At 41.6% G+C, this 265,070-nt stretch overlaps 5 protein-coding genes across 6 annotated transcripts; 3 read left to right on the forward strand and 2 right to left on the reverse strand.

The window, feature by feature from the left end:
- The first annotated feature begins 45,395 nt into the window (after positions 1-45,395).
- EPS8L1 (EPS8 signaling adaptor L1) lies at positions 45,396-130,170 on the forward strand. 2 transcript variants are annotated; one of them, XM_075280105.1, is made up of 22 exons: positions 45,396-45,513; positions 78,183-78,228; positions 84,392-84,432; positions 106,638-106,696; positions 110,108-110,269; positions 110,810-110,959; positions 111,054-111,136; positions 111,784-112,003; positions 113,026-113,134; positions 113,242-113,291; positions 114,668-114,794; positions 115,733-115,821; positions 115,912-115,986; positions 117,902-118,050; positions 118,618-118,750; positions 119,851-119,900; positions 121,241-121,337; positions 121,848-121,994; positions 124,241-124,352; positions 124,835-125,015; positions 129,064-129,196; positions 129,496-130,170. In XM_075280105.1, exons 2-22 carry the CDS (start codon positions 78,212-78,214, stop codon positions 129,580-129,582), a joined length of 2,271 nt encoding a protein of 756 aa, XP_075136206.1. In that variant the 5' UTR covers positions 45,396-45,513; positions 78,183-78,211; the 3' UTR covers positions 129,583-130,170. The 2 variants fall into 2 exon arrangements, with proteins under 2 accessions (XP_075136206.1, XP_075136207.1); XM_075280106.1 differs by lacking the exons at positions 45,396-45,513; positions 78,183-78,228; positions 84,392-84,432 and adding an exon at positions 96,363-96,428.
- A 5,861-nt stretch (positions 130,171-136,031) lies between these two features.
- Positions 136,032-205,319, reverse strand: LOC142210761 (leukocyte antigen CD37-like). Its single transcript, XM_075280161.1, has 9 exons — positions 205,175-205,319; positions 161,497-161,570; positions 157,930-158,002; positions 155,943-156,067; positions 148,445-148,519; positions 147,836-147,940; positions 147,187-147,417; positions 146,528-146,611; positions 136,032-137,251 (listed from the first exon to the last, which is right to left on the reverse strand). Exons 2-9 carry the CDS (start codon positions 161,560-161,562, stop codon positions 137,174-137,176), a joined length of 837 nt encoding a protein of 278 aa, XP_075136262.1. The 5' UTR covers positions 161,563-161,570; positions 205,175-205,319; the 3' UTR covers positions 136,032-137,173.
- A 15,258-nt stretch (positions 205,320-220,577) lies between these two features.
- On the forward strand, positions 220,578-225,967 carry NDUFA3 (NADH:ubiquinone oxidoreductase subunit A3). Its single transcript, XM_075278568.1, has 4 exons — positions 220,578-220,638; positions 223,675-223,749; positions 224,457-224,534; positions 225,750-225,967. The coding sequence occupies exons 1-4, from the start codon at positions 220,623-220,625 to the stop codon at positions 225,839-225,841; spliced, it is 261 nt and encodes an 86-aa protein (XP_075134669.1). The 5' UTR covers positions 220,578-220,622; the 3' UTR covers positions 225,842-225,967.
- A 1,440-nt stretch (positions 225,968-227,407) lies between these two features.
- Positions 227,408-235,728, reverse strand: TFPT (TCF3 fusion partner). The gene is made up of 6 exons (XM_075278569.1): positions 235,616-235,728; positions 233,036-233,285; positions 231,697-231,767; positions 230,932-231,001; positions 230,244-230,480; positions 227,408-227,933 (listed from the first exon to the last, which is right to left on the reverse strand). The coding sequence occupies exons 2-6, from the start codon at positions 233,273-233,275 to the stop codon at positions 227,799-227,801; spliced, it is 753 nt and encodes a 250-aa protein (XP_075134670.1). The 5' UTR covers positions 233,276-233,285; positions 235,616-235,728; the 3' UTR covers positions 227,408-227,798.
- A 95-nt stretch (positions 235,729-235,823) lies between these two features.
- On the forward strand, positions 235,824-245,044 carry PRPF31 (pre-mRNA processing factor 31). The gene is made up of 14 exons (XM_075280198.1): positions 235,824-235,896; positions 236,195-236,377; positions 238,305-238,365; positions 238,538-238,621; positions 240,399-240,496; positions 241,854-241,960; positions 242,081-242,250; positions 242,401-242,558; positions 242,638-242,727; positions 242,872-242,999; positions 243,090-243,162; positions 243,684-243,812; positions 244,171-244,269; positions 244,610-245,044. The coding sequence occupies exons 2-14, from the start codon at positions 236,204-236,206 to the stop codon at positions 244,733-244,735; spliced, it is 1,497 nt and encodes a 498-aa protein (XP_075136299.1). The 5' UTR covers positions 235,824-235,896; positions 236,195-236,203; the 3' UTR covers positions 244,736-245,044.
- Positions 245,045-265,070: the final 20,026 nt, after the last annotated feature.

Raw genomic sequence — 265,070 nt, forward strand, 5'->3', positions numbered from 1 at the left:
CTGGGAATCAACACTGACATAGGAAACACCAGTCTTGAAAATTTCCCCAAATGTTTTTAACAGATTTAAACAACTTCAAACTGAATTTACTGTACACCATAGATTTTTCACCAATGCCTAAAGTATAGATAAGACTGACAAACGTTTCCATCAAAACCACTTTATGAGCTAGTTCACACAGAGTTTTTTGCAGGCAGATTTTGACGTGGAATCCGCCTCAAAATCCACCTGCAAAATTGGCTCCCATTGACTTCAATGGGAGCCGCTCGCTTTTTTTTTTTTCTGGCTAGCTAGTAGCAGAAAAAAGAAGCGAGATGCCCTATCCTGACGAGAATTCCGCAGCTGATTCAGCCGCAGCATCCGCCGCTCGAGACACGCTCCTCTTTTGGCCTAATCAGGATCAGGATGCCGCAACGGAATGCCGAAGCTGCATGCAATGTTCACAAGGCGGAAAAGGTTTCTGTGACCTTTTCCTCCATGTGAACATACCCTATTACTGATTTAGCTTTGTCTGCAGGGGTCTGCAAGGACTTCAATTCAACCATCTACAAGAAGTTACTATTTTAGTAAATACTCTTTCTAGGATAAATCCAAATGGCATTTTGGGCCTATTAATGAAGAACAGTGTGCTGGAGCAGACTCAGGCCCAGAGACTTCCATACCTGTTTCTATCTCACAGTGTACAAGACTGCCAGTCTCCTTCACAAAACTGTCTACGTGCAGCTATGGGAATATCTCTTACACATGGTATAGCAATGCTCTGTCATAGGTGACTTCTGGAGAGGAATCCTGGTCCTTATAGTACAAGTATATAACTTACAATTATGAGCTGGCCACAAGCTATGCCTTCTGGGAAGTCTGCATTGCAGAAAGATTACCAAATATTGTAAGTGACCATTGGAGTGGCTGAGGATTTATGAGGCAAGTAATGATATTTTTTTTATTTTATTCTGTCTTTAGCAGAATGAACAATATTTGGATCACAAGTTTTTTCATCTTCTTTTTTAGGCACCCTAAAATGAGCTTTTGAAGCTACTGCATGGAATTGAGTGCCACTACTTGTTTTACAGGTATCCTGTTTTTCCAGTTCTTCTCTGGTTCTGTTAACATATACACAGCTATACTATCACTATAGTTGCATTAGTTTCTATATTTATCAACATTTATCAATACAGACTAATATAGAAGATAAAATAAGTTTGGATGAAGACACAAGTCAATCAAATCCAAAGTTGATCCAGAAGAAGGGAAAAAAAGCATGAGACTGATGCCCCAATGTGATGAAAAAAATATTTTCTAACTCGAAAAATGGCAATTGGATGAAGTCTCTGGATCAACAGCCTATCCCAAAAATCTCTAGCTCTCATAACGTATGATATTCATACCTTCTACAAAGGCATCTAGGCCCCTGTTGTATCAGTCATCACCACATCTCACCACTCTTACTGTAAAGAAGCCCAAGCCAAACCTTTATTCCTCTAGATGTCACAGTTACAGGCCTTGGTATGAAGAGATCATGGGCAGTGGCGTAACTACCATGGAGGCAGCAGAGGCAGCTGCCACAGGGCCCGGGACATTAGGGGCCCGGTGACAGCTGCTACCGCTGCTATCATTATACTCGGAGGTCTTTTCGGACCCCCGAGTATAATGATCGGGGCCCCCTGTTGGTGGAATACTTTTCACCAACAGGGGGCCCCGAAGCTGCAGCAACGGCTGAGACACAGGAGCTGCAGGTCTGGCTTCTCTCAGCACTTCAGGACGCTCCCCCTCTCTCCCTCTCTCCCCCTCCCTTTCTCTGCCTGTCCTCTGCCCACCAATGAGAGGGCTGAGGAGAGCCCAGGAGGCGGGGCTTATCCCTGCCGAGCTCCTGCCGTCCTGCACACCAGAAGAGAGGAAGAAGAAGAAGCTGTTCCAGGAAACTGAAACCAAGGCTACACAGGTACATACTGGGGTTACTTATTAATATCAGGCATGTGGGGTGATTACTTTTGTTTTAGTAACTCCATGTGCCTCATATTAATAGCAGTTAACCCCATCATGTCCCTCACATTAACCCCTGTGTGCCTCACCATAAGAGTTACTGATATGTGAGACATATGGGGGTAATAATAATGAAGATACTTTATTATTACCTCCATGTCTCTCACATATCAGTAACTCTTATGTGAGGCACACAGGGGTTAATGTGAGGGACATGATGGGGTTAACTGCTATTAATATGAGGCACATGGAGTTACTAAATTGTAATGCACATGACTAGATTTTTTTATCCACAATTGTCCTGGTATAGCGGTCAGCAGGTGACGTGACAGTATTTAGTCCTGTAGGGGCCACTATGGGACATAATACTGTGTGTAGGGGCCACTATGGGACATAATACTGTGTGCAGTGGCCACTATGGGCATAATACTGTGTGCAGGGGCCACTATGGGACATAATACTGTGTGCAGGGGCCACTATGGGACATAATACTGTGTGCAGGGGCCACTATGGGACATAATACTGTATGTAGGGGCCACTATGGGACAAGATACTGTGTGCAGGGGCCTCTAAGGGACATAATACTGTGTGCAGGGTCCACTATGGGGCATAATACTGTGTGCAGGGGCCACTAATGGACATAATACTGTGTGCAGGGGCCACTATGGGACATAATACTGTGTGCAGGGGCCTCTAAGGGACATAATACTGTGTGCAAGGTCCACTATTGGTCATAATAGAGCGCGCAGGAATGCGTAGGAGGGACTCAGTCCAGATCTTCGGTGTCGGGGGGGGGGGCATGTCAAAAGTTCGCCACGGGGCCCCGCCATTCCTAGTTACGCCACTGATCATGGGAAAGATCTCTGTACTGTCAATCCGTATATTTGTACGTCATAATTAGATCCCCCCCTAAGTTGTCTTTTTTTCCATACTGAACAACCACAAGTTTCATATTCTGTCTGTAAACAACCCACCCCCTTAAAGAGGGCCTTTCATTTCCTCAGAGATGTGCAGTATTGCATACCGCTATAAAGCGAACAATGTGCTGAATTCGCTGGGCTGTAAGGCCCACCCTTCTGACAGTGGAGAGATAGTAACAGCATCGATATCTCCAGCATCGGGGCGCATACTGGGAAAGCTGACAGTGCAAAGAAATCAGCATACTGTCAGCTTTCTAGTGGTATATAAAGGTCCTCTTTAATTACCTTGGTCCGCTCATCTGCACCAGCTCCAGTTCAGCTATATACTTCCTATATATAGGTGCCCACAGTCAGGCACAATATTCTATATTGCCTTACCAGTGATTAATATAGAGACAAAGCGATATCCTTGTCGTGAACACTTACTCCTCTTTTAACACAGGGTCAGGGGATAATAACACTCCTTAGGGAGTGAGCACCTTGGTAGGCGTATGGAGACTTACAAGCCATTTTTGCTCCACTGGGGGATTATGGGGAATATGCAAATCTGATTTCCAGGATTTAATTAGGAAAACAGTGCCTCTGTTTGCTGACTCTCAGGACAGCCCTCTTAACATCATGCTTGACTTTTTCAATAAACCTAATAACATGATGCGGGATTATTGCCAAACTAGTATTTCTATTCCAAAAGGAACAGATTCCCAGCTGTGGAAAGCGCTGTTTTTGAACTAGGGAACTAGTTTCCCTACGCTGTGCTGATGAGATCCAACAGATCAAAACAGTGCTGTCCACATCTGGAAATCTGTTCCTTTTGGAATAAGGAAAGAATATGTTTTTGTACGTGTTAGCCAGTGGGTATGAAATATAAACAACAAAAAACTTGAGAGTCTTCAGTAGTTGATACCTTTTTTTTAATGGCAAAGCTTGTAATTTGTCATCATTATTAGTTAGCCATTAAAAAATGGTATCAACTACTGAAGACTCTCAAGTTTTTATTTTTTATATTCCTTTTGGAATAGAAATACTAGTTTGGCAATAATCTCACATCATGTTATTAGGTTTATTTGAAAAAGGTCATGTATGATGTTAAGGGGACTGTCCTAGAGGCAGTGAGCAGAGCCACTGTTCTCCTAATTACATCCTGGAAAACAGATTTGCATATTTTCTTAACACAGTCCATGATGTTATCTGCGTTGGCACCAGCTATCTGCCACAAAGCCACTGGTGGCTTAAATTTAGTTTACTGTCCACCAATATCCCAAGTCTTTTTTAGGAGTTTCTTACCCAGTGTTTTATTACTTAATACATAATGCTAACACTTATTTTCACAGCCCTATTCATATCTTTACATTTTTCCAAATTAAAACTCATCTCCCATTTCTCTGCCTAAGCTTCTAGCATTGCCTAAATTGTACATTGTCCTCCTCCACCTGATTATTTTACATCCCATTTACTAAACATCTTATTAAATTGCACACAAAAACATGTTATGTTGTGGTCACTATTACCTAGTGACCCCCAACCTCCACTTTTGACAATGTGTCAGCTCCGTTGATGAGTATATAACCCCTGAGCGCCCAAACATAGGACCTATAAAATTCTATAATACATCCACAGCCCTAGTCATGGAAAACTTACAGCAGTAAAGGAGAACTAGAGATGAAACGGTTTATGGCTCAGTCAAGTGTCGCCTGGTATCTGGTTAAATAGAACAATACTGAGATAATTTGCTACAATTATACATGTTATAAAACAATAGTTGAATTGCTATAAGCACATTGCAATATTAACCCCTTCCCGCCGATGGCATTTTTTGATTTTCGTTTTTCGTTTTTGACTCCCCTCCTTCTAAACCCCATAACTTTTTTATTTCTCCGCTCCCAGAGCCATATGAGGTCTTAATTTTTGCGGGACAAATTTTTCTTCATGATGCTACCATTAATTATTCTATATAATGTACTGGGAAGCAGGAAAAAAATTCAGAATGGGGTGGATTTGAAGAAAAAATGCATTTCTGCGACTTTCTTACGGGCTTTGGTTTTACGGCGTTCACTGTGCAGCCAAAATGACATGTCCCCTATATTCTGTGTTTCGGTACGGTTCCAGGGATACCAAATTTATATGGTTTTATTTACATTTTGACCCCTAAAAAAAATTCCAAAACTGTGTTAAAAATTTTTTTTTCTAAAAGTCGCCATATTCCGACGGCCGTAACTTTTTTATACGTAAGTGTACGGGGATGAATAGGGCGTCTTTTTTTGCGGGGCCGGGTGTACTTTTTAGTTCTACCATTTTCGGGAAATGTTATTGCTTTGATCACTTTTTATTCAAATTTTTATCAGAATCAAAACAGTGAAAAAACGGCGGTTTGGCACTTTCGACTATTTTTCCCGCTACGGCATTTACTGAACAGGAATTTTTTTTTTATAGATTTGTAGAGCGGGCGATTTCGGACGCGGGGATACCTAACATGTATATGTTTCACAGTTTTTAACTACTTTTATATGTGTTCTAGGGAAAGGGGGGTGATTTGAATTTTTAATTCTTTTTATATTTTTTTATATTTTTTTAACTTTTTTTTTTATTTTTTGCATTTATTAGACCCCCTAGGGGTGTTGAACCCCAGGGGGTCTGATCACTAATGCAATGCATTACAATGCTAATGCATTGCAATGCATTGCAAAAAAGCATCCTTTCTTTTGCAGGCTGCATAGACCAGCCTGCAAAAGAGAGGATTTGCAGACAAGCCTGGGAGCCTGTACAAGGCTCCCGGCTGTCATGGCAATGGGACGTCAGCCCTGGAGCATGCTCCAGGAGCCGGCGATCCCGGCCAAAATGGCGGCGCCGGAGGGGTTAATGCCTCTGATCAGTCCGGGGACCGATCGGAGGCATTAGAGCCGGTTGTCTACTGCTTAAAGCAGTAGACACCCGGCGGCTATGGCGGCCGCCCGGCTCCCAGGTGGTCGCCATAGTTACAGATCCGACATGCGCCATACTATTACGGCGCATGTCGGGAAGGGGTTAAAGGGAAATATGACACGTTCATACTTCCAAATTCCCCTTTATAGGGTGTAATAAAAGTATTACTATACCATTACTTGGCAGCACTTTTTATTTCCAAGCAGGAACTACTGCCAGGTCAGTTATCAGGCTCCATCTATCCTGGTTTCTAAGAATGTCTGGGGTAGTAAAATACTATAAATTCACATCTGGGATTATCCTACATGATTTCATTGTTGAATCAATGAATGATTTTTTTTTTATACTATGAATCTTTACCCTCCTGTACAGTGCAGGGGCTGCCCTCTACAATATGGCCTACAATGTGCATCCTCGCTTACCCAGCGGCATATTCTAATTGACTCGCCTGCCGTTCCATATGGGCAACAGCTGATGAATGGACCATTCCTCATATGCTCTCCTCTACTGCTGACCTAGCGACTACAACTGTATCATATGTGCCTTATGTGCTTGATGAAGGGTTTCACCCGAAACGTTGTGCTATACTAATAAAGAAATTATTGAATCATAACCATGGTCTGGAGTGTCGTTCTATACTGTATACATTGGAGTTGTTTCATAGACTTCCTATAAAATTTACCCAAGCGTATATGTATCTAAATCGGCATCCACAACTGTTGGCATCAAAGTGAGCAGTATTATGATAAAGAACTTGTCAGTACAACAAAAATAATCATTAGTAATAATTTTAAGAAATATAGTAATACAGACTGGAATGTGTTAATGACCTGCTACCTGTGTTACATCATGGAGGATGAAGGATGAATTCTGATAGACATACACCATCACTAAGCACCATGCACGGAACATGTGATTCACTTCCTGGCTTGCCAAATCTGTTGTGATACTTGAAGGAAGATATATCCTGAAAGATAACAAATATTATGTGCCACCATTAATTTAATTCCAAATCAAGGGGCTACGGGATTATCCCAATGGAAGTATTAAAAACAACCTTTATTTAATATAAATTAAAAAATGATCATCGCGATCGTCATAGCTCTGTACCAACGGAACCAGATGCAGGTAAGTATGTGGCCATTGCTCCTCACTTGCAATTCAGCACGGACCATTGGCATTATTAATTTGCATCTGATACTAAGGGCGTGAATATACACACTGATTATTCCGGTGTTGATCCCTGTTTTTGATGTTTTATTATCTACTAGTAGGGTTTTTTTTAATTTAAAAGAGAGTCCAAAGAAAAAACGCTAACCTTGAAAAATCAGCTAGGAATGGTATATTGTGATGGTAAGGGCTGCACGGAGACCTTTGACTGAAAAGTGGATTGCAATGAAAAAGAACCAATACAAAATCCAGCACGCCCAAAACCAATTAAATAAATAAAATGTAACTTTTACTTCATATAGGTTAAAAAAGACAAATAATTTTCATCTTACATCTTTTAAAAATTAATTTAATAACATTGAAAGGTTGAAATGCATATGCAGGATTTTTGTTGTATACGCTATAGCCTGATACTAAACAGTTTGTGGTCACATCTCTTTTAGTGACAGATAATCCAGTAAAGATCAATATGAGAATATCTTTACTTCCTTCAAGTATCCTAAATCAAGAGACTATGGGATTAAGCCAATGGACGTATTAAAAACAATCTTAATTTCATATAAATTAAAAAAAAAGGACCAATACAAAATCCAGCACGCCCAAAACCAATTAAATAAATAAAATGTAACTTTTACTTCATATAGGTTAAAAAAGACAAAAAATTTTCATCTTACAACATGGATCCAGAGAAGACAAAAACAGATGGCCTACGCGTTTCGAGACCTAGATTGCGGTCTCTTAGTCATGGCATATGGAATACAAACTTGGGAACACATTTAAACTCCCACAGACCACACCTCTCTCAATAATTATCTCATTAGAAACAAGTGTGTAAGCAATCTGAATAAAAACCACCCTTAGAGATGCAAAGGACGTATGTATATGAACAAGCTCTTAAGAAAAAAGTGTCATAGTGATCAATATCATGGATAATCACATTTAAATCACATAAAATTCTTAGAATAGATGGTACAATAATATCATATCAATACGGAAGCATATCCTTTATCCATCTGTAATAACAAATACCATCTTTGCAACGCAAAAAATTATATATATACCTGTAAATTATCCACAATCAACAGGAAATATATAATAAACATTGATGTTAAACAAAAATATTGAATCTAAGGAATAAACAGAGCCTACCTCAGTCATTCCGCATTTTTTTTTTGGATTTATGTTTAATTGGCAGCGCCACCACAGCATCAATACAAACTTCTTTATACCGCAAACCCACTGCGGGTAACACAATTTTATTAGCTTCTAGTTGCCACCCTAGGCACGTTATAAAATCAGTACCGGTGGGGGAACTCCACCGTACCAAGCGTGCCTGTTCAGTGAAAGCAGATTATGACATACAGGCAAGACAAACCCTAAATAGGTTGAGGGATCGTAAATATCCCGAATGGGCTTTAAATCAAGTGGAAAACATCATTTCCAAAAGAAACAGGACTGATTTATTGTCAAATAAAAGCCCAACATCATCAAAAAATCCAACAATTTATTTTTCAACAAAATACAGTGTTCAATACAATCAAATAATTCGGGTTATAAAAAACAACTTACCGTATTTTTCGGACTATAAGACGCACTTTTTTTCCCCCAAATTTGGGGGGAAAAGAAGGGTGCGGCTTATAGTCTGAATGTGGCGCCTGGCATCCGCTGTAATAGAGAGGCGGAAGCCGGCAAGTGATAGACGCCATTACAGGTGCCGGGGCCTGCGACATCGCTGTGCTCCTCTGCCCTGCATGAAGCCAGCAGCGGGAGGAGTGATGCTGCTATTCCGCTCCTCCGTCCCCCCGCCGCTGGCTTCATGCAGGGCAGGGCAGCGATGTCTCAGGCCCCAGCGTCTATCCCTCCCCGGCATCCGCCTCTCTAGTACAGCGGATGCCGGGTCAGTATCGGTGGCCTTCTCCCCCGGGGCCGGTCCCCACCGGCCCCGTACCTGTAAAGTTGCAGGCCGGCTCCTGCGCGGCGATATCGCAGGAGCCGACCTGTTCGGGTGACAGCCGGGAGCCTAATGAGGCTCCCAGGCCTGTCACGGCTATATATTAGTATTGCGGCTGGGTCTATGACCAGCCGTAATACTAATAGACAGAATGTCCCATAGACGGCAATACAGTTGTATTGCCGTCTATGGGACTTGCAATCAAGTGACCGCAGGCTCAAGCCCCGGGGGGGGGGGGGGGGGGGGGGGGGGGGGGGGGGGGGGGGGGGGAATAAAATAGTAAAAAAAAAAAAAAAAAAAAAGCTTTAAAAATATATAATAAAAATATGAAATAAATAAAAGTTCTAAATCACCTCCTGTCCCTAGAATATATATATAAAAGTAGAAAATCATATATCATAAACCACCGGGTTTTTTTTCAATAAAAGGTGATCTAAGAAATAGATATTCCCCAAAATGGTATAACTAAAAAGTACTTCTGGCCCCGCAAAAAAAAAACACTCTATGCATCCCCGTACAGCTGCAGGGTCACCTGTCAATGTGGCCTTGCAGCTGTTGCAAAACTACAACTCCCATATATTAAATATTTTACCAGTTTTTGCTTCAAAAAATTTTTTCCCTATTTTCCTCCTCTAAAACCTAGGTGCGTCTTATAGTCCGAAAAATACGGTACCCATCTTGGAATCAGACCCAGAAACTAAACGGATTTTGAGTAATGGAGATAGGTTTGTCCCTAGTAAAGGAAGGTCTCTAGCGGATATTCTTTCCCCAAGTCTGTTCAATTCAAAGGAAAATACTGCAGCCACATGGTTAAAAAGCGTGGGCTTTTTCAAATGTGGCTGCAGTAGATATGCGGTTTGCAGATTTGTTAAAAAAACTGCCAATTTTTGTGATGCAGGAAATACAAATTCTTTTAGAATTTCAGAACATTTAAACTGTAACAGTAATTTTGTGATCTATGTTATAGAGTGCAAATCATGCAATCTCCTATATGTAGGGTGCACTATCTGACAAATTAAAATTAGAATATCCGAACATTTGGCAGATTGTTCAAAAGCTGCTACTGATCAAATGTCGAATGTTTCCAGACACTTCTCCACATATCATAGTGGTGACATTTCATCTTTCACTTTTTATGCCATAGAGCATGTACCTGGACCGATACGGGGAGGAGATCACAGAAAGCTTCTCCTGAAGCGCGAAGCTTTCTGGATTTGGAAGCTGAATACTAGAGTACCTAGCGGTTTAAATATAAGGCAGGACCTGTCATTAATCTATTGACAATACTATGTTCAATCAAATAATAGGAATTTATACATATTCAATGGAACACTATGTAGGATGTTAACCATCTGCATGGATGTTTCTAATACATCTTTTTCTTAGTTTACACTAGGGTTTCTCTTATAGGAGTCACTTCATTCATAGATTTTGGATATATCATGTTAGCCAATGATAATACTTATTCCTCCGGTCATGTGTTTGTTGGATCAAGGTCATGTGGTTGCATCACGTGACCGCAATTCCTATGGATACATGAGACGGAAGAAGATAGGGCGGAATGACTGAGGTAGGCTCTGTTTATTCCTTATATTCAATATTTTTGTTTAACATCAATGTTTATTATATATTTCCTGTTGATTGTGGATAATTTACAGGTATATATATAATTTTTTGCGTTGCAAAGATGGTATTTGTTATTACAGATGGATAAAGGATATGCTTCCGTATTGATATGATATTATTGTACCATCTATTCTAAGAATTTTACGTGATTTAAATGTGATTATCCATGATATTGATCACTATGACACTTTTTTCTTAAGAGCTTGTTCATATACATACGTCCTTTGCATCTCTAAGGGTGGTTTTTATTCAGATTGCTTACACACTTGTTTCTAATGAGATAATTATTGAGAGAGGTGTGGTCTGTGGGAGTTTAAATGTGTTCCCAAGTTTGTATTCCATATGCCATGACTAAGAGACCGCAATCTAGGTCTCGAAACGCGTAGGCCATCTGTTTTTGTCTTCTCTGGATCCATGTTGTAAGATGAAAATTTTTTGTCTTTTTTAACCTATATGAAGTAAAAGTTACATTTTATTTATTTAATTGGTTTTGGACGTGCTGGATTTTGTATTGGTTCTTTTTTTTAATTTATATGAAATTAAGATTGTTTTTAATACGTCTATTGGCTTAATCCCATAGTCTCTTGATTTAGGATACTTGAAGGAAGCAAAGATATTCTCATATTGATCTTTACTCGATTATCTGTCACTAAAAGAGATGTGACCGCAAACTGTTCAGTATCAGGCTATAGCGTATACAACAAAAATCCTGCATATGCATTTGAACCTTTCAATGTTATTAAATTAATTTAAAAAAATTACAAAAATCATTTTATGGTTCTGTAAATGAGGTAACACTAAAACATTTTTAATGTTTTTATTGTACAAACATAGTAAAGTGCTATTAAAGTGCTAAAAAATGGATGGTATTGAAGAAAGCTATAGTTCATCCCACAAAAAATGCCCTCATAAATAAATAAAAAATGTGACTCTAAGAATATGGCGGCACAAAATCTGTTTTTTGGCGTATTTATTGTCATTTGTACTACAAAGTGAACAACACTAAAGATGAAAGAGTATGGAATTACTCCTGTCTTTTCATCAGCCCATTACAACTTTATTTTCAGTACATTATAGTGGCATTAAAAATGCAGCTCATCATATAAAAAACAAGCCCTCTTACTGCTGCATCAATTGAATATACAAATTAAATGTAATATCGCCATAGTTGTATCAACCCACAAAATAAAGGTCAGTTATTCCTCAAGGTGAAAGTCTGAAAAAATAAATTGATATACTATATATTAATTTAGAATGAATATTTAATCTACTATAACTCATACTACCACTCCTCATACTGCAATGTCTGGGTAAGCCTTGTGGTCTCCTAAGTCACAGAGGTGGATCTGTTTACTTTGAATCAGTAAGTTGTGATTGTGAAGAAAAGGCTCGCTGCTGCCTCCTGACACCCGAGCTGACGCTGATATCCTCTCCTACATGACTTTGTATTGTGTAAGAATGAGCAACACACCTGTATGGTGCGAATAGTTCAACGCGTGTGACCTAACACATTCTCTAAGTGTAGACGTTGCCTATTGAGTGCAGATTAAGAAACATGTGAACGCCTTAAAGAGTTATAAATAGCTGAAGGTGGTGGCTGCTCTTGAACAAAAAAAAACATTTCTTATTGATTTCTGAGGTTTGCTAAGAACCTTGAGTAGATTTGGGAATTTTTTTTTTATAAATCTAAAGTATAGCAAAGTGTTACATTTATATATATATATAGTCAGACTGCTGCTACGTTAAGTAAATGACAGTCTCCCTTAAATATGTCCTGCACACACAAATTGTGGTTGTGACGCAACTGCTATGTGCGAGCCTGGCCCAATGGTGAACATAGCAACCACTCCACATCATCACAATATGAAGTTACATAAACACCTGTACAGGACACATCCTTGGGAGATGACGAACACAGACAAACTTCCTTATGAGATCATAACTGTAACTAGTGAGCCTCCATTCACAAAACCCCAGGCTCCACATGTATACAATGCACCGAATCACGTCACTAAAATGACGTCTAGTGATCTAGCTAAGTGACTGTGCAGACCCGTAATTCTGTTGTCATGGCAGCAGCTCAAAAACACCACAGGGCAAATTTATTTACCTAAGTGTCTTTTTGTAAATCGCAACATGTCAATTATACTTACGGAAACGCTGGTGTTTTCTGTATAGGGCAGTAAGTCTGCAGAGGAAAACTTTGCTGATTTTCTGTGAAAAAACACAGCAGTTTTTGGGTGTGGTTCGCTGCCTGGGGCCTTAACCTTACTGTTTACTACAGATGTCAGATTTCAGCACCAAAAGTTACTATATCTACAGTATACATGCAATTGCTCCGCAGTCACAGTACCTGCCGTGGGCTAGGCTATAGTCATATATACTGTGCTGCAGCACGCCCCAAAGACATGATATGCATACCTCCCAACTTTTGAAGAACTGAAAGAGGGACAAAGTTTGTGGCGCACATAGGCAAATTTAGCTCCACCCACTTTTATGTTGACTCCACCCATTCTCATTCATTTTTCCCACACACAGTATAATCCTCCTACAGTCACCCGTAAATTATATGTCCCCCTTCATCTCTCCCCCAGTTTCATGTCCCCCATCTCTGTCCCCAGTTTCATGTCCCCCCTCCATCTCTGCCCCCAGTTTGTTGTCCCCCATCTCTGCCTCCAGTTTCATGTCCCCCATCTCTGCCCACAGTTTCATGTCGCCCCATCTCTGCCCCAAGATTCATGTCCCCCCATCTCTGCCCCCAGAGACATGTCCTCCCATCTCTGCCCCAGAATCATGTCCCCCATCTCTGCTCCCCAGATTCATGTCCCCCCATGTCTGCCCCCAGATTCATGTCGCCCCATCTCTGCACAGTTTCATGCCGTTCTCCCTGCCTTCATCAGTTTCATGGGCCCCCTTCATTATGTTCCACCTCAATGTTTAACACAAAAAAACACTTATACTCGCCTTCCAACGCTCCCCCGCCGCTCTCTCCGCAGTCTCACTAACAGAGTTGTAGGCGCGATGTGATGTCATTACATCGTGCTTACACATCCACTAGTCAGAGCGCTGCGGTAAAGCAAGGAGCTGAGCTGTGACAGCTCCTTGCTTTAGTTGTATATGTATTCAACTCAGATCTGCGTCCGGAGGACACAGATCTGAGTTGAAATCGGGACATACCTCCCGCCGACCGGGACCGCGGGACAGGACACTGAAATCGTGAGTGTCCTGCGGAAATCAGGACGGTTGGGAGGTATGGACATGTGCTGGAGTACATTTACTGCATGCTAAGAACCTAGGCTACCATCACCCTTTGTACAGTACCGGTACAATTGACTAGCTGATCACCACTACACTTCTAAACTTTTCTGCTGGTTGTTGTTATGTAGGGATTGCTGTGACTGGCAGATTTTAATCTTTGTCTTAACGTGGCACTGCGTGTTCCCTTTACTATTTACATTGCATGCCACTTGTTTTATATTGGCCATGCAATGTGATTAAACTTTGTTTACATCATACGGTTACTATATTACAGACAATATGTAATGTAAATAGTGAAGTGGTCTTGTCACTTACACAGCTACCACAGTCCCTTCAAATGGCTGATCAGCAGGGGTCCTCGGTGTTGGATTTTCACTCATCTCTTAATGATGCTCTGTGTTGCAAATAGGTTATTAATAACAAAGAATTGGAATACTCTATTCAATGGCTTATCCACCTTTTTAAAAAAAATTAATGGCCTCTCGCTAACACAGACCATCGATTTTTAGATTGATGGGGGTCTAACTGTTAGGACCCCTGCAGATCAGCTGTTTCACAGAGCATGCAGTTCCCAAAATTTATATGTCAAGTTCTGCTTATTCATTTTATCCAACCTTGATAATGGAAGTTGTGGACACTGCTATGGGACACTGCTACAGCACCCATACCCACTGTTATCAAAAATACATGAATATGGGCCCACAAGACTTTAGCTATGCCACTGCTTATTCCACTTATGTTAGCAACTTGCAATTAGATAAGTGAGATTGTGAAATGGTTTACAATTTCATTACAACTTGTATACACATAGACAATTACCTAAAGTACATCATGTTCTCCCACTAACGCTGCACAAAGGTTCCACTTAAGGTTAAGGGCCCACGTTGCAGAAAAGCTGCTTTTTTGTAGATTTTACTGTGTTGTTTTGAGCCAAAGTCAGGAGTGGCTTGAAAAGGAATGGGTAATATAAAAAAAACATTTGTAGTTTTTGCTTCTGTTAAATCCAATCCTCACTTTGGCTCAAAAAATTACAAGCAAAATCTGCAAGAAGTAAAGGAGCTTTTGTGCAACATGGGGCCTTAGCCTTACTATGGCTGTCATTCTGGCTTAATGTAGATTTTTATAAAAGCTTGTGCTAAGGAAAAGGATGGTGTTATCAGCTGATTTATTCAGATTTATTTTTGGATTTTATTATTATTATTATTATTTTTTTTTTTTTAAATATAGGGAAAAATAAATCTATCACACTAGAAAAACCTCAGTAATAGCACCATACATTAACTGAATATCACTCTATATAATGGCTGAAGACTGATGGCATGTAGTGACAGAATATGCAATGAGTATACTATACTGCCATACAGAGAATAAATAATACCACCATGCAGTGACTGAATAAAACCTGCATACAGTGGCTGAGCAATACTACTGGGTAACTGTTGGAACAATAGCGCCATACAATGATTCAATAATATTGCTATGCAATGACTGAAAAATAATGACATACAGTGAATGAATAGAATTATCTGACAATAACTGTAATCTACTGCCATACAGTGACTAAACAATTCCTCTAAACAGTGACCAGATAATAATAACTTGCTCATTACATACCTGCATGCACACATACCTACAGTAACTACTTACAGGGCCTTACAAATTGGGACACTATCTACAAACACTATCTACACTTATCTGCCGTAACTACATATATGCACCAATGGCGCTCACGTGCATGGAGATATACAGTGCTTGTTACACATGTCAAGAGATGTAATGTTATGTCCAGAAAATACATGACAATGGATTCGGCCCCACATACTTTGTTATTCTTTTTTGATATAGAAGAACACATTAGAGATTCAGCAGACAACCCTCTCTGACCATCAAGAAATTAATTTTTGTAAGTCTTTTGAAAGCAGTATTATACTGATACGTGAAAGAACTAGTGACACTCAGCTGTTCAGGTTTAAACGTTTACAGGTATGGGTCAGTAAGAAAATGGCAAGGATGGTATATGGATGATACCTGTACGTCGCTCGTGCCCTTTATGGATCCATGCATTTCATTAATGAGCTCAGAAATGACAGAAATAGGAAGTGTGTCGCCACTGAGGCCCAATTACAGGGCCTAGTGGTTGCCCTTGGAGCGTGCAACGTCAATCGCTGGCAGGAGAGACCAGAAGAAGATACTGGATAGATCAGGATAGAATGAAGATGCTTAGGAGAGATAAGGCAATGTGAGTATAAGTGTTTATATTTTTATTAACCTCTCCATGGCCTCTACTTTTTGTACTCTGGGGTCCAAGGAGACCCCATTGCATAATAACAGCACTGAAATGAACTAGAAGGCCAAACCTCACGAATATTCCTTGAAACAAATGAAGCAGCTCAAGCTACTATTCTATTAGGGGGAGGTGGCCCTAAGGAGCATATTATACTGTGTGGGGCCACTCTGAGGAACATATTATACTGTGTGGGGCCATAAAGTATGATCAAGGGTCGCATACACAACTGACCATCTTACACATTGTTTGCATTTACACTACCACCCGTTTGAATCTACAGAGACTAGATTCAGCAGGTCACAGGTTTATTGCATATCTGATGGAACACATAATGAAAGGTTAGGTCACATTCTAATATTTTTATGTCCAGCATAAGCGTTTTTGTTTTGCAGAGGAGCTTGAGAAGGTGAAAAAAATAACCCAAAACCCACCTGTTCCTGGTGCTCTGGTGTTCCCCACTGAGGTCCGGCCTGGCCGCTCCCTGGGTCTTCTTCTAGTGGAAGTCTCTGGCACATGTGGCTTAAGAAAAAGACAGAGGATGTCACAGGTAGTGCCTCAGCAGTCACGTGTGGCAGGGACTTCCGCCAAAACAAGACGACCACGGTGGATCCTCTTCATTTTCCGCCTCTGTATTTGCCTAATGGGCCTAATCAGCAAGGAGTCTCAAAATGTGGAATCCACGGCAAAATGGAGCATGTACCCTTAGCCTGGAGTCCAGGACAGTGGAGATATAATGTGTTTTGAAAATACAGCTTTTCTGCAGTCATCTTTGCTGCAGTGTGTAGATGAGATCTAATTCACTTTGCTGGTAGTTTATTTTTGTTCTTTGTTGACATCAATGATAAAGGATTACCATCGTCACGTCCATAATATTTTCTACATCTGATGTAGGTAGCCCAGGTTACGGTACCGTAAGTGTAGAAATACCATCACACGCCGAGTTGTGTTACAGTGACGTAATATATTCTATTTTGTTTTCTGTCTCCAGTACACTCAGCTTCTCTTGCCTGCAGCCAAACATGTAGTTCTGGTCACAGTCACAGTAGTCTAGTCAATAAATACAGGTATTGGGAAGCTGAAGAAGTACGTGTAAAGGTTACTGCATGCACACTTTTTACTGGGTTTCTAAACACCTAATATTTAAGACATAGCATTTTTAATACATTTTTACAACAGTTTTCCTCTGCTATTTATGACGCATTTTTAATATGCATTTTGTCTTAGGTTCACATTAGCATTCAGGTTTCCATTCTTCAGATCCCAAAAAATGGAAACGCTATCCACTTAAAGGGATTCTATCATTAAAATCACATTTTTTCTCAATCACACGTAGGAATAGCCTTAAGAAAGATTACTCTTCTCCTATCTTTAGATGTCTTCTCCGCGCCACCGTTCGGTAGAAATCCCGGTTTTTGTCTGTATGCAAATGATTCTCTTGCAGCACTAGGTGCGCTCCCCAGCACTCAAACAGCACTAGGGGCATCCCTAATGCTGCCAGAGAAATCTCCAGCGCCTCCTCCATCTTCTTCAGGAACAGCCTCTCTGCGCGTCTTCTTCCAGAGCTGGGTTGAAACTTCTAGGGCAGAGCCGACTGCGCATGCTCACAGGCCACAAGAAAAATGGCCACTTAAACAGCTGTGGTTATCTTTTATCCAGTGGCGAAACTAAAGTCTTGTGGGCCCCAGTGCAAAGAGTGGTTACAGGTGCTAAGGAGTTTAATCCACCTTAGTGTGGTTAGGGTAATCTGTGGGTCTCAATGGCTTATAGGCCAGATGGAAGTTGCAATATCAATAATGATGCCAGTGCTTATAGGTCCCCTAAGGCTCCTGGGCCCTGGTGCGACTGCACCCCCTCAAGTTATGCCCCTGCTTTTATCCCGTGTCAGCCTTTATATGCTGGAGCATCTAAATGGTTAAATATAGGGAAAGGGATCTCTTTGACTTCAGTGAGTGCAACATTATCATGGAAAACTAATGGGATGTTAGACATAATACATTGTGATAAAAAAAAAAAATCTTGTGCATTAAACAGGACATGCTCTTTCCTTCCCCCCTACCCACCCTTCACCCTCCATCTCTTATTCTGTGTTTTTCGTTCTGTTTTATAATTTGTTATCAAAAATCTTTTCAATAAAAACTACAGTTGAAAAAAAAAAAAAAAAAAAACAGGACATGCCACCAGATCAGAAACTCCAATGATATATATGATCAAACATTTAGGTGTTTTTTTTTTTTTTACCCAAATAACATCACCTGCTCCAAAGATAGTTAATGTGAACGCAAATTAAGGTTTACTGGCCAAGAGGCACTGGGATGTTAAAAAAAAGTTTTTATAAAGCGGAAAAGAGATGTTTATTAACATATTTTTAAAAAGTTTTTTAAAAATGGCTTATGTCCATAAAAAGTCCTGTTTTTACAGTAATTTTTTTAAAAATTTAATTGGTATTGATGAATTTGTACAAAAAATTGATCACATTCATCTTACATGGAGGGGATCTTAACGTCCGGGCCTCACATGGTGTAAACACTGTGGTCACTGTGTTGTGGATGGGACTCTAGCAAATCCCATCCCCACACTACAGTAAAATATGCGAAGCTTGGCAATTATACCTAGGGAAATGTTGGCAGTTTCCTTATAGGTAAAATTGAAGCAGAAAGTCTGCAGAAGAAACCTCTGTGAACTTTCTGTGAAAAGAGATGCAGGAAAAATCACGATGCATTGCCGCTACAGTTTTTCCTGCAGTGCTTTTTTGCTGCGGGACACTAAGTGGGGCATTAGCCTAAAAATCATTTAAACACTTCACCTTTCCTCACCTCTCCAAGGCATCCTTGCAACGTCCAGTGGTCCCTGGCTTCCTCTTCTGGTCTCCGTCTGATGTCACACACACCAAGGTCACGGCTGAGACCTGTGTTTGGGTCTCAGCAGTCACAATGGCCGTGCTGCACGACATGATGCCAGATGCCCAGGAAAGGTGAGGCAAGATGAGTATAAGTATTTGTTATTTTCCTTCACTTCCCCTAGGTCTCCACTTATTATAGTCTGGGGTCTAAGGAAGGCACCAGAGTATAATAATGTTTCCTTGGTGATGAACCTTAAAAATTTTTTGTACGGGTGAAGTCCAAAAGATTTGTGTGGAGTCTGGTTCTAAATGAATCGAATCGCCAATCCCTAGTACAGAATAGGACAACCCATGGGGTTTTGAAAAAACATAGTATATTCATAAACATTATTGCCATCAGACAACCCCTTTAAAATCCTATAGTGTTAAAGCACTTAAATGTAGAAAAACAGTCATATATGTACCAGCAGATAACCCAAACCTTCCAGCTGGAAGTGTCTGTCCTAGGAAGTTCCATGGATTTGTCATAATGCTGTGACAATATCTCATGAGTTCAGACGCGTCCAGCGCCAGAATTGGGGTTTGGCTTACATAGCTATTCCGCCTTTCAGCTAAGAAGTGGCGACAATTGTGCTCTGTGTAGACAATTCTTTGTGAAGAGTTATGGCCAAATGTTTTGAAACTGATCCAAATTTAGGTTTTCACAAAGTTTGCTCCTTCGTTATTTTTAGATCTTTTAGTCAGATGTTTCTATGGTTACTGACATACAATTATAAGCATTGCATACATTTTTAAACTTTTTTTGACAAATACTTCAAGCTTATCCAAAGTCTTCATATTTACAATTAGAGATGAGCGAACAGTGTTCTATCGAACTCATGTTCGATCGGATATTAGGCTGTTCGGCATGTTCGAATCGAATCGAACACCGCGTGGTAAAGTGCGCCATTACTCGATTCCCCTCCCACCTTCCCTGGCGCCTTTTTTGCTCCAATAACAGCGCAGGGTAGGTGGGACAGGAACTACGACACCGGTGACGTTGAAAAAAGTAGGCAAAACCCATTGGCTGCCGAAAACATGTGACCTCTAATTTAAAAGAACAGCGACGCCCAGCTTCGCGTCATTCTGAGCTTGCAATTCACCGGGGACGGAGGTTTCCGTCTAGTTAGCTAGGGCTTAGATTCTGGGTAGGCAGGGACAGGCTAGGATAGGAAGGAGAAGACAACCAACAGCTCTTATAAGAGCTAAATTCCAGGGAGAAGCTTGTCAGTGTAACGTGGCACTGACGGGCTCAATCGCCGCAACCCAGCTTTCCGCGGATCCTGAATGGAATACACTGTCAGTGTATTCCCGTATACCCGATATATACCCCCGATACCCGTTCCAATGGTGTGCCCCCCCACCTTCACCCCAGAAATACCCTGTAAGTCCCCTAGCAATAGAATTGGGGCTATATACACCCACTATTTTTGCTACTGCCATATAGTGCCATTGTCTGACTGGGAATTCAAAGAATACAGTCCTATGAAAAAGTTTGGGCACCCCTATTAATCTTAATCATTTTTAGTTCTAAATATTTTGGTGTTTGCAGCAGCCATTTCAGTTTGATATATCTAATAACTGATGGACACAGTAATATTTCAGGATTGAAATGAGGTTTATTGTACTAACAGAAAATGTGCAATATGCATTAAACCAAAATTTGACCGGTGCAAAAGTATGGGCACCTCAACAGAAAAGTGACATTAATATTTAGTAGATCCTCCTTTTGCAAAGATAACAGCCTCTAGTCGCTTCCTGTAGCGTTTAATCAGTTCCTGGATCCTGGATAAAGGTATTTTGGACAAACAATTCAAGTTCAGTTAAGTTAGATGGTCGCCGAGCATGGACAGCCCGCTTCAAATCATCCCACAGATGTTCAATGATATTCAGGTCTGGGGACTGGGATGGCCATTCCAGAACATTGTAATTGTTCCTCTGCATGAATGCCTGAGTTGATTTGGAGCGGTGTTTTGGATCATTGTCTTGCTGAAATATCCATCCCCGGCGTAACTTCAACTTCGTCACTGATTCTTGAACATTATTCTCAAGAATCTGCTGATACTGAGTGGAATCCATGCGACCCTCAACTTTAACAAGATTCCCGATGCCGGCATTGGCCACACAGCCCCAAAGCATGATGGAACCTCCACCAAATTTTACAGTGGGTAGCAAGTGTTTTTCTTGGAATGCTGTTTCTTTTTGGACGCCATGCATAACGCCTTTTTTTTATAACCAAACAACTCAATCTTTGTTTCCAAAATGAAGTTGGCCTCTCCAAATGTGCTTTTGCATACCTCAGGCAACTCTATTTGTGGCGTACGTGCAGAAACGGCTTCTTTCTCATCACTCTCCCATACAGCTTCTCCTTGTGCAAAGTGCGCTGTATTGCTGACTGATGCACAGTGACACCATCTGCAGCAAGATGATGCTGCAGCTCTTTGGAGGTGGTCTGTGGATTGTCCTTGACTGTTCTCACCATTCTTCTTCTCTGCCTTTCTGATATTTTTCTTGGCCTGCCACTTCTGGGCTTAACAAGAACTGTCCCTGTGGTCTTCCATTTCCTTACTATGTTCCTCACAGTGGAAACTGACAGGTTAAATCTCTGAGACAACGTTTTGTATCCTTCCCCTGAACAACTATGTTGAACAATCTTTGTTTTCAGATCATTTGAGAGCGGGCTGTCCATGTTCGGCAACCATCTAACTTAACTGAACTTGAATTGTTTTGTAGAAAGAAATGGTCCAAAATACCTTCATCCAGGATCCAGGAACTGATTAAAAGCTACAGGAAGCGACTAGAGGCTGTTATCTTTGCAAAAGGAGGATCTACTAAATATTAATGTCACTTTTCTGTTGAGGTGCCCATACTTTTGCACCGGTCAAATTTTGGTTTAATGCATATTGCGCATTTTCTGTTAGTACAATAAACCTCATTTCAATCCTGAAATATTACTGTGTCCATCAGTTATTAGATATATCAAACTGAAATGGCTGTTGCAAACACCAAAATATTTAGAACTAAAAATGATTAAGATTAATAGGGGTGCCCAAACTTTTTCATAGGACTGTATATTGGGCTTACATATAACTTCAATTCCAGGGAGAAGCTTGTCAGTGTAACGTGGCACTGACGGGCTCAATCGCCGCAACCCAGCTTTCCCAGGATCCTGAATGGAACACACTGACAGTGTATTCCCGTATACCCCATATATACACCCCAAATCCCCGTTCCAACGGTGTGCCCCCCCACCTTCACCTCAGAAATACCCTGCAAGTCCCCTAGCAATAGAATTGGGGCTATATACACCCACAATTTTTGCTACTGGTATATAGTGCCAGTTTCTGACTGGGAATTCAAAGACTATATTGGGGTTACGTGCACCCACAATTTTTGCTACTGGTATATAGTGCCATTGTTTCACTGGGAATTCAAAGAATATATTGGGGTTATGTGCACCCACAATTTTTGCTACTGGTATATAGTGCCATTGTCTGACTGGGAATTCAAAGAATATATTGGGGTTATGTGCACCCACAATTTTTGCTACTGGTATATAGTGCCATTGTCTGACTGGGAATTCAAAGAATATATTGGGGTTATGTGCACCCACAATTTTTGCTACTGGTATATAGTGCCATTGTCTCACTGGGAATTCAAAGAATATATGGGGGTTACGTGCACCCACAATTTTTGCTACTGGTATATAGTGCCATTGTCTGACTGGGAATTCAAAGAATATATGGGGGTTACGTGCACCCACAATTTTTGCTACTGGTATATAGTGCCATTGTCTCACTGGGAATTCAAAGAATATATGGGGGTTATGTGCACCCACAATTTTTGCTACTGCTATATAGTGCCAGTTTCTGACTGGTAATTCAAAGAATATATTGGGGTTACGTGCACCCACAATTTTTGCTACTGGTATATAGTGCCATTGTCTCACTGGGAATTCAAAGAATATATGGGGGTTACGTGCACCCACAATTTTTGCTACTGGTATATAGTGCCATTGTCTGACTGGGAATTCAAAGAATATATTGGGGTTATGTGCACCCACAATTTTTGCTACTGGTATATAGTGCCAGTTTCTGACTGGTAATTCAAAGAATATATTGGGGTTATGTGCACCCACAATTTTTGCTACTGCTATATAGTGCCAGTTTCTGACTGGTAATTCAAAGAATATATTGGGGTTATGTGCACCCACAATTTTTGCTACTGGTATATAGTGCCATTGTCTGACTGGGAATTCAAAGAATATATGGGGGTTACGTGCACCCACAATTTTTGCTACTGGTATATAGTGCCATTGTCTGACTGGGAATTCAAAGAATATATTGGGGTTATGTGCAGCCACAATTTTTGCTACTGCTATATAGTGCCAGTTTCTGACTGGTAATTCAAAGAATATATTGGGGTTACGTGAACCCACAATTTTTGCTACTGGTATATAGTGCCAGTTTCTGACTGGTAATTCAAAGAATATATTGGGGTTATGTGCACCCACAATTTTTGCTACTGCTATATAGTTCCAGTTTCTGACTGGTAATTCAAAGAATATATTGGGGTTACGTGCACCCACAATTTTTGCTACTGGTATATAGTTGCCATTGTCTGACTGGGAATTCAAAGAATATATGGGGGTTACGTGCACCCACAATTTTTGCTACTGGTATATAGTGCCATTGTCTGACTGGGAATTCAAAGAATATATTGGGGTTATGTGCACCCACAATTTTTGCTACTGCTATATAGTGCCAGTTTCTGACTGGTAATTCAAAGAATATATTGGGGTTACGTGCACCCACAATTTTTGCTACTGGTATATAGTGCCATTGTCTCACTGGGAATTCAAAGAATATATGGGGGTTACGTGCACCCACAATTTTTGCTACTGGTATATAGTGCCATTGTCTGACTGGGAATTCAAAGAATATATTGGGGTTACAAATACCCTCATTTCTTGCTACTGCCATATAGTTCCAGTTTCTGACTGGTAATTCAAAGAATATATTGGGGTTACGTGCACCCACAATTTTTGCTACTAGTATATAGTGCCATTCTCTGACTGGGAATTCAAAGAATATATGGGGGTTACGTGCACCCACAATTTTTGCTACTGGTATATAGTGCCATTGTCTGACTGGGAATTCAAAGAATATATTGGGGTTATGTGCACCCACAATTTTTGCTACTGGTATATAGTGCCATTGTCTCACTGGGAATTCAAAGAATATATGGGGGTTACGTGCACCCACAATTTTTGCTACTGGTATATAGTGCCATTGTCTGACTGGGAATTCAAAGAATATATGGGGGTTACGTGCACCCACAATTTTTGCTACTGGTATATAGTGCCATTGTCTGACTGGGAATTCAAAGAATATATTGGGGTTACGTGCACCCACAATTTTTGCTACTGGTATATAGTGCCATTGTCTCACTGGGAATTCAAAGAATATATTGGGGTTACGTGCACCCACAATTTTTGCTACTGGTATATAGTTGCCATTGTCTGACTGGGAATTCAAAGAATATATGGGGGTTACGTGCACCCACAATTTTTGCTACTGGTATATAGTGCCATTGTCTGACTGGGAATTCAAAGAATATATGGGGGTTACGTGCACCCACAATTTTTGCTACTGGTATATCGTGCCAGTTTCTGACTGGTAATTCAAAGAATATATTGGGGTTACGTGCACCCACAATTTTTGCTACTGGTATATAGTGCCATTGTCTCACTGGGAATTCAAAGAATACATTGGGGTTACGTGCACCCACAATTTTTGCTACTGGTATATAGTTGCCATTGTCTGACTGGGAATTCAAAGAATATATGGGGGTTACGTGCACCCACAATTTTTGCTACTGGTATATAGTGCCATTGTCTGACTGGGAATTCAAAGAATATATTGGGGTTATGTGCACCCACAATTTTTGCTACTGCTATATAGTGCCAGTTTCTGACTGGTAATTCAAAGAATATATTGGGGTTACGTGCACCCACAATTTTTGCTACTGGTATATAGTGCCATTGTCTCACTGGGAATTCAAAGAATATATGGGGGTTACGTGCACCCACAATTTTTGCTACTGGTATATAGTGCCATTGTCTCACTGGGAATTCAAAGAATATATTGGGGTTACGTGCACCCACAATTTTTGCTACTGGTATATAGTTGCCATTGTCTGACTGGGAATTCAAAGAATATATGGGGGTTACGTGCACCCACAATTTTTGCTACTGGTATATAGTGCCATTGTCTGACTGGGAATTCAAAGAATATATGGGGGTTACGTGCACCCACAATTTTTGCTACTGGTATATCGTGCCAGTTTCTGACTGGTAATTCAAAGAATATATTGGGGTTACGTGCACCCACAATTTTTGCTACTGGTATATAGTGCCATTGTCTCACTGGGAATTCAAAGAATACATTGGGGTTACGTGCACCCACAATTTTTGCTACTGGTATATAGTTGCCATTGTCTGACTGGGAATTCAAAGAATATATGGGGGTTACGTGCACCCACAATTTTTGCTACTGGTATATAGTGCCATTGTCTGACTGGGAATTCAAAGAATATATTGGGGTTATGTGCACCCACAATTTTTGCTACTGCTATATAGTGCCAGTTTCTGACTGGTAATTCAAAGAATATATTGGGGTTACGTGCACCCACAATTTTTGCTACTGGTATATAGTGCCATTGTCTCACTGGGAATTCAAAGAATATATGGGGGTTACGTGCACCCACAATTTTTGCTACTGGTATATAGTGCCATTGTCTGACTGGGAATTCAAAGAATATATTGGGGTTATGTGCACCCACAATTTTTGCTACTGCTATATAGTTCCAGTTTCTGACTGGTAATTCAAAGAATATATTGGGGTTACGTGCACCCACAATTTTTGCTACTGGTATATAGTGCCATTGTCTGACTGGGAATTCAAAGAATATATGGGGGTTACGTGCACCCACAATTTTTGCTACTGGTATATAGTGCCATTGTCTGACTGGGAATTCAAAGAATATATTGGGGTTATGTGCACCCACAATTTTTGCTACTGCTATATAGTGCCAGTTTCTGACTGGTAATTCAAAGAATATATTGGGGTTACGTGCACCCACAATTTTTGCTACTGGTATATAGTGCCATTGTCTCACTGGGAATTCAAAGAATATATGGGGGTTACGTGCACCCACAATTTTTGCTACTGCTATATAGTGCCATTGTCTGACTGGGAATTCAAAGAATATATTGGGGTTATGTGCACCCACAATTTTTGCTACTGCTATATAGTGCCAGTTTCTGACTGGTAATTCAAAGAATATATTGGGGTTATGTGCACCCACAATTTTTGCTACTGCTATATAGTGCCAGTTTCTGACTGGTAATTCAAAGAATATATTGGGGTTACGTGCACCCACAATTTTTGCTACTGGTATATAGTGCCATTGTCTCACTGGGAATTCAAAGAATATATGGGGGTTATGTGCACCCACAATTTTTGCTACTGCTATATAGTGCCAGTTTCTGACTGGTAATTCAAAGAATATATTGGGGTTACGTGCACCCACAATTTTTGCTACTGGTATATAGTGCCATTGTCTCACTGGGAATTCAAAGAATATATGGGGGTTATGTGCACCCACAATTTTTGCTACTGCTATATAGTGCCAGTTTCTGACTGGTAATTCAAAGAATATATTGGGTTTACGTGCACCCACAATTTTTGCTACTGGTATATAGTGCCATTGTCTCACTGGGAATTCAAAGAATATATGGGGGTTACGTGCACCCACAATTTTTGCTACTGGTATATAGTGCCATTGTCTGACTGGGAATTCAAAGAATATATTGGGGTTACAAATACCCTCATTTCTTGCTACTGCCATATAGTTCCAGTTTCTGACTGGTAATTCAAAGAATATATTGGGGTTACGTGCACCCACAATTTTTGCTACTGGTATATAGTGCCAGTTTCTGAGTGGAAATTCCCCAAATAATTTGTGGATTCATTCACCCTACATCTCAGGCTCTTGCCATATTCACCCAGGTTGTCAGTGCTGCACCAGCTCGTTCCCAGACAGCTCGGCCCAAAAAACACGTTACCTATATAGAGGATTTGGACAATGAAGACAACATGTTCTAAATCCAATATCTGCACCTTCTCCAGAATTAAAATAAAGGCAGCGTTTAACTTTAAATATAATATATATATCAAATAGCACTGCACAAAGGAAGATCTTATCAGCTTGTCTCATGACATGCTACTAAAAAGTGTCATTTGTGTATCTTAATGTAAATATAGTTGTATAAGCTTTTTGGGTTTTAGGCACTGCCAAGTTATTTATTACCACCCGCTCCCTTATAATGATGATGACGCCAAAGTCACTGTGGGTGTTCAGAGCTCACAGCTTTGGTTGACATTTGTCTTGCTCTCTGTCGGTACCAGCTGTCTTTTTGGATACCGTAAAGTTATGTTGACTTTATTAACAGCTATAGAAGCTTTAGCCAGGTTGTGACGGTGTGTAACCCTAACAACACTAAGTGGGATACACATTAATAGTCAGTCTATGTACGCTAAACGTATCACTTAAGTAATTTTTTTTCCCTCTCCCCTAATATAAGAAAGGAACAGACATTAGACCTAGACCGGGGTTCGAGGCTTGTAAAAATCCAGTATTATTTGTTCTTCATGATGTGAAATATGTGTTGAAAAGCAACCCAAGATGAAGTCAGCCATGTGTGCCAGTGTGTTACTTGGCATGCCTTTGCTGGCCCCAACTGTAAGGGTCACTCTCCATTTCCTCCATTTTCCACTCCCCTTCACACCATTTGTGGTGAAGCAATGGGATGCACTGAAGTGCACCCTCTAGCCTCGTGTGGGACAGGGACATCAGATGCCACTCCAACCCCCTCGTCTTCCTCCGCCAGCCAACGGTGCGAAGATGAGAGGAGTGTGCTCTGAATGTTTTCTGCCTAGCAGAGGCTAGTTCTCACTTACGAAAATGGCCCCACTTTGACCTGTATATCAGGCACCATGGTGTAGGTTTCAAAGAAACATGGCACCAACAAGTTGAAAACGTGGGCCATGCGTGGACCGTGTTTGAGTCTGGCAAGCTCCAGATCTGCTACCAGGTTCCAGCCATTATCACAGGCGCAAAAATGCCAGGCCCCAGGTGTAGCAGGGAAAAAAAAATGCCATCTCAGCCAGGATGGCATCCCTGACCTCAGAGGCACTGTGCTGTCTGTCCCCCAAGCTGATGAGCTTCAGCACCGCCTGCTGACGTCTCCCCACACCAGTGTTTTAGCGTTTGCCGCTAGTAGCTGGGGTGGAGGTTGCAGCGTCGTAGGGTTTCAGTCTACTCCTGCCATGAATTTTGGCCTGGGAGAGGAGATAGGCCACCCCAGTTTGCACCCGGGGACCAGACTCCACCACATTCACCCTGCCTGTCATTAAAGATAAGCACTGCAGCATCCCTGACCACAGGCGCTTGTCCATGTGTCGGTGGTCAAGTGGACCTTGCAGCAAAGCGCAGAGCTCTGGGCCCGACTGATGTTATGGGACACATGCAGGTGCAAGGCAGGGACAGCACACCAAGAGAAGTAGTAACGGCTAGGCCCAGCATAGGGAGGTGCCCCAGCTGCCATCTGCTGACGGAAGGCTTGGGTCTCCAGAAGCATAAACAAACACCAACATCTCCAGGGCCAGCAGTTTATCGATGAGGCTGTTAAAGGCTTGGGCATGGGGGTGGGTTGTGTTGTACTTCTGCCTGCAATGAAAAGCTTGGGAAATGTGGAGTGGCTGGGAAGAGGCGCATGATGGTGCAGGCCAAAAGGGCGCATGAGGGTGAACTCCCCAATGTGTCAGAGATAGGTGTGTAGGTGTCCTTGCATCATATACTTGCACCATATTTGGCTTTGGAAGTTAATTTTGTGCCAAAAAGTGGTTAAGACAGCGATCCCTCAGCTACTCCCGTTACACTGTCTAGTGAAATTACCATCTTTGGAAGTGGACCACCACTTGTAAGATCCCAAAGGAAGCAGGCAAGAGATGTGCAGTGCAGAAAAAAAGATGAGAAAATAAGTGTAGGCTGTAGAGCACAGAGGGATCGGAGAGGACAGAGCTGGTGTCGGCCAGGTATTCCCACAACATGCGCCTATACTTGTCCCTCCTGGTGACACTAGGCCCCTGAGTGGCAGTAATTTGTCCAGGGGGGCCATTAACGTGTTCCAGACCTAGGAATAAGTCTTCCAACAGGGTAGAGTTTTGCATGCCTTTGCTTCTACCCACTGTTTTTGCTGCTTAGCTTCCCTCCACATCTACACTGCTTTAGCCCCTAAACATCACCCCAGTTTATGCCTTTGCTTCTACCCAGGTTTTTTGTTGATTTAGCTTCCCTCTACATCTACACTGCTTTAGCCCCTAGACATCACCCCTGTCCATGTGGGGTCGGTTGCCTCGTCATCCACCAACTCCTCTTCCAATTGCGCACTGGCCCCTTACTGCAAACCGCACATGACCACAGCTTGCCCTGATGGCAACTGTGTCCCATGATCCCCACTTAGGTCCAGACAAGTCGGTGGCGGGTCCAAAACCCCAAAATTGGAAGGAAATGGCGGATACTGCAGTATTTCTAACACCTGTTCCTGGTGCTCGGGCCTGGTCTGTGTTGTACCCTGCACCCTGCTTAACGCAGCTGCCATATCCGACGTTGTGCTGAGCGCATGCTAATGTTTCGTGTCCAGTGCAATGGATGGGATTTCACATAAGTCTGCCACCCATGGCCACTCATGGTTGAGCAACTGAGGGAGTTGACTTTGACGAACCCGAGGGTTTTGGAGTTGGAACTACATCAAAGGTCTGTGCTGCTCACACACTCTGCTCAACACATGATATGTTTAGTGCCAGCAGTGTGGAGACGTCGCACAACAGCCGTTGTTCCAGCAGGTACAGGCGTTGTAGGAGTGCATAGAGGCTAGCAGCGGCAACTATAGACTTTAAAAACTATCCGCACAAGCGCCACACTTTCACCAGTAGCTCAGGAACATTGGGGTACCTTTTTCAAAAGATTAGCAGCAATGAGTTAAAAACGTGGCCCAGGCATGGAATATGTTGCAGGCTGCCAAGCTACAGAGCCGATCCCAGGTTACGGCCATTATCACACATGACAACATGCCTGGGCCCAGGTGCAGTGGCAAAAACCACATTGCCGTCTCATCGAGGATGGCATGACTCACTTTGTAGGCAGTGTGCTGTCTGGCCCCCAAGCTGATGAGCTTCAGCACGGCCCGCTGACGTCTCCCCACACCAGTGTTGCAGCGTTTCCAGCTCGTAGCTGGGGTCAATTTAACAGCGGAGGAGGGTGGTGTTTCAGCCCTCCTCCTAGGAATGTTGTGTGGGGAGACAAGTCAGGCCACCACATTTTGCGACCCGGTCCACGCCTCAACTACATTCAACCACTGTGCCAAAATTGAAAGGTAGCGTCCCTGTCCGCATGCACTTGTCCATTCGTAACTGGTCACGTGGAACTTTAGGGCTAAGCGCTGAATTTAGGGACCGCCTCATGTTTGGGGGAAAGTGCTGGTGTGGACGGCACAGTGCGGTGGCGCAGTAGACACTCTGCCCAAAAAGGGCAGAGTGTCCCCCAGCCGGGATTCCAACATCTCCTGGGCCAGATTTCTTGAGATGAGGCCGTTGAAGCCTTGGGCATGTGGGTGGGTTGCGCTGTACTTTAGCATGAAATGAAAGGCTTGGGAGATGGGGAGTTGCTGGGAAGAGGCGCATGATGGCGCGGGCAAAAGGAGAAATGGCAGGAAAAGGTGAGGATGAGGGTGAACTCCCCAAAGTGTCAGAGGCAGATGTGGAGGTGTCCTGGCTGCTGGTCTGGACTGCAGCGCCAGCCCTGTCAACAGTGGGAGAGGCAGTGGCCGCCAGGCCAAACGACGATTATCCTGCACTTGCTCTCACCCACTGAGCTCAGGGCTTGCCTTCCAAATGATGGCACCCGCAAGAGGTGGTGAGATTCCTCTCTGCAGATCTCCAACCCATCTTGGACTTGTAAATTGCACTAAATTTGTCATGTAACTGACATGTATATGATGAGTCTATCCATTGTCTGTTCATTTTGGTGAAAGTCAGCCTGTCAGCTGACAGACAGCTGTGCTTGTCAGTGATGATGCCACCGGTTGCTTGTACCCCCAGTTTTTGCTGCTTAGCTTGCCTCCACATCCACACTGCTTTTGCCCCTACACATCACCCCTATCCATGCCTGTGCCTCTAGCCATAAGTCTGCCACCCATGGAAACTCATGGTGCAGAAAGTGAGGGAGCTGACTCTGAGGAACCCTTGGGTTTTGTAGCTGGTACTCCATCAAAGGTCTCTGCTGCTCACACACCCTGCTGAACATACAGTATCTAGGGTTAGAGCGTGTGGTGACCTCGCACAACAGTAGGTGCTTCAGGCAGATGTAGGCCTTGCTGGAGTGTATTGCGGCTAGCTCCAGGTACTGTAGACTTGGGAAAGTGGGTGTCCAAGTGCCGCACTTTCACCCTTAGCTCAGCTAATTTGGGGTATGTTTTTAAAAATCATTGCACCACTACATTGAACACGTGGGCCAGGCATGGAACGTGTTGGAGGCTGGCAAGCTCCAGAGCCCTCCAACAAGACAAAAAAGCCTGGCCCCAGGGGCAGCGGGGATAAACAAATTGCCATCTCATCCAGGATGGCATCCCTGACCTCAGAGGCAGTGTGCTGTCCGTCTCCCAAGCTGATGAGCTTCAGCCCAGCCTGCTGACGTCTCCCCACACCAGTGTTGCAGCGTTTTCAGCTCGTAGCTGGGGTCAATCTAACAGCGGAGGAGGAGGGTGGTGTTACAGCCCTCCTCCCAGGAATGTTGTGTGGGGAGACAAGTCAGTCCACCACATTTTGCGACCCGGTCCATGCCTCAAGTACATTCAACCACTGTGCCAAGATTGAAAGGTAGCGTCCCTGTCCGCATGCACTTGTCCATTCGTAGCTGGTCACGTGGATCTTTTGGGCAAAGCGCTGAACTTAGGGACCGCCTCATGTTTGGGGAAAAGTGCTGGTGTGGACGGCACAGTGAGGTGGCGCAGTAGCCAGCAGGCTCAAAAAGGGCAGAGTGTCCACAAGCTGGGACCCCAACATCTCCTGGGCCAGAATTTTTGAGATGAGGCCGTTGAAGCCTTGGGCATGTGGGTGGGTTGTGCTGTACTTTAGCCTGGAATGAAAGGCCTGGGAGATGGGGAGTCGCATTGCAAAGTGTGTAAACCACACTCAGTTTGTCCTCGACCTATACATTTAGAAATTATCTCCCCCAGCGAGGAACGTGGCCTCGATGGGGGAATTTTTCTAAGGAAGCTAGAAAAGAGGGCATCTTGGGCCTTGCTGGCTCAGGTCTAGCTTCTGTCATGCAGCTGTCTTCTGCCTCTGGACATCCCTTTGCCTCTAGCCACCTTTTTCCCTGCTTAGCTTGCCTCCACATCCACACTGCTTTTGCCCCTAGACATCACCCCAGTCCATGCCTTAGCTTGTACCCCCAGTTTTTGCTGCTTAGCTTGCCTCCACATCCACACTGCTTTTGCCCCTAGACATCACCCCAGTCCATGCCTTAGCTTGTACCCCCAGTTTTTCCTGCTTAGCTTGCCTCCACATCCACACTGCTTTTGCCCCTAGACATCATCCCTATCCATGCCTCTGCCCCTAGCCATAACTCTGCCACCCCTGGAAACTCATGGTGCAGAAACTTTGGGAGCTGACTTTGAGGAAACCTTGGGTTTTGTAGATGGAACTCCATCAAAGGTCTGTGCAGCTCACACACCCTGCTCAAGATATGGTATTGTAGGGTTTCAGCGTGTGTGGATGACGGACAACAGCCTGTGTTTGGACAGATGTAGGCCTTGCTAGAGTGTTTTTAGGCTAGCAGCGACTCCTGTGCACTTGCAAAAGTGGGCGCACAAGCGCCGCATTTTCAACAGTAGCTTCGGTACATTTGGGTATGTTTTCAAAAAACTTTGCACCACTAGGTTAGACGTGGGCCAAACATGGAACGTGTTGGAGGCTGGCAAGCTCCAGAGCCGCTACCAGGTTCCAGCCATTATCACAGGCGTAAAAATGCCAGGCCCCAGGTGTAGCAGGGAAAAAAGAATGCCATCTCAGCCAGGATGGCATCCCTGACCTCGGAGGCACTGTGCTGTCTGTCCCCCAAGCTGATGAGCTTCAGCACCGCCTGCTGACGTCTCCCCACACCAGTGTTTTAGCGTTTGCCACTAGTAGCTGGGGTGGAGGTTGCAGCGTCGTAGGGTTTCAGTCTACTCCTGCCATGAATTTTGGCCTGGGAGAGGAGATAGGGTACCTCAATTTGCACCCCGGGACCAGACTCCACCACATTCACCCTGCCTGTCCTTAAAGATAAGCAGCATCCCTGACCACAGGCGCTTGTCCAAGTGTCGGTGGTCAAGTGGACCTTGCAGCAAAGCGCGGAACTAAGGGCCCACCTGATGTTGAGTGACACGTGCTGGTGCAAGGCGGGGACGCCACACCGGGAGAAGTTGTGACAGCTAGGGACGGCATAGTGAGGTGCCACAGTTGCCATCAGGTCCGGGAAGGCGGGGGTTTCAACAAGCCGGAACGCCAACCTCTCCTGGGCCAGCAGTTTAGCGATGTTGGCGTTCTAGGCTTGCGTGGGTGGGTGGTTAGCGGTGTATTTCTGCCGGCGCTCCAATGTCAGAGATGGTGGGTTGTTGTAAAGAAGCGCCTGATGGTGCCTTTGATGGTGCAGGAGAAGGAGATAAGACAGAAACAGGGGAGGATGAGGGAGAAGTCAACAAAGTGGCGGAGGCAGATGAAGTGATGTCCTGGCTCGTCCTCTGGAGTGCATCGCCAGCACTGTGAGCAGAGGCAGTGGCATGAACGGCGGGCGACGTTTGTCCTGCTGTTGCTGCCTGCCACTGATTCCATTGCTTGGATTCCAAATGACGGTGCATTGAAGTGGTGGACAGGTTGCTCTTCTCAGGGCCCCTACTTGATTTCGAGAGGCAAATTGTGTAGACGACACTATATCTGTCCTCGGCGCATTCCTTGAAAAAACTCTACACCTTCAAGAAATGTGCCCTCGATGGGGGAGTTTTTCTTGGCTGGGTACAAAAGGGAACATCTTCGGACATTCCGGGTCTGGCCTGGCTTCGGCAAAGCAGCTGACCTCTGCCTCTGGACATGTCTCTGCCTCTAGCTACCCTTTTTGGTGCTGCACCTGCCTCAACATCCACACTACTTTCCCAGCTTGACATCCGCCTTGTCCAGGTGGGGTCGGTGTCCTCGTCGTCCACCACCTCCTCTTCCAACTCCTGTCTCGCCTCCTCCTCCTGCACAATGCGCATGTCAACTGGCTGCCCTGACAGTAACTGCGTCTCATCGTCGTCGATGAGGGTGGGTTGCTGGTCATCCGCCACCAAATCGACCGGAGATGGAGTGGAGGAGACTCTAGTGTTTGAGCATCTGGACACAGATACTCGTCTGTTAGGTCCGTGGAATCGCGAAATGGAGGGGCAGGTTGCGGTACAGTCAAAGGAAGGGAGAACAGCTCTGGGGAGCAGGGACAGTTGGGGTTATTGTTCTGGGAAGATTGGGAATTTTGGGTGGAAGGAGGACAAGACTGTTGGGTAAGAGGAGGTAGAGGCTGACTGGCTGGTGGACAATGTGCTTTAAGCGTTATCCGACAGCCATTGCAAGACCTGTTCCTGGTTCTCGGGCCTACTAATCTTTGTACCATTCAGCCTAGTTAATGTGGAACTTTTGTGCAAAGCGCAGAACTTAGGGCCCGCCTGATGTTAAGGGACACACGCTGGTACAAGGCTCAACTCACCCTAAGTGCCAAAAACACTGCTGGTGCAAGGCTCTACTCATGCCAAGGGCCTCAATCTCTGCTGGTAGCTCAGCTTAAGGTCCTGTAACTTTGTTTGGAAGGGCTCATGTTAAGTGCTAGAAAAGTGAATTTTGGAAGGTCTTACCACATCACACACACACACACACACACACACACACTCAAAATGACAGTTAAGGGTGAGGGCTTTTGGAATTCCCATTGCCTATTCCATTTGTGGTTGTCATGGGGAACGTGATTTAAAGGGGTGGTTGTTACTGTTTGTTGAGCTTAAATTGGGGTTTGTGTCCATCCATTTTGGGAGTAAAGAAGGTTTCCAGGTATTTTCCCACTTTGATAGAGGTTTTTTTGAGTGTGTAAAGTGTGTAGTTGTTAGGCTGTGATGTTGGGGTAATAGAGGGTCTTTGGTGTGTTAGATGCCCCCAGACATGCTTCCCCTGCTGTCCCAGTGTCATTCCAGAGGTGTTGGCATCATTTCCTGGGGTGTCATAGTGGACTTGGTGACCCTCCAGACACGGATTTGGGTTTCCCCCTTAACGAGTATCTGTTCCCCATAGACTATAATGGGGTTCGAAACCCGTTCGAACACACGAACATTGAGCGGCTGTTCGAATTGAATTTCGAACCTCGAACATTTTAGTGTTCGCTCATCTCTATTTACAATGTTGACCCTTATTATTCAAGATTTCTGCAGTTTTCTCTAGCATAATGGTTATCAACTTCTGCACCAAATGACTCTCCAATGATGACCCATTTTCCTAGAAGACACTTCTCTTCAAGAAAGGCATAGACTCAAAAGAAGGACAGATTGACATTCTGTAGGACAGGGATCGGACGGCAGAGGACTGAAGCCTCCTTCAGACTGTTTGGGGCATCTGGATGAATGATTGGAAAAGAAAAGGTGAAAGGTTACCATAACTCCTGTTTCATGCCAACAGTAAAGCATCCTGAGACCATTAATGTGTGGGATTTATCCAAGGGAGTGGGCTCACTTACAATTTTTCCTAAGAACACTGCTATGAATAAAGAATGGTATCTAAGCATCCCCCTTAGAGCCATGGTGGCGAACCTATGGCACATGGGCCAGTGTGGGCACTCAGAGCCCTCTCTGTGGGCACGCACACCGTCGCCCCAGCCACGGTTCTGGATTGCTGTTCCCAATCCCCTGGTGAGCGACCCAGCCCTTTTTTCAGTTGTTTGTACAAATGCACACACATTTCAAAACTGTCAGTGTAGGACCCATAGCCTTGTTAAATAGCCATGTTGGCACTTTGCGATAAATTAGTGGGTTTTGGGTTGTAGTTTGGACACTAGGTCTCTAAAAGGTTCACTGTCATTGCCCCAGAGCAGGGGTGCCCAATACGTCGATCGTGATCTACCGGTCGATCGCAATGGACGTATGGGTCGATCGCGGGATGCAGCCAGGGATCCCCGGTGTCTGCTTGTTCACAGTGCAGGCTGAGAGTCATCTACGGACACTGGTAGGTGGGGCTGCCGCAGCCCCAGCCTGCCAGTGTCCAGAGATAACTGTCAGCCTGCGCTGTGAGCAAGCAGACAGCGGGGATCCCTGGGCAGCCACAGAACTCCGCTGTCTCCTGCTCTCACGCTCCGCAAGGCCCCGCCCACATACCCGGCCCTGCCCACAGACACGCCCCGTCCCGACAACAGGTCCAAACAGCCCCGCCCACAGGCCCACCCCCGCCCGCAAGAAGTGGGTAGTAGATCTTCCAACTTGGTCATGTAATACAGTAGTTCACATGCTGACAAAGTGTGAGCACCCCTGCCCTAGAGCAACTCTTCCAGCGATCCAGGAGTGATTTAATGAGGAACAATTCTTTTTTTTTCTCAGCACCACATCACAAGGCAAAAGTGATAACTAAGTGGCTTGGTGAGCAAAGCATTGAAATTTTGAGTCCGTGGCCAAGAAATCCCAGATCTCAATCCCATTCAGAACCTGTTGTCAATCCACAAAAACCATGTGGACAAAAGAAAAAAAACACAGTAATTATTTGTGAAAAAAAAAATTAGCTAGAGGGAAGAACCTGCTACTGACTCCCATGGAAATGTATGGGAGGTGGATTTTTATTTTTTTTAAAACTGTAGATTGTGAGCCCCATATAGGGTTCACAATGTACATTTTTTTTTTTCTTCCCTTTCAGTATGTCTTTGTAGAATGGGAGGAATTCCACACAAACACGGGGCGAACAGACAAAATCCTTGCAGATGTTGCTTCTGGCGGGATTCGAATCTAGGATTCCAGCGCTGCAAGGCTGCAGTGCTAACCACTGAGCCACCACGTTGCCCCTGGGAGGTGGATTTATGCAGGCACCAGAGTGGATCAGGAGGATGCCATGGACTGGCTCAGAATGGTCACCTATAGTTACAAAGTTTGAAGTTAACACCTCTTCCCTGTTTTTCCCTTCTCTTCCATGGTCCTGTCTCCCCCTCCACTTACCTCCACTGTAGTCCCCATGACTTTATACTTAGGCCTGGACGAGGGTAGCAGTGTCCTTTTGAACTTAATAAAGTTATTTTGAGCGGGGTGGATTGCTCCGTCTTGCGTCATGGGCTCCCCCTCTGTACGGAGGGGCGGGCGTATAGTTGGTACAGCCTGCAACTTTATAATCCAGAGCGCGGTGGCCATCTTACCTCTTTGGCTGCTATCATACAGGACGTTTGTTTGTATTATGCAAATTTGGTATGCAAATTTAGTTCTGGTTAAGTGACGTAAGAATTAATAAAGTTGTGGCCGAACTACCGCCTATTAAAAGGTGAACTGTTGTGTGTCATTATTTTAGCATAGGAAAAGGGGTGTGATTCAGGAATATTGGGCTGTTATATCTCAGGCCAGTCTGAGGAGGATTCTGCCTCAAAATCAGATTGCAAAAAAAACATACCTAACACCATAAATATAGAGTTTTGCATTAACTTAACCTATTCCCACTCACTGCAAGTCTATGCTCCAATATATAGTACGTATATGGACATATTCTTCATAGGTACGTGTTTCCTTTATATTCCCCATTCCTAGTCACGCCACTCTTTACTTTCACTTTACATTCACGATAACTTCCTTTCTAATTCAATCTACTGCTAATATTACAATACAATTCCCTCACTGTAAAGAAGTTAGGCATGGTTATCTACTTGCAATACCTTGCCTCGATTAGATATCTGTGCTCAAGACTGAAGAACTGGACTGGTTGGTTTGTGAAGAGAAAACCTTCAGTATGGAATAGAACACAGTATCAGGCTCCATTCACACGGAGTAACGCCAGGTGTTTTTTGTGCTTATTTTGTGCTTATTTTTACGGCCATAAAAAGACGTTTCCATTGAGTTCTATAGAAAAATACGTCCGTTTTTTTACGTCCGTTTTTTTGCGTCCGTTTTTTTACAGACGTATTTTACTATAGAACTCAATGGAAACGTCTTTTTACGGCTGTAAAAATAAGCACAAAAAAAGCACAAAAAACGCCTGGCGTTACTCCGTGTGAATGAAGCCTTAGAAGGTAGATTAAGGGTATTTATGGACCACTATGGTTGTGTGCAGGAGGCCCAATAAAGTAGGGCAGTATTCGCTATTTGTGGTAGATAAACAATTTCTACTGGAGGTCCCATGAAGGAAACACCAAAAGTCTAATTGTTGAAATGCATCTTTGGATTCATGTTATTATTTATGTATGTACTTAAGTGCACCATGTTATTGGACATTAAGGCTAGGCCTACACGGTTTTCACTGCAGCTCCAATTACACAACCAAAGATAACCAAGGTTCATTTCCCATTGACATTAATGTAAATCCATCCGACCAGTCAGGTTTCTGAGAATACAACACAGATGTGAATCTAGACTTTGTTCTATGAAAAACAACAGCTGCTGCATGCTTCTGAAGGTTTGCTTCTGTGTATGAGCACTTGGTTTATTTACATGTCGTAGCTTAATTCTAGTGGTTGACAATTATCACTACGGACAGAGATGGACAGTGACTCAAAGAACCATAGCTAATAGTAAAAAATAAAATCTAAATGTTATATTTAAATTCATGACACCTGATTGAATTACCCCTCACTCTAAAGCAGGGGCTTATTACAAATGTATGAACATATTGTATGCATACTGTTCATTATGGAATTGTACATACAAAGATGGCAGCAGAATATGAGAGCAGTCTGTGTAAACCACAAGCACCCTATATACTGCCTAGGGAGCAGCAAAAGCAGACTTAGTGTTTTTTGACAGAACGTGGGACACTGGCCTAAAGACAAACTATCCAGCAAGTCCACCTTTGTGCATAGGTTCCACTCCACTGGGACAGTTGGAATTTTTTGGTCTAGCCCCTACTGTGACTGAGCAATCATTTCTAGTCCTCCTTAGACAAAAGCCCCATGTAGCGGGACAAAGCGACAAAAGCGCTGTGGGAAATCCGCACCGAAAATGCATCACGGTTTTTCCCACAACACTTTTCACAAGTCTACAGAGTTCTCCTCCATGGATTTTTTTGCTTCAATTATCCCTATAGGGAAACTTCTGTAGGTATAATCGACATGCTGTGATTTCCAAAAACACATTTGTGCATTTACACTATGTGGAACCCCCGGGCTCAAGTTCAAAGGGAAGTCTACACTTCAATCTGATCAATCTTTAGATCATCCCTTAGGGCTTCGGTACATACATGCTTTACATTGAGAAGCTGATAATGGAGAACTGAATCACTGCTTAAGGCTTTACTGAAAACTGAAATACCTCCAAAGCGTCTTACAAAAGTGCCATATAAAGGACCTATTATTGGGAGCAAGCGTTCATAGCAATCTGTGGGGTGCATTCTATTAGGGCAATTCTACCCACAAAACATAATTTTGTCTTCTCCAGTTGTTGGGAGAGCTTGTCAGACAGATATTGTGTCCATGATACATACTGAATTGAATTCAACACTAAAGTTCAGACATTGCCACAGAGTAGACCTAAGGGGTCTCTGAGCCAAAAAGGGAAGAAAACCCCTGTGTCAATTGTATTTAGTTACAATATAATCAGCATTAGCAGTATCTTAATAGTTAAACTGCCAGGATCAGAGATATCTCCTACCATAATGTGCAATTCCAGCTGTCAATCACAGCCACCTTCCCTGGCTCATAGTGTTGGCACAGCTACCGAGCCTACCTGAGTGCCGGGATGTACATGATAAGTAGCAGTGCAATGTTATAGAAACCACAGCAGATCCTACATCAGTTTTTTTTTTTCATATTGCCCCAATGCATCTAAAAATAAAGCAAATAAGTTGCAAATCCCCCACCATACCTTTCTGTGTATACATCTATTGTGCAGACATATTGGTTGGAGTGCATTAATCTCTGAACACCAATGTTCTAGCGTAGAGAGAAGATATTGTGGCAAACATTTGGCATGAGGCCCTTTCTTGCACCAGGCATGCACCACAACCCCCATTCTGCACCTGTACCTGTTGGATCCTTTATTAACGGGCAAATAATAATTTTACAAAAAAGGTCGGTTAGTGCTATTAATAGGTTAATAAGTGCATCAAATATCTTTAGCAGTGTTTGGTGTGATTTCTGGGTTTCTCTGGGAGCTCCTGGCATCTTCTGCATTTGTTTACATGGATAACTTCCTGTTCTGCTTTCCTGCAACTACTATGATGCATTGCGCTTTACTCACAGCTGACTCCCACTCCCTCACCCTCTTACTCCCACTCCCTCCCCCTCTTACTCCCACCCCTTCCCTCTCTCAATTCATCAAAGCTGTCTCTGTAGTTATCCCACCCACTACTAACCCTTCCCAACTAACTCAGAGTTACCTCCTTTCCTGCTGGGAACTTTATCAGCAGCTAACTGACCTTAGAAGACCTACCAATCTCCAATTTCACACTGGCCCAACTGAGGATACTCCAACCCAAGGACCTCTCATCTGTGGTATAATCCTGCCCAGGAATTTCCTAATTCGCCCCACCTGGTAAACTATCCTGGAATATTGGACATGGCTCACCCGGCCAGAGAGTTAACCAGATCTCACTGCCCTTGCTACAAGAGGTTTCATGGGACATTAGTCAGTAGAATCCAGAAGATTGCAAAAAAATTAGGTGATGGAGCACTGGTCCAACTTGAATGAATCTTTATTCAAAATAGGTGTAACGCACAACGCGTTTCGGGTAAAACCCTTTCTCAAGTGTCCATCATTAGTCAGTAGTAGTTACCCAAGTTTCCATTAGTAGCTTACATCTGGATCAAGTGTCCCACACTATTCCATAATGCTCCCCGCAGCACAGATCCGACACAAGGTGTACTTCATGCACAAGGACCCTTCTTGCTCTTCTACTAGATGTACAGTAGAGGCATTTAATAGAGATGCACTGAAACAATACAACGCTTGGCTGTACAAGTGCAGATATCCGAAAAATACAGGTGTTTAGGGTCACAGTGCTTGATATAATGAGCTTATGCACTTTACATATCTCAAGCTTCATTGTTTCGAGCATGAGTACATGTGATGAATCATGGACAGTACATCAGTGAGGGCAGCATTTATGAGGAGCAATGTGGTACTAAGTTGAGAGATGAGAAATACTTACTGTGTCATGGGATATTTCTTTACAGACACCTCAGGTTGTTTCACAATAACAGAAGAATTCCACTTATATTACGCTATATGGATGTACGTTGTGTCCAGGAGTAAGTATAGGATTTTGAGGAGTTGTTCCGATATCCTAATTTGTACATGTAGGTATTTCTGTACAAACCCCATCCCCCGAGCTTTGAACCTTTGTATTAAGGCGATTAGCTGTCAGTAAATTTGTTTGCAGTCTGTGAATGGAAATGTTTGTGTTCCTACATTCAGACACTAAACCTAATATCATGTACAAATGACACTGCTACATTGTGCTTTGATACACTTAAGGTCTCATTTACACATTGCAGATTAGATCAATACTTGTCATCAGAATTTCCATATAAAAAGTGAAACTGGATCCTAAACAGAATCTATAATAGAAAGAATCATATTTCTTCACTTGTGTGTGTGTGCAAACGTGATTTTGGTAGCAAAATTCTGCAATGTGTGAGTGAGGTCTCACCAAGCCGTTTTAAAATGTAACTGTATGATGTCCATAGTACCAATTTCAGAAAGCTCTACTATAGGGGAAATGTAGTATACCATGCTGTCTAATACATGGAAGGGCTGGGTTCTCCAGATCGAAAGCCATTCTATATGAGCTTCTCTCCTCTTTGCTTTACAGTGGAGGCTCTTAAAGGGGTTGTCCACATTTAAATCTGCTGGGGGCAGTGAAATTTTTTTTTTTTAAAAAAAAAAGCATACTCACCTGTCCTATATGCTCCGGTGTTCTCCCGCGCATCCCCGTTCTTCTGCTCTGTCGGTGTCTAATGGGTCTCTTTCAGAGTTCCACTGAAACCACTGATTGGCCTCAGGAAGAGGACCCGTGATTTCACAGGTAGTGACATTGCAGGTCCTTCGCTGAATGGCCTCAGTGGTCACATGAAGAGACCCGGGAAAAGCGGAAGAATCGGGATGCACAGGAGGACACTGGAGCAACGAGGACAGGTGAGTATGCATTTTTTTCACTGCTCCCAGCTGATTTAAACATTAAAAAGGGTTTCCCAATTTTGCCTAGACAACCCCTTTAATGGTGGATGCCCACTCCATCGCAGACCCCGCGTCAGCTAAATTTAAGTGCTTTAACCTGAGTCGCAGTGAGTCATCATATGGCGATGACAGAATATAGTCCTCTGTAAACAGTGAAGATTCCTTTGGGTTCACGGGTGGCTCAGACCATGAGGAACTGATACTAGTAGTATATTGGACATTGTATAAATTTTTATTACACAAAGAGCAGCATTAACATGTAGAAATCAGCAGATCCCTTTATCAAAAGTTAGTACCACGACAACAATAAATATTAACCTTTTAATGACTAGCCTCTTCTAAGCCTTGAGGACCAAACCTTTTTTTTTTTTTTTTTTTTTTTTTTTACGTTTTTTAGTTGTCACAAATTCCTATAGCTTTTTTATTTTTTCGCCGATGTAATTGTATAAGGACATGTTTTTTTGGGGGGGTCAAGTGGTAGCGTGTTATTGTGCTATTTTGGGATACATTCATTAACTCTTACTTAGGCTAAGCTATTAGAGTATAAATTATGCACCATTTACTGTATGGCTTAAAAAAAAACCTTATAAATTTATTTACTGGGTCAATTAAACTGGCACCAAATTTGTATAGTTTTGTTATGTTTTACAACAGTAAAAACCCTTTTTATAATAGCTATTTTCTTCCATCGCTACTTTCCAATACCAATAACTTCTTTATTTTTTTGTTAGTGGAATTGTGCGATGGGTTATTTTTTTGGCAAGACCTGACATTTTTGTTGATGTTATTTTGGGAATATAATACTTTTTAGAACACTTTTTCAAAGACTGAGAGACAAAAAACTGCAGTTTTTGTATCTTTTTTAAAATAATTTTTAAGCTGTTTGGCATGTGGGTAAAATAACATTACAGTTGTATTGGTCCTTACAGACATGGCAATACCCAATCTGTGTGTTATGTTTTGATTTTTTATGCTTTAATATTTATTCACTGTGTTTGGTTTGTTTTTTTAAACCTTTATTTAATTTTTTTAAAACCAGTTTTTTGCCCCCCTGGGGGACTTTAACTTGCAATCTCCTGATTGAATTTTATAATGCAGCATCGGATACGTGCAATCTTTTTTAGGCCGGGTCCCCAAGTGGTGTAAACGCCTGGTAATTGTAGCATGTCAATTTTACCTATGGAAACACTGGCAGTTTCCCCATAGTGGTGATGGCGAACATATGACACGCGTGTCAAAGAAGACATGCCAAGACATTTTGGGTGACATGCATCGGCAGTTACTTATTGTGTCATTGCAATAAGCAGCTGCTGATACTTTTACTCTCCTGTCCACACTCCTAACCTGGCCACACAATGCTGCCTCCTCTAGGCGGCGCTACACTGACATCACGACGTTGAAGAATGCAGGGATGCTACGTACAGCGTCCCAGCCTTCCTCAGCATCGTCAACAGCGCACCCTGGAGCAGCAGCAGAGGGCATCCAGGTCTGGAGTGTGGACTAGTGAGTAAAAAGTATCCGCTACTACTCTTTGTGGGGGTGGGGAGATAACAGGGTGTCATACACTGTGGGTGGGCTTTAAAAAAGAGGTCCTATACTGTGTGGGGTGTATAAAAGGGGTCAAACTGTGAGAGGACCATAAATAGGGGATCATATGCTACTTGGGGGGTTGATATACTGCAGGGGCAGAAAATGGGGTCAACAATGGGGTCACCATGTGAGGGCTAAAAAAGGGGGTTATATACCTTGTAATAGTCCAGAAAAAGGGGGTCCTATACTGTGTGATGGTCCAGAATAAGGGGGTCCTATACCATGTGATGGTCCAGAAAAAGGGAGTCCTATACTGTGTGATGGTCCAGAAAAAGGGGGTCCTATACCGTGTGATGGGCCAGGAATAGGGGGTCCTATACTGTGTGATGGTCCAGAAAAAGGGGGTCCTATACCGTGTGATGGGCCAGGAAAAGGGGGTCCTCTACTGTGTGATGGGCCAGGAAAAGGGGATCCTATACCGTGTGGTAGGCCAGGAAAAGGGGGTCATATACTGTGTGATGGGCCAGGAAAAGGGGATCCTATACCGTGTGATAGGCCAGGAAAAGGGGGTCATATACTGTGTGATGGGCCAGGAAAAGGGGGTCCTCTACTGTGTGATGGGCCAGGAAAAGGGGATCCTATACCGTGTGGTAGGCCAGGAAAAGGGGGTCATATACTGTGTGATGGGCCAGGAAAAGGGGATCCTATACCGTGTGATAGGCCAGGAAAAGGGGGTCATATACTGTGTGATGGGCCAGGAAAAGGGGGTCCTATACCTTGTGATGGGCCAGAAATACATATAATATAAATAAATATATCAAAAATATAACTTTTTTGACTAGTGCTACAAAATATCTCAAAATTATGGATATTTCTAGATGTGACACCCGAGTTAATCTAGTTTTTTTTTAACGAATTTTGACACACCGAGCTTAAAACATTAGCCATAATTGCTCTATAGGTGTAATGGAAGCAGAAATTTCTGTGAAAAATGCTGTGGGAAAAAATGCGATGAGTTGTATTAATATCAGTAAACACAGCTGTGCATGAAACCACCCTGGAAGTAAAATGAACATACACGTGCAGTGCAGAGTATCCAGATGCTGGAAAGCAGTAACTAATTCTAGTCAGTATTTTTTATAACATAAAGTGACTCCAATATACCGCCCTCCCTCGGCTTCTTAAAGGGCCACCTTGGACGCCTTCTATAAGGTATATATGTGTGCTGTGTTTGAGTAGGTTGCCAAACTACACCTAGTTTCCAAGTGTTCTGGAATGTGGGTGTGCCCATGCGAGAGGGAGACCTGGAGAGGGACCAGCACCTGTCACAGTAGTAGCTGGGGACCTGGAGAAGGCGCACACCTCAGGAGCTGTCCTTGGGCCGTTTATAGAAGGAATGTGTATTTACTGCTCTGGGATTGTGGATTAACCTGCCTGGATTTGCCTGACTGCTCCTGTTCTAAGGTGAGCAGCCACCTGCACTTCTATCTGTAGTGTTCACATTACCTTCTGCAAGGTTAGACTTCTATCATGTCATAAATAAGCACTCGGCAGACTTGTAATCTTTATGGAAGTTTGTTGTTTTACTTATGTCACTCACATCTCATTGATAATATTTGAAGCTATAGAACAAATGAAGAGCTTTTCAATGTGTTTAATTTATTACAATATTCATATTTTCTTATGTGTTTTCTGTTATAGTTTTATTTTATCTGGGTTTACACAGCCTTATACATCCATATTATATAGACTGTACTTCTATATGTACAATGAGAGCCACAGTTGTAATGTGTGCTATATAATGCATATAATACCTTATCTAATAATAATAATAATAATAATAATAATAATAATAATAAACAACAACACAGTCATCTATCTATCATCTATCTATCTATCTATCTATCTATCTATCTATTTCTATATACCGTACTTCATATTTATGTATAATTCAAAAGTATATTGGGACTATTGCCTTTTCCCTGGCACTGGCACCTGTGTGTTTAGCTAGTGCTATCCTATTTTACCTGTCTATCTATCTCCTATCTATCTATCTATCTATCTATCTATCTATCTATCTATCTACCTCATATTTATGTATAATTCAAAAGTTAGATGGCACTCCAAAAAGTATAGTGGGACTATTGCCTTTTCCCTGGCACTGGCACCCGTGTGTTTAGCTGGTGCTATCCTATTTTACCTATCTATCTATCTATCTATCTATCTATCTATCTATCTATCTATCTATCTATCTATCTATCTATCTATCTATCTATCTACAGTATCTATCTATCTATCTATCTATCTATCTATCTATCTATCTATGGATATTCTAACATTCTAATCTTCTAATCTTCTGTAGATTTCAAACTGGCATGTCTGTGAAGTATTTCTATAATCATGTTGCTTGAGGGTAACACATTGACGTTGGTTTGCGCGACCAAAGATCACCGTGTCACCCTGTGGTTCCTCCACTAATGTAAGTGAATAGAGTTGTCATGTAAATCCGAGGGTCCTACAACTAGTTGCAAAAGGATTGAGCACTGCTGAATTTTGTTGTTAATACATTTGCAGTTTCAGTACCCTCGCAAACCAACTTCATTTACTTACATCAGTGAAGAAGTAGCCGGGCGAGGTGGCGATCTTGGGAGTTGTGGCCAGTGTCGCCTAATAGCCCTAGCGTAAATCAATGTTTGTTTTTGAATATATAGTGAATGCCTGTTGCCCCCTGTTATAGGGGTTTTCCATGCTAAAAATATTGATGACCTGCCCTAAGGAAAGATCATCAATATGAAATTAGTAGGGGTACACTTAATACCCTCAATATCAGCTATTCTTATCTGTAGATTGTGAGCCCTATATGGGACAGTGACTGTCAATATCTGTAAAGCGCTGCGGAATATGATGGCGCTATACAAGTAAGCATAATAAATAAATACATAATTCTTAGCAGCTTATATACAAAGAATGGAGCAGGAAGCAGATAGCTCTGTTCTCTGTAGACTGACCAGACATTGTTCCTGCGGATTAGCTCAGCTCCTATTCACATGAATGGGAGCTAAAGGTTTCATGTAGTCATCCATATTGTTCACACATGTAAATAAACAATTCGTTCCATCATCCACCACAGCTGTGTCTCGAGAAATGTCTCGCAAACTTATTTATGACATAAAATGTATTATTTCTGCCATTTTTAATGAAAATCTATAGATCTGTTATCCTAATGTGCATTGAAGACTCTTCATTGCATCCTACAGACAGTCACCCATGGATGACAGCAAATAGCACTAAAATAACCAATGTCATGGTTTGTGAAACGCTGAGATTTCTGCTGCTGATAAAGGTCCTGAATTGTATTTACACAAGTATTTTCAGCTTCTTACATAGTCATATTCATTATTACACCTTTTATCGACCATAGCTGATTATAAATGAAAGATCAGTCCTGACTCACTCATGTACTATGGTCTTGACGTGTACACCGAGATCTATGTCATCTTTGTGTCATCACATGGGAGTAGATTTATGCTCCGTGAAATAGATTTCAGCTGAATCACATTGGTTCTATATATAGAAACTTGGAGAGAATGAGCTAATAGTAATATTGGTAGCATTGCGTCATAAAGTGACTTCCAAGTTTCTTGACGCTTATCAAGGTTCTGTATACTATAGGTGTTATAACATCTTGTGATATTTATGTGTATAAAACACATGAAAACCGTAGATCTCCTGTTGTGGTTGGACTACAACAATAATATAACATATAGATACCACACAGGGCTGGACTACTTTTAAAACAATTTTCTAATGATGCCAATAAAAATGTTCATTCATGGCCAGTGGCTAATGAAAAATCCAAGATGGCTCTTAGAGTAGCCTAGATGGTGGTATTATTTTGTCCACCTTTGACATAGACTACAAACATACATTTGAAAAGCTGTGTATCATGGATTGAACAGTGACTGTGGTGCTATGTGCTGTTAGGGAACTGAGATAAGTTGGAAGCTAATAGTCGCATCATTATGAAAGTAATTGTGTAGCCACTGACCCCTATGGGTGAGCCACAATGTTTGTCCATACCCTTATGGTACATCGAGCTGAGGATGAGAACATCCTCCTAAACCAATGATAGTTGTGACATCTCCAGTGGACCAAGCCTGAAACCCTCTTTAATTTCTGATGATATAGGGTAGGTCCACATGGGATGAATACATTGTGCATTTTGAGGCATGGAATTAAGGGCAACAAATCTGCAGCCTTTACCGTAGTGGCAAATTTTATTAATCTCATCCACACACGGCAGAAAAATCCTAACAGCAATTTTGCTGCTTTCGGTGACAACAAAGGGCCACTTATTGTCTAGACTAATTTATATGGACATACAACATTAATAAAAACTAAAAACATTTCCAGTTCCAGATTACTTTGATCTTGTTTGGTGATACAACGAGGATTGTTATATAAATGGACAGTCCCAGTTACTGATCTCTAGTCAACCTCTCCTTGGACTGACATGGTTGTTTGCAGACAGCAGTAGATTGCCTTCAACTCCCCAGGAAATTTACATAAGTAGACTTAAGGTTAAGTGTTCCTTAAACATTTTCCATGGGAGTCATCTGACTGCTTTCCTGCCCACAGTTATGTAACAGAAGTGGCCAAACTGCCTATCCAGTTGGACATTTACGGCAAGCTTTAGTATTTGCTGCTTTTAGACTTTGGTCAGCCAGCAAGCTCATAATCCCTTCCCTGCCCTGAAGGGCTCAACTATTTTGGCAGTTGTTGAATACAACACATAGCAATGGCTGTATTCAGACCTATTTCACACAATGTACTTTACCTTCTAGTGACACACCAATCATTCCGGGACTACCCTATTAAAGTCACAGAGCTACTGTATTTATATCTGTTGGAGTCCATCTGTGGTCGGCTTTCATGAAATATCTTTTACATTAAGGTTTGAATTATATTTGTTGATGGGTATTTATTGGGTAAATGTGACAAGTATTGCCAATGAATATCAGAGTGGCAGCCATGTTCTTATGTGTTTATTGGACTCATCCACCAGAGCATCAGAGGATCTAACCCAAGCTTTAGGTCTCCAAGGTCCATAGAAGGCAAGTCCATCTAAGGCTGGGGCCCATGTGGGGGAAACGCCAAGTAAAAAACGGTGGCGTTTTACAGTCTTAGGGCCCCTTCACACGGTGTAAGCGCACCTCTCATTTAAACACTTATACACGTGTCCAAGCACGGCGCTTCAAAACAGAGCCAATTGATTTCAATGGGAAGTGCCGATATGCCGATATGCGCGTGCTTCCCATTGAAATCAATGGGCTCTGTTTTGAAGCGCTGCACTCGGACACGTGTATACGTGTCTAAATGAATGGCATGCTTACGCCGTGTGAAGCGGCCCATAGACTTTGTTGGAAAATACGCAGTGCGGACATGCAGCGATTTCCAAAACTGTCGCAGTGGATCTACTGTCACTGTCAATTAGATCTATAGAAACGCCCCCGACCAAACTGATACACTGTGTTACACCTCGTGCAGTATATAAGATAGTGACGTATATCCTTCATCTGAAGAACAGAAATCAATACATTCTTTAATTTTTTTTTAATTTGTACAACCCTAGGAGGGGCTGAGGTGTCACATAACTATGTGCTCATACCAATTAATAATTGTGTTGCAATATGTAGATGACATTCAGAGGCTGAATATGGCACATATGTGACAACATCTGACAATATGGGCAATGGAATAAAGAACCTCTATTAAAGAGGACCTTTCACCACTTTTGGGCACATGCAGTGTTATATACTGCTGGAAAGCTGACAGTGCGCTGAATTCAGCGCACTGTCGGCTTTCCCGATCTGTGCCCGCTGTAAAGAGCTTACGGTGCCGGTACCGTAGTGCTCTATGGTCAGAAGGGCGTTTCTGACCATTAGCCAGAGACGTCCTTCTGCCTCGCGGCGCCTATCGCGCTGTGCTGTGGAGCGAGGAGGAACGCCCCCTCCCTCTCCTGATAATACTCGTCTATGGACGAGCTGTGTGAGCAGAGGGAGGGGGCGTTCCTCCCGGCTCCACAGCACAGCGCGATAGGGCCGCGAGGCAGAAGGACGTCTCTGGCTAATGGTCAGAAACGCCCTTCTGACCATAGAGCACTGCGGTACCGGCACCGTAAGCTCTTTACAGCGGGCACAGATCGGGAAAGCCGACAGTGCGCTGAATTCAGCGCACTGTCAGCTTTCCAGCAGTATATAACACTGCATGTGCCCAAAAGTGGTGAAAGGTCCTCTTTAACTACCATGTGGAGACTATACTGTAAGGCTGGGTTTATGTTAGTTGGAGACTCCATTGTAGAAACCACTGACAACCGAGGGAGAAAAAAGTCCTGCACAGAGGACTTTATTCTACACCGATTTCAGTTTTGAAATGGCAAACACCCCATTATACTCTATTTTAGTGGTCCGGCTCCCTGTCGATTGGGTTCCTCTGCAGACCCAAATGATGGAGACCACATCGCTAGTGTAAATGTAGCGTAACTGTGAATACTGGGAGTATATAACATTTACAGTGGGTCAGTAAGGAGCACATACAAGCACAATGTGACAACTATTTTTTTTAATTTTTACTTGTGATATGACCTTTGCCAACAGTGCTTTGCCATGCAGACTAGCCATTATCTACAGCAGGTACAGGAGAGTTACACCATAATTTCCTGTAACTGTATGATTTGGCTCCCGTTACCTGATATATGTCTAAGCTTTATTATTATTTATGTTGTGTGTACTGGGAAGACAAAGTACAGCAATGGATGCACAACTTCACATTTTACAACTTTATTACTGTTTATATTTGGCAATGGCACATTTTGTAGATAGACAATTGATGAAAACTGCTGGAACTACAATTATCGTAATGCGTGTAAAGAGGTGTCTATGTATGAAAGGAGCAGATGAATAGTACGGATTGACTCTATACTCTTGTGTATAGTATTGATTTCATGTAGGTCTTTGTTAGATGTGAATAAAAAAAACTTAAGGTTTAGTATAAATCAATCAAATAAAAGAACAAATAAATTGTATAAACAAGAAAATCAACCTGTGCGGACATATAATTATCTACTATATAATTATGTCTCTCAACGGGTGTCTTAAAATAGTCTCTAGATGACCAAAATATTGTCTTCTATAACAGTCTATCTCTCTGAATGAGGGTGCATTGATATAAGCACCTTGTGCATTTATCTCATAATGTCAATCAGGCCTCCTCTACTTATTAAAGGATAAATGTACCAAGCCACATCAGTATTATCTCAAGGATGCTACTCTCTAATAATAAGATTAAAAAGATGGATAGAGAGTGAGTGGTATTCTCAAGAATGCCTAATAAGAAATGTCTCAGGCGGCATTAGTTATCCACTAAATGGTCATTAGAGAACGCTTCTGTTAGTAGGAAAACTCCCCCTCTGTTAGAGTTTTAACTACATCAATATAATAGGTGCTAAAAAGCGCAAAACTCCCAGAGAAAATCAAGGGGTATTCCTTAAAATGCGGCAACTTAGCCCAGCTGGAGCTAAGTTGCAGTAGAGAGATGTGGAAAGCACAATAAGACAGCAAGACTAGAGGAAACCCAGAGGTATAAATGTCTGACAAGGCATCCATGATCCATCTATCAAATTAATTCAATGCATTTCCCCCTGTTAATGGTTCATCACGGGATAGTACACTGATGCGTTCTACTAGAGGTTCAGAACAGCACTTTATTTGGCAGTGTAAATGGAGTTGACTATTATTATAGCTGGCAGTTGGTTAAGGTGATTTGTTACAGGATATGCCCACAAGTGGGGCAACATGGTGGCTCAGTGGTTAGCAATGCAGCGCTGAAGTCCTGGGTTCAAATCCCACCAGGAACAACATCTTAAAGGAGTTTGTATGTTCTCCCCTTGTTTGCGTGGGTTTCCTCCCATTCTACAAAGACATACTGATAGGGGAAAAAAATGTACATTGTGATCCGCCTCAGCCTCAAGGAGACTTTTTCTGGTCTTATAGGATTTCTTTAGCCATTGAGTTTAATGTGAAAGAAGCATAAAATAAGCAATGGCCTGTAGTTTTACATTCTGTAGTACACTGTAATCCAGCCTTCATTTCTTTGCAATTACAATACATGTCTCATCACACTGTCGCCCTTGTGACAACCTAGCATAGAGTATTATGCTTGTGATAGAGGCCAAATATTAGGAAAGAAACAAAACTAATATAACTAACCAGTAAGATGTAGGGCCTTGTAAACTGATGCCAAGATAACTATGTCAGATTCCTGTGGTTAATACCATAGCTCATACTTGTTGAAATTAATAGGTAACCACTACTGACTCTGCTATATGCTTAAAGCTGTTTGTGAAATCTATGAGGCACTTACTGACAGCTTATATATATATATTTGCAATGCTCTTTACACAGATTGTAAGTAGGTAACAGCTCTATTTCATGCTATGTCTGTGGCTTGTGATCTCCTTGTATGAGAGAAGGATTGGATCTAAGAGCACTGGAGAAATGGAGAAAGCAAACCTTCTTAACACCCTGTGATAGCTTTCTTTCTTTCTTCGTAGAACAAATCAAGTGGGCTATTCTCCATTAGACAGATGTGAGTTACACATTGTTCTCCCCTCTGAAGGAACGCTGGAATCCACAATAATTGAGCAATGCCCAATTGGCACTATGTAATGTCTTGGCTTCCTCAGTAGTAAGATGAGAGGAAAATGGAGTAGACACTCACTTAGGGCACATTCTGTACTCGTGATCTCAGACACCAAGAAAGATTGTTCTTTCCTTGGGTTTCTTCTTTACTTGCTTCAAGGGCCCCTAGAAAGATCAGCCAAAATCCAAAGCAGTAGAACTCTCATGGCTTAGAGATATGCTTAAAAGGGCAATAAACAATATAAAAACGGGCATTAAAAAATATTGATCCAAAGGGTCAGCTGTATCCCTTGAGAATTACAAATTGCTTAATATATAATATTAATTAAATCTGTATAAGGGAAATAAAATCAGCTAAAATAAATAATGAAAAGCAGGGGGTGAAGAAAAGCAAAACTAACCCCAAAAATTCTTGAAATATGTTAATGCCAAAAAACCCAAGGTCAGAACGGGTAGGTTCCCGAAATAATGGTAATGGAGAGTTGCAATGGGGATCTAAGATGCCAGGCTCAAATCTCCTTGTGAGATAGGTGAAAAATTTAAAATAAAGCATAAAAAATAAATAAATAATAAAAAGGTTTAAAAACAAAACAAAACACCTTTACATTTAAAAAACAAATAATGTGAACAAAAAATAAACAAAAAATGTTAGATATCAGTCTGCACTATCCAAAAATAGCATTATTTATCTTGTATATTGAAAGCCATTAAAATAAATATATACTGCAATGTGCAAATTAACGTATTTGGTTTTCCTCACTTACCCAAAAAATTGCAGTGAAAGGTTATCAAAAAGTCATACATACCAAAAATTGGTACAAAAAAAAACTACAACTCGCCCTGCAAATAAAGAGCCCTTACATATCTGTGTCAACAAAACAGTCCATTGCCATGACAGCCGGGAGGCTATTGAAGGCGCCCCGTCTTGTTTGGCATTACCTTCTACTGCAGGCTGCTCTAGACTCTATGCCGATATTTTGCAATGCATTGCAATGAATTAGCTCTGTAATACATTTCATTAGTGTTCCAGTCCACTAGGGGGTCTAATAAATGGAGTATTTACAAAAAAAAAAAAAAAAATGTAAAAAATGTAAAGGAATTAAAAATTGAAATCACCCCATTTCCCTACAATACATATAAAACTAGAAAATTACTGTGAAACACGTACACATTAGGTATCCCTATGTCCGAAAATGCCCGGAAAATGTCCTGTTTTTCCTGTACGATGAATGGGCGTAGTGGGGAAAAAAAAAACAAAAGTGCAAAACCACTGTTTGTTTCGCCTTTGATAAAAATTTGAATAAAGTGTGATCAAAGTAATAGACATTCCCCAAAATAGTATAACTAGCCTACAAAAAAATACCCTATGTACCTCTGTACACAGAAATATAAATAAAGTTCCAGTTTTGGATTTTTGTGAAGAGATTAAAATGTAAATAAAACTATATAAATTTGCTATCCCTTCAACCGTACCGAAATATAGAATACAGGTGACATGTCATTTTAGCTGCACTGTGAACGCCACAAAAATGACGCCTGCATGATTGCACTTTTTCTCCAATTTCACCCCGTTCTGTCACAGGTGACAGCTTCAGAAAAGGATGGTTATGGAAAGGCATAGAACATCATGCCCTTTCCCATCTCCTTTTTCAACTTGATGGACATGTCTTTTTTTAAACCATACTAGCTATGAAACTCCATACACAGAGCATCATCATCTGCAATCTCAGCAGGTGTCTAATTTATCTGTGTAGTTTATCTATAATCTGTATTCCTTATGACACATTAAGATGTCTTAATATACTAAATAAATTCTTTCACATATGCATTCCTGTTCTTTCGGCATTTGAAAGGCCGCCAGGTTTTGTCTATAAATGCACAAGGTGTGTCTGTTTGCACAAATCTTACCTGCCCCTCCTGGGCCATTTAAAAGTACAGAATGATATATGTAAGGGTAATGAGTGTCAGCACTGCAGTCATACTAATATATGCATGTCATCATCAGTATATATATATATATATATATATATATATAACTATGAAAGGGGGCTGAGGAAAGACTGTCCTAATTGAGGATAGTCGCAAGTGGTTTAGAAAAAATGCATTTCTTCTGCATTTTTTTGAGCCAAAGCCAAAAGTGGAATGAGCAGAAGAGAAAGTGTAAGTACGTCCTATAGTGTTGGGCAAAAGTATTGGCACCCCTGCAATTCTGTCAGATAATACTCATTTTCTTCCAGAAAATGATTGCAAGCACAAATTCTTTGGTATAATTATCTTCATTTAATTTGTCTTCAATGGAAAACCACAAAAAGAATTGTCAAAAAGCCAAATTGCCAAACATAAAAAAGGGGGCGGACAAAAGTATTGGCACTGTTTGAAAAATCATGTGATGCTTCTCTAATTTGTGTAATTAACAGCACCTGTTACTTACCTGAGGCACCTAACAGGTGGTGGCAATAACTAAATCACACTTGCAGCCAGTTGAAATGGATTAAAGTTGACTCAACCACTGTCCTGTGTCCTTGTATGTACCACATTGAGCATGGAGAAAAGAAAGAAGACCAAAGAACTGTCTGAGGACTTGAGAAGCAAAATTGTGAGGAAGCATGAGCAATCTCAAGGCTACAAGTACATCTCCAAAGACCTGAATGTTCCTGTGTCTACCGTGCGCAGTGTCATCAAGAAGTTTAAAGCCCATGGCACTGTGGCTAACCTCACTAGATGTGGACGAAAAGAAAAATTGATGAGAGATTTCAATGCAAGATTGTGCAGATGGTGGATAAAGAACCTCGATTAACATCCAAACAGGTTCAATCTGCCCTGCAGTCCGAGGGTAAACAGTGTCAACCCGTACTATCCGTCGGCGTCTGAATGAAAAGGAACTGTATGGTAGGATACCCAGGAAGACCCCACTTCTTACCCAGAGACATAAAAAAGGCAGGCTGGAGTTTGCCAAAAACGTTTTGGAAGAATGTTCTCTGGTCAGATGAGACAAAAGTAGAGCTTTTTGAGAAAAGGCATCAACATAGAGTTTACAGGAAAAAAAAGAGACCTTCAAAGAAAAGAACACGGTCCCTACAGTCAGACATGGCGGAGGTTCCCTGATGTTTTGGGGTTGCTTTGCTGCCTCTGGCACTGGACTGCTTGACCGTGTGCATGGCATTATGAAGTCTGAAGACTACCAACAAATTTTGCAGAATAATGTAGGGCCCAGTGTGAGAAAGCTGGGTCTCCCTCAGAGGTCATGGGTCTTCCAGCAGGACAATGACCCAAAACACACTTCAAAAAGCACTAGAACATGGTTTGAGAGAAAGCACTGGAGACTTCTAAAGTAGCCAGCAATGAGTCCAGACCTGGATCCCATAGAACACCTGTGGAGAGATCTCAAAATGGCAGTTTGGAGAAGGCCCCCTTCACATCTCAGGGACCTGGAGCAGTTTGCCAAAGAAGAATGGTCTAAAATTCCAGCAGAGCATTGTAAGAAACTCATTGATGGTTACCGGAAGCGGTTGTTCGCAGTTATTTTGTCTAAAGGTTGTGCTACCAAGTATTAGGGTGCATTCACACTGAGTAAACGCTAGCTTATTCTGAACGTAAAACACGTTCAGAATAAGCGGCGTCTAAAGCAGCTCCATTCATTTCTATGGGAGCGGGGATACGAGCGCTCCCCATAGAAATGAATGGGCTGCTTCTTTCACTCCGTGCAGTCCCATTGAAGTGAATGGGGAGTGCCGGCGTGTACGCTCCGGCATGAGCAGAGCTTGCCGTATACGCCGGCACTCCCCATTCACTTCAATGGGACTGCACGGAGTGAAAGAAGCAGCCCATTCATTTCTATGGGGAGCGCTCGTATCCCCGCTCCCATAGAAATGAATGGAGCTGCTTTAGACGCCGCTTATTCTGAACGTGTTTTACGTTCAGAATAAGCTAGCGTTTACTCAGTGTGAATTCACCCTTAGGCTGAGGGTGCCAATACTTTTGTCCGGCCCATTTTTGAAGTTTTGTGTAAAATGATCAATGATTTGACTTTTTTTTCATTCTCTTTTGTGTTTTTTCATTGCAAGCAAAATAAATGAAGATATTAATACCAAAGAGTTTGTGATTGCAATTATTTTCTGGAAGAAGACGAGTATTATCTGACAGAATTGCAGGGGTGCCAATACTTTTGGCCAACACTGTATGTGATCACTGGGAAGAAGGTAATAAATCACTGCCAGAAACCTCAGCCTGCATTCTACCTCCCTTGAGAACAAAAGATTGAACATGTTGAAATTCAACACACCCTATCCTTTCACCCTGAGTTCTAGTACACCCTAAATGTTAAGCCATTGTTAGTCTAATGTGTGTGCCCAGTTTATAAATAACACATCAACTGGTATGTCGCCCTATAACCAGAGGCATCTCGAACAGTTTGGCTTGTTTTGAAGTGAAAAGATTATCATTATGGAGTCAATCACAACTTTTACCATCAATAAAATATATCTTTATGATGTCAGTGGTATTTATGTAGAGGAACGTGTCAGAAATCTGGTCTGCAAATTCCATTGTAGAATTATGGTTATCTATATTTACTCTATGTTACCTTCTCACTTGGCCTGTAAAAGACAATGGATCAGCAGCCTCAGTGGCCTAGGGAAAGGAAACAGGACATCACAAATGACATGCGAGTGACATCCCGATTCCTTTACTTAGGCTGCAGAGGCTGCTGAATGGCATCAGCGGTCACATGCAGTGGGGACTTCCACCAAAAGACCAGTGAGGAGCAGCAAGACTGAACCGCGGTGGGAGACACTGCAGACCCAGGAGCAGGATAGTTGCAAAAAAATTATTATCCTGGACAACCCCTTTAAGATTCTTTAACAGATTCTTTATAGTGACCCAAAAGATCCCTATTGAAATGCTTTTGATCACATCCCTTATGTGCGCGTAAAAATTATAAGATATCATCAGCACATCCCCATTTCTAAACAGTTGTGTTGCTGGCAAGTAATAGAAACTGTATAGTAAGTGTGTGGGGGGGATTTACAAGTGTATACATTAATGAAAAACGTTCCAACTATCACAAATAAGTGCATTTGGTGTACCGTACCATTAACCGACACTCATTACGAGCAGTTATTCTGAACATGTTAAAGGACTCTTACAGCTAATTGAACCTTCCGATATTTCTAGGATTGGTCAGTTATCCATGTGTCTGGGTAGAACTTTTCATCAGTATTTAAGGAAAGATTCTTGAATGTGTATGATGTGGGGAAGTTAGCAGTGGTGCGGACCCAAACAGTCAAGACAGGGACACAAAATATGCAGCAAACTGGTTTATTTAGAATAAACAGGAAAATAAATAAACCTTCACTTCAGGCACAAAATGAGCAAAACAAAATACAGCCTTAAAACAAAATAAAAAAACCTGCTCGTCTGAGCCACTAGCTAAACAGAACAGATTACTTAACTATACGTGTGGCTTACTTCCATCCATACGAACAAAACAGGCACAATATAGTCTCACTGGACTCAGGGTTACAGGATAGAACCATACACCTCCTTCCACCTCATGGAACTGCCCTGCAATGCACGAGCATCCTTTTCTGGCCCAGTAACGAGTCAAGGATCTACAACTGGGCTGAGGCCTACTCCAGATCCGCCCTGGACCATACATCTGTCAGAAACCTGGGGCTGATATATCTGGACTCCAGTGCTCTGCCTGTCACCTTCTCACAATGGGTACAGAGTTTAACCAACATTCAAGGATCAATTCTTTACTGACAGCAGTACATAGACACCGTGTATCTCCCCAAACAGGGATAACAATACTTGATGAAGACCTCAGAAAACCCTTTAGTGATATCTATGTACTTTGACTTTGAATGGTGAAAATAGTGTGTAGCTCAATATTAATTTTCTATTTCCATCCTATAAAGAATGTTTAATTGACAATCCCCTCACATATGGTATTGTAAGAGTGTAATGGTGAAAGTGAAAGAGGGCGTATTCACTTAGGTCATGTAATGTTTACTTTTCACTAGATGAGTAAGACTTTTACTTTATAAGATGCTCATCGAAACTGTACATACGTAAAAGGTCATAAAATAAACACAATTTCATTATAATATGAAATTATATTTTAACCCCTTCCCGACGCAAGAATTTTTTTAATTTTAATTTTTGACTTCCTGCCTTCCAAATACTATAACTTTTTCATTTTTCCATTCACAGAGCTTAATGTTTGCAGGACAAATTGTACTTTATAATGTTACCATGTAATATTCTGTACACTGTTCTGGGAAGCTGGAAAAAATTCTAAATGTGAAATTGGAGAAAAAGTGAATTTGTGCAACTTTCCTATCAGCGTTGTTTTTACAGTATTCACTGAACAGCCAAAATGATGTTATCTGTATTTCATGGGTTAGTATGATTCCAAGGATACCAAATTTATATAGTTTTTGGTACATTTTAACTCCTTAAAAAAATTCTGAATTCGGCTTTTTTACTGCAACTTTTACACCCCCTAGGGGATCTTGAACTCAGGGGGAATGATTACTAATGCAATGCATTAAAATGCTAATGCATTGCAAACTACCAGTACTTCTATTACAGACTGCATAGAGCAGCCTGCAGGAGGAGTAATGCAGAGACAAGCTTGGGAGCTTTTTAATAAGCTCCCAACTGTCACGTGAATGGATTGCTGCCCAAGGATCTCATTTCAGGGACCAGTAATCCTTCCCAAAATGGCAGCACCTATGTGTCACTGAGAAAATGGCAGACACTAATTGTGGGCATATTTGCCAGGTTTTTGCTGTGTAAGACCTGGTAGTTACAGTGGCCCCTCAGCTCCTGAGCAGCTGCCATATTTGACCCCTTCCTGCTGGTGGCATTTTTCAATTTAAATGTTTGACTTCCTTCCTTCCAAACCCCATAACTTTTTTATTTTGCAGTTTTTTTTTAAATTCAATATTTGCAGTTCAAATTGTACTTCATATTGGTCCATTTATTAGCTGGGAGTTGGGGAAAAAACAGAATGGGGTGGAATTGGAGAAAAAGTGCATTTTCCTACAGGTTTCGTTTTTATGGTATTATGGTGCAGCCAAAATGACATGTCACCTGAATTCCATGTTTCAGTATGATTCCGGGGATACTAAATGTAAAATATAGTTTTTTATTATAGTTTATTATCATATATTTATTATAGTTTTACTGTGTAAAAAAGTTATTTTCTTAAAGTTGCCATATTCCGACACCTGTAACTTTTTATATATCAGTGAATAGGGATGCATAGGGTGTCTTTTTTGCGAGACCAGGTGTACTTTTTTGTTATGCCATTTTGGAGAATGTCTTTTGCTTTGTGTACTTTTTATTCAAAGTTTTATCAGAGTTGAAACAGTGAAAAAATTATACCCTTATGAAATTACTGATATGTCAGTGGGACATCTGTCCAAACCCCATCTTGATCATTCAACCCCACGTTGATCAGAAGCACTTACCATAGTATCATAAAGCAAGATTATCTAATGTGTTGAAAATGCTGTTGGGTTTCTTATGGATTTTAGGTCCTCTAGAGTCACATTGCTTTCTTTGCCTTGCTGACTACACTTTTTAGGGTATTTTTTTGTTTTGGAAACATCTACTGAATTATGAATCAGACTTAGATGAGCATGGGAATCCTTGAATTGACTGACGGAAATGTCAAGGAGTCACCTTTTGCAAAAAGTTTATATCACTGGTGTAAGCAATGGGTAAATTTAATATCAGTAAAAGCAGTACTGCTGTTAATGTTCAGTCCCCAGTCAGTTACTATGATAGATGTGACTATCTCTCACTGCTTTTGTTGTGAAGTTCCAAGTACGAATCTTGTAAGATAAAGACATAAGATTTCTCGTGGCTGACTGAAATAAAAACATGGCATCCAGTGTTGGACTATACCAGGCATGTCAGCACTGACAATAACCACTGGTAAGACCATTGTAGACATAGGACATGTTCGGTAAGGCTTAATCCTCTTCCTGTATTATTCCATAAGAGATAAACCCTAATGACGATGGATTGACTTCAAATTCATCTCAAAATTAAATTGTCTTCTGCAGGACTTAAGATGCTCTATTGTGTCTGAGCCTGCGCCCACTTCAGACCTATCAACTGGGCAAGTCCAACAATGACTGTATCAAAAATCATATCTCTGACAGATGTGTGTCCTCTTAGGAGCTTAGAATAGTTGTATCTCTTTCTCAAGAAATACCAGCAAACAGGTATTAGTCAAGTGGGACGTAACTGAGTTAAAGGGGTTGTCTCATAAGAGAAAATGGATTAACAAATTGGCAGAATGGGTTAAAAAAAATAAGCCTTATTCACATCATGGCCACCCTTCTGGTCTCTACTTCCTCAACATACGGGAAATAGTTGGAAGTGTTAATAAAGGCTAAGATGGCTCAGATCTGTGATCAATGATTTGCTGAGTGGGGTTTTCTAAGCAGTTTCTGTGAACTTTGAAACAGGACCATAGAGTAGAGGAAAGACTTGGAAAGTGTCAAAATGGAAGCAACAGGGGATTGGTGTAATTAGTAATACATATTTCAGTTTTTAATATGTTCGTTTTTATTCCCCTGGGCAACTCTTTAATGGATCTGGAGATTTCACGCAATAGATTTTATAATTATATTCTAACATTGCTTATGGGACACATTTAGGAGGATAATGTCCCATATAAAGTCAGATTAATAGTGCTAATCCATGTATTCTAGGTTATTGTGCGAGTGCAATGTCAGTCATGTAGTTACTAGTCATGGTTTGGGCAGATTGTTGCTGCGTTCAGATTATGTCTTCAGGTTTATGTCAGGTGGTTTAGTTCCCAAGTAACTTATCTCACTTACATGGCCGAAGGGGAAGATATTAAGTCACTCATGAACTAAAACAAGTAACCCAATCTAAGTGCTTAAATGGAATATTACCGCATAGTAGTGACAGACGATGAGATTATGCCAGCTACACCAAGTTGTTTGGGAGATTCCCATATAATGTTGATAGGTTATGAGACTCAATACCTTTTACACTTTTTTTCTTACTTTACTTTGATGTGGTATATTGTAACACACGTTGGGTCAAACTCAGATGAGATGGGTCTGTAAAGCAGGAATAATTGTATACCATGTTCTGTATGGGCACACTATGTGGTATTGCCTTGTGGTTATGAACTACTTTTTAATCTGTATCTGGCACATTGATTCCATTGGTATAATTACACTAAATTACACATAATTAAGCGGACAGAATAGTGTCACCTTCTGAGTTATCTAATTATATTGTGTAGGCGACTACTAGTTATTTTCATTCCATAGCTTTACTGTTATAAAGTGCTGAAGCTGACACTTGCGGACATGATACATACCACCACCACCAAGTCATGTCATAAGGTGCTCAGGATGACACTTGAGGACGTAATACCACCACCACCAAGTCATGTCATAAGGTGCTCAGGATGACACTTGAGGACGTAATACCACCACCACCAAGTCATGTCATAAGGTGCTCAGCATGACACTTGTGGACATGATACATACCACCACCACCAAGTCATGTCATAAGGTGCTCAGAATGATACTTGAGGACGTAATACCACCACCACCACCAAGTCATGTCATAAGGTGCTCAGGATGACACTTGCGGACATGATACATACCACCACCACCAAGTCGTCATAAGGTGCTCAGGATGACACTTGAGGACGTAATACCACCACCACCAAGTCATGTCATAAGGTGCTCAGGATGACACTTGTGGACTTGATACATACCACCACCACCAAGTCATGTCATAAGGTGCTCAGGATGATACTTGAGGATGTAATACCACCACCACCAAGTCATGTCATAAGGTGCTCAGAATGACACTTGTGGACTTGATACATACCACCACCACCAAGTCATGTCATAAGGTGCTCAGGATGATACTTGAGGATGTAATACCACCAGCACCAAGTAATGTCATAAGGTGCTCAGGATGACACTTGTGGACATGATACATACTACCACCACCAAGTTATGTCATAAGGTGCTCAGGATGACACTTGTGAACATGATACATACCACCAGCACCAAGTCATGTCATAAGGTGCTCAGGATGATACTTGAGGACGTAATACCACCACCACCAAGGCATGTCATAAAGTGCTCAGGATGACGCTTGTGGACATGATACATACCACCACCACCAAGTCATGTCATAAGATCCCAGTATTCTACCTCCCCAGTGTGCCGAGGCTGTATGTCATGTACCCTTATAATACAGACCAGTTTCAGCAAACTAATGGTTATGTGCCCTAACAATCTTTTAGGAATATCTAATGTGCTAACTTTTATTGACTGTTGTAAGGTATTCTGCCTCCATAGATATTAAGATGTCATCAATTAAATGGCGGGACCTCATAGGGTTATTATGATGACACCTTTGTCAAAGTTGCTAAGAGTGGGTAAACAAGTCCCATGTATTAACATTGAAGGATTCAGCAACATGAGGCAGACATTTTTTTCTGTCTAGGATCTTGTATAGACTCAAACATGAAGGGTTATTATTGGCATACGTTGTGGCATGTCATTGTAATGTACATCACCAACTTACCCCATGCTGTGTGTCTATCATGACAATCCCTTTCTCTAGTTTGCCATGATCTTATCTAAGCATTCACTGTCACTCTGTTAGAAATGTATCTATGTTGAGGAATGTTACCTATGAAAAGATCTGTGTGTATCTGTCATTTCCTCCTAGCTTGCGTCAGAGCTCAGCTCAAATTATTTGCTATCTCTGGATGCCAAAACAGCTCAGCATTGGGCTGGAATTTAAAGTGCGGCATTCATGAGGCATAAATCTCCAAAGAGCATCATGGACCTACCTCTAACCAAAGTCTTTATGTATGTGATCATCATTGTTGTGGTATGTGCTGTTATTGCTATTACTTATTGTTCTAAGTATTGGTCTGTGCAGTGCGATTTTAACCCATTGGTGGATCCATTTCTTATGAGTGGGTTCCTTTGACTAGAGGCAAATTAATGCAAAACTAATAGCCTATGATGCAACACAAGGTGAACATTTTTCTCAAAGTATTTTTTCTCTTTACTTATACAATCCTTTAACAATGTAGTAGTGTAGTAGGGGGTGAATAGTTGCCAGTTGCACCAGGCTCTGAAGGGGCACCAGAAGCCAGTTTAGTGCATCTTATATCAGTAAGCCCAGTTGTATTTCAGACCCCTGCCTCCATTTACCTCCTGTGCTTGTCTGGGCTTCTTTACAAAGTCTCAGTTCATCATGTGATAAGATGGCGAGGGTCTTGGTGCAGCCGCACTGTTTGTCTTTGATAACAACAGACCTGGCACTGTATTGTATTATTATCAATGTAGCTAAAATGTGTAGTTACTGTTTAAGCCATTTTATAATAAAAGGAATGACAGCTATGCACTTTAGTGATTACTGTATATAAATAAGATATAGCCTGAATACTTTACATACTTTCACAGCTCTGTAGCCTACACAGAATAGTGGTATTGTTACATTAAATGTTTTTGCCATGTTTTTGCTTGTCACCTATCAACAAGGTGCGGTAGTGGAAACGTTTCTGAATGGTCCAACCACTGGGATCCCAGCAAATCATGGGAATGGCAGGGCCGTGTCCCTACATATGACTATAGCGCATGCTGCTGCTTCTTTTAACTCTTTATGACCCATAGAAATGACTTAGCGGTGTACTATGCTTCTCTTCATCCATGCATCATTAAATTGAGAGATGCAAGATGGCCATTTTGACAAATTGTTCACCAATTGTCTGGGCCTAGCTGGCTTTGGGTGTCAGAAACAGTGGCTAAATGAAGGTATGAAAACACACATACACACACTCACTCACACACTCACACTCAGTATAGAAGGTGGATCATCACTAGCTAAAATGCCAGCATCATGTATCTAGGCTAGAGTTGGCCCAAATTCATCATGTATCCAGGCTAGAGTTGGCCCAATCTCATCATGTACCCAGACTAGAGTTGGCCCAATCTCATCATGCACACAGGCTAGAGGTGGCCCAACAGAGTATCAGAGCCTCCTTTCAATTGTACAGTTTTACCCAATAAACATATCCTTTTACTCTAATATTGTAATCGTTTAATATTCATGACATTCTCATATACAAAGTTTCATTTGATTTCACCAACTCCTTCTTGGTATGTTTTTTTTTTTTTTTTTATCAATGAGTATAACCACAGCTGCAGGGTAGTCTCTGCTACTACAATCCTTCTCATGTTGCCTCCATAGTGATTACATAGTGGGCATGCTTTATAGCAACAGGTACATAAAAATGTAAAAAGTGTAAAACCTAAATAAGATCTAGCATGGGAAACAGTAGCATAATGGCATTAAAGGGGCTCTATCAGCAAAATCATGCTGATAGAGCCCCACATATGCATGAATAGCCTTTAAAAAGGCTATTCAGGCACCGTAAAAGTTATATTAAACTACCCCCCCCCCCCCCCCGTATTAAAATAAAACCCTAAAAAAGAATGTGCTCTACTTACCGAACATGCACGCTGGGTGGGCATTCAGGGTGTGTCTTCTTCTTCATCCCCGCCTCTTCTTCCTCCGATGTCCTCCGGTCCCGTCCTCCCCCGGCGCTCGCGAGCGGACACTGATATAAAAAAATGGCCTGGGCGCATGCGCAGTAGCATGCGGCTTCTACTACGGCTACTGCACAGGTGCCCAGGCCATTTTTTTTATATCAGTGTCCGCTCGCGAGCGCCGGGGGAGGACGGGACAGGAGGACATCGGAGGAAGAAGAGGCGGGGAAGAAGAAGACGGCGCACCCTGAATGCCCGCCCACAGTGCACGATGCGTAAGTAGATAACATTATTTTTTAGGGTTTTATTTTAAAACGGGGAGGGGGGGGTAGTTTAATATAACATTTACGGTGCCTGAATAGCCTTTTTAAAGGCTATTCACGCATATGTGGGGCTCTATCAGCATGATTTTGCTGATAGAGCCCCTTTAAGAATATAATAGTAGTTTATAGCATGCACCCCATATATACTAAATAAAAATTCATATATATATATATATATATATATATATATTTGTATATTGAGCTGAAATGACTTGATCTTGTTTTCCAAATTGCCTTGCACACAAACAGTTAATATGCTGGCACAGTTCACCGCGACTGGAGTCTTAACTGACAGATCATTCAGTGCTACACCCTGGCACCACCTTCTGCTAATTTTACAGTCATCACAAAATCATCTATTAATTATATCAATTCAAAGGTGTGAATGAGCCAAAACAAGCAGTGCCAAATACAATATAGAGAAGCAGGAGTTAGAAAAGGTTAATAAAATGTTAAATATAGCAAATCAACCCATTTTCCCTAGGTATCTAGAATGTAGGATTTATCTATTTAACCAGTTCGGTGTCACCATTACACAAGTTACATGGGTGCAATATGTAACTGTGATCTACCAGGCCTGTCTGGATCCCGTTTTCAGGATGGTTGCTCACAAACTTAAAAATATACCTTGTCTATGAATTACATCCAATGCTATAAACAACGGGTATGGTGACCAAAGCAATGAATCAGAAGCTAGAATGTATCTCACTCAAAGCATTGTTGGGCCCTGTAAAAGAGTTTACTGATGTTTGCGTTGACAGTAAACATAGCGCTGAGCTATTTCCAATGCTGTATAAGAGTGTTTAACCCTATAAAACAAATTATGTACTGTGAATCTGTGACTAAGGCCAAGGCAATGCCATGTACAGAGACTGCATGGATGAACACGTAGTCCCTGCGAAATCTGACAGATACACCGTATATACTTGAGTATAAGCCAACCTGAATATAAGCCGACCCCCCTAATTTTACCACAAAAAACTGGGAAAACTTATTGACTCAAGTATAAGCCTATGGAGGAAATGCAGCAGCTACTGGTAATTTTTCAAAAATTAAAATGGTTGGAGTTTTTGGGTGCAGTAGTTGCTAGGTGATGGGGAAGGGGAGGAGGTGTTTTGGTGTCTGTCTGCCCCTTCCCTGAGCTTGAGGACTGTTCTCTCCCCCCCCCCACACACTTGGAATTCAGCCTGGCTGAATATAGGGGATCTGCAGTGCTCCTATTAACCCCTTTCCGACAGAACAGGAGCACTGCAGATCCCCTATATTCAGTAGAGCGGGCACTTTCAGACACAGAGATACCTAATGTGTATGTGTTTCACAGTAATTTTCTACTTTTATATGTATTCTAGGGAAAGGAGGGATTTAGAACTTTATTTTATTTTTTTATTATATTTTTTTAAAGCTTCTTTTTTTTCACTATATTATGGGAGATTCTATACATTACTATTGCGGCTGGTCATAGACCACCCCCCAAAAAAAAATAATTTTTTTTTTTTTTTTGCTTGACTCGAGTATAAGCTGAGGGGGGCTTTTTGGTACTATTCCGTTATCGGGCCAGCAGCAGCGCATTTCAGCACCAGCTTTCGGGACAGCAGTTCAGTTCAGCAGCGGGAATTACAATGACATCCGAGGACTGCTGGCCCGATGCTTGTGCCCAGTAGCCAGTACATCAATGACCCCCCCTCCATCTCCTCCTCCTTCCAGTGCTGCCCCCCAGCTCTCCTTACATCTACCCCGTACCCTCTCCCCGCCACATGACTAAGCCGATGCTGGCCCGATGATAGAGGCCGTGCTTGTGTGTAGTAGGCAGTACATCGATCGATGCCCTCATCCTCCTCTTCCTTCCAGTGCTGCCCCCCAGCTCTTCTTACATCTGCCCCGTACCCTCTCCCTGTAATAGGCCTCACCGTAAATCTTGAGCAATGAATGCTACTAGATAGCCGCCGGACGCTGCAGAAAGTTTGTCCCTCCGGCTCGCTGTAGCTCACCGTTCCTATAGTCGGCGTGTTTCTTGTCAGGGCCTGGATTGAGCCCCGGTGTCTTTCCTTTCGGTCTCGGTACTAGCGCTGAGGTGAGGCCTAGTCGTGTGGCGGGGAGAGGGTACGGGGAAGATGTAAGGAGAGCTGGGGGGCAGCACTGGCAGGAGGAGAAGGATGGGGGAGGGGGGTCATCGATGTACTGGTTACTGGGCACAAGCATCGGGCCAGCAGTCCTCGGATGTCATTGTAATTCCCGCTGCTGAACTGCTGTCCCGAAAGCTGCTGCTGAACTGCGCTGCTGCTGGCCCGATAACGGAATAGTACCGGCTTTTTCAGCACAAAAACTGTGCTTAAAAATTCGGCTTATGCTCGAGTATATACGGTAGCTTTCATATTACACAAGAGACATTTATAGTTACAGTATTTGGAAAACAGTGGTTGCCATATTATGGGTCATTACAACCAGCAGTCTAAATGACAATTTATACGCTCAGGAGAGCAGAAGTAAGAGCCATAGGCTGACCTGTCAGATGAGCTCTGATAGTGATGAAAGCTCTGTTACACTGAAATCATACAGACTAGATCAAGTTAAAAGATAAAATACAGTGATACCTCGGTTCTCGAACGCCTTGACTTTCGACCAAATCGGTATTCGAACAGGAAATTCGAGAAAATTTTGTCTTGGAATCCGAACAAATATTTGGAACTCGAACAGCCGAACGTCCGAGATTAGCCGAGTTGAGCCGAATGGCGTTCATTCGGCCCAGCGCCTTGCCTGCGTCATCATTGTGAGTCAGTGAGAGAGAGAGAGTACTGCACTGTACTGCAAATTACTGTACTGTACACTGAATTTAACCCTTAGACATGGGTCCAAAGAAAGCCAGAAGTGGTAATGCAGACAAAGGTAAGCGGAAAGCTGTGAGAACAACGATTGAACTCAAGAAAGAAATCATTGGCAAATATGAACAGGGCACACGTGTGTCGGATCTGTCTGCAGAGTATGGCATGCCAAAATCAACCATCTCTACCTTCCTTAAGAATAAAGCTGTTATAAAGGCTGCCAGTGTTGCCAAAGGTGTTACACTGTTAACTAAGCAAAGGCCTCAGATAATGGAGGAAATGGAGAAGCTGCTCCTTATTTTCATTAAAGAAAAAGAGTTAGCAGGTGACAGCATCAATGAAGTCGTTATTTGTGAGAAAGCACTCCAAATATTTAGTGACCTGAACACAGAAACACCTGGTACAAGTGGTGAAGGTGCTTTCACGTTTAAAGCCAGCAGAGGTTGGTTTGAGAATTTCAGACATAGAAGTGGCATACATCGCGTCACTAGGCATGGGGAGGCAGCTAGTGCAAACCAGGAGGCTGCTAATAGCTTCATAAAAGAATTTAGTGACTATGTCAAGGCAGAAGGGTTTGTTCCTGAGCAGGTCTTCAACTGCGATGAGACCGGATTATTCTGGAAAAAAATGCCAGCCAACACCTACATAACCAAAGAGGAAAAAGCACTACCAGGGCACAAGCCTATGAAAGATAGGCTTACTCTTTTGTTTTGTGCAAATGCAAGTGGTGATTGCAAGGTAAAACCCTTGCTTGTCTATCATTCTGACAATCCCCGGCCATTCAAAAGACACAATGTCATGAAGAGTAAATTGGCTGTGATGTGGCGGTCTAACACCAAAGCTTGGGTTACCCGACAATTCTTTACAGAGTGGGTGCGTGAAGTTTTTGCACCTCGAGTGAAGGAATACCTGACAGGAAAAAATTTGCCATTAAAATGTCTATTAGTGATGGACAATGCTCCTGCTCACCCCCCAGCTTTAGAAGAAGATCTAGTTGATGACTATAGCTTCATAAAAGTAAAATTCTTACCCCCCAATACAACCCCTATTCTGCAACCCATGGACCAACAGGTCATATCCAATTTTAAGAAATTGTACACAAAGGCCCTCTTCCAGAAGTGCTTTGAAGTGACAAATGACACACAGTTAACTCTGAGGGAATTTTGGAAAGAACACTTCAACATCCTGAATTGTGTAAACTTGATTGACACTGCTTGGAGTAATGTCACTCATCGCACATTGTATGCTGCATGGCGAAAACTTTGGCCCGAAAGGGACAGTGAGGCTTTAGAACCTGAGTCAGCTCCTGTCGTTGATGAAGATGTTGCTGTGGTTGATGATGTTGTGGCCATAGGAAAGACCATGGGCCTTGACATTCAACAAGATGACATCAACGAACTAGTGGAAGGTCACGCTGCTGAGTTAACCACCGAGGATCTGATGCACCTACAACAACAGCAGCAGAAGGATATGGTTGAAGAAATTTCTTCTGAAGAAGAGGAGAGAGTGGAGGATATTTCTAGTGGCCTTATTCATGAAATGTGTGCTAAATGGGCAGAAATCGCCAATTTTGTTGAACAACATCACCCTGATAAAGTGGTAGCAAATAGAGCAGTTAACATTTTTAATGACAATGTTATGTCCACTTTCCGCAAAATTTTGCAAAGGAGAAAAAAACAGCAAACCATTGACAAATTCTTCCGTAAAGAAATCAGACAAGCAACTGCAGAGCAAGATTCTGATTCTCCTCAGCAAAAGAGACAGAGAACAGAAACACCCAAAGAGCAGTTACCCTCTGTTTTTATTGAAGAGGACTTCCCATCAGAACAATAACCATCCCCCTTCCCGCCTCCCTCCACTTTCATTCCCTCCTGCCATAAAGGTTGGTACAGGTACAGTAAATGAAACACAATTTACTGTACTGTACAGTACATTTTATTTTTTTTGTTTTAATAAATACTAGAGATGAGCGAACACTAAAATGTTCGAGGTTCGAAATTCGATTCGAACAGCCGCTCACTGTTCGAGTGTTCGAATGGGTTTCGAACCCCATTATAGTCTATGGGGAACATAAACTCGTTAAGGGGGAAACCCAAATTCGTGTCTGGAGGGTCACCAAGTCCACTATGACACCCCAGGAAATGATACCAACACCCTGGAATGACACTGGGACAGCAGGGGAAGCATGTCTGGGGGCATAAAAGTCACTTTATTTCATGGAAATCCCTGTCAGTTTGCGATTTTCGCAAGCTAACTTTTCCCCATAGAAATGCATTGGCCAGTGCTGATTGGCCAGAGTACGGAACTCGACCAATCAGCGCTGGCTCTGCTGGAGGAGGCGGAGTCTAAGATAGCTCCACACCAGTCTCCATTCAGGTCCGACCTTAGACTCCGCCTCCTCCGGCAGAGCCAGCGCTGATTGGCCGAAGGCTGGCCAATGCATTCCTATGCGAATGCAGACTTAGCAGTGCTGAGTCAGTTTTGCTCAACTACACATCTGATGCACACTCGGCACTGCTACATCAGATGTAGCAATCTGATGTAGCAGAGCCGAGGGTGCACTAGAACCCCTGTGCAAACTCAGTTCACGCTAATAGAATGCATTGGCCAGCGCTGATTGGCCAATGCATTCTATTAGCCCGATGAAGTAGAGCTGAATGTGTGTGCTAAGCACACACATTCAGCACTGCTTCATCAAGCCAATACAATGCATTAGCCAGTGCTGATTGGCCAGAGTACGGAATTCGGCCAATCAGCGCTGGCCAATGCATTCTATTAGCCCGATGAAGTAGAGCTGAATGTGTGTGCTAAGCACACACATTCAGCACTGCTTCATCAAGCCAATACAATGCATTAGCCAGTGCTGATTGGCCAGAGTACGGAATTCGGCCAATCAGCGCTGGCTCTGCTGGAGGAGGCGGAGTCTAAGATCGCTCCACACCAGTCTCCATTCAGGTCCGACCTTAGACTCCGCCTCCTCCGGCAGAGCCAGCGCTGATTGGCCGAAGGCTGGCCAATGCATTCCTATGCGAATGCAGACTTAGCAGTGCTGAGTCAGTTTTGCTCAACTACACATCTGATGCACACTCGGCACTGCTACATCAGATGTAGCAATCTGATGTAGCAGAGCCGAGGGTGCACTAGAACCCCTGTGCAAACTCAGTTCACGCTAATAGAATGCATTGGCCAGCGCTGATTGGCCAATGCATTCTATTAGCCCGATGAAGTAGAGCTGAATGTGTGTGCTAAGCACACACATTCAGCACTGCTTCATCAAGCCAATACAATGCATTAGCCAGTGCTGATTGGCCAGAGTACGGAATTCGGCCAATCAGCGCTGGCCAATGCATTCTATTAGCCCGATGAAGTAGAGCTGAATGTGTGTGCTAAGCACACACATTCAGCACTGCTTCATCAAGCCAATACAATGCATTAGCCAGTGCTGATTGGCCAGAGTACGGAATTCGGCCAATCAGCGCTGGCTCTGCTGGAGGAGGCGGAGTCTAAGGTCGGACCTGAATGGAGACTGGTGTGGAGCGATCTTAGACTCCGCCTCCTCCAGCAGAGCCAGCGCTGATTGGCCGAATTCCGTACTCTGGCCAATCAGCACTGGCTAATGCATTGTATTGGCGTGATGAAGCAGTGCTGAATGTGTGTGCTTAGCACACACATTCAGCTCTACTTCATCGGGCTAATAGAATGCATTGGCCAGCGCTGATTGGCCGAATTCCGTACTCTGGCCAATCAGTGCTGGCCAATGCATTCTATTAGCTTGATGAAGCAGAGTGTGCACAAGGGTTCAAGCGCACCCTCGGCTCTGATGTAGCAGAGCCGAGGCTGCACAAGGGTTCAAGCGCACCCTCGGCTCTGATGTAGGAGAGCCGAGGGTGCACTTGAACCCTTGTGCAGCCTCGGCTCTGCTACATCAGAGCCGAGGGTGCGCTTGAACCCTTGTGCACACTCTGCTTCATCAAGCTAATAGAATGCATTGGCCAGCGCTGATTGGCCAATGTATTCTATTAGCCTGATGAAGTAGAGCTGAATGTGTGTGCTAAGCACACACATTCAGCTCTACTTCATCGGGCTAATAGAATGCATTGGCCAGCGCTGATTGGCCAGAGTACGGAACTCGACCAATCAGCGCTGGCTCTGCTGGAGGAGGCGGAGTCTAAGATCGCTCCACACCAGTCTCCATTCAGGTCCGACCTTAGACTCCGCCTCCTCCAGCAGAGCCAGCGCTGATTGGCCGAATTCCGTACTCTGGCCAATCAGCACTGGCTAATGCATTGTATTGGCGTGATGAAGCAGTGCTGAATGTGTGTGCTTAGCACACACATTCAGCTCTACTTCATCGGGCTAATAGAATGCATTGGCCAATCAGCGCTGGCCAATGCATTCTATTAGCGTGAACTGAGTTTGCACAGGGGTTCTAGTGCACCCTCGGCTCTGCTACATCAGATTGCTACATCTGATGTAGCAGTGCCGAGTGTGCATCAGATGTGTAGTTGAGCAAAACTGACTCAGCACTGCTAAGTCTCTGCATTCGCATAGGAATGCATTGGCCAGCCTTCGGCCAATCAGCGCTGGCTCTGCCGGAGGAGGCGGAGTCTAAGGTCGGACCTGAATGGAGACTGGTGTGGAGCGATCTTAGACTCCGCCTCCTCCAGCAGAGCCAGCGCTGATTGGTCGAGTTCCGTACTCTGGCCAATCAGCGCTGGCCAATGCATTCTATTAGCCCGATGAAGTAGAGCTGAATGTGTGTGCTTAGCACACACATTCAGCTCTACTTCATCAGGCTAATAGAATACATTGGCCAATCAGCGCTGGCCAATGCATTCTATTAGCTTGATGAAGCAGAGTGTGCACAAGGGTTCAAGCGCACCCTCGGCTCTGATGTAGCAGAGCTGAGGGTGCACAAGGGTTCAAGTGCACCCTCGGCTCTCCTACATCAGAGCCGAGGGTGCGCTTGAACCCTTGTGCAGCCTCGGCTCTGCTACATCAGAGCCGAGGGTGCGCTTGAACCCTTGTGCACACTCTGCTTCATCAAGCTAATAGAATGCATTGGCCAGCACTGATTGGCCAGAGTACGGAATTCGGCCAATCAGCGCTGGCCAATGCATCCCTATGGGAAAAAGTTTATCTCACAAAAATCACAATTACACACCCGATAGAGCCCCAAAAAGTTATTTTTAATAACATTCCCCCCTAAATAAAGGTTATCCCTAGCTATCCCTGCCTGTACAGCTATCCCTGTCTCATAGTCACAAAGTTCACATTCTCATATGACCCGGATTTGAAATCCACTATTCGTCTAAAATGGAGGTCACCTGATTTCGGCAGCCAATGACTTTTTCCAATTTTTTTCAATGCCCCCAGTGTCGTAGTTCCTGTCCCACCTCCCCTGCGCTGTTATTGGTGCAAAAAAGGCGCCAGGGAAGGTGGGAGGGGAATCGAATTTTGGCGCACTTTACCACGTGGTGTTCGATTCGATTCGAACATGGCGAACACCCTGATATCCGATCGAACATGTGTTCGATAGAACACTGTTCGCTCATCTCTAATAAATACACTTTTATTTCTTATTTCTTGTTGAGACTCATGTTTTTCTACATATTATATACAAATTAGGCCAGTAAATAGGCATTTTCTGGGGCTTGGAACGAATTAATCCAGTTTCCATTATTTCCTATGGGTTTTTTTGTTTCGGTTCTCGAACAATTTGGTTCTCGACCGACCTCCCGGAACGAATTATGTTCGAGAACCGAGGTATCACTGTACTTGCTGTATCTCCCTTCCACTAGGGGGTAGTATAATAAGCTATAACTTTCTAAACTCCACCTAGTGAAAGCCAAAAACAAAATCATGTAAATGAATTTTCTTATCACTTCAAAACACGGCATTTTTCGATTTTCATTTTTAACTCACTGCCTTCCAAAAGCCAGAACTTGGGGTGCCGTTGGAATAAAATTGTGTTTGCGCATCCTTCTTATAGGCTTTATTTTTACGATGTTCACCATGCAACCAAAATGACAGGTCACCAGTACTCTATGGGCCGGTCTAAATTTATATTGTTTTTTATATTTTAGCCCCTTAAAAAAAATCCAAAATGTTGGAAAAATAAATTCTTGGGGTCGCTATATTCTGACACCCATAATTCTTTTATATTTCCATATATATATATATATATATATATATATATATATATATATATATACATGGAGTTTATTCAAATTTTTATGAGAGGTAAAAGACTAAGGTGTTTACCGTATGGGAAAAAAAATTATTATAATTTTGTAGACCGGGTACAGGGATATTCAGTGTGTAGGGTATCTTATTTTGCAGGGGCAAGATGTACTTTTTATTTATACCAATTTGGGGAATGTCTATTGCTTTGATGGCTTTTTATCCAAATATTTATGGGAGGCAAAACAGCATTTCGTCTCTTTTTTTCCACCGTGGCGTTCACTGTAATGGTAAAATATTTAAGTTTGTAGACCAGAGGCTTTTGGGCGTGTTCTAGGAAAAGGGGGGTGATTTGAATTTTTGTAATTGTAGATTTACACTCCACTAGGGGGTCTTATAAAATAGTGCATGTAATACAGATGTATGCCAGATCAGCCTGGGAGCCATCAATAGGCTCCCAGCTGTCGTGGCAATGGATCGCCTGCCCCAGATCTCATTTTAGGGACTGGTGATCCACCTCAAAATGGTAGCACTCATGTGCTGCCATGAAAATAGTGCCTCGGTCTCTATGTATGTTGTGCATAGTACTGGGACTGTTTCCCCCAGTGAAAGAGATAGTTATAGAGCAGATTCTCTTTCACACTTTCTGTGAAATATAAAAAAATTTAATTTTTTTTTGAGGAGTCTTCAGTAGTTGATACCTTTATTAATGGCTAACTAAAAATGATGACATATTGCGAGCTTTCGGGATAACTAAAATGTTCCCTTCATCAGACTTCTGTGAGCAGTGTGTGCCTGCACCCAACAGCTCAGAGGGAACTGCAAGCTACACATAGAGCCTACAGAGGGGAAAACTAAGATATACGTAATCTAATGACCAGAAACAGGAGGTCTCCTCATATATGAACATTATACCAAGGATTCATGCAAAGTTTGTTAAAAAGTTAAGCATGCTTTCAGTTAATGTCAGTGGGTATCACTGAAAGAGAATAAACATTTCATTATTACATTATATATGGACCCTATTATACAATCCAGAACTAGTATTTCTTATGCAGTGATGATATTGGCATTAAACTAGTATACCTTTAGCAGTAAGATCCAAGGAATTTCCAATGACTTCTGTATATTCACAAATAGAGGCATAATTGAAGCTCCTGGACCCCAATTATAGATCTGTAATGTGGCCCCACCTTCCTTGTGCCATTTAGAATAGTGTTGTATTTTATGTGGAAGAAAGAAATTTGGGTCCCCTCTTAGTCCAGGACCCAATAGCGACTGCTACCTGTGCCTACTCCCTATAGCTACTGCCTTGTGCACAGAAGCAATTGGTTCTGAGATGGACTTGGCACTTACCAATTTTTACAATTTTTTTATTAAATAAAGACTAAAAGCAAATATATGGTGATTTAACAATTAGCTAATAATAACAGCCAAAATGCTTGAACTGTGTACAGTACAACATAGCTAAATCTATTGTAAGACCTTTTCCACAGATACAGTAGAATTATTAAGATTCACAAATATTCCAAGTTAACATATGTAAGGTCTGTCAAATCTACAGTAGATAGAACCCGGTGCTAGATCCGGTCGCTTCACCTGCAATGCTTCATACAGGCTGTATCTGAGGGAATTGCTCTATTTAGTTTGTATTTATTTTGGCGCTCAGATGTTCCTGTCTGGCTCCACATAATTTGAAACCATTTTTTTTTAATTATTATTTTTGTTTGCCTGTCTTTATCGCTGAACACCACAGGATTTGCGCGCTAGTATAAACCACCTATTAAAATGCATAATATACAAACATTGTGCCTATATAGGTCACAATGCCACAGAATTTGCACCAGATGATAAATGACAGCGATGAAGAATCTGAGGCATGCACACAGCAACTGACTTGATAAATTACATCAGCTTACAAAATACTGCTCTCTTTTTAAATTGCACCAAATTCATCAAAGATTTGCAACTATCCAATGAATTTGTTGCAGTTTGGGCCACCTAATTGATATTTGATAAAATTGTAGGTTAAGTGAATTTTTAGACACACATGATGAATTCCTCACAATGTGTTTATGTCTCTCTAGTGTGTAATGGAGCAGATGTATCAGTTCAAGTTAGTTTTGCTGGAGTTTGCATTTCTGTGACAACCATTGAAACCATTGTGATTTAAGATTATCTATGGAAACTAATAAATGGTTCCAAAGACCCCAAAATGTCAGTAAAATCAAGATTAAAGAAAGATAACTAACATAGAAATAGTGATAGACAGATAGAGATATAGCAGGTAGAGTACTGGAATCACGGTATATTTCCCCCAGATTCCTGACATACGTGTGGTCCAGTGCGGGTCTGGAGTAGGCCTCAGCCCAGTGTGGGTCCTAGGCTTGTTACTGGGCCATAAAAGGCTGCAGAGCCTGCACTTCAGGGCAGATCCTGGTAGTGGGAAGAGGTGCCTGGGTCTGTCCTGGAGAGATGAGTTTTGGTGAGACCAAACTAGGACTTATGCTTTGTTTGATCGTGTAACCGGAAGTAAGCTACATGTATAGTTAGCCTTATTCTGTATTAGTTAGAGCTCAGACGAGCAGGAGTTTTGTTTTGCCTTTTGCTTGAAGTTGTATTTTTATTTTACTTATTTTTGTACCTGACGTGAAGGTTTATTTATTCTGCCATTTTTTTTTTTTCTAAATAAGCCTGTTTGCATGTTTGTGTCCCTGTCTCTGACTGGTTGGGTCCACACAATTGTTGCCACCGAGCTACCTTCCACACATTATATATATATATATATATATATATATATATATATATATATATATCTCAAATCCTCATACATAAAAGTCAGAAAAATCACCTGAAGCTGTAAATCATGTTCTTTGGTATCAGGAGCTACTTTGAGGTTTTGAAAATTATATACAGTGTACCCAAAAAAACAACATGGAGCCGCTCTTACATGGTGTTCATAGGAGCAGCCCATCCTGGCAGCAGTAAAGAGAAGTACATAAGATGGAGTACTGCACTATGTTGTAGAGAGGCGCTACTAGTCAGTCAGTGTCTATACTTCACTAATACAGGGGTTTTACCTGTGAAATGGCCATGCTGATTTGTTGGGTCCTCCAGTCAAGAATTTTACGTAGATTCCGGTTCAAGTTACAGTGGTCTAGAAAAGATGATTGTATGTTGAAAATATTATATCCTGAAGCCATTGTAACTTGAGGGACCGCTGTTATAATGTGCACATTGCATAATTTGTATATTTGTGCTCTTTTGTATATGCATGTAACGTGCTTATGTGTAATATGAATATACATGTATAGTGCATATGTGTACATTATATAGATGCTTGTGTATGTGTAAATGTTTACTGTATACATGTGCTTAAAGAAGACCTGGCACCTGGTGTGAAAAGCCTGTTTTATGTTTTCACTGTAGTTTTGTTTTTTTGTTTTTTTGATCTTGTATAGATATGGTGAAAGATACAGTATGCTATAAATGAATATACTGACAATCTATTTTCTCCACAATTAGGAAGAAGATCACTTAAGCAGAAAGTCAAAATGAGCGCCTCACCTCGGTATGTAGGATGCCAGCATCTATTCATGAATAACATTAGAAATACAACTAGTTGCAAAATCAACTATTGAAAAAGCAGTAGAGATGAGCGAACACTAAAATGTTCGAGGTTCGAAATTCGATTCGAACAGCCGCTCACTGTTCGAGTGTTCGAATGGGTTTCGAACCCCATTATAGTCTATGGGGAACATAAACTCGTTAAGGGGGAAACCCAAATTCGTGTCTGGAGGGTCACCAAGTCCACTATGACACCCCAGGAAATGATACCAACACCCTGGAATGACACTGGGACAGCAGGGGAAGCATGTCTGGGGGCATAAAAGTCACTTTATTTCATGGAAATCCCTGTCAGTTTGCGATTTTCGCAAGCTAACTTTTCCCCATAGAAATGCATTGGCCAGTGCTGATTGGCCAGAGTACGGAACTCGACCAATCAGCGCTGGCTCTGCTGGAGGAGGCGGAGTCTAAGATCGCTCCACACCAGTCTCCATTCAGGTCCGACCTTAGACTCCGCCTCCTCCGGCAGAGCCAGCGCTGATTGGCCGAAGGCTGGCCAATGCATTCCTATGCGAATGCAGAGACTTAGCAGTGCTGAGTCAGTTTTGCTCAACTACACATCTGATGCACACTCGGCACTGCTACATCAGATGTAGCAATCTGATGTAGCAGAGCCGAGGGTGCACTAGAACCCCTGTGCAAACTCAGTTCACGCTAATAGAATGCATTGGCCAGCGCTGATTGGCCAATGCATTCTATTAGCCCGATGAAGTAGAGCTGAATGTGTGTGTTAAGCACACACATTCAGCACTGCTTCATCACGCCAATACAATGCATTAGCCAGTGCTGATTGGCCAGAGTACGGAATTCGGCCAATCAGCGCTGGCTCTGCTGGAGGAGGCGGAGTCTAAGGTCGGACCTGAATGGAGACTGGTGTGGAGCGATCTTAGACTCCGCCTCCTCCAGCAGAGCCAGCGCTGATTGGCCGAATTCCGTACTCTGGCCAATCAGCGCTGGCCAATGCATTCTATTAACCCGATGAAGTAGAGCTGAATGTGTGTGCTAAGCACACACATTCAGCACTGCTTCATCACGCCAATACAATGCATTAGCCAGTGCTGATTGGCCAGAGTACGGAATTCGGCCAATCAGCGCTGGCTCTGCTGGAGGAGGCGGAGTCTAAGGTCGGACCTGAATGGAGACTGGTGTGGAGCGATCTTAGACTCCGCCTCCTCCAGCAGAGCCAGCGCTGATTGGCCGAATTCCGTACTCTGGCCAATCAGCGCTGGCCAATGCATTCTATTAGCCCGATGAAGTAGAGCTGAATGTGTGTGCTAAGCACACACATTCAGCACTGCTTCATCACGCCAATACAATGCATTAGCCAGTGCTGATTGGCCAGAGTACGGAATTCGGCCAATCAGCGCTGGCTCTGCTGGAGGAGGCGGAGTCTAAGGTCGGACCTGAATGGAGACTGGTGTGGAGCGATCTTAGACTCCGCCTCCTCCAGCAGAGCCAGCGCTGATTGGCCGAATTCCGTACTCTGGCCAATCAGCACTGGCTAATGCATTGTATTGGCGTGATGAAGCAGTGCTGAATGTGTGTGCTTAGCACACACATTCAGCTCTACTTCATCGGGCTAATAGAATGCATTGGCCAATCAGCGCTGGCCAATGCATTCTATTAGCTTGATGAAGCAGAGTGTGCACAAGGGTTCAAGCGCACCCTCGGCTCTGATGTAGCAGAGCCGAGGGTGCACAAGGGTTCAAGTGCACCCTCGGCTCTCCTACATCAGAGCCGAGGGTGCGCTTGAACCCTTGTGCAGCCTCAGCTCTGCTACATCAGAGCCGAGGGTGCGCTTGAACCCTTGTGCACACTCTGCTTCATCAAGCTAATAGAATGCATTGGCCAGCACTGATTGGCCAGAGTACGGAATTCGGCCAATCAGCGCTGGCCAATGCATTCTATTAACCCGATGAAGTAGAGCTGAATGTGTGTGCTAAGCACACACATTCAGCACTGCTTCATCACGCCAATACAATGCATTAGCCAGTGCTGATTGGCCAGAGTACGGAATTCGGCCAATCAGCGCTGGCTCTGCTGGAGGAGGCGGAGTCTAAGGTCGGACCTGAATGGAGACTGGTGTGGAGCGATCTTAGACTCCGCCTCCTCCAGCAGAGCCAGCGCTGATTGGCCGAATTCCGTACTCTGGCCAATCAGCGCTGGCCAATGCATTCTATTAGCCCGATGAAGTAGAGCTGAATGTGTGTGCTAAGCACACACATTCAGCACTGCTTCATCACGCCAATACAATGCATTAGCCAGTGCTGATTGGCCAGAGTACGGAATTCGGCCAATCAGCGCTGGCTCTGCTGGAGGAGGCGGAGTCTAAGGTCGGACCTGAATGGAGACTGGTGTGGAGCGATCTTAGACTCCGCCTCCTCCAGCAGAGCCAGCGCTGATTGGCCGAATTCCGTACTCTGGCCAATCAGCACTGGCTAATGCATTGTATTGGCGTGATGAAGCAGTGCTGAATGTGTGTGCTTAGCACACACATTCAGCTCTACTTCATCGGGCTAATAGAATGCATTGGCCAATCAGCGCTGGCCAATGCATTCTATTAGCTTGATGAAGCAGAGTGTGCACAAGGGTTCAAGCGCACCCTCGGCTCTGATGTAGCAGAGCCGAGGGTGCACAAGGGTTCAAGTGCACCCTCGGCTCTCCTACATCAGAGCCGAGGGTGCGCTTGAACCCTTGTGCAGCCTCAGCTCTGCTACATCAGAGCCGAGGGTGCGCTTGAACCCTTGTGCACACTCTGCTTCATCAAGCTAATAGAATGCATTGGCCAGCACTGATTGGCCAGAGTACGGAATTCGGCCAATCAGCGCTGGCCAATGCATCCCTATGGGAAAAAGTTTATCTCACAAAAATCACAATTACACACCCGATAGAGCCCCAAAAAGTTATTTTTAATAACATTCCCCCCTAAATAAAGGTTATCCCTAGCTATCCCTGCCTGTACAGCTATCCCTGTCTCATAGTCACAAAGTTCACATTCTCATATGACCCGGATTTGAAATCCACTATTCGTCTAAAATGGAGGTCACCTGATTTCGGCAGCCAATGACTTTTTCCAATTTTTTTCAATGCCCCCAGTGTCGTAGTTCCTGTCCCACCTCCCCTGCGCTGTTATTGGTGCAAAAAAGGCGCCAGGGAAGGTGGGAGGGGAATCGAATTTTGGCGCACTTTACCACGTGGTGTTCGATTCGATTCGAACATGGCGAACACCCTGATATCCGATCGAACATGTGTTCGATAGAACACTGTTCGCTCATCTCTAAAAAGCAGTACTGAATACAGTACTCCAGCTTTCTGGCACCTGGACATTGGCAACTGAACTATGCTGGCTGAAGTTCTCACAAGGGAATACAAGCCATCCAATATTCCTACAACTCAGCTCAACACCTGTGATGCAACATGCTCAAGACTGTACGGACTTGGTATATAATAGTGTAGTGTAGTCTACAATCCCTTTATTGGTCCTCACACAGTATGAAACCCCCTTAACTGGTGCCCACACAGTATCAAACCCCCTTAACTGGTGCCCACAAAGTATATTATCCAATATATAGGTTCCAACAAAGCATATTGCTCCCCATACAGTATTTGACCCCTTTAATGACCCCACAATATACACTGCTCCCTTTATTAGTCTCACATAGTATATTGTTCACTTCATTGTCCACCAGATAACATCTTGCCCTTTTTATTGCCAGACACACACACACACTCTGTATACTATTCCCTATTTTGGCCACACGGTTTATACTGTCACCTTTACAGGCCCCCACCCAGTATATTGCTCCTTTTATTGGCTCCCACACAGTATATTGTCCCCTTTACAGGGCACCACGCAGTATATTGTCCCCTTTACAGGGCACCACACAGTATATTGTCCCCTTTACAGGGCACCGCACAGTATATTGCTCTCTTAATTGGCCCCTACACTGTTTACTTTTCCATATTTTGCCCCCCACTTGTATATTGTCACTTTTTACTTGCCCCCAGACAGTATATTGCCCCTTTTTTTCACCCCACACTGTGGGGCCTACACAATTGCATGGGTCGTGTAGATATATAATCTAGTTGATTATGAATGGACTTTCCCAGCAACAATACTAATTTCATATACAAAGGTGATAGAAAAAGTGTCTGATCACTCAGTCTGACTGCTGAGATTCTGGCCAGAAGAACTCCTTGAGTCCCCTGTGTGAATAGAGAGGTAGTGCACATATGTGACCAATAGTCTATTCACTTCTAGAAAACTGCCGACATTTACCCGGTTCAGCATACCAGCGGTACTAGTCACTGTCCTCTCCTCAGTCCACACAACAGCCACATACATAGGCTCGGTCTTCCTCAGTGTTCTTGTTCAGCTGTATCTGCTTATGTAAAAGAAGTAAAGAATTCTGCAGTGAAGGTTCCAGTGTATGTGTTTCCATTCCTCCACCCGTGAGGAGCCCCAGTAGACATCCTGTGAGGGTGGGGGCGGTGTAGCTGGGCTGCTGCTCTCTTAAGATGGACTAGGCGAGTGTTATGTTAGCTCTGGGTGCAGCCCAGTGGATTCCATTTTACGCATCATCCCTACTGGTGCATGTGGACAGATTGCGCTATACACCAGTGACAGTGTCAGATCCCTGGAGATCAGAGTCTTAACACCTTTAAAGTACTATATCATAATCTGGCACAATGAGAAACCTCATAGACTTCAGTAATACAGATAATATCAATATCTCTGATGATACAAGCCAGGTGTATGTACATGAACCCGTTAATGTATTTGAGCTTAGCAACCTCTGACGACTTACCAGTTTGACCCTGTCATTTCCTTTTCCTTATCGTACCTTACTATAAACACCCACATATGGCATAGTCTCTAACCACGTATGAGATTGATATATTGCTGCCGCCAACATTAGTTTGTTTTGACTACCAGCTTTTAGTCTTTATTGTACTTCTTCATTGTTGCATTATGTTAATATGATACAGTTATACACTATTTGACAGCTGTGTTCACAATCTACCTGTCTCTTATCTTCATGACAATCTGGTCTAGAGCTGCATGGCAGGTGGAATGAGAATGTGAATAGAGGGTGGGGAGTGGGACCTGCACTCAGGTCAAACCACTCCAGCTGGATTCTTTTGGGTTCACTTAAAACAACCCTTCCGGTATTTTCTCTAAACTAGTATTTTCTCTTTCACATTCACAGAGGATGAAATGAGACACTTATAGAAAAAAAGTGAATACTCCAGTCATTTGGCTGGCACAGATCCTGAACATCAAAATTTATAATGATTGGAGTTGCAGAATCCTAGTAGAGTACGAAATAGTACAAATAGTTATGCGCACCTTAGATTGCTGGTGGCGCAAATTGCTTAAAGAGGACCTTAAACCACCTCTATCAACTTTGCCTCTTTCTATAGGTGCTGCTTCACTGATTCTGGTGCAAATTTTTTCTGTTGGTCTCAGCACCCAATATATTGATTAGGTTCTTAGGTGTGTGGCCTCCCCCTGGCTATCAGCTCCATCCCAGCATCTTACACTTGATAGAGAGCAAACTGGGTGCTGATACTAGTAACACCGATTGCTCAGGAATGGCGGAGACTAAAGAAAAAATTCCAGCTGTGCTAGAATCAGTGCAGGGCGGCTGTTATAGAATGCGAATAGTTGGAGTTGGTGGAAGTAGTGAATGGTCCTCTTTACAAATATTTCCCCAGATTAATGAAAAAAATCCTCCCCCTCCCCCCCGAAAGATAACCAAAAAAGTCAAGCTTGTCTAATTGTTACAATTCTGTTCAGCCATTTTTCAGTTAAATCCATAAAACATTTGTGACAATATGTGACAGATTGCCCTTCTTAAACCATAATCTGCTTAGTAAGGCCTCATTGTGAATCTATGATATGTACCATTGTCTGCCTTAGATTATGTATGCAAGTACATGGAAGTTTTTTATGGATTCTTTATGAATTCTGTATGAATGTGAATGTGATATTTTTACTGTTATCTATTATAGATATACTGGTACTGCTGTAGAAGATTAATGTGTCATTATTGTGTATATTATTAGTTTATTTCATTCTAATGTCTTTTTCTATTCTGTTTTAGACTAAACGGGGTGTCAAAACCCAACGCCAAATCTATATATGGTGAGTCCAATATTTCCACAGAGACCTAATTAAATGTTGATTTGCCTTGTAAAATGCTTTTCATTAATTCACATATAATAATTCACAATCATGAACAAATCAAAGATCTCCCTTATTTAATTCTATGGTCTTAGGTATCAGGACATAACAAACATTGGTTCCTTAGAAGGTCTAAAATTTAGGTACAACATCAGATGAACAGCATACAACATTTCATTTTTTTAACACAAATACAGCCAAATTGGAAAAGCCATATAAAAAGTGAATACAATCAATGTATCAATAGCTTGTAGGATCATATTACTTGAAGTAATGGTTTCCAGTATGACTTCATCAGTCTCTCTCTTTGATCTGGAGTAATTTTTGCCCACTCTTCCTTGTAATGTAGGTTTAGATCATTAAGGTTTGTGAGTAATTGATTATATACAGTTCTCTTAGGCTGCAGTCCCACGAGCCAGAAACGCCGCGATTTGCCTGCGGCAGAAACTCTGTACTTGCAGAAACAGTCCTTCAAAGTGGATGGGATTCATGTGAATCCCATGCCCACTTTTCGGTAAAAATCGCAGCATGTCCAAAATCGGCACGGTTTTGGGAATCGCAGCATGTGAATTATATCTATGGAAATGCCAGAGGCTTTCCCATAGATATAATTGTAACAGAAAGTCAACGGAGGAAAACTCAGTGAACTTTCTGTTCAAAGCACTGCGGGAAGATACGCGATGCGTTCCCGCTGTGGTTGTTTAGCACGGCGTTTCCAGCCCGTGGGGTCTTAGCCTTAAAGGGATTGAGCCTCATTTTTGTACTTCTAAAAAAATACTTTTTCAAGGAAATTATGCATCTAAATGTATGATAGTGCACAGTATGATGTCAACTGTACATCATACACTGTGCACTGTTGCTGGTATGATATTGAGTTTTCTGACTACAGATTCCCTTTAAAGAGGACCTTTCATGTCCTTGGGTACATGCAGTTTTACATACTGCTAGAAAGCCGACAGTGTGCTTTCCCGTTATGTGCCCCAGGGGAAGCGCTATCAGTGCCGTTACCGATAGTTTTTCACTATCAGAAAGGCGTTCCTGACAGTCTAACTGGGAACACTCCTCCTAACAGTCTGTCCGTAGCTTTGTACTGTCAGAGGGGGCGTTCCTTACTGCCCAGCCATGATGCTAAGTGGAGGGGAATGCCCCCTCCCCCCCATTGCTAGTCTATGGCAATACTGGGGGGCGTTCCTCACCACTTAGCATCATCACTGGGCAGTAAGGAATGCCCCCTCTGACAGTACAGAGCTACGGACATACTGTCAGGAGGGGTGTTCCCAGTTAGACTGCCAGGAATGCCCTTCTGGCAGTGCAAAGCTATTGGTAATGGCATCGATATCTCTTCCCCCGGCACATAACAGGAAAGCCGATAGTATGCTGAATTCAGCGCACTGTCAGCTTTCTAACAGTATATAAAACCGCATATGCCCGAGGACATGAAAGGTCCTCTTTAAGACAACTCCTGTTCTTATACCCTGTTAGGGCATATGGATATCATACTGGGGGTCCCCCATTTAGAGTTCTGGTAGACGTGAGACATGCTTGTATGACAAGAGTGGCCATTTATTAGAGTGAGTACCATGAAATACTACATTGTCCATGCACTTGCATAACTAGGAATGTCTGACTGGTCACAGTTGGTTTCTATGGATCCTGGGAGAACAATCCAGGGCAATCTGCTGCATTGTGAAAGGAGTTGTCACTTGTTAGAGGGTGGGCCTAATAGGTAATAGATAGCCATCATTAGAAGGACCCTTTAAAGTTGTCACTGACAAAAGGCATAAATAAGATTTACTGATGATAGGGCATTGAGAAACCTCATAAATAAAGGGTCAGTTACTAGAAAATCTAGAATATCTTGTCTTTTTGTATGTAATTATGGACACAAAGTTCATCATGACTCTGGGAATCCATTAGAACTGGAAGAACAGGCTAGTCACCCCTGTCTTGGCTATGGTCCTAATGTCTATAATTACTAATACAACAGGTGGTATAATGCATGTATACAACCCTTCTGTGCACATGACAGCAATAGGATTCAGCATCTTCCCCTCTGCTTGTACTAAATATACACATGGGTACAATGATTATAGACACACATATACAATACAAATACAATATGTGATACCTGGGAGCCTATTGGTATTCCCACTGACATATAGAAGAGAGAAGGACCGCTTCTGGAGCATGCTTGGACCTGTGATGCTCTAAGATAACGGATTACTTTGCCCTTTCCTAAAATTTAAGAATCACCTCCATATTTTTCTGCTCCAGTTTCATAGATAAGGGACAAAGGCTTCCAGCCTTTTGTTTGCATGCACAAGATTCACATGATATGTCCGAATGAGAGCAGGAACAGGCAGGTATACCGATGCTCCAATCTTGTAATAACCAGACAGGGCAGCTCTCCTTACAATATGAACATTCATTGCACTTGTTGTGTTCATAAACAGATATGACATTTAGACTGTTTAATGGCAGTCACTAGTGCTGGTCAACTCAGCAGCTCAGACAACAGGCCAAAGTTGGTCATGCATGATGTGAATCTATAGGGGGACATCAGACACTATATAGATCATGAAAAGAGATCTTTCATCATGTTGGTGAATCTCATTACAGCAACCCAATTTTTTTTTTTGTCAAAGGAAATACAGAGATAGCACACTGACCCACAGCACGGTCGTCTGCAACCGGCCTGGAGCCGAGGCCCCAAGTTACGGAAAAGCAACGTTTTTTGTTGCAGATTCTTCTGCGGTTTTTTTGAGCCAAAGCCAAGAATGGTTACAAAAGGAATGGGAAATGTATAGGAAGCTTCTTATACTTCTGCCTTCTGCTCAATCCACTCCTAACATTGTCTCACAAAACAAATCTGCCACAAAAAAACTGCATTTCCACAACATGCGGCTTCAGCATTGCATTTTTTCCGCAGCAATTTTCATAGCGTTTTCACAGAGTTTTCCTCCACGGGCTTTCTGCCCTTATTATACCTATATGGAAAAAGACAGCATTTCTGCAGATATAATTGATACGCTGCGATTTTCAAAAATGTGGGCATTTTTGAAAACGCAGCTTTTCCATTGCTGATTTTTTTCTGCAATGTGCGGATGAGATTCGCCAGAATCCCATTAGTTGTGCAGGTACTGTAAGACTCAATTTTTTTGCTGCAGTATTTCAGTAGTGACGAAAATGATGTGTTTTTCTCAACATGGGGCTTCAGCCTAAGACCTCACATGTGGGAGAACTGCTTTTTTTTGTTCCAGATTTTGCTGAGGTTTCTTAAGCCAAAGTGAGGAGGAGATTTAACAGAAGGGATAAATATAAGAGCTTTCTTTATATTTACCATTCATTTTGCACCATATGAGACCTTAGCCTAACTAGCTGCCATAGATGAACTGCATGGGTGGCACATGGGGGACACACAGATGTCACCATGCTTCCATGGCCCCTTTCATTCAATGAATAGGAGCCACAGAAGCAGGGTCACACAATTGGACTGGAAGAGGATCTGTTCCATATTTTGAGGGCCAGACTGTCGACCCATTATTTTATATGGTTAATATTGACTAAAACTGAGACATCTCAGGAAAGGAGAAAGATAACACGCACATATAAGGGTCAGTGCACACGGAGTTCTATTGGGAGGCTTTTTTCGGAGGTTGATTTTGAGGCGGATTCAGCGTCAAAATCAGCACCAAAAAACTCTGTGTGCACTGACCCGAAGTGTGTAATGATGTTAGGAACTTGTTCTATGAACTGCGCTTTTATCATCTCAGCGTTCCTTTAAGACTTCTATTGCTGCATACCTACAAGGGTGCAGCACTGTTTACCAGTCCATGTTAGTAAAATAGGCATCTAAAAAGAGAATATTTTGGCAGCTTGTAGGATGTACTTAACATAGCAAAGCAGGGAGTTGACACTCCAAGTTACAGATTAACATGTTATTTTGGACTAAAGTTTATTTTTCAGTTCAGTCCAATGTGTTGAGGTGCCTAAAATTATTTACATATATGTTTAAAAGGTAATTCATTAAAACAGGGGGGTCTTTTAACAAACGATTAGAAGGACTTGAATAGCCTTTTTTAAAGGCTATTCAGGCATATGTTTATCTAAAATAGGTCCCTAAACTTGGTGACAGGTTCCCTTTAACATTCACCCATTCTTATGTAGATGGGGAAGCACTTTTGTGCACCATGCCCAGTTTTGTTGCATTCCTCCCATATTTCTTCATTTTCTTTTAAGAGGTTTGTTCTTTTCTTATCTTGAGAATACAGCACCTTAGTGGAAATCTTCCTATCCAGTTCTCCAGGATTATCTGGCTGTTCTAGTATCATCTCTCGCTATTTTTAATGTAGTCTTATTCATATGAATGATGTCATGTTTTACAGGGTGTAACTCACATATTTCATTTGTATTCTCAGTCATGGTGATATACTTCTGTGTTACTTCATCTCTGCTGGTTCCGGTCACTAAGAAATATATTATTTGCATCTGTATATAGTAATGGATTCATCTATCTATCTATCTATCTATCTATCTATCTATCTATCTATCTATCTATCTATGTTGTACTTGTGAAATTTATACTATGTGGTTAGAAAACTAATATATGTTTCTCATAATGTTATATTCAGACCATATCAGACCATACCATTGCTATAAGATAATAGGTGCGGACATTAGCTTCATTCCATACTATTACTCTAACTTCAGTTCCTTGAGGGGAAGACTTGACAATCTAACCAGTCCTGCTTGTCCGGGATTGCCTCCTGGACAACTGCTCAGTACTACATATAGCAAGCATACAATTTCAGCTTGTAGGAACATTACAGTTTATCATGTGTTTCTCAAATATTAGCTAAGGGTGTCATCACTAGAAGCTCTGGGCTATGCCATGACATCACCTGCAATACAAGACTCATTCTTTAAATAGTCACATCGTTTCTACTCAGTAAATGAGTTAACTGGAGCCTGGATCTTCTGAGACGTACTATATTCAATTCTCCTACTCTACCTCTCTCAAGTCTATTCAGCAGTCCCCACTCTGTTACAGTAAGGGTATGTTTACACTGAATTTTTTGCAGGTGGATTTTGACGCAGAATCTGCCTCAAAATCTACCTGCAAAAAGTCCTCCCATTCATTTCAATGGGAATCACTCGCTTTTTGTTCTCACTAGCGATTTCTTTTTCAGCTAGTGGGAAAAACCAGCAACATGCCCTATCTTCCCGCGGATTCTGCAGCTGAGTCAGTCGCAGTGTGCTCTGTAACACAGTGGTGGCAGTTGAATATACTTAGGAGAGATGGTAGACTCCCTTTAAGGTTCCATTCATTTTTTGGCGAGGATTTTGGTGCTGAATCCATGAAAAACGCCTCCTCATAGAGTTCTATGGGTTCCGCTAGCTTTTTTTCCCTTCAGGTGGATTCTCCCTGCAAAAATCAACACAGTCAATGGGAGGCGGAAAATCCACATGGAATTGGCAAAAACCACGTGGAAAAACCTTCTAGTGGTTTTTTTCAAGTTCCATACACTGTGCTGAAGGGAAAAAAAACATTTCCTAATTCCTAAAGCGGATTTTTTCCTCGCCAAAATTCTCGCAAAAATTTCTGTGTGAATGGACCCTAATATGGCATCTATTTAGGTATCTGTCCTTCCATAGATAAGTTTTTAACTTTAAGAGCCTGTCTGATCCAAAATGGCACAAAAAAGCGCAACGCAGAGGCCTTTCATTTGAACAGAATCAAGCCTTTGTCGCTACAAACTAATAAAGCAATGCAGATATAATCATCTTTGTATCAATATGCAAATCAGCCTGCAAGTGCACTGGGGGCGGGCCTTATTTGCTCCCAGGCAGTCACGAGTGATCAGGCTCTCCTCTGGAATCTCTGTCCAATAACATTCCCTTTAGCTACAAATGACATTTTCACTTTCAGCATGCGTCAGGATAGTCTGTAGGCAAATCTAGCAAGATCAGGTCTGCCCTTGATGTGATGTGACGGAAGAAACGGCTCCCGGAAAAAAGACCTGAACGGCTCCGATTGATTTCAATGGGAGACATCTTTTTGGTCAGGATTTTGAGGCGAATGCGGCCTCAAAATCCTGACCAAAAAAACACATGTGAACTTACCCTTATTGGTTTTGAAGGCATTTTTTTTTACCTTAAAAACACTCTTTAAAGTGTACCACTGTTTTTGCTTCAACTTGGACCCTTCTGCAAGAGCAAAGGGCCTTTTCTGCACACTGCCTTTTGCCTGAAGAGGCCCCTTTGGCAATCCAGAGTCTTGTGAACTTACATTAGCTTTCCTTGTGTAATGCCATATTAACACAAGGTCAGGAGATTGTTTTCACTTCATATCAATGAGGCAGATTTATCATTGTATCTAGGCCAGTTCTAGTTTGAACATTGTATTTACGCAGCCCCTGCTCCACTTTCCTCAACACCACTGAATGTGCAAGAAAAGTTGGAGAATTTTCAGGTTAAACATTTCAACATCTTCAGTTTACCTGAACTTGACCAACAGGATACTTTAATTTATGAATTAATTAATTGCAATTATTGCAAATGAAATATATGATATGATAGATGTCATCGATTGCCAGGCATGTTATATACATTTTCTTCTCGATTTCACCCAAAGTCTAATATACAGTCCATTTGCACCAATATTGTGCACAGAAACATATCACACATCTTTAATAGAGATGAGCGAATACTATTCGATTCAGTAGGTTTTTGATCAAATATTACGGTATTCGACATATTCCATTCCGATCGAATACCACACGGTAAACACAGTAAAAATTTGTATCCCCTCCCAGGAAGCAGGAAAACGTAGGCATCGAAAAAAAATAGGGCTGTTGGATTTCCCATTGCTTATGTCATCTGTGGTTGTCATGGGCAACATGATTTAAGGGGGTGCATGCTAATGTTTCTTTAGCTTAAAATTTGGCTTTCTGTCCATACTAATGTAGAGGAAAGAAGTTTTCCAAGTATTTTTCCACTTTCATATAGGTTCTATTGAGTTTGGAAAGTGTCTAGTTGATAGGATGTGATATTGGGGTAACACTGGGACTTGGGCTTGTTAGATCCCCCCAGACATGCTTCCCCTGCTGTCCCAGTTGAATTCCAGAGGTGTTGGTATCATTTGCTGAGGTGTTATAGTGGACTTGGTGACTATCCTTAGTCGAATAGTGGTTTCCCCTGAAACAAGCATTTTTTCCCCATAGACTATAATGGTATTTGATATTCGGTCATACAGTCGAATATTGATGGTCTACTCAAAACGAATATCGAGTATTTCACTAGTCGCTCATCTCTAATCTTTAATAAATTTTCTCCAACTCTTTTTAGTCATTTTACAGGTCTGTTGAAGTCTGTGTAGAAAGTGTTATATATTTAGGACATTTTATGTTTCTATTGGCACAATTTCTACGGCAATTGTGGTGCATTTTGTTTCAGAAGTGACCCTCAAAGATTGCAGCTTGCGCTAATCTAAATAACACTGGCATTGAGGGCCAACTTTATGGCATAGGAGGCTAAGATAGCAGCCAACTGGCAGCCCTTGTAGAATCAGTCACAGATACGTGACCATGTGGAATGGCTGTGGTTTGGAGTTATACAGCGGTATTAAGTGAACCTACAAGGGCAGATACTTCCTCTCCGAGTGTTTTGCTGAATGTGTTTTGTCTCTGTGCAAACACTGGAGAATAAATATCTTGCGTCTCCTGTTTTCTTCTGCTTTGAAAGTGTTTCATTACCAAAATAAGCCATTCTATAAATAATGGTGTCCTGCCAATTCCAGCAATGTATAGGACTGGGCTGAATCTTACAAAGCAGGTTATCTGGAAGGTCAATGCCCAGTGCAAGGTGCTAAAGGCAATGGAGCACATCATCCATGGATGGACCAGGACTGCAGGGTCACTGTGGTTATTCACATGAACGACTATGGATTAATATTTAGAAGAGCTCTTCATCTAACATTTAAAGACATTTTGCAGACGGTCCCATTCTGTAAATAGTTACATAGCATCTACCCTTAAAGGGGTTAATCAGGCGCTTTAATACCAATGGGTTCTCTCTCTATAATGTCAATATGCCCTATTTTAACCTGGCCATACAGTATTATAGAATATTTTTGATCTCAGTAATTCTCTTATTGATGTCATTTCTAATGGCGCTGGCGCTGGCAGCCCCTCCAATCAGTTATGTTAATTCTCACGTGTCCTGCAGTGCCTCTGCAGGTCAAACAAAGCATTACAGCGTACTAATAACATCTCCTCAGCCCATATAATATTAGGCCACTTATACTACTTTATAGTTAAGTGACTTATATAGCTGCTGGTCGTGGATATACTGAAGGCTGTACTTGCTCAGATATCTGATATGTTTGCAAATTTAATTGAAATATATTGTTCTGAATTGTTTAACTAACTTTGAAATATGATGTTACCTATGTGACCTGAACAATGTTGCCTTCATAGATCATCCTAGGATCTTTTGGGCATAATATTTGTTTCTGATCTTTATACATTCTGCTATATAAAAAACATAAAAGGACACTATAAAATCTCCATCAAATGCATTGACTTGACATGTGATGTGAGCTGATCACCATAATTATAGTTCATTGCTGACACTGATGCTTGCTGGCGTTGCTTCATGAGGCAGGGTGGAGTCTTGTTTACTGACAGACCACAGCCCTTACAAAACAGGTAAGGAGATGATGCGCCATGAGAGGCTTTATATAGGATAACAGCTCCATCATGATCTAGGGACACATAGAATACATGCAGGCCATATTTGCTCTCTATCTTGGTTTTTTGATGACTATTTATTGTGGGTTTTGTAGGGCAGTTGATTTTATATAATCACTTGTACATCTTCAATACATAGATGATTCACAGGGGCATCTCATAGCAATGGTTACAACAGAAAAAAAATAAGGGGAAAAAAGTTGATCTCTCAGATTTCTAGTCACCCCTAACTGACATGTATGGCCATACCTACAGCTTAAGATATGTACTTTTGAGCGGAGAATACCCTCCTCCTCATCCACTCTAAATGCCGTATATCAACAGTAACTATCCATATTCATTGTACTTCTGCTATTCTTTCTTCCCATTTAGACTATATTTAGGCTAAGGCCCCACAGGATGTCCCGCAGCAAAAGAGTGCTGCAGAAAAAAACATGGCAGCAACGCATCGCAGTTCTTCCCGCAGGGCTTTAGTCAGAAAGTTCACAGAGGTTTCCTCTGCATACTTTCTGTTTCAATTATACCTGGCTATTATCGCTGGCTTTTTGGGAAATTGCGGCATGTCCGCAACACGGTTTTTACTGCAAGGCGGGCATTGGATTCCCTAGAATCCCAAACACTTTGTCCCCACTGTAAAACGCCGTAATTTACAGCAAATCATGGCGTTTACATCTGTGGATCCTTAGCCATACAAGCAGATTTGTTGCAGAAATTTCTGCAGCTGAAAAATATTTATAATGGGGGTTATTTGGAGGCAAGAACATGGTTTATTCAAGCACCATTCCGATTAATGAATCGATCAGAGACATTTGCCATATTTGAGTATACCCTAACTTGGAAGCACTTTAGGTGTAGCAGTAGCACTCGCTTCTGGACTGTAATATATGTATACAACATCCGTTGGCAGCAGAACTATATACTATATGGCACAAGGTAAGTGAAAGGCCCTGTTACAGATTTTGCGTTGTTGTCCATGAACCTCAATAACAACTTGTCATGTTATAGATCTATCATGGATAAGAGATTGGGAGAATTCTAGGATTTCTGCAATTGAATAACTGCGTCTTATAATAAAAGAATAAAATCAGAGGTGTAAATTGAAGCTTCTAAACCTCAATTTGAAATCTGTAAGAGGGCCCCTCTACCTTGTACTCTTGCACTTATTTTAAGGGCCTTCACTTTACCGGATATAAACTGTGCAGGGTCATTTGGTTTGTAACATAATTGTTCATCTTCATACAGTTTACATTTTGGTAGCAGTACATCCCCTGTTCACACATGGAAATGTGCTGCCAATGAAGGATCAGCCCATCCAAAGAGTCTTGTTGCTGGTTATCCAGCCGATCTGTTTCCTCATGGGCCAATAGTGTCATGAGCTTTCATGGCTGCTATCTGCAGTTTAGGGGATGGCTGCTATCTGCAGTATAAGGGATGGCTGCTATCTGCAATACAGGGGATGACTGCTATCTGCAGTATAGAGGATGTCTGCTATCTGCAGTATAAGGGATAGCTGGTATCTGCAGTATAGGGTATGGATGCTATCTGCAGTATAGAGGATGGCTGCTATCTGCAGTATAGGGGATGGCTGCTACCTGCAGTACAGGATATGATTGCTATCTGCAGTATAAGGGATGGCTGGTATCTGCAGTATAGGGTATGGCTGCTATCTGCAGTATAGAGGATGGCTGCTATCTGCAGTATAAGGGATAGCTGGTGTCTGCAGTATAGGGTATGGATGCTATCTGCAGTATAGAGGATGGCTGCTATCTGCAGTATAGGGGATGGCTGCTATCTGCAGTATAGAGGATGGCTGCTATCTGCAGTATAGAGGATGGCTGCTATCTGCAGTATAGGGGATGGCTGCTATCTGCAGTATAGAGGATGGCTGCTATCTGCAGTATAGGGGATGACTGCTATCTGCAGTATAGAGGATGGCTGCTATCTGCAGTATAAGGGATAGCTGGTGTCTGCAGTATAGGGTATGGATGCTATCTGCAGTATAGAGGATGGCTGCTATCTGCAGTATAGGGGATGGCTGCTATCTGCAGTATAGAGGATGGCTGCTATCTGCAGTATAGGGGATGACTGCTATCTGCAGTATAGAGGATGGCTGCTATCTGCAGTATAAGGGATAGCTGGTATCTGCAGTATAGGGTATGGATGCTATCTGCAGTATAGAGGATGGCTGCTATCTGCAGTATAGGGGATGGCTGCTACCTGCAGTACAGGATATGATTGCTATCTGCAGTATAAGGGATGGCTGCTACCTGCAGTACAGGATATGATTGCTATCTGCAGTATAAGGGATGGCTGGTATCTGCAGTATAGGGTATGGCTGCTATCTGCAGTATAGAGGATGGCTGCTATCTGCAGTATAAGGGATAGCTGGTGTCTGCAGTATAGGGGATGGCTGCTACCTGCAGTACAGGATATGATTGCTATCTGCAGTATAGGGGATGGCTGCTATCTGCAGTATAGAGGATGGCTGCTATCTGCAGTATAAGGGATGGCTGGTATCTGCAGTATAGGGGATGGCTGCTTCCTGCAGTACAGGGGATGATTGCTATCTGCAATATAAGGAATGGTTGGTATCTACAATATAAGGTATGGCTGGTATCTGCAGTATAGAGGATAGCTGGTATCTGCAGTATAAGGAATGGCTGCTATCTTGAGTACAGGGGATAACTGTTATCTGCAGTACAGAGGATGGCTGCTATCTGCGGTACAGGGGATGATTGCTATCTGCAGTATAGAGGATAGCTGGTATCTGCAGTATAGGGGATAACTGCTATCTTCAGTACAGAGGATGACTGCTATCTGCGGTACAGGGGATGGCTGCTTTTAGACTTTTTAATAAATAACTATTTCAACAAGACCGCCAGACATGTAATAAATGTGTAAGCAGTCCTAGCACTTTGGTTCCCTCATTCACACAACACATGCAGTGTATTGAATTGTTACTTTACATCTGCCCTTTAAGCTAATACACATCCTATATGAAGTGTACTTATGTAGTGCAGCTTGAGTAATCATGCATCAGAAGGGTGCCAAGTGCCGGGCCTCTTCTGTCACAAGACAAACTGGTTCTTCCAGACAACAGCCAGGTCTTCCTTAAACAGCCGCCTGACAAGGTTCAAGACTCCAAGACAAGGAGCAAAGAAGACTCAGTTTTATGCTGGATTCAGAATTATAAACCACCTGCCCCAGGTAAACTACTCAATGAAGAATTATTGTTGTATTAGATATGTATAGACTGTAGAGGGTGGACCAGAAACAATACGCTTTATATGGAACAGGCGATTCATCTCTGAGTGTACATCTGATCTGCACCCTGGGTACCTTTTAATATCAGATGCAATTTTATCCTTTGCTGAAGATCTGCTGTGCTACAGAGGTAACTAAGAGGGTCTTCCAGGGATTTGTCCTATACAAGTATGTCCATAAATACTTAGGAAACTAGGCAGAAATGCTGTTTCTATGCCACTACTAGCTACTAATGGACCTGAGGATATTACCCTGGTAGACCTACCGAGCATTGCTGCCATATAGCCAGAAGCCAGGTAAGCACAATATATATATTCATTTATAATAGCACTGTGAGTGCTTACACTATAGACAAAATATAGTCACACTCTATCATATGTATATGAGAAATATGATCACGCTAAACAGATCTGGGTACCTTCTACAGGTTAATATGTTTCATGTCCACAGGAAAAGACCACGTACTTTAGTGCTGTATACCTAATGTACTCAGCAGCTGAGTAGAGTTTATGTCACTTGCACACTTGAAAGTGAAGTATTGTAGGTGTTGGCAGCTTATAAAATAGAAACTCAAACAATCCGCAGGGTAACCTGTGTACATGCAGCACACCTTATCCCTGAAAGGCGTTGTCACAAGGCTGCAGCCTTTCCAGTTGTTTTGCACAGAATGAATACTGTCTAAATATTGCAGTGTGTCTGCATAGCAAGGGCTAATATAATAGACATTACCGAACCATAAGGAAAAGCTATAAACCGAAAAATATGAAAACCCTTTTTCACATTATTATAGAAGCAGGCAATTGCAGCACCCACACTTTATATTTCTATACAAATAATAAATGTTATCGCTGTCTCGCTGTTTTAGAAATGGAGTCAGAATTATGGCACCATGCACACAGTGACCTGCAGATCTAGCAATGTATCACGGCAGTAAAACTGGTTTAAGAAGGTCCTGAGAAGTCTCAGGTGACTTCTCATATATTTCAGATATGTGTAACCTGCACTGCTGTGTAGTTTGTTGGCTCCATTTGTGTGACCTGTACCATTTTTCGTGTGTTTTGGCAAGCAGTCAGTGCATGTTGGGAGTTGTAGTTTTGCCACTGGTACATGTGAACATTATATGCTAAATGAATGTTCATTATCTTACATGAAATATTACAAGGAATGACATGTTCCCATAATAAACACATTTCTTTAGGGCATTAGATGCAATGAACCCTTCGCTTCTGTGGGTTTAGGTGTGGATGTTTACAGAACACTGGAGGTGGAAGCCTTCATTTTACATTCCTTACCCTAATTACATTATTAGAAAACTCTCCCCTATTGTTCAGCATTGACTAGCAGGAGGGGAACCCTGGGTGAAGACATTGCGGTCTGTTTGATGGTGTGTGTGAAGTGCAAAGTCCTAATGATCTGTGCACAGGCCATATCAATAGCATTTACTGAAGGAGACTTGGCGCCTTGTATCCCACACCTAGTATCTAAGAAAGGCCTCCAGAAAGGCAATTGCACAAGGTGAAGCTTCATTTTAGTCTGGCAATGTTATTTGAGCATTGCATGATTGTGTTACTTGGGCACTATATGCTACACCAAAAACAGGGTTGGAGGGACAATTGACGCATATGTCACCACTGAAGTCCAGCTGTCATTATTTATCACATGTCAGTAGAGGGTTCATGGTACTACGTGACTCTGGATATGAAAGTTTAAGGTTACATGACCATGAGTGACCTGCCCTGGGTCTTTTGGACCTAGTTCACAGACACCTGAAAATCACGGTTGTGTGCACGGGGACACACAAATGAATGGGTTAAGTGTGTTAGGGAGAGCAATGTATTCACAGTACATTGACTGTTCTGGAATAACATTCTTACTCATATAGATGAGGGTCCCCTGATGTCCCATTATTAGATTTGTAGAGCACAGCAGAAGGATGGAAATCTGTGTTTAGCCTCCCCTGCTGCTGATCCAGGTCTCTGTAAAGTCACTGCAAAAATAGGGAGGAAGAGGAACGTCTGGCCCCCACTGCGCTCTGCGAATAATCAGGGCACAGCAGATCCTCATCTATATTACTAAAGATGTTCATCCAAAATAGAGACATGAACTGTATTGTAAAATACATAATATGAACATAGCCTGTCATGCACCATTTTTAGTATAGCACTGGTATCCTCATTTGGGAAATGGGGTCTTTATGGAGCCAGAGCTAAAGTGCAAGCCCTGCACAGCAACTACACCTCAATGGAGTATCATCTATGGATAAAGTATATATAAAGGAAATAGAAAAAAAAGAGATAGCACCAACTGCTGGGGTCCTTCCCCTAAGATGCCAAACTCATATACTCAAAGGTGTAATTTGCAAATCTTATCAATGCCGAAGTACTTTGAGTCCCTTTATTAAAATACAATATTACATTAATATAATATATGAGCTCTGATGAAAAGAAAAAGGGGGAAACACAGCATGACAATCTTTGTAACCTAAGGGAGGATTTTTGCCACCTGAGCACAATTGTCCATGAACCTGAGGGATGAACTTAGTAACTAGAACCTGCTCATTTTGCATGTGAAGACATCTACAAGTTTGCAAAAAGCCTAATGGATCAAAGGATGTTACTACAGGAGTATAGGGACAGTGCAAGGATAGAAAAGAAAAGTAAATGGACAAACTTCATTCATTAACATTATTCAAGAATATCACGGTACTGAAAGTCGGCTCATAGACCATTTTGTCTCTAATTGTTAGGTTTGCATTATAATTTCTTCATATGACCAGAGCTTGTAGAGCGGTTTGTTTGGTTTTAATGTTGGAATTATATATTAAAATATTGTATCCAAATAAAAGCCTAGATGTACGTTGGCAGAGATACCACACCACATATGAGCCCTCACGGGGACTTTTGTAAAGTGCCCTTGAAACAGGCCCCTATGAGGTCTGATATGTGGTGTTAATCTAGTAAAATATCTCAATCATTTTTGCATGATGGTGGTCGAAGCTTCATACATAAAGGATTTATTCCTTTAACATATAGCATAAGGTGAATACAAGAAATCTTTTGTCTGAAATGAAATAGTGAGAGTCTGCTGCACTGCCAGTACTTCTATTTAACCTGCCTTGTCATGGGCTGTTGCTTTTCTTCAATAAGACAGTATCTGTTTTTTTGCAGCACAAGGTAAATAAAGAGAGATATATGCTGAAAGTACTGCCATTTGGAATATTTTCGGCCTCTATCACCTCTTTTGCCATTATTGACTGTTTCTCGCCCTGCAGAATTTTTGGCAGTCTTTATCGTCATTTTCTTTCACCTTTGTAGGTGAGCAGGCAGACTTTTTCCCTGTACCATGCCTATTCATGAAACCTGGGTCAGTTTCTAGTTTAATGTATATACAGTCCTATGAAAAAGTTTGGGCACCCCTATTAATCTTAATCATTTTTAGTTCTAAATATTTTGGTATTTGCAACAGCCATTTCAGTTTGATATATCTAATAACTGATGGACACAGTAATATTTCAGGATTGAAATGAGGTTTATTGTACTAACAGAAAATGCGCAATATGCATTAAACCAAAATTTGACTGGTGCAAAAGTATGGGCACCTCAACAGAAAAGTGACATTAATATTTAGTACATCCTCCTTTTGCAAAGATAACAGCCTCTAGTCGCTTCCTGTAGCTTTTAATCAGTTCCTGGATCCTGGATAAAGGTATTTTGGACAAACAATTCAAGTTCAGTTAAGTTAGATGGTCGCCGAGCATGGACAGCCCGCTTCAAATCATCCCACAGATGTTCAATGATATTCAGGTCTGGGGACTGGGATGGCCATTCCAGAACATTGTAATTGTTCCTCTGCATGAATGCCTGAGGATTTGGAGCGGTGTTTTGGATCATTGTCTTGCTGAAATATCCATCCCCGGCGTAACTTCAACTTCGTCACTGATTCTTGAACATTATTCTCAAGAATCTGCTGATACTGAGTGGAATCCATGCGACCCTCAACTCTAACAAGATTCCCGATGCCGGCATTGGCCACACAGCCCCAAAGCATGATGGAACCTCCACCAAATTTTACAGTGGGTGGCATGTGTTTTTCTTGGAATGCTGTTTCTTTTTGGACGCCATGCATAACGCCTTTTTTTTATAACCAAACAACTCAATTTTTGTTTCCAAAATGAAGCTGCCTTGTCCAAATGTGCTTTTTCATACCTCAGGCAACTCTATTTGTGGCGTACGTGCAGAAACGGCTTCTTTCTCATCACTCTCCCATACAGCTTCTATTTGTGCAAAGTGCGCTGTATAGTTGACCGATGCACAGTGACACCATCTGCAGCAAGATGATGCTGCAGCTCTTTGGAGGTGGTCTGTGGATTGTCCTTGACTGTTCTCACCATTCTTCTTCTCTGCCTTTCTGATATTTTTCTTGGCCTGCCACTTCTGGGCTTAACAAGAACTGTCCCTGTGGTCTTCCATTTCCTTACTATGTTCCTCACAGTGGAAACTGACAGGTTAAATCTCTGAGACAGCTTTTTGTATCCTTCCGCTGAACAACTATGTTGAACAATCTTTGTTTTCAGATCATTTGAGAGTTGTTTTGAGTAGCCCATGATGCCACTCTTCAGAGGAGATTCAAATAGTAGAACAACTTGCAATTGGCCACCTTAAATACCTTTTCTCATGATTGGATACACCTGGCTATGAAGTTCAAAGCTCACTGAGGTTACAAAACCAATTTTGTGCTTCAGTAAGTCAGTAAAAAGTAGTTAGGAGTATTCAAATCAATAAAATGATAAGGGTGCCCATACTTTTGCACCGGTCAAATTTCGGTTTAATGCATATTGCGCATTTTCTGTTAGTACAATAAACCTCATTTCAATCCTGAAATATTACTGTGTCCATCAGTTATTAGATATATCAAACTGAAATGGCTGTTGCAAACACCAAAATATTTAGAACTAAAAATGATTAAGATTAATAGGGGTGCCCAAACTTTTTCATAGGACTGTACAGTATATGTTTCTGCCAATTACTTTCTCCGGATCTAAAGGTATCAAGCATGCTCTCATATTCGTGAGTCCCAACTTGACAATAAGCAGATCACAAAATGTCCACCCTTTTGGGATCTTCAATAATCATCTGTTTTTGTGGGAGAACCTGACGTTTCTTGGTGGTTACGGGTGCTAAGGAGTTTAATCCACCTTAGCGTGGTTAGGGTAATCTGTGGGTCTCCTTGGCTTATGGGCCAGATGGAAGCTGCAATCTCAATACTGATGCCAATGCTTATGGGCCCCCTAAGGCTCCTGGGCCCTGGTGCGACTGTACCCTCTGCTGCCCCTCAAGTTACAACCCTGTCCCTCTACCATCATGCTTGATGGTTGTTATGGGGTGTTTGTGCTAATTTGCCGTGTTTTCACTAAAACTGGTATTGATTTTTATGACCAAACATCTCAACCTTGGTCTAGTCTATGCTAAGGACATTGTTCCAGAAGTCTTCTGTTTTATTCAGATGCAACTTTGCAAACTTACCGTAAGTCATGTTGCCAAATTCTTTTTAGAAAGAAGATGCTTTTTCCTGGCAAGCTTTACAAACAAGTCATACCTGTTCAATCTTTATCAAATTGTGCTATCATGAATACAAACATTTAGCATGTTAACTGACGCCTATTATTGTGCAATTTCTCGTACCTCAGCCTGACCTTGGGGTGAATTTACTTTCACTTCTGGAAAGTTAGTCAACTCTCTTCAATATTTTCCATATGAGATGAGTGAACGAGTTAAAATCGAGCCAGATTTGGCCTTACGTTTACAAAAGTCTTGATTTCAGCCATCAGGTTTCCACTTCCGGGTTCAATCATCACCTGCAAACCAGAAGTTAAATTATTATATTCTGGAGTCTCTTTAGGTCCCAGAGTATAATAAGTGAGGGCAAAGGGGAGGTGTACAAAATAACAAAAAGTTATCCTCACCTATTCTGCACACCTTCATGGCGTCCAGCAATTCCTTTGCATCCTCTTCTGGCGATGTCTTGTGCCCTAAGGTTACTGCTGAGGGCAGTGTTTGGGCCTCAGCTGTCTCATGAGGCACAAAAACATCATGATGCTGTAGTATCATGATGTCGGCATGCCTCAGGTGACTGCTGAAACCCAACTACAGTCCTTGGCAGTGACCCTGGAGTACATGACATCACACAAGAGGGATGATGAGGGATCAGAGGAAGTGCCAGATGCCATGAGGATGCCCAGAAGAGGTGAGGGAAGGTGAGTATAAATGTTATTTTTCCACACCTCAATCTATTATACTCTGGGGTCTGAAATGACCCAAGAGAATAATAATTTTACTTCCAGTTTGTGGCAAAATTATTTGCCCTGAAAACTGGGCCAAACTGTCTGAACCCGAAATTAAAAAAATCTTTAGAGGTTCACTCATCTCTATGAATAATGTTTATCACTGTAAAATGATGGACTTTGAATTGTTCGAAGATGACTTTATAACTAGAGATGAGCGAGTACTGTTCGGATCAGCCGATCTGAACAACACGCTCCATAGAAATGAATGGATGCACCTGGTACTTCCGTTTTGACGGCGGCCGGCTGCTTAACCCCCCGCGTGCCGGCTACGTCCATTCATTTCTATGCGAGCGAGCTGTTTGGATCGGCTGATCTGAACAGTACTCACTCATCTCTATTTATAACCCTTCATAGATTGATGGACAGGAACAATTGTTTCTCTAAGATCATTGCTGATGTCTTTTCTCCTTGACATTGTGTTAACAAATGTCTCTTGTGCTCACGATCAATTCATTGAGGACATTTTATTAGAGGTACCTGGCTGCTACTCATTTCTTTTCATTCTTATTGAGGCAGTAAGGGTGAACTAAATATTCTACCTAAAGCTTCTACATTTTGCACTAGTTTTTGCTACACAAATAAACAGTATAATTTGTCATGTGATATTTTTGATATGAGGTTGTGTGTCCCTAACTTTAAGCTCTTCTAAGAACAAGATCTTTGTAGTTATGTCCTGATAAGTATAACCATAGAATTCAAAGAGGGTGTACTTACATCCGTTCAGTGTAGCATGGCACAGTTATCTCTTTCAGATTCATCGTAGAATCAGACAGGAAAAAAAAATAAAAACTCTGTATTATATTTTTATTAACATTTTTTTTTAAAGGGTTTGCAGTTTTATTAAGTTTATTAAGTTTATGCAAAAGCATATCAGGCCCATCCTTACTCACAGGTTAGGGATGGAGCTCCAGTCTGCCTATTTTCCAATACGAGTAGCAGACTTTACAGTAAACTATGGGCACTAGTAGTAAGTATTATTAGGTAAGGCCTAGTTCACATCTGCATTCGGTATTCCATTCAGGGAGCCCGCTTGGGGACCCCCTGAATGGAATACTGAGCACATTAAAAAGCGGTGAGCAAAGAAAGCACACGGACGCCATAGGCGATAAAGGGGTGCGTGTGTTTTTGCGTTGAGTCTGCATGAATCATGTAGAGAGGAAATTAGTTCTTGAAGTTCCTCAGCATTTTGTAACAGTTTGCAGACTGCAGATTGCAGAATGTCTGTGCAGACTATGAGCAGAATCAACCCCTTCCCTCTACATTCACTGTTTGAAGAGAGTAAAGTACTTCCCCCTACACCCACTGATATAAGCAAGAGGGATGAAATGTATCTATCGATATACTTCCTTAGCAACAAAATAATGAAACAATAAAATAGCTATAGGGGAGACACGTATTAGCAGGAACTTTAGGGTAAGTTCACACAGAGTTTTTTGGTCAGGGTTTTGAGGCCGTATCCGCCTCAAAACCCTGATCAAAAAGACGGCTCCCACTGAAATCAAGAAAAAAGCGAGGTGTCGCCTCACAATTTGGCCTGAAGATGCACCCTCCTCCGGATTAGGCCCATTCGTTGGGCCTAATACAGAGCAGAGTGCGTGGCTGGATGCCGGTGCAGTGCACTGGCTTTCAGTCGTGGCTACTCAGTATTTGGATCAGAACCTGAGGTGGCCTCCTCCTCAGGTTCCAATCCAAAAAAACCTGTGTGAACTTTCCCTTAGAGAGGGTTTTCAGGAAGAAAACAGCAACATTTTTAATCAAGGTGTATTGAATTTTGGTCCAGAATCACATGTTCTATGAAAAGTTAGTGACCATTTAAATACCGCTCACTTTCCCACTGCTGGCAGTAATGAACTCCACATCTGTAGGTACTCAATCCATAGTGGCATAGTAAACTCTTCAGTAAACTTTAACAAAATTAAATCTGTATTAGTAATGCTTATTAACCTGTTCTCACTCACTAATATATCATGCAGAATATTCAGTTAACACCCAGCACTATAATAGTAGGTGTCATTCATGGTGTGGCACAGGATCTATGCTCTCTTTAGTGTGCCATGGGTCTCACTGCTGGAGTCTGTGGTAACTCCAATTCCAATAGATTAACTATTTAGATGCCCTGGTCTATAATAAGTGGTTGGAGGGGGCTCCCTCTCTGACGCCCATGATGCAATTGCAGGGTGCCTAAGGGCTTCAAAATTTTACCAATGCTTATTGGGCTCACAAGCAAGGTCTAATACAGGGACAGTTTATTTCAGTTTAAGATCTAATTCACCAAATGGTAAGGAAGAAAGGACTAGTCACTGACCACAGATTCCCTGCCTACAAGCACACTACGCAGCAACACACAGTGCCATAATTTGCTACTGGAATTGTATTTGGGAAAGGTTTAAGGGAAGTGGATGGCAGAGGTTTAGCAACAAGTGCCCCTTTGTGGCCTCCTTATAATAAAACCCTGGGCATCTCTGACCACTCATCAGGCCTAATACCTCTTAGGTATACCAAGAGTGCAGGTAGGAGTGGTCCATCTATCTCACCATATGCTCTGTGTTATGCAGTGTTTGCCTTTCTGCAGCTTTTTCCAGACTGTTGTTTTCTTTCTTTGTGTTTTCTCTTTCCTGTTACTTAGTCCATTCATATAATACAAGAAATGCAAACAGAACTGTGACTGGAATTTTGCAATGTTTTATCAATATTTTCCTTCAAGACGGTTCTGAGAAAAGTTTAAGCAGAGTATGACTTCTCTTAGCTTAGGTTGTAACGTGGATGCTTTGTTATTGGGGTTGTCATTGTTTCAGCCCCATTTTATCTCCTAGTCAGCATCTCCTCCCTACTGAGATGTTGATAGGTTAAATGCTGCTTAGGTCCTGTTGAAATCAATGAGTATAAGTTGAGAACGACTCTTTAGGTTTAGGGTTCTACTAACACTATCCTATGTACAGACACAGAACATTTTTATTGTGGTTTTCCTATCTTAGGGATACATTTCAGTGATACATAAAGTTTCAGTGCCAATTAGGTGGCTAAGTCTAGCCTGAACTGTTGTTCAGGTCCAACTTGTTCCAAACTGCACACTGTTATCTCTAGATTTACATACAGATACTAGAGAGGTGTTGATTAGCACTGTGCTAGCCTTTATCAGGGTTCAGCAGCTGAGAGCAATTTGAAGAGCTGATAGAAGGCTCCATTAGCATTAATCACAGTGATGTCAAACAAGGACTGATGTCACCAGCCTGGCCAATGCTGCTAGATAGAAGAGGTGGTCTGAAACCTAGGCAATAAGCTGTAAGCTCTGAATAGACATATTTGGTTGTATCTGACAAATTGAGCAAAATCGATAAAGCAATGTATTGGATGAAACACTACAGGTATATTGAGCTAAAGGTTATATATGATCCTGGAGCTTTGAATACCCATTTAGCTCTAGTTATGGGGAAATATATCCTTTGCAACCATATCCCTGTATATCCAGGCAAAATAGCCAGAGTCTGGAAACGCGATATGAAAAATGTCTTATTGATGAGGTATAGCGGTCACCAGTAAAGATGAGCTGGAAAACCCTTTTAATAATTTTGTCACATCACAAGAGGTAGGGGCTGTGCTCCGCCAACTGAAGTCTACTGCAACAAATTTAAGTGTAAGTAATGTTAAATGAGCTGTGAAGACCCTGCCCATAAAAATTTCCACGAGCAGTGGAAACACAAGTTCCCACTAACGTCTTCTACTTTTATGTAATTTGTTTGATTTTAGATGAAAATTTATATCATACATTTTATCACCATTTTTAATTTTTTGTTTTGTTTTGTCCATAGAACAAAGGAAGAGATATTCAAATGTCATCATGGCGGATGTGTCCCAATACCAAGTGAATGTAAGTGTGCTAGTGAATCACCAAGGAAGTATGTATACAATGACATTTTCCCATAAACTGTAGTTTTGAATTGTTACCTATCAATAGAGCCCTATATCTTATTGTTCAGAGTGCACGGCATGAGCTGTCACAATGACTGACAGTCTACTCTGTTATTAAAGAGTCCGTCATCTGAATGCCACTTCTGACATGACCAACAAATATCTGACATGAAACTAGTTATTATCTAAAAATACAGACTTCCTAATGTACAGGTTAAAGAAAAGGTTACGTTTATTAAAAGTAAGAAAACAAGTGTGCCTTATACTGGCAATGTTATACTATTTATAGTATGCATTATAGTCTATGGGGTCCGCTGGAAACCACTTTTTTCATTGGACTGGTTTTCCGTCTTTGGGATCCCCATGCAGACCTGAATGATGGAGAGATGAATGCTAGCATAAACCTATCATAAACCAGTGGTGATTAGGGGCCACACGGTGGCTCAGTGGTTAGCACTGCAGCCTTGCAGAGCTGGGTCCTAGTGTTCAAGTCCCGCCAAGGGCAAAAAACCATCTGCAAGGAGTTTGTATGTTCTCCCCGTGTTTGCATGGATTTCCATCCCATATTCCAAAAAGACATACTGATAGGGAAAAATGTACATTGTGAGCTCTATGTGGGGCTTACAATCTACATTAAAAAAAAAACAAAAAAAAAAACTGTGGTGATAACAGATTTGCTTCGATAACATTTCACATAATTTTTTGCTTCGGATTTCCTCTAAAGAACAATTTCATTCAAAGCTCTACCGTATATGTGGACTAATAATATAGTAAACATGATCATACTGTTAGGGCAGATCATTTGGGGTCCTGCTAGGCCAGATAAAGATACCAGTACCATCTCAAAACATAGATCAGATCTTATAGACTTACATGTGGACTGGGATAATTTAGTTTGGCAATGCCCCAAATTCCGGTTGTTCCACCAAGTTCTACCAGTGTTACTACTTTTCACCTTCCGTTTTTGTAAAAGAGTGTAGGGAGAACCAGATTCAGAGGCATACCTTGAAGTTCTTAGTCCCCAATACAAAATCTGTAACATGACCCCTACCTACCATATGTCATTAAAATACTAGTGTCTGAAAATTTTCATTTGACATAGGCCTCCAACCAGTAAGACCTCTACTCCTACCTATGTTTCTGTTGTCTCTGTTGTATCACTCACAACTTATCTGCTTTGGATCATCTCTTTTTGTTATGAGGGCCTACAATAATAAGCTGGTCACAGGGTTTTTCCTTCTTTGACCTCCAGTGATCAGATTATTCTGGGTGAAATTCAGCAACAAGTGTTCTGTTTTCCCCACAGCTTTTAAGGCATTTCAGAGTGCCCTTTAAAATCAATGGGGAGATGTGATGGCTCCATGAGATTCTTTTTAACTACTCTCCACTCTGGCTAATATATGGTCAGTGGGCTCTATCCTTACATAGTGTTGATCTCTGCTGGTACTATCTTATTGGAGGGGTACGGCTCTTTCACAAGGAGAATGCCAACATCCTGCTGTCAATTTATTCATATATTTCTAGTAACCTATAGAATGTAGTGTAGTATGTTAAATAGCCAGATACTGTAGAGCATTTGGCCAATCAACGCTGGTCAATGCATTCCTATGAGAAAAAGTCAGTTCCCGCATAACGCAAGCTGCCAGCTCTCCCGACTAGCAAAGATGAGCCTGCTGCAGAACCAGCGTTGATTAACCGAATGCTATACAGTGTATAGCATTCGGCCAATCACCACTGGTTCTGAATCGAATCTTTACTGCGAATAGCGGCTGGGTAGTATTCAATCGAGTACGAGTATTTTGAATACCTTAGTATTCGATCGAATACTACTCGCTCATCTCTACTTATTAACACAGTGGTGCCAGCATAGGCTGAAGAGGAACGAGGATTCTGGAAGAGTAAAAAAAATCTGTTCAAAAAAGCAAAACTAAGTACATTTAGTGGTCATTAGATGTTCACATCAAGGGGAGTTATATATGTAATGTTTCTCTATTACAAATGTATCTTCTCTTATACCTGACAACCCCCTGACTGACAGCAGCCACATGGACACATTACATGCTGAACTTGGCCCTTCTCTCTCATTGATTTTAGCAGTAGACAATAGTATTTTCTTTTTACATAAGTGTAAACTCTCAACTTTCACCATTTATAACATTACATAAACACTTGGAAGATGGGCCCGTGTGTGTCAGGGGTGAAATTTATTTCTATGTGCTAGCAGAGCATGACGTCAAGGACAAAAATAGCCTTCAGCCTCTGAGTAACCAAGACTTTTTTTTCCTTTTGCCCCACCCAATTAATATTTCTTCACATCTGAAATGCAAATATAAGAGAGTAATTTAATGTATCACAAAAACAGCAGCAATACAGATATGTATGTGAGTATCTATCATTGTGCAATGCCTGGCACACCCGTTAATAGCTTCATCATAGCTTAGCAGCTAATCCCTGACCATGCATTGTGTGTGCATTATTCTAATCTAGTTATAGCTAATAGTCACAATGAACTTTGCTGCACCTATAAAGAAAACGTTGCTATATTTGTTACATCTGACTTGTCGTTTTAGTATGAAACCACAAGATTAATTCACGATTAGTTCAGATTTACAATATAACCATCTCATTGGTCTCCACAAAGTTACCACAGCATCATCTATATTCCAATGTCAATGTTGGCTTTACGTGAGATTGTCCCAAGGCTACTAACTTGGCGAAGGTTGCAGATATTTGGATCAAATATACTGTAACATAAGATGCCATATATGTAATGTGTAGGGAAACTACTCTCCTATGCAGTCTTATGTTGCATTTTCTAGTATTTTGTTGTATTTCCCATTCTAAACAGTCATATAAAAACTCTGTTCAGACTCTAAATGAGAATATACTTTCTCCCCTCTACGAGTAGGAAGTCACAGCACAATCTCAAGTACAACTTTAGATACAATCAGGTGTTGCTTTCTTTTACTTCTTTTTGATCACCTTGTTGATAAGATTAGCAGATTGTGAATCCATTGTGTTTCCATTTCTAAGGGCATTGTCTAAGTGACCTCCCTGGTTTTTACTTTTCACTGCAAAGATACAACTAGGTACCTATCTCATGGAGTGGTCCAGGTGTTGGTAGCAAAGTCCACCCCAGCTTGATACTGCAGATTACTGCACGGGAATGCATGGTAGAATTTAATATACAAAAGAACACAAAACATCCAATTCACAAATAAATTAGTTCCAAAGTATTATTCAGATATCCATAAAATCAATCATATCATTAGACAATTCCGCCTGCAAATTATAATAACAAATACATTTATTTAAATACATTTAATAAAAAATCAGTTTTACTGCATTGACTATGTGTTCATCTTTACAGCATCTGGTGACATTTACAATCGATGAAGAGGATGACGTCCACACTGTGGAAGATGCAATTCGCAAACTTAACGTCATGGATGCCAAAGGCAGAATATGGATCCAAGAAATGATACTGCAAGTCAACAGTTCCTCTGTTAAACTACTAGATGTAGAGTCCAAGGTAAATTCTGTTGTTTAATTTACTATGGGACATCTAACGCTTTTTACCTCTTCCCTTTGATCTTTCCCATTGTCCGCCATGTATGTCTCCTTGAAATATCTCTCAGATGCTGGTAACTTGAAGTTATTGTGCCCAAATGCAAAGTCTGTAACAGACCTCAACTATCCGGTCACCAAAGACCGGGTGCGACTGCTACCTTTGCACCGCCTATAGCTATGCCTCTGCTTAGGTGCTGCATTGGTCACGACACCCACCTGTCTTCCTGTAAGCCCCTTTAGGCAAACAGTGAAGAGGATGCAGCTCTATACCTCACCATGGCTGCTTAAGTCTCATCGGAGTGGTCAGACCCTCCCGATGATAAAATGTATGCCATTACAATACAACCTGTACCCTTTTAAACCTTTGAGATTATATCACATTATAGGAGTAAGATATTATCTAACCTCCCTTATAGTGCATTGTGTTATTTATATACTGTACATGGAGCCACGTGTCTATAAATCATAGTAAGTCATTTGTGTTGGTGTTTTGTCCGTACAGGAAGAGCTGGAAGTATTTCCTATCTCCGCCATCCAACGATGCGATACTTTTCTCCCAGAAAACAGGCATCGCTCTCTGCTGGTGTTGGTGTGCCAGGAAAGATACCAGCCCAAAGCTGATGTTCACTTCTTTCAGTGTGACGACATTGGGGTAAGTTTCAGGACTGTGAGAAATAAACCGGTTACTGTACAGTCGATAGGATCTTAATAATTTATTCTTACATTACTTATTCTTCCATTACTAGGTGGAGCTGATCAGTGAAGATATTAATAGTGCGGTGTCTGATTCCAGAACCGGAGATAATGCAAAGAGACCTACAGCCCTACGGTATTACAGCAAGCGACTCTATTTTCTCTTTATAACTTTATGGGGTTTCTTGATACTTTTTTCTTGTTGTTTATGAGTTAATGAATAATGTACTCATCCTCTGCTGACTGTAAGTTTGGACTGGTACAGAAGTAACCATTCTTGTGCAGGGTGAATAGTTGGAGGCTGTTTGTCCTTTTCACCACCTCAAGGCCAACTAACAATTATTACACTGTTGCAAAGGTGTCTATCAACCATCCAAATATGCTGAGGACAAAAGAAGGAGGAAAGGAGCTAGTGCTCCCCCCTGAGCCCGAATTTCATAGTTTAATGTGAGCACTTTAAAGAATAATTGAACCCCTTACCTTTTAGGCCCCATTAGAGATGCTAGATCTACCTATCTCTAGGGCACACAAAGTTCTTTTTGGGATATACAGCAAGAAAATCCCTATGCTTAAAGGAATTTGTATGCATAATAGGTTATCTGGCTAAATTAGGAGCAAAGTTATGGAATGGGCTGGTGAAGCAAGTGCTGTGTAGTTACAAAGATAGAAAAGCAATATGATTACATATTCCTAACAACTTGACCTAAGGGGTGTCTTATCTTTTGTTGTCATTGAATTGTTGGATATTAAATCTTTAACTTCTTATATACTTCCATGTTTCAGGAACACCCAAGAGAAGATAAATCAGCAAGGCACAAGTATTCCCAGTTTCTTCATGCCTCAGAGGCAATGGAAACAGCCCCAGACTCGTAGCATCTCCCCGGCAGAAATCCTAGAGCGAGAATCACAGCGGAGATTTACAAAATCTTCAAACACATCCCTGAACCCCCAAGTCATTATCAATCCCGTTCCACAGATGCAGCAGTCAAGCACTTCCTCACTGGTATTTGGCTTTATATTGACCACATATGTTGAGCTAGATTTTGATATTGTATATAGGTTTTCAGTAAAATGGTTTCCAGTTTTATTTTAATAGCAATGTTTTCAAGTTATCATCATATTAAGATATCTGCTGGCTGCCAGTGATTGTAACCATTCTATTACCATTTACTGTAGTCTTCAAATTGTACATATCTATCAGTAGTCACAGCTCATACAATGGTATCTAGTCTAGTCAATCTTCTGTCACCTGGATAGTTTGGACTCCGAGCTGGTCAGCAGAGCTGGTGAGGAAATGAAACCTATTATATATAACTTTTTATTATATAGCCGAAAGGTGTTGTGCAGGGAAAAACTCTCTTCAATTACAATAAGGAAATAAAACACAGTGCGACTCTCCTCCTCTGATCCCTGCTGATCCTATTCTGATGCTGCCTGTCCCTGCTGCTCTCCACTGGAAATGGCAGGAGATGCTCTCACAACCAATCTGATGGCGGTAGTAAGTTGTACTAGGCAGTGCTTAGCTGAGTAACATTTCCTGCGTTTCGACTAACAAGCAGAGAGTGGTATTGGTGTACGACTAGCAAGAGCTCAGTGGAAGTATTTATTTTCTTATACCCTGCTGTTCATTATTTAAGATATTTTTTTACCAGACAATCCCTTTAAGGACAGTACTTCACAATGGACCTACCACATTTTATTATTGCAAATTCAGAGTCAAAGTACAGTCTGTGCAGCCTAGTCACACTGAACTGGCCATCAAAGCAAACGAAACAAGTGAGTTAATTCACTAGCAAAGCCAATGCAGTGACCAGATCTGAAAAACCCACCTGCCAATAGACAAAGTATTTATCATTGAACTGTATATGCACATGACAATAGGTGATCATTCCGTCCGCTCTTGTTGTATTCAAAGGAGGTACAACTCCATAGCAAATGGACCTGTCAATAAAATTACAGCTGAATCAATTTTTCATGCATTCTTTTGTATTACACATAGTGACTTTCTATATAATGTGTGCCTAGGATCCAATCTATACTCAAGTGGTACGAAACGAGAAGAACCCACATAGCCCACAGAACTCTAGAAGTCCACAAATGCAACAAAGAAGTAGCTCAGGTGGACAGACATTTGGTAAGACATTAAAAGGACATTAAAACAAATATATTTACGTGCAAATATTATTATTGTTAGTCCTGTGTACTAAAGTAATTGTTCTAATGAATGTTTTCTTCTCTTAGTTGATGGGGAAATCCAAGACCCAATGTCCATCAGAGCTGGGCGAGAAGTGGTGAGTTTTATACAAAAGTGTAAAAGTTTTTCAATTAACAATAGACAATACACAGACAAGTTATAGCAGCCATTTTTGCAACTGTGGTGCTATAAAGTAGTCACAGTCTTCACATACACATATACAGCCGCAGGTTTCGCTGAATAAAGTACAACAAGTCTCCAACATTGTTATTTTTTTAGATAATAGCCAGTTACCCCCAGTGTTCCTTTAATGTTCCAATATGATATTTCTCCTGGATATAAGTGCCTCCTTTATCTTACTACCTTATCTCTTTGTGTTATACCAGTATTTTATAGTAATAGTAGCACTAATACTATTTAATACACAATGTCCTTGATTTTGTCTTCACTTTAAAGAAAGATGCCAAGAAATTGAGATACAAGCCACTCCCTGGCCTGGTCTGGAGTGTACTGTCTTAAACCGGATCTTTCTGTGGCTGGGTTATAAACACTAGATCTTCTATGAAAGTTTTTACTGTTGCTTTCTTGGTAACAAATGTAATCCTTTTATGAAGTCTATACAATTGATCCACTTAAGCCATTATATTTTACTATTGTCACGTCTGTTGTGGGTTGTGACCAATTTATGAAAACTGGAGTTCTTCATCTGCAGTGAATTTTTAGAAAAATCTTATTTATGCCACATATGGTACTCCCTTCCTCACACCACAATTCTTGTCTATCTGACCATATGGTTACTGATGATGCATAGGTTAAAAACAATAGGCGCGTCTTTACTTCTGCAGCATGATGATGTAAATGTCTGTGAGGGTGTTTCTCCAATTTTCCCCTGGTGTTAGCAGCTGGGACTTCATTCTTCATAACTACTGCTTATTGGTGACCATTTTCATTGGGGTGGGGGATGCACATTTGATTTCTCACTTTTGAAATGAGTGAATTATGGAAACCTTGAGTGTTTCCAATGAACAGATTCCAAAGTTCCTACTTTTTCATGGACAAATTTTTATATCTACAAGCTGCCTCTCGAGTAAGAATCCAGACTGTGGCCAAACATTCTCAAACAATGTCTGATTTACATTTCATAAATATTAAATTTAGATATTAAATTTAGGAAACCCCCTGGGAGTTAATGCTATGGACCCCCACAGGCCTCAGTGTAAACAGTATGATGGAAGTGGAAGTCCGGTGCAGATATAAGATATGCAAACTAATTGATTTACAGAGTCATTGTCCTCGTTTGGGTCACATAATGCATTTTGCAGTTTGTAGAATTGTTTTTTTACATTTGTATTGACCCTGTGTTGTCTTTATACAACATACTCCCTTTTTGGTAAAACAGCATCTCAATGACTGGCTTCATTATTTGTATATTATTATGCTTTGTTCTGACTTTTTGTTCTGTTTGTTGCACAGGATCTACTGAATCACTGCTTTGATGACATTGAATATTTTATGGGAAATCTTCAGAAGTCAGCAGAAGCATTTAAAGTCCTAAATCAAAGAAAAAAGTCAAGAAGGAACAAGAAGCCAGAAGCTGGAGGTATCACTGAACACTGAACAAAATGTTGCGTCATGTGTGGTTACTAGAAAAACTATTGTTAAAATTAATTTAAGTTGCATTGCTGTGATGTTGAGGGGAACCCAAGTCTTAGGAGGCATTCACACGGAGTATTTTGGTGTGGATTCTGACGCGGAATCTGCGTGGAAAACAATGCCTCCCAGAAGACTCGCAGAAAACGGAACTAATTGAAATCAATGGGAGGCTTTTTTTCCCATTGATTTCAATAGGTTATGCGGGAATGCTGACGTGAATTCCACGTCAGAATCAGCGCACAGAAACTCAGTGTGAATGCCCCCTTACACTTCAAAAAGGGATCTTAGTACTAAGCACAGAGCTGGACTCTTTTAGAAAAAGATAAGCCAGGGGATCAGTCAAAGGAGTCTAGTTCTGCTGTGATATCCTAATCCTTTACTTTTAAAACATTGCCTAACTATGGCCCTATGTTACAGAAACGCAGCTTTTTTCGCGGCATTTATGTCTCATTGGGCCCCAGCCTTAGTGTTTCAGATTTTGTTGCAGTTTTTTGAGCCAAAGCCAAGAATGTGTACAAAAGGAATGGGAAATACATAGGAAGTCCTTATAGTTCTACCTTTAGCTCAATCCACTCCTGGCTTTGGCCAAAAAAAAAACGCAACAAAATCTGCAACAAAAAAAGCTGCATTTATACAATGTGGGGCCTTAGCCTTAAAGTGGTTATCTGGTTTAGAAAACCCATTTTTAGAGAGGGTCTTCATTTCAGCACCCTCATCAGTTTGCGAGTGCAGAGTAACAACAAAGGAGATTGCTCACTGGGGACAGTCTCTTTAAAAAAAGGAAGTTCAATATAAAAATAAGCTTTACATGTCCACTGAATGTTCATGTCATAAGCATGTATGATATTCTTGTAATGTTCCTGCATCACATTTATATTTATACAGAGGGATTGCTGACTCTCCGAGCAAAACCCCCTAAATTAGAAGAATATGAAGAAGCAGGGAGGAAATTCAAGTACTGCTTCTGTCTTCTGGTATGTACTAAACACATAAAGTGAACCATACAGTACTAAAAAGAGTCTTTCTATAATTCTATAATTTGTTTCTCCTGTCTGTCTACATAGGCACGGCTTAGAAATAACATTATGAATCCCAGTTCCGTTGAACTTGTTCACTTCTTATTTGGGCCACTTAAAACTGTAAGTTTATTTGTTCATTTTTCTCCTTTATTCAAAAAGTGTACATTAGAATAAAATTTCTATAAAATGTGTAATGTGTTTCTTTACTGTTTTATTGGATCTTTTGTTTAGATCTGTATGGTGACTTTGGGCAAATGTGATTCATAATAAAATTGTATTAGTAGAAGGACTCGCATTTCCCACCATTCAGGCCCAAGCTCACATCTCTTCCACTAATATTCAAAGCTGAAAGTCATGACAAGCTCAATTCAGTGAACTGTCAGCTTTGCCGATACCTGCTTCTGTTGCAGAGATATTGATGCTGTTAGTTTCAAAACCAATATCACTGCTCTGTCAGAGAGGATGCTTCACAGCTCAGCACCATCACTAGGCGGTGAGAAACGCTCCTCTGATGGTACACTTCTATAGACTTGTTCTGGATGGCATTGAGCTGTGAAGCTGGCCCTTCTGACAGTGCAGTGAGGTTGGTGCCAAAACTAACAGTACTGATATCTCTTTAACCCTGGGTTCACACCAGCGTCCGGTCTCCGTTCAGAGGTTTCCGTATTCTGCATGCAGAAGATGGAAACCTGTCAGACCTTGTCCGGCCGTGAGTGCCGTTGAGCTTTTTGTGCTTTCCACGGCGAAACCGTTTTTTTAAACCGGACACATAGTCCTGCATGTATGACTTTGTGTCCAGTTAAAAAAAAAAACGGTTTCGCCGCGGAGAGTACAAAACCCTCATTGGCGCTCACAGCCGGACATTTTTCAAACCCATTCATTTGAATGGGTTTCGGGCCTCCAGTTTTGGGCCGGAAACGGAAATCTGAAAGCGGAGACCCCGGGCGCAGATGTGAACAAGCCCTAACTAGGGCAAAGCTAACAGTTCCCTGAAGTCAGCTTTCCAGCTGTATATAACATTTTCAATGTTAGAGAACATGAAAGGCCCTCTTTAACACTGGAAGACCAGCATTCATTGAGAAGAAAACATACCCAATGTGTAATACAGAGGTGTAGAAGGTCCTGGACCCCAATGCAGTCAGTAATGTGGCCCCTACCTACCATGTTCCACTAAGAATAGTGTCATTTTTTTATGTGGCATATATTTTCATGAAGAACCTTTGAGGCCTACTCAGTCCATAACCTCTTAGTGACTTGTACCTCCCTGTACAGCTACACCCCTGGATCATTTGGTTTCCACTCAGTATGACCCCAGTACTAATTTGGCCATAGGAGTTTTGCAAGATGATAATGTACTAATCTAGTAGCAGTCAGTAATGTTAAAACATGTCCATCCATTTCTGTTATCATGCTGTATTCATAAAAAGAAAGGCCAAAGAAGACACAAACAAGTCATTATAAAATGATGAAACTTGTTAATGCCTGATAGTCATCTTAGTGAAATCCTGTATCTTTCTAAGTTTATGTTCACATGGCGGAAACCTTTTCTGCCAGGTGACTTCTCCGCGTGGGTAGCCACAGTGCATGGGCATTCTGTCGTGGCATCCCACTCCTGATTAGGCCCGAATGAATGGGCCTAAGCAGGAGTGTGTCTCAAGCCACAGACGCCACAGCTGACTCAACCGCGGAATCTGTGGGAAGATAGGGCATGTCACTTCTATTTCCCAGCTAGCTTAAAAAACAGCTTGGGACTCCCACTGAAATGACTGGGAGACCTTTCTGCAGGCAGATTTTGAGACAGATTCCGCGTCAAATCTGCCTGCAAAAAACTCCATGTGAACATACCCTAACAAGGATGTATATCTGAGGGGATATATACCTGCTCATGGGCTCCAAAGTGACTAATAAAGAAATATACAGACAAACATAACTTGGCCTATAGAAGTTGTTGCAAAAGTTTAGTGGTCTTTGCGCTATAAAGTGTTCCCTGTTGAATGAGATGAAAATCTAAACTTTTTTTTTTTTCGGTGGACAGCTGGTGGATAGTTCTGGAGGTCCGGAAATGGCTGCTGATATCAAAAGTCCAATGCTAACCAAGGAAGCTGTTGCTCTGTTGAGCGAGTGCTTAGATGACAAAGAAGTAGAATTATGGAATTCTTTGGGGCCAAACTGGACCAAACCAAGGTAAGAATAGGTTGGACAGTTGCACATCCTGCAATATATAGCCATTAAAGTTGAAAAAAAGATGTATGTTCATCAAGTTCAACCAAATGATGGGAAAGAATATGACTGAATGGACGAATGAAAGCAATAACCATTCTATACATGTCTATAAGCATCAATGCTATTATGCTGTAAAATGATAACTAAATTGTTTATGAAGCTGTCACCTTTGATCGCTGTGACCAGTTCCTGGGGTAGGCTATTCCACAGGTTTATAGCCCTTACAGTGAATTAACCTTGTTACCTAACAGTGCAAAGTAAATGGCAAAGCATTGCAGTAGCAGTCGCATTCCCAGCCTAAAGTGCATACACAATCTAATACCCACCCCTCAACTACAACAGACCACCGCAACACCTGGATATGTGTCTTGCGATATCTTTACCCTTATTATCACATCTTGTTACTATAGTCCATTTGCCATGTAGCCAATCTCAGCAAAATGTAGTTTTTTCTTTCCTAAGGGTACACAATATTGTTGAGCTGTCACTACTATTATAAATTATGCTGAATATCCTTTCTCCATAAAGACTGGAATTCCCGCGGGACTATAGCGAGCCGTACACTCCCACCTTTAACAGCGGATGGATACCCAGCTCTGATGGAAAACTTTGGGAAGATCCAGTTGAGCTTCAGCATCGCCATGAAGAATTAAGGTCACAGGTGAGGACTCTGCATGTGGCAGTGATAAATACATACAGTGAAAAAATATAGGACCAGTTCTCTATCCTTGTTAAATTTTAGAGATGAGCGAGTACTATTCGAAACGGCCATTTCGAATAGCACACACGCAGGGGATGGAAACCCGGTGGCCAGTTTTTAAACCCATTCACTTGAATGGGTTTGCAATTGTGACCGCCTGTGTGCGTCGTCTGCCTGTCTGCAGGGAAACCGTTTTTTTTAACCGGACACAAAGTCGGACATGCAGGATGTGAACAAAGATTTCTGTCGCTTCAAAGTAATAATTTCTTTGGTCAATATTCTTGCATACAGTTTTATATGTAATGTAGAATATAAGGGTCTCTACATCCAAGCACATCATTTGCCCACAAAGGAATATAGTGGCTGAGTTTCTTCATTTTTCAATGCAGTTATAACTTCTGGTAGGAAATTATGTTCATGTTTACAGCCAGTGGAAGAACATAGTGCCGTATCGATTGCGTAACAGATACTGTAAAAGCGGGCTCGGCCCCATTGACTTATGAACTGTCTATTTCTCTTTCTTGAAATAACAAAAACAGATACGTTCACCCTTGTTAACATTATTACGTCTATTATCTGTGCATTTATGACTATGTCAGACAGTACCTCACTTTATAAGAGGTTGTTGTTGCTGCTGATGTACCTAGCTCCAGTCTATAATGGAGACATTTGTATCTATCTTCAGCTTTGTATTCACATCTGTGCTCTTGTCTATCAGGCCTTTCATATCCTGCGTGCAGGCAAAATAAAAGCAAAAATAATAGCTTCCCAACAGACCCCATTATATTCAATGGAGTCCTCGAGATTCCTTGTTGTCCACCATTAGTCAAATCCCTTACTGTTTAGTCTGTTCTTCTCTTCATACGATGAAACAGAAGAATGGACTGAACACCACATATATGAACCCAGTCTACACTTGAGTAGCGTTAAACATCTTTAAACTGAGCAATTGTAATAGTAATATATAAAAGGTATTTTCATTTTATAGACATTTTTGTCCATTGACAATTTTATATACTTTGTTCAGCTCTTCATTTTATTTTGTTTTATTTTCCTTGTAGCAATCGACTCCTCAAGTTCATCAGCCGCCACCTCCTCCAGCGCTGAATGGGTACGTACTATCCCAATAACAGCTAAAGGACCCTATAGCGATAGGCTACAAAATGTAATGCAAGGAGGTATCATATGTACAATTGATGTATTTACTATCCTGCAGTGTGGTGCCCATTGTCTGATTCCTGTACATCAAAATTCTTCTATTCTTCACTAACTTTGAGGAAGTGATCTTGCAGCTAAAAAAAATTTTGCCCCTTGGGGACATGTAACTAATTTGGTAGCGCTCTCAATTCTAGCACAGGGTATGTTGTGGGTGGGTCTGCTGCAAGGGACATCCCTTAGTAGTCCTGGTACGTGTGGTCTTAGAATCATGTACAGATTTTACTTCAGCAAAAAATCATTTAGTAAACTAAACATGTCTGTTATTTAATTATAAGCCTGTTGCATATCGCCATCATGTTCTATAGAGCTGTACAGAAAACTTGAAGGCTGAGGCCCCACAATACCAAAACTCTGCTTTTTTGTTGCAGATTTTGCTGTGTTTTTTGAGCTAAACTCAGTAGTGGCTACAAAAGGAATGATAAATATATAGGAAGTTCTTATATTACTACCTTCTAGCAAAATCTGCAACAAACAACAAACTTTTCCACAATGTGGGGAATTGACGTAAAGGGGTTATACTGTTTTAAGTAATAGGCCATCAATATTAGATCTGTAGGTGTTCAACAGCTGGGACCCCTGCAAATCAGCTGCACCAGGACAGCCTAAAGAGGACCTTTCCTGTCATTTTACACCAGTAGTATTATGTATCGCTAGAAAGCTAACAACTTTGCCGGTATAGTCCACAGTGCCAGAGTTATTGGTGCCCCTAGTTTCATAACAGATATCCTTCCACTCTCAGAAGGCCTTATAGCTAAGTGTCATCACTGGGGTGTGAGGCACCCCCTCCTCACAGAACTCTTCTATAGCCTTCTTCCTCACAGCCTAGCTATGATACCGATATCTCCAGCACCAGGGCGCAGACAGGCAAAGCTGAATTTAGCGCACTGTCAGCTTTCTAGTGCTGGCAGAGGACATGAAACATCCTCTTTAGGTTACTATAGTGCTGCCTAATTGAAGTCTGTAGGGAAGACACCACTACAGTTTATATGGCTAGTGAACAGGGTGACCAGTATGTAAATCTTACTGGTAGTCTGATGTCCCAGAGTAGCTGATCTGCAGGGATCCCATGTATTTCTGCAAATCTAATATTTCTGCAGACCTTTAATTTTACCTCCGCTAAGGACGAACTTGTTAGGTACTCATTCAGACATACGCATTACCCAATGATTGTATAGTGCAGAAAGTAGCAGTGGCACATGTTACATAAAAGATGTATACCATTGTATTTTACAGCCACCGTGAGACAGACAACAAATGCGTGAGCTGCACATATGATTTTGTTGCCAGAAACAGCAATGAATTGTCAGTGTTACATGGAGAAATATTGGAGGTATGTCTTATATCAGCTGTCTCAGTCCCTTAGCATTCTACTAGGTGTACATTCTCAGGATGTATTCTTTTCAAGCCATGATGTTTCTCTCGGCCCAAGATTGGTAGTTACAGTCATCACTTATGCTAGGTTCACACTAGCGTTCAGGTTTCCGTCCCGTCCTTCGCGTCCACTTAAGTTTCACCGATTTTATACTGGAATCAGCGGAGAGAAATGTGGAGTGAAGAATAGACTTCTAAATGTATAGGTTTCTCAGACGTAATGGGTTACAAGAGGGGAACTAACATGGTCAAATGTTCACCATACAAAACTATTTCTTTTTTTGTTTAATCTCTTTATGTTAAAATTGTGAAATGATGAATTACAAACTATATCCTTAGATATATACATACATGTAAAAAAAATGGGTTAGTATCAAATGTATGGAAGACATTCATTAAATGTTCATTCACTATGAATATCAAAGCATTTTCTGTCTTATGTCTTATACCTGTTTTTCACTACTTTTAGGTTTTGGATGATTCCAAGAAGTGGTGGAAGGTGCAGAATCGCTTTGGACAGATCGGTTATGTCCCTTACAATATACTTGCTCCTGCTACAGCAGACGAACTTAACAAAGCAAAACAAAATGGAGTCCCACCTGGGAGCCCCATAAAGGTACGGTCAAAGTGGCGGCACTTAAAATCAGCAGTTTGCTACATTTCCTTTTACCCAACAAAGAAATACACAATTATATATGGATAAATTGGAGGTTGTCCATAGCTTTATTAACTAAATATAAGAGGAATCTTGTTCATTATTGCATTAACCCACTGAATGCCAATGCTATGATCGCCATTGTTTCACCAGGCGACATAACAGCTTCTTTTTCCAGCCTTGGAAAGGTAACAAGGTTCTGCCAAATGGAGCTGTGCAACCTGATCAATGAAACAGCAATTATTTTACTGTAATAGACAAAAGATAAAAACTATCGAAACAAATGATCAACATAAAAGGGGGCGCAGTTCTTTCCAGGGTGCTGGGCAGAAACCAAAATAAGTAAGCCTCCCTGCACCTCCCCTATATTGTTTGGCCAGTCCACCAATTGGCAGGGATTGGGAGAGACAGAAGGCAGCCGCTATACCTCCGCCATTCAAAGGATTCTAGACTTAAGCAGCCTGGAAGCCCAAATTCTGTAGGATTTTAAATCCCTTTTTTTAACATTTGTATACAGAACAGTTACATAATATTACAATGTGTCAATAAGATCAAACTGAAATACAAGCAACCAGAACTGGATTTAATAAAGATTAGGCGATTAGGCCTTGTTCACATGGTGGAAAGTCTTTCACCCCAAATTCCTCTCCAGATTTTGACCCTGTACATCCTGTGGCTTAAAGCCAAATCAGATCTTCTGTGGGTTAACTTGTGGATTTTACTCAGACCTGGTTCACATCTGTGTCGGTAATCCATTCGAGGGAGTCCGCATGGGGACCCTCCCCCCACGCCCCCGAACAGACTACTGAACACATTGGCAAGCGGTGTGCAGTGAAAGCATATGGACCCATAGACTATAATGGAGTCCGTGCGCTTTCAACACGGTCTCCGCACAGAACATGCAGACAGAAAAGTAGTTCACGATCTACTTTCCTCTCCGCATGTCTCGTGTGGATACCTTGCGGAAAGCAATTATATTATAGTCTATGGGGTCCGTGTTCTTTCACTGCACACTGCTTGCCGATGCATTCAGTAGTACGTTCAGGGGGTCCCCGAACAAATTACCGACGCAGATGTGAACCAGGCCTCAGACACAAATGATCTAATGAGCAAAGGATTCTGTTGGCGAATCAGCTGCGGAATCTGCAATAAGATCGAGCAGGACACTTATTTTTTTAGTATCCTGAAAAAAAAAAAAAAAAACAGCTAACGCTGCTGCGTCCTCTAGAAAGCTGATTTTGAGAAAAGATCCTCTTCAGAATCAGCTCCAAATTCCTCCATTTGAACATACTCTTATATAGATAGCAATACATCAATATCAGTGATACAGGATGTTGTTATTGTAGATTGCACATATATTTCCATGCATATACCAAGTTAGTAAAACAATATCTTAAGTTAGGGCTCGTTCACATCAGCGTTCGGGTCTCCGTAGTTCAGGTTTCCGTTTCCTGCCTAAAACAGAGGCAGGAGACGGAAACCTGCAGGACTCTCTCTCACCCATTCATTTGAATGGGTGAGAGAGATGTCCAGCCGTGAGCGGCGGTGAGCGTTTTATGCTCTCCGCCGCGAAACCGGGTTTTATAATCCGGACACAGAGTCGGACATGCAGTACTCTGTGTCCGGATAAAAAAATCCGGTTTCACTGCAGAGAGCCTAAAACACTCACCGCCGCTCACGGCCGGACCCGGTCTGAGCTTTCCAATTTCTGGCATGCAGAAGACGGAAAGCTCAGAACGGACAGGAGAATGCAGGTGTGAACCTAGCGTAAACAGTATTATGAAAGAGGAATAAGGGTACATTTGTGAAGAAATGGGTAGGGCAAAATAAATGGCACAAAAATATGTTTATGTACGGTAACTCACCTTAAGAAGTCCTTACAATACAAGAAAAACAGGTTTCACCTCTTAAACTGAATGTATTACCAGAAAATTACCTATTTGTAAAATATTTTTTGGCAATGTTTTTTTTATTTTGCATGTCAATATTTATACTGTATTTAAAAACTCCTAAAATCTAAAAGTTTTTACTCTGGCTACGAAACCTTATAATAGGCAATTTCTTTGTACAAGTCATGTCATTATCACCACAGTCAGCTGCACTGTCCAGGTGCAGGTGTCGGACCCTTGCAGATCTAATATTGAAGGATAGGCCATCAATATTAGAAAGTGGATAAACCCTTTAACTAACCACTCTTTTTCTTCCAGAAGTCACAACCACCAACACCACCCAAAAAGCCAGCAAAATCAAATCTAATCAACCCCGGACAATGGGATACAGTAGATAGTCAACATCCACCACAGACTACTGTCCAGCAAGGTAGGATTGGACCAAGATGTTATATAGAGTTTCTAGACTTCTACAAATTAGACAGTCTATGACATGCTGAGGAGATGTGGAGTCAGGCTAGGTTCACATTTGCCTTTGGGTTCTGTTCCGGGGTCCACTTGGGGACCCTTTCCAACAGAAACCTAATTTACATAAAAAAGTGGTTACTTTAGGAAACCTGCAGACCCCATAGACTATAATGAGTTTGGTGTGGTTTGTGCTTGGTTTACCCCCAAAAGGGGCGAACGGAATCCTCAAAAGTAAAACAAGCGCTTATGTGAACCCAGTGTCAGATAGCATAGGATGTTCTGGACAGTGTCCAGTGAAATGGTTAATTATATTTGGTAGACTACTACTACTTATTACTTGACTGTCATGGCCAGTACTAGAGCTGGTTAGTGTGGGTGATATTGTAAATTTAACACAACCACTCATGTTCAAGGATTTCAATGAAATGAATTTTTTTTCCTTAGAAAAATATGACAGAATAAACAGTATGAATGAAGAATTGCTGCTCAGACTTGCAAATGGTCGAACAAACCAACAGAAGAGCCTACATATCCAGAAGTCATCAGATACCTCCATTCCACTTGATGAGGAATCCAACCCATCCGAGGTTGCCGCTTGGCTCCAGGCCAAAGGCTTTAATACCCTGTGAGTCTTCACCCTCTTTCCATCATCCAATTTGTTAGTCATGTTTAGTTTGTCCCATAAGTTGCCACTTATTGAATTATCTTCTTCAGGCCCTACTATAATAACTCACTGGAGTCCTCTCTAGAGATCGTTCTCCATGCATCCCCTCAGTATTGTCCAATGTAATCAGGAAGAGCAGAATGAATGTTAATATTGCTTGTCTAATAGGACATTGAGACTACCATGAGCCCAAGGCTGTATGAAGATAGGGCCCCACCAGGCAAAAATTTTCAGGGCCTTTTAAAGGGATTCTACCATTGAAATGAATTTTTTTGTCGATTACACGTCGGAATATCCTTTAGAAAGGCTATTCGTCTCTTACCTTTAGATGTGGTCTCCACTGCACCGTTCCTTAGAAATACCGCAGAAATCTCTCGCAGCGATGGGGGTGGGCCCCAGCGCTGAAAATGCGATGGGGGCGTCCCCACTGCTGCTTGAGAACACGCTCCAGCGATGACTCTATCTTCCGCTGGATCCTCCCCTTCTTTTGTCATCTTCCTTCTGCGTCACCACTGACACCTGCGCAGTTGGCTTTGCCAGTGAGACACTAGTAGAGCATGCCGGCCGGCGGCAATTTTTGGGAGGCCGCTCTTGCTCTTGTAGTTCAATACAGCAGCAGCCTCCCAAAAATGGCCGCCGGCTGGCATGCGCACTCGGCTCCATTGGTGTCTCACTGGCAGAGCCAACTGTGCAGGCGTCGGACATGATGCAGAAGGAAGACGAGGGAAGAAGGGGAGGATCCAGCCTAAGATAGAGGCGTCGGTGGAGCATGTTCTCGAGCAGCAGTGGGCACGCCACCATCGCATTTTCAGTGCGGGGGCCCGCCCCCATCACTGCAAGAGAACTAATTTGCATACCGGAAAAAATTCCGACGTGTGATCGCCAAAAAAATTCATTTCAATGGTAGAATCTAGAGATGAGCGAACACTAAAATGTTCGAGGTTCGAAATTCGATTCGAACAGCCGCTCACTGTTCGAGTGTTCGAATGGGTTTCGAACCCCATTATAGTCTATGGGGAACATAAACTCGTTAAGGGGGAAACCCAAATTCGTGTCTGGAGGGTCACCAAGTCCACTATGACACCCCAGGAAATGATACCAACACCCTGGAATGACACTGGGACAGCAGGGGAAGCATGTCTGGGGGCATAAAAGTCACTTTATTTCATGGAAATCCCTGTCAGTTTGCGATTTTCGCAAGCTAACTTTTCCCCATAGAAATGCATTGGCCAGTGCTGATTGGCCAGAGTACGGAACTCGACCAATCAGCGCTGGCTCTGCTGGAGGAGGCGGAGTCTAAGATCGCTCCACACCAGTCTCCATTCAGGTCCGACCTTAGACTCCGCCTCCTCCAGCAGAGCCAGCGCTGATTGGCCGAATTCCGTACTCTGGCCAATCAGCGCTGGCCAATGCATTCTATTAGCCCGATGAAGTAGAGCTGAATGTGTGTGCTAAGCACACACATTCAGCACTGCTTCATCACGCCAATACAATGCATTAGCCAGTGCTGATTGGCCAGAGTACGGAATTCGGCCAATCAGCGCTGGCCAATGCATTCTATTAGCCCGATGAAGTAGAGCTGAATGTGTGTGCTAAGCACACACATTCAGCACTGCTTCATCACGCCAATACAATGCATTAGCCAGTGCTGATTGGCCAGAGTACGGAATTCGGCCAATCAGCGCTGGCTCTGCTGGAGGAGGCGGAGTCTAAGGTCGGACCTGAATGGAGACTGGTGTGGAGCGATCTTAGACTCCGCCTCCTCCAGCAGAGCCAGCGCTGATTGGCCGAATTCCGTACTCTGGCCAATCAGCACTGGCTAATGCATTGTATTGGCGTGATGAAGCAGTGCTGAATGTGTGTGCTTAGCACACACATTCAGCTCTACTTCATCGGGCTAATAGAATGCATTGGCCAGCGCTGATTGGCCGAATTCCGTACTCTGGCCAATCAGCACTGGCTAATGCATTGTATTGGCGTGATGAAGCAGTGCTGAATGTGTGTGCTTAGCACACACATTCAGCTCTACTTCATCGGGCTAATAGAATGCATTGGCCAATCAGCGCTGGCCAATGCATTCTATTAGCGTGAACTGAGTTTGCACAGGGGTTCTAGTGCACCCTCGGCTCTGCTACATCAGATTGCTACATCTGATGTAGCAGTGCCGAGTGTGCATCAGATGTGTAGTTGAGCAAAACTGACTCAGCACTGCTAAGTCTCTGCATTCGCATAGGAATGCATTGGCCAGCCTTCGGCCAATCAGCGCTGGCTCTGCCGGAGGAGGCGGAGTCTAAGGTCGGACCTGAATGGAGACTGGTGTGGAGCGATCTTAGACTCCGCCTCCTCCAGCAGAGCCAGCGCTGATTGGTCGAGTTCCGTACTCTGGCCAATCAGCACTGGCTAATGCATTGTATTGGCGTGATGAAGCAGTGCTGAATGTGTGTGCTTAGCACACACATTCAGCTCTACTTCATCGGGCTAATAGAATGCATTGGCCAGCGCTGATTGGCCGAATTCCGTACTCTGGCCAATCAGCACTGGCTAATGCATTGTATTGGCGTGATGAAGCAGTGCTGAATGAGTGTGCTTAGCACACACATTCAGCTCTACTTCATCAGGCTAATAGAATACATTGGCCAATCAGCGCTGGCCAATGCATTCTATTAGCTTGATGAAGCAGAGTGTGCACAAGGGTTCAAGCGCACCCTCGGCTCTGATGTAGCAGAGCTGAGGGTGCACAAGGGTTCAAGTGCACCCTCGGCTCTCCTACATCAGAGCCGAGGGTGCGCTTGAACCCTTGTGCAGCCTCGGCTCTGCTACATCAGAGCCGAGGGTGCGCTTGAACCCTTGTGCACACTCTGCTTCATCAAGCTAATAGAATGCATTGGCCAGCGCTGATTGGCCAGAGTACGGAATTCGGCCAATCAGCGCTGGCCAATGCATCCCTATGGGAAAAAGTTTATCTCACAAAAATCACAATTACACACCCGATAGAGCCCCAAAAAGTTATTTTTAATAACATTCCCCCCTAAATAAAGGTTATCCCTAGCTATCCCTGCCTGTACAGCTATCCCTGTCTCTTAGTCACAAAGTTCACATTCTCATATGACCCGGATTTGAAATCCACTATTCGTCTAAAATGGAGGTCACCTGATTTCGGCAGCCAATGACTTTTTCCAATTTTTTTCAATGCCCCCGGTGTCGTAGTTCCTGTCCCACCTCCCCTGCGCTGTTATTGGTGCAAAAAAGGCGCCAGGGAAGGTGGGAGGGGAATCGAATTTTGGCGCACTTTACCACGCGGTGTTCGATTCGATTCGAACATGGCGAACACCCTGATATCCGATCGAACATGTGTTCGATAGAACACTGTTCGCTCATCTCTACTAGAATCCCTTTAAACATTTATTGGAGTGCTCCATCAAATCTCAGTGTTAGGTTTGGGTTTATATATTTGCATACAATGTGTAGAACATAAACTTAGGTTGCTGCTGAACCCAAGGATCAGCTATGTCTGGTTGAAGACTATTATATTTTTAATGGCCTAGCAGCCTAAACTGGAGTCCATTGTGCAGTCATTATAAAATGACAGCGTGTTTTTTAAGATGTGTCATAAACTGTACATCATGTGAATATGGGCTGAATTCAGTGTATTACAAAAACAGACATCACATCAACAAGATTTTATACTTTTTATTATACATGATACGTTTTGATCTTCGATCTTGGGACCAAACCCACCAATTTGTGCAGGACCTGCTGATGTGTATGACTCTCTCACGCCCAATCCTTTTTTATTAGGATACTTATCTGCAACTAGAGATGTATGGCAACAATTCACTTGCCTCTCACTATTCAGAACACATGCAGCTATAGCTTACCTATTGAGGGGGTGATAACATTGAAATGTAGTATGACATGGCACCCATTGAAATCAATAGGTGACCGTGTAATGCAGAGGTTAAATGATAATATTATTCATATTAATAATCTTTTTTTTTTGCCATTTTAGGACAGTAAAATCCCTTGGTGTGTTAAATGGAGCTCAGTTGTTTTCTCTCAGAAAAGAAGAATTAAAATCTGTGAGCCCTGAGGAAGGTGCAAGAGTTTACAGCCAGGTCATGGTGCAGAAGGCTCTTCTAGAGGTATAACATCGCAGACGTATTCCTTATAGTGTTTGTAATATATATGTATCATGAGCCAATTCAGTGGGTGCCAATGATGGGCTACCACAGGGTTTATTTCTAGTCTACCCTACAGATCTATATAAGAGCTCTGTACAGAAAACCACTGAATATTCTTATATCAAGCTTATTTCTTAAGTTGCTTCATTTTTATTTGAGATGCTTTAGAACAATCACTAACAAAATACACAGCAAAAACTGCATGTAAACCTTTAACTCCAGGAACAGGAGGCTGATAACTTTGTGATATTCTCTTTTAGGACTCCAAAAAGATCTCAGAACTGGAGGCTGTGATGGAAAGACAAAAGAAAAAAGTGGATAGTGAACTTGAGAAAGGCAGTCTCTGAAGGGATTTATTAGGCTACTCGGACTTGGCAGATGCTATTTAATGTCTTCCAAAGAATATATAAATATATATATAATATATGAACTGAAATATATGAATGTACCAAAGACGACCTCCAGTCATATCTGCTGGAGAACCTATCACTACGGAGCTACTGAAGAAAGAGGCCATTCCTCAATGTGTCTTGGAATTTAACGGGATATAGCGGTCAATGCCTTATAAACAATGGGATGGGAAGTTCTGCAAATGCACTATGCCTTATTTCCACATTCTCTAAATGAAGAATTTGTATAAAGAAATTGGTGACCACTTCTGACCTCTTATATTCTCCTGCAGCTTGGTTATGGTCAGGAATACAGTGTTGTAGTTTATTCCTTCAGGGTTTATGATCTGATTATTAGCTTTTAATGTTACCTGTTTATTAATGTTACTGATCTTTAGTCTATTGTTTGCAGAGCAGAGGAAAATCCTCTATTATATTGATATTTTTGCCAAAGTTTTGATATTCTGTATTTTACATGTGGGTGACTGAGGGCAAATCGCCTGTACGGGTATTGTAGGAGGAAAGTATGTGAGGTGCAGTATATGTTTGGACTCATGAGCAGCAATTCTGACTACACCAGCATGGTTTATAGTTGCCTTTCACTATATATATATATATATATATATATATATATATATATATATATATATATGATAGACTGTAGAAGTGCAGAGTTACATATGTCAATAGGCACACTCCAGTCTAATAAAACATAATGCTACTGATAAGATCAATTTAACAGTACAGAAATTTAGGTGGTCTTTTGGACTTTTGACTCGCCTGTATATACCATATATCTCAAGTGATGGGTCATACAGTAAATTCTTCTGTAATCTCTTTTTTTCTATTGTATGTAATTATGTCTGTCTATTTAAAGAATAAATTAAAGGGCTATATATTTCTGTAAATAAAATACTTTCACTGTGATCCCAATGTCTACCTAGTTCTTCATGCTTTATAATGGGTGCAATATGACATGCAAAATAATATATTTATGATTCTTTATTTACTGGATTTGGTGTAATATCCACCCAAGACTTCTTTTTCTGGATGGTATTTGGGCCTCTGTAGCACAAGCTGTAGTGTTTTTTCCAAGACTCTTCTCCCCTGGATCTCCTTTTTGGTTGTCTCTCCGTATGGTATGGCCCAAAACTTCTGGTACAGTTATTGAGCACATTAACATGATGATCCTCCACAATGCAGCCTAGATCTTGTACCATGTACATGAAAATATTCTAGAAATGATATAGTCCTGAAAGTGGGAAGTACTACCATTTTTAGGGCTAATACAGTACTATACTATTTTTTTCTAAATATTTCCTAACACAAATTCCCCAGTGGGGATTAACTTGTTGAATGGTGGACCAGACCGTGGGCCATGGTTACCATTCTGTAGCATCCCCTCTTCTTACAATAGTGTGTAAACATCTAGGAATTCAGCAGACCAGTTACTGGAGTTATGGGAGCCGAATCTTGTTCCTTTCTTGTCTGATGTAGAATTCTGGGTCTTTTTTTTCTGGATTTTTCATTTTCTAATGTGCTAAATGTTTTCTATTGGTGAAAGGTCTGGACTGCAGGCAGGTCAGTTCAGCACCCGGACTCTTCTTTCGTGAAGCCACGCTGTTGTGATGGATGCAGTAAGTGGATTAGCAGTGTCCTCCTGAAATATACAAGGCCTTCCCTGAAATGATTCTACTGGCCTCACTAGATATTCATGCATTGTATTGTGCAATTCCCCATGACAAGGGAATTGAGGTAACCCAATATTTTCTCAACCAAAAGAGACCACATATGTTTCCAAATAATGTATTTGTTCTTGCGCTCCTCACATTTGTGCTGAAGTATTTTTGTTTTGGAAATAATTCTTCCATCTCCTGTGGGGACCACCATGGGAAGTTCATGTGCGCCAAGCTATGCTACTGTTCTCCAGGACTGGTAGAAGGATAGTTTTTGGCTTGATAATGGTGAGCTAGAAAATAGACTGTATTGGAAGGCCACGCCACAAATAGTTTATCGTGGTAGTATAGTCTTCCCCCATAAATGTGGGGCATTATTTAAGGGTGAAACAAACTGCTCCTTTTTGTTGGGGTTTGAACATGATACATGATTCCTTAGGCAAAGATTTCGTGAGAGGGGCTATCCCGATTGTGTCTTGAGGAAAGCATATTCTATTGCCAGGACTGAGGATAGAAATCCATTTTTGAGACCTAAGATAAAAATAGAGGATGAGAGACAGCCAGACAGGGTCATTGCAACATTTGATTTCATTAGGTAAATGATGATGATACCTAACTATGTATATCCTTCAAGCCTGAATATGGCCCATCTTCAGTCATAAATTCATTCCTTCTGTCATGCAGCTCCTACACTCTGGAATGCACTGCCTGGACCTGAGAGATCAGAGAGATCTCATCCTTTAAATCAAGACTGAAAACACATCTGTTCAGTCTGGCATTTGAGCGCAATTAATACCTACACTATCTTGCCAAGTGCCCTTGCCCTTTGAATCTTACATATCTTCAGTCTGGCATTTGTGGGTAAATAATACCCGCATTGTTTGTGGAGACGATTCAGTGGTTGTTACACTAGATCATGGAGGCTGTACAACTTCAGTTAGGGTTCTGACTTGTGAGGCTGGTTGGGTGTCCCTAACTGGATTGTCCGTGAATTTTGTCTTTGGCAATATCATGAATAGATGGTATCTCTGACAAAGTTCTTTTCACCTAGATAATTTACCCCTTTGACTCTGAAATTGACTGTGCAGCCGTTTGTCATATTACTAGATGATTCCCAGAACTCATTCATGTGACTGGGTTTCCTCCTCCTCCTCCTCCTCATCATCATCAGCTGCTGACTCATCAGCCTCCCTGCTCTCACCTCCCCCTATGTACACACAGCATACAGTGCTCACTGAACCTCCGGTGCTTGTTGCTGGCTAATTAGCATATCAATAAAAGTGGGCTAATTCAAAAACGGCTGAGGTATTAACAAACAAAAGGTATGTGTGGAATAGCCTTTCTAAAGGCTATGCAAGTATGTGCTTAGATAAAGATGAGTTTTCCAAATGATAGAATCCCTTTAAAGGGATTCTACCATTAAACTACCTTTTTTTCTAATGAACACATCAGAATAGCCTTAAGAAAGGCTATTCGTCTCCTACCTTTAGACATGGTCTCCGCCGCGCCGTTCCGTAGAAATACAGGTTTTAACCGGTATGCAAATGAGCTGTCCGCAGCAATGAGGGCGGGCCCCAGCGCTGAAACACCGATGAGCGCGTCCCCATTGCTGCTCAGAGCTCTTTCCTGCGCCACCTCCTTCTTCTACAGCAACTCCGCCTCTTCTGGCTTCTCTTGCTCTTATAGTTCGATACAGGAGCATAGAGAGGCCACCCCAAAATGGCTGCCGGCCAGCTCCTGTATTGAACTGCAAGAGCGGCTACCCAAAAATGGCCACCGGCCGGCTCCTGTATTGAACTGCAAGAGCGGCTACCCAAAAATGGCCGCCGGCGGCCTTTTTGGGGTGGCCTCTCTATGCTCCAGAATAGAACTACAAGAGCAAGAGAAGCCAGAAGAGGCGGAGTTGCTGCAGAAGAAGGAGGCGGCGCAGGAAAGAGCTCTCGGGCAGCAATGGGGATGCGCTCATCGGCCTTTCCCTCATTGCTGCGGAGAGCTCATTTGCATACCGGTTAAAACCGGAATTTCTACGGAACGGCGTGGCGGAGACCATGTCTAAAGGTAGGAGACGAATAGCCTTTCTTAAGGCTATTCCGACGTGGTAATTAGAAAAAAAAGTAGTTTAATGGTAGAATCCCTATAAGTCAAACCTGTCCTTACACTTACCTTAGCCATAAAATAATTTAGGCTTATTAATGTAAATGAAGGTCGTTAACATAAATTGATTAATAATTTCCCAATAAAATTTCAATGGAAAATGATTTATTAAATCCCATGCTAATCATGTCATAAAAGGAAACTGAACCATAATATAGGTAAACTGCATAATGGTCTAAGATTAGTTTATCATTCCCTTCACATTCAATGATGCTGGTTTGGCACCAAAGGATGGGCATTTCATTGATATAATGGGTAGGAATGGTGATTAGATGACAATTGATTTCAGCTTGTATTTCAGTTGTCAGAACTCTGGGTTTGTATATGCTGGTCACCAAAAGATGGTGTTGATACAACTTTGTAAACTATCTGCTCCTGAAATAATACAGTATGTCTCCTATTAAAAGTTTTGTAGTAAAGGACATACAGATAAAATGTATGACTGCAGGATCAGAGAACACAGGGTTTGTTTGTAGCCTGTATCCATGAACACATATAGATCTGCATATATACTATATACACAAAATTAGATGACTTTTATGACTATTTGCAAAGTTGCATGCTCATATGTATTTGAGCAATGAAAATGGCCGTGAACATGGACATAACCTTTATGATAATTCTAAACCTGATTCACATAAATGTATATTCAACCCAAAGGGCTCAAAATGGGGTAATTTTCCTAATGTTTGTTTATGCCAACACATCAGTTGTACACACTGTCCGTAGGGTTTAGAGCTACTTTGTGTTCTTTTCTTCAGATTTAGCAATAGCAATTTTCTTCATAGTTAAAATACAACTTCCCTGTACAGAAAAATGGGAAAAAAGTAATAAAACCAACTTCACAGGCTCCAGGAGCTATACCTTTGGTCCGAACATCTTTGAGCTCAGTAATTCTAGAACTCAGTTCTCTAGGCTGTAATTCTTTTCAACTTCACAAAAAAACAGAGTTTGTGTAGTATAACACAAACCACTAAGATATCTAGATGTAATCCTAAAAAACACACCCATTGCTTTAGCCACAGTAAAAATCTATTAGTATTTAGCATAGTGCAGGACCTATTGTCATATAAGAAAGAGATGTTTCTGCGGTAAAGGATATGTACAGTTTAGCAATTTCCCAAAGTATCTATAATAGGAAACTATGCAATGATCTGGATTAGAAATATCCTACCATTTTTGCAGGGGTGAACCTACGGTTTGTGCCGCCTGAGGCGGACGTCAGAATGCTGCCCCTTCCCCCCAGAGGAGGGGGTGAAGTGGAGGGGCGGGGCCGAGCGGAGGGGGTGTTGCAGAGCGGAGCGAGCGTCGTTAGCAGGCAGAAAGCAGGCAGGGAGAGGACCTGCTCTCAGCTAAGCGTGAGGGGATGCCGCTGGAGCAGTGCTGCGTCCACAGGGCCGCCCCAATCCACCGCTCGCTTCCTGTGCCGGGCTGCCGAGACGGTGACGCTAAGCCAGTCCAGGACAGCTTGTCCTGGACTGGCTTAGTTCAGCAAAAATGCCGCAGTCGCTTCAGGACGCCTCATGGGAGGTGCGGCACTGCATTTTTGTATACAGTATAGGCCTGGTTCACATCTGTGTTCGGTATTCCATTCCGTTCGTACGGACATCGTGCGGAAAACACACAGACCCCCATTATAGTTTATGGGGTGCGTGTGCTTTCATAAGCTCACTGCTTGTCAATGTGTTCAGTATTCTGTTCAGGGGTCCCCAAGCAGACTCCCCGACTGAAATACTGAAAGCAGATGTGAATCGGGCCTTATATGGAAAGCGATGTGTCTCGAAGTTTGCAAATTACAAACAAACGTTGTGAAATCTTGTCCTGTAGTAACGTGTTACTCTCTTCTACCTGTAGGTTAGAGAAATGTAGTAATGTGTGACAGAAAGGTCAGACTACACATTGTTTTGTTTGAAGTCTGTAGCTGTAGACCCACAGGTCTGTATACACAAAAGGCTATGAGAATTCAGAAAACGGTCAGATTTCATAAAGTATGTAGTAAACTGGCGTAAATGAGGATAAATCTGACGGCCTTGGCCCTTGTCACACCTCCTTTTAGGAATACTGGCAAGGGCTGTACCAAATAGTAAGAAGGTACCATTTGTGCTAGAAGATCATGGGTCCAGCCTTAATTAGGATCACCTCTCTAGGGGTCCAGGAGCAGCTGCCATGGTTGCTTCTATTAATTGCCCAAAAAGGTAATGTGTCTCATTAGAGAGAGATGGTACAGGGACTTATTAGACCATGCATGCCCTATTAAGAATTCTGGGTAAGCAATATGCAAATAAGACCATGGCTTAGTTTTCTTTCAAAACTATGCATTAATCTATAGGGTGCTACCTTCCAAAAGGTGGTGCTGGGAGCAAGTTCCTCTTTTCCACCTTACCCAGTTTCTCCATATTCACAGTATATATGTGCTGATGTTTTCCCTTCTGCCTGCCCAGGTTTACACTTTCTTAGTAGCTTGCTGGAGTCTTCCCTCTGATTGACACTGGGTATGTAACATGCATTATAAGCAGCGGTACAGTGTTATATAGACAGGGGTATGAAGTACACGTCAAATGAGTCATTGTAATTTTATTCACATGCAGTACACAGGAATATTTCAGATTTCTCCATATTAACTCATTTGACAACCAAAACTATTAGAACTAAAATGTGTCCTATGTTGTATTTCCAAGATGGAGGCACTTTGGATAAATTATTATGAACGTGAATGAATAATAGGTTCCTAATATAATGTTATTAATGATATTATAACAATCCATAATGGAAATTATCTGGAAATACTGTTCACATTGCCCGGAAAGCTAAAGCACATGGTGTTGTTCATATTAACATATTAGTACAATTCTCCTAAACTATATTCACACGAGTTAGTTTCATCTCCATTTCTGCAAAACCTGCAAGCACAATAACAGCGGCATGAAGGCCGCATATAGGTGCACTCTAATATTAGGTACATTTATCTACCTGTAAGATAAGCAATGGCTCATATAGGAATGTAGAACACAACGTGACACAAACAACCATATCACATTCCATAAGAATATAAGAATCCACATTTGAATTATGAAGTATATTTGTATAAAACAGGCAAAAAGAACAAATAATCGCAGCCAAAGAGCCAGTCACAAAATAACACACATATAATGATGTGAATCTAGGTATCACATGTAAATTTATTTACAATAGTAATTCATTCCATAGAGAAACTTCTATTTTTCCGTCGGTTAAATCTGTATTTTTGATCCTTGTAACTTTGGAAGTAAAAAATAAAATGAAAAGTAATGTCTTTGTTATACACACAATGACCTCTAGATGTCACTATTGTCTTAGAGACCGGACAATAGTAAAAGCCCCATGAGAAGTAGAAAATGCTTAGTGTAGCGAATGGTTGTCCATCCCCGGGGGCTAAATACTGAAAGTGGTAAAGGTTTTTGTTAAATATTCCAAATATAAAAAGGAGTCTAGTGTGGGGTGATGGTAATTCAATGGTGAGCAGAGCCTGCTGTCCACACAGAGATGATATGGGGTTTTCAATGAAGTCCAGAAGCTCCAAACTTTTTGCAAATAGGCCCTCCATGGTAGAGATCAAGGGGGGGGGGACGCTAACAGGGAAGGGGTTGTGTTGTTAACAAGCTGAAAGGGAACGTGCAGTTTCTTGGCTGTGGTAGAAGGATGGAAACTCTGCATCCAATTTCTTGGAGCTGAACAGTCTTCTAGGAATAGCGTGCAAGCTTGTTGTAGTTTTGATCCAGATTTCTACACAGACACATCGACAATGTCATGACAAAGAGCTGGAAAATAGAAATGAAAGGAATAACATGTTAGAAATAGTCATAGTAATGTCACTGTGCAAGAATCAGATATTCATATCACTATTATAATCCAGGAGGGGAACTACAGCACCCATCATGTCCTGCCCTGCAGACAATAACAAACTAAAAGAACATTTTATCGGCATATATATTTCCCTTGACCTGGGGCCAAACCGCCATGAAGACCTGTTCAGAACACATCTATTGTATATACAAAAGCTTCTCATCATTCCCATCCCCTGTTGGTGCCCCCCACATAGTAATCATGCCCCCATTTCAGCCACAGTCCACCCCATAGAATAGCTCCTTAACTATATGCTGCTGACCAATTAATATTTTTGCTGTTAAAGGGTTAATATTCTCCTTTCTGAGGGTAGAAGTCTGTGTATCTTCTCTCCAGGTTGGCACAGTTCCTGGCTGCACCCTGGGCACACCTCATCAAGGGGCTTCCACTGCGTATAGGCCCAGCCTGATAAAACTGGTGGTATTTATGTCGAAATTGATAACTGGCACGCCATATGGAATATGGTGATGCTATGGCACTGCTGATAAATGTACACAGGTTTTAGCTTTTCAGCTAAAAAAAAACTATAACAAGTGCAGCACTTTGAGTCTAGTTCTATGCCAGATTGTCACACCACAGCTGTCTTGGCACAGGGAGGGGTTCAGTAGTTTAAGGGAGGGTAGTGGAGACAACAAGTGGCAAAGGGCTGTGTATTGTATTTGGAAAACTTCACTGAGCAAATGATGCTTATTATGTACAATGCTGGTGGCAGTGCCCTCAAGTTAAAGGGGTTTTCCTAGGAAAAACATCTATGGCGTATCCACAGGATATTTCCTAAATGTCAGATAGATATGGCAGCACCTATCCTTAGCTCCGAGCTCCGCTGTTTCCATAAACCCCAAAGAAGTGAATGAGAGTTATGGAGACAGCGTTGTACAACGAGCTACTTTATTTCTATAACTCCCATTCACCTCTATAGGAAATCCAGAAACAGCATACGGTAGTTCAGAGTCACGCTGTTTCCATACTATACCTTACAGCCAAAATTAGGTAGGATGTGTAGCATATTTCTAAAGCTGACACATGTACATGGTAGGGGGCTATTTGCTCACAGCTCCTTAGTGCATTAGTTTTGCCTTTGCCATTTTTTTAAAAGGAATACCGACTTTTTTTTTTTTTTTTTTTTAAAGCAGGGGTTAAACAGGTGGTGGTGGGGGTCTATTAGAATTGGTCTAGATGCTATATCGATTTTTGTTTTAAAGGGCTTGATCAGCACTGGGTATTGCCGGCCTATACTTAGGATAAGTCACCAGATTGGTGAAGTTCCATCATCTGGGACCTTCACTGATCAATTATTCGGAGTACTGTGTACAGAGCCGGTAGCAGATGCACTATTATAGCTCAGCTCCTACTCACCTGACCCCCACTGAGCTAGTAGATGAATTATACTAAGAATAGGCCATTAACAGTCAGTCTTGGAACCCACTTAAAGTAAAAAAAAGCCACATCAGTAATTTTTTAACTCGTATTTTACCTTGCCAATACTCCGAATAAAAGTCCCTGTAGAACAAGGGCACAAGAAGCTGCAGATATTAGCTCAATGATTTATATAGTGTTATTGTCAGCAATGTAATGTAAAAAAGCACCCCAAAAAACATCACTGCATCACTCAGAAGACTACACAGAAGATCCATCACACAGAAGAATCAGCACGCAGAAGAGCCAGCACGTAGAAGTACCGGCACGCAGAAGAGCCAGCACGTAGAAGAGCCAGCACAAGATAGACTTAATAGACTGCGTAAAACATGTAAGTGTTATATGGGTTGAATGTGACAACAAGTCTGCTATCCTCCAGAAATAGCACCACTATTGTTCTTAGGCTATATCAGGTATTGCAGCTCACGCTGTCATTTTTATGATGGCACTATTATGAGGCATGATGGTTGTCACTGTTATGAGGGCATATATGACTGCCAGTACTATGGAGGCACTGAGTTATCAACTGATATGGGTGCACTGTGACCTTTGTTTGCTTACCTTTCGACTTATCGGGGTGCTGCACATTTTGCCAATTTTCATAAAGGAATCACAATATTGCATGTAGCCCCACCATGGACAAGACCTTATTGACTAAGCTCAGCATTAAGATACAGGCCTGAACATTAGATCAGAGATTGCATTATCGTAGACATATGTAGGTTTTCATTACTACAAATATGTCACTAATGTATTTGTATCTAAGATGGGTTGGAGAAGGGGGGTTACTTTCTCCGTCCCTGAGCATATTGGGATCCTAATAATGACCCTACTCCACGTCCAGTAATTACAGGAAAGATAGGTTTACAGTCTCTTTAAAGCAAAGTGCATTGTGCCAGTGAGCTGCTGGTAAAGGATGTAGCTGAGTGGAGATGCAGGTGCTGACCATTGGAGGGGAATTGGCTGTCCTTGTGGTCCCAGGTTTAATGTTTCAATGGCTTAGATAGTACGCAGAATATTTTTGTTACAGTAGGGTTTATTTGGTTTATCGCTCTAGGGCTAGTTGCTCTGAACATTTTTCCATCTGTTTCTGCAGAGTTTACCCAGAAATTACAATGTGTAGTGCACAGGTCACAAAAACAGAGAAGAGGAAAGGGGAAGGATTCGGTCAGTCTGTCCCACCCGCCATCATGTGCTATTGAGGTTCACAACATGCACTGAACAGATAAGGGGTCAGCAGCACAAAGTAACAAAAGAGGAACAGAAAACAGACGGCTCCATGATGAAGGAGAAGAGAATATTTTCAGCAGGTGTGTTTATACAAGAGGAACGCCATACTGTTCTGCAGGCAAAGGGAAAAAACAACGCTGAAAGAAATGCCTGCACAAAGTGTCTGATTTACTAAGAGTGGCCATGCTGAAACCACAATGTATTTTGCATGTTAAAGGGAATATAACCTAGTGCTATCATCCATAGTACAGTCATACTGCCAGTGCTACCAACAGACCAACGGCATCAAAGACCAGCACAGCCACACATATGGTTAGGATTACACCATGTCTTCTTATTCTCAGGTCAGCAGGATGATGTGGTTAGTGATGGCCACATGAACATGGTTATGATGGTAATCTGTAGTTATATTCTCACCACATTTACCAGCAGGAAAACACGCCATTAAAGTAGATGTCCAATCTTATGTGGAATGCAAATCAACTGAAACACCAGTCTTAGTAAAGGCCCTAACAGGCGCAAGTCACGGATGATTTATGAAGAGGCTCTAGCATTGATGTATTGCTTTGTGGAATGTGGCGAGCGGGGCGCCGATTGGGAGATGTGCTGCATCTGTTGTGCATGAGGGGTTATTACATCAAAGAAGCGCTAAATTTTCACCCATTTCTATAAGAAAACATGTATAGAGGGTTTAATAAATTCACCCATTATGGTTTTTTTCTTAAAGGGATCCTGTCATTAGAATCCCTTTTTTTTTTTTTTTTAACTAACATGTAGGAATAACCTTAAGAAAGGCTATTCTTCTCCTACCTTTAGATGTCTTCTCCACGCCGCTGTTCGGTAGATTCCGTTTTCCGTCTTTATGCAAATGAGTTCTCTTGCAGCACTGGGGGCCATTTTTTTTGTGGCAGCTTATGCAAGCTCTTGTAGTAAGCGGCCACAAAAAATGGCGATGTGCAGGTTCAGTCGGCACTACCTGAGTCCCGCTGTCAGAGCCAACTGCGTATGCGTAGAAGATTGAAAGCCAGGCCGGAAGACGATGCGTAGAGGCCGGTTCCTGAAGAAGATGGAGGCGGCACTAGAGCGTTCTCTCGCAGCCCTGGGGATGCCCCCAGTGCTGTTTAAGCAATGGGGCCTGCCCCCAGTGCTGTAAGAGAACTAATTTGCATAAAGACAGAAAACGGAATATCTACTGTACGGCGATGGTGAGAAGACATCTAATGGTAGGAGAAGAATAGCCTTTCTTAAGGCTATTCCAACATGTTAGTTAGAAAAAAAGGGATTCTAACGATAGGATCCCTTTAATGTAAATTCTCTGGTAAATAATTCCTCAGTATATCCTTATAGTTTTTCTGATAACTAATTACAAATTCTCTATAGATCTTTATAAGACACTTGAATGTAAGCACACTATTGGTAGCAGCGTAGTCAGCCAGATTCTGCTTTAGGAAATTCAGCAGAAAATCTTTGTTTTACAGGACCAGCAAGGTGAATGAGATTCTGGCTTTTCCCATCCACATATTGTGAAAAAAAGCAGAATGTCAATTTCACCTGTGAAAATGCTTGCGGTTTCCTGAAGATTTAATAAGGGAAGAAAAGCTTCAAAGAAAAACGCAGCAAAAGCATAATTAAAAATGCTTCGGGAAATAAAAGGATGCGTTTAGTCTGCATTTTTTTTCGCAGTATTTTTTAGCAGTTCTCCACAAAGTGAGGCCTTACTTTTCTTCTACAGCATACTGATGACAGGTTTGCGTAATTCTCTTTCTCTGCCAGTGATTTGGAGCTCTATATCTTATAAAGATATATTAATAAATGAATCTTAGACCTATGTTAAACTATTTTTTTTTTTAAATGTAGTTTGTGAGCCCCACATAGAGCTCACAATGCACATTGTTTCCTATCAGTATGTCTTTGGAATATGGGATGGAAATCCATGCAAACACGGGGAGAACATACAAACTCCTTGCAGATGGTTTTATGCCCTTGGCGGGATGACCTATGTTAAACTATTGTTGCTCTTTAGCATAGCTGGCAACTGTCCTGTATTTCCAGGGACAGTCACAAATTTTTAATTTGTAATCCCAGCAAATTTAGGCATTTCTTAGCCCAAAAAGGAGGTGTGACTTGCAAAAGCCTGCGTGGAAGTGGAGCTAGAAATGGTCCAGTGGCAGGATTTAAATATTCCTACAATACCAATGGCAATGTTGATACTTACGGTATGCTTTATAGTTTTCCAATATTGGATCCCAGGTAGGGAAATTTTATTATCATCTTTGAACACTATTTTATAGTTTGCCCATTACGGTAAATCAATTTGCATGAAAAGCCGAGTTAAACCCCGAGCTTTTAAGTGAGAGTTGGAGTTGAAGTCATAGGATTTTTCTTGTGAATTAGAGAATCTTTACTGCTTCTGTCTGACCATGGCTCTAAGACATTTATAAAGGAGGTGGTATTGAACTGTGTACAATAGAGGTCAGAGATGGCGCTATGGCCCATGGACACCACTGCACTGGTTAGGCCTCCTGTATTGTACACCACAACTATCACATCTACAAGTAGTTGTAGGCAGCCAGAATCTTATTAACTGTTTAAGTAAAGGATTTGTGTGCAGGAAAAAAAAGGAGCTTTAATCATTGTCCAAGACTGGATAATAATTAGAGTGGTCATTAAGGGGGCTTTCAGGCTCTAAATGTATTTTTGATACTGATGACCTGTCCACAGGATAGGTCATCAGTATCTGAACTGTGGGGGTCCAACACCCAAACCACAGACATAAATCCTCTGATCCAGCTGCCTCCTAGTTCCCAAAGCTAAAGCAATAGGTAAAGAGCTGCAGTACCTCGGTATCACCACAATTGAGTGAATGGGGCTATTACTTGAATGGGAGCAGGCTGTTTCCACTCACCGTCCACTGTTGTAGCTTCTGGTGAAAAGAGGCAGCCGGATGAGTGGATCTGTGTGGGGTGTGGATGTCAGACCCCCACCGATCAAATGCTGATGGCCTATCCAGTGGAGCCAGAAAACCCCTCTAATACCATATTGGTGGGGGGTCGATATCTCACACACCCAATGATCAGCAGTTCAAAGCACCCTGTAGAGAGCATTAAGCAGACCACTCCATGCATGGTGTCCATGCCATGTTACTGCAGCTCAGCTCCCTTTAACTTGTATAGGATCTGAACTATAATAACATGGAAAAAACCACTGCACAGTATGTACAGCTGTGTGCTTCTGGCTCCATCCATACCCTAAGCTGAAAACAGGTGATCAGCAGGGGTGCCAGGTGTTGGACTCCAATTGATCTGACACTGATGACCTATACTTAGGAAAGGTTAGCAATATCTAATCCCATTAAGCTGCAGTACATTATGAAATTCATCTGCAAAAGAATTTGGACCTATTTAGAATTAAAAAGTGATATAGTGCTCAAGTAATTAAAAAAAAAATCAAAGCAATTATGGACTGTAAATACAAAGGCTGTACATACAGTATATACAAATGCACCTTCATTTAACTACGATGCACCTCCAAACACCAAAAGAGGGTATCTGAAAGTGTGTAGTAAATGACCCCAACACAGCAAACAATCCAAAGGGTCACACAAGACATAACCTGACTGGGAAGAAAAGGATGTCATCTGACGAGCTTCTCATTAGTCTTTTCTCTAGAACCAAAGCCAATATTTGACCCATGAACTGGAGAAACTGACAAAGTACAAAGAGGATTGGTTAGTCTTTGTTGATTTCTGGTCCGGATGGTGGAGGATGTGAGGGCCTCACAAAATAATGTAAATATTCTATATAAGAACGATCTGTATTTAGACATGTGAAGAAGAGAGTGAATACTCACAGCGGCAAGTGTGAGCTCATTTCCTGCAAATTCATAAAAATAATTCTTAAAGATAACAGTAAGTCAGTAAAATAGTAAGTTGTACGGTTTCCCCTATGTGTGCAGTAAATAACCCTGCACCGCATGAAACTTCCTCAACTCAATGTGGATTATATGAAATATGATGTACAAGAAATTCAAACATGTCCATGGTTTTTTTCAGGAAGTAGAAGTAACTCATGGTTAGAGAAGTTGGAATATTTTATATTATGGTTTCAGGAGACTTGTATAACTTTGTACCGTCGTTGTAAATTCTAACTTTTAGTTCTACATGTCTTTACTGCCCACCATAGACAATGAAGATACCATCTGTGTTAATAGGCGGAAATCATTTTCCAACCTTATGGTAAGTCATTTAGACAGACATCTGCTAATCTGATCAGCTAAAATTATGTTTTTTGCAGGTATTCTTAGTGGTTGTAAGGTCTCAACTACTTAGCATGCAAATGGTCTATTTAATGTCTCATGTCACCTAAATAAACTGACTAGACTTCACGTGCATTTACATTTATGTGTAAATCATGGCAAAAAAAGCTACAAAATTGACACATGTAAATTAACGATAAAATAGTATATTTTGAGTCACGCACCCTAAACTCACCAACTTTTTACCTAAGTGTGATTTGCCACTTAGATCTTAATGCACACATGCACCTTCAATATTTCTCAGCCCAACTACTCCTCCCAATATACACACTTGGTTTAACCATGCATGTATACAAAAGTATATGTGCATCAGCATATACCAGTAAAACAGGTAAAAAGGTGTCAAAGTGCCCATACACTAGCAATAGCTCTCAGCTCAACTGTTTCTACAAGCATACGGGTGACCTGATTATGATGTACAAATAAATGAATGAACAGTATAGAGAGCTTTCCAATCACCTCTTTAAGGCTAGGTTCACTTCTACATTAGAGTCTCCATAGGAGATTCCAACACAGATTCTGCCCAAAATTGGCAGAGAGAAAAGTCATGCACAGAGAACTTTTCTCTATGTCGGTTTCAGTATAAAACCATCAGAAACCCCATGGAAACCCATTATAGTCTATCCACGGTTAACTGCTTTTTTTTTTTTTTTTTTTTTTTTTTTAATGTAGATTGTGAGCCCCACATAGAGCTCACAATGTACATTTTTCCCTACCAGTATGTCTTTTTTTGTAATATGGGATGGAAATCCATGCAAACACAGGGAGAACATACAAACTCCTTGCAGATTGTTTTTTTTACGATAAGAACAGTGAGACTACGGAACTCACAACCACATTTTATGGTGGTGTCTGATAACTTAACAAGTTCAAGAGGGGCCTGGATGCCTTTCTTGAAAGAATATCATAGGTTATGAGAGCTGGAAATTTTTAGGATATGATGTTGTTCCTGGGACTAAGCCCAATTGCCCTATTTGGAGTTAATAAGCAATTTTTTTCTTCTGATTGGGCAATTGACATCCACCTCATATAGGTTTTTTTTGTCTTTCCCCGGATCAACTTGGTAGATGTATAGGATGGAAAAGATTGACTTGTGTCTTTAGTTAACCTTATCTACTATGTTACTATACACACTTGGTTTGGCCTAGCATGTACAAAATATCATATGTGCATAGGTAACTAAGGTCTTAAGCTGCCCATACGCCATCACTAACTCTGGCAGTGGTTTAATTTTAGGAAGAGCAAAAAGATTAGGTGTTACATTTCAGTCTAGAGACCCCCACAAACATAAGATAGGTGTCTAGTCCTACTATAAATTGTCAGCTTCGACTGACTTGACACTAATGTGTGGGGGCTTTTAAGATGCCTCAGACAGACAACTGGGGGGGGGGGATTTATTAAAATTGGTGCTTCCCACGCTAGTTTTAAATCATCTTCCCCACTGGTGCCAGGTGCCCCTGAATTATTAGGAGGATCCAGCATCTTATTTCAGGTGTAGCACAGTAAGTCCTTGTGCACCAGAAATGAAATATATGACAGTCAGGGTCTTGCATAGATTTCTGGTAAAACTCATACCATTTATGTCAAGGCATGAAAAAAGTTTATTTTTTTGGAATTTCCTGGGGTTTTTGCACAAAAAGTATAACTTCTTGCCTTCTGCAACCAACTTGTCACTTTTCTAAAAAGTGGACAGAGTGGGCTGAACAAAGCAGGGCAGGGATGTCACAGTCCAACAGGATTACTATAATTTATGCCAGAGCCTTGGCTGGCATAGATTTTGTAGTGCACAGGACCTCCTGAGGCTTGGCCGGAGTTTAATAATTCTGGCACCTTTCATGCCAGGGCATAAATAGAATAAGAGCACCAGTCTTAATAAATCAGCCCCGTAGGGCCTATAGAAACCATCTCCAGGCAATATTTACCAATAGATAGTAACAGCAATCTTATGAATTTGGTTAGACAGTTAACAAAATTGAGGTTTTGGAGCTACTCAAGTTTTTAAGATCTAGTTCCAAGATCTAGAGGCTGCCCACACCAAGCAGTCACCTTTCAGTTTATAATACATGGAAGCCGGTCTGGCAATGAAAAGCAGATTGGTTGCAATGGGCAACACCTTCATGTTCTCGTTTACATAAGTTTTAATATATGAAGCCTATCACTACATGGGTTGGAAATGCCACAGCATGAACTGGAGAAACACCATAATGTTATAATATCGTGATAATACCCACCTCCAACAAAGCAATGCCTATGCATACTCCAATAATACAGATGAAGTTATTTATTATAAAGGCCTGGATACTGTTCATGCAGCCCTAAAATAGAAAGAACATATATTACCGAACATCACCGAACATATATTACAATCACTGACGTCAACATTCTAGTACTATAAGATATAGAAGTATATTCCAGAGGAAACAAAGAACAGGCCCAATAGTATGATACTTCTACAACACTACTTTATATTGTCTTGCTTATAGGTCAGTAATGTCTGTTCGCTGGAGGTCCGACCCCAGGAAGTAAGCCAATGACTACAGTAATTGCTTGAATGCAATGTCCCCTTTAATGTTCATAGTAACACATTGGCCCATTTACTCAGACAACTATCCACAGTGCTACAGCTCAGTTCTCTTCGCTTGACCAGGACTCAACTGCAGTATCAGGCACATTGGCCTATATACATCAGCAATGTGCCTATGTAACCAAAATATAGAAGCAAGTATTGTGTCCATGATCAACATGGGTCCCGAGGATGAAGTGCCAATGTCCTTCTATTGGCAGGGATCAGAATCAGACCTACAACAAAAATCGACCTGCTATAAAAGTCTAGACTACCTGTGCTGAGATCCTGGAAATCTCTTTAAGCCTTTAAGCAGTCTCCACTTACTGTCTTATATACAGGCCAGTTGTCCCTTGAAGTTGTTGTACAGAATCCACTACCGTGCTCCAGTAGGGGCTCAGAGATATCAGTACCATTAGCAGTGCCATTGATGTTTGTATTAGGAATGAAGGAAGATATATTTCTGCAGGAACAAGGATACAAGCTGACTGAAGTATTTTCAGAGATTTTCTGATTTTTCATCCAGTCTTCAGGGGTGAACCAGCCACAGCAGCTCATCTGTAACACAACAGCTAGTGAGACAAGCATGCTATGAAAATCGACATAGAATTGTTGGTTTCATATATTTAATTTGAAAAAATGCACAATCTAATACAAGATGCAGGAGGATGGAACAGCAAGTATTGAGCACAATACAACTGATAATTGTAAACAGTAAGGGGTGACTATTGGGGGTGCAGAGATCAAAGTCACTCCTGGACCTGGTGCCTGAAATCCAAAGTATAAGAATACACTTTTACCATAACTGGCACCTTGTATGTGTAGGGTCTTGTTACTGATTTTACATGGGGTCCAGTAGTTTCAAGTTGCTCTCCTGAATAGAGATAGGGCTGTGATAGTCAATGCTTTGGAAAAGTCCATCACAGATGTGGCAGTAATGGTAACCCAGTAATATCACCAGTTTGTCTGAAGTTACCTGTTCCTGTGCAAAATCCAAACTTTCCTGTAGTTCGGTTTGATTTGTAAGAATCCCATAGTTCTTGATAATATTTTCCACATATTTTCCCACTGCAACATTCAACTGGAGAAAGAATTTTTAAAAATAAGTGTGACCATGAAAGTAAAAAATATAAAGAGTTTTATTATGTAAATGTATGTACTGTGTATACATATATTTCCTGTATCTATAGGAAATATTGGGTCAATTGTGTCTCTAGACCAGAGGTTCCCAAACTTTTTTTTCACATAGACCACTTTCAAAATTTTACTGGTTTCGGTGGACCCCCTGCTGCTACATTTTTACCATATTCCCAAAACTCGTAAAAAAATGTGAAGATTAGATTTAACGTAGACCCCCGTCAATCTGGACCACTTTGGGAATCACTGCTCTAGACAATGTTGGGACTTTAACTCTCAGTATTATGAGAACTGTTTGTAATGAAATTTGACAAGAACCCTCAATGCTCATTGTGATTTACTGTGATCCACCATATATGTAAATTAGGCATATCCATTATCTATTGATAAAGGGGTAGAATTATATCTCGACTAGCATACAGAGTATAGAGTATATGTTAATACATACCGAGGACCGCTGAGTGTATATCAGCACGCCTACAGTGATCTGAGCCGCAAACAACAGCAGAAGGAAAGCAAAATACTGAAAAATAATAAGAAAAACAACTGATGAAAAACAACTATATAAACACATTAAGTTTGTAATTTTCTTTCTTTGGAATCAAATTATCTAAATGTTTCTGGAAATCAGAAATATAAAGAAAACTATTCATCCGTAGTATTAGGAGGAGCATCTGACATTTATTTGCCTAAGTTTGCCCCTGCTTGTAACTAGCCTATAAGTAGTCTGATGGCTAAGAACAAAGTGACTGCCATATGACAGCTGCTTAGTTATTACTTTGTTGCATTGATCATAGAGATATGAGGAGATCAGGTCATGACTGACAACATGCTCAGAAGGGGCCACACGGTGGCTCAGTGGTTAGCACTGCAGCCTTGCAGTGCTGGAGTCCTGGTGTTCAAATCCCACCAAGGACATAAAACCATCTGCAAGGAGTTTGTATGTTCTCCCCGTGTTTGCATGGATTTCCATCCCATATTCCAAAAAAGACATACTGATAGGGAAAAAATGTACATTGTGAGCTCTATGAGGGGCTCACAATCTACATTTAAAAAAAAAACAAAAAAAAAAAAAACATGCTCAGAGTGCCATGCATAGATCTGCGCCCTTTAACATATTGCATTTCATCATTTTTATTTAGTAATTTTAATCTTCTACACTTTATGTTTAACAAGTTCTCCACCTAACTTGGACCTCTTGACATCCGGGGCATTGCCTATATTACTAAATAGTCAGTCCTTCTCTGCAAAGGTTACAAACCACAAGACACACTGAAACTAGAGCACAGCCTGGCATACAATACCACTGGGATACAGTAACAAAAGTGGTGAAATAGTGAGGTTTTCATAGATGACAATAGGGGATGCTTTTTGATAACTAGTTTGCAGTTGTAAATTTGGGTACACATACTGGTTATGTTCAGGGGCCATTCCTATATTCTACATTTTCTATAGAAGAGCAACAGATATGTATATGATCACTGAGTAATACTTTTCAATGTACCATGTACAACCAGCTACAATGTTTATAGCTTTTGGTGCTTGTATGTGCGCAATGTTTTATAACTGCCAGGTGCAGAGAGTGAAGAAAAACAGCCGTTTCCCTTAAAGGAAATTCTGACTAATACTTTCAGTTCTGCCAATCAAGAAGGCGAGCCGTCCTGTATAGCAATACATACTGCTGGGGTGTTCCCAGTTATACATTTATTCCTAGATACCAACATATAGGAACCATCTCCGATGTATACATAGTGAATAATATTACTTAGATTGATATATTATTTAATATAGAATAATATACTCACTACTGTAAATTCTAAAACTATAAGAAGTTGAGTAGGTGCTGTAGGGGATTGTAATACTTTACTGCTAGGCTAGATTCACGTTATTCTGTTCTGCTATAGGAAGGGAATGAAACAGAAATAACAATAGTGCTGGATCTGTTTTATCATTTTACTGGTAGTGTTGGTACCAATATCCCTGCACTGTCAGAAGGACGGGCCTTACAGAATAGCATTAATGCTGGGCTATGAAGAATGACCCCCTTGACAGTACAAGGCTATGGAAGAGTACTGTCATGGGGGGGGGGGGAGGGGGAAGCATTCCTTACAGCCCAGCTAGAACATTTAATGTAAAGGTGGTTCTTTTAGATTCTCATCTCCCTAAAGTTTATTTCTTTAGGTAGATTTTACTTGCAATAGATTTAGTTGCACCGCCTCTGTGACTATGCCTCTACTAATACTGCACATGAATTTGGACAGCTAATACACAAAGATCATGTAAGCCCATTAGGAAATAAAGCAGAGCTGACAAAACCTATATACTTTCCTGAACAGACCATAGACCCAGACCAACAGATATGATCACACAAGGTCCATTATGAAGTTTCTGCTTAATGATATCTCAAGAAGAAACTCTATGGATTACTGAGAACAATACAGTCATTAAATTGCAATGAGTAAGGACAATAATCTGATGAATTATAAAATGAATGGTGTACGGTGTCACCACTCTGGAAGTAGAAGGACACTTTAACATAGGCCACCTGTTTTTGTCTTTCATATTTGCTCTTTTTCCTAAAAGATGATATGCATTAATAATGACCACTACAAAGGTTCTTCAATGACTATAGCAGTACAAATTAGGGAACTGGTATTAGAGGAACATTCCAGGAAAAACAGGCATACTTTGTTAAAGATGTATTCTAATTCAGAACAGTTGTGAAACAAAACAGGATATCATACACTTTGTTATATACATTTGCTTTATCCTTATTTTCTCTATGCAGTTGTAACATCTCTGCCTGTTCAGATCACTGCGCCACACTCTGCTCGCATGCTGCGGTGCAGGAGACGTGTGCAGTTTGATAATTTGCTTAGAGTTTTTAGTTGCACTGTGTGAACACGGCTTTACTTCTGTAATTGAATTTGCACCACACCCGTCTTCTGCCCTTGTTGCCTCTGTCCATTTAGTGGTTAATTTTTGCCTTGCCCTGTTATTGACAGCCTGCCTTCCTATCAGGTTCTTCTTCCCTATTTAGTCTAGGCTCACATTCACTCTGGTGCCTGTTATTGCCTCGTGCTTGCTGGCTTTCTCTTGCTGTTTTGTTACTTGTATTCTTAATCCTGACCATGGCTTCTCCTACTGACTATTCTTTTGGACTTCGATTTGGAACTGCATTGCTCGACTGTTACCGTACCCTGGCTAGCTGACCTCCCTTTGTTGTTGTTCCGTCTTGTCTGCGTTTTGTGTATCACATATATAGGAAGGGATCGTCTTCGAGTAGCCGCCTATTACGTTTTTTTGATACTTTGAAATTATTAAATTTCATAGGAGAATTTTTTAAATATCATTATTGTTTCCGTCTTCCTGAACTTACTGTATATCATTCTGATATGAAAAATGTGGGATTGTATAATATGCTCTTCCATTTTTCATAGTGAGTTCTCAGAGTTGATAGTATATGGTATGTCGTTATTCACACTGTGTCTTTGAACATGTTACCAAGCTCCTTATGTTTTGGCATTTTGGGAGTTAATGAACTTTGATCCAGGTTGATTCAATTTGCCAATCAAGGAGTTTGTGTGTTATAAGTATGGAGCCTCTAGTTTGATACTTAGCTACGAATAAGGAAATACTTTCCGAAACGCGTTAGCTGTCTTTCTGTCCATCGAAGGAGTGTCACCTAGATGTTAAGCATTATGCGATTTTAATGGAAGTATGCCAATAAAATGATATATTTTTAAACAAGTGGCTGGTTGCTGGATTCACTTTCTAAGGACTATTACGTAGGATAGGACCTGGCAATAGGAAGGGACAGTGGGGGGCTTCACCTTAGGGCTCACTGTCTCTTGTGCCTGCCCCAGGGTGTCCAGCAGCTACTGGGGAATTGCTGTCCTAGCAATTCCATAACAGCAGTATTCTGTCTTTAAAAGAAGAAAAATTGTATGGTCCATTTGTAGCCCTTTGAAATTCATCCATAGATAAACTAAATAGGACTATATAAGGTGCCAGTCACAAGAACAAAAATATTGTCACTCCAATATAGTGTAATCTCACGTATAATGACCCCTATATATACCACCATCACAGAGCCCCCTCTGAATTACCTGACCAATATATTACTAAACAAACATAGGAATTGGAATGCAATGACAACTCATTTATATTTTCTATATATGACCCTTGAGTTGCCAGTGATGATGACACAATTATAAAGACTGAATGTTAGTCCCTCTTGGTGATTCAGTAGGGCACTTTCACCACAAATTCCCAGAGCAATCCTGTATGTGGAACACATTCCTTTATAATCTTACGTATACTTTATGTGCCAACCAATGGCATTTATGTAACCCATTTGCTTACTGATTGCTAAAGGTCACTTAATGTGTCACATGAATGACGCCATGTTTAGTCCTATTCTGTTAGACTATGGATGTATTAAGCCATATTCACTTGACAGTGAAAAACATCCAATTTTAAAATGACTAACTCACATGTCCATTTCTTTTGACAGATCTTTTTTCAAGCAAGTAAAAAAACTGACACACTCTATTTTTGTCCGTTTCAACAGACATCAAGGTAGCCACGTGAATGCACTTATAGACATTCATGAGTTTTAAAAGGGTGATATGACGGTCATTTGAAAAACAGCCATCATGCAACCGTTATTTACAAACGTAAATAATCCCCTTTCAACAGGCCTCAACAAACCAACATGACTGTTTATCATGGTCTGTGAAAAATGGCACAGTTGTGTGAATAAGGCCTTACATAGGACTGGGTCATGGGCAATACTATTCTACAGTGCAGAAGGGAGTAATATAATAAATGGAGCGGAACAGAATCTTAAATGCATTTATGTTAGAAAATGATGATATTGTATGCTATATCACATTAAAAGATCACATTCTAAACACATTAATAAACATAAAAAATGAAATATCCCTTTAAGACAGGCCTGACTTGATAGGAATAACTTTTTTCTTTGGTGTTCCTGGATTCTCCCATTAGGCCCTGCACTAAGCATGATACTGTGTATACATTTTGCCGGGAATGTTCCTTTAAATTTGCTACTGTGAGTTAGAATTTTTTAGCTAAAGAAGTGGGTCTTTATGGATAAAATTGATAAAGAAAAATATATTTTTTTATTTCAAGGATTCTGCGCCTACATGTTCTCTGGTGCTTAAGGGCAATGATCCATTTGTTACTCTGTTGAGACGCGCAGTTCCTTGCCTTGAATCATAATGGGATACTACACCCGTGCACAGAACATGATATCATTTATCTGGTCGTGTAATCATTAGCCAAATTACGAGTCGCTCATTTATACGGCAGCCATTGACACAAACAAAAGTTTAGCAATGAGTGCCAAAAACATACTCAGCACTTGTGTGATCAAGATGGAGATAGGCATTACTATAGCCAAAGATTCCTTAGAAAACAGGTTAAGTGAATGCACGAGTACCTTATTCTTATACAAAAGAAGATACAAACTTGTCCTTATATAGAAGTCTATGCTCCAAAAGGGAAAGGTAAATAATGTATTTAGGCCTTATGACAAATCCTACCTCTTCCTTGCAGTAACAAGGTAGATGAACTATTTTTTTATTGATCCTAGAACCTAGAAATCTAATATAAATGCTGATCAGATAATATGCACATGCTTCTAGAGAAGGACTCAGTATTATCTGTGTGTTTACATAGAGAAATTATAGACAGGGCTTTATCAGTAAAATGCAAATAGCTGAACGTCATAACTGTATATAACAGTGAGAGCAGTGAGTGATGTCATCTGTCATATCACACAGGTCCAGTGCTATGAAAACGCTGTGTAAACAATGGGAGGAATAATTTCAAATAGCAGGAAAACAAAGCATCATTGCTAAAGCAATGTATTTAGGAAAACTATTCAATTTACATAAGCTAGCCGTATAGATAGGATCCTTGAGATACCTTGGGAATAACCCTTTTATTGCTGACCCAAGTCCTGCATCTGAATAACCTACCCCGGGCAGAGTGACTTGCTGGAACCTACCCCTGGCACTTGGGATATACACCTCCCTACCTACCCCCTGATGAAAGTGGGAGTTGTGGTGACCTCTATTTTGGTTCTGCATGTCTCCTGTTAGTCATTTTAAGATAACTTAAGATAAGATAATCCTTTAATAGTCCCACAGTGGGGAAATTTCAGCATGTTACAGCAGCATAGTAATACAGATACAGGATAATACACAGTAATATGTTACAGAAGTAGACACAAGCAGAATAGAGCAGAATTCTTAGAGCAGAATAAAGCAGAATGTACAATACAGTGCACATTCATTAAACCAACCCATAACCTCTGATGATACTGATGGAAGCCCAGAGTTGCCTTTTTTCTGTTTTCTTACAGCATGGAATAGCAGAGCAGATAGTGCTGTTACTTACAGAAGCAACCAGTAAAAAACATACTGGGTTCTCTTTATTAATAATAATAATAATAATAATAATAATAATATACTGTAAATATCCTGGACAACCCCTTTAAGTTAAACCTTTAATTTTGTAAACCAATAAGGTCTTCTATACTTTAGAGAAAACAATGGCAGAAATTAAAGGGTCCTAAACACATCAGACTACAGAGAAAATTCTCATATTCACCATAACTGAAATTTCCAGAAACAGAAAGTCTAGCAAAAGCATTATTTATAATGTAAGGATTAATATAAAGTCACTCCCTCAGTATATATGTGTGCAAGGAATTCCTTCACTGTTCAGAATTGACTTAGTTTTACATGGTTGAGACTTGATTTAAGTGGTTACAAAGAAAATCCCAAGACACCATGAATCTCAGTTACCATTCTTAATGACTTCCAGATGACCTAACACAAGTTCTTTGGCTCCAGTACTTTTTTCCTGAAGCAACTGCATGGAAATCAAGTTTACATACAGGCTGATTTAGAAATTGACCCGAACAGATGGCCTCCATATTTCTGTGCTGCAGTCATCTACGATATACATGGGACTGTATTCACAGCAGATGTTGGAAGTATTTTACCACTGCCAAGTGTCCATGATTTCATTATTACCATCCTGTTCTGTACGGAATATATACTTTCAGTCTATGTGATATTACTGGTTAATTCCATACGTCTAGAAAAGGGGAGTTATGCCTGATTTGTATATAATAATACCAACTATTAAATATTTGAAGCGTAAAACTTTATGGGATATGTTTGAGTGTGTACTATATATAGAGTATAGGCCACTTTTATGACTGAAATAGTATACATTAAAGTTCTCTTAGGCTAAGTACATTATATCTTTGCCATACAATGGACGCACATGCACTTTTAAACCAGCTTTATTTAATAAAAATCACTCCAGTAAAAAATAAAGGGTTTTCTCCTTGCTTGAAAATGAGCCTGTATGTAGTGTAGTTTTACTGAATAACTTACTGATAGCTTTATTGTGAAGTTATGTGCTCCCTTCCTAAACACTGATCTCCTCTCTGCTGCACACAGTGTATCAACAGGAGGTCCAGATCACAGTACAGGCCTATAAGAATTTTAATCTGACACCCATAGACCTGCCTTGTGAGTTTGACTGTTCATACAGTAAACACTGTGTACATTAGAGGTGCTCCAGGGGGAAGCATATAACTTCACAATAGAGGTGTCAGTAATTCATTCAGTAACTAAAATACTATACAGAGGCTCAATAATCAAATACTACAGTAATTTTTTAAGCAATTGGAGTGTGTCTAGATTATCTAAAAGTATATATAGTATATATAGTGTTATGTCTAATAGAATAAGCTCTTTACAGAACTTTGAGGTTAGTAAAACACAGCCCCTTTATTTTTTCTAGAAAAAAAGTATGGATTCATCGATGACATAAATAAACTGTGTCAAAAAGTTCAGATACTCTGTGTACTGGTTAAACAAAAGAAAAAATATGCTTACAAATCCAAGGAGACACTTGATTTCTTTTAATGAGCCAAGGCAGCCGAGAAAACCCAGCAGCATTGTGAGGATTCCAACTCCTGACAACACATAGGACCAAATCTTCAAGGTGGGTGTAGAAGACCCTTAAGAAAAGAAAGAAGGGGAGTGAGAGGGAAGGAACTGGTTACATAAACATCAACTGCTGAATCATTCTGCTTTCTTACTGAAGATTTCAGCCCTAGCCTGGGGGATCAAACTACAAAGATCCCTGCAAGTTGGAGCTTGGCCTATAATTCTCTTTATTCATCTATATGTCTCTATTTTCTCATGACTGAACTTTATAATTGAGCTGTTTTATTCCTACCTGAGTTGCTTTCTTTATGGGATCTGATGGCGGAATAGCAGGTTTTTAACTAGTTATTTTATGGAACGTAGTAAATTCTCACCTTTAGTGAATCTACCTGCATATTAGGAAACGGCAAGAACGTGAATACTGCAAATAATGTTACTGTCAGAATAACTCCTTTTGGAGAAGATTATATAATCAGATGATATCTTTGCCCTGTAAATCTGTTATTAAAATACATGTCGCCATCTACAATAGCCTGCAATTTGTCTATGGAGCAACAGACACAGAGCATAGTTAAAGGGAACAGCTTACTATGAAAATATAGTCCAATCTACCTACTCAATCTCAGAGAGTAAGAGGAAATGTTTCAGTATAATGTATATTTTATGCATTTATGCCTTCTTTTTATGCTTAGCTGACATCTTTCTGGTGATTGCCATTACCTGAACCAGGGTCAGGTCACAGGTTTCTGACTTGTCATCAGTACGCTTCTAGTTCAGTTAGTGATAGACAGCCAATAATAGAAGCATAGGCATTTTACAATAAATTACAATTCAGTAGCATTGCAGTGTATTGTTTTCGTAATGAGACCACCCATGGTTCAAAACTCCCTTAAGATGTCTAAAAACAAAAGCTATAAAAAAATAAACAAAAAACATGTTTAAATCACCCCTCTCCCCAATGCCAAGTCTAATGCTATTTGATAAATCTGGTTTATGTTTAGATGGTCTAGTCCAGTGATGCCGAACCTTATAGAGACAGAGTGCCCAAACTGCAACCCAAAACCCACTAATTTATCACCAAGTGCCAACATGGAAATTTAACACAATTATAGACCTGCAAAATATGGTCATATGAATGGGGATTTATAGAGCTTTCTGATCCACAGTGACCCCCACAGTCCAATCTGCTTCACAGTGACCCCTACAGAGTACAATCTACTCCACAGTGGCCCCCACACAGTATAATATGCTGCACAGTGGTCCCCACACAATACAATTTGCTCCACGGTGGCCTACACACAGTATAATCTGTTCCACAGATGGGTGCCCAAAGAGAGGGCTCTGAGTGCCACCTCTGGCACCCGTGCCATAAGTTCGCCATCACTGGTCTAGTCTAACTTCACTCTTCCTATTAGATGACTAAGTTTACACCAGAAAAATGCACCAGTATTTTTGGCGCATGGTATCACAACTTTAGCCATACCCACTTTCCAGAGAGGCTTCAACCGTTCCATTCAAATCATAATGTGTCATAAATGTGGTGCATGTGGTGTGCTTTTAACCTGTTGTACTACTAGTTCATGTTTGACTGGATATATTAAGGCCAGGTTTACGACAGCAGTCAAATTATTTATCCTGTTTTAACTCTTCGGAACAGTATAACGGATACAATTTATAGCGCCAAAATATGATGTACAAAGCCTGACCTGCATATGTCTGGTTTGTAACAAGGATAAAGTGAGTACTCAAGCTTGGCTTATTACCAGAAATACCTAGACCTCTGCAGAAGAGAATGGGTTAATACTGATATAATGAAGACCACAATTCTAATGACAGTTCAAGGCAGCCAAAAAGCTTTCTTACTCTTCAGTGATGTAAATAAAAAGACATGGCATGTAAGCAATAGGGCCAGTCCAAAAATGATCTCACTCACCTATCATGAGGGCAAAACTGCTCCTGTCAAACAAAATCCATAGTCCAAAACATAGCAACACGCCTCCCAGGATCTGTCAGGAAGAGAACATACAATGTCATTTGATAAAGGTATCATATAAAAACCAGTTATGTTCTGACCGCCATGTTATGTCTGATATTGGTATTTGAAATACAGATTGCAATTGCTACATTATAGAGCTGACTGTACAAATAGTGTAGTTTGCATAACTTATTTTGGAATTATATAAACAGCAACTTGTCGAGATTAAACAAACCATTTTCATTAACCTATATAGGCATATAATTTGTCTTCAGTTTAACAGTCCCATCTTTTAGCCAGTGAGGGAAGCGATTAGAAAGAGCAAACGTCATTCATTTTTATGGGTACATGCACACAACCATGTTTTTCACTGATCAGTGTGTAAGCTGTGACTCCGTGCCACATCAGATAGAACAGTTCCTATTCTGTTCAGTTTTTGCAGAATGGAGTTGTCTAAGCCTATGGCAGACTAAAAACCTAGGACGGCACACTGATGTACTCAGCGTGTCATCAGTATGCCATCCGTTTTTGCGGACAAGCTAGGGACATCTAGCTAGGTAACTGCTTTTTTATGCGGATTAGGTTTTTGTTCGGAGGGTCCCCAAGTGGACCGCCCGAACGGAAACCAGAACACAGATGTGAACCTGGCCTTAGGTGAGTAACTTATGGCCCAGAGACACTGGTATAAAAGCTTAGCTTGGACTTTCCTGCGTTACTTCTCAGCACGATGATCAGTTGTGTCCCATCTGTACACTTAGCTTCATATACATTTCCCTTTTCTATAGGGTGCCATCATGGTGGAGAGGCAGAACAAGACAGTACATTTTCAGGCCATTGTAAGAGAAGGCATTAGATATCTTTTTTCCAATAGAGCTAATGGCCTCCAGTATGATGTTAAAATAATATTGGTGTATTGTAGAAAATATACAGTAGATTGGATATTAACAAATTTTGTCGTCTCAGACCATGGAACTATTATGGGATCCTTCACTACTGAATGGTAGAAAACTGTGAGGTTAGTAAATGAGGGGATGGGGAATGACCCCAACATCAAGGAGAGAAAGTGGAGAGAAAAACAAATACCAGGCAATACTGTCTAAGGGAGCCTTCACACGGAGTTTACGCTCCGTAAACTCGTTCAGAATGAGCGGCGTTAAAACAGATCCCATTGATTTCAATGGGTAGCGCGCGTATGCTGGCACCCATAGAAATCAATGGGATCTGTTTTAACGCCGCTCATTCTGAACGAGTTTACGTTCAGAATGAGCGGAGCGTAAACTCCATGTGAAGGCTCCCTAAAGCCCCACGGGCCGTATCCGCAGCACTAAAGCGCTGCGGGAAGAACCGCTGCGTGAACGCATTGCGGTTCTTTCCGCAGCGCTTTTAAAAGAAAGTTCACAGAGTTTTCCTCTGCGAACTCTCTCTTAACATTATATCTCCGGGAAAGCTGCTGGCATTTCCATAGATATAATTGACATGCTGTGATTTGCAAAGCCGCGACGGCTTTGCAAATCGCAGCGTATCCGCGCTACGATCTTTTCCGCACAGTAGGGATGGAATTCGCATGAATCCCATCCACTTTGCCTGCACTGTACAATGCTGCGATTTTATCCACAGCGTCTCCGCTGCGGGCAAATCGTGGTGTTTCTGTTCCGTGGGGCCCCAGCATTAGGAAGTTAACTGCTACAATAAAGCCATACTATGGGTTATGTGTTCACACTGAGAACTATCCAAAACTGTCCAATCACCCAGACACAGATTTAGTAGTGGCGTACCACACCCGGAAAATATCTAGGTTTCTTAATATTGTTTCTGAGAAAAAACGTCTAATAGCTTGAACACAATTCACGACTAAAGCATGTTCTTATAATGCTGGCAAGCTAATCGGACTGTCCTGTAGGAAAACTTTAAAGAAAATATGCAACAACGGTTCAGTTCACTCCAGTTTGTTCTCAATTTCTAATGTTTTAACAGCAGATCATCATTTGGAAAATGAAGCATCCCATAACAGGCCTAGGTTATTTCAGGCCTGGTGCCTGTTCAGTTCTGGATTGATTGTCAAAAAAATGTAAAAATGTGTAAGAATTTGATACAAAATTCAATGGGAAATAAAACCGAGCAATAAAAAGTCTGGAAACAAAGAACATCATGCGAGTCAAGTGTGATCTGAAATTACTACATGTGGCAATGATTGTAAAAGGTCTCCAGCCTATCCAAAGGAATCTACTGTAGATGTCAGAGAAGGTAAGGTGTAAAAATCTGTGTTTTTTTTTCCTAATAATCATATAGCCTCATGCAGGTTACAGCTTCATGCATTAAACCTGTAAGATGGCACTGTAAGACCGACACATAGATAAATTGCATGGACTTCTGCATAAGACCTGTGCTATGATTTGTGCATGATAGTGGAGATGCCTCGCTACTGATTTATCATTGGGGCCCAGACGCTTTAGAATGTACCAATACCTTTATTCTCCCAGACAAACTGCCAATTGGCGCGGTGACGCAGCCCTGTACAATGGGCTGTACACATGTCATGGTAACCATACTGAATACTGTGTATGATCCAGTTCTAACTAAGTAACCTTGGCACAATGTTGTCTGGGAGTGGTATGGTTGCCCCCTGGCGTTACTCCGTGTGAATGGACCCTAACATGGATAACTTGTTCCAATGGTCTGAATCCTAGAGATTAGACATTTATTCTGTGGATAGTGTATATTGTGTGAAAACCTTATTAAGTACCAAATGTAGTGGAGTATGAACACACATTCAGGGAGACAAATGGCCTTAAGTGTTTGTATTGGGCAATGTTAAAAGTGTAAGAAAAAAACACAAAAATGATCCTTCAGTCTAAGACCTGATAGTTGAGAATGTGCTGCAAAGCCTGTTTAAGGCCAGGGCCCCAGGTTGCAAAAACACTGAGTTTTACAGTATTTGTAAAGTGGATGCAATTCTGACTAATCCCATTCACACATTGCAGAAAACAATCTGCAGCAGAAAAGCATGTCAATTATACCTACAGAAATGCTGGCGTTTATCGTATACTTATAAAAAGGGTAGAAAGTCCGCAGAGGAAAACTCTCTGATAAGGCAATGGAAAATGATGCAGAGAAAAAATGTGATGAGTTTCTGATGTGTTTTTTTTCCCTGCGTTTCACTACATGCAGCTTTACCCTAAGATTGGTGTCTCACATATCAGAAACACAGCTTTTTTTTATTTCAGATTTTGTTGCGTTAGGAGTGGATTGCACAGAAGGTTGAAATATAAGTACTTCTATATATTTCCTAGTTCTGTTGTAGCCATTGTTGGCTGCAGCAAAAAAAAAAAAGCTGCTTTTCCGCAACGTGGGACCTCAGCCTAAGTCCACTAAACAGTTTTGGTACAATTGTTATATTCATAATATAATTTAGATATAACACAATACAGTAAATACTAGCTGTTATCATGGCACTCTACAGTAGCGCTATAACAGACCATGAAATAGCAATATGAAAATATAAAATGAAATCTATGTGATACTTACAAAGAAAAAAAGGTTGAACACAAACAGGAAATATTTAGTTACGCTCAGGCAGCCTTTCATAGCCATCTTTTCTCCTGTAGAACAAGAACAAAAACAAAATTATATATAGGTCATTACATGAACATCATTCTACCATGTCTTACACGTATCAGTGTGTATTACAATATACAGATAATTTAAGGCGGGCAGTCAGTGGCTATTTCTATGTGCTACATTGGCAATGTGTATATGGAGGAGATGGCACATATAACATATGAATTACAGTATCTACTTCAGTGGTTCTTAATCTTGTTTGAGGTACCGAACCCACCAGTTTCATATGAACATTCACTGAACCCTTCTTTAGTGATAAATCAAATATGATTTATTTCCAAATTCAAGACATAGGTATATGTTTTTTTTACTTGTACACAAAATGAACCGTGCATATGGCCTAGGGTTCGATCGAACCCTGGTTAAGAACCATTGATCTACTCCTAGTTCTGATACATACTATGACACCTCCTGATTCTAGACGAGAAGAGATCAGCACTAGCTCTCTTATGATAGAAAAGAAAGCTGTGAAGTTGTGGTCAAGCTTTTTATAGCTTATTGTAAGATGCTAGTAATGTGTAAAATCACATGTATTTCTTTTTGGGGTGGGGGCTCAGACAGCAGAGAGGCTAGGTTCACCCCTGGGTACTATGTTCATTTTTTTTTATTTAGTAACATTATAGCATAGCTGATAAAGTTGAATAAAAGACACAGGTCAATCTAGTCCAGTCTAACCCCATTGATTCAGAGGATGACAGCTCCATTTTATGGGAAAGAAATTCTTTCCTGACTCCAATATAGTGATCAGTATAAAACCCTGGATGAACAACTCATCTTCATAAATCTAATATTCGACTTTATAACTTATGATATGGCGGTTATGTGGAGGTTCGTACTACTATGAGGTATATCAGTGCCTTAGCAGTCATAGGGTATAGCTATGATATTTGTGACATGATGGTACAGAATAGATAGCTGCTATAGTAAGCCAGTTTATACATTAAAATACACCAACATTGTGGGTCTAATAGGAAAAAAGTAACAACGTCATGTGCCCAACAATAACTATTCATCAATACACTAACACTAATATATTTTAGTATATTATATGTGTGTAATAGCTTTTGACACGTTACTGACTGCACGTACCCATGTGGGATCTCCTGTGGTTATACAGCTGACTGAGGTTGTCCTGACCACGTTCTGAAAATGTTTCCAAAACAGTCTTAGACACTGGAGATAACTTAGACAGTACTTGTTCACAATATAAAGCTCAATCCTGAGTGCTCTGGTATTGAGATCTCTCATGGAGTGCAAAACCAGTTTGACCAAAACATGTTAGGATAACTTCATGAAAACCCTTTATAAAACAACTTGGGGTAGTCTGTATGCACTAGGTGAATGGAAAATACAATAGCAATGTAGAGAACTTTCTGTCTACAAAGAAGGATGTGCCGCTACAGATATGAGAATGTACTTATTGACTAAGGAACAGAAACTCTTGTGTACACTTTCGGTATAACTATTCATCAAAGTCTTTGTTCAGAACAAGAGTATTACCAACAATGGCCATAATATACAATGAGTGAATTCTTCATGTAGAGAAGGGGCCCCATTACCTTTGCTATTGGATGGCAAGAACTCCTCTACCAAAAGGAATTGCATTTAGGGATTTGGAACTGTCTCAAGGGTTATAAAAAAAAATGGAATGGGGCACCAGATTTTTTTTCTGAAATGTGTGGTTGGGATGAGCCAAAATCTCATTCACTATGCAGGGACTGTAAAGTGCAGCATTTTGACAATGTTGGGCATCAGACTTGTCCATACACATCAGATTAATATCTGCCAAACCTACCAATTTGGGTAGGGCTGACTGTCTATTTGATGTATGTGAGGATGTCTAAACTTTCTCGTCACAAATACACTTGAGAGAAAGAAGGATCCGGCATGTTGAATTTTATGTACTCAGTCCTTTTGTTGTCAGGGAAATATGGTGTCACCAGAGTGGTCTGGTAGTGAATTATTTACCTTACTCCATTCAGAACACAAGCACACTTGGATAACCTGAGCATGCATGTACTTGAGGCATCAAGAGTAATAGCTGTCCACCAAATGAGGGTTGACTAACTATTGGGCATGTATGGCCACCTTTATTGTTGCTCAGGAGGCCTGAGTGTAAATACCATAACACCTTTGCATCCATTGAGGTGTTTGATGTTCAAGTGGTGTATCTTCATGATAGATTCCATCAAAATGACCACTAAGAGAAGCCATTAAACTCAATAATAAGTCCATATGCAGTAAATTCCACCACTGGGCAAGAATGTAATCTAAACTGCTGTGATGGAAACTGATCTACGCCCCTCGGGTCTCATGGAGGTCTCAGATAGCTTATCTTCTCTTATAGTTGACCAAGCAGAGGCCATTAGAGATAACTTTAATAAAGTAATTCATTATAAGATGTCTCTTTAATAAAGATTCTTGATGCATTGAGAAGATTATCAAATTATCAGTACTGTCACTTTAATTATAGTTCAAGGAGAACATAAAAACACATCTGGAGGTTTCATTACAGTTCTGTCCTGAAATTACCAAAAGATCATTAGGTTATTATGTGTTATTATTGGGTTGGGGGAGGAGAAGGGGACATACTCAATTACCCTGTGCTCTACATAATGGGCTTAATGGCTGCTCAAAACTAGTTAACTTCTAATCTGCTGCATCTTGAGTAGAAAGTTCTCTGGAGAGTATCCCAAGCTTTACAGTACGGAATAATATCCCCAGCACCAATCCAGTTCCTGCATTATTACCGCCATGAATAATTTAGCTGCTATGTAATGTAAATGTAGAAGTGAACACTGATGGACTAATTGAACGAAAGTCTGATCCAATGCAGATATGGAAACACATGGAGTCTATTATTCATCTAGATCTTTAAAGACATGATCCCGTAGAAGGGTGAACCAAGGGTCAGATATGTAACAGAGATCAAAAAGGCTGAAAAGATCTGAAAATCTAAGTCAAGGAGAGAAACTGATTAAAAAGTAAGAGTATCTGGGGACAGAATGGCAGAACCTGGGCCTTCAGGAAGGTGATCAATGGGATTACTGGTATCCATGGTTGGCTTCCTGAGGTAATTTTGGTGGGAAGTATTTTTCCCGGCCAGTTGTTAGGCAGCTTTTGGTCACCCAGTGATGGCCTGTGATTGGCTGTCCTTACACAGGCCTCAGGCAAGTATTTCCCTTGATTGGTTGCCAGGGTCACAGGGAAATTTCCCTGTACCCAGACAATGTTTACTGATTGGTTAAGTAAGGGCCACAGCAGAAAGATACAAGTACATCCGGCACTCGAGTCTTGCTGCAGAGTTGTTATCTAGACGTCACCCACTTGCCCTCCCAATCTTTTAGCTGTATTTAGGTTGTGTCACGGCTTTATTAGAAGGGGTTAACCGGACACAAAGTCCTGCATGTCCGACTTTGTGTCCGGTTAAAAATAAAACGGTTTCGCCGCGGAGAGGCAGCAGACACACACGGGCGGTCACTTTGCAAAGCCATTCAAGAGAATGGGTTTGAAAACTGACTGCCGGGTTTCCGTCCCCTAGTCCAGTTTCTTGGGGCAGAAGATGGAAACATGACTGATTGGCTAAAGCGGAGACCGTGCGCAGGTGTGAACCTGCGATGACTCTGGTTTAAAGATTAAAGTTTTCTACTGCCACAAAAAATTCCACCCATTGCGAATCCAGTCTGGCCACAGCGGGTTGAATTAAGGCATGTCACTTGGTGGATGGACAAACCCGTGTTCCTATTCATGATATGTCATATAGTACCACTGCATCCTGATTACTTCCCAAACTAAATTAGCTGTCATATAACGCAGCACAAGAATTCTGAATACGACATGGTAGGTGGAGGTCCTGTTAAAGATCTTGCATTGCGGTCCAGAAGAAGCAGTGGTGATCCTAGCCTTTCTGCTGACTGAGGCGGACGACAGAAAGGCGCGCCCCCCCGGACTGAATCCCGGGGGGGGGGGGGGTTGCTAGTGGTAACATTACAGTGGGTAACAGATTGGATGTAATGACCCGTCACTCGGTATTTGTGGGAATTAGGTGCTCAGAAAAGGCATCTCACCGCCATAATCCATAAAGAAAAGATTTTTCTGGCACTGAAATGGAAGAAAATTTTTATGTGTTTATTACAGGCATCCAAAGTTACACTTATAGACGTTTCGGTCCAAAGACCTTCATCAGTATCAATTTTTGATCTGGCGATCAGACAGCTGGACTCTTGAAAATTAGCTGTTCCCGGAGAGTGTTGCAGTATAATGTGTAGCAGTGGGATTTAATACTACAGTGGTGTAGCTTTACAACTGCACCCCCCTTAAAGTTTGCACAGCAGAATTCAAGGCTGTCAACTGTGCAAGCACAGCCTCATTCAAATATCTGGATATTTGGGTATCCTTCAAAGCACCATTCCAGGCAGTGGCGTAACTAAGTTTTGTGGGCCCCGATGTAGTCATCCCTACCTCATCCCTACAGCGAATTCTTGATAGTGATGTTTATGGGTATTAAGGAGTTTAATCAACCTTAGTGTGGTTAGGGTAATCTGTGGGTCTGCTTGGTTTCTGGGCCAGATGGAATCTGCAATCTCAATACTGATGCCAGTGCTTAAGGGCCTCCTAAGGCTCCTGGGCCCCAGTGCAACTGCACCCTCTTCACCCCTTCAAGTTATACCCCTGATTCCAGGCCACTGGACTTGTAGCATGGCCTCAGTCATATAACTGGATAATTTTGCTCCCTTGAAAGAAACCAAACCAAGACTGAATGCAGTTGTGGCTATGCATGTGCTACCGAGTCTCTAGGAATTCTGCAAATGGCTGTGGTTCATGTACATCCTAATATATGAATCTAGATTCAATGTACTTCTAAGATTGACCGTATTGGCAACTGTGGGTCTGTTGGGATTACAGAAAATTGAAGTTTGAGCCTTAAAGCAAAACTAGCCAACAATATTACGAACTAGTCCAAACTGGTTATAAACCAAGAGACCTGTTAACACTTTGATTCACACTTACGTATAAATATTAATTTTATACTTTGGCTGCTTCCCCTTAAGTTATATCATATCCCCCTAGAATAAAAAAAAAAAAAGTACATAGAAAGAGAGAGAAAGAATTAGAAAAAAAAAAAGCGAATTATAAAATAAATCTATTCGCCTGTTCGTGGAAAAGCTGATCAAGTAGAGTAATATGTCTGGTTTGCTGCTCAGGACAGCAGGGTACTCCAAGATGAACAGTGTGCTTGTTCTAAAAGATAACTTGTGCTTGTTCTACAGAGATAACACCAGCAATAACTGTTGTAGCCCAAATTAAGGCTCAGCAACTGAGAGAACTTTTCAGAGATAGAAAAAGAAAAGAGAATATAGGCGGCTAAGAACAGGAACTGACCTCAGAACAGACAGTGGCAGTGGATATTGGAGGACCAGGAACAGAAGACTTTTTTTTTTGTTATGTTTCACCTTCCTCAACTTTCTCCAGGATTGCTGAAATTCCCATTTAAGGAATGTACAAAGTCTTAGAGAGAAAGCCGAACAATATGTGGTTATTACTTTCAGGGCTAGAATGAAGGTTCACGGAGCCTAGTTAAGGAGTCACCAGAGATTACTTTTTGCATTGCAATATTATTTAGATATTTCTATGAATCAAAAAATTTAAGAAATGGAGATCAAGAATTTTCTATTACAGGTGATTTTTATTATTGTAATTTTATCTGATTAGTCACAGAACTACATGAAAGTAGATAGAGAAACTCCTACACAACCTACTGTGATCTCAGACAATGTGCACGTTGTTTGTTGGGTTATTGAACTCTATGATAGCAGGAAATGGTAAGAGGAATATACAACAGGAAAATGGAAAGAAATTTATGTGAACAGGTGGAGAATGGGTATTCATTCGCTTGTTTTAATTCCAGATCTGCAAGCAGAGGAAGCGGTCACAATCACTTTTAATGATCTTTAAAAAGTGTTGTCAATGTGCTGTGCAAAGCTAAGCTAAGCAAGCTAAGCTAAGCAAACATGTTTTTCAGTTTTGCTCCCCATAAGGTTTATTTCATCAGCACTATTAATTTAAGGAATTTAGGAGTTCAGCCTAAATGACTGTATATAACCCCTAATAGCTAGAGAACAAGCCATTGTATACCCTCGTACATAGCCTTTAACACTAGCCTTTAACACTAGCATCTGAGGATCCAGCACAGAGATTTCATGTCATTCATTTCATGGAATTTAGTCAAATAATCAAATGTTAGTATAAAATAGAATATATATATATATATATATATATATATATATATATATATATATATATATATATTACAGACCAAAAGTTTGGACACACCTTCTCATTCAAAGATTTCATGACTATGAAAATTGTAGATTCACACTGAAGGCATCAAAACTATGAAGTAACACATGTGGAATTATATACTTAACAAAAAAGTGTGAAACAACTGAAAATATGTCTATATTCTAGAATATCTACCTATATTCTAGGTTCTTCAAAGTAGCCACCTTTTGCTTTGATTACTGCTTTGCACACTCTTGGTATTCTCTTGATGAGCTTCAAGAGGTAGTCACCGGAAATGGTTTTCACTTCACAGGTGTGCCCTGTCAGGTTTAATAAGTGGGATTTCTTGCCTTATAAATGGGGTTGGGACCATCAGTTGTGTTGTGCAGAAGTCAGGTGGATACACAGCTGATAGTCCTACTGAATAGACTGTTAGAATTTGTATTATGGCAAAAAAAACGCAGCTAAGTAAAGAAAAACGAGTGGCCATCATTACTTTAAAAAATGAAGGTCAATCAGTCCGAAAAATTGGGAAAACTTTGAAAGTGTCCCCAAGTGCAGTTGCAAAAACCATCAAGTGCTACAAAGAAACTGGCTCACATGAGGACCGTCCCAGAAAAGGAAGACCAAGAGTCACCTCTGCTGCGGAGGATAAGTTCATCCGAGCTACCAGTCTCAGAAATCGCAGCAGGTTAACAGCAGCTCAGATTATAGACCAGGTCAATGCCACACAGAGTTCTAGCAGCAGACACATCTCTACAACAACTGTTAAGAGGAGACTTTGTGCAGCAGGTCTTCATGGTAAAATAGCTCCTAGAAAACCACTGCTAAGGACAGGCAACAAGCAGAAGAGAATTGTTTGTGCTACAGAACACAAGGAATGGACATTAGACCAGTGGAAATCTGTGCTTTGGTCTGATGAGTCCAAATTTGAGATCTTTGGTTCCAACCACCGTGTCTTTGCGCGACGCAGAAAAGGTGAACGGATGGATTCTACATTCCTGGTTCCCACCGTGAAGCATGGAGGAGGAGGTGTGATGGTGTGGGGGTGCTTTGCTGGTGACACTGTTGGGGATTTATTCAAAACTGAAGGCATACTGAACCAGCATGGCTACCACAGCATCTTGTAGCGGCATGCTCTTCCATCTGGTTTGCATTTAGTTGGACCATCATTTATTTTTCAATAGGACAATGACCCCAAACACACCTTCAGGCTGTGTAAGGGTTATTTGACCAAGAAGGAGAGTGATGGGGTACTACACCAGATGACCTGGCCTCTACAGTCACCAGACCTGAACCCATTTCAGTTGACTACCTCTTGAAGCTCATCAAGAGAATGCCAAGAGTGTGCAAAGCAGGAATCAAAGCTAAAGGTGGCTACTTTGAAGAACCTAGAATATAAGACAGATTTTCAGTTGTTTCACACTTTTTTGTTAAGTATATAATTCCACATGTGTTAATTCATAGTTTTGATGCCTTCAGTGTGAATCTACAATTTTCATAGTTATGAAAATACAGAAAACTCTTTGAATGAAAAGGGGTGTCCAAACTTTTGGTCTGTACTGTATATACAGTATATATCGATATATTTGGTCTCTACTGTATATATATATATATATATATATATATATATATCGATTTACTTTCCATTATCACAGAACTATATGTTCAATTACATATAAAAAGGTCCTTATGTATGGAAGGCACAGATAAAAGGAGCGGTTTGACTATGGCAGCTTATCGCCTTTCTATTTTTTTAAGTAACTTAGAAAATCTGGCCTCCTCAGTGTAGTAGTGTCATCATTTCTGCTCTTCCAAGTAGCTGACAAAGAGTGGAGAAGATCTGCTCTGAGGAACAAGGTAACATGAGTATTTTGGGGGCATTTTACTGTGTAGGTGGATATAATGAGAAGTTAAACTGTGCTTGGTGGCAACAAAGAGCCATTATTCTGTATGAGGGTCAGATAGGTACATTATGGAGGCATTATAATGTAATGGGCCACTTAGGAAAGCCATGACAATCATGAAGAGTGTAGATATTAAATTTGGTGAATTTTACTCTCATAGCTGAAATGAATAATAATATCCAGGTATGATAGATTATCTTGCAAACATATATTGGGTTTATAACAAAGTAGGCTTCGTTGCCTTGATTCTTTAGTGTCGTTGAACTTTCATGTAATTAACTCAGGAATAATAAGTGACTAAATGTTAAAAAAAGAGAAAAAAAGAGCTGTTGTAACATCTTTGCCTGTTCAGGATAAACGTTTCTAAAAACATGACGTGAATTACCTGTTTCTATTGAATTTGTTATGTTTAACATGAAGAGAATACATGGTTTCAGTTATCAGGTAGATACAAAGCAGAATCTATACTATTTTTCACAAAGAGGAAGTTCTAGACATGCGAGTCAGATAAAATAGCTGTCAGTAAATATGGAGCATCACTGAAGGAAGGGGGAAGTGAATGGGGAGGAGGAAAAGGTAGGGAGGGGGGCAAAACAAACAAGTATAGCAAAGTCAATATAAAAGGAAAATGAACAATAACCTAGGCTAGATCCACATTATTAAAACTGTAATGAAGCATGGCTGCTCACAGAAGTTTCCAGAAAATATAAGTGATATTGCAGTGTGTATAAGAAGGCGGATGACTGCAGGAAACTACTCTCATGAAGTTTGCTAACAAACTACAATAAACCAAACATGTTATGTAGGCTGAATAGTGGCACATGTATAGGCATCCAAGAGTGTTTAGGTTAGATAGACTAACAGGTTGGTCTAAAGTGACTACACTCTCTGAGCCACAGTCATTAATAGCATGTCAGATAGGCAAGGAGAATAGAACTGTACTATAGAATTGTTTGCCTGACCTCTCCATTTGTAGCAGTGCAATCCCCAATACATTCACATGATGAGTTTTTAATTTGAATGGGGCAGAGGTAGGATAGGGCCATGTTTTAAGTATGGTAACACAATAGTACCCGTGATGGGTCTCATGGAATATACGTATTAAGATGAGTGGGTGTACATACAATACCAACACTGCTGACAGTCCCACAAGTAATGATAGCGATATGCCTCAGGTAAACCACATCTCCAACAGTTTGAAGAATGATATAGACCAAATACAGAGTCATTTTTCTAGATGAGTGTAAGGCTAATATGACTAATATGAGCTTCCATTCTGGGCAATGACGTTGGTCCAGGGTTATACCCATATACACAGTGGTATTATGTAAGCAAACTCTTGCCACTGTTACCAATATTGCATTATGGATATTTGTAAAGTATGTCTTCATTCAAACTGGTCTACTCCAAGAGGTGAAATGTATTGCGAGGTCACATTCCTTCCTGAATACAGTGTTTATAATGGCAACGAATACACTTTATGGGTGTCCTTACACGATGCATTTGAAAATGCATCAGAAAAAAACATTTGTTTTGGAAAAGTGCATATTTGGCCTTTTATATCAGTTGTCATTGACTAAAATGGCAAAACGTGTTTCTCAAATGCACGATCAATGCATTTTTTCAACACACACGAAAAACATTTCATGTAGGAGCAGTCAAATGTCTGATGTTTGAGGTAGCTGGAAATAACTGAAGAAGATGCCAAAAACATAATGTATAGAGCTTTCATTTAGTAAGCGTGCGTGCCGGGCTTTAGGCCAGGGCCCCATGGGAAGGAAACGAAGTGGGAAAAATCATGGCATTTTACAGTAAGAGTAAAGTGGATTGGATTTTAGTGAATCCCATTCCCACTTTGCAGTAAAACCACAGTGCAGACACACCGCGATTTCCAAAACCGGCGTGGTTTTGGAGATTGCAGCCTGTCAATTATACCTACGGAAATGCCGGCGTTTTCCCATAGATATAATTGTAACAGAAAGTCCACGGAGGCAAACTTTCTGTATAAAGTGTTGCGGGAAGAACTGTGATGCGTTGCCACCGCAGTTTTTCCCGCAGCGCTTTTTTGCTGCAGAACGTTCCGTGGGGCCTTAGCCTTAGGCTCTATTCACACAGAGTAACGCCAGGCGTCATTTGTGTGTAATTTGTGTGTCTTTTACGGCCGTCATAAAACGTTTACATAGAGTTCTATAGGAAAAGACGTCCCGTAATTTACGGCCGACATTTACGGCCGTCATTACAAAAAGCAACTGTTTTACTGGGGGGCATTCACACGGAGTTTTGTGGCGCTGTTTTTGCCACAAAACTCGTGTAAAGAAGAAGCATTGTAAAACAGAATCCCATTGAGTTCAATGGGTTCTATCTTACACTCACTACACATTGAACTCAATGGGAGGCTTTTTTACTCATTGATTTCAATGTGTTACGCATGTTAAACGGAACCCATTGAAATCAATGGGTAAAAAAGCTTCCCATTGAGTTCAATGTGTAGCGCGCGTATGACGGAACCCATTGAACTCAATGGGATTCTGTTTTTACAGCGCTGATACTTCACACGAGTTTTTGGGCAAAAACAGCACCACAAAACTCCGTGTGAATGCCCCCTTATGGTGTTAATAGTCATGTTTGACTTGGTTACATCTGTAGGCCTTCCCTGGTGCTGAACTAAAGAATTGTGACCTAGTGTGCAGCATATTTGGGCCCAGCTTACAAATCCAAAAGGGAACAAAACAACCTCTGGTGGCCATAAGCATGTCGTGTGAGCCTGTTTACAGAAAAGTACCTTCCTTTTCCTTTCATAGATCTCAATGTTATTATTTTTTAACCAGAAACAAGGCTGTCATATATTAAGATGTCACTGAAGATAATGATGTTAAACATCAACATAATATATTATGAGAAGGTACTCTATATCTAGCCTGTAACAGACATCCTCATCATAGTATTGTCATTATGACTCATGATGGAGTCTGTAGGCGGTGACATCCCCACTAATGTAAAAAAGAGCACATGTGAGGTTTCATACTGAAAGTCACTTTATAAGCATTTACATTAAAGGCATTGTCCAGTTTCAGTGAATAAAGTAAGTTTTCCATTATACTCACAGTTTTCTAGATCTCGGCTTGCTGTCATTCATTCTGCTCACTTGGTCCATGGTCATGTGATGGACACACAGGTGCACAGCTCGTTACAGTCACAGCGCAATAATCAGACATCTGTCTTGTAACGAACATGCACCTGTGTGTCATCACATGACCATGGACTGATTTTTATCTATTGGAACTGAACAGTGGTTAATAGTAAGGCGAGATCTACAAAACCATGAGGCATTGATACAGAAAGTATATCAGAAAAAATTTTCAAAAAATGTAGTTTTTGAACAATAATATTTATTTGCTGAAAATCGACAACCACTTTAAAGCTCATTCACAGTCATTTTATTAAAATGTTCAGCCCTTCAGTACATCAGTACAGTATAATGCAAGGTCGCTCACCCAGTGTGTCCTTCATTTTATTTAACTTCATTACTGGTCCTCAGGCTGGTCATGTGACCTACAGATTCACACAACAGCTAGTAGCCACTTTTACTATCTAAGCCTATAAGAGCCTGGATGTTACACTCTCATAGACTTGCCCCTGACTTACAGACTGGATAGAGGCTTTAATGAGACATTTTTGCTTCTTCACATCTATTACACATATGTAATTTTTATCTGACCCCACACAAGGCATGGAACAAAATGATGTCATTTCCTGCCTTTATGAAAGTCATGAAGCAATTTGTCTGGCTACCACATGACTTCCTGTCTGAGCGTCCACCATATGAGACATGATATCTGGAAACTATAGAATCATCACTACAATGTATTGTGGAAATCTTTTCAATGAGCCATTAAGGAAGTTCTGTTAGTTCTATAATACGTAGAATAGAAACCACAGGAAGACTGCACAGGATAGCATGTAGATTTGCTATAAAACCTAGCTCAAGACAAAAAACAAAATGCAAGAATTAAAAATGTAGGTCATAGGTGTATCTCCGTAATATGAATATATGTGTTTATATTATTATGTACACACATTTTTTGTTTCCAAGCTGTAAAATTACTGATAACATCAAAGTCCATTTTTTTTGCTTTGAGCCTAGAGGTCATTAAACTCTCACTACAACGGCACAGTCATCGTGTGAATACCTGTGCAATCTCTTCAAGGGGTTTTCCAGAATTATGATATTGGCTACCATTCCCTAAGGCTGAGTGAACAAGGGGTTTTTTGGTCCGGAAACTGAGGCACAGGCCGCCTTGCAATTCAGCCTGAAGACACTCCCTCCTTTGGACTAGGCCCATTCATTGGGCGTAATCTGGAGCGGAGTGCATGACTGGATGCCGGTGTAGTGCACCAGATTTCAGTCACGGCTACCCAGCTTTTGGTCTGGAACCTGAGACGGCCTCAGGTTCCGGAACAGCTTATTGATGTGTGCTGCTGAGTGTTGGAACCCTATCGATCAGAAATTGGGATAGGTCATCAATATTTAAGTTCTGGAAAACCTCTTTAGGCCATTTATTGGGGAATATCTATTGTATGGATTGACATTTTTAGACATAGCATTACCTAATGTGTAGGTGTTTAATTTCTTTAAACTTTTTTTTATTTTACTGTAATTTTTATATTCCCTAGGGCTCTTCAACCCCATGGGGTCTGTTCACTAATACAATGCATTGTAAAATCAGGGCAATTCTATTACAGACTGTAATAGAACTGTATGCCAAAGAAACCTGGGAGTCTTAAATAGGCTCCCAGCTGTTGCAATCCCCTAAATGGCACCTTGGTCAAATCTGAGGTAGGTTAATGCATGCAATCGGTATGGCAGCTATGGCGAAATATTTAAATATCTGACATCAGGAAAGGGTCAATAGTTGTTTCCTCTCAGGCCTGAAGCATACACAAATGTTTTTGCCCTTTTTATAAGTTGTGCAGTTCAATTTAGGGCCACGCACATGACCTTATTACTGACCCCTGGTTCACACTAGCGTATGTATTCCGTCTGGGGGAGTCCGCATAGAGACTCCCCGGATGGAATACAATCACAATTGCAAGTGCTGTGCTGTGAAAGCGCATGGACCCCATAAACTATAATGGGGTCCGTGTGCTTCCCACGCACTGCCCGCACGAATCACATTGAACCACAACACTATTCCCATAGACTTCTATGGGTTTGTACTTTACCCCATATGCCTCTGATTTGATACAGGGGCACAAGACATATACCATATGTACAGAGCTATTCTAACTCAGTATAATATTAGGGCACTATTTAGTGCAATACAAAGTAACTTTGGCTCTGAAGAATATTGTTTTTGCTATTTATATGACTAAATCTTACCAAAATAACCTGACCCCCAGTCTACATATTTAGATGTATGTCCTGAGTTAACCTCATATGTGACATCAAATTGGCTGAGATTCTACTGGATAGATCTTTCATATTATGGAACAGTATATTTTATCATTTTCTATTCTTACAAGAAAAGCTCCATGGTCCTTTAAGAAGAAAGCTTCATATTTTCTTAAAGTAGGGAACGAAGTAGATTTGTTGAAACAGGGTTTCTAAAATAATGGGAGAACTTACAATAACTGTATTGAATGTGTGTTTGCAGTGCAATGTACATAGGATTATCTTGCTCTCAGTAAAGCTCTCCTGTGGTCCTTTATGTTTTGTTTGGCAGATATACAGTTTTTATTTTGCTTATTATTGTTAGATATATGCTGGTATTTGGCTTTAGTCAGAATGATACCAAATGCAGAGATATAACAAAACAGAACGGATTTTCAATGGGATTATTATATTTGCATTTACAATATTTATATTTGCAGCTTTCAATAAACTATGCTGCCATAATAAATTAACAGGAGATTATTACAAATTGTATATGCAGTGGATGAAGTCATAGGCATAGCTATAGGTCCGTGGTGGCAAAAATATGGCATGCATGCCAGAGGTGGCACTCAGAGCCAGTGGCGTAACTAGGAATGGCAGGGCCCCGTGGCAAACTTTTGACATGGGGCCCCCTCTAAGAGGGGTACATGGGCGTGCAGGCTGTTTGTGAATAAGAGGGTGAAGTGGGGGTGCAGGGTGTGTATAAGCAAGAGGGGAAATGGGGGTGCAAGCTGTGTGCGAGCAAGAGAGTGATCTGGAGGGGGGAACCCCCATTCCACCACACTCTTGCTCACCCAAGGCCTACACCCCCATTCCCTCTTCTTTCTCACCCACAGCCTGCATCCCCAGGTCACCCTCTTTGCTCACACACAGCCTGCACCACCCATTCCCTCCTCTTGCTCACATAGGGGAGAATGGGGGGTGCAGACTGTGAGTAGGAGGAGTACATAGGTGTGCAGGCTGTATGTGAGAAAGTAAGGAATGGGGGTGCAGACTTTCTCACACACAGCCTGCACACCCATGTACCCCTCTTCCTCACAGTCTATAACCCATTTCCCCCATTGTACATAGACCTGTACAATACAGGAAGCTACGCCCACAAAAGACACTGAGTCTATGTTAGTAGATTAAAGGACCTTTGATGACGTCATGATGATGTCATGTCTCAGGTCCTTCAATCTACTAGTATAGATGCCGGCACAGGGCCTGGGGACAGCGGGCAGGAGATAGAAGTTTCTCCTGCCCGCTGTCACTAGTGCTGGGAGGCAGCAGAGGCCCGGACAGCAGGTGGCCCCTGCTTGGATGCAGTAGTAAAAGCAGCAATTGCTGACTTTACTACTGTTAAAAGATGGACTGTGGAGGAGGCAGCTCCACTCCATCTTCAGGCAGCCCCCGATGCTGCAGTAAATAGGGCCCGTTACGTGCTGAAGTTACACCAGCAGGTAACGGCCTACTTAAAAAAAAATAAAAAATCTGCAGCGGTAGCAGCTGTCACCGGACCCCCTAGTATCCCGGGCCCTGAGGCAGCCACCTCCACTGCTACCACGGTAGTTACTCCCCTGCTCAGAGCCCTTTCTGTGGGCACCCATCTGTGAAATAGATTATACTGTGTGAGAACCACATATTGTACTGTGTGGGGCCACTGTAGAGCAGATTTTACTGTGTGGGGGCCATTATGGGCAGATTATACTGTGTGGGGACACTGTGGAGCAGAGTGTACTGTGTGGGGGCCACTGTGGCACAGATTATACTGTGTGGGGGTGACTGTGGGGATTATTATACAGTGTGGGGGCCATTGTGGTGCAGATTGTGCATGACTGTATTTTGCGGATCCGTTACTGTCCACAATTATGGATACACACAGTATTAAGGTTAAATTGCCGTGTTGGCACTGTGATAAATTATTGGGTTTTGGGTTGCAATTTGGCCACTCGGTCTCTAAAAGGTTCTCCATCACTGCTATAGGTGGTGCAATGGTGGTATCTGCTACCAGGCCCTGGATCCTGAAGTCTCTCTGCCACATAAGATTTAAACCATAAAAAATGGTACAAGGCAGGTAGGGGAACTTTTACAGACTCTGCACTGAATCCTAGGAGTTTCCCAGGAATTATGCCTATAGTTGCAGTAATTTTGCATTATTAACCATATTTCTTAAAATGTGAACTCTAAATATGAATGGTTTTAGTAATATCAATGGGTAGGTCAGCTGTATAACTATGATATGCAACGTATCATAGTTAGTCACAACTCCGTACATATGCAGGGCAGATTTCATATACTACGTGGAAAAATACAAAAAAAAAAAAAGCCTTTCATCACTGTGCAGGAAACAGAAGACAACTACCAATCTCTGTTATCTGCTCCTTTCTGAACTAAAATTATATACCTCAAATATCAAAACCTGTTCTTTCACATGCAAGGTATCAGAGCTGAAATCTCCAAGCATTAACTTGTTGGTTTATGATCATACTTCCCAACTTTTGTAAGCTGGCTTTATGGAGACCTGGTGTATGTCATGTACCTCGAAAATGTTGTTGTAGTCCTGCATCCTTTACAGAAGCCTCTCTGATATTTTAAGTAAGTTTAACATCCATATCAAGTTATAAATCACAATGATGCTCTGACTCTCCAAGTGACACAGCCTCTTATGTGTGAACAAGAAGTCAGTTAAGGCTAGGTTCACATCTGCATTGGAGTCTCGGTATGAGATTCTGCCACAGGTTCTGCTTAAAACCAATGGAGAGAAAAGTCCTGCAAAGAGGAATTTTCTCTTTGCTAATTTCAGTACAAAATGATCGGAAACTGGGCAGAAACCTGGCAGACCTAATAATAGTCTATTGGGTCCGCAGAATTCTACGTGTAACCCCGTTTGAAGCGGACCCAAAGGACAGAAACTGAACACTAGTATAAACCTAAACTATGACTTTGTCTTCAGGGGAGTAGATATAGGGGGCTACTAGGTCCTGTAGGCCCAGGGATCCCAAAGGCCTTTCTACTACATAAGACATGAGTATTATAGAAAAGACGTGATAAGTGGGGGCCATTTTACTAATTATGTATTCGGGCCCAAGAGCTTCAAGTTACATTTCTGCTTGTTATGGTTGAGTTACAGGGGCTAATGTCAGCAAAAGCAGAAACTGGCTGATAACAGAGAGCAAAAGAACAAGCTATTTAAATTAATACAGCACTGCAAGAAAGGCTCAGACCCACAAAAGCCTTAAACACCGACAGCTGCGAGGCCAGATGGACTTTGCTGAATAGTTGTACTAATTGAAAACCAAAATCAGAACCCACAATTAACTTACAGGGCATATCTAAAACAGGAGAATAAACGTCCAGACAAATGGTCAATACCAGGAGATGTTATCAGATGCAGAATCAGAAAGCAAAATGGATATCCAATACAAAGCCAAGGCTCAGTTCCGAGCGATATGTCAAATGTAGAATCCGCAGACAAATAACCAGAAACAGGCTGAGGTTTAGAGAAGCCATCCAATACACACAACCTGGGTTCAGAGCCAAACTAGAGTACTAAATTAGCAGGCAACCTAGTTCACGAGGGAAGGGTCTTTTATATGACTCCTTAGCGGAAAATTGGACTAGCAGAGGGAACTTCTGAAACTGCAGAATCCATTCAGATTGACCCGGTAACTGTTAGAGAATTGCTTAGATGACAATTCCCCAGCAGCTGCTGGAGAACCCTGGAGGAAGGGGCACAAGAGATAGTGAGCCCTAAGCTGAAGCCCCCCACTGCCCCCCACTGCGGCAACTTGGAAACGATCCCTTCCTATATATGTGACAGACAAAACGTAGACAAGACAAACAACAACAAAGGGAGGTCAGCTAGCCAGGGTCCGGTAACAGTCAAGCAATGCAGTGCCAAATCGAAGTCCAAAAGAAAAGTCAATAGGAAAAGCCAAGGTCAGGATTAAAGGGGCTCTATCAGCAAAATCATGCTGATAGAGCCCCACATATGCGTGCATAGCCTTTAAAAAGGCTATTCAGGCACCGTAAATGTTAAATTAAACTACCCCCCCCCGTTTTAAAATAATAACTTAAAAAAGAATGTTCTCTACATACGGAACGTGCACCCTGGGCGGGCATTCAGGGTGTGTCTTCATCTTCTTCCCCGCCTCTTCTTCCTCTGACGTCTTCGGGTCCCGTCCTCCTCCGGCGCTTGCTCGCGGACACTGATAAAAAAAAATAGCCCGGGCGCATGCGCAGTAACCGTAGTAGAAGCCGCGTGCTACTGCGCATGCGCCCGGGCTATTTTTTTTTATCAGTGTCCGCGAGCAAGCGCCGGAGGAAGACGGGACCCGAAGACGTCAGAGGAAGAAGAGGCGGGGAAGAAGAAGACAGCGCACCCTGAATGCCCGCCCAGGGTACACGTTCCGTAAGTAGAGCTCATTCTTTTTTAAGTTATTATTTTAAAACGGGGGGGGGGGGGGGTAGTTTAATATAACTTTACCGGTGCCTGAATAGCTTTTTTAAAGGCTATGCACGCATATGTGTGGCTCTATCAGCATGATTTTGCTGATAGAGCCCCTTTAAGAACACAAGTAACAAAACAGCAAGAGAAAGCCAGCAAGTACGAGGCAATAACAGGCACCAGTGTGAATGTGAGCCAAGACTAAATAGGGGAGGATGAACCCGCCCTGGACCTGACAGGAAGGCAGGCTGTCAATCACAGGGCAAGACCAAATTTAACTACTTCATGGACAGAGGCAGACAAGGGTAGAAGACGGGTGTGGTGCAAATTCAATTGAAGAACTAGAGCCGTGTTCACACAGTGCAACCAAAAACTCTAAGCAAGGAACTAAACTGCACATGCCTCCTGCACCGCCACATGCGAGCAGAGGGTGGCGCAGTGACCTGAACAGGCAGAGATATTACAGTAACCTTAAAAGAATAGCAGCTAAAGTGAGAATCCTGACACATGTAATACAGTTAAATACCAGTCTTTCCTAGTTTTGTAGGGCATATTTGTCATTGTTGTATGCAACTTTTGTGACCTAAGTCACAAACCTCAGGTTTGCACATTTTTAAATACATCTTGTGACAAAAATAGTCCTATAGGCATTTTAAACCACCTTCACCACCTTCCTGCAAGGGCACCACCACCCCATCACATTTATGATTATTTATGCCAGCTACAAGCACCACTCTGCAGGTGGATGGATCTGATTGAGAATGATGGGACATTCTCTGGTGACATTGGGAAATCCCCCATAGTCTGAGCACCTAAGCACTAGTGTTAACTACTTAACTGCCATGGAAGCCGAATTTTGTACAAAACATTCAACCCAAAGTCCACTGAGATACCAGTTTGCAACTCCAATGTACATAGTTACATGGTTAGTATGGTTGAAAAAAGACATATGTCCACCAAGTTCAACCAGGGGATGGGAAAGGGACAGTCTATAGATTTCAGTAACCATCAATACTAGTTTGCTCTAAAAAGGCATCTATTCCTTTTTGAAGCTGTCAGCTGTGACTGCTGTGCCCAGATCCAGGGGTAGGCTATTTCTAAGAAACATGCAGGACATTTACAGGTTAAGATGAAGTGCTAGAGTACAAACAAGGACAACTCATATGTTGGCCAATTTTACTCAAGCACTCAGAAGGCTGTCTAGAGAGGAAGTGAATTGGTGGAATTTGTAATGAGGTTCTATATTCCTGTCATTTATGACCCGCTTATTGTTTCCTGACATGGTCTGTACGCTATACATGTCACAGAAATTGACACAGATCTACTTTTCTTATGGAAAGTCTCGGTTGCAGTATCTGATGACGAGAACACTAAAAGAATTGCCTGCTTATATTTATAGGACAGGCTACATAGACTTGAGGCTATTTTCCCCTGCACAACAGCATACAATGAGACATTTATTTGTTTGGTGCTTGATTTCCTTTCTGAGGAAAGATTTAACCAAGAATATGACACATATCAAGTTGTCTACTAGATGGAAAGAGATAACTCACAATGTATATGCACTATACCATATAATGGCATTTCTACTTTCTAGACATAAAAACCACATAAGTAACCACACTGGTAAAACCACAAAAACGGTATGATTGTGACTAGTGTATTACCCTAAATATAGTGCCTTTAACTCGGATTTCCCTTACATCAGTTACCCCCAGGCAGCAGTAGCCATTCCAACTGGAACTTAGTTTTAATATACAAAATAATATAAAATGCAAGGCTAAACTAAGCAAAGTAAGCAAATAAAACAGTATACACAAACTTATAAAAATGACTCCCATTATGAAGGGCAGCCTACAGAATCAAATTTAGCGTCACGGGGCTTCATATCCAATAGTAGAGCCCAGGCTGTCATTTATGGTATCATGTATTTGTATCTAAGCCACTGCTCACATTGACTACATAACCCAACATATCAAGTGATGACCCTGCAGACGGACAAGATAGGGTGACCTGAATCAAATGGTCTCCCATTGTCAATTGGTGGCCCCTTTGCCAAGAAACTACCTTTTTTGTCAACATGCACATTAGCGAGGGGATTGCTATTGATCTAAAGAGGATCTAGCCTTCTTCTGAGACAGCAATAGACAGCCTGGTATCTCTGTCATTTTCCTTCTCCTCTCCCCCTCTCCCCTCCAAGGAGCTCATTGTAAACAGAAACTTCTTGAGTAAGGACTGAATTTAATCAGAAGTAAGATGGGAAGACAGGAGCAAATGGTGCAAACAGATTAGGTATATACAGTATGGGGTGCCTGAGTAACAAATGAGGGAGGGATGGGAATGAGGAAATAAAAAAGCAGTACTTCATTTATTGCAAAGATTCATTGGCATATTAGCAGGTACATGTGGAGCAGCCATTAAATGAACTTTTGGCGTACCATTTTCACACCATGGTCATTTGTGCAATAATAGGTGTCATACAAAGTGAATTAATAAATGCGTGTTGGCACAAAACGAACATTTGTTAACGCAATACAAGCAGTTAATGTGATAAGAACATTTCTTTAATGTAGGGCTGTCATTACTGGACCCAATGGAATCTGTGTAGAAGAAAACTAAGGCACAGGTGCTATTGGACTCTTTGGCTCATGAATAGGGTCCTTGCCAATTTACTCCTTTCCTCAGAACTCTTTTGGGTGAGTCATCATCTTTATTATAGATACATAGTCCTCTCATGCTACAGAAATGCAGCGGTTTTTGTTGCAGATTCTGCTGCATTTTTCTGAGCCAAAGTCAAGTCAAATTGTCTAAGGGAGCATACACACGGAGTAAAGTGGCGCAGATTCTGCCACGATAACTCGCGGCAGAATCAGCGCTGATAAAAAGACTCCCATTGACTTCAATGGGTTCCGTTTAACGCGCGTAATGCATTGAAATCAATGGGAGGCTTTTTAACCCATTCATTTCACTGTATTACGTGCGTTAAACAGTATCCATTGAAGTCAATGGGAGTCTTTTTATCAGTGCTGATTCTGCCGCAAATTATCGTGGCAGAATCTGCGCCACTTTACTCCGTGTGAATGCCCCGTAAGAGCTTCTTTTCTATTTTCCACTCTTTTTCAAGCCACTCTTGGCTTTGGCTCAAAAAACCACAGTAACAAATCTGCATCAAAAAACACAGTGTTTTTGCAACGTGGGACCTCAGCCCTATAAAACGTGTTATAGGGCAAGAGAGGGCAAGACTGATATAGAGTCTTGTTGATTTTGTTGAGTCCACTTGGTCTCACGTATTTATTAACAGCCTTCATGTATAAATTTACATAGTAGTCAGTCATTAATCAGGACCGCCCACTGGACACCCAAAGTCAGGACCAGCAGAGATTTAGATCGATAAATTATAAAAATACACTAAATATTTTCCCACAAAACTGTATAAAATCTGCTCAGCTGCTCCTGCTCCATAATATGGCTGCTTATTAGACTTCATTCACATGACTGGTTCCTTTTAACTGATCATAGATATCACATCCACATAGATCAGCTTGCTTCTGCCCTTTCTTGCCGTTACTGAACAATGGAAAATAAAATAGTAGGGAGGGGGTAAATTGGAGAGGGGGACACGTGTTTTCTGAACCCTCTGGTTTTTATTTCCACTTGGCAAGCAACACTCCAGAAAGAAATTTTCCAGTCTGAACTTCCTGAAAGCTCTGGTTTGGAGAAAAAGCATCTTTCAGCCTATATGCATATGATATTAAAAATCGTCTAAATAAAACTAACGTAATAAATTGTGCTGTATACTAACTGGATACACCTAAAGAACAAAGAAACATCACAAGGTGTCTTGTCTTACAAGTATCCAATGTTGCTAAGAACAAATTGTGTCCATAAGTTGCACAGTCAGCAGCAGCAGCATTTGCTGTGTAATGTCTCCCAGATCTATTGGCAATGGTAAGGTTTAAGCTCCCCTTCCCTTCAGCCACAGAGAAATGTACCTCTTATGTGATACTATACGTTTACTTCTATTACAGCCTTCCACTGCCTAATTTCAAGTGTTCCTTTTCCAGCATGTACATTCACCTAGGATGAACTCACATGAGTTACGACTTCTACAAAGGAAGTCGTCCAGGTTCGTGTACTCTTTAACGCTGTCCAGGATCCTGGGACATTTCATGATAAACCACAGATTAGGGCTTGAAATGCAAGTGAAATGTGTGTATTACTGGAGGCCCTCAGAGATACAAGTAATGTAGCCACAGTTAGTCAGCTTTTTATGTTTCAAAATGTATTTTACTGGCCATTTAAGGCTATGGCCACATTCTACTAGTTTGCAGTGGGTTAGTTGCTGCAGATTTACCAGTAGTTAATGCGTACAATGTTTGCAATTTCTACAAATTCTATCCACACAATGCAGAATAAAACTACAGTGTCTTGGACTGCAGGTTCTGAACACGCAGCATATCAAGTATGGCTGTGTGTTTGGCTGTAATTTTCAATTGGGTGAGACACACAGCAAACTGACTGAGAACACTGTAGCACAAATTGGCTGATTTCGGTTGTTTGCTATGGGTGGCTCCTCTGTGGAATGTCCCCTATGCAGGGGCGGAACTAGCAAAGACTGGACCCCATAACAATTTTTGGATTTCTGGGGACCACATGATTTAACGCCCCATTTCTGACCCCACATGGTTTAAAGCGCCCCCCCCCCTTACACCTAACACTGTATAGTGCCTCTCTATTGGGCTCCATACAATTTCCTGCCTCCTTACTCACCTCCCACATAGTATACTGCCCTTCACCAAATACTCTAAGTGCCACGACCTTACTTACAGCTCCCCAATCCTGCCCACAGCTGCCTCTGCTTCCCCTAACACCTCCAGGAAGTTCTGAGTCTCACGCTGTTTAGCATCAGTGATGTCCTGATGGTTTTCAGCATTAGTGATATGATTTGGAACACACAGGGCTCTTTGGTTGGCTTTAAGGGAAGCAGAGGTGGCCATGGGTAGGATTGGTAAGTAAATAGCGCCAATATCTGCTGTTGTAATCCAGCAGGTAATGGCCTACTAAAAAAAAGCAGCAGCGGGCCCACCAGGTTATCTAAAGAGGCAGGCCTCATAGTATCTGCTACGACTGCTATGGCGGTAGTTTGGTCGCTGCGCCTATAGACATTCCACTGCAAACTCACAGCGTGTGACCTTAGCTTTTGCCCAAAACGTTTACCAATGCAGAGATGGCAGTGTTGGGGGAGGTCATGGTAGCTTTTGGTGCCAAATCCTCTGACAGGCCCTGAATTGGCACTGTGAGAGAGGGTTCGACTAGGGTAATATTGAAGAATTCCCTGCAATGTGACTCCTGGATGATAGTGGTCAGGGTGCCCTTAATGGTGGGTGAGAACGAAGTACAGGACACAGGCTGACAGTTAAAGAGGTGATGCACACAGCACAATTTACTTAGCAAGTTCCTTCCACGCACATTCTCCTACAGCAGGTCAGTTCTACAAATTTGGCACACACGGACAGAAGTGGCACCTCCTCACAACTTCCTCAAGTCCTCTGACCCTTTCTGAGGTGATCCCTAGGACCAAGTCCTCTCTTTCTGAAACACTGTTGGGGAAATGCAGGGCAGAACATGTTGCTAAACCCTCCCCAGCAGACCACTCCTTTGAGAAGACCCCCTCTTAATTTGGAGTCAGGGGAATACTGATGCAAAACTATTCTCCCATAGTGTTTTATGTTGAATACATTGTTAGTCAAGCAAAAAGGGAGAAAATAATAATAAGGGTTTTTCCATGAATTTCAGTTTGCTAATGGAAATCCCATAGAATCCTATGCCCACTTTGCGTTAAAATCCGCAGCGTGAACACGTTGCAATTTCCAAAACTGGCTCAATTTTGGAAATCGCAGCATGTTAATTATATCTACAGAAACGCCAGCAGCTGGGGCCACACGGTGGTTCAGTGGTTAGCACGGTAGCCTTGCAGCACTGGAGTCCTGGTGTTCAAATCCTGCCATGGGCAAAAAACCATCTGCAAGGAGTTTGTATGTTCTCCCCGTGTTTGCATGGATTTCCATCCCATATTCCAAAAAAAGACATACTGATAGGGAAAAATGTACATTGTGAGCTCTATGTGGGGCTCACAATCTACATTTAAAAAAAAAAAAAAAAAAAAAAGAAAGAAACGCCAGCAGCTTTCCTGTAGATATAATGGTAATAGAAAGTCTGTGGACGAAACCTCCGTGAACTTTCTGTTCAAAGCGCTGCGGGAAGAATCAGGATGCGTTCGCGTGGAATTTCCAGCCTGTGGGGCCTTAGCTTTAAGCAGATTCTTGTCATGTAACTCCTAAGACTTCTGGGCCCCCCTACCCCTGCATCTGAGTCTCGTAAACCCCAGTCTGATTATGTCATCAAGGTTTCCTAGGAAACAGTAAAGGGATACCCACTTTGCTGTTTAGTGTGATCCCACAGAAAATACTGTATAATACTGATAATGTGTTCTCTCTCATCTATGCTGTTACAACGGATGTTTGTGTTTTCAGTGACAGTTTCTTATCCTCGTTGGACACGCACAAGCCTAAGGACAGTCCTAACAATATTTGTCTTCCGTGTCTCTATATTTTTGTCAAATTCAGAAGGGGTTAATATCAATTAGTCTTCAGAAATGAGTGATAGCTGCATTTCTAAACAATAGTTGTCCATCTTTCATTGAAGGGTTAATTGCTAGAAGATTTTTCAGCATAAATATTAGGAAAAGAGAAAACGAGAAAGTGCTCGTAACCACAGACATTCTGACAGTTCTACAGCATATGGGTGCTTTATAGGATGCCATAAGTATCCAGATAACACATTCCATTGTGCTGGGCTTATTAAATATTTAGACACATCCATCTGTGATCTATTATTGATGGCCCTCAATGATAAACTGCTGTATAAGACCTTTTTTTGTTAAAGAAATATTGCCCTAAAAGCTCACATTGATTTCAATGGGAGCCTGGATCGTATACGCGGCGTTATTTTGAGGCTGTAATATTGCGGCCCGGAAAAAATAACGGACATGCTCATTCTTCAGGCCGATTCACCTCGCGAATCCACCTGAAGACACTCCCAACTAGGCCCATTCATTGGGCCTAATCCGGAGTGGAGTGCGCGACTGGATGCCAGTGCACTGCATCAGCATCCAGTTGTGGCTACCCGTATTTTGGAAAGGAACCTGAGGTGTCCTCCCCCTCAGATTCTAGTCCAAGGTACCTCATGTGAACCCGGCCTAAGGGAGCCTTCACACGGAGTAACGGCGGGCTCAATGTGTGCTTATTTTTACTGGCGTAGAAATGCAAGGGTAGCGTTTACGTCGCGTTTACGCGACTTTCTTTACTATGAGCGTATACGCGGCGTTTACGGCCGTGTTTTTTGCTTGTGTAAACGTTTACGCGAGCAAAAAACGCGGCCGTATACGCTGATAGTAAAAAACGCTGCGTAAACGCGACGTAAACGCTACCCTCACATTTCTACGCCAGTAAAAATAAGCACACATTGAGCCCGGCGTTACTCCGTGTGAAGGCTCCCTAAGGGTGAGTTCACACGGAGTAAAGTGCCGCATGATGTGGCAGGTATACACCGTGTGAGCTTTTGCAGGCCGTACACACTCCCATTGTTTTCAATGGGAGCGTGGTTCTTATATGCGGTGCTATTTTGCGGCCGCAAAATCACGGCCGCAAAATAGCACCGCGTATACGATCCCGGCTCCCATTGAAATCAATGGGAGCATATACGGCCCACAAAAGCTCACACGGCGTATACCTGCCACATCACGCGGCACTTTACTCTGTGTGAACTCACCCTAAGGCTGCCAGAAGCTGATCCCTCTCCATACACAGAGGTTGCTGCATGTAGATCACATTGGGTTGTTAACCCTTTAAAAACCATGGTCAGTTAGGACAATAGTTCAAATTCCCCCGGGGAGTCTAAAAATAACACTTGAAAAATGGAAAACACCATAGTGGGACAATATATCAAAATGGCCAATTAGACATTTCTTGGGAACGCCATATCAGGAAAAAAATTGAAAAATGGCAGAATCAACATATTTTAAAGGAGCCACTATGAAGTACAATTTGTCCTGCAAAAAAGTAAACCTTCATACAGCTCTGTGAATGGAAAAATAAAACATTTGCAGCCCTTGGAATCAGGAGAGGAAAAAAAGGAAACACAAGAATGAAAATCAACCTAGTCCTTACATGGTTAAACATATGTCCTTTAATGATAAATGTCCTTTAATTCCTCCTGTAATATTTTTTTAAGTTGTTTTTATGAAGTTTGCTTACAATGTAGAAAGTGCCAGTAGAATAGTACAAAATGCTGAGCATGTCATTAGAGTGATTTGGGCTATTTTAAGGCACATTGTGACTCCCCACATTACGCCTCCAGGCCTGGAAGAGGCCTCTTTGGGCAACAAAGACTGCTCTTAGCACTGAGGCTTACTCACCAAATACAGCTCACACTATGTGACAGAAAGCTCTTTATCTTTCAGTTCGGACTCCAGATTGTAACACGTACTTACAGCAGGGAAGAGAAATCTGCATTTATTAATAGGATGAGTAATAGGAAATCAAAGGTGAATTAATTACTTCTCGCATTCATTCCACACAGTGAATACTATGCCCTGTCTCCACGATATATATGGGGCTTCAAGAGCTTGTATGAAGTTTACATCTTAGCATCTGTCTACAGGATAAGAGCCTTAGAGCCAGGGGTCCAACCACTGATCACGAGAAGGTAGGACTCCTTCTAAATGGAATGGTGATCATTCCGGTGTACTTCTGCTCTATTTATCTATATAAAACTTCCAAGGACAGAATTCAGCTATATTCACCCATACCAGTAAAGTGAGAGGACTTACAGTACATCTATGAAACGACTGGTCCATTCAGACAGTGGTACAATGGACAGTGGATCAATAGAGGTTCCAGCAATCGGACCTTACCGATCAGGTACTTATCATCTATACTGTGATAACATGTCTTCTGTCCTAAGATATCTGTATGACATTCATAATATAATTCTAGGCTATATTACCTGGAGAGTGCTATCCGCCAGGCAGAACCGCTACAATGCCTGGAGCCCCGGCAGTGCCACCTTCTGGAACCACACCAAGTTAAAAGCTAGCAATCCATACACTCTAGATTCAACCATAGCTGCAGAAACAGTGGAGGAGGAAGGAGAATTGTGTGCAGTGTCCATGAGTATTCCACTTCCTTCACTTCCACCTTGTGAAGTCAAACAGTGCTCTGCAGCAACTGCAATGGTTTGCTCTATAAGGTACTGAGACCAAAAAAAATTCACTGTCATTCCCAAAATATCCACCTAAGGCCGGGGCCCCACGCCGTGGGAAAAATAGCGGCGTTATGCAGTACAAGCAAAGCAAAGTTAAAACCACAGAGCAGACACGCTGCGATTTCCAAAACCGGCACGGCTTTGCAAATCGCAGCATGTCAATTATATTTACGGAAACGCTGACGGCTTACCCGTAAATATAATGGTAACAGAAAGTCCACGGAGGAAAACTCTGTGAACCTTCTGTTCAAAGTGCTGCAGGAAGAACTGCAATTCTTTCCTGCCGCAGTTTTTCCTGCAGCGTTTTAGCGCTGTGGATTGTCCCATGGGGCCTTAGCCTAAAACTGTGCATATAAACAAAATACAGTAGATGTCAGCTGAATGCTTGTTTGCTTGACAACTATCTCTCTTGACTCTTTCATAGTCAAGCATGTTTGGATGGGCTGAGCATGTATTTTTACTAGCCAGAGAATACAAGCATAAGTGGCTACTAGATACCTTTGGCAGCTGACTATCCCCAACAGTGGGTTGGATACACTGAGATCTAATATTGCCAATGTTTTGTTCCCACAACGTCAGGATTCACCAACATGTATCTAATGCACAAAAAAGGGCTGAATAGAGTTTTTTCAACTTGAATATACAACATTGGTCATGGGTGGCATGGGATACCCCATCTAAGTCACGAAGATCTGTTTCCCATTATAACTTAGTGAACTCTGTCCACGTTTTAGGTTTTGCATGGATTTTGAATAGTTTCTTTGTACACAGTGTGTTTGGCAAGCTACGTGATAAGTGATTGCATATTGTCACGGCTCCACGACTGCCTCAGTGACTCATAATGTATTAGACTTTCAATAACTTTTTCCATGCCTTAGGCTATTTTAAGCTGGGTCCAACCTATACCCTTTTCCCAATACATGAAAGCTACATGGGAATAGATTATTTTAGGACAGCACTATGCTGACATTTCAGAATTCAGCAAATGCCTGCGTGTTATGATTCCAACACATAATACAACTCTCTATGACAAAATGTTTATTTATGCAGATGAAGCAGGACAGATACAATGTATCAGCCTTCCATCAAAGAGGATTGTGACATACAATAGTAGAAAATTTTCAGCAATGAGAAGTATTATCACATGTTCAAGTTACTGTCAGAAATGCAGGCATGGATTCCATGCCTAAATCATGACTAAAACCACTAACATTCTGCCAGCAATGCATATGAATAGCATATTTTACATCCCGTTCACATGATCTGGAGAAAAAAAATCAAGTGTGTCAAAGTGTAATTTGCCTGTGAAGATCATTAATCCATATGAAATAAGCTTTGGTTCACCCGGGGCATGACTGTGTAAGTCAGAGCCACCCCCTAACATAAAGATTGACAGGTCCAGTTGTACAGCAGCCACACCTCCGACGCACTGAACAGCTCATCTGAATTAGGATTAAGGCTGCATTCACACTAGCTATCTGTTTTGCTGACTACAAATCCACGGATGTTGAACATTGTGTATTTCCGTGTGTGATCCATTTTTTTTTCTCAGACCCATGGACTTGTATGTCCAAAACAAGTAAAAAAAAAAAAAAAAAAGAGAAAAAAAAAAAAAGAGAACATGCTACTATGTTTTTCTCAGTGCTTCTTTGTCCATGAAAAACAAAAGATGTATGAATGGCTCCATTGACTATATTGGGTGTATGTGCTGTCTGATTATTTCACAGATAGCACATGGATAGCACAGAGACAAAAAAGTAGTGTGAAAGGGAAATGAAAATATATATTCACTATGTCAATAACCATCCCTGCAACTACATGTAAGTGGTTTAAATAAGATAAGATAATCCTTTAATAGTCCCACAATGGGGAAATTTCAGTGATACAGTTTCATAGATGGTACAGTAGTATATAACAAGAGAGAAACACATACAAGCTCATGGCAGATAGAGAAATCCTAGGAATCATAACAACTAAAAAGAAAGAAACACAGACACACTGCAGGATCATTTAGTTCTCTGTGTGAAGTGATGTTAATAATACAGCCTGACCGTGGTTGGAGGACACGAGGAGGGGGTCACAGCATGTAGATATACAGTCCTATGAAAAAGTTTCGGCACCCCTATTAATCTTAATCATTTTTAGTTCTAGATATTTTGGTGTTTGCAACAGCCATTTCAGTTTGATATATCTAATAACTGATGGACACAGTAATATTTCAGGATTGAAATGAGGTTTATTGTACTAACAGAAAATGTGCACTATGCAATAAACCAAAATTTGACCAGTGCAAAAGTATGGGCACCTCAACAGAAAAGTTACATTAATATTTAGTAGATCTTCCTTTTGCAAAGATAACAGCCTCTAGTCGCTTCCTGTAGCTTTTAATCAGTTCCTGGATCCTGGATAAAGGTATTTTGGACCATTCCTCTTTACAAAACAATTCAAGTTCAGTTAAGTTTGATGGTTGCCGAGCATGGACAGCCCGCTTCAAATCATCCCACAGATGTTCAATGATATTCAGGTCTGGGGACTGGGATGGCCATTCCAGAACATTGTAATTGTTCCTCTGCATGAATGCCTGAGTCGATTTGGAGCGTTGTTTTGGATTATTGTCTTGCTGACATATCCATCCCCGGCGTAACTTCAACTTCGTCACTGATTCTTGAACATTATTCTCAAGAATCTGCTGATACTGAGTGGAATCCATGTGACCCTCAACTTTAACAAGATTCCCGGTGCCGGCATTGGCCACACAGCCCCAAAGCATGATGGAACCTCCACCAAATATTACAGTGGGTAGCAAGTGTTTTTCTTGGAATGCTGTTTTTTTTGGACTCCATGCATAACGCCTTTTTGTATGACCAAACAACTCAATCTTTCATCAGTCCACAGGACCTTCTTCCAAAATGAAGCTGGCTTATCCAAATGTGCTTTTGCATACCTCAGGCGACTCTGTTTGTGGCATGCTTGCAGAAACGGCTTCTTTCTCATCACTCTCCCATACAGCTTCTCCTTGTGCAAAGTGTGCTGTATTGTTGACCGATGCACAGTGACACCATCTGCAGCAAGATGATGCTGCAGCTCTTTGGAGGTGGTCTGTGGATTGTCCTTCACTGTTCTCACCATTCTCCTTCTCTGCCTTTCTGATATTTTTCTTGGCCTGCCACTTCTGGGCTTAACAAGAACTGTCCCTGTGGTCTTCCATTTCCTTACTATGTTCCTCACAGTGGAAACTGACAGGTTAAATCTCTGAGACAACTTTTTGTATCCTTCCCCTGAACAACTATGTTGAACAATCTTTGTTTTCAGATCATTTGAGAGTTGTTTTAAGTAGCCCATGATGCCACTCTTCAGAGGAGATTCAAATAGGAGAACAACTTGCAATTGGCCACCTTAAATACCTTTTCTCATGATTGGATAGATCTGGCTATGAAGTTCAAAGCTCAATGAGGTTACAAAAACAATTTTGTGCTTCAGTAAGTCAGTAAAAAGTAGTTAGGAGTATTCAAATCAATAAAATGATAAGGGTGCCCATACTTTTGCACCGGTCAAATTTTGGTTTAATGCATATTGCACATTTTCTGTTAGTACAATAAACCTCATTTCACTCCTGAAATATTACTGTGTCCATCAGTTATTAGATATATCAAACTGAAATGGCTGCTGCAAACACCAAAATATTTAGAACTAAAAATGATTAAGATTAATAGGGGTGCCCAAACTTTTTCATAGGACTGTAACAGGCAGAAGTGTTTTTGCAGAGGTGGGGGACATAGGCAGCTATCATAATAACATGTGGCAGTTCCTTTCGTAGGTAGTGAGATCTCATGCTTATAGCTGATAGTTCGGTATCTTGCATCAGCACTATTGTTCATTAACCACAAAAAATGCCCCAAATGTCCCTTCATCACAAGCCCTCCTCCTTCTTACCACTGTGTTCTACTGCCCAAAGAAGTCTGAAGCCATCCAGGTAGACAGTGGGAATGTGGAATGTGATATTGGTGGTGGTTCACTCCTTATAATGCCACTGAATTATTCAACAGTAGAAATTTTTGTTTCATCTGCGTTACTGAGGCCTGATTCACATCTGCGTTTGGGTCTCCACTTGGGGATCTCCCAAACGGAAACCTATACACATTAAAAAGCAGTTACCTGGAAACTGGCGGACCCCATAGACTATAATGGAGTCCGTGTGGGTTCCTCCCAGTTCCAGCATGAAACATATGGAGAGAAAAGTTCTGTAAGCAGATGTGACCAAGTGAACTGACATAGTGGGTATCCTGTGAACATAGATTATAATTCATGTGATAAACTGGCAGTTCAAAAAATAACAAAACTCTGTATTATTTAACACTAGTAGAAGGACCTGGCTTCGCATGGGTATACTTAATTTTTTGTTTGTGTAGTGGCCTGACAAGAATAGGCACATTTTGTATGTCATTTGTGTGTGGTTTAAATATGTTTCAATTTATAAGAATGTTGACATCCAGTATGGCAGTCCAGTATAGGTACAGTCTATTTATAGCTGTTTTGTTAAGGAAACCTGGTAAGTGCAATATGAAGTTATATTGGCTGATACACATCATACGACTGAATATTTAAAGGGGCTCTATCAGCAAAATTATGCTGATAGAGCCCCACGTATGCGTGAATAGCCTTTAAAAAGGCTATTCAGGCACCACTAATCTAATTTTAAACCCCCTGCCCGTTTCAAAATAAAACTATAAAAACATATATGTAATTGATACCTGAACGTGCACGCTGGGCGGTCGTGCACGATCCTACATCATCTTCGGTCCCTCCTGCCTCTTCTTTCTTCTTCCAGCGATGTCCTCCTATCCTGGCTCTTCTCCGCCTTCATCTTCTTTTCTTCTGGATATGAAGACGTTCGCGAGCGTTCTGCGCATGCTCGCGTGTTCTAAGGATACTTAGAACTACAACAAAAATGGCGGCGGCGTGTGTGCAATAGCGCTCTGGATTTGAACACAACCCGCCGGAAAAACAGAAGATGAAGGCGGAGAAGATCCAGAAGAGGAGGATGTCGCTGGAAGAAGAAAGAAGAGGAAGGAGGGACCAAAGATGGCGTCGGATCGTGCACGACCACCCAGTGTGCACGTTCAGGTATCATTTACATATATGTTTTTATATTTTTATTTTAAAATGGGCGGGGGGGTTTAAAATTAGATTAGCGGTGCCTGAATAGCCTTTTTAAAGGCTATTCACGCATACGTGGGGCTCTAAGGACCTGCGAACTGCTATTGACTAATACAGGTCCTAATTAGCTTGTTTGCTATGGAAACCTGGTGTAAAGTTGTGTGTATGTCAAGACTGAAGAACCTGAGAGTTTCCATTGGTCCATAAGCGTCATGTGATCATGTGTATCTCAGTTTGGATATGAGTGAAAAACCTGTGATTGGTTGTTATGGAAACTTGGCGTAAAGCTGTGTTTATGCAATGTTGTGTAACTGTCACCCAAAGCACCCTGCCCCTTTAAAGCTGACCTACAGCAGTGAAGACAAATGGCTGGGTTGTTATAGAAAGGGAGTAAAGTTGTGTGCATGTGGAGACTAAGCGCCTGTGAGCTTCTACTGGCTGATAAGGGACATGTGACTGTGTGTATGGTAGTTGGAATATGAGTGAAAGACTTGCAGGCTTCTATTGGCTAATGCAAGTCATTTTTTGGGAATACTGTACCTCAGGAACAATATGTCCTAGAGAGCTGAGACCCAGTCTAAAACCTTCCCGGACACCTGATGTACCTGTGTGCCAAATTTGGTAAAGATCGGTCTAGGCGTTTGATTGCGCATAAGGAACAGACAGACAGAAACTCATTTTTATGTATATAAGAGATAAATACATATTACCTGAGTTGTGCGCTATTGCCCTGAATGATTTCATCCAGCTTGTGTGACGAGATTTTACTACGTTGCCAAACATAAGAGTAAAGGTCAGCTTAATCTACTCTCTGTATTTCTCTAGCCAGTTTAGGATTTAAAGGGAGTCTATCACCAGATATGAGCACATGCAAGTAAAATAACTGTTAGTCTGTGGCCCCATATTGTGGAAACGTAGCATTTTTTTGTTGCAGATTTTGCTGCATTTTTTTGGCCAAATCTGTAACAAAAAACACTGCGTTTCCACTTCTTTAGATACGTTATGGTCATGTGAACGTAATGTTTGTTTTAATATCCTAATCTGGGACTATGTTGCAGGGATAACTTTATAAATGTTATTATGCAACTGAGCAGTCTGGAGCACCAAAGGTGTCTGCTCCCGCCCACTGCTTTATGAATAGCCTCCTTGCCGCTGCTATGCAAGAGTGAAAAGGCCAGGAAGAGATGTTGAAGTCTCATCTGAGCCTGTATTCTTGTAGTCGTGCCATGATTACCAAAATGACCCCCTTTGTGCCATTCCTAATGTGGTCATGTAATCAACAGCAGTGATTCCCGTGACGTCACACCTTGTGCCACATGCTCCTGGATTGGCAGCTTTCCCTAGTGTTGACTGGTCTAGCTCTACCTCTCCCATGAGCACTGCTTCACAGTGCCAGTCTTGTGTGCATGTGCCTGATCTCTGTTCTCTGTATACAGGAAGAACAGAGATCAGACACATATGTAGTAGAAGGCAGAGCTAGAAGGCGCACCAGGACAGTGAGGCACAGGAAGTGATATGGTATACTCTATGTTACATCATAGGAACTACTGCCGGTGATTATGTGACCACATCAGTAATGGAAGAAAGGAGGCCATTCTGGTAATAACAATATATTACAAGGTTGTCTCAGAAGGCATGAATATTTAATTCCATACTAGAATTACTTGCGCTCAGGCTCAGGTACTAAACAACATACTGTGAATGTTAAAAACAACAATTATTAATCCAAAAACCTCACTTGTTCTATAAACAGCAGTATCATCCAGTATCAAAACCATAGTTCAATACTCATGAAGTGCAAGCAAGTATCAAAAACACATCTCAATACCCATAGACAACGACAAGAAAACTCTAGTCAAAAACAATTTATTTAACTGACCTCTTCTCCAGAGTTTTGGCTACATTTACACAGGGATACGTTGCTGCAAAATCCTATGTAAGTAAATGTCCAATATGACCTGCATATAAATTCTTATGAGGAGACACTCTGGTTGGCAGCGTCTATCCACCACGTGTACTTCGGGAGACCCGACTACTGCTTGTGATGTAACTGTATGCTTCTAAACAAGGCTCCACCATCAATGCATTTTGGAATAGCTTGAATTCCTTTGTCAGGGTTAGGAGATTGTGGCTATAAATCGGCCCAGGCCATTCATTGCACAATGGGCTGCAATATAACAGGCTCTCTATTCAATTACGCTAGTCCCAAGGATTTCTACTTTATAGATTCCATTATTACAGGCTCTATGTGTAATACTGTTAACAAATTTTAAAGAGCTAGACAACCCCTAGACAAAACCTTCAATAGCTATTGGCCACATGCCAGTTGGGCAGACAGTTATTCCTCCCAACTCCCCCACACATGTTCATACTCAGGCAGAAGACGGAAAGCTGTCAGAGCGGGTCCGGCCGTGAGCAGCGGTGAGTATTTTATGCTCTCCGTCACGAAACCGTTTTTTTAAAATCGGACACAGAGTACTGCATGTCCAACTCTGTGTCCGATTTTTAAAAACCGGTTTTGCGGTGGAGAGCATAAAACGTTCACCGGCGCTCACGGCCGGACATTTTTCAAACCCATTCAAATGAATGGGTATGAAAGAGTCCTGCAGGTTTCCGTCTCCTGCTCAGTTTTGTGCAGGAAACGGAAACCTGCATGAACGGAGACCAGGCACAGATGTGAACGAGCCCTAAGAGTCAGCTGAACCCTTTTTTTAGTATATGTATGGGGCCTTCAGAGTAAGACTGCCCTAGTGATAACAGAAGAACTATTCCATGTGATCTATCCATCACTGGGGGCCTCTGCAATTAATCACAATTTTCCATTGACTATTTGTGGCACGTTCAGCTAAGAGTTGTAAACCAAGCTCTGCGCTCATATAGTAGCCATTGTTCTCTAAGCAGACACTTTAAAAGTCTGACCCAGATTCCAGAGAAATGTTCAAGTTGAAGACTCACTTGTGGCCTATAAATCTTCAGCTTAGAAATGGAAAACTCATGTTTTCATGCCAGTCTCACAGAAATTCACAGGTTTTTTTTTTTTTTTTTTCATGGGTTTGACTATAAGACCTAGTTAAAGCATTGTACACATGTACCTAGATAATGGTTTGATATGATAACACATAAGACCCTTAAAATAGTCATATATATCCATTCTAAATATCATATATATCCACCTACTGAAAAAGTGATACATTGCAGTACCTGCCCGTGTACAAAAAGAACATATTGTGGGGCAGCACTGCAGCCTTGCAGCACTGTAGTCCTGGGTTCGAATCCCACCAGGAACAACATCTGCAAGGAGTCTGTATGTTTGCGTGGATTTCCTCTCATTCTACAAAGACATACTGATAGGAAAAAAAAGTCCCCTATATGGGGCTCACAATCTACATAAAAAAAATAAATAGAAGAACATATTGTCCAATCTCCAGAGCTTCAGGAAAAATATTAAAGGGTCAGGGCAAGCCATGTTCATACACCTGTATATAATAGGAATGGTCCTACACAGGACCCCATTAAAATTATATGTTCTGGTGTATAGGTTAAATGGAAACCATATATGTGATGTAAACAGACAGATCTACAGGATTCCAAGTGAATACGACTTACATGGCGCAATTCTCTAATATTCAATTATAAATTAACCTAAGGAGTTATGGAGAAGTAAAGTATAAGACAACCCCAATGTCTTTTGTTTGCGTAGGTAAAGAACAGGAAACCACCAGTGACAGGAAACAAGACTTGCTGGTTTTATGATGTTTCCTCTTATCTGGTGATCTCCTGAGAATGTTCATACCTATCTAAAAAAAAAATCTATATTAGACATATTTATTTTCCGTTAGATTGTATTTGGAACCTTGTTCTGTTGTCATTTGTTTTAGCAATTTATGTCTCTTATGGTGTACTGAAAAACATAGCACTTTGTTATACATTGTTCTCGTCATCATTTATTATATTAGCTTAGTAGGTTATGGATGTGATGCAACATGGAAAGTTACACCACTTACAGGCTCTCTTACCCACCAAATACGTCAGGAAAGGATTACAAATTTATGGTCACTCCTCCAAAGAAGATGTAAAAACAAAGTCCTGTCCCCAACAAGCAGATGTATAGTGTCCAAAGCATTATTCGCAGAGAAGATTGGTGCCAAGGGTGCTGAAAGCTTTTTTATGTCCTGCTATGGCAATACAAATGCAGGCTTAGCCATTTTAGTGTATCTTAGGTGTATGGTCAACTTTTGACATGTAAAAGTAAAGCTTCATAAAAATTCATTTATTTATTTATTTATTTATTGTATTTATTTATGTATTTATTAACTTCAGTTATCTCCTGTTCTTGCAACCCCCATATGAAAATGAATACAAATGACAACTATTATTTATTACAAATTAATATTTTATTAATATCCATAGCGCTTATTAAATTGAGGAGAGTGACGAGACTGTGAAGTAAATATACTTCCCATTGCTTCTGTACTTTACCATTGGTGCAATTCCACCAATAAGAATATATTACAGGATTGCTGTCTATGTGATACCACATATATGTAACAATATTTTCTCCTTATTTTCCAGAACTATGTACATTTGGCTGAAATGAGTACTAGCTGTGCTCTATCAGAATCCTAGCTAGACCTTCCTTTACCCAGCCCAATGATTCAGTTTACCAGCTTTTCCCTGTGGTCAAGGTAGAGAGGCTTGTTGGCTACTCCACCTTGGCACCCAGCATTTGGGCACATGTCCTGTCAGCCTTGCCCAAGCATCTTACAATTAATTCTTACCCACCCCATTTCCCCAGATCTCTTCTGCTTTTGTCTGCAGCCTGACATCAGGTTCTCACCAGACATCACTAGTAAATGCCTGACTGGTAGAGTAGGAAGCTAAAAGTTTCCTGCTTCACCTCTCTATTCAACTATATTGGTATCTAAACATGGACATGGGACCATTTCCCCTCTGGATTGTTGCAGCACCATACTGATGACCTACAGTGGACATGGAGTATGTGCAGACTGCTCCTATTCATGTAATAGTAGCAACACTGCAGCCCTATCTACTGTATCACTGTGGTTTTGGGGAAGTGTAACACCACTTGTATTACTTGAATAGGAGCAGGATGTGTGCGGTTCCTGTCCACTGCAGAAGATTCCATCGCCTGGAGGCTGCTGGATGGCTGATATGTGTGGTGCCTGGGTGTCAGACCCCTACAGATCACATACTGATGACCTATTCCCAACAAAAAAAGACTCATGAAGAATCATATGGAGGCCACTATAATTTACTGTACTACAATCACATGAGATTTTTCTATATTTCAATATATTAGAAGTAGAGGTACAGGGATTGGACCCCCACTTATCAGGTACTCATGGTATATTAAACCAATATGCCATAAATAGTAAAACAAAGTGCCTCCAGTTCAGTCACAGTGCCATATATGCTCATCCACGCATCAGAACCATATGACTAAGACACATAATAATCTAAAATTCCTTGTATCATTAAGGCATGCACCAATGAATCACAAACTCTAGCTGTTACTCTTACAAGTAAACTTTTCCAAAGCATCTGGTTTGAATCAGTTTTCCTAGCAACCTAGACTCAAGAGAAAAATCACCACAGGAGGTGAAGTCAACACAATACATAGTTTAGATAACAACATGTTCTATGAATCTACACAAATATTTCAATATTCCAACTATTACACAGTACTGGTGACACCCACTGATACCATGCATGAAGGTACCAAGACAATAACGTCAAGAACTGGGAGACATCTTTGATGGAAGATGGTGCTTTCCTGACCAACAGAGCAAGCACACCAGCTAGTGGAGACGATGACATCACTGATATGTTGCAGGTAGAAAAATATATTAATAATATGGATCAATGTCACAATGTTGTAATTTGGTAATCACTATCAGAGGATGTCATGTATAACTCCATGCAATTCGTGTCATATGTAGAATTTAAATGGTCACCAGCTTTTCAAGAAAATGTACATAAATCAATAGTACAAGCAAATTATAAACTTTGTAATATGTTTTAACAGAGGAAATTGCTCTTTTCCTGCTACCTCCTCCTAAGCTGACATACACTCTGAAAACACTGGTAAATTTTATCTAAGGTCTGACTCATATCTGCTTTCGGTATTCCGTTCGGGGAGTCCACTTGGGGACCCCCCAAATGGAATTCTGAAAGCATTAAAAAGAGGTTAGCAAAGAAAGCACAATGACCCCATAGACTATAATGGGGTCCGTGTGTTTTACGTGCAGTGTCCTCACGAATCATGCAGACAGAAAAGTGCTGCTTGAAGCACTTTTCTCTCCGCATGATTCGTGCGGACACCGTGCGGAAAACACATGGACCCCATTTTAGTCTATGGGGTTCATGTGCTTTCTTTACTAACCACTTTTTAATGCGTTCACAGGGTCCCCAAGCGGACTTCCCAAACGGAATACCGAACGCAGATGTGGACCAGGCCTTAGTCTCCCAACAAGGACTGTCAGCTTATAGAAGTATCTAATTACATGTACACTTACCATTAATGGAGAGGAGGGAGAAGGGCCAAGTGAAAGAGGAGAGACACAAGCACAGGGACAGAGGCTGATCAGCTCATAGTTTTCTTTCTCACCAGAATCTATTCTGGTCAGTATTGTTATGTTATGACTATTTAGAAAAATCGCAGCGCTTTACATTATCTGCAAAGTGGAAGGGATTCATGCAAATCCCATGCCCACTGTGGGTTTCAAACTGCAGTTTCGGACAGGCGATTTCCAAAACTGATTTGGTTCTGGAAATCGCAGCATGTCAATTATATCTACGGAAACGCCGGCGGCTTTCCCATAGATATAATGGTAACACAAAGTCCGTGGAGGAAAACTCTGTGAACTTTCTGTTCAAAGCGCTGTGGGAAGAACCGCAATGCATTCCAGCCACAGTTTGCCACGCAGCGCTTTTGCACTACGTATTGTCCCGTGGGGCCTTAGCCTAACAGGTAGTCTCCACCCACCAGCTCAGGGAAAAATGAAAAGCAGTGATAGAGCCTGCGGAGGGGAAAACTGCTTAAAAAGAAGGTAGAAAGCAAGTCACTTAATGGTTGCACATATGACAACTTATTGGGAAAAAATATCTATTAGGTTGGCTCCAAAAGTCTACATTAATTTCAGAAATTAGGATATAGACACATCATATCAGGAGATTCCTTATTTGTAATCATCATCTGAAAGCTGCTGTAAATGGAGTCAACCCATATTGCATACAGATGCCTATATATTTGAAAGGGTTCCATGTATACTAACGTACGCCTCTGCTGCTTCAGCTGCTAACCTGCCTCAATCAGCAAATCGAGGCAGATCTCCATTAAGAGAAGGGTTGTCAAGATGGAACAGCCCCTTTAAGAGAATGTTGGAGCTAAGAAGTTTCAGTGTTACAGTCAAATGATAACATGTGTCATATACATCACTATTTTCCTAGCAATGCTGGATGAATGTGAAGATGGGCAGCCAACAGTGAAATCCCCCACCCTGTTACAGATATGTGCAAATAAAGAGAAAACATCTGCTGCTCGGTTTTTGAAAAAATAGCAGAACAAAAAGGGCCTCATGCAATAAAACCAGTGAAGACTAAAAGCGTTGGCCATAGCACACAAATAACTTAGTCTGCATTCTTACAAGATACGACACAGACTATAAAAGTGATATATCAACCGTCCGTAATATAAATATAGCCTATGCATGGGCGTAACCAGTGTAGCAGACTCAACAGCCTCTATGGGGCCCAAACAACTAAGGGGGCCCCTTTTCCACTAAGACTCAGAGGGCAATTAGTGATAACTATGGATAATGGAAAAGTGGATGCAATCATTACTTTGCTAGGACATCATTATGTCTGTATGTGAAATCATAATTACTTTCTTCATGTACAGTGATGTCATTGTTTACACAGTGATCCTTTTGTGTGTGTATTATGTCTTTACTATGATGTCATAGTGTGCACTGTACTGTGATATGACTGTGTGCATTATTATTCTGTGTGTAAAGGAGACCAAAATAATTGGATACTTTTTAAGTTCTGAATTTGCTGCTTAAAGCGGAACTTTCACCATCTCTGGCAAGTCCAGCTCTTCGCATCATTTAGTAGTCGCTGCTCCACTGCGCTAGATTTAGTGTATTAGCGCCTATTAACAGATGCTAAGAGCGGGAGTTGGTGGGGGTGGCAAAAAGTCCTCTTTAAGGTGGTCAAGGTAGATTGGGGTGCCATTACAAGTTTTGCTATGGGAGCCCATGGTTACTTGTTATGACTCTGAGCCTAAGTAGTGAGTTGGTACCATAGTCTGTGCATTATGTCATAGTTTATCTACTCCCTTCCCTTCAAAGAGCATGCCTAGAAAACTATATGTCAAATAAATAAAAACATGTCACAATTGAAGATTTGGAGAAAAACAACATTGAAATCCTTAGCTCCCTGGAGCACTGCTCTTACCACTCAGACCCCTACCATTCCCTGCCTACACCATCCCATGCATCCCCTACACCATCCCCTGCCTACCATCTTATCACTGTAGTTATGACATCATCTGTCCTTCTTAAAGCAGCTGTCCCACAAGTCTTCAGGACCTTTCTTCCGCTTCACATTCAACCTGAACCCAACTAGGCTAAATGTGGGCAGGACTGGTGGTGGTTGGCACTCTCATTCAATTCAATGAGAGGGCAGAGATACAACCCCTTCAAGCAGCAAGAACAGTGCTCCCAGGGCTGAAGGAGAGGTGGTATACTCTCTTTAACACCTTAAAGACCGAGCTGATTTTAGTATTTGCAAATCTGTGTTTTCCCCACCTGCCATCATGTTTTTTTGGTCCAGAGTCACATGATGGCTTATTGTTTGCGTAACTATTTAATGGCACCATTCACTATCATGTACAATGTACTGTGGGAAGCTGGAAATAAATTAAGAATGAGGTGGAATTGGAACCCCCCCCCCCCCACAAACACACACACACAAATGTGCCAATTTCATACGAGTGTTCACTATGTGGAAAAAATGATGTGATCTGTATTCTGTGAGTTTATATAGTATTTGTAATGTTTGATACCTTTTAAAACATTTTGTGTTGCCATATTGTGACACCTGTAACTTTTTTATATTTTTGTGTATGGAACTGGGAAAGTTTTTTTTATGCGATCTTGTCTAGTGTTTTTATTTATTCCATAGTAGGGAGGTTCTAATGGTCTTTGATCCCTTTTTATTAAATTTTTTTAGGACGCAAAGTGTTGAAAAAAACAGCCATTTGGCAATTTAGATTTTTTTTCCCCGCTGCGACATATGGGATACATTTTTAGATTTTAATAGTTTGGACATTTTAGCACAAAGGGGTTTATATTTATTATTGTTTATTTTTATATGTGTCTAGGGAAAGGGGGTGATTTTAACATGTTTTTGTGTGTTTTTTCTATACTTTATTTCTTTTACTTTTATTTTCAGACCGCCTGGGGACCTTGACGGGATCTGATTTCTCATACTATACACTGCAATACTAATGTACTAATGCAGTGTATAGGAAAATCCAGTGTCTTCTATTACACACTGCCTATCATTTAAAGATAGCGGCGCCCATGGTGCCTGTCCGCTTTAGATGCTGCGGTCGCATTTAACCGCGGGATATAAAGTATTAACAGCTCCGATCGGTGTAGGCACCGATCACAGCTATTAGCGGCGGGTGCTGGCTGTAGCCCTCTCCATACATCTCCATGCGACCAATGACATACAGGTACATCATTGGTTGTTAAGGGGTTAAGCTACATGCATGTAACATGCCCTCTGAGCTATGAGCAAGTCCACCTCCATGATCTCCTCTTTCAGCAGAGGAGAAAGTCTGAAATCGGCTTGTTGCCCTAGCTTAATACCTTAATACCCTAGCCAGGGCATAGTAAATAGGTGACTACCTCTCCTGTCAACCCCAGGCCCCTACACTTGCGGCAAACTATCTCCAGCCGGTCAAGTTTGAGAAATTTGTAACAATCCAGGTGCCCCATCTAATAGTCCTTGAGTCTTCAAACTGAACTTTGCCATTGTATGAGAGAGCAAAAATTTTAGCTGTCAGTGAAAACATTCACAATTGATAACAGGCCTCTATTTTTTTCTCTTCAAAAGACCAGCGGCACATAAAACATCTGGTTAGCAATAGGAAACACCAGATAACTAAATCATCTTGCTATAACATTGAAGTATGTGCGAGTTCCCTATTCTAATAAAATACAGACATCATGCCTTTCTTGACCAGTTTCTCCAGAGCGAGCCATGCTAAATATGAGTATCTGCAAGCCAAACCCTCTCAGTACATTGTATAACTCATGAAGCCACTTGAATAATTCATCCGTCAGCTCGCACTCCCTGGTCTGTTAGCTCTCACATCATCATTTACTGCTTGTGGACATGTATTTCACAAGTCTTGAGGTCTGAGGCTTTCAGAAAATCTGCTTTGAAGAAGTCCATGCACTGGTGGTAGTGACCTAGCTTCAAGCTTCAGATTCTAAGGATGACCATCAAGATACAAATGACTGCCTGGAAAGAAGCAGATTATGCCAAATGTATCCTCATGTACACATTAGATTCATGTAGACAGGTTCTACGTTTGAGTCTCCATTGTATTTGTGAGGCTGTTATACCCATTTGGGTATCCACTGTTGTTGGAGTACAGTGAATGGGCCATATTGGATTTCGTTGGCCTATTTTCCTCTCCTTTAAGTTGACAGTTATATCATATGATACATAGATAGATAGTAGCATCAACACTAAAACAAGTTACAGTAAACGTAATACATGTTTATACACTATCACACATACGTATCCCACACAACAGATGATGTATACATTGTTTCTATTCATTTTTACTAATTTTTCACAATGGTAAAAGTTTGCAAGTAGAAAATACAACCGTTCAGTAAAGACGTCTATTACATGAACACATTGTTACACCATTCATTATAAAGCAGCACATGGACATTGAAGCCAGTAAAATCTTCAATATGCGAAGCCCCATACTAAACTATTACTCACCGGAGAATAATAAACGTCCTTGTAACAAAGGGTATTTGAGAAGGGATGAATTTCAGCAATGTAGTTGCCTCGGTCCCTGCTATACAATGTAAACTACAAACTTTAGGACTTCACCCTCTGTTGAATGATTCACAAAGCAGAACTGCCCCCTCCAGAGCTCACTGGCTGCGTACAGTTACTCCTACTAGGGAGGGCATATGTATAAAGTGGGAGTCAGCCTGTGTGTGTCAGCCTGCTATTACAAGTAGTGGAGCTGCGCTGTCAATGTGACTCCTACACTGGAACAACATACAGATCATAAAGCCAAGGATGTGTAGACTTGCTAAGACTTGCAGTTCTACAAGGTGAATGTGTGGGAAATCCGGTCTAAGGATTATAATGACAATGCGAGCTGTATTGGTTTTCATATCTATGAAACGATACATGGCTGGAGACGGGCAATAATGCACCTAATAAAGACCCACAGATCAATGATCAAAGAAAAGGAGAATGACAAAAGCTCAAATTTTCTGAAGCTGCACTGTATCATTTGACTTTGTAGTTTCGTTCACACCACATGTGATTAGGTTCGGTGTATACACAGTGGTAGCAATAGGCACCTGCTGACCTGATGTGGGCCAGAAGTGTGTCCTTGGGCATAAAATTGTGCCAGCAAAGCTTTTATTCTGGTATGCTGAACACTTCACTACTAGAGATGAGCGAGTACTGTTCGGATCAGCCGATCCGAACAGCACGCTCGCATAGAAATGAATGGACGTAGCCGGCACGCGGGGGGTTAAGCGGCCGGCCTCCATCAAAGCGGAAGTACCAGGTGCATCCATTCATTTCTATGGAACGTGCTGTTCGGATCGGCTGATCCGAACAGTACTCGCTCATCTCTATTCACTACAGTTTTCAGTACAGAAAGATGATAAAAGATGTATTCAAGAAATATTCAACAGTATTTACATATATAACTGTGTAAGGTCTGGTTCACATGTGCGTTCGGTATTCTGTTCGGGAAGTCCGCATGAGGACCCCCGAACGGAATATCGAACGCATTGACGATCGGTGAGCTTATGAAAGCACACGGACCCCATAGACTATAATGAACTACTAAGGACCTCATAGACTATACTTCATTAACTACTTTCCTGGCCGCATGACTTGTGAAGACTCCACGCAGAAAGCACACGGACCCCAATTATAGTCTATGGGGTCCATGTGCTTTCATTGTTCACCGCTTCTCAATGTGTTCGCTATTCCGTTCGGGGGGTCCAACGATGGAATACCGAACGCAGATATGAACAAGGCCTAAGGCTAGGTTCACATCTGCATTTCCATTTTAATTTTTGTTTTCTGCTATAGGACCAAAAAAAAAAAAAAATCAGGGCAGTGATGGAGCTGTCTTATAGTCAATTGCAGTATCCTAATGGACACTGATAAATAGTTTTTCTTTTAGTTTATTATTTTGTTTGCCTTTGTTGCATATATGTTATTTTATATGTGTTTTATGTGTAATTGTAATGTTTTGAAGCTACCTTATGTGTTATGTTCTCTCCCATTGTGGGACTCTTCCAATGTGGTCTGACTCCTCATCAGTTTGAAGGGACTTATTACTGGCCAAGGCTAAGGGCTGGAGACTAAGGGTCCATTCACACGGAGGGAAATGGCGCTTTATTTGGCGCTGAAATTTTCACGAGTGGAAAAAAAGCTAGCAGAACCTATTGAAATCAATGGGAGGCTTTTTTTTCAGCGTGGAAAATTCAGCGCCAAATAAAGTGCCATTTTCCTCTGTGTGAATAGACCCTAAGGCTATATGCAGACGACCTTAGTGGTTTTTACTGTCTGTAAATACTGATCTGCAATCCACAAAAAAACAGGTTACGCTGGGTTCACACCAGCGCTGGTATTAGGTTTGGGAATTCCGTTCCCCTCTCTGCTTGAAAAATACGGAGAGAAAAGCGCTGCAAGCAGCGCTATTCTCTCCACATTTTTCGCCCTTTTCAGGTGGAGACCGAGTAGAAACCACACAGACCTCCAAGCGGACCCCCAAATGAAAACCCGAACAAAGATATGAACCTAGCCTCAGAGTGTTATTCGCAAAACCAAATCTGAAAAAAAGACTTGTATTTCTTGATACAGTTGTCTGTATGGGCCCATAGAAACAAATAGGTCTGTACTTTTATCCACAATTTCAGATAAAATCTACAGTCATGTGCATGGGGTCAGAGAGTCTCCTATAATCATTAGGACAATTATGTGCTAGTAGTCAAGCACTCAACACCTACTGAGAGTCCACTGCAGCTCCTGAGGGAAGTGAAGTCAACTGACCAGCAACCTGAGTGCTACAGCCCTGAGACAGGGAAGAAAGCTGTCAATCCTAATGAGAGTAAGGGCTCGTTCACATCTGCGCCCGTACTCCGTTCTGCAGGTTTCCGTTTCCTGCACAAAAGAGGGGCAGGAGACAGAAACCTGCTGGCATGTTTCAAGCCCATTCAATGGGCTTGAAAAGTCTCCGGCTGTGTGTGCCGATGAGCGTTTTATGCACTCTGCGACAAAACCGTTTTTTTTAAACCAGACACAGAGTCGGACATGCAGTACTCTGCGTCCGTTTTCAAAAAAAAAAACGGTTTCGCCGCAGAGCACATAAAACGCTCACCGGCGCTCACAGCCGGACTCAGCATGACAGGTTTTCGTGTTCTGCATGCAGAAGATGGAAACCTGAAAACGGAGTTCAGGCGCTGGTGTGAACCCAGCGTAAGTAGAGTGCAAAGTGGAGAAGCTGTGGATACCCTTCAGGTATCTGGACTCCTAGAACTTCATTTAATACAGCCATCATAGCTATAATGGGAGACCTAAAGACTACATATTATTGAAGTGAGAAAAGGCACCACATATCATGTTACCCTGGGCATCCCTCATCCCAAATCTGTGACCAACCACCATAGAGGAATTCCATCACTACTTCTATTCCCATCAGGAAACTGCATGTGTTACCAGTTATCTCAGTAAAGTTCTTCTTGGTTCAGCTGCACTACTGTTTTCTAAGGGTGCATTCACACTACGGATACGGTGACTGATTCTGAACGTTAAAACACGGTCAGAATCAGCGTGTATAAAGCACATCCCATTCATTTCAATGGGAGCGGGCATACGAGTGTTCCCCATTGAAATGAATGGGCTGCTTTTTACTCTACGAGTGAAGTGAATGGGAAGCGCTCTCCGTGTGAAGGGGCCCGGCGCTCGGCTCAGACCAAGCCGTACACGCGAGCGCTTCCCATTCAATGGGAGCACTCATAGAGTAAAAAGCATTCAATGGGAGCACTCATAGAGTAAAAAGCAGCCCATTCATTTCAATGGGGAGCGCTCGTATGCCGGCTCCCATTGAAATGAATGGGATGTGCTTTATACGCGCTGATTCTGAATGTGTTTTAACGTTCAGAATCAGTCACCGTATCCATAGTGTGAATGCACCCGAAGTCCTTCCTGCTCTTACCATCAGGAACACCAGCACAAAGCGCATCGTCAGAAAGGACCTCTCCACCACCATCAGGTACATCACAGGTCTCCCTTGGCATTGTCTGGCTTAGGAGGTAGGCTAGAGGAACTGATTGAGTGTCCTTGGCCTACTTTTAACATCACAACTACTACTCCTATCCTCTGGTTTCCTTCAGTGGATTGCGGCACAATGGTGCCAGATAGGCCCCGCTGAATTATAATGGCTTTAATCGTGTTTCCATTGTGGTGTCCATTATTTTGCAATGAAAAATAGCAAAGCATGCTGTGTTATTTTATCCAGAAAATGCAATGTAGGCTCCTTATGGAACCTTCACTGGAAATGCGATCACAGTTTAACTGGGTTTACATTTGGTGCACACATCAGACATTACCAGAAAACACAATGGGCCATGTTAACATTAACAATTGCAGGAGACATGCTGCTCGATTGTCATATATAGTGTAGAGGTGGCTTAGGTAGTGCAGTCATTGCATGGGGGGGTGAGCATCATGACATTGTTATTACCTGTAGTCACACTGTGTCAGTACAAGCTGATCTGCAGGGGTCCTGGTGGCGGGCTCCTAGAAACAACTCCACAGGTGGGCCCTAGACATCCAAGTCCAACACTGGCTGTCACACTAACTCCTATGATCCTTCCCTATGTATGTCTAAATTTATTGAATCTGTCTAAGCTATCCTCTTCTCACTCTCCAGCATTTCCACTATCTCCTATCTGTATTTTTGTGATAAAGCTATCATTTTTCGAGGTATGCCCATGCTCTTTCTCTGTCTTCTCCACAAAATGGCTCTTCTCTGGGTATTCTTTTATGTAACGCCTATGACATCATCAACAACAACCTCTCCGCCCATAGCCCCTCATGACTGGCTGAGAAGCTAATGCAACATATCATGATCCTTCTCTTCTCTGCATATTTCACTTTATAGCAGCCATTTTTAGTTTCCTCAAAACAAATGACAAAAGTTCCTGTTTCAGACGTATATAGCTCCTAAGATTTCCTACCTACTCAGAATGCTGCCGATAAAGCTACCGCTCTCTTTCTTCAAACATCTGAGGTCCTCTTTTTCTCGCTTTCTATGGAGGGGTAGGAGGCCTCGATTGGCATATACCGCTCTCAGCAGAAGGAGACTGGAGGGTGGGATTGACGCTCCAGACCTGTTATATACGTATGAGGCAATCCAATTACAGTTTTGGACAGAGACGGCGACTGCGTCGCCCTCTTCTCCGATGGGAAGATTGCTTAGGAAGGTCTACGGTGACTACTTTCTTGCCGACTTATGGCTCTCGCCGAGCCCTGTGTCGGTAGGGAGGACAATTTCTAAATCTGATATTATTTTTGGCGGGGCACTCACGGTTTGGGAAAAATACCAACCACTGATCGCTCCAACTCCATCTTTATGTTTACCAGCTGCCTTGGTGCCAGATATCCTCCTGAATAAGCCTCGAAAAATTGAAGACTTTTGGAATGCACTCTTGTATACACCTTTGATCTCCCTGTGTGATAGTGGTGACTTCCCAGAGCCAGATGAACTACGTTCTCTGGATGCTTTTGGCAAAATTGCCAATAAACTGTCCTTCTTACATTTAAGTCATTATGATAACTGCAGAAAGGCCTTCGAGGCCTCTTTTGACTGGAAGAGGGGATCTACATATTTTGAACAGATTTACCTCCTGGCCAATCCGAAAAAGTACAAGTCTTCTTCCCTGTTGTACAAAGTGATCAGACCGCCTAGGATCATTAAACCCTTCTACCTATCTAGTTGGGAATCTGAACTACAGGTCACACTTGACCCTTCAGAGGTTGCAGTGATTCTCTCTAGGTCCTATGGTATGTCGACATGTGTGCGGATTCAGGAAACGCACTTCAAGCTGCTTTCGAGATGGTACTGTTCCCCTGACTGGCTGACGACGCATGGTCTGATAGATTCTGGAACCTGTTGGCGATGTGGCTTGGAAAGAGGCACATTACTGCACCTATGGTGGTCATGCACGAAGCTGAGAGATTTTTGGTCTGGGGTGGAAACTAAATTGAACGAGCTTTGCCTAAACTTACCTGATCTTACGCCATCATTACTGATTTTCTTCCTTCCACTACCGAATATCCCCAAGCACACTCAGAGATTAATTTATCATCTCCTCTCTGCAGCTAAAGCCCTGATACCGTTGTATTGGAAGCAAACCTCAGCCCCTTCCTTATCAGAGTGGGTGGCCAAAACAAATCAGATTGCTCGTTTTGAGGAGATGTTGAGTTGGAACAGGAGGAATAGAAGTTCATATCTCAAGGTCTGGCAACCCTGGCTTGAGATTAGATAGGTTCGCTCACTGTGTTGATTTGCTATCTCCTATGGAGACAAATCCCATGGGATGTGCTACCCTTCACTCCTGTGTGTTTGGAGGGGAACCTATGTCGAGAACTCTGCTACGCTTATGTCTTTATTTCTCTTCTTTATATCTGTTCTTACCCTTCCCCCCCCTCTTCTGCTTCTTCTTTCCTTTTCCTTTCCTTCTTTCTCCTTTTCTCCCCCCCCCCTTTTTGTGAAAAGAAAATGAAAAAAAAAAAAAGGAGTTTATTGACTTTATTGTACCATTATCTGTGCTGTGCTTACACTCTCATGTCAATTTTCAAGCGCTGCCGGGCTGTGCCCTGTCTGTTTTTGATCTGTCATTTGATATGGTTTTTGTATACTTTTATGTCAATAAACCTGAATTAAAAAAAAAAAAAAAAAGTTCCTGTTTCGTTGGAAAAAGTTGTGAATTTCAGATGAAATGCAGTTTGTTATGAACCTATTCACCCTCCACAATAATATTTCAATGAAGTAACTGTCACGCATGTTCACTGGTGCTCCATTCAGTTTCCCTGGAACTAAGAAATACAGCATTTAGCTACCTCCGACAGCCCCAAAGACTTTGAATAGAGTGGCAGTGCACATGCAAAACCATCACAGATTGTAAATAATAATCAAATTAATCAAATTATTATTATTATCACTCCATTCAATACGGACATAGGACCCCTTTTCTTGTGGTCATTAGGTTCCCATTGTTCGGACATTAATAACTAATCCTGTGGATAGATCCCGTAGATGACATTTTCAATTTTTGACTTAATGTTTGTGGGACAAATTATTCTTCATAATGGTGCCATTTATTATTCTGTACAATGTACTGAAGCTGGAAAAAAATTCAGAATGGGGTAGAATTGGAGAAAAACGGCATTTGTGCAACATTCTTATGGGCTTTGTTTTTACGATGTTCACTCTGCAGCCAAAATGACATGTCATCTGTATTCTATGTTTTAGTACAATTTCAGGGATACTAAATTTATATAGTTTTATTTACATTTTAAACCCAAAATAATAATAATAATAAATAATAAATCTAAAATTGTGCAAAAAATTTGCCATATACTGACTCCCATGACTTTTTTAGATTTATCTGTAAGGGGATGCATAAAATATTTTTTTTTGCAGGGCAGGTGTACTTTGTAGTTATACCATTGAATGTCTATTGCTTTGATCCCTTTTTTTTCGACAAATTATTATTAGTGGTGAAACGGCAAAAAAACTGTTGTTAAGCACTTTTCAAAAAGGACTTTTCATTAGTTGGGGTACATGCAGTTGAATTCAGCTGAATTCAGCGCACTGTCAGCTTTCACGATCTGTGCCCCAGGTGAAGAGCTATCGATGCCGCTACCGTAGCTCTTCACTGTCAGAAGGGCATTCCTGACAGTCAGGAATGCCCTTCATCACAGCTGCGCTTATAGCGCTGTACTGTGAGAGTGGTGAGGAACGACCCCCCCCCCAGTACTCGTCTATGGACGAGCACTATCAGGAGGGAGGGCGCATTCCTCCCCGCTCTCATAGTTTGTTAACTTGATCATAGACAACCTGATGGAGCATTTTCAAACAGATCACCGCATTTCTTCTGATGACAACCAGATGACAACCACTCCCTTCACAAAGATAAAGTCATCTGCCACATGAAAACTAACTTGACAAAAAAAACTAAAGGACCACTTGAACCAAAATGTGAATGAATATCTTTGGAATGTCTTGTGATGGAGTCTGGGCAACTGATGCATGATGCAACTGAGTTCATGGCCACAGTGAATCTGTCGAGTTGTGACACAAAGTTGGTGACTTCATGGTTTGGTTGACATATCCTGCAAGCTTCAGTCTACAGTCAACAACATCATGCACTTTACCTTGATAATAAGCATGATCATTTTAATGTTGTTATCAGTATTTACTTTTAAATGTTTATATGTAGCAAGGACTTGCTAATGTAAAGGTCCCAATACGAGACAACTGCTGAGCACGTTGTCCCGGATAGCTTCCCTTGCATTGAGCGTATAGTGACTTATCACTAACAAGAAATCGCTGAAATAAAAATAAAATATACATACTCATCGCTGAGCATGTTCTGGCCCTCCTCCATGTCTCTGCCAGCCGCCATTTCTCGCTCCTCTGGTTGCAGCTCTTGAATTTCGCTCTGTCTCCCATCTTTGCCGGTCTTCCAGGTCTGTATGACATGTCATGCGATGATCAGGTGCCCATAAACATTCAGCCAATAATGACCCCATGTAAAGCCACCTTTATAAGTTGGTTTCAAGAAGTTATGACTTTTATTATATTATGGACAGTCAAGTTTTTCCAGTTGAAGTAATAAATGCCTATGTGCTTAGAGTTTTAAGCTTGTATTAGCTTGCTCACTTAACTTACCAGACAAAGCTAAATCTTCAATAAAATGTTGAAAAACTAAGTAATTCTTATCTATACTACTCAATACTACTGATGGGTGTATAATATGGGTTAAGGGGTATAAATGGGCCTAGGCCAATTTATACCCCAGAGAATATTCTAGCCTAACCCCAGGTATAGTCTGGACTGTGGGTACACTCTGGCCTGTTACTCTGGGAAATCCTGTATCAATTTAAAGTTTAACTTTTTATTCATTCATTCCTGCCAGGATTTGAGCCCACAAACCAAAGTATGAAAGGCTGTTATGCTACTGGCTGAGCCACAAGCTCTATTAGGTTCAATATGAGGGTTTTTTTTCTTATTCCAGAATGTATTAGTATTGTACTGTGTCTACATAATATATTGTATATAGAGATATCTGTATATGCCAGTACATTGTATACTTAAAAAAAATAAATGTTCTAATCATAAAACCTACTGCCATATGGAGATATTTCTTTATATATCATGCATATGCAGGGAAAGAAAAGCTTGGTGTGAGAAAAAAAAATAACCTAATGAAAGAAATTCTTAAAATAAGGTAGGTGTTGAGGACTTGGATGTGGTGATTGAAGGATATGGCAGAATCAAAAGTTAACCATAGACAATGGACTTGTGGGGCTGGGGTAGGTATGGCACCATTAATTTTTAGAAATGGGTCAGGTAGGGGGGCAGAGTTAAGTGGGTATGATCATGAACTCTTTTTTCCTCCACAATGAGTTTGAGGAAGCAGGAGGAAAAGAAGGAGACTATGACTGCTAGACACTCTGGAAATATGGCCCCCAAAGAGCCCTGATCTGAACATTGTCCAGTCTGTCTGGGATTGCATGAAAACAAAACTGAAGCAAGCCTACATCCAAGAAGAAATGCGGTTAGTTTTGAACAGTTTGGAACATCCTCCCTGACAAGTTCCTTCAAAAACTTTCTGCAAGTGTACCTAGATGGTAGATTGATGGGAGGCAAAGGGTAGATTCACCAAATATTGATTTAATTTGGATTTATCTTTTTTTATTCACTATTAACACTTCTACAGTGTCTGTGGAAGTATTTTTTACTTTGCACCATATTTCCTGCTTCCCATTATTGCCATATTGGCGCCTCACGATATTGCGAAATACCACTGTCCGGGCATCCTTCAGTTAGACTAACAGTATGTGGCATCAGTCCAGCTAAGTCACATTCTATATGGGGACCATGTTCTATTAGACTCCTTTATACAGCACTTTTCTACTGAAGAACTGTATGCGGTTTTTAATTGTAGTCATGCCTAGCACATGTTACTTTGCATCATAAATTATGAGAAATTTTGATGATCACATTATTTTGTGACCTTTTGTTTTTCACGTGATAGCTATTTCACCTGTTTACTGTTCTTATAGGTTTTAATTCCTTTATATAAAAAAAAATTATCTAAAATACAGAATGTTCTTTTGACTTGGAGGTTTCCTCTCAGCAGGGACTTCTTGCCACACATGGAACCTTGCAGAGCATGTACTGGCCACAAGCTGTGAACAAATAATGTACATCAAAGCAATCCTTTGGATTAACCGCTCTAGTTCAGAAGGAAATATCATTGTGACATTGTGAGCCTAAGAAAAGCACAAAACGTGCTTCCTAATTCATTCTTTTGGCATGGCAGCATCAAAGTTTTATTGTTTAATTAGAATAATAGACAAACTAGAGACTGCTCACTAGCGGCGATGGGATTATCAAAGTTGTCTTTACTGTACACACCATTGTACATATGTAGTGTTCACACATACATGTGGCTTACAAAGTTAGTGCATTCTATAGTAACGATTAAGTATATCTTTATGTTGTACACACAGAGGCAATGTATAACCTTGTGGCTGCTTATGTACTACCCTTGCTGAAATTCCTTAGTTACGCATAAAGAAAGTATCAGGGACAAATGTCAGGGCCAACAGTGACATTTTTTGTGACCATTTTTGTTTCGGGAAGGATTCATGTTTCCAATGTGGGATTTGACACCTCTCAGCAATGTTTAACCACATTTATCATTGCACATACAATGTGAAATACAACTATCCAGATAACACTATCAACGATAATGTCATCAAGGCATTCATATTGGCTCATGAAACATTAGCGAGAGAGTAGAGATGAGCGAGTAGTATTTGATCAAGTAGGTATTTGATCGAATACTGCGGTATTCAAAATATTCGTACTTGATCGAATACTACTAGCTATTCTGAGTAAATATTCGATTCAGAACCAGCGTTGATTGGCCGAATGCTATACAGTGTATAGCATTCAGCTAATCAACGCTGGTTCTGCAGCAGGCTCGTCCTTGCTAGTAGGGAGAGCTGGCAGCTTGCTGTTACGAGGGAGCTTACTTTTTCTCATAGGAATGAATTAACCAGCGTTGATTGGCCAGTATACATCATTCGACCAATCAACGCTGGTTCTGCTGGAGGCTCATCTGTGAGGAGGCGGAGTCTAAGATCGGACCACAGCAGTCTCCATTGTGGTCCGATTTTAGACTCCAACTCCTCACAGACAAGCCTGTAATAGCAAGCTGCCAGCTCTCCCGACTAGCAAGGACGAGCCTGCTGCAGAACCAGTGTTGATTTGCCGCAGGCTCGTCCTTGCTAATCGTGAGAGATGGCAGCTTGCTGTTACGAGGGAGCTGATTTTTTATCAGTGCAACTGCAAGCGCTGTGCAGTTAAAGCGCACGAACCTCATAGACTATAATGGGGTCCATGCGCTTTAACTGCACAGCGCTCCTCCTAAGCACTCTCCTCCTGCTACTCATGGACTTGGTGACTCTCCATTAGTCGAACAGTGCTTTCCCCTGAAACGAGCATTTTTTCCCCATCGACTATTCCCATACACTATTCAAGTAGTCAAATATTGAGGCTCTACTCGAAACGAATATTGAATATCGAATATTTCACTGTTCGCTCATCTCTATCAGCCAAGTCTCCACTCTAGAGACTTAAAGGAACACAAAATCTGCCTGGCAATTGCAGGCCCCTCTATGCCATTCATAGGGCCAACACTCATTGTGATATCACCTTCTGTCACACCCACACCTGTGATACCATCACCCATTCTTGAGTTTTCATGAGAACATCCCAAGTAATGTCATTACGTTAGTGACCTATAAGGGACTTAGCAGACCCCATGTACCTGATATTATCAGTGACATCACCAAGGCAGGACTGCTTGACCCTATGATTTCTCACCCATGGCAACTTTCCCTGCTATGGACTCTTTAAGAAGACCCTCCACACCATTGACAGCACGCGCCCATAGGAACAATAGGGTTCACAATCTCATGAGTTGTAAATACAGGTCGTCTCATTACTGGTTAAAAGCACAACGCTTTTCAGGAAAAACTATCCCATTTTCAAGTGCATAAGGGTTGGAGAGTAGGAATCTGGTCCCAATATCTCCAAACGATCAATGTTATGGTTACAGTGCTATAACAACTATCTCTCCCTTGTGTAATTGTATCAAACGATGTGCTGCTCGGAGTATCTTCCTTCTTCTCGTTCCGCCAATGTGGATATCTGACAGCAGTTGCTCTAAATGATCAATATGCAGTGACACCCACCTGCCATACCGACAATATCATTGTTTACTCTGCCAAGCATTATCGCTGACAATGTCCGTTATAACTTCACACTGTGCACTTTTACCCTTACAGTACAAGCCCTTGACAATCCGCATGATGATTGGTATCAGCCATGATATCGAGCGTTACAGAGAACACAAAATGCCATGACTGACAGCTGTGAGTCTGTAGCTGCATTTAAAGGACTTGCACTATCACTACTTCCCAGGTCCCTAACTATAATAGAAACATCCATTTTATCATGCAATGTGGCTGACATTACCTATTATGTTATCAACAGCATAGATTTCCTCTCTAATAACAGCAGCATATCTCTCGAACTTCCACTTCACATCAGCTCTCCTGTCTCCTGATGCTATCCGCTGTATACAGTGTACACAGTTGCCACATGTCTGTGTTCATATCAGTATGCTTTCCTATAGATTACCTCGAATCTTCATTATTCATTTTGACTTTTCGATGTGCCTGAATAAAATATTTTCTGCCTGTGGACATATTGTTCCGAAAAAAAGAGGAAAGCAAGTTGGCAAACCTGACATGTTTATTCATTCTGGTTCAGTGTAAGTGTAGCCCCCACCACTGGCAGATTTACAGTAAACACATGGATGTCAATCTTGTACACTGCCTGCCAGCCACAGTCTGCTAAGTACAACATGGGGCAACCATCCAATATATTGTGTTTATTTCATTGGGCTTCAGCATCAGTTTTTCTTAGGCAGTTGAAGGAGTCCAAGGTACAGCAGGTACCAAGGAGCAAGAGAAGCAACAGTACCAAAGGTGATCTGGCCCTACATTAGTTATTGTACATTTTATCATCTGGGTATCTGTGCGCTTTCCTTGCCGGACTTTTCTCTGCCAATTTTTTAAGCGGAAACTGTGGTAGAGACTCCTATGGAGACCCCAATGCAGATGTGAATCCAGCATTCAATGTTATTTGCCAAGCAACATTACCTTTGCACACACTTTTTGACCTGCATTTTAAATTACATGTAGAGTATGTTTCAAGTGCTTCTGATGGTATTTTTGGGCCGTCATAACATTTCATATTGCAAAGTCTATTTGCCATTAAATGTATCCAAAGCTAGTCATTTGACATTTGTTGGCTATGTTGTTATATCTTTTATACTGCTGCATGCAAAGGCGCAGTAAGCTGCACTACTACATACAGAGACATTCAGTAAAGATATACCAATATATGTTTCTTTAACATGGGAACCTATAGGCTGAACACCACAGTGGCGTGAGTAAGGAAAAAGGTCAGAAAATGTGCAATTGTAGTCATAATCCGAGCACATTGTACTAATAGAAATGTTATACACGCTGACATCTAGTGGTGAAATGTTTTATAGCACAATCACTCGTATTCCATGCTGTAATTACTGTATTAATGACCAATGTTTCTATCAGTGGTGATCATTTTTTGCCCTTGTCTACCTGTAGATCCCACAGCACATATTGCCCTATTAAGATTCATGTACATGACTGTTTCAGTTTTGGATTCCAGTATTTATTTTTAATGTCCATTTTGCATCCATTTTTCCTGATTTTTTTTTCTCTCTCTCTCCAATCTAGCTCTAAGCCACTATAGAACAATATGTGACAATATCCATAGCCACAGTGATCAGTGATAGTTACAACAATCTTGCCTAGGAACCCTACAATTGAACTTAGGGAAACCATCAAGAAATGAAGTAAACGATGATTCCAGCACCAAATTAAGATGAAAATCTTGTTGTAAATTAAGACATAGCTTTTAATAGAAAATTAAAAACACATTATGTGTCCACAAAAGGCAGCCTACATGTTTCGGGAGTAACCCTCCCTTGCTCATGAATAAATTCACAAACAAGAAAGCAGAATTTCTAAAGCAATATATTTAGAAAAAGGCTTGAATTTACATAAGCTACCAGTATAGATAGGATGCTTGAAATGGGACAACCCCTTTAAAAAGTGGTTACACACGGCCCCCATAGACTATAGTGTGTCTTACAGGACTTTTCTCTCTGCCGATTTTATGTGGAATGTTGGACGGAGTCTCGAATGTTAGTGTGAACCTACAGTAAGGTCCCATACACACGCTCATGAATTATCGCAGGTCCATGAGCCTGGAAGGCAAACTGACAGGCCATATTTGTGTCGGGATTGTGGCCCATTAGTGGCATGTCTGTGTTGGGCACATGGATATCATCTATGTGCCGTTTTCTCAGGCTAGGTTCACACTAACACTCACCTAAAAAAGCAGTAACTGCGGACCCCATAGGCTATTTCAGTATATAATTGGCAGAGAGAAAAGACCTGCTTGCCAATTTCAGGTGGATTCGCCTGAACACTAGTGTGAACCTAGTGTCAAGGACGATTTCATCCACACGTCTGTGTGTGTGTAGCCTAGCCTAATCATCAGATTCACATCTACATTGGAGGATCTATATGAGACTCCACTACAGATTCAGCTTAAAACCATCCAAGAGAAAAGTCCTGCAAGGAGGATTATAGTGTATGGGGTCTGTGGATTTCTGTAGGTAAGAGGGGGTTCATGCTTGCGCCTGTGTCCACCCACCAGGTCTCCGTCCTATTCCCCAGAGAAACTGCATAGGGGACGGCTTTCTGGAAGTCAGTTTTAAAACCCATTTATTTGAATGGCTTTTAAAAGCAAACCACCGTTCTCCGTATGCAGCCTCTCCGTGGGGAAACGTTTTTTTTTTTTTTTTGTAGGATACAAAGTTGGACAAGCAGGACTTTGTGTCCGTCCAAAAAACGGTTTCCCCACGGAGAGGCTGCATACGGAGAACGGTGGTTTGCTTTTAAAACCCATTCAAATAAAGGCTCGTTCACATCTGCGCCCGATCTCTGTTTATACAGGTTTCCGTTTTCTGCCCGAAACTGGGCAGGAGACGGAAACCTGCCGGCATTTTTCAAATCCATTCAAATGAATGGGTTTGAAAAGTGTGCGGCCGGTGAATGTTTTATGCTCTCCGTGGCAAAACCGTTTTTTTTTTTTAAACCGGACACAGAGTCGGACATGCAGTACTTTGTGTCCGGTTTAAAAAACTGGTTTCGCCACGGAGAGCACAAAACGCTCACAGGTGCTCCCGGCCGGACAGGTTTCCAAACCTCAGAACGGAGACTGGACGCTGGTGTGACCCCAGCGTAAATGGGTTTTATAAAGCCGTCCCCTATGCAGTTTCTCTGGGGAACAGGACGGAGACATGGCGGGCAGACACGGTGTGTGAACACCACCTTAGCATCCCCATGCAGAAACACAAATGCTAGTGTGAACCTAGCAGGGAAATAGATGGACTCGACTATTTCTCATCACATTGACCAGGTCCTTGTGGAGAATGGTGTTTGCCTGGGTGACAACTGCCGTACACTTCATCCGCTAGACAAACTCCCTATTACAATATGGTGGAGGTTTACATTACAACCCCGCACCTACAGTAGTTCTGTACAGGTAAAACCTAGAACATACACACTCCGCTATGTACTTCTATCGCATAATCTCGGGGTCAAACAGGAAATGACGTCTGAGCCACTGCAAAGAAAACTACAGTTCCCAGCAGGCATAGCGACGCGCACTTCCGCTTCCTGTCGCAGGTCAGGGGGAAAGATGGCTGTGTTCTCTAGTAAGTGTGATTCAAGGAGACTTGTCTGATTGGCAGTAAATGGTCCTTGTGGTTTGTGTAGCTGAGAGCTCGTACACGTCTGGTCAGTGACTGCTCAGGGGGCGCTGTCATGGCATTGTCTTGTCTCACTGACAGCAGCAGAGACTGTAAGCACAGATGGCTTTCTCTATGATCTTTATTAGAGATATGAGACTACTATTGCAGGTTGTATTACAGCAGGTTTGTGTGCTCTGTACTGTCTGCTATCTTATTGGGCTGCTATTATTATTTTAATTTTTTTAATTATTTATTTATTTTTTTTTTACATTTTATAAAAATTCTAAACGTAAAACTTAAAGGGATTGATCGAGGTTAACAGTTTTGTCTGGCATACTGATCAGCGTGGCACAGGAAAATAAATACAGTCATACTCATCCCACTGATACCCTTACCAGTCCAGTCCAGATGCTGCCCAGGTCCCTGATCTCTCTTTCTTGGTCCCATCCCAACATGCTGGGTCAAGGCAGTATCTGGACTGGACTGGCACAGGATCAGTATGACAAGTATCACTATAATTATTTATTAGTACTATACTATGCTGATTATCCCCTCCCCCAGAGTATACAAATTTTCAAAAATCTTCACCCTGGTGACAAACTCCCTTTAAAGAGGTTCTATTAACCCTTCTCTGTCACAGCTATTTTTTAATTTGTGCAATGTTCTTATGAGCTTTGTGTTTACAGCATTCAACGTGTGGCCAAAATGGCATGCAACCTGTATCTTGTGGACTGGTACAAGTGGGGCGATACCAAATTTATTGAAGTAAAATGGTAGCTGGGCTCTTTGAAATTTTTTTTTAATCTGCTCTGGCGCTCACTGTATGGGGAAAAAATATTTTTATAAGTTTGTAGACCAGGCATATTTGGACGCAGGGATACCTAATGTGCTTATGTCTTACTTTTATGTGTTGAACCTCACAGGGTCTGATCACTAATACAATTCACTCCAATGCCTGGTAAAATTGCTAAGGTTCTATTACAAGCTTAGAGCAGGCTGCAATAGAACTGATAGAATGACAAGCTTGAGACCCAGGGCAACATGGTGGCTCAGTGGCTAGCACTGTAGCCTTGCAGCGCTGGAGTCCTGGGTTCAAATCCCACCAAGGACAACATCTGCAAGGAGTTTGTATGTTCTCCCCGTGTTTGTATGGATTTCCTCCCATACTCCAAAGACATACTGATAAGGAAAAATGTACATTGAGTTCCCCTATATGGGGCTCACAATCTACATAGGGGAAAAAAAGACAAGCTTGGGACCTTCAATAGACAACAGGCTATCAGGACAGTAGATCACTGCCCTGGATCTTGTTCTTGTCTGAGGTGCTAAGTGGCGTTAATGATCACAGGTTGGTATAATACAGTGGAAACCCAACGGCTATGGCAGCCATTCAACTCCTGAGCAATCGCCATATTTAAATACCTAACATTCGCTGTAATGGGACAGTAGATGTCAGGAAAGTGTTAAAGAGCCCTCTAAGATAGGGCATGTTATATATCATTGTAAAGCTGACAGAATACTGAATTCAGCACATTATTGGTTTTGGGTCCAGTGATATTGGTGCCATTAGTTTGATTACCGATATGACTGCGCTTGTGAGAAGGGCTGACCTCACAGCTCAGTGTCATTGCTGGACAGTGAGGAATGCCTACAGCTTACAAGACTAGAAGTGCACTGACATAGGGGAATTCCTCACCATCCAATGATGACTCTGAGGTAGAAGGCCAATCCCTCTGACACTGAATTGATATCAGTACCGAAAGTAATAACAAAGATATCTAAGGAACCAGGACAAAAATCTTCACAATGACATATATCCTTTGCAATGGCATATAACTAGTAATCTACTGAAATCCATGTAGATTACAAACTGGATTTGTTTGTGATCCACTCAGTTGACTCCGTTCATCTTGTATTTCCAATATTGATTGTCACATACACTATGTCTCCTATCACAAAATGTTAAATTACAGGTAGTCCTCGGGTTACGACTGTCTCGGGTTACAACATTTCGTGGTTACGACTAGAGATGAGCTAAAAAGTAAAGCTCCCCCGTAACAGAAAGCTGCCAGCACTCCGGACTAGCAAGGACGAGCTTGCAGCAAATCAACGCTGGTTCTGCAGCAGGTTCGTTCTTGCTCATCGGAAGAGAGCTGGCAGCTTACCGTTACAAGGGAGCTTACTTTTTCTCATAGGAATGAATAGACCAGCGTTGATTGGCCAGTATACAGCATTTGGCCAATCAACGCTGGTTCTGCTGGAGGCTCGTCTGTGAGGAGGCGGAGTCTAAGATCGGACTACAGCAGTCTCCATTGTGGTCCGATATTAGACTCCGCCTCCTGGCCAGCATTGATTGGCCAAATGCTGTACACTGGCCAATCAACGCTGGCCACTGCATTCCTATGAGAAAAAGTAAGCTCCCGCATAAATGCAAGCTGCCAGCTCTCCCTGTACAGTATTTGATTTAGTGTGCAGCAGCTCGGAACCGAGGAAGACTGTACTGTATATGGTACAGTCTTCATCGGTTCCAAGCCGCTGCACACTAAATCACGTTGATCTGTTCCTACGCGGCGTCGTATGGTACGTTTCCGACTTACGTCGAAATTCGGTTTATGTCGCCACGTAAGAACGGATCAACGTCGTAAGTCAAGGACTACCTGTACATACTTCATTTTATTGTCCTTGTGCAACAATTTGGTGGGTTTCTTTTATTTTTTTCTGTTCACCTGTAGAAAAGATATGGCTCCCTGACGGTTATATATAAATATTTTTTTTTTTATTTACTTTCACGTTACCATGAGCTATTATCTATATAACCTTCACGGGGCCATATGGATGGGGAACAGGTGGATGGATGTAATATAAAAAAAAATAATAAAAAGTGAATTGATCAGGGGCACAGCAGCAGTCAAATAATGTAAGTCATTTAGGGTTTTGTAATTGATGACGGGTCTTTAATTGTGACATTCTCTTATTTTACTCTTCTTTTATTTATTAAAGAAGTGGGTGCGTTCCTGAAAAATGCCTGGAATAAGGAACCTGTCATAACTGTGTCTGCTGGCATTGGCATTTTGGGTAAGATTTCCTGTTGGCAAAATTGTGCTCTCTAGAATGCAACAGCCTAGGGTCTGGGGTCCCACCCTATTGACAAACGGAATACTTAGTTATTAGTCTATTCATACTTTACCAGGAATAAAAACAGAGAATTAGCACAACATATAGGAGGGGATTTAGCAAGCCCTGCACTCTCAAATTCTGAGGTCAAGTGCTTGTAGAATAGGGATTTGCTAATTTTTGGGCTTATTTATGCAAAACTTTCACATTATTAACTTTCCTACATGTAGCGCTGCTGCCACTTCATCTTGGAGATTGGTGGGGGTGACAGCTGTTGGAGCCCCACCTATTAACACTACTAATATGGAGTGAGGAGAGTAATATAATATCTCTCTAGTCATATGCTGGATGGTGCTCTGTAAAGAATTTCAGGACTATTATAAAGCAGTGCGGTGCCCAGGAAACTTCTTTAGGGTTGGTAGTTGAGCACCTGTGTAGTGAATAAAAAAGAATCGGGGCAATGGCAGTACTTGGGCAGTGTGTGCAGCAAAGTTAGGGTTAACAGAATAAAGGATATGCTGAGTTTCATGCTATGATTATGCTATACATGACTGATGATGTGTTGGCATATCTAAGGTTATGGAGCTGCATAGCCTGCAAAAAATGGTTATTGTTCCTTACTAGTTTAGACAGTTTTAATGTAAATTGTATCATTTTTGTCTTTACAGCTGTTATACTGCCTTTTATCAGTCCATATAAAAAATACACCTCCATGTACAACCAAGTTGTACCGTACAATTACCCAGGTACGTACATACTGGCACTACCCCGAGAGCTGATGGATGGTATTAATGGGACGCCAAACTGAGTAAACGTCCATATGTCTGCAAGAATGTCTTGAAAATACTTCTTGTAGCCATCTGAAGCCGTGAAAAGGAGCGTGGCTTAATGGGATTACTTATATTATAATGCTATTAATGTCAAGGGTGCTGTACATATACATAGCCTGTGTATTTTATACAAGTTCAGAGCTTGTTATAGGGTATGTGCAGGAGAAGTCATGGACATGATGTGAGGAGTAGACGTATAATTATATGGCCACGATCATCTGCAAAGGACCTAAGGGTAGGGTCACACACACAATGTGTAATGTGCTGTGGTAAAACACACCCAAAATTAAGCAGGTCATTGATGGCAGCTGGCCTACAGCTTTCAACCTTTGCATATCCATAAGTAACAACTGGAGCAATGCTGTTGGATGAAAACCTGTTACTTTATACAGTATCTTTTTCTTTCTTTTTTTTAATTCAATATGCTGTTAAGAATTTGTTTGCAGTTTCCCCTAGTCTGCTCACAGACTTACCTGGTTACCTCTCCTGCCAAAGAGTGTAGTGTTCTTTCCAGTGTAATAGCTCAGCAAACATCAGAGGGCCGGGTTCACACAGGGTATTTTGGACTGAAATTTGACGCGGAGGCCGCCTCAGGATTCGGTTCAAAATACGGGTAGCTGCGACTGGATGCTGGTGCAGTGTACCGGCATCCAGTCACGCACTCCTCTCCACATTAGGCCCAATGAATGGGCTTAATTGGGAGGAGGAAGTGTCTTCAGGCAGATTCGCGAGTGGAATCCGCCGGAAGAATGAGCATGTCACTATTTTATTCCGGGAGCCGGTACAAACGGCTCCTGGAAAGACGAACTGACCCGCTCCCATTGATTTCAATGGGAGACGTCTTTTTGCTCAGGATTTTGAGACAAATTTGGCTTCAAAATCCTAACCAAAAAATTCTGTGTGAACTCAGCCTCAAGAAATCTTCCCTGTGGAAATTAGAGTTTAGCAACAGGGGTTCTTATCACACTGGCCCCAGGGATCATAGCCAGTTAGTAGTCATAGGCTGGTTGCAGCAAGTAGGGAGAATTAAGCTTCTATGCAGACATGGATATAACTAATATTTCAGATTTACACATGTGCATATATTCAGCTGTTATATTTTGATCCTAAATGAATGTATTCTGCTATCAGTTCCAGTTCGAGATGATGGTAACATGCCAGATATCCCCAGTCATCCCTCTGACAAACTTGGGCCTAACTTGGATTGGCTGAAGAAATTGTAATTCTGAAGATCTGTGTATGTCCTATCAGAAATCTTTTATAGATTTTGCTTTATCACGTCTCCTGATCACACATTGTACAATGTCAGCTTGTATTGCAAAAATATGAATAAATTATTCTTCTGGAAAGGTGACATGAAAGAGATTTGTTATAAGGTTCTTTCAGGAATACATTGAGGTATAGTCTTGTTAACACAATAAAGTCCACTTTCCCAATTGAAGTGCTTTTCAGTCCCTGTTGTAATCCTACTATATCATTTACTATTGGCCTGTTCTTGTAATGTGTCTTTATATATCTTGTGGAAATACAGTTATATCCACATAAATGGAACAGTACTAAAAGCAGGACACTTATTTTTTTTCAGTGTTTTGCTGTGATCGTTGCCCCCAAGGGGAGGCAGATTCTGGATGGAATCTACACCCAAATGGGGAGCATTAACTCCAAGATTCTGTTGTACATTTCAGCAGAGGCCTACATCGTGCACCTCTTTGCTATTGTTTCCCATGGTGTATACAGCACAGGCTGCTGCTGATGATGACTCAGCTTCCTGTTTGCACACACATAGGAGATAATAGCAGGGACAAGTGCTGCTGGGAACTTCCTGTGCTGGCTGGAAGCTAATTAGCATATGAATAAAAACGGACTTATTCAGAAACCACTGAGGCAATTTACATACTAAAGGTAGGTGTGGAGTAACCTTTCTAAAGGCTATGCAAGGATGTGATTAGTTAAAAATGACTTTTCCCAGTGATAGAGCCCATTTAAGAACTAGCTATGAAATAATCTGAGATATCCTTAATTAAAAAGTCAAATTATGATTTTATATGTAGCATCAGCAAACTGCTGCATATAAAGTGAAAACTCCTGACTGTGTTTTTAACTAGTGATTCTCAGCCTTTATATGATACCAGAATCATTTTTCTAGGTGGTATAAAACTGAAGATTTTATCAGATATTTGCAGTGACCCCCCCTTTATTAAAAGTTTTATCTCTGCATATTTATAATATAACTACGGATTTACCCTAGTGACATCTCAGAGGATTTCTAAGGTGAATGTTACAGCCTGTTTTAAAATACAAAGGAATATAGATGGGATGTAAAGTATATTACATAAATGGTCAACAAACAACCCCCGATACAATGGTGTCAGGAGGTTACACTTTAAAATACAAGAAGCTGGATGGCGAGAAATGGCAGGTTTATGAAAGTTGCCAGTAAAATCCGATAAATGGTGATATAATCTTATAATTGTCAGTAAGTCAACCACACAATGTAAACTGACATCCGGTCTACACAGAGTGCATGCTCTTGACGAGTTGACAGACACTATTCTTTATGTATGTAGGTCCAAAAACAATGGTGGAAATGCTTCAAGACATCCTTGTGTTTTTGGGTAGAAGTAAAGACAACGTTGCTTCTCGTGTAGATTCAGTAATCGTCTTACATAATTTAATAATAATATGGTGACACTGTAATGTAACAAAAATACAACAGAAACAAATGTGTACATATACCAACATTGTACTGTTACTGCAAAGTAAACAATACAATCTATAACATACAACGTATAAAAGTATAAAACATTAATCTGCACCACACTATTGTTTCCTCGTAGCATTGAAATGGGGTCTTGGACTTAAAAAGGGTCCAAATAGTAGGATAACTCCCTGTATAATGTGAAATGTCTGAATAGTTAAAGCAGCAATAAGTAAACCTTATTACATTATACAAAGAAATACAGACATCTCCATGTCTTGATTTCTCATCTGCTGCCTCTCCACTGTAGAGTTCATGTGCCTAGAAGCTGACCATTGATATTTCCAGAAATTAGGATTTTTTACGCAACCTCAAAAGCACTAGTGTTGAAATTCAGAATATACGCAGATCTTGACAGAATGAATGTTCGTTGTCCAGTGTAGGAAGGCACATTTCCAGAAACCACATTTTTGTTTCATGTATCAGTCAAAATCTGGGCAGGGTCCAGGGCTCGAGAACTTTGTGTACTGCAGAATCTTGTCTCGGGGACTCAGAGGACGCCAACTAAGATTAAGCTCCTCGTCTCCATCACATAAGTAATCTTCTTCAATCTTAACCTGCAATAGACAAGTAAGTATATCAGAAATGTACGAAGGATACAGAGACTTATTAAGCATTCCAAGAATAGGTGAGTCTATGTGTAAATAAGGCGGTCAGACTAACCTCAAAATTCAAGGCTACATTTATTTTTCAATATTCGCTATATACTATATTTAGTATACATAACGCTACAACAGCACTACACTTTGCTGCTATCTTTTACCGTTCCAGAGATATTGGTGCCATTAGTTTCCAATATCACTGTGCTCTTGGAAAGGTACGACCATACAGCTCAGCATGGTCACTGGGAGGTGGGGAACACAACCTCCCAACCTCTAAGCAGCCTAGTCCACTGTAGCCCTATTTATTACCTTTGTGGAGTGCAGTTAGAATGAGAGTTCTAGCCCTTACTTCTGTTCTGACCTGTTACATGGGCCATAAGCCTATAGAGTAGAGAGAAGTCAATTGTGACCAAGAGTCAGGAGGAAACTTTATCCTGGACTGTGGGACAATTCAATATAGTGTATCTAACTACTTTACCACTTAGCTATACCTGCCTTAGGCTCCCACTCAGGGACTTATGAACCCAGACAGACACCCAGCCCACCTCTTATAAGAGGGCGCTTACCTGCTTACCGAGCAGTCATCCTAAATTTACCAGGTGCAGCATCTTTACAAATAATAAAAGAGCTTTGTTGTTGGATGTGTTGCGTATCAGCAGTATTGCAGTACTGTCCACAGTGTTCCTCATGTGCACTAGTGATCATACATCTAGTTTTTTTTAATGAACTAGATCATAAGGAGCTAATCTCCAAAATTAAGAGTTTATGTCATTATTTCCCTGGCTCTGGATATCGCTGAGAACACCCTGTTATCCAAAGTCACTATTAGTTCCTTAGAGGAATTATAGTTTTGTTAATGATCAGATGATTTTAATATGTCTGGTCATTATTAATGTTTTCTAAGGACAATTAATCACTTATACCATAAACTAGAAGTGCCTTGTTGAACTCTGCAAAATGAATAACATATTCATTGTCAACCTTAAAACCTGGAATTATTGTCTAGCAGTTTGGTGACAGACAGTATAGTAAACAATGAGATTTTAATAAGTACAAGAGGAAGATGCCTAATGAAGTAAACAGATCTACAGTATAGGCTATAGCATAACATACAGCACTTAGCTCTGTGCCTTCAGGGCAAAACTGACCGCATCATGTGTCTTGTGAACTACCTGAGCCAAGTCTAGTTCAATGAGATGCAAATGGCTGGGCACAGCAGCTATACCTACTGTAGTTTAATAGTCCTGACTCAATAGCCAATGTGTAAGAGAGCAGCACCTAGCATACTTAGCACAGAGTAGACTGGACCTCTGGACTAATATGGTGATTTTGGTGATAGTTGCTATATATGCAGACTCTCTAACATGAAGATTTCAACTTTGCCTTTCCAGCAGTAGAAGCTAAATAGCAAGTGCGCAGGAGGGGCTGCTGTGATGTAGCGCTCCTTCCTCCATTTGTTTTAGTTCATGATAAACTAATCTCTGCCAGGGATGTGAACTAGAAGAGTAAGTTTACTATGAAGATTAGTTCATTTTCAGCTACTAGTTCATGAACTACCCATCACTAAAGTGCAGGCTTGTGTCTTGCACATAACATTGCCTGTACTTGCATTACTGTAACCTTTGTATATCACACCTATGAATTTCCCACATATTTGCAGCACACCTACTGTATATACCTTGATAAATAGTAAAGAAATTGCGATGCTTGCCAAAGTGCTGCATTACTCCACTCTGCTGATCAGTAATAGATCCTCCACCAAGTTCTTACTGATAGCCATGTTATTCAGAAAACCCTTTAATTCTGCTGAAGGTGACTTAAAGGGGTTGTCCCATCTCAAGAATACTATCTATACTGGTAGCTTATGTAAATTGAAGACCTTTCCTAAATATATTGCTTTAGAAATTCTGTTTTGTTCGCCTGCTGTGTGACCTTACTCCTCCAATTGTTTACACAGCATTGCCATAACCACTGACCTATAGAACAAGTGATGTCACTCACTCACTGCTCTTGCCAGCAGGACAATCATTCAGCTAATTGCAGTTTACTGATAAAGCCCACTCTGTTATTTCTCTATGTAAACAAACAGATAACACGGATTCCATTCTGTTCAAGCTTCTGCATATTATCTGATCTGCTTAAGTGTTCAGTGTCCCTTTCAGCAAGAAGGAGGAGGGGGGGGGGAGAAATACAGGTAGTGAGAAGCAGACACTGCAGGCAGACTGCTGAGACACTGAGATGGGAAAACCCCTTTCACTGCTTTACCTGTGCAAGAAGTGGCTCTGATGGAAGAAGAGACTGGCTTATCTTTTTTCCTTGATCTTTCTCCTCTTTGAACTTTTTTCGTTTTTTAGCTGGTGGTCCTTCCACTGGGCTTTCTGGACTAGTAGCCTCTAAACCAAGTGGTGGACCTGTTAGACATCTTGATAAGTCCTCATTTTCTGGGGGTTCATTTTCAGAATTTGCTGGGGTCGGTGAATTACAGGCTTGGGTGCCTTCGTCCTGGAAAAATGAAGGTTGCTTAAAAAAATGTATATTCTTAATAGAATATTAAACTTTAGTTTCATATAAATGCAGTCCGAACCCTTGAATTATATCCAAGATATTTACATGTGAACTTAATAGCACTCCTGGGACTGAAAAATAGTTACTGGGCCTTACAGCAGAGTAGAGATCAGCTACAGATAACCCAGGAGGACCTGACATGTCTGTACATTACGTGGACAGCCTATTGGTTTTAGTATGCATTGGAATACTTTATTTCTCCTGTGGGAATGCTGAAGGGAAACTAAACAGATGTTACCAACATCCCTTACACAGTACCGGTCTTGTTAAGAGGATGCTATGTGATCAGCTTAACCTCAAGGAACTCCACATAAAATTATTTCTCCATCCAAAATGTGTTCCAAAGTCATTTTAAATTATATTTTATGTATATTGGAATACAATTTACCTCAAGAAAGAAAGTTAGTTGACTCTTTCTATAATCATCTCCGTAAGAGTCCAATATTTTCATCAGACATCTGAAATAAATACAAGGCATTAGATAAATGAAGTTCTAGATTACTCAGATCTCATTGTGTGACCAACAACATCAAATATTTAGTGTGTACTCAATGTGACATAGACGGGCAAATGATCAGTCAACTGCACAGTATATATGTAATAATTCAGCCTGCTATGGAAAAGACTTTTTGGATCGATGGATGTTAAACCTGTGCCCGAACTCTATTTTCTGGTTTTTGTCTTCTGCTGACAGAAGATGGAAACCTGGCAGACAGTGTCCTACATGTCCGACTTTGTGTCCGGTTTAAAAAAAAAAAACGGTTTTGCCACTGACAGCACAAAACGCTCACGGCCGGACACTTTTCAAACCCATTCAAATGAATGGGTTTGAAAAATGACTGCAGGTTTCCGTCTCCTGTCCAGTTTAGGGCAGGATACGGAAACCTGCAAAACGGAGACCAGGGTGCAGATGTGAACCCGCCCTTACTTGTACTTCAAGTAAATCTCCATTAATTCCTATGATTGCAAATGCTTTCCCAGTACTTAAGTTTCAACCTTGACCCAGCAGCCAGTGTCATATTATAGCCTGGGATTATTCTTGTCCCAAGCTGAATTATAATGAATTTGAGATTATAGAGCATCACATGCAATGTGGTCATTTTGTCACGTGTAGGGTGAACTCTGGTATTGGCATTATAAGGTAAGTACCAACCTTCTCTCTTGTTTCAGCTTTCGTGTTATCTTCTGAACTTGGTGAAGTCTGTTAAGTATTCTCTCATTGACCTGAAAAATAAAAGACCTCTTAATATAAAAACTGGTGAGTGTATGCGTGTCCTATGAACATGAGGCAGTTCTCATAAACCTACAGGTTATACCTATTACCAGCTAGTACAAATGATTGCTGCCATTGTGACTATATTACAGCATACCCACCGTTTCATTTGATTTTTCAGGCTAAATAGTTACAGGTTTACAGAAGGAGTGGCACTATATCTGGTCATTATAGGATTTATATTCTGTAGTTTATATAAGTCTCCCCCTTGGCATGCTAAATGTGGAATTTGCAGTTCTATCTGAGTGGGGGGGGGGCACTAGATACCAGACACTGCACATAGAATCACAGAATGGATAGATAGATAGATAGATAGATAGATAGATAGATAGATACTTTGGTTGTATTACAAAACATTTTTTTAGCTCCAGCATCAGAATATTCCTGCTCACTCCTCCCTCCTCTTCTCTTTAGACTTCAAAAGACATAGGTAATATGAGTCATGTGAGCTCTAGTTGTTTTGACAGAGCAGTGGTTTTCATATTTTAACAGACCCTACCTGTCCTGTTGAAATATGTAAATAAGCTCTATTGTTTAACAAACTTTGAATAAATGAATAGTATAGGAACCAGTGTAATATATCTTTACAAACCTCAAAATTTAATGGGGTTCGTGCGGTTTCCGCACAAAAAATGCAGAGAGAAAAATGCTGCTTGCAGTGCTTTTCACTCTGCATTTTTCATGTGGAGAGGGGAACAGAGTCCCCGAACGCAGAGGTGAACCGAGCCTTATTCTCAAAGTCAGTGGATGGAAGTATTCAAACAGCCAATCATGAGAGTGTACAGCATGTTTCTGTGTGTCAGTTTACGTTCATACGGTGCATTTTTGGCAACCCCCCACCACCAAAAAAAACACCACTTGCGTTTTTATATTAAAGCAGCATGCTGTTTTTAAAAATGAATGCACTGTTTGAACCCAGCTTTAGAGCAATAATATTTAGCTGCATGAGAGCAGGAATTGGTGAGGGCAGGTTTCAGTCCCTGGATGTAGATAAGAGTGATTCAATTCACTGAGTTCAAACAATAGCATAAAGTATATTACAAATAATTTTTCATTCAACAGTAGATATGCTTTATTTACATAAATCAGAGGAACCCTTTGTGCCCTCCCTTTGTTGAAAGCAAGCCATTTACTTATTGTATTATTAATTAAAGGAAAAATCTATAGGAGTGTGAGGTCCACATACATACTGGCAGCTATAATGTTGTCATATACAAACCTGTTCAACTTCCTTGCAGCGGCGATTCAAGGCAAGGAACTTTCTTTTGTTAAGTTCTCTCATGCGCTGCTGAGCCTCCTCTTCCTCCTCATCTTGTATGTTATCGCCACTCAGGCCACCATCTACAAATTCAACCTCTGTTTCCAGTTCACTTTCTAAAATGTTACCACCAAAGAGAGGTGGAAGAGCGAGCTCAGATCCAGGTGGAACAGAAAACTCTTCAAAGTTTACAGCAGCCATGATGGAAAATCTGTTACAGAATAAAAAAGACAATTTTAGATTTGTAAAATATGAAAACTACTATAGACTACATCCTATGGGGGAGTTGTACTAATTTGGACTGGGAAGTGGTCAAAGTAGAAAGCAAATATGTTCCTGCACTTGTATACTAGGAAGTACTCCCTTTATAACCAGCCATTTATGAAAAACAAGAAAACTTGATAATCTTCAGTAGTTGATACCTTTTTAATGGCTAACTCATAATGATGACAAATGGCTGACGTTTCGGCACCTCTTAGGGTCCTTTATCAAAGTAAATTTAAAAACATTTCTGAAGGAGCATATTTATATACAGAGCAGGCACAAAGGGTGTTAGATTTCAGGAGGAAGGGGGGGGGTTGTTAGTAATTGGTGGAGACAATTTGGTTATCAGCCATTTATGGCTATACTACAGCAGACATGGCTGCTGGAAGACATATTGGGGTAGATTTACTAGCACTGTCTAAAAATTAGACAGTGCAAACTAAATCTGGTCAAGCACATTAGATTTTCAACATCATTGCTCGTCTGAAACTGAACACTTGTGATGGTTGGCCATACAACCAAACATGAACAGCCATGAATCTTCCAATCTTCCTTTGACTAAGGCTGGTAAATTAATCATGAAATAGGTCAATTAATGATTGAGAACTTGCCCACTTCAATAATTTTATTTATTTTGCATCGATGCCATCCTCTCACACTGCCATTGGCTAAAATATATGTTGCGCTGGGTTCACACCAGCGTTCAGGTCTCCGTTCTGAGGTTTCCGTCTTCTGCATGCAGAAGACAGAAACCTGTGATGCCGAGTCCGGCCGTGAGCGCCGGTGAGTGTTTTATGCTCTCCTCGGCAAAACCCTTTTTTTAAAAAAAACGGATACAAAGTCCTGCATGTCCAACTCTGTGTCTGGTTAAAAAAAAAAACGTTTTCACTGCGGAGAGCATAAAACGCTCTCCAGCGCTCATGGCCAGACACTTTTCAAACCCATTCAAATGAATGGGTATGAAAAATGACTGCAGGTTTCCGTCTCCTGTCCAGTTTCGTGCAGGAAACTGAAACCTGCATAACGGATGCCGGGACGCAGATGTGAACCCGGCCTTAGTAACTGCACACTATCCATTCAGGATTGCTGATACGTGAATAACCAAAACCAAAATTCTGTGGCATATAAATAGGGGTTGAGGCAAGTAAAATGGGAAGTACTAAAATAATTGTTTATTAATGGTAATCGAGGTATAATGCTCAATTAATAGTGATTTTTACTTGGGTCATAATCGCCCAAGCCTAAGTTTGACTACCCCAGACTTTGCTACTAACACATACCCACACAAACACATGCTCACAATACAAGAATCTCCTACAGGTCTCTCAGTATGGCCCATACACAACAGATAATAATGGAAAAAATCATGACCAACTTTAGTTGATGGTTGGCTGTATGGGATGAACTGTTGTAGGGTTACATACGACCAACCAATAGCAGACAGTGTAAAATCTGCCACTTCCGCAGTCTGAAATGTAATGTGTATGGCCAGCTTTAGCCTAAGACTTAAACTGCGCGAAATTTATCACATTGATGCTTTTGGCGTGATGAGAGAGAGGAGATTCTCGTCTTTCATATGACACTATGGTTGCAGTGCTATGTAAATCATTCCCAGAGATATCACTGGTTGAAAACACAGTTGGGATTAAGATATTTATATCATATATATTATATAGCTGCTGTATATAAATATCCTAATCCCGACTGTGTTTTCAACCAGTGATATCTCTTGAAATGAGTTAGATAGCACTGCAACCCGTCAAGATTGTACATTTTATAATGTCTGAGATATAACTGATTGAGGTGACCCTCCGCAGACAGAGCTCTCAATACAGAAACAAAGGAAAGAGTGAAAAAATACAGGATTTCACAGCAAGGAGCCAAAATTTGGAAATAAAGTATATTATAAAATGTATTTATGACACAAATACTGCCAGGAATCAAAAATTTAGTTCCGCATTACATTGTGGTAGGCGTATAATCACAGTAAATATGGGTTCACTATGTAGGCCAATATGGCACTATTATATAAGCAGTATTATCACGGTATTATCATTGTGTGCAAATCCAAAAACATAGAGTGAATGGGTTCACAGTGTCCAGTTATGCAGCAGTAATGGCAGGTGAGCTGTATCAGTGCACATGCTGACAATGACATGGGGAAGCTTCACAGAAACACGATTGAAACAAAGGCCACACATACACGAGCAGATCCATCGATGAACCCCAGACTGTACACGATACGATCATTGCCCGCTGTTACCCTAGTTCTCCTACCTGATCACATTATCCGTCCCTTCTTTCCATGCCAATCCAAATAAAGTTCTGCTATCCAAAATAGGAAAAAAAAACCTCTCTACGCTAATGACCAATTAAAGTGCCCATAACGTCGATCCTGAGGCGCAGGCGCAGCTGCGGACCAATGAAAATGATGGAGGACATTGCGGAAATTGCGCCTGTGTTGCTGTTCTGACGTCATCTCTTGGCGCCGTAGCTTCCGGTCTTGTTTGAAGAGAAGTGCGAAAGATTCCTGTCATCTGAATCCAGACCTCTAGCTGGTATGTGGTGGCTTTATGTCTGGGTGATGGCGGCGGGTGGGTTAGACTGTGGTATCACTGCAGTGTGAGGTGATGTGTGGCAGGCGTGGATAGCACGTGACTGGTAGTCAGTGGTCGTGTGTGCAGAGTTTCTGTGTATCCATATTAATGCCCTGGAACTTCTGCTTCTATTTATTATACCTTTTATATGAATAGAATATCATAATTTTTTCAGAAAAGGTTTTTTTTGTTGTTGATATAAGTTAACCCTTTAAAACTTATTTGAATTAAATTTTTCTAAATTGTTTTTTTTTCTCAGCAATAAAACATGTCTCTGGCGGACGAATTACTCGCTGACCTGGAGGAGGCTGCAGATGAGGAAGAGGACAACTTAATTGATGAGGATGACTTGGAGACAATTGAAGAAGTCCAGGAGGAGATGCAGGTGGACCTTAATGCAGAGTCGGTGAAAAGTATAGCAAAGTTATGGGACAGCAGACAGGTGAGTCTAATATAGAAGTATGTGTGGCTCTGTACTCAGGGCAGTCTAATATATGGACAGACGGGAGGTGATTGTACACGAGGCTCTGTACTTGGTGGAGTCTAATATAAGGATGTACCTGAAGCTCTGAATTTGATTTCTAATTTAGGGATGTATATGAGACTATTATTAGAATGTACTTGATACATCTTATATATGGATATACATGAGGCTCTGTACTCAGGGAAGTCTAATATTAGGATGTACATATAGAGGAACATCCTCTATATTAGTAATCATGTTAATCTAATGTAGATAATGCACTGTGACAACTTCTCTCCCAACATAACTTGAGCCTTACTATCTCTGCAAGTTCCATAGAGGATGTATGGAGTGGCAAGTTGCATATGCATGCTACAGAACTATTATGTCTCTATGGGACTGACAGAGATAACCAATTGCTGAGCTTGACTATCTCTGTCGGTCTCATAGAGAGTGAATGGAGTGGCAGCATTATTGCATTTTTTTGGGATCAGCAGGTTTATTTTGATCGCACAAAACATCTAAAAGGAAAACTATCTTTGACTATAGCAACTAATCACAGCATAGATTTATTTTTTCAAAAGTATAATGCAAAATAAAAACTGTTCTGTGGTTGCTATAGACAGTAAATACAGTTTTTCTTTGACAGTTACATAATTCTGCCCCATTGTCTAGTTTGCTTGGACTATTATTTTATCTTGCCAATCAGAGCTTTCAATAACGCTTATAAATGCCTTGAAAAAAAACAAACAAAACTCATGTATTAGACTGCTGTCCTCCTAGCGCTTTTGGCAGCACTCAAACTGAGAGGGCGTCATAAACACAGGGTCTCAAGTTTTACACAGTGGAGACCCAGTGATAATGCCCTCAATCATAGTCTTTTCCGGTTACAGGCATTTAGTATGTGTGTGGCCACAAATCTCACTTCAGACTGAGCCCCACCTCTTAAATTTAGATGCCAGTACAGCAACCAGGGCTGTCACAGAAAAATAATTATTGAGGCTTGCCTGTGGGTAGCCTTAATAGTTATATAGTAATTCTCACATAGACTGCTGTACAGTTTATGGGACAAAAGGTCTAATGATCATGGTATAAAAAATTCAAATCACTCTTCTTTTCCTTAGATCGGAAACAAATACATTTGTCATCTCAGTGTCTAAAAAATGCTCAGACTATAAAGATATTTATCCCTTATCACAAACTCTGTACCAAAGATCAAAACGGCCAAATCGCTATTTTGCCTCCCCCAAAAAAATTGAATAAAAAGTGGTTGACCTAGGATATTTTACAAAATGGTATAAATAAAAACTGTAGTGTGCAGTATAAAAAAAACAAAACAAAACAAAAAAACACCTAACACAGATCCGTACACAGAAACATTCCTGTATTAAAGGGATTCTATCATTGGGAAAACTCATTTTTAACTAAGCATATATTTACATAGCCTTTAGAAAAGCTATTCCACACATACCTTTTGTTTGTAAATCCTCTCAGCCTTTTTTTTTTTTTTTAATTAGGCTGCTTTTATTGATATGCTAATTAGCCAGAAATGAGCATCGGAAGTTCAGTGAGCACTGTGTGCTGTGTGTACACAGGGGGTGGTTGATGCTGATGACTCAGCAGTCTCCCTGCTGACGTTGACGTTGATTTGGGGGGCGGATTCCGCCCAGACTCTTGCCTCCCATTGTTTTTAATGCGAGAGAGAGATTGCAGCAGACCGATCAAAACAGTGGTGTGAACAGTCCCTTACTTTTCTGGAATAAAAAATGTTAGATTGTGAACCCTATATGGGACAGTGTTGCCAATGTCTGTAGAGCAAACTGTTGCTGGTACTAGTATATGATATTTCTTTACAGGTATACTGGCTTACAAGCTGGATTAACCATTTGGGTTTTTCCTCTATTAGTTTTCAGAAATTCTGGACAAGATTGACGAATATGTCAACAAACAACCAAAATCATCAGAAGGTATTGCCGATTTAGCTTGTACTTTGTTGTTGTTGTCTCTCATAGGTGATGAATTATCGCTAAGATACTCTATCACTTTTTGATTGTTGGGGGATTTTATCTGGGTATCACAGTCTGTTACTAGGTTCATCTTTAATACAAAATTGAATGTGATTTCTTCTTTGAATTTTAGTTATGGGACCTGTGGAAGCTGCTCCAGAGTATAAAGTTATAGTGGATGCAAACAATTTGACTGTGGAAATTGAGAATGAATTGAGTAAGTTTTGATGGGTAACGATGTATGCAGAGGATAGAACAACAAATTAACTCCTCCTTTTATGTCTTTTAAAAATATTGCAAGTGAGAAATTTGACCATATAAAAGGCATAGTCAAATACATATTTCATACACCTCAGTTATTACATCTACATCATAATACATCTCAGTTATTGTACATCATTTTTGGTTAAGCTATTTTCTCAGATGAAGCGCACTTCAGCCTGTTTGGGACATGTGGAAGAATGATTTAAACAAAAAATTGTCAGGCGGCATTCATGTGAGTGGAGGTGTTGGGCGCTCAATTCCAAGGAGGACAGCCCAGCTCCTCAAACAACTTCAAAAGTAGAAAAGGGGGGACAACACTCCAAACAAATTTTTCGAGCTTGCTTATTTTATCACAACTTAGAGTCCATGCAAGATATGAAGCCACATAACAAATATTACATAATCCTAGGACTCGAGCAATGCTTATGGCTTTGGGGGCCTTTCATCAGGCCAGTTTGTTATGTTAATAGAAGTATTGAGGAGTATGTAGCTCATGTAACAGCTGCCTATTCATCTACTCCAGGTTTCTAACAGGGTTGCGTACTTTTGTCCCCTTTGTCTTTTTGCATCTATATTACTACTTAATCATAATACTAACCTGATGAAGGGCTCCTAAAGCCCAAAATGTTCCTCAAGTCTTATGATTATTTAATGTTTATTATGCAGCTTCATACATTGCATGGATTCTGATTAAAGTTACACTAAAATAAGTAAAGTCAGGAAATTTGTTTGGAGTGTTGTCCATCCTCCTCAACTTTTGAAGTTGTTTCGGAGTAGTATGGCTAGTTTTACTTGGAATTGTGCATTCAACATCCTCACTCCCGTGAGTGCTGCCTTTCATTTTTTTTCTTGGTTCAATGATTCTTCCAGACTCAAAAGTAGAAAATTATGGAGTCCTGTGTCATGTAAAGCATCCGGAGACCATTCGTGTGTGGGGGTTGTTTTTTAGAGAGTGGACTCACAATTTTTTTTCTAAGAACATTGGCACAAATAAAGAATGGTATCTAAATATCAGAGCAACTTGCACCTGGAGCATTTTGGTCATAAACAATGCTTGAGGGAACATCATGTTACAAGGCAAATGTGACAACTCAGTGGCTCACTGAACAAAACACTTTAATTTTGAATTCATAGCCACAAAACCCCTCAGATCTCCATATCATTGAGAATCTGTGGACAGAAAAAAAAACAGCAATTGTAATAAACTCCAAGACAAGAATACATTAGCATCAGGCAGGATTTGAAGTCTTAAAAAAAAGAAGGGTCAACACTGTAAATATTGAGCTTTTACATATACTTGATGTATTTGTCAATAGTGTAAAAACTAGAGATGAGCGAGTACTATTCGAAACGGCCGTTTCAAATAGCACGCACCCATAGGAATGAATGGAAGCGGCCGACTTTGCCGGTGGCTGGCCGCTTAACCCCCTGCGTGCCGGCTACGTCCATTCATTCCTATGGGTGCGTTCTATTCCAAACTGTAGTCTCAAATAGTACTCGCTCATCTCTAGTAAAAACTCATGAAATACCGGTACTTGTGCTATAGAGGCATCTGATTAAAAGATCTAAAAACACTGAAGTAGTAAACTTTAAGAAAAAAAATGTCAATTGAAAAACCTTTAGCTATCACTGTAAAATCAAATGCTGCAAATATGTAAATTTACAAAAGCCCAATGTTTAGCAGAAATGTGCATTTATAAAATGTAAGCTATTTTTATCACTTTGTTTAGATATAATCCACAAGTTTATTAGAGACAAGTATTCAAAGAGGTTTCCTGAGCTGGAGTCTCTGGTTCCAAATGCCTTGGACTACATAAGAACAGTGAAGGTATGTGGGGGAAGGGGAAGGAGTATGATCGTTTTCAGTGAATGGACAAATCGCTGCACACATTTATGGGTTCACATTCTACAGTGTTCACGTTTTTTAGATTGTTACCTGGTATAATATAGATTATAGGTGGGAGGCGTACCAAAGTCATGTGTTTTGTCATATAATCATATAGCAATGCTGTAATACAGTTTATTATAGCTTTCGTTAGATAAACTGGCAACAACTTTTTTCACTGTTAGTCAGTAGGCCACAGCCTGCCATGTCTGTGTGTGCACAGCATATTCTAACATTAATAAAACAGTCTGTCTGTTGTAAAATCGCTAGTAAGTACAGGTGCATTTGCATTTCGGCCTCTCATGTCTTAAAGGCTTCAAAATACATGATAAGCATTCTGTATATTTAGAAACTGTATAGTTTTCCTAGACATCATACATTTCACACTACTAAGATCCATGCCATGTGATTGAAAGAGTTTTTCCCTTTTTAACAATTCTTCCCTATCCATTGGATAGGGAATACTATCCAGACTGCTCAAACCCTCACTAGCAGAATAGGGAAGTATTCTCTTCTGTTCTGAATGGAGAGGTGGTTGGGTAGTGCACATACTGCTCCATTTATTTCAGTGGGAGTGCTATCCAGCGCGGTGCACATGTTGCCTAACCACAGCTCTATTTAGAAAGTGGGGACAAAACTTGACCATTGTCCTGATGAATGCGGATCTGAGCAGTTAAACCCCCACCAGTCTGTAAGTTATCCTCTGTCCCGTGGATCAGGCAGAAGTTGCTAAGTTTTGAAAACCCCTTTAGGCTAAGGCCTCATTTTGCAGAAAAGCGTTTTTTGTTTGTTTGGCGGGTTTTTTTGTTTTGTTTTAGATTCTGCAGCATTTTTTGAGCCAAATCCTGGAATGGGTTAAAATGGATTATGAAATCTACTTCCTTCTGCTCAACTCAATCCCGGCTTTGGCTCTTAAAAAAAAACAAAAAAAAAAACACAGCAAAGTCTGCAACAAAAAAAGCAGCTTTTCCACAACATGGGGTCTCAGACTGTACAGAGGTTTTTATGGTTCAGAATGGCGATGGTCTATTCTCTGGATAGGCCATCAACCTCAGATATGTTTGAAGCAAGCCTGGTGTACATGCAAGTGATGCAGCCTCTTAAATTGATTACATTGTCTACTTACATCATTGAGCTAGATGTGGTTGTTCAGGATGTTCCTGACAATCCCTGTAAGTCTTTGATATGCGTGCTTTATAATCAACCCTGTTGTCGGTATTGTAAGACATTGTATGCAATGTCTCAGGAAGTGGTTATGCATATGACCAGGACATAAATGTCTTTAAATTGTACTTTGCAGGAGTTAGGAAACAATCTGGATAAATGTAAGAATAATGAGAATCTTCAGCAAATTCTGACTAATGCAACCATCATGGTTGTCAGTGTAACTGCCTCCACCACACAGGGGTAAGACGGTATAAGTGCTGTTTGTATCCTGATGCTGTGCTACCTCTGTTTTTTTTTTTTAATTTTTTTGGTTTTTTATTTTTTATATTCACCATACTGGCATTTGTGTTTGATATACAGACAGCAGCTGACTAATGAGGAACTGGAACGCATTGAAGAAGCCTGTGATATGGCACTTGAACTAAACCAGTCCAAACATAGAATCTATGAGTACGTGGAGTCTCGCATGTCCTTTATTGCTCCCAATCTCTCCATCATTGTCGGGGCCTCAACTGCAGCCAAAATCATGGGTAATGTGTGCAAGTGATTCCTGTTTCTGTAATACCAAATGATCATCTATCTATAGATTTTGTAGGGCTATACATCACTCAGACTACATAGAATATATACACAGCACTTTATAATCATGGATCTTGTCATTAATAACTTTGTTCTTTTAGGTATTGCTGGTGGTCTAACAAACCTCTCGAAGATGCCTGCCTGCAATGTCATGCTCCTGGGAGCTCAGAGGAAAACCTTATCTGGCTTCTCTAGTACTTCTGTCCTTCCTCATACTGGTTATATCTATCACAGTGATATTGTCCAATTGTTACCTCCAGTAAGTAGTGAAAGTATTTCTGGTTTTGTGGTAAAACCTGTAGCAGTGATGGCTGTAACTGTCTTTTATATCATTTTAGGACCTACATCGAAAGGCCGCACGATTAGTGTCTGCAAAATGCACATTGGCAGCACGAGTTGATAGCTTTCATGAGAGTCCTGAAGGAAAGGTCAGTCTTAAAGGGGCTTCTATATCTATGAGAACATAGGCAGATGTTGCTGTGTACTGTCACCTGTAGCATCTGTGTGTTTTGCAGCTGATTTATATAGTTTGTTTTTGTGTCTTTTAATCTTGGAAATGTTCCGCCTTCTAGGTTGGGTATGATCTAAAGGAGGAGATTGAAAGAAAGTTTGACAAGTGGCAGGAACCTCCCCCAGTAAAGCAAGTGAAACCTCTGCCAGCACCTCTAGATGGACAGAGAAAGAAACGTGGTGGCCGAAGGTAAGGATAACTTTTCCTCGGGACTAAAGTGTTTGTTTGCTGTCTTTTTTTTGTAAACTTAGAGATTTATATACATTCCTTTTTTCCTAGATACCGCAAAATGAAGGAACGACTTGGACTTACAGAAATTCGCAAGCAGGCTAATAGAATGAGCTTTGGAGAGGTGCAGATATTCTCCTTCCCTGATTTTATCTGTTCATGTTTGTTAAAGGGCACCTCTAATGTTATGTTATTTTATATGTATATACCATTAGAAAGCTGTCCATATGCTGAATTCAGCACTGTCACTTTTGTGTGTAGCTTTCTCTATTGCATAGATCTGTGCCGATAGTTTTGGTTATTGTTATCACAAAATTTTAAGGGGGGCATTCTTTACAACCCAGTGCCATTGCTGGGTGGGAGTGGTAAATGTCCCCTGAACAGACAAAATCATGCAAGTGTAGTTGGTGGTGTCCTCTGTGATGTGATTTATAGGTTGTAAAGCAAGCCCCCCCCCCCCTTTCAACATTACAGTGATTTTGGTAGCCAAAACAAACTGCGCAAATATCGCTGCAAGAAAGAAACCGGAGGTGCGTTTAATTCAGTGTGTGGACATCTTTCTAGTGGTCTATGTCATGCGCTATGTTGGAGGACATGAAAGGCCTACGTTGTATGTGAAATAGTAGCTAATTTTAACTCTTTTAGATTGAAGAAGATGCATATCAGGAAGACTTAGGCTTCAGCTTGGGACATCTTGGGAAATCTGGAAGTGGAAGAGTACGGCAAGCACAAGTTAATGAAGCTACCAAGGCCCGAATCTCCAAAACATTGCAGGTAAACAATAATGTACAAAGAACTGTATCTATGGAATCTATGTGGGTGTTTTAGGGTAGGCTTACACAGTCAGGTTTACAGATACAACTCTTGAACACTCCCTTAGTTTTATAGATATTCTAATTTAATTCATGTTTTTGTAAAAGTTGCAGGACCCACTTCTATCACACTTATGGCATATGCTCTTGAATTGGGTGGGTTGGGGCTAAAATGTAATTCAGATAATAAGCTAAGTGTATTATTGACAAAATGTTATCATTGGTATATTTGGCATAGCCATGGAATTGCAGTCTTGATCAATATTTACCATTCCCTCCAATCCTTTTTCTTTCTTTTTTTTTTTTTTTTTCTTCAACAGCGCACACTACAGAAGCAGAGTATGGTTTATGGAGGTAAATCCACAATCAGAGACCGATCTTCGGGTACTGCATCAAGCGTTGCCTTTACTCCACTTCAGGTAAGCCCCATGGCATAGAACATTGGCAATAATGCATGTATAGCGCTGCTCACTAAAATACAGTAATGCTGTATTCAAGCCTAAAGAAATTACAAAAACAAGGTAAATTATTAAGGAAAGAATAGCTATGCTTTTTATTCTTGGATCTACCCCTGACTTTGGCTGAAAAACTGGTAAAAATGTACATTAGAAACTACTTTGCAACACTATGTAATGTCCTGCAGAATACTACCTAACATGCTGAAAAATGGAGACTTATTCAATTTGTTTTTATATTTATGGCTGGTTAATATTTTGCATTCCTTTCATTTTCTTTAACTTGTATATTGTATCTGTGCAGGGACTGGAAATTGTGAACCCACAAGCTGCAGAAAAGAAGGTGGCAGAGGCAAATCAGAAATATTTTTCCAGCATGGCAGAATTCTTGAAAGTGAAGCATGAAAAAAATGGCACAATGACACAGTGACATTGCCATCTTCATGTGTTGTATTCAGTAGGAATTGCCTGAGTGATGCAACATCTAGAGACTTTGTGTTGTACCCTATTTAAACATCTGTAAGGAACATGGAATGCAGGACATTCATTTCATCTTTTCCAGCTTGTTGAAGTCCTCAGGCAACAAATGGATCATGATTATGAACACCACATCACAACTCTGAACATGACTCTAGAGATCTGAGAAAATGGTAGATAACTTGGGAAGAATCTTATTTTTTTTATGTTCAGTTAAACACTTTTTTTTTTTAATCTGTTGGATGTGTCAGTACTTGCATATCTGTAATATGGAATAAATGGTATTTTATCTCACCTAGATATGGTGCTTCTCTAATACTGTCTCCTAATACTCTGAGCCTGACAAATGGCAGCAACGTAATAATGGACTTCACACCGTAACGTGCAAATAAGTATCCGTTTATTCATCACAAGTGCATAGATGGTAGAGCAGTAAAAGTTTTTTGGTCTGTACAATCCAGACTTTCATCAGACTCTACATTGAATACAAAATAAGTGATGTTGCAAACTTGTACAATATAAAGGTATAATACACGTGTGTGTGTGTATATATATATATATATATATGCACACACACACAAAATAAAGTTACTGTGTCATGTATAGAAAGTGCATATACCTTTTGTATTGCACGAGTTTGTAACATCACATAGTTTGTATTCAATGTAGAGTCTGATGAAAGTCTGGATTGTATAGACCAAAAAAAAAGGTTTTACTGCTCTACCATATATGCACTTGTGATGGATGAATAAACGGATACTTATTTACACGTTACGGTGTGAAGTCCATCATTCCATTGATTTTAGCGGGTTGGGACCCTATACTCACACGATCTTGGATCTGCAACTGCATCCCTTTATATTCGCATATGGCAGCATTCCTGAATGTGCTAGTAGGGGAAGATTTTGGTATAGCCCATGTGAGGGCAGGCACTTGTGTGCCAGGGAGACTAAGGTGCTAAGACAAGTGGAGGAAGGGAAATTACAACTTTCCTCTGTGCACCATCATGAGCTCCTTGATCAGCGATTATGCAGAGTTCTAGTAAGCTCTTTCCATTTTTTTTTTCTATTGCTAAAAACACTGTCCACCACTCTGTGAAACGGGTTAATTGTATACTCTCCTGCTGCTAGAAGCTCATGCCACACATGACTGCTGAGACCACTCAGTGGCCTCTGTGACTGCTGGAGAGGGATCTCAGTCACATAAATCATTGGTTCCTTGTTAGCAACTACTGAGGCCAATAATTAGTTTTAAGGGTTACTTGGGGGTAATGGAGAGCCAATAACAAGACTGTGGCAGAAGGTTGAATTGACACCAGTGTGTCTCCCTTGCCAACCCATGAGTTGCTCCAATTCCTGAGTAAGCATAATTTTAGAGGTTTTCGGTGTTTAGTCCATTTTAATGGTATTGGTAACCAATGTACCATTTGCTGTTTTTTGGGGGATTTTTGTGGATTTCTATACCACCCACTCCATACACTCTAGAATTAAAGGGATATTCCCTAGAAGAAACGCACTTAATCCGGGGATTTTGAGAGGGTTTCATAAACAGGTTTAGCAGAGAGAAAATTGACAATACATTTGCTATGCGGCAATCCTGTGGATCAGACCCAGTCATTACTGTATCCTTAAATATTAGATGTAAGGGTTGTGAAAAGGTGACAGAGTGCTGGAATCTTGCTAGATCGCTTATGTGTTGTCTAGTGAAGGTCTTGAGTAGGCCTCAGCTCCAGGTGTGAGTCCTTGGCTCATTACTAGGCCAGAAAAAGCCTGCAGATCCTGCTCTCCAGTGCAGATCCAAGGAGTGAGAGGAGGTGTCTGGGTCTGTCCTGTATCCTTGAGTCCGGTGAAACAACATCATGCTTGTTTTGTTCACGTGGCTGGTAGAAAGCCACACGTATAGTTAGGTCATCATTTCTGTTTAGTTAGTTGCTCAGACGAGCAGGATTTTGTTTTGTTTTTGTCTGCAAGGTCTTACTGTTCTGTGCCCCCAGTGAAGAGCTATCGGCGCTGGTACTGCAGCTCTTCACTGTCAGAAGGATGTTTCTGACAGTCAGGAAAGCCCTTCCTCACAGCAACGTCTATTGTACTGTACTGTGAGAGAGGGCGTGGTTTACCGCCCAGCAATGACGCTGAGCAGTGAGTAACACCTCCCCAGTACTCATCTATGGACGAGTACTATCAAGAGGGGAGGGAGGCGTTCCTCACCCCCTTTCACAGTACAGCGCTATAGCCGCTGCTGTTAGGAAGGGAGTTCCTTACAGATTGTCAGAAACGCCCTTCTGATAGTGAATAGCTACGGTACTAGCACTGATAGCTTTTCACCAGGAGCACAGAACATGTAAGCCAAAAGTGCCCTGAATTCAGCGCACTGTTGGCTTTCTAGTGGTGTATTACACCGCATTTGCCCCAAGTGGTGAAAGGTCCTCTTTTAACACATTTAATGTGTTTAGAAATATTGCATTCAATTAAGCACTGGTGTATTCTTTCAGACGTGTGTATGATCAGCAAAGAGTGTTCTTACTCTGGATATACTTTGAGAGGTTTCTGGAGCATTGGTATTAAAATGACTAAGTTCTTGTAATTTAATTTGTATTTTAAGAGGTTTCCTTGACTGCAGCAGCTGTCCTCCACCCTGCTAGAAGTTCTCTTCTTCCGCAATGGCAGGTACTGCGCTTCTTACTTTCTTATTGAATCTCTTACATTTATGCTTGTGGGACTTTTCTCTCTGCGTTTTTCAAATGGGGGACAGAATGCCCAAATGGCAAAGAGCTCAGGTGTCAATTCAGCCTTAGGAAAACTGCTGGGTCTTCTCAAAACATATCAAGAACATCTCTAATGTTTTTGCTCCCCAGTTTGAGAGACTAAAACTCGCAACGCAGATGTCAGGACATGCTGGGGGTTGTAGTGACACAGTAGCTGGAGAGCTGTGCAGCACTTTTAGGCACCATGTTCAAGGAGACGTCCTATACATGGAGCATGTATGGCAGCATACGGTGATCATTGGAAGATTATGAATGATAATCTGTTTTCCCTTAGCCCAAACAGCAGCACAAATGGGGTATTCCTGTGTAGTGTTAGGACAGGTGGAAGTTTTAATTAACAATCTTCTTCCCCTATAAGAGGCCGAGAGACATCCCCCTCCGTGTGTTAGTCCAAAAGTATAACAGAATAAATATGCATAACAATTTAAGCATGGCTAAACAAAAAAAAAAAAAAATGACAAGGGAGGGATCCTTGTGCTGCTGTTTGGGCTAAGGGAAAACAGATTATCATTCATAATCTTCCATTCTCCCTACGCCCAACAGCAGCACAAATGGGGATTTAGCAAGTATAACATCACTCGGGTGGGGGGGGGTCTTGGCGTACTGATTCCAAGACAGATTGCCCGAAGGCTACAGAACTTGATGTGCGCCAGTCCAGCCTGTAGTGTCTGGCAAAGGTGAGATGCGAACTCCAAGATGCGGCCCCGCATATCTGCTCTAAGGAGAGCGAACGTCTCTCTGCCCAAGAAGTTGACACAGCTCTAGTAGCGTGTGCTCGTAGGAACTCTGGTACCTGGGCGCGAACCGAGCACGAAATGGCGCCTCTAATCCACCTTGACAAGGTGGCTTTGGATGCTTTAGCTCCTCTGTTATGGCCATTACACATTAACCAGCAGGTTCTCTGACCTTCGGCAGGGTTCCGTGCGCTCCAAGTAGATACGAAGTACCCGGACCAAATCCAACTTGTGCATCTTCCTCTATCTAACTTCCAACTTCCTCTCTCGGAAGTAGGAGGGAAAAAAAGGCTGGTAGAGAAATCACCTGATTTATGTTGGAAAAGCCGGGATGAACCTTAACTGTACTCTATCCGGAAAGAAAGAGATGAATGGCTCAGAGGCCGCCAAGGCCTGTAATTCACCAATCCCTTTGGCAGAGGTTATTGACAGTAGAAAGGTTGCTTTATAGGAAAGGTATCTCCAGTCCACTTCCAAAAAGGGTTCGAAGGGGTGGGGGTGGGGAAATCACATAACCCCTTTAGAACAGCCGCCAGGTCCCAAGAGGAACCATGGGATGGACCTGGGGGCGGAGGATCTTGAGACAATCTGGTCCCCAGACCGCCGTACCACCTGTCTAAAGGACAGAAAAAAAAAAACACGGAGGGGGAGGTCTCTCGGCCTCTTATAGGGGAAGAAGATTGTTAGTTAATTAAAAATTCCACCTGTCCTAACAGTACACAGGGGCAGGAATACCCCATTTGTGCTGCTGTTGGGCGTAGGGGGAATGCAGAATATCTGCCACTGGTATAGAGTAATCGGTAACTACGGTCAGTTACAAAAGGGTGGCCGTTGGAGGTGGGTTAAAAGTTCAAATCACCACCTTTCCCTAGAACACATAAAAGTACCTAAATACTGTGAAACACATACACATTACATATCCCTGTGTTTAAAATGCCTGATGTACAAATATACGGTAAACAGCGAAGTGGGAAAAAAAAAATCAAAACTGCCAAACCTCCGTTTTTTTCACTGTTTTACCTCTGATAAAAATTTTAATAAAAAGTGATCAAAGCAATAGCAATCCCCCAAAATGGTGTAACTAAAAAGTACACCCAGCCCCACAAAAAAAAATAAAAAAAAAAATGATGTCCTATATATCCACGCACACGGAAGTATAAAAAAAAGTTACGCAGGATGGCGCCAGTATCCAACAGGACGCCGTTCACCGACTTCATACTAAACAGGTGAGGGGCGGAGCGCCGGTAAATGAATGGGTTAAATAGCCTCAGGAGGAGGCAAAATGTGCTGCCAGTGTCATTATCTGTAGTCAGCACTAGGAGAAAGAACTTCCCTATCCAGAGCTTGTCCTACCACTGTGGGCATCTCTTCTCTATGGGATAGAAGGAAGGAGTCTGCTGTTAGAATTCAGCATAGCATAAGATCCCCTGATGAGCGGTGCGCCACTGCACTGGGAAACGCGTAGGGACAAAGGGACATATAGGGTCTTACCTTGAGGGACAGCTTGGGACTGCCTTTGTTAGGGCGGGAGTTTATGGGGAGCTAGGGTGTATCGGCAGGTTAAGAACAGGGATGTATTATCCTCCTGTGGTACGCCCAGCATTGACTTTGGCTCCCTATCTACAGCCTATGGTAAGACCGTTTCATTACTATTATATCCTATTGGGCAGACTGTAAGTGCATTTGTTTATGGTCACTATGCTTTCTCTGTTCACCTAGAGGCATAAGAAGCCATGATAGATATTTCTCCAATATATTGATGTTATGTAGCTGAGTGGGACACACGAGCATACATTGTCTATTTTGTCATTCCTTATACAGGTTATTAGTGTTACATGTCTGTCAACACATTTTAAATATATTTATTAAATGTTAAGTTTTATTTTGCATCAGAGTGCTAGTTGTAATAAAAAGTGATCAAAGCAATAGCAATCCCCCAAAATGGTGTAACTAAAAAGTACACCCAGCCCCACAAAAAAAAAAAAAATAAAAAAAAAAAAAATGATGTCCTATATATCCACGCACACGGAAGTATAAAAAAAAGTTACGGGTGTCAGAAATTGCAACTTTTAGAAAAAATTTTTTTTTGCAGTTTTGGATTTTTTTTAAGGGGTTAAAATGTAAATAAAACCATATAAATTTGGTATGCCCGGAATCATACTGAAACACAGAATACAGGGGACATGTTATTTTGGCTGCACAGTGAACATTGTAAAAACGAAGCCTGTAAAAGTCGCACAAATGCAGTTTTTCTTCAAATCCACCCCATTCTGAATTTTTTCTTCCAGCTTCCCAGTATATTGTACAAAATAATTAATGGTACCGCTATGAAGGACAATTTGTTCCGCAAACATTAACACCTCATATGGCTCTGAGAGCGGAAAAATAAAAAAGTTAGGGAGCGTTCACACTACCGTCGGTGTCTGACATGTAGTGTCCGCTCCTAGTGTCCGCTCAAAATCTGTCACGGACACTAGGAGCGGACACTAGATGTGTCCGTGACACCTGTCATTCACTTTAATGGGCATCGGGTGCGTTCTTTTGCACTCCGTGCCCGTCCTTCCCTGTCCGCAAGAGAAGATGTCCGACTTCTCAAGCGGACAGAGGAACCCTGCATGCAGGGTTTTTCTGTCCGCTTGAGAAGTCGGACATCTTCTCTTGCGGACAGGAAAGGACGGGCACGGAGTGCAAAAGAACGCACCCGATGCCCATTAAAGTGAATGACAGGTGTCACGGACACATCTAGTGTCCGCTCCTAGTGTCCGTGACAGATTTTGAGCGGACACTAGGAGCGGACACTACATGTCGGACACCGACGGTAGTGTGAACGCCCCCTTATGGGGTTTGGAATGAGGGGGGGGGAGTCAAAAACAAAAAATTCCTCCAGGGGTTAATGTAGGCCATAAATATTAGAAACATGGATAAATTCTTTAAAGATATTGTCCAGGAATTGAGGCAACCCATGTGCCAGGCGGGAGGTTTAACACAAGAAAGCATACTCACCTGTCCTTGGCACCCCGTTGTCCGCCGCCAGTGTCCATTCAGTCTCGTGCTGGCACCTATTTGCTGGGAGTCCTGCACTTCATATGACCACTAAGTCAAATTGGGTACAGGATTTCCAGAAATGAGGTGTTGCCATGAGACCGGACAGAGGCGGAGGACAATAGGGTGCTCGGGACAATGGAGTATGTTTTGTTTTTTTTTCTTTTAATTTTTACACCTCTGTGGCAGCCATAGGGGTCACTCCAATTTATGGGCAACCTCTTTAAAGGGGATGTCTAAGCCACTTCACTTGTCCCACACATACAGTGGCCTCTTCATTGTATGGGGAACAGTGTTGGGGCCATTATATAATGTGGGGGCAGATATGGGGGCCAATATCCTGTGGGAGGACATTAAACTGTACATATTAAAGGGGTTGTCCAGGTTTAATGATTTTTACGGCCTATGCTCAGAATAGACCATAAATACCTGATTGTTGGGGGGGGGGGTTTGACACATGGCCCCATCAGCTGTATGGAGCCATTTCCGGCTCACATTCTGTACACAAAAGAGGGCCAAAAGTAGAAAGCTTCGTCCACTGTATTGTAGCCCGGATCCTTCACTGCAGCTCAGAGCTCACTGACGTCAATAAGTGCAGTGACTGTACTGGCTTATGCAGTGGACAGAGCTTTCTGCTTCCGGCCCTGAATTGTGTACAGGACGGGTGACGGAAGTGGCTCTGTACAGCAAATCAGTCCGGGTATCTGCCCCCTACAGATCAGGTATTTATAACCTGTCCTGAGGATAAAGCATACAAAAATTATGCCTGGACAACCCATTTAATATACTCCCTAACGCCTCACATTTTAAAAAGGTTGTCCAGTATAAATTTTTTATTTTTATTTTTTAAATAAAACAAACATACCCCCTGCCCTGATGGTCCGGTGTTCTCCCAGGCCAGAGCGGTCCTGCAGCTCCGCTTTCTTCTTTTGCCAGAAGTTCATACTGGCATACTGACGTCCCAGGTCCCTTCCCTTAGGCCGCCGATTTTCAGAGGGAACTTCAAAAGAGGTGCAGGACGAACTCACACTAGGAGACACTGGGAACAGGAGAAAAAAATTCAGCTTTTTCTTGCTTTTTTTCTTCTTTTTTTTTTGGGGGGGGGGGGGATTTGCACCTCCCTTGGCTTAATTGAAAAAAAAAAAAAAAAAAACTGTTTTAAAGGAGTTATCCAGGCTCAACTTTTAAAGTTTAAATCTGTTGTGGGCAGTGAAACAAAATTAAAAAAAAAAAAAAAAAAAAAAAAAAAAAAAAAAAATTATATATATATATATATATATATATATATATATATATATATATATATATATATATATATATATATATACACACACACACACACACACACACACTCACCTGTGCCAGTTGCCCCGTTGTTGTCCCGCACCTCCCATTTTTTCTGCTTTCCTGGGTTTTTCCGGAGTTGTGCTGAAGAAGGAGGACCCATGGTGTCACAGGTAGTGACATTCAGGCCCTTCGCTGTTAGGCCTCAGCCTTCAGCAGCTTCTGCACATCAGAAGACACCGTGGGAGCAGATGAACTGGGAGATGCTGCACACCAACGGACCAAAGGGGATAGGGAAGTATGCTTTTTTTCAGTGTCTCCAGCTTATTTAAACTTTAAAAGGGTTGCCCATTTTTATTTGGACGACCCCTATAATATCCTCCAGGATATTGCCCTCCATCACTGACTCCCTCCCCCACAATATAATAGCCCCATCAATGTCCCCATACAGTATAGAGGACCCTTTATAGGGGGGGGGGGGGGGGCGCGGCGGAACCAGTGTATGGGGGAAATAGTAACGGGACCACTGTAGGGGGGTGGGGTAAGTGAGCAGGCCACTGTATGGGGAGAATATATACCTCCCATACAGTGGTCAACTGTATGGGGGGACGAGTGTATGGTCTGGTCTTGGGGGTGGGGGGTTGTGAATGGAACACTCTATGGGGAGTGGGAGGCTAAGTGAGTTGGCAACTGTATGGGGGGTGTCACGGGATGGTTAGAGTCCGGCAATAGGCAATGTGTAATATATATTTCATGTGGAATGTATTCTCTAACCTGTTGTAAACATCAGTGTGTAGTTGGCTGATTCGGGTCTAGTGTGTTAGCACATTGTATGCAAATACCTCTAACTAGTGAGGACCAGTGAGGACAATGGGTGGAGATAATCTGATCAGTGTCTCCAAGAAGATGTTGGATGGTGCATTGTCCATAGTAGACAGGGAGTCTGCTCTCCTTGGTATAGGTGAGGGGGGAAGGATCTGTGACTCAGCCCTTCCCACCCACAGATATAGGTGTAACAGTTTAGTATATAGTTGTAGCTGGAGTTAGTATGTGTTAGCCGGCCTGTGCACAGCTCTGCAGAGAGCCAGGACTTAGTTACAGGACCAAGGAACCAAAGTTATCATTGGATTGTGACTTCTGTGGACTTATTGTTATTACGGTTGATGTGACCGCCGCCGGCTACTAACTTTGTGGATTACAATAAATTGCTGTTGTTTCCCGACCTCTTGCGTCCGTGTTGATTCAAAAGACCATCCGGAGGAAGACGTATACCTTTGCTCCGTGACAACTGGTTGGCAGCGGTGGGATCAACAGCGGACAGCGAGATGGACTACAGCAGCCCAGCGATTAATGGAGCCACAACCTCAGAATACAGGAACTGGACTATGGCAAGTCTAAAATTAAGGGCCCGGGAACTAAACCTGAGTTACCAGGGAAGAACGAAAGAGCAACTGATCGAGGCACTGGAGGAGATGACCCTGCAAAGCGACCATGAGGAGGGCTGCCCCCAGGAGACTGGAGAGATACAGGAGTGGCAGGTACAGACCCAAAAGAGCAGATGGGTTGTTTTGTATGAGGAGGAATTGGCAGTGCTGGGGCTAGAAGCAACTGCAGAGCAAAGGAGTAGAGCATTACAGAGGGCTCAGGAAACGGAGAAGGAGGAACAGAGAATGGCGCATGAAAAGGAAAGAATGGCGCATGAAATGCGAATGGCTGAGATAACTATGAGGAATTATAATCAAACGTCGACCCCCAGCCCAACAGTGAGAGAACCACCATATGTCTCCCATAAACACTTCAAGACCTTTGAGGAAGCGGCTGGGGATGTTGATGGATATTTTCAGGACTTCGAACACCAGTGCCGCCTGATGGAAGTCCCAGAGAAGGATTGGGTCCGGTATCTGGTGGGGCACCTACGAGATGGGGCTGCGGAAGCTCTCAGAGCCATGGACCCTAGTGATCAGCGGGACTATGAGGCCATTAAAAGAGCGGTGCAGAAGTATTATGCAGTCACTCCAGAATCCTACCGAGTTCAGTTCCGCTCTTTGTCTTACAATGGGGGAAGCTCCTTCCACATGTTCGCCCACAAGTTGAAGCAAGCATGCAAGCGCTGGCTAGAAGGAGAGGAGGCTGTCACAGTCGATAAGATCCTCCAAGTCATACTTAAGGAACAGTTCTTTTCCCAGTGCCCCGCTGAGATCCGTGAGTGGGTGCTGGAACGGAACCCAGCCACAGTTGAGCAAGCTGCTTCTCTTGCAGATGAGGGCCTGACCATCAAGCCGCAGTGGAAGAGGTTGTTTGCAGAGGAGCGGAAAACTACCACAGTCCGCCAGACACCCTTCAGCCAGCCAACCACCTTTCGTGCCCGGCCTCAGGATTACAATTCCCCCTCTACCCCTGTCCCAGCCCATCGGCCTCCAGCTATGAACAACCCTGTCCCTAGACAACGACCTACTGGAAGAATGCTAGAGCGCAGATGTTTTGGGTGCGGGCGGCCTGGACATTTGCAAGCTAGTTGCCCTGTTAACATGGGGGCACGGGCCACCGTGGCATCCCGGCCTATTCACTACCTGGGAACCACTCCTAGGACAGAAAGTTTGGCCCCATTTCCAGATGACTCCATGAATGACACATCTGTTCCACCTCCAGGGGTCTATGGGATTCAGCCTTCCGCCACACATCCCGCAAACCTTCAGCGGAAGCACGTGCAGGAGGTCCTACTGGATGGCCGAACAGTTGTTGGATTCCGGGACTCGGGAGCTTTCCTAACGGTAGCGGACCCCCGAGTTGTGCGACCCGAGGCCCTAGAGGAGGGCCCTGGCATTTCTATCAAGTTGGCAGGGGGTACTCAAAGACGTATTCCTAAAGCTACCGTGGAACTCGACTATGGTTATGGACCAAAACGATGCACAATTGGTGTGATGAGCGGGCTGCCGGCCGATGTTCTGTTAGGCAACGATGTTGGAAATCTACAGTGCCACTTTGTGGGAGCAGTGACCCGAAGCCAAGCTCAGAGAGACGCCAACATGGATCCACCGGATTTTCTGCCAGATGCCAGCCCTTCAAACCTACAACTTTACCATTCAGTACCGCCGAGGGAACCAACACCAGAACGCAGATGGGTTATCCCGGCAGGAGGACATATGAGCTATAGAGACTGATGTGCATTCCCCAATTTACCTGTGTAGGCCAATTGTGTCATGCACATGTTTTGAGAGGGGGAGGGGTTGTCACGGGATGGTTAGAGTCCGGCAATAGGCAATGTGTAATATATATTTCATGTGGAATGTATTCTCTAACCTGTTGTAAACATCAGTGTGTAGTTGGCTGATTCGGGTCTAGTGTGTTAGCACATTGTATGCAAATACCTCTAACTAGTGAGGACCAGTGAGGACAATGGGTGGAGATAATCTGATCAGTGTCTCCAAGAAGATGTTGGATGGTGCATTGTCCATAGTAGACAGGGAGTCTGCTCTCCTTGGTATAGGTGAGGGGGGAAGGATCTGTGACTCAGCCCTTCCCACCCACAGATATAGGTGTAACAGTTTAGTATATAGTTGTAGCTGGAGTTAGTATGTGTTAGCCGGCCTGTGCACAGCTCTGCAGAGAGCCAGGACTTAGTTACAGGACCAAGGAACCAAAGTTATCATTGGATTGTGACTTCTGTGGACTTATTGTTATTACGGTTGATGTGACCGCCGCCGGCTACTAACTTTGTGGATTACAATAAATTGCTGTTGTCTCCCGACCTCTTGCGTCCGTGTTGATTCAAAAGACCATCCGGAGGAAGACGTATACCTTTGCTCCGTGACAGGGGGGAAATAGTGAAGGGGCCACTGTATGGCTGATACAATAGCCCCTTCACTGGTTCCCCTTCTCCATGGCAGCATTATGTCAGTACTTGCCTATCTGCTCCCTGGTCCCACTCCTTCTTGCTCCGGGCGCACTGATGTGACGTCATGTGCGCCCGCAGGAGGCACCGGAGCAATCAGGTAAGTATTGGGGATTAGCTTGTAGGCTACAGGCTCAATGGGGTCTGTGGCCTACAAACCTGTGAATGGTAAAACAGGAAGCCTGTGGCTTTCTGCTGTAGTAGTAGCAGAACAGAGTCGGCGGCGCCACTTCACCCTGGTTTTGCAATTCGGTTATTAAAACCGAATCGCAAAGCCTAGGAGAACCTGGCGGCATCCCTTACCTGTCCCGGTCCTGTTTGCGGCCTTTCTTCTTCTCGTGTCAGCCTGGGCCCCTTGTGCAGAGCATTACATCGTGATGATGTAATGCGCCGCGTACGGGGGGGGGGGGGGGCTGGCCAGGATCGAGGCGAGGTAAGTGGTTAGAGGCCTTACCTATTAAAACAAGGCAGTAGAGGTCTGGTAGAGCCCCATAAATGCCCCCATAATGAGGACTAATAGTCAAGGCTCGGGGCCCACCAGGGATTCCCGGTCTCCCGGTGGGCCAGTACGACCCAGTATGAGTCCAGCCCCTCTGACCCTTCAGTATCTGAAATCAACATTACGGATCTCTCTGGCCCCAGGGGCAAATACAAGTGCACTGTCATCTCTGCAGCAGTATATAATATGTCACATTGCAGAGGACATAAAAGGTCCTCTATAAAGGGAATCTATTAGGACGATTTGGAACACTAAACCACAAACAGGTCCTTATGGACTGTGGGATTGGTGTCCCAAATCGCCATGTTATAAATTGTAGTAATCCTATTAAACCCTGCCACAACAGGACAGAGTAGATTTTTGATGTTGAGGATTTATTCTGATTGACAGATTAGAATCAAGATGGAGTTTTCCCCTAAAATGAAGAAAATGGTCTTCAGCCGGATTAATGGCCTACAACACTACCAGCTACTACTAGAGTCCTCTAGAGAGGTGAAATAAAAAGCAAAAAAAGTTTTTAAATATTATCAAAATATATATAAATATACAAAGAAAAAAATATATCAGAAAAAGATATTTATTAATGATGATATATATATATATATATATATATATATATACACACACACACACTGTACATATATATAACTTCAATATCTTTGCCATTGGAATACTCACAAACCACCTGGATACATTGCTCATGTAACTGGCATGTGGCTGATCAGCTCCGGCACCTGTACAGGCTGTTATGACTTGATATGATTTGAATTCTCAGCTCACCTGCTGCTCAGCTGCCAGTCAGTGTTGTAGCAGGATTGGAGGGTCTCGTGTATTATGAGGAGCGATTTGGTTTTATTGGATTTTGGAGCCGCATAGGCACTTTATTGTTCTTTGTATTGTTGCTGGCTGTTGTTCTGTGTGTGTCTGTGAATAGTTTTGCCATCTACACATTGCTGAAAAAACATCCATAGTGGGAAAGCAAAAAAATAAAATATATATGCAGCGTTACAGTCCTGTGTGTCCTCACTCTTACTTTCTAGTCCAGACTGTGGAAAATGGTTTGAGTGTGGGCTGAGTCATGGACTGAAGTCACTGCATAGTAGTCGATTATGATGTAGTAAGCTCCCGAATGGTCCAGTCGCTACAGTAATATACTGTAGCAGTCCGGGTACTACAGCCCTCATAGCAACAGTTTTCTATGGACTTGGGTCATGAGAAAGGGCCCTAAGGCTTTGTTCACATTTGCATCATTTATATTTATTGTTCACTGCCGCATCATACCATCAATAGGGCCCACTCTGGGTTTTAAGTTGTGAGGCTGGAGAATTTAAAACTGGAGTTTCCTTAGTCAATCTTAATAAAATTCCCTGCTGGCATGAGATGAATAGGAATTAGGAAGAGTTTCTAGCTTCTTAAGAATCCTGGCACTTCTCGGGAGGTCCCATGCACCAGAAGTCCACCCAGCCAGTGTAGATCTCAGCCATAACTCACACCTGTTTTCTGGCATAAGTTGCAGTAAATCTGACTGGTTAAGGCATCCCTGCCCACATTCTGCTCTTGGTGTACTTTTACTGCAATTGGGGCCATGCACCACTTCTACTCCATTTCTGTAGCATATGTCCTTCAGTAAATTTTCCCCCATTGTAACTTTCATTATACTGGACTAAATAGCATAGCATACTGATCTATTTTGTTGGATACTTTTTTTTTTAACAGCATCTCCAACATGGATATGTACATAAATTCATATACCAAGATTACATTTTGTATGACACCATTCAAATGTATCCAGTATTTCTCTTTTTAACCAAAGTTCCCTAAATCTTTGCAAGTTGAAGTATGAAGTATGTAAATCTAACAAAAAAAACCTTGAGATCTGAATCTTGTAAAGGTGGTCTGGTCCAAGACAGGAGCAGGAGAGTACTTAATAAGTTATCTTCTGCCCCCATGACGGATTCTGTAAATGAATTACCTTGCTTTTCTATTTTCTCAGCACGGGTCAGGTCAGATGGCATCAATACTTGGTTTCCATCATTTATTTATGTTACTGGGGCAGACTGACTATTGAGGCATAAGTGCCGTGCCTAAGGGGCACTGCAGCAGAACCTTCTACTAGTAATAAGTGCATTCAAATGGATAAACCTAGAGGTAACCTGTTAAGACTATCCTTGTCACCAATCACCAAGGCATGAGTCATTTGACGGTAATTCTTCTGATCCATGTGCAATACCTTTGCTATTTGTTTCCCTTGTTCTCTCATCATATGTAAGTTAGATGGTGTGTGTCTGCATGGCATTTTATCCTGAAAAAGAGTTTTTGGCATTTATGAAATCAGACAGATTTTGGATAGAAAATGTGTATCCGCACACATGATCCCTACTTCAACATTGGCCAATAAATCTAAATTGTATGGCCAGCTTTAGGAAAGTGACCTCACCCCCAGCAAAATGATAGACCGATTGTTGAAGAGATCGCCAAAGCGCACAGAACAGAAATCTCCATTAAAAGAGGACACTGTGTATATCATAGGATAACGTCACTATAATTTACAATATACAACTTTCTAATGGGGTAGGGAATACAAGTTTTTTATTTGTTCTATAAGTCACCCGATTGCCATGCTGTATTATATATAGTGTACAGATCAGTTTAGCTCTTAGCAAATGGAGAAGTCAGATGCATTTTGTTCAGGCTTCAACTCCCACAGTACCCATGATTAAAGACAAGCACCAATCAAGACTTGGCCTACGCCTGGGATGCAGGCACCTCGGTAATATTTTGATATACGCTCCTGATATATCTACACACCATAGACACATATGGAAAGGTCTGGCTTGTCTTGGCAAAAATCTATGCTAAGTTAGAACAGAACATTTGAGAAAAACCTTCTTTGCCGTTCTTGGGATGTATTGTCTCAAATCATGGTTTGCAGAGATTCAGAACTGGCCGTGTCCTGTCAGTCTTTGAGCTATAAAGATATTTACTGGCTACACCAACTTCTACAGATCCAACTTCTGGATTTCTTGTCTTTTGTTGATCCATTAGCTGATTCACTTAAGATGGGGGAAGCACAAAGATTTGGCTTCCAGATTTTTTTTACTTTTTTTTTTCCATTAAAGAACCTTTGCCTGTGCCTCTATTGTACACCACCCTAAAAAGAGTATAAACAATTCATTTTGGCAGTGCATGCTTCATCCTTTGGCGCCAAAGGGAAGTTCGGCACATTGTTTTGTTTTTTTCTCCAAGCTATTCTCCTTAGCCACAAGACTCCATTCCATCAGTCTCAGGGAGCTGCAGGCAATCCAGCCTTGTCTTTGAAGAGTGGAGCTTTCCTTGAAGGAGCTACATATCTGGTGATATTCTGCACAAAAACCTGCCATATCTGAGCACACAACCAAACACTTGCCAAGCCAGATTGGTGCTCTCCTTTGCTAGATTTAATTTTCTATTGCACTTCTGTCCAGCTGAGAAAAAGGTGTATGCTCTTTCCCAGTCCTTTGAAGTAAGGATCCAGTCAGAAGTTTCCCAGCATGTATGACATCCTTCTCCTATGATCTCTAGGGCACCCTGGGTATTAAGGATATCTCCCCCACAAAAAGACCAATATATATATATATATATATATATATATATATATATATATAATTTCTTTGGCGTAGCTGGTTGTCTACTTCTGGTGGCCCTAGCTGGCTAAAGATATTCAGGATTACATTACATTATATCCAGAGTCAAAAGAGTCTGCCCCTTCGGGTCCGAACAAAGGTGTGTGTGTGTGTGTGGGGGGGGGGGGGGGGGGTGGATTGGAGTGTGTGAGATGGTGACAGGCAGAGTGCTGGAGTCCCACTATATCAGCTCCAGGTTCCGGACTTAAGTGTGGTCCCGTGTGAGTATGGACTAGGTTTCAGCCCCAGGTATGGGTTCTAAGGCTTATTACTGGCCCATGAAAGGTTGCAGAGCCTGCACTTCAGGGCAGATCCAGGAAGTGGCTGGGTCTGTTCTATAACCCAGAGGCCGTTGAGACAAATACTGTGCTTGTTTTTCATGTGGCTGGTAGTAAGCCCCACATATAGTTAGGTTATTACTTCTGGTTAGTTAGTCACTCGGACAAGCAGGAAATTGTTTGATTTTTGCCTGAAGTTAAGGCTGTATTTTGTTTTTGTTCATTTGTGCCTGAAGAGGTTTATTTTTTTTCAGTTTTTTTTCTAAATGAACCTGTTTGCTGCACATTTTGGTGTCAGTCTTGACTGTCTGGGTCCGCACCACTGCTTCTACTGAGTTACCTTCCCACATATGGTGGAGGATGCAGACAAACCCAAGGTACAAATTCTTAGAGACATATACCTATTTTTTTCCCCCTCTATTATGTCCTGGATGAAAGCTGCAGGAGAGATTAAAAAGGAGACCGCCAATATGGAGGCATTTGTAAAAAAAAAAAAACAGTTTGGGAAGGTCATGCTACAGCAGTAGCAAGCTCAGGCACAGCAGCAAAATGCCTTGATGGAAGCCAAACAGCGACAGCAGTAGGCACAAGCACAGCAGCAGGAAATTAACTTGCAGCTTATGGAGACGTTGACGCAGCTCAGAAAGGCTCTGGTCGACCAGAGGATGACCGTAGAGAGTACTGGTGTTAGAGACCCAGAGAGTACAGACTGCTGAAAGAGTTGCAGTTCAGAGTACCCTACAAAAGATCACGTTCGCAGACGACATGGAGGCATATCTTCGGGTCTTTGAGCGATTTGCTGAGCGGGAGAACCTGCTGGGAGATCAGTGGGCCAATGTAGTAGCACCATTTCTCATGTCGGAAAGCCTACTATGACCTCTGTGAACAGGAGGCTAAGGACTACTTTAAATCAAGAGGGGAGATCTTGGCACGTCTTGGTGTGAATATGAATACACGAGCTGTGAGAGTGCACCATTGGACTGAATCTCCCACACCAATCCCAGATGCAGGATTTGATTTATCTGGTAAAGAAATGTCTTCAGCCTGAGGAAGCCACTCCAGCACAGATGGTGGAGAGAGTGGTACTTGACAAATACACCAGGTCGCTTCCATATAAGATTCAGCGCTAGGCTGGACAAGCAGGACCTACAATGGCTGACCAGTTGGTGTGCTGAAAAAGCCCCCCTTGGCTTATACTCAAGTCAGCAAAAAAAAAAAAAAAAAAAATATATATATATATTTTTTTTGGGGGGGGGTCTATGACCAGCCACAATATCAATGTATAGAATCTTCCATAAAATAGTGCAAAAAAAATAAAAAAGATTTAAAAAAAAAAAAAAAGTTCTTAAATCCCTCCTTTCCCTAGAATGCATACAAAAGTAGAAAATGACTGTGAAACACATTAGGTATCCCTGTGTCTCAAAGTGCTCGGTCTACAGACAGACAACCAAAACACCCCCTCCCCTTCCCCAGCATCTACTGCATCCAAAAACTGCGACCATTTTAATTTTTGAAATTTTCCAATAGCTGCTGCATTCCCCCTCCCCCCTCGGCTTATATTCGGGTCGGCTTATACTCGAGTATATACGGTATATAATTCCACATGTGTTAATTCATAGGTTTGATGCCTTCAGTGTGAATCTACAATTTTCATAGTCATGAAAATACAGAAAACTCTTTCAATGAGAAGGTGTGTCCAAACTTTTGGTCTGTATTGTATATATCCCACAGCGGCCCCTGCAGCCTATATTAGCGGTTGCCAGGGGGCATAGTAGAGGTTACAGGGGCCACAGTGGACCCTTCAAGCTCTATTATGCCCCACAATTGCACACCCATGAACTATTATACTCAGGGGTCTTTCCAGACCCCCGAGTATAATAATCGGAGCCCCAGGGGAGATGAGCGAACATAATAAACAGTGCTACACACCTCTCCAGGATCCAATGTTAATCCTAGCAGGCTTCGGGCCTATATGCTAATGCGCAGACGTCACGTGGTCTGGGATATTACCATATAGGCCCAAAGCCTGTGGTAGCAGTAACAGCCTGTTGCCCTACAGGCCCAAAGCCCCTGTCTAAGGCACAGAAACAGGAGTCAAAAAAGTTGGTACAGAAAAATAATGATGTATTTTCTGAATTGCCTAGACGCCCCAACGTATTAGAACATGACATTGTCACCGAGCTGCAGGTACGGGTTAATCTAAAGTCGCACAGAGTACCTGAAGCTCACAGACAAGCCATATCTGAAGAGGTCAAAAATATGTTGCCACATGGGGTAATTGAGGAGTCGAAGAGTGATTGGACGAATCCCATTGTTTTGATTCCTAAGCCAGATGGTACCATAAGGTTCTGTAATGATTTCCGTAAAGTAAATGAAGTGTCAAAATTTGATGCCTAACCAATACCCAAAGTTGATGAGTTAATTGAAAGGTTGGGATATGCGAGATATTTCTCCATCCTCGCATTAACCAAAGGGTATTGGCAGTCGTCGCAAACTAAAGAGGCCAGAGGGGAAAAAAAAAACTGCATTTGTCATCCTAGATGATTTGTTCCAATATGCCGTTTAGGTTACATGGGGCTCCAGCAACCTTCCAGAGGTTGATGGACAGAGTCCTTAAACCCCATGGAAGGTATGCTTCAGCCTATCTAGATGACATTGTCATCTTTAGCAGGAACTGGGAAAGTCACTTGCCATAAGTTCAGGCCGTACTTCATTCCCTCTGAGCAGCTGGTCTAACAGCCAACCTAAAAAAGGGCTTTGGGTCTAGAAGAGGCCTGTACCTGGCGTGTGTAATTGGGAGAGGGGTGATAAAACCCCAGGTTAACAATGTGAAAGCCATTCAAAGTTGGCCTCGGATTTTGGCTTAAAGGGATTCTATCATTGAATACCCTTTTTTTCTGACTAACACATAGGAATAGCCTTAAGAAAGGCTATTCTTCTCCTACCTTTAGATATCTTCTCCGCGCCGCCATTCAGTAGAAATCCAGGTTTTCTTCAGTATGCAAATTAGTTCTCTTGCAGCACTGGGGGCGGGCTCCGACGCTGCGAGAGAACGCTCCAGTAATGCCTCTTTCTCCCTGTGTCTTCTTCCATCCTGGGTTTCAATCTTCTAGGTCTTAGGCAGAGCCAACTGCGCATGTCCGGGCCACAAGAAAATGGCCACTTACACAGTAAGCTGGTGTAAGTGACCATTTTCTCGTGGCCTGGGCATGTACAGTGGTCTCTGCCTGAGACTTAGAAGATTGAAACCCATTACAGAAGAAGACACGGAGAGGGCGTTTCAGGGTGCTGGAGATTTCTCTCACAGCACTAGGGACCGCCCCCAGTGTTGCAAGAGAACTCATTTGCATACCGAAGAAAATCCGGATTTCTACTGAATGGCAGCGCCGAGAAGACATCTAAAAGTAGGAGAAGAATATCCTTTCTTAAGGCTATTCCTATGTGTTAAGGAGAAAAAAAAGGGTATCCAATGATAGGATCCCTTTAAACTTCCATTCAAGTGAATGATAATAGGAAAAGCTTCTTCCCTGACAGGGATTTTGCAAGACATGAGCAGAGCCTGAGGGATCCCAATGATTATAATGGTGGGGAGAAGGGGGGAAAGGGGTCATTGGGTCTTCTTTTATAAAAAACAAAAAAAACAAAAACCCAAACTTGAAAAGACAAGACTAAAGAGTTGGACTTGTAACACTTTTTGAGTGAGCGATTTATGATCGGCCTGTGCCAGATACCCAATGCAGGTGTGTACTTGGCCTTTACAGTCGAGCAGCTTCTCCAGCTTGTGGGACGTCTATGTCAGTTACAGGGCATGCTGGGGCTTGTAGTTTCACACCAATAGACTACAAGTTACCAGTCTGTGGTGTTTTGGCTTATGAACAGCTTTTTCAGAGTTAGGCTTCAGTTTGTCTATGAGATCGCACAGTGTCGGATCACGCCGGTCTGACCGATCAGGCTTCCCGCCTTTGGTTTCATACAGGCTGCTCGCACTCTGCTCGGTGTCCCCGGTGCACCTATGTGCCGCTCTCCAATCACACGGCTCTTCCTTTTCTTGCTGGCTACGATTGACATACGTGTCGACAAACCAGCAGCATTTCCTGTCAGCCCCGGCATAGACTGACAGCCTCTACTCCCAA

The sequence above is a fragment of the Leptodactylus fuscus genome, chromosome 6 (assembly GCF_031893055.1).
Source record: "Leptodactylus fuscus isolate aLepFus1 chromosome 6, aLepFus1.hap2, whole genome shotgun sequence".
Taxonomy (NCBI): domain Eukaryota; kingdom Metazoa; phylum Chordata; class Amphibia; order Anura; family Leptodactylidae; genus Leptodactylus; species Leptodactylus fuscus.

Bases quoted from the DNA above. Each gene is read 5' to 3' on its own strand.
- PRPF31 (XM_075280198.1), top strand. From the start codon at position 236,204: ATGTCTCTGGCGGACGAATTACTCGCTGACCTGGAGGAGGCTGCAGAT. The intron at 242,559-242,637 runs GTAAGTAGTGAA...ATATCATTTTAG, and splicing joins TTGTCCAATTGTTACCTCCA to GACCTACATCGAAAGGCCGC. The intron at 243,000-243,089 runs GTAAGGATAACT...CTTTTTTCCTAG, and splicing joins AAGAAACGTGGTGGCCGAAG to ATACCGCAAAATGAAGGAAC.
- LOC142210761 (XM_075280161.1), bottom strand. From the start codon at position 161,562: ATGGCTATGAAAGGCTGCCTGAGCGTAACTAAATATTTCCTGTTTGTG. The intron at 147,418-147,835 runs GTAACTTCAGAC...GTTGTGTTACAG, and splicing joins TGGATTTTGCACAGGAACAG to ATGAGCTGCTGTGGCTGGTT. The intron at 146,612-147,186 runs GTAAGTGGAGAC...TTTCTATTTTAG, and splicing joins ACTGGCCTGTATATAAGACA to GGCTGCATGAACAGTATCCA.
- NDUFA3 (XM_075278568.1), top strand. The intron at 223,750-224,456 runs GTAAGATTTCCT...TTGTCTTTACAG, and splicing joins TGCTGGCATTGGCATTTTGG to CTGTTATACTGCCTTTTATC. The intron at 224,535-225,749 runs GTACGTACATAC...TTCTGCTATCAG, and splicing joins TGTACCGTACAATTACCCAG to TTCCAGTTCGAGATGATGGT.
- TFPT (XM_075278569.1), bottom strand. From the start codon at position 233,275: ATGGCTGCTGTAAACTTTGAAGAGTTTTCTGTTCCACCTGGATCTGAG. The intron at 231,768-233,035 runs GTTTGTATATGA...TTTATTTTTCAG, and splicing joins GCTGCAAGGAAGTTGAACAG to GTCAATGAGAGAATACTTAA. The intron at 227,934-230,243 runs GTAAAGCAGTGA...TGTCTATTGCAG, and splicing joins CAGAGCCACTTCTTGCACAG to GTTAAGATTGAAGAAGATTA.
- EPS8L1 (XM_075280105.1), top strand. The intron at 114,795-115,732 runs GTATCACTGAAC...ATATTTATACAG, and splicing joins CAAGAAGCCAGAAGCTGGAG to AGGGATTGCTGACTCTCCGA. The intron at 125,016-129,063 runs GTGAGTCTTCAC...TTGCCATTTTAG, and splicing joins GCCAAAGGCTTTAATACCCT to GACAGTAAAATCCCTTGGTG.